This window comes from Pangasianodon hypophthalmus, chromosome 18 (assembly GCF_027358585.1).
Source record: "Pangasianodon hypophthalmus isolate fPanHyp1 chromosome 18, fPanHyp1.pri, whole genome shotgun sequence".
NCBI classification, from domain to species: Eukaryota; Metazoa; Chordata; class Actinopteri; order Siluriformes; family Pangasiidae; genus Pangasianodon; species Pangasianodon hypophthalmus.
Genome location: NC_069727.1, coordinates 9,542,289 through 9,784,788, shown reverse-complemented (window position 1 = coordinate 9,784,788; position 242,500 = coordinate 9,542,289). Strand labels below are relative to the sequence as shown.

Sequence of the window (242,500 nt, the reverse complement as noted above, 5' to 3'; positions counted from 1 at the left end):
TGAAGGCCACAGCATATGATTTTTCAACATTTTCACACTCACTGAACCATTCAGTGAGCCGTCGTACCCTGTGGATGGGGGCGGAGTCATCTTGGAAGAGACCACTCCCATCAGGATAGAAACAATGCATTATAGGATAAAGGTGATCAGTCAGAAGAACTTCGTATTGATCTGGAGTGGAAACAAACCATGCCAGCAAAAAAGCACTGTTTTTCCTTTAATTTGTCACCTGTCAAGACATGTTTGTAATTAGTATTTCTAGAAAACCTAATAGTTTCTTGTTGGCACATGGTATTTGACAGACAGTTGCAGGCAGTTGTAGGGAACTTCATCCGCAGAGACATGTTATCTATAGCATTGTGTACTTCGACAGCATTGTATAGTAGTGAATATAGCTGAATAATGTGGCACACGCTGTCGATGCAGGGCTACACTGCAGTGAGTGGAAGCTGGATTCTTCTCCTCATCTCCCGGCTCTAAATGTAATTGCTGAATAATCTGGCCTGCTGTGGAGTAAGTGAATCTTACAGTTTGCAGAAAGCAGGGGACACAAGGAATGACATGCAGTAGATGTCAGAATCTCGTCAGTTCCTTTAGGATTAAGCAACTTCAGTTCTACTTTGTTGCACGCAATAGCGTAGCGTCTATGTTAAAACGCACATTAGACACATGACCACTTCTGTCTGACACTGGAATTCACTCCTCTGTCTTGTCCTGCAGAAAACGGGTGACCTCTATGCCGTCAAGGTCTTCAACAACCTGAGCTTCCTGCGGCCTCTGGACGTGCAGATGAGAGAGTTTGAGGTGCTAAAGAAACTCAACCACAAGAACATCGTCAAGCTTTTCGCCGTTGAGGAGGAGGTGGGACAATTGAGTGGCATGAGCTAGTTCTGAGCAGGATAACAAGTTTGGTGCCAGTGGCAGATTGTTTTGCCACATCATCTTTTTGTCTGTCACGTCCTCAAACATTTGTTATGAACTTGTTAAGTGTTGCAGATCACTTACAGTGAGAATGAAATTGCTCGTGGCTGATTTACACAGCGCAGGAAAAACATGACGGGGCGTGCTGTTATGGTGTGATGGTGTGATGTGTCCCAATGCAAAGCAGATTATTTTCTCATAGCAGTACGTCCTGAAGTATTTTATTCCTCGTATACTACAGCAATTTGCCAAAACTAACATTGTTTTTTACTTATTAAATAGTGACATGTCAGACATTTTCATCTGTTTATAGTTACCTATAAAAACGCAGCTTGTTAGAAAAGAGCAAAGCGCAAATTCCTGATAAACGCATTTGAATTGCAGCCAGCACTATTGTCAGAGCTGCTGTTATAGAAAACGAATCAACATGTTCTGTCCAATCAGATTCGAGAACAGTGCATGGTGTAATCGTGTTTATAATATAAAGAATACTGTATGAGCTTTTTACTATATCAGATTTTCAGTGGGTCAGACGTTTACATACACTTTGTTAGTATTAGTATTTGGCAGCATTGCCTTTTAATTGCTTGAACCTGAATCAGATGCTTGGGGAAGCCTTCCACAAGCTTCTAACAATACTTTGCTGGAAATTTTGCTCATTCCTCCAGACAGAACTGGTGTAACTCAGCCAGGTTTGTAGGCGTCCTTGCTCAGACATGCTTTTTCAGTTCAGCCCGCAAAATTTTCTTTAGGATTCAGGTCAGGGTTTTGTAATAGCTACTCCAAAACACCTCCACAACATGATGCTGCCACCCCCATGCTTCACAGTTGGTAAGGTGTTCTATGGATTAAAAACCTCACCCTTTTCCTTCATACATAGTGCTGGTCATTTTGGCCAAATATTTCAATTCTTGTTTCATCTGACCAGAGAACACTCTTCTAAATGGCTGGTGATCACTTGCAAACTTCAGTCTGGCTTTATATTCCCGGTCTTGGTGTAGGGGCTTCTTGCTTGTACAACTTTCTCACCTTTCAGGTCATGGTGATATAGGACTCTCTTAATGGTGGCTGTACATACTTTGGTCCCTGATGCCTCTACCTCTGTCACCAATTACTTTATTGTTGTAAAGCTCTGACCCAGTGGAATTCTGATATAATGGATTACTAAAGCTGAAATAATTCTTTTTCTATCTGATTGTTTTAACGTGATCTCTGATGTAAACAAAGTAGATGCCCTTAGTGACTTGCCAAAAGAAATGTATGGTAATAACATGAAATGTGTGGAGTTGTGAAAAACTGAGACTGAATATCTTTAGCCTAGGTTTATAAACTTTGGCCTCAACTGTAAGATGCAGCAGACAATGAACCAGCAGGGCAAGTTTAGGTATGTTTATGTAAGGCATGCAGTGTATTCAGAGGTCATATATCATTCACTGTTTAAGAATGATCATCAAATTGAAGATATTTTTTGTGTTTGCTTCGGCCAGTAGCACTAAGCATAAGTAGGGATAATTAAAAAATATGTGATAAAGAGGATCAAGTGCTTCGCCCCTGACTGACATTGTGCCTAAGAGACTGTATTTTCCTGATTATTCTGTCTCCTTTCCACCAGTCAAACACACGTCACAAGGTCTTGGTTATGGAATACTGTCCATATGGCAGTCTCTACACAGTACTGGAGGAGCCATCTAATGCTTACGGTCTCCCTGAAGATGAGTTCCTCATCGTGCTGCAGGATGTTGGTAAGTGTCGCCTCAATTGAGAGTTAAAGAACAAATGCACTAAAATGTATTAACCTGTGATTGGATTTGATTTAAATTCTCAGTTCTATAACAGCAGCTTTGACAGTAGTGCCTGTTGTAATTCAAAACACAGGTTCATATAAAAACGCATAATGGTATCATATGGTGAAGTTTTCTGTAAGGAGCCATTTATCTAACATTCATGGAAGGAGTGTCCAGTGTCAGTGTTTGTTTTATGCCATGGGAAGGTCTACTGGATGGAGGGCTGTAATTTGATCTGTAATTTGTCTAACTGTGTATAAAAAAAAAAAAAGCTTAAAGAGAGAAAGAAAAGAAAGGCTGGTGAGGGAGTATTTATTGCTGCTATAAGTGATAACAGGAACTGTCTTGTCATTGGAAGTTCCAGTATCACATGTATTACGTGTCATTCTTCAATAAATATATATAAAAAAAAAAAAATCACACCACCATAAGGTTTGATTCCTTAGATACATTTACAGCATTTAGCGGAAGGCTTTATCTTGAGCGACTTACAGAAGTGCTTTATAGTATGTATAGAAAAACAATCTTGTTCCAGCACAAGGCCAGGTTCCAAGCACACCATAAAACTATTTGTAGACTTGCTCAACTCGCTTCAGTGCTTAACAAAGAGGTGGATCTTCAGTCTTTATTTGAAGATTGTGACTAAGCTGCTTGGAGAGCCAAGTTCACTCCAATACCTGAATACCTGTACAAAGAAAATTCCTAATGTATGTCTTCATCGTGTCACATACAGTCCACTCCGAAAGTATTGGAACGGCGAGGCCAATTCTTTCGTTTTTGCTATACACTGAGGACATCTGGGTTTGAGATCAAAAGATGGAAATGAAACGATAGATTTCAGCTTTCGTTTCTTGATATTTACACCTAGATGTGTTAAACAAGTTAGAACATGGCACCTTTGGTGACAAACCACCCAATTTTTAGGTGAGCAAAAGTATTGGAGCAGATAGTCTTAAAGTGAATTAAAGTAAATAACATTTAATATTTGGTTGCGTATCTTGTTGTTAATACTTTTGGAGGGGACTGTACATACATGTAATGTTCTGAGTTTTCTGATGTCCACAGTGGCTGGAATGAACCACCTGCGGGAGTACGGAATAGTCCACCGAGACATTAAGCCAGGGAACATCATGCGAGTAATTGGAGAAGATGGACGCTCTGTATACAAACTTACAGATTTCGGGGCGGCGAGAGAGCTAGAAGATGATGAACAATTTGTGTCATTGTACGGAACAGAGGAGTACTTGGTAAGACGTGACAGAGTGTTCTTAAAAAGGTGTTCCTTATGCTTGGAAAGCTTTATTTTAAGCCATGATGCAAATATTATTGTAATGTACTGCATTGAGCTTAATAATATTATATGTATTTGTATAGAGTAGATCACTGGTTCTCAATTTTTTTTTTAGCCAGTCACCCCTTTAACTATAAAATAAATTCCACAGACCCCCTCAGTATGGATTTATTTCATGAACATTATTTAAAATTTTCAAAAAATATTTTTTGGAGCCATACATCTTTCTATTCCTGAATTTTCTACCGATAGGACACATTAGGTCTGACTGGACTTTGGTGCTTGGACCCCTAAATATAATAACTTTGATAATGTGGGATGTGATTTCCACCACTGTAACAAAATCAAAATAGACCTGGACCCCCTAGGTATGCTTCATGGACCCCTGGGGGCCTTCGGACCCCACTTTGAGAACCACTGGAGTGGATTATATAGCTTTCTAGTGAAAATGTTTAACAAATATGGTTTTGGATATATTAACAATTTCACACTAGACCAGTAATATGTAGAGTTCACAGCAGACACGTAGCTTAGTGAGGTAGATGTCTTCAACCAGTATGTTGAAAAAGAAATGTTTATGGAGCGTGAAGATAAGAGAGATAGGAGATAACGATATGTGTTCTTAGGAGAGATAATCGCAAGGTCTTCTTAATCTCTTTTTTAACATTATACAGTAAATTTGTGATATTTGGAATACAGATATGCATTTATTAATAAATGAATCAGTTTAATAAATGTTATCACCTAATAGTGCATACAGTTGAATAGTTTCTGTTAAGTCTGTTTTTCCTAGAAGCATCCTATTCTAATCAATAGAACAGATGAAAAAAATAAATAAATAAAAAAGAATACAGAGGGGTCGTAAAAATTGCTGATGTGACCCGTGTAGAATTTGAGTTCAACACCACTGGTTTCGAATTTAGAAATTATTAAGTTGACCTCTTTAAAAACATGTATAAAATTATATCTATGTTATAAAAACATTGAAAATAGGTGTAACATATTTTGATTCGTATTTTTATCTGTGTTGTTACTTAAATAACACCAAGTAATACCATAACACAAAAGCACCATTGTAACATCTAGAAAGACCTGTTTTAAAAGTTTATTTATGATGATATCGTCTATACTGGTGTAGATTTGAGATTTCTATTTCACTGTATACTACAATGCTGTGTTCATCAATTAACTTCCAGAAATATGATGCACGATTCACACCAAGTTTGAATCATTGTCATTGTCACACGGTCATTGTTTCTATCACAGATTTTTTTTTTTTTAAATAAAGAGTATATTGCATTATATTTATGCCAGTGTATGTGTGTGTAACAGCATCCAGACATGTATGAGCGAGCTGTGTTGAGAAAAGATCACCAGAAGAAGTACGGAGCCACAGTGGACCTATGGAGCATTGGAGTCACGTTCTACCACGCAGCTACTGGCAGCCTGCCGTTCCGACCTTTCGAAGGACCTCGAAGGAACAAGGAAGTTATGTAAGACCTCTGCATGTGCTTACTGCTCAAAGTGCAGGAATTGTTCTGTTTACATTAGCAGGCCTAAAGGAAATTACACAACCAGGAACACAGCAAGGTCATTGCAACAAATCCGATTTTCCCTGTTTGTCCGATGTTCTTTGTCTGTACAGATGGAAGATAATGATCAGCCCAATTTCTTGGATGGTCATTTATCCATGCTTGGCTTGGATGACGTGAGATTTTTCTGATCATGATTTTCCATTTGGAAATATCACAATAATTGATTTAATCATCCAGAATCGTTAGCTTATCATTAGTGAATAATTAGTGAATATTTCCACTATTTCAGTTTAAAGGAGAGTACAGGAGTGTGAAATAATATTACCAGTTCTGCAGTCAGAAACTGTGGCAACTGTGAAATCTCAGCTGGACTGTGAATTTTTAAGTGATTCTGCTAGAATATACAGTTAAAAAAAAAAAAAAACATAACATTGCATTTTGATATAACACCTCTACAATTCGGTTGTCTAATGGCACATTTTTAATGTTGATGCTGAGCTAGAGAACGCCAGTCAAAAAAAATTAATTAATTAATTAATTTAATTAAATCAGCATATTTAATCACTTTCTAATTATTATCACCATTAATATTATTTGTAAAGTCTTCATTCATTGTAGGCCTTCTTAATCTTCTTGGGTCAAAGTCTTTTTTGTTTGTTTGTGTGTTTGATAACCTTTTTTCTGTTTTAAGCCATTTTGACAGATGATATCCCTAAAGAATATAGTAAACCGGATAGAAATATATACTTATCTAATGTTAACTAAGTTGAAAATTTACTGAATGAACGTCAATGAACTTAAAACTTCTTCCTGACAGAAAGCAAGAGTGCATGAGGGGCGGGGCTTCCAGGAAGTGTCTGGTGATACTAGAGAGTTCAAACAGCAGTGCAAATCATTCCAGATTCATATGCTGATTTGCTCATCTGCCATTTTATAAATGTCACTGGATATTTAAGCAATATCGCACGAGCAAGGGTGCAGTTATGCTAAATATCAGCATGGCTGTAATTCGGCATAGGTGCGAAGCCTCAGGATGAGTGCCGTAGGTAGTCCCAGCCGTGCCGATATTCAGTATAACCGCAGAATTGCGAACAGTTCTATAAACGAGAAATTAATATCGAGTAAGTGACACATCAGACACAATATGGCCAAATGTTTTGTTTATTTTTGCTACACTAGGTGAAATAGATTCCGAAGAAGCCACACTCACTTTAAAGCCCGTCGGCTAGCTGGCTAGCTTGTTCACATTGATTTGTACGTTCCTGTTAAAGGTGGTTACAGTGAAACTGGCCTCTCTTCATGTTTTAAGTGAAAAGTTAAGTATCATTTGCCATGTCTGCTGATAGTGTCGCTACCTCTACTGTAGTAACTGTTTCAAACTAGGAAGTGGAATTTTACATGGGGAACTAGACGAGTGGAGTGATACACACTGTGAAACGTTCCAGTGCGGTTATAGGAAATATAAACACTTTCACCGTTCAACCAGTCAGATTAGTGGACCAGAACTAACTGTTTAATGTGGCAGCGTAATATCGTGCAGGGGGATAATATCACATAAACCTAATCCATGCTGAAAATTTGTCTTCTTTGTGAGGCTTTTTATTTGTTTTACTTTATGTTTGGTTTCTCACAGGTATAAGATTATTACCGAGAAGCCCTCAGGAGCCATCTCAGGACAGCAGAAGTTTGAGAATGGCAAGATCGAGTGGAGCACAGAGATGCCAGTGTCCTGCAGCCTCTCCAAGTATGAACGCATTCACATCCACATCCACATCCACGGACATGATGTGATTAGATTCTTTACTGTTTATTAGGCAAAGGTGAAGCATAAAAAGGATTTCTCTTCCTTTTTTTTTTGGTTCATTGATTCAGAGGCCTACAAAGTCTGCTAACCCCAGTTCTGGCCAACATATTGGAGGCAGACCAGGAGAAGTGCTGGGGATTTGACCAGTTCTTTGCCGAGACGAGCGACATCCTGCACCGCACAGTGGTTTACGTCTTCAGCCTGCAGCAAGCCACGCTACACCACGTCTACATCCACACGTATAACACGTGAGTGCACTAGAATACCCAGAATCCCATGCACAATAGTCTAGAGAAATGAAGCAAACCAAGAACTGTGAGATATTTACATAATACAGTACAACGGATGTGACACCATTATAAATATAGTCAACGCCAGGGTGGTGTGATGCATGGAGCACCAGTGCCACCCAGAAGTGGATTATTGTGCACATTTAGAGTGTTCGTCTTATATAACAGCAATTTGTTAACGCTAACAGCTTTTAATTTGTTATATCTGTCTGTAGTCATGGTGTGGAATACCCACAAAATAAGTTATCACTTACATTGTACTAGCTATAAACATATCTTTCCCTTCTCTTTTTTCTCTCTGTCTTAAAATGAATAAAACCAAAAATGCAGCATATTGCCAAGATACTGCAAATCCATCCATCCTGAAGACGAAGAAAAAAAAACAGCTTTACCTCTGACTGTTACAAAGCACTGACACTGGAAACTCCTTCCAAAAATGCTAAATAAAATCTCCTTACAGAAACGTTCGCCATATCAACAATTACACGTGGTTTTAACGCATTTATGTGGAACGTTAGCCGTACGAGTCCCTGTGTAAGAAAATGATAAACATATTAGAACCTGTGATTTGAATTGGAAGGCAGAACAACTCAAAAATGAAAATGAATCAACACCTTCTGACCAGTCAGAATCGAGAATTCAACATCACTGTGGTATAATTTTCTATTTCACCAGCTGCCTCCAAGTGTAAACTGTAGTTATGTGTAGTAGAATTCTTGTCAGCCATTTTGCTTTGAACACAGCCTGAATACCAGTTTAGATTAACCATAAGCCTAACCTGTATTTTGTACGCTATTCTGACCCTCTTTGTTCCTCTTTTCTTTTCTTTTTTTCCAGAGCCACACTTTTTCAGGAACTGCTCTTCAGACGCACCAACATCAGCCCTCCCAATCAGGAGCTCCTGTATGAGGGCCGACACCTCATGCTGGACCCCAACAGACAGGCGCAGACATTCCCACGTACCAGCAGGGACAATCCCATCATGCTCCTCAGCAGAGAACTTGTCAACACCGTTGGGCTTATCTTTGAAGACCGTGAGACCACGTCTCTCCCTCACACATTCTGTCTCTGACACACTTGATGCTTTACATCTTTACAGTTCTTTGACTCAGGGCATTTCTTTTTATTTTTACCACAGTACATTTTAACCATTTTATTTATTTATTTATTTTAAATATCTAATATACACAGTAATCTCACTTATTAGCTAAATAAACAACATTTTTGGGATGACAGATGCGTTTACACAGATGCGAGTGCAGGAAAATATGAAGAATCTATTTATAGTCAATTTCATAATCTCAGGTCAAAATGATATATATGATTATAAGATTTTAAAAATCCTTTTTTTTATATTCAGAGGAATTGATTCAAGTGCATACATTTCAGAGTGAACATTTTGTTCTACTTTTAGTAAAATATTAGTATAAAGTAGGTCATTTAGACTGTAACAGAAGATGAGTGAAGCTGCAGTGGGTAAATCATAGACTTTGCCTGAAACATGATTATGCTTTTTTGTGTGTGTGTGTGTGTGTGTGTGTGTGTGTGTGTGTGTGTGTGTGTGTAGCAAGCCCTCCTAAAGTGCAGCCACGGTACGATTTGGACTTGGATGCCAGCTATGCTAAGGTAATGACACCCAAAAAGAGACTAAAATTACAGCATATTACAGAAATAATGGTTTTATTTTGGTAACACTTTACGTTCTAAAGGTTCCTTTAATTAATAGGTTACACAAACAAACCACGTACACAGCATCACAATATATCATATGTAATGTATGTAACAAACTAATTAACACTTGTATTAATTGATTATTTATATACATTAAATAATCCAATTAATCAACACCAGCATCAAACAATGAGTCAAAACATCAGTGAGTGAAATTAAGGCCACAATATGCCATATGAACCAACATCTTATTTAACATCTGAGGTTTTTAACTGCCAAAATTCAGAACTTAGGCTGAACAGCAAGTTCCAATATAAAGTTCCCTCTAGGGTGCCCCTACATGCGAGCAAACATGATGAAGTTCCCTCTAGGGTGACCTTCCAGTGGAGAATACATGATTCAGTGATCTATAGGGTACCTCTAAATGCAAGGAAACATGATGAAGTGCTCTAATGGGTGCCCTTCCAGTAGAGAAAATGGATGCTCTATAGGCTCCCCTACATGTGAGAAAATGTGACGAAGTGGTCTTTAGGATGAGACAGAGAATATGTGATTCAGTGCCCTATAGTGTTCCCTTACATGTGAGAAAACATGATGAAGTGCCCTAATGGGTGCCCTTCCAATGGAGAAAATGGATGCATTGCCCTATAGGCTCCTCTGCATGCAAGAAAACCCCTTCCTCTCAGGCAGCCTGTGTCCACCCTGACATCTGGAGATCAGAGTCCAGTGCTGTAACTGCTAATTTAGGTGGACGTATTTTTAGTCATATATTGAATAAACTTTGAATGCCATGAAAAATAAATAACAAATGCTGACATAATGCAGTAAACGATGTGAGTTAACAGAACCTTGATGTAAAGGTCATCCTTCAGTTGTAGCGATGCTTAAAACGGTTGCATGCAATTTGTGATTAAGCTTAATTAGTATTCAAATGTCCTTCTTGGCTATGCATACTCAGATTAAGAAGCCTCAGTGTGTTAACAAATTAAAAACACCACTGTCTTCAAGACAATAGCACTTCTACAACAGCAGGAAGAGCACCATTAGCACTTTCCTTGAAGCTGTGCTACATACTAAAAAAGAAAGAAAGAAAGATCCAGCATAGTTGATTTAGTAAAGATGCTGTAAATATGGTGCTCTTGTGGCTTTAGGAAACAAGAATGTGATTTGTGTTTGCTGTAGTGGACTAACGATAAAGTACAAACCTTCCAAGACTGACTCAACTTGAGCTACAAAATTGACAAACGTTTCTATGTGTGAAGTACAACTCTAAAGCAAGACTGCTTGCAATACAATATTTCTAACAGAGCGGTCTTCAAATACCTAAATCCTTAGGTTACTTATCGCAACTTTATAGTTGTCCATCATCTTACATTTCTTTTATTATATTCTCAAACTATAATGCAGTATTTATACCAAAAATGTATGCCTATTACCACAATACTACTCCAACTTAATTTAACAGTAATCTTTTACTGTTTGTTTAGACATTTGCCGGTGACGTGGGCCACCTGTGGAAAACCTCTGAGTCGTTACTCGTCTATCAGGAGTTGGTGAGGAAAGGAGTGAGGGGTCTCATGTAAGTCCACTGGGTTTTTCCACTTTCCTCATTTTGCGTAGGCGCTCTGCATTTTAGCATCGGAGTACACTGCTGAGTTATCGCTCAAGAATACAAAAAAAGAGCAGCCTGCTTTTCCTCATTTCCTAAAAATGGGTGATGTGAATTTGGAATGATTGACAGTCATGCAGAAACTGTCCAATATCAATGCTGCATTCGTCTTACCTCGGGAAAACACGGAATTACATCATTTTCAGCTGCTGTGCGTTCGAACTACAAAGTGGGAAGAAAAACACAGACGCCTCCATGTTCGTCTTTTGTTAGCAGCTAACTGTCATGAGTGATGTATGTATATTTACGTCCTCAAAACACCAAACTGCGTAAAACTTAACATGCTAATATATCTGTATATTGATCTGAAGCAAATACCTGTATACACAGTATAACTCATTTAAAAGTAAGAAGTTCTACTGTGTTTGCTGTTCATGCAGTGAGCCGCCATTCTGATTTGACGTCACTTGCTGAACTCAAGGTTGAGCAGACCTCGCTGGGTTTCCAAGTAGGATTTTTGAGTTGAGGAAACGTTTTCCTTGTTTTTTTCTAGTCGGATTTCGGATTTACGAGCTTTAGTCGAATGCAGTATTTCTGACACCCTGGAAGCTCCGCCCCCTTCCTCCAAACTCACATTAGCCATCTTTTTTTAATCTTCTCTCCATTTTCCTGCTTAAAAGATGCACTGATGCGGCACTCTCGCTTTCTGTCAAGGTGAATGGAGAATGTTTTGAGTTCTTTAATGTAAAATCAAATCTATTATTGTATGTTCGACTTAGCTAATATTAGACAAGTATATAGTTAACATCAGTTAACTGTATTTATTAGTGATGATTTTTGGATGAAAAAAAAGATACCTATCTTTAAAGGTTTATCCTTTAAATACCTATCACAAATACCTAAAAATCACAACCACGCCCCCAACCCCGGTGTGTATACTACTAACCAGGTGATCCAGCCCGTACTAAATTAGCTCAGGTATTAGTCAATAAGGTCTGGTCAATAAGGTGTTGCAGAAATCATTTGCACTACTTTCATTTGTCCAAACATTTTTGGTGTCAAAACTATAAAATAGGAAATAAATTTTAATTTCTAATCCTGTGCGTTCAATTACAAAGCCTTACTTAAGGTATTCTCACTATTGGAAGAGTAACTTCTGATTTTTATTTTTCATTAAACATGTTTTCATTTTGTACTTGGCAGTGTTCACTCAATAGCACCAATACACCACATTAAAAATAAAGCATCAAAAGTTCAGTAATTAGGACCTGCAGCTCAGTGTACCTTTTGTTTTTCACAGAGAGTTGATGAAAGAGGACTTCAATGAGGCGGCACATAAGAAAGCTGAGGTTTTCCACATGTGTAACCACTGCAATCAAACCCTGGAGAAGACTGAAAAGCTGTAAGAGCTGCTAAACATCTTCCAGGATAAATAAAGCTTATTATACACTGACTTCACCCTTTCATGCGTAAATGATGGAAAAACATATCCAGATTCTGCAGATGTTTTTAAATACTTACAATTGCGTGTCATATGTTTTTTTTTTTTTTAAACAAGTATCACTCATATTAAAAAGTAAATGCATTCTCTGTCTGTAGGAATACCATGACAGAAAGGATACAATATACCTGAAATAAGAAAAAAAATCTTCTGCCAATGTGTTTAGAAACAAAAACTGTTAACTGTCTTTAAAAAAAAAGACTAAGGAGTTTAATGGTGTCTGGCACAAAAATACTTTTTCTTTTAATTTTATTTCGATTTAATTTTGTGTAGAACTTTTGTAAAGACATTCTGGATTGAGAAAAATAGAAATCAGGATAATGATTTATGTTAAATTAATGCTTTTGTGCACTTTGGAGGTGACTTGGATAACAGGTTTCCTAAAAGTCAGCCTTAAATCGATTGTGCATTAGCGTGGACACTGTGCATGAAAGGGTTAAGTTACTGTTAGTATAGTGATTATGCTCTTTTGAGTTGGTGGTGTATGTGTATGAATATTAGTATTTATTAATTAATCAGTGCTGTTTGGGTTTTTCTTTTTTTTAATTTTTTAGATGTGCAACTTTAATGCAGGGAAATATGTTATCAGCCGAATATGATGAAATCCTGGACTTACACAAGAAAGTGATGAGAGTAAGCATCCATTATTACTGCTTACATTTTCTCTACAAACAGTTTCGTACCCATTACTAAACAAGCAGCTAGTTTTTGTCCAGTGCTATTGTACAGTACAGAAGAGACACACCTAACTCAGAGTCAAGCTAGTAACCAACATCAACGAAGACTTTTATTATCAGTATTATTATAATGTTTTCAGTTTTCAGCCCTGAATGAATATATCTCTGCTTTAAGCACACACATACTCATGTTTGTTTCCTCTGCACGCAGCTGTCTAACTCACTAAGCTCCATGGATCAGACCATGCAAGACCTCAAAAACAAATTCCTTCCTGGAGGAATGCTGACAGATACATGGACACAGCAAGTGGGCACACACCCTGAAGACAGAAAGTGAGGATTGTGTTCATAAATCTAGTCGTATATCAGAGTATGTGAGTACCGCATGCTAAAATCACTGTGTGCTTTAGAAGGGTTTTCTGACGAGGAAAAAAAAAATCCCAGAATAATTATCCGATTATCCAATAATTGAAAAATACTTTTCCATCTATCAATTATCCTTACTGTATATGCACAGCAGGCAAGTCTCAAAAAGTCATACAATATATTAAGATATTTACAATATTGTTGTTATATTGGGAACTTCCAAATATCGTCACTAACCCTGAACACTTGTCTTCTAAGGTACTTTATTTTGAAATTGTCAGCACGTTTACCCTCTCCAGCAAAGGCACTCACATAAATATTACTTCCATTAAAGTTAAAAAAAAAAACTAAGGAATAATTTAGTCATTTTAAAATGCCTGGGAAAACTCTTCACATTACAACCATTATCATAGCAAGGAAAAATGATGAATATAGGCAAGTTCAACTAATATTTCTCGTTATTAGATTGGTAGATTATTTTAAACAAATATAAGTTCATTAAGTTCATTATTTCTACATATTTTACTCATTTCAAGCTTGACTTTATCTTATTCTTGAAAGAACCAAAATGATCAGCTAATAGAGTAAGACAATTTGAAGCTTTAAATGAGTAAAAACCCCTAAGTCTAGAAAAGCCTTATTTTTTATATAATAATCTCATAATGAGGAAATATTAGGTCATTTATTCAGGATATTTTCACTTGCTAAGATATTTTTTTTTTCAGTAAGGTCAAATTTTCTACTACATACTTCTGAATTTTTTATTTATTTTTTTTTCTGGACGGAAATCTGTTTGTCAAAAGTAAAGTTCTAGCATTTTGAAATCTGGTTAATCCCAAATGTGAAAATGGGACATGTATATTTGAAGGCTGCAGTCTGAAAGATGCCTCACCTACTGTACATCTACAAATGCAAAAACAACATTATTGCCAAATTGTAAAGAAGTATAAGTTTTCAGTAGGAGATTACCAGTTACCACAGTTACACAAAGCTCATTGTCATCTCTCCACTCCACTGTTCACGCTTACATCAGTGCTGAAATAATCGCTGATTCATTCACTCACTTCTCTTCTGCTGACTAAATTATGCCCTTTTAACCTTTTAAAAATTTTGTCCGCTGTCATCTGTACAGTGTGTGTAAGCGCTCTTCTCTGTTTTGATGATGATGTGATGATGCAGGTCCATTGTGGACATTCTAACAGCTAGTATCTTCAAAAGAAACTGATTACGTGTATGTTCATTTCGCTATGACACGTAGCTATATAACAGCTTGATCAAATCACGAACGTGTGCGGAGTGTGAAAGAAACTTAGCTTTGACTTTTTAAGGCTGCGATACTGGCTTCTTAAGCAACGTGATCTTTACAAAAATACAAAAATATAAACCTTTCCATGTCTTTTTGGTAAAATATATGTATGTTGTCAAAGCATATTATTGGCAGGAAAACTTGATTTTGGACACTTTGGCTGTTTTCCAGAACTCAGACTGCAGGTTAATTAAAATAGCAATTAGGTTAACACGTACAGTTAAGACTGACAGATGATTAATACGAAGTTTATTGGTTTTGCTGTGAAAAATTTGAACCTGGAGCTGCCTCCTCATTGAAAATTAACCTGTGATTAAACATAAAGTAGTATACAGAAAACTAGGCCAATGGCCATGCACAGATGTCATTACTGACTTGCTCTTCATCTTCTAGCGTGGAGAAAATCAAAGTTCTTCTTGACGCCATTACAGCCATCTATCAGCAGTTCAAGAAGGACAAAGCTGAACGACGTGAGTATGACAAACAGATGCTCATGTTTACATATAATATAATTTTATTACAAATTGCAGACCTAAAGTCTCTCTCTCTCTCTCTCTCTCTCTCTCTCTCTTTCTTTCTCTCTCTCTCACTCCATCACTCCAGGCCTACCTTACAATGAAGAACAAATCCACAAATTCGACAAGTGAGCTTTGTGTTCTTCATTTTCTTGCAATTTCTCATTATTAGCATTCACAATACATTCTCCCTAACGTTAATTTTTATGATTAAAAGGCAGAAGCTGGTGTTTCATGCCACCAAAGCCCGTGCCCTGTTCACAGACGAGTGTGCAATGAAGTATCGGCTCTTCATCTCCAAGAGCGAGGAGTGGATGAGGTAAGGATTGCAGTGAGACACTAGCTGTTTAGAAATCACAGCTTAAGATGTTTGAGTCCTATTCTATTTTGACTTACTATGTACTGTCTAAGAGTGAGGATTGGATGAGCCACTGATTTAGCTGAACTGCAGTCAAGACAAAAAAAAGAAAAGCTAATTAGTTTCAAAATCAGCAAGTCAGTAAATTATTAAGCACTACAACTAAGCTTCAGCTACAGGAGGGAAACAGAAATAGACATGAGTGAGAGGTGTGTGTGTATGTGTGTGTGAGAGAGACAGAGACTTGTGTTGCCAAGTGTGGCTGGCCTGTTGCCATGGAAACTCGGGCAGAGAAGCTGCGGAGAAGCCAATCAGCACAAGATGATAACAGGGCCTTGTTTTCTTGCACGGCTCTGTTTGTGTGCATACATATGGAACAGAAAATGACTCGTAATCTCAAGTTATTGATTAAGATTCAGCACCAAAGCCAAAGTCAGAATGAATTTTTAATATCTAATGAATTTCTAATGTCTAAGTCCACTATCAACTATCAGCAACAGATTTTATTTCATTACTTATATATTAAAAAAACATTGTCACATGTTAATTTTGTCAATCTCAAAAATGAATTCATCATTCTTTGTTCGTTCTTTATCCTTAATACGAATATAAATATGTTATTCATATTTAAAGAAGGTAGTGGTGATCATAGCATAGCAATTGTGTGAGAGAGAATTGGACGTGTTAGCATTTGAGTCTGCTCCAGAATTATTGGCACCCCATAAAGATTATTGTGGGGATGTGGTTGTTGTTCTAACTAGCTTAATCTCACATGGAACATATGACAGTAATCTAATCTCTATATTGTAGTAAATTAACTAAGAAAAAAATTCTATATCACAATTATTGGCACGCCTGCACTTAGTACTGCTTTTGTCACTGTAACAGGACTGATTCTTTTATCATACTTGGTGAGATTGAAAAATAAGTCTGACACTGCTCAATACAATCAAGTGGCATATAGCATTTATGGATAGATTGTTGACATCAAGATGGGGTCTAATTGTAGATTTGGGGACTTGGTGATCCCAAAATGCTGCTATTTTCTGCTAATCTCCAAGTGTGATCCTTGGAGAAATGTTTGCCTGTGTAATCATCCCCCTCACTGTGCGTGGGGGCAAAAAGCACTCTTCCAGGCAGCTCCATTTGTTTTAAACTGCTTAATTATTGCCCTTAGAGTGGATATGGGAATATTTTAACCAGCTATTTTTATACCTATTGGCTAATTTATGAAGGTGATGAATGACTAATGAAATTTGGCTTATGTGTCACCTCATGTTTATACCCCAGTGAGACAGGAAGTGATAGATGATTACAAAGGAGTTCCTAAAGACTCACATACTGTATAAAAACATATAAAAGTATAAATAAGACCATGCTTCAGTTACATTTTGTAACTGAAAGATGAAGATTTCTAGAGGTACCAAAAATTGTGATGTGGTTTTGTTAAAAAATATATATTATTCTTCGAAGAAATTTACATAAATTAAACCTTTTTTTTTTTTTTTTTTTTAACTAGGGTGCCAATAATCCCAACGTTCTATAGATTTCCAGGCATCGCAAACTGATTTCAGACAGGATATTTATGCTCTAAACTGAACAAAATCTTTTTTTTTGGTCATAAAATCAATGAATTTTTGGTAAATATGTATCTGTATTATGCATTCATCACTGAGCCGAAGATGGTCAGTTGTTTACGGGGAATGTCATGAGCTCTGAATCTAAGCGATGATGATGGTGGTGTAGTGAAGTAATGAGTATGTCATTACAGGAAGGTGCATCAAGTTAGAAAGCAGCTGCTGTCACTGAACAAACAGTTTCTCAATATGGAACAGGAAGTGACCGTGATCATGCAGCGTGTGTACAAGGTAATGGCAACACGAAGCACTCATTGTGCATCTCAGGTTGGTGAAAAGTTGGTAAAGTCGAGAATAAGAGACGTGGCAGTAGAATTGTGATATTGTTTCTTGTGATTATACATGTCTGATGTGAGTGTGTGTTTAGATTCAGGAACAGCTCCCACAGAAGATCATGCCCATTGCGTCGAGTGGCATCAAGCCCCAGGCTTACCTCAGCCAGAGCACTCTCGTGGAAATGACAGCGGGGTGAGTGTGTGCGTGTGTGCTGCAGACACCAAACTACAGCAATCCTGCTGGTTTCCATCCATCCTCTTTTTAATTGGTGCCTAAGAACCGATGAATGGAAATGTCAGAAACATATCTATAACTACTTGCAAGGAGTGACTGAAAAAGATTATTTGAAGAAATGATCTCTGTCTTTCCTGTGTGAAACCTCCTATCATATCATACTGTATAGTATTTCACTATAATAGCTGTGGAACATAGCCTTTAGCAGCAGGTATTAGATGGTCATTTAGCAGCCACAATAAAGCTATCCTAGCTACTTTGATACCTTGTAGGCACCTGACTATCACAATCATACATGATTGTTAAACCTCCCATTCCAGATTTAGTCCCCCTTTGCTGTTATAGTAACCTCTACTCTTCTGGGAAGGCTTTCCACTAGATTTTGGAGTGTGGTTGTGGGAATTTGTGATCATTCAGCTATAAGAGCATTAGTGAGATCAGACACTGATGTTGAGTGAGGAGGTCTGGGTGTTCAGTGGGGTTGAGGTCAGGGCTCTGTGCAGGACACTCGAGTTCTTCCACTCCAGCCTTAACACACCATGTCTTCATGGAGCTCGCTCTGTGCACAGGTGCATTGTCATGCTGTAACAGGTTTGGATCTTTTAGTTCCAGTGAAGGGAAATTGTACTACTACAGCATACAAAGACACAATAGATAATTGCATGCTTCTAACTTTATGGTACAAGTTTGGGGAAGAACCACATATGGGTGTGACGGTCAGGTGTCCACATACCTTTGGCCATATAGTGTTTGTACAGATGCAATTTATTTCACACATAGGTGTGTATTCACTAGACATTGCAGCTTTTTTTGCCTGGTAATACATACTGATTTCTTTATCGTTCTGAAGGATGAAGAAATTGAAAGAGGAGATGGAAGGAGTAGTCAAAGAACTGGCAGAAAACAATCTCTTTCTGGAGAGGTAACTAACATGTCTGTCTTCCTGAAATGGACTTTCACATTTGCAGATTTACCATTAAAATAATTTCACTGTTTTAATATGCTTACTAAATTAACAAAAAAAAAACAAAACAAAAAAACGTGTGTGTGTGTGTCCCTGCTTTAGGTTTGGCACTCTGACAGTAGATGGTGGGCTGAGAAATGTGGACAGAATCTGAGAGCACAGCACGGCTACAAGACAGCACTGTTTAAAGAAATAGTTCAGACAAAAATGAAAATGGTGTGCATTGCATTTTTGGTTAAACTATTCCTTTAAAGCCAAGGTTTATTTTGAAGGGATAAATAAGATTGCCAAATATATATTTCTGTATATATGTTAATGTAAATACTGATCATCTAGAGAGATTTTATTTCACTGTCTTTCCTTTTCTTAATTATATCTGTAAGTTAAATAAGAGATGCCTGCTTTTAAGCCTGATGACCTGCTTATCTTGACGTCCATCCATCTGTGCTTGTACCCAGTTCATTTTTTTCCCTGCACTTAATATTTCTAAGGCGCATACAACCTTCGGATAATTAGACTGTACTGTATTCGTCTCTGAATGCTGCACATGTGCAACATTAAAGACTGCAAACCTGCTATTACTGTATTATTTTTCATAATGGATTTCCGAAGCACTTGTATTCAATTAAAAAAAGGTATGTTTTGTATGAAGATGCACATAGAGGTGATATCTCAGGGGCAGAGGCATCTTACAAGGATAAGATGAAAATTATTTTACATTGGTAATACGTATATTTGAATCAGCCCTGGAAACCATGTCAGCTGTAATGATGAAGAAGAACAGAAGGCGTAGAAAGCAATATTATGACATGATTGATCTCATATCCTACTACTCTTTTCCACCCACCTGCCATATGAACAGATAAGGCATGCCAGTGATGACACATTTTACATAGGCTACAAGAAGGGTGTGAAATACCAATGGCTGACTGCAGCTCCCAAGAAATAGCTTCTTCATTGTGTTCTGTGAATTCATCCCAGCCGCAGGCCTGATGAGTAATGACTACAATAAGAGCGAAACAGATGAATACATTGTGGTATGCCTGAAGTCATCTTCTAACATCAAAGAGATTGCTACTAGCCAAAGACTGTAATGGTTATTCAAGAGATTGCATGGTGACAGTGAGGTTTTATCTCATTGTATGATCTAAACATTAAGCAAATGTGTAAAATAGACCATTGTTACACAGAATTTACATAGATAATAGCACTGCTTCTGCTTTACAGCCCCATTCTCATCATCATCATCATCTCTCCCAAAGTCTCATCACACATTCGACTCCCATGGTGACCATTACAAGAGTCACTCCACTCAGCCTTTGGGTTGCCATGACAACCGGATACGTTGCTACAGCGACATCTATGAGCATCAAATCTGCAAATGACAGGAAACCCACCTGATGGTTTCATGTGAACCGAATGTCAGTCGAGCCCACAAAAGCCAAAATAACACTGATATTCAGGCTAATCATGTAGTTACCCATGAGTAGTGAAATAGTTTACATGTGATGGTGTGGTATTCTGGTTTTTTATTGTTATAATGTTGACCATGACTGGTGTTGGAAAGGGTTGATTTGTACACTAGAGGGCATCCATGGATCAGAACGTTTACAGAGAATCTGAACTCGAAAATGACAGGAAGGTACCTTTAAAAAAGATCCAGCACACAAAAATGAAGCACACTTTCTTTCTTTACTTTTGTAGTTTAGTGGTTGATGTAGCTAACAAGTAATGGAAAACTTGAAAAATGACCACCACTCAGCATAACGTAAAACTGCTTGCTAAAATCCTCACTGTTCTTAAGTAATGCCGAAATACAAGAATAACTGCATATTTACAATTATTTTAGATATAAAACTCTAATCCAAAGATATCATGTTCAAATGGCTGCCACTATGTTTTTTCAGTTATTTAATGCCTAGATAGCAAATGGCCCAGTGCCAGCCCACATTCATCAATTTTTCATGGTGCAATAAAAATGAACTCATGCTAATTTGGCTCTCAAAACACCTCCGTATGCTTTGATGAGACTGTTTCAGGAATGACGTAAACTAGAACACTTTAATTGAGACGCCAAACACGAAGAAAGTCTGTACTAATCTGTACCTTTCCTGGACACAGGGTTGGTACTCTTGTCATTGGTACCATTAATATACACAATATGGCTAAAAGTGTGTGGACACCTGACCATCACAGCCTTGTTGAACGTCCCCATTTTAAAACAATGGGCATTAGTTCAAGTTCATTAATATGGATTTGGTCCACCTTTGCTGTTATAACTGCTTCTACTCATCTGGGAAGGTCTTCCACTAGCTTTCGGGACATGGCTGTGGTGATTTCTGCCAGTTCAGCCACAAGAGAACTAGCGATGTTGCGCGAGATGCTCTGGTGTGCAGTCAGCGTTCCAGTTCATCCCAAAGGTGTTTTTCCACTCCAAACTTTTCACACCATGTCTTCATGGAGCTCACTTTGTGCACAGGGGCATTGTCATGCTGGAACAGGTTTGGGTCTCTTAGTTCCAGTGAAGGGAAACTGCAATGCTACAGCATACAAAGACTCCAACTTTGTGGCAACAGTTTGGGGAAAAACCACATATGGGTGTGATGGTCAGGTGTCCACAAACTTTTGGCCATATAGTGCATATCTTTCACCTGGAAATGTGGACACATTTAGTGTACCTTTAAAATGGCAGGTTTTTGTGATGAAAAAAAATAAACCAAGATAAATCATCAATGTATAAAAATTAAGTGAAAAACAATCAGAAACATTTTAGGGTAAAATAAAAAAGTTACAATAACCTTGTTGCATAAGTGTGCACACCCTTTTATAATTGGAGATGTGGCTGTGTTCAGAATGAAACAATCACATTCATTCTCATGTTCAAAAGTAATTATCATACAGTTGTCATCAATGAAATTATTCTGATTAACCACAAATAAAGACCAGCTGTTTCTGTAGGATTTTCTTGACATCTTCTTGGCTTCATCTGACTGCTGAAGCCATGGTCCGCAAAGAGCTGACAAAGCCTGTACAGGGTCTCACTGTCGAAAGGAATCGATCAGGAGAGGGGCACAAAAAAAATTCCAGAACATTAGATGTACCATGGAACACCGTGAAGGCATCATCAACAAGTGGAGAAAATGGAGCACCCCGGTTACATTACCAAGAACCGGATGTCTCTCCAAAATTTACAAAAGAACAAGACAAAAACAAAAAAGGCTGCCAAGAGACCAACGGCAACATTAAAGGAGCTGCAGGAATATTTGACAAGTACTGATTACTCTCTGCATGTGACAGCAATCTCTCGTATTCTTCACATGGCTATGGGGTAGGGTGGCTAGATGGAAGCCCTTTCTCACAAAAAACATCCAAGTGCAACTGAATCACCTCAAACCATGTGGCAATATGTGTTATGGTCTGATGAGACCAATTCCAAAAGGTATGTTTAAAAAAAAAGCACATCAACAAAAGAACGCCATATCCATGGTGTAGCATGATGGTGGCAGCATCATGCGTTAGGGTTGCTTTTCCTCAGCCAGAACTGGGGCTTTTATCAAGGTGGAGGGAATCATGAATAGCTACAAATACCAGTCAATTTTCAACTTTCAACACGACAATGGCCCAAAGCATACATCCAAATCAACAAAGGAATGGCTTAACCAAAAGAAGATCAATGTTTTTGAATGGTCTAGACAGAGCCCAGATCTGAATCCTAAAACTCTATGGGCTGACCTGAAGCGGGCTGTGCCCTTACAATTTGACGGATCTTGAATGTTTTTGCAAGAAAGAGTAGGAAAATATTGCCAAGTCAAGATGTGCCATGCTGATAGACTCTTACCCAAAAAGACTGAGTGGTGTAATAAAATCAAAAGGTGCTTCAACAAAGTATTAATTTAGGGGTGTGCATACTTTTGCAACTAGGTTATTGTAGTTTTTTTCTTTTTCTTTTTTTCCTATAAAGGTTTCTGATTGTTTTTCACTTTGCAGTTGCGCATTAAAGGTGAGAAAAGATCAGACATAATTTATCTTAGTATATCTTTTACTTCACAAAAAATTGCCATTTTAACAGGGGTGTGTAGACTTTTTATATCCATTCCACCTCTTATTGTAAAGCTTTAAAGGTGCACAATAGGCACCTTTCTAGGTAAAAGATATATACTAAAAGTACAAAGGGTGTATGCTTGAGAGTACCACCTGCAGCAACAAGGAGTGGTAAAGAGTTCACAGTCTTTTTTTCTGGGCCATTTTGGCCTAGTTGTGATACTGTTTCAGTAATGAATCAATACTGATTGACGGTGGACAGTGTTCAACAATAAAACTGACTCTCATAATCTCAAGCATTTTTTGGCCCAGAATTATCTGATATCCGGGCGTAGCCCACTTTTGTCCATTTTCACAGCATATAACAGTGTATAAAGTAATTTTTCAAATAATACAGTATAGTATTTTAACAGTTACCAGATTCAGAAACCACAAACAGGTCTATGAGACTACAGTGTTAAGGCGATTGTGATGATTTTGGCAAACATATTTAACATGATGCTAATTTGTGGTCATAATGATGTAGATTCATTTCAGAACTAAAAAGATAAAATTTGGGCACTAAATACACTATACGGCCACCTGACCATCACACCCATATGTGGTTCTTCCCAAAACTGTTGCCACAAAGTTAGAAGCAAACAATTATATAGAATGTCTTTGTATGCTGTAGCTTTACAATTTCCCTTCACTGGAACTGAGACCCAAACATGTTACAGCATGACAATGCTCCTGTACACAAAGCGAGCTCCATGAAGACATGGTGTGTCAAGGTTGGAGTGGAAGAACTCGAGTGTCCTGCACAGAGCCCTGACCTCAACCCCACTGAACACCTTTGGGATGAACTGAAACAGTGACTGAACTCCAGACCTCCTTGCTCGACATCAGTGCACTTGTGGCTAAATGAGCACAAATCCCTGTAGCCGAGTTCCCATCCTTCCCAGAAGAACGGAAGCTGTTATAGCAGCAAAGGAACTCCATATTAATGGCCATGGTTTCAGATGTGTGGGATGTTTAGCAAGCAAATATGAGAGTCATGGTCTACATACTTTTGTCCATATAATGTCCATTTTTTAAAAGCATAATAATGTACAAAGTCAATTTAAACAGCACAAAAGAATATCATTTAATATTTTTGAACAGTATAACAGATTTAGAAACCACAGGTCTATAAGGCAAGTGTGATGATTTTGGCAAACACAGTTAGCATGATGCTAATTTGTGGTGTAAAGGAAAATAAAGAAAAAGGAAATTTAGACACTAAATATGTTCAGGCTACACTACTTTTGTCGTAGTTATCTAAATAACAAACTACCTTTGACAGACTTTCACATGGGCTTGACTTTAGGCTAAATCAGTGCCACAGTAATAGACTTTGTAGTTGTTTTTATTTTTATTTTGCCCCTTTTTCGTAAGAGAACAGGTTGTTCTCCTCAGACTTCACAACAGCCATAATGGCTGAGGAGAATGTGCCAGGGTGGATTGATGGTGAAATCGTGAAACCGTCATTTAGCTGTGTAGACACACACACACACACACACTCCTGTCTCTCGGATTTGGCGGCAGCGCGAGCGCGTTGGAGCTACCAAACACCATTGAAACGACCTCACGTCCTCCAAAAACCCTCATTTTCGATTAAGCACTGATTTCGTTTGCTCGATAAAAAAAGGAAGAAAAAGAAAACAGCTGCAGGAAAATGAGATGAAGTCGGGCGGTTTCTTGGCACGGGGTGGATTTCTGAGGATGCTGAGCGAGCGAGGAGGAATCGGTTACAGTAACGGTAACGGGCACGGCTCAGGGATGTGTGAAGCTAAAAACGAGAAAGCTCTTTCCACGAGGTGAGGTATGTAAACGCCTTTTTAATCTTAATATTATATTTCTAATCAATAGAAGGTAGAGAAGGGAAACGAGCGCGTGTTGTTTCCCTCCTCTACCTGCATGACATGTTGTTGACAATCTACAGTCTCATTAATAACCATCACAATGACCATCACAGCTATCACCAATCTCATTAATAACCATCACAACCATCACAAATCTCATTACTAACCATCACAATGACCATCACAGCCATCACCAATCTCATTAATAACCATCACAACCATCACCAGTCTCATTAATGACCATCACAACCATCATCAATCTCATTAATGACCATCACAACCATCACCAATCCCATTAATGACCATCACAATGACCATCACAACCATTACCAATCCCATTAATGACCATCACAACCATCACCAATCTCATTAATGACCATCATAACTATCAACAATCTCATTAATGACCATCATAACCATCACCAGTCTCATTAATAACCATCACAATGACCATCACAGCCATCACCAATCCCATTAATGACCATCAAAACCATCACTAATCTCATTAAGGACCATCATAACCATCACCAATCTCATTAATGACCATCACAGCCATCACCAATCCCATTAATGACCAGTACAATGACCATCACAGCCATCACCAATCCCATTAATGACCATCACAACCATCACCAATCCCATTACTGACCAGTACAATGACCATCACAGCTATCACCAATCCCATTAATGACCATCACAACCATCACAAATCTCATTAATGACCAGTACAATGACCATCACAGCCATCACCAATCCCATTAATGACCATCACAACCATCACCAATCCCATTACTGACCAGTACAATGACCATCACAGCCATCACCAATCCCATTAATGACCATCACAACCATCACAAATCTCATTAATGACCAGTACAATGACCATCACAGCCATCACCAATCCCATTAATGACCATCACAACCATCACAAATCTCATTAATGACCAGTACAATGACCATCACAGCCATCACCAATCTCATTAATGACCATCACAACCATTACGAATCCCATTAATGACCATCACAATGACCATCACAACCATCACCAGTCTCATTAATTACCATCACAACCATCACCAATTTCATTTATGACCATCACCACCATCATCAATCTATTTTTGTCCTAAAATGCTTTGCACATTTGTGTTTTCAAAGTCACTGATGGATGATTGGACAGAAGGATTGATTCATTTACTGTGTGCCATCACAACACTGCAAAAAAGAACATCTTAACAGCTCAGCAAGAGGAAATATCTTGAATATACTCAAATGTATTTAGTATTTTCTATTATAAGATCACAATAAACCAAATATACGATTATTAAACCTATTTCTAGTCATTTTTACCCAATAGTCTTGTTCTACTGACATAATTGTGCTTATTTTAAGCTTTTATTTCTAGGAATAAGCTTGGAATAAGTATGAAATCTCAATAAATAGGTTTAATAATTATATATTTGGTTTATTGTAATCTTTTAACCCTTCTCAGCAGTTGCGTGTCAGTAACCTTTACAAGATGTCACATATGGATCAGTCTAATTTCTCCTGAAAAGGCACATCTGCTCCCTGTTCTACACTTATCTAGTGATTGATCCTGGTAATAAAAATAAAACAAAACAAAAAATAGCGATAATTTGATCAGAAATGGCGGCCATGTCGCTCTGGCTCATTTTGATAACTGCTGTTGCCGGGGAATGGAGGACAGAGATAGAGGAAAGAGGCCACTGGGGTAAACACAGCGCTGAGATAAGCGCAGGGCTGCAGGGAAATGAGCGCTGTCTCTTGGAGCCGGTGATTAGTGTGCATTCCCTCAATGCACTTAATGAATAATGAGCGTGAAGGTCAGGTGTAGTGTTTGTACAGCAAAGCACATGCTGTTGTGTTTTTGACAGACTGTTAGTCTATATCCAGTGCTACATTCAGAACATGTTGCTACCTTGAAATATTACTTTGTGACCAGAGATCACAAAGTTGTGTTAAATTCAATTCAATTTTATTTGCAGACCTGCCAACCTTTACCTTTACTTAATTTTGCATTTTCCTTAATTTTAACATCAAATTCAAAAATACGCCAGAAAAAACTGTAGATGAGCCAATAGACATGGGAATCTAGAATGACTGACAGTTGTTTTCAGCTCTCCAATACTAACAGTCCCACTGGAAGCCCCGCCCCCTTCCATAGCATGCAATTTTCTAGTGTTGTTTAACTAAAACAGACAAGCGACACACACACTACGCTTTCTACCTTTGACAAGTGATATGTGAAAGGACCCTGGAGTTGGCAGGTCTGTATTTGGATAGCGTTGTTAAAACAAAGCAGCTTTACAGAAATCCAGATGTAGATTTAGAGCAAAGCAGAGGCGACAATGGTGAGGAAAAAATCCCTGTGACGTGATGTGGAAGAAACCTTGAGAGGAACCAGTTCTTATGTACAAACGTACAGCACCCAGGTGAGATTATGCACTGAGGAAAGGGTAAGACTTGGGCATGAACTGTTTTTATCTTTAGGGTTTTCAATTACCATCCACACCAGCAGAAAGTGAGTCACAAGGGCAGAAAGATCCAAGCAGATGTCGAGGGTCAGAATGAATTAGGCAGGTCCATATACTCCTGATTCTCATCTGGATACTCCTGAAGGCTTGATTAACTGAACTCAAGCATGATAAATTAAAGGTTTGTAAATCATTCGAAACTAGTCGATGTTAGGAACCTTTTTTAACAAAGAGAGCAAATGATTTTCCTGTGGAAGAGCAGGGTCACTGCAAACTAAAGGAATATTGTAGAAAGATGTCTTGTCTAAACTAGATGTTGTTTGTTGGCTAATTGGTTGAACTGTAAAATAATTTATAACCTCTAAAAATCTCTTGCTTTCATATCTTTCTAATTATAATGCATTTTAAATATCATGTACATTGTGTTCTGTAATTTACTTTGCAAAAATTAAAAACACTGAATCAAATATTCCTGTCATTTAGAAGTCAAAGTTTAAATGAAAAATGAATCTATTTATATAAATATATTTACATTTAACATTAATTAGTGACTCCCCATAAAACAGTGTATAATCAGCAACACCACATACTGCTTTTTCTTTCAGTCATTCAGGACAGGTCTGCTTTCGAGAAACTGCAACGGCTTGTGAGCAGTTTCTTCTTCATGATTTTACCTTCATACATTTTTCCATCCGTGAATAGCCATTCACCGTTTAATTGTGCTGATATTTCCTCGGCATTATTGCATACACAAAAGCAAGCATGGGCTGCCTTTCTCACAAGTAATTACCAGAGTATGCGCTGTACAACTTCACTAAACAATATCTCCTTGCCATTTCTATTCCCCAAGCATCCTGATGAGTCGTTGCTGCGATCAGCTGAGCCAGGAAATTCTTAATGAACTAAAATGTAAACGGCCATGGACACCATTAAAGCTGATGTGCAGCTTATTTCCAGGACAAAACCTCAGTGGGAGAATAACAATTGTAATCGAAACGTATTATCCTGTGAACACAAAAGGCCAATGTTGTGCTGCTCTTGTGCGCAGGGGACTATCTGGGTTTTATTGCCATGGAAACATATTTTGTCATGTCCCTTTAGGGAAAATAGAGGTAATACTAATAATAGTGAGCAATCTGAGTTATGTTCAGTCATCACAGTGCATGAACACAGCGTTCTGTCGTTGCATTGTATCAGGTGAATCCTGCAAGAATTGCAAGTATCAATAACAGTAAAGCAGACCATTATGTGGCTTAAAAATCAGAATAAATCAGCAAAACTCTACATGTGCTAAACTCCACTGTTGGTATATTGCTAGCATAGCAGTAGGAAAATACCTAGTAGACCACAGTGGTGGATGAATGAAAAACACATAAATCATTATCATTTAAAAAATACCACCAGAGAACAGAGCAAGATTCTCATGGAGTGTTATAATATAGAACAGGAAAAGCATGTAGTGTTTGAGACAAAGTTTTACAGACAGTATGATGGAAAGATTAAAAAAAAGGAATAGCAAAGCATAGCAACATGGGCATGATAACACACAAAACTGTCACACTTGTCCTGATACTGATAAATTATAAATTGTGAAATGTATAGAAGCATCTGAACTGGTCAGATCCAAAAAGGCACATCTCCTTCATTGCCAAAAAGTGGAATGTTCATCCCTGCTAGTTGCTCAGTCTGGATCACATTGAGTATACATTCAGCTTACTGAAGTAAAGATTGAAGGAAACTGAAAAGTTTGGGGCAAGTTAGGGGGGGTGGCCCCCACATGGCTCAACAGAAAAGCCATCCGTAGCCGGGAGCCAAGGGAGCAAAATTGGCTGTGGGAAGCATGGTATACTCTGTCTCACCTGTCAGAGTGATACTAGCCAATCATGTGCTTCTGTGAGCTCAGGTATGTGGAAGAGGGCAGATAGTGCTTTCCTCCGTGTGTGTTACACTGCTCTGTCTGGGCAGCAGTTTAAAAAAATGTGGTTGACTTGTTTCCTGTGGTTCAGAGGAAGTAGGTGTTAGTCTTCACAGTGCCCAGTTGGTACAAAATATACTTAGCTAAGCAGAAATTTGATTAGCTGCTAACAAACCTGGACTGGTAATGTGTATGTGTTGCCTTGCAGTGTTTATTCTTGCCTTGTGCTCAGGTGTCCTTGTAAAATACTCCAGAACTATGACTATGACTAAAATGAAATGCTTACTGAAACTGAATAAATTTCCTGTACTTAGCAACACTAGCTCTATGAGTAAACATTGCAGAACTTACCAGACTGGTGCTTAAATAAAAATAAACCTTAAAAGTCTTTATTCATGACATTCCTGTCCTGTTGCTTTACAGGTCTGACTTACCACGGCTACAGAAATGGTGTACGCTTTGCCGATGGACGCTGTGAAGCCGTCTCTGCACACGACACTCCTGACATACCTGATGCCGAACAATTCGGAGAGGGACAATGTGTCGACTCTGCCAGCCAGTTTACCCACACCTGTCTGCAATCTGGATACATCCTCGTTCCAACCTAACAGCACGCAGGTGTCCTACGAGCTCACTCCAGCAGAAGTGACCATTCTCGGGCTGATCTTTGGAGTCTTTTGGCTAGTCTCAGTTCTAGGGAATGCTTTGGTGTGCCTGGTGATACACCGCAGCCGCAGAACTCAGTCGACCACGAATTACTTTGTGGTGTCTATGGCTTGTGCTGATTTGCTGCTGAGCCTGGGCTGTGCTCCATTTGTTCTGCTCCAGGTCTCATCCGGGTATTGGCCCCTGAGTACGGCGGCCTGCAAGGCAGTGCGGTACATCCAGCACTTGTGCCCTGGTGTGCAGGTCTATGTGCTCCTTTCCATCTGTGTGGATCGCTTCTACACGATTGTGTATCCACTGAGCTTCAAAGTGTCTCGGGAGAAGGCGAAACGCATGATCCTGGCTTCTTGGCTCTTTGACGCAGCCTTCGTCTCCCCGTGCCTCTTTTTCTATGGATCTTCTTCGTCAATTGCGCAAAGACACTGTGAATTTTTCCTTCCAGGATCTTGGGATGGTCTGGCCTACGCTCTCACTCACCTCCTGTTTGGTTTCCTGGTTCCAGCACTTCTTATCTTATCCTTCTACCAGAGGGTAGTGCGCTACATCTGGCGGATTAGTGCGGACGGACGCACGGTGCGCAGGACTATGAACATTGTACCCAGAACAAAAGTAAAAACCATCAAGATGTTCCTGATGCTCAACACTGTGTTCCTCCTCACATGGATGCCTTTTTACGTAGCACAGCTTTGGCATCCTGATGTATCCGCTGGCCCCAACAGGCAGGGGGCGCTGTTCTTTGTTGCAATCGCATGGATGTCGTTCAGCTCCACTGCTTCTAAGCCAACGCTCTACTCGGTGTACAACGCCAATTTCAGACGAGGAATGAGAGAGACATTCTGCATGTCATCGATGAAGTGCTACCGGAGCAACGCGTACACCATCACCGCCAGTTCACGGATAGCTAAAAAAAATTATGTGGGTGTTGTAGACTTGCCAGTGCCGCCAAAAACTCTGATCAAAGATTCCGTTTATGACACTTTTGACCGAGAAGCAAAAGAGAAAAAACTGGCATGGCCTATAAGTGTCAACCCACCAAACACATTTGTATAGAATGGCATAGTGACATGTCTGTCCAAATGTACTCAAAGGTGCTCGGGTTCACATTTTTTTGGAACACACCTAGCATCGAGAACTGAAAGTGCTATACCTATTGTTATTCTAACTGAAACAGACAAGCAGGACAAAAGCAACAAGTTGCTCAGTTTAACTGACAGTAGCCAGGTGTCTAGCTCATGCGTTCGTGAGAAGTACTTTTGTGTCATTTCTGTCTGTAGTATGTTACGTAATGTTAAATTCTTGTATGTTGTTTCTTGTGATCATAAATGTCGTGATGCAAAACGAAACCGTCAGGTTGGAAGACACTTGTTGAGAGAAAGCAATTGTGAGTCTATCTTATCTATATGTCCATGCAGTTTAGATTTGTTCTATGGGTTTGTGAGAGGAATGTCATCTACACTGCAATCGATGGATGGGCTTTCTCACGATACTACTGCTGTGATGATGCTTTTGTTTATTACCATAGAGTGTTAATTTCTGTAGGAAACATGTCCTGTTCCAGCAAATGTCCAAAACTGTGTTGCATTAACAATGATGAGCAAAGAATAAAAAAAAGAATCAGTTGCATATCAAATACAGGCTCAATTTCTTAATGTTTTAGTAGCGGCCTTCTGTGAAAATCACTGTAGAGCAGATGGCATTGTTTCTGCTTTATTGGTGGCAAACAGTGTTAAAAAGATATGGCTCCATTACACAACGAATAATAAAATGTACTTCAATATGAACACCATTAGTGTCTAAATGAAGACAGTGTGACATTTCCAGCATTAACTTTCCATGCTTTTGGGTTGTTTGATATTAGTTTCATTGTCTGTCTGAGAACAAAACCTCAAATGAAATGAAATTCAACAAAAGACATTTAACCAAATGATGTAAAATCTTTCACTGTAAAATCTACTGTCATTAAGCAAGACATAAAATTACCTAAAACATCAATTAACTATGGAAGTTTGGAAAGGCCACAAGGTTTCTTGAGATCATGACTTATTTTCCTCATGATGTCGAAATGCATGATTAGGCATACATGCCTACATACATGATACGGATGAGCGTGTCTGTTTTTAGTTTAATCAGCAACTGATCCAAGAGGAAATAGCTGTATGTTTATCAGAGCTAGACAATTTCCGTCACTTGAGAAGGCCACTCTGCACCTGTACCGTCACGGACACGACAGTGATCCTGAACAGATGATCAGTTTCACTGCCAGATAACTTGAGGGACCGGTATGTCTCCACGGTTGCCACATGATGTTTGAGAGATGCCACCTAAATGGTTTGCGGTTCAGGACATTTTCTTCCACCTTCTTCAAAATCTTCGGAAATAGGATGTAAATACTGCAGAATCTCAGAAAAGCACTTTTGTTATCTTGAGCTCATGAGAAAAAGAGCTCATGCAAACTTGTGATAAATTATGAACAATGAATAAGTTGGAAAAATAGAAATAACTGATAGCTTTTCTGGACTACCGTAATCAACAGAATGTGCTGGGTAAATTGAGTATGCTGACAAATTTAAAATAGGCACATCACTGACTTAAATAGTCAGGAGCACTGAATCAAAACTTCATAACCACTGACAAACCCAGCAGAGGAAAGAAATCTTATTAAATGTTTACGCTAAGCAATTGCACATCTTTATTATTATTTTTTTTTTTTTTGTTACATAGACAAATAGTTTGAGCTTTTGCCAACAGTTCTATACACACTTTATACATAAATATAAAAATATCCATATATTTCTGTGCAAAATAATGACATTATTGGAAACGGACAGGCAGGAAAGGGAGAAACACAAATGTATCACTGTTCGACAGTACATTATTGATCCATTCATTTTGCACTTAATGTTGATTTGTTTGTGTTGTCTACATAAACATCATGTCAAATGATCAAATTATTCATATTATCCAAAATACTGTATGTTTATCAACACAATCTGATCTACTGTGTCTTCAACTTGGTTTTGGTTTCGTACACAGGGTTACTTTTCTAATTACAAACTAATTCTTTCTTTCAGTGCACTGTCCAGTCTGAATATAGACATGTTCCAAAAAATAAAATATCAGTTTGATTAATCGACAAGTTAGCAATTAAGAAGCTGAACATGATTCCTAGGCATCCTAATGAGAACTTATTCTGAAACATTACAAATACAATAATATTAATGCAGAGTGTAAAAGAGAGAGAGAGAGAGAGAGAGAGAGAGAGAGAGAGAGAGAGAGAGTGCAGGGGGAAATGTACGTGAATGTGTCGATGTAATACAGACAGAGTATCATTTCGTAAACTTATAGACAGAAGATAGACATCAGATCGCCAATGGAGTATAGTGACTAAAAAAGCTTATCCACGTTTTACAGTTGTGGAGAGACAAAAAGGAAAGTGCGTTATGTTTCAGTAAGAAATAAATACATATGAAATAAAAATAGATTTCACTCCGTAACTTTTCTTCACAAAATCTACAAGAATGAAGAGCTGTAACCCAGTGCTATGCAAATCTTCAAATTTCTTTAAAGTGCTTAGAGCTTAATCATTCTGACCACACCCAAAGTGTGCATGTGTCTCATTTGTCCTTTGACAGATATCTGTGCCTTCTTGCATAATTTGTTTTCTGACTTTCTGAAACCTGCAAGAATTCGCCACTTGCCTCACCATCGCCTTTCACTTTGTTCTAAATCTGAGAAGGGAATAAATGAAAATGTTGCCAAAATGATGATCGTTACAAAAACAATACTGTGGACTTTTAAGAGATTTAGTGTTCCTTACCCAGTTTCCTCCAAAAAAAACAAAAAAAAACAACCTTGTTTGTACTCTGTGTGACTGCTGCACTGTTCCTTCATCCTTCATATACACCATTCTACATAGCTCTATTTATCAGCCCCCTCGGCGTCCGGAGCACGCTGGACTGTCTTTAAAGAGAAGCGTCTAACTTTAACTTAAGTCGTCTTGCTCTGGCTGATGCCTGATGAGTTGTATTTGCCGTTTTTGGGTGTTTTGGTGGTGCTGCCGCTTTGTGAGCCTTTCTGATCATCTCCTGTCAGGAGAGCTTTGATTTCTGATGGTATTTTTCCCTGGTCCATGGCAATGCACCACTGCTTGTACTGAGGAGGAAAAGAAAACAAAAAAACACAGACACACACACACAACACAGAGGAGAACTGTTAACAAACTGTCAGGGTTCACACATTTCCAAAATCAAAATGTCTGCCATTATGACCTCCAAGCCTTCAGACCCGGTATTAACCTCCGTCTCAGGTGATTCAAGCCCTAAACAGGTACAAGTCTGAACGAATTAAACACGTCTTGTGAAGCAATCGACCCGATTTCAGTGGCTGGGGCAGGATACGCAACATGTAGTGTGAATGCTAATGCGCTTCAACACTGAGAGATGTGTAGATAAGCCAGGTAATATTCTGCCTACTTTAACAAACAAAACTTTTTTGCTCAAGTCAATGTAAGTAATAGTAGGAGATATCTAAGAACAAAATAAATCAACTCAATCATTAGATTTGACATCGTCTAGAATTTTAACTTGTGATTATTTACTTAAATGTAAATATTTTTCATTTCTTACTAGTACAAATAATGTGGAAAAATATGTAGAAGTGATAAAAAAAAATAGTTTAAGCCATAGTCTCAGAACAAGTGGATTACATGGCTTAAAAAAAAAAAAAAAAAACAGATTGTAAACCTGCGTTCAGGTCCGGAATGAGCGTTTATATTTGGATTGGCCTCCTGTCAGTCATTTTATAAACACGCCCCCAAAGCCCCTTCACATCCTGTTCAATCATTATGAGGAGAATTTTACATGTTTATAGAGTTGGCTATCACCCAGCTGAATGTCCTCGCTAATGCTAACTACAGGTTCTGGGGGTGGAGCTTTGAGAACATGGATGGGAATGAGGGCAGGCTCAAAGAGCCTTTTATTCAACTCCACCTATTTACAGTTAGAGAGCTAATTTTTTGCAATTCTTACCTAACGCACCTTTAAAAGAATCATTTGAATTAATTCAAATATTAATTAGTTTATAATATTAAACAGAGCAGCAGACATAGTTTAAATTTAAATCACGAGCTGAAGATTGTGCTGCCCTCTTAAAGGTGCAATAAAACAAAAAACAATTATAGTTTACTCCAGAACAAGTGTAGCTGAAAAAAAACTAATTTGGAAACCTGCCTTCAGGTTCAGAATGTTTGTTTGTATTTGGATTAACCTTGTCAGTCATTTTATAGACACGCCCCCAACACACTTTCACATCCTCTTAAGTCATTACTAGGAAAAGTTGCATGTTTATAGAGCTGTAGCTCGGCTTTAAAGCAGTCCGAGTGTGCCTGAAAGCGATGTCATGACATGTAGATAATCGTAGTTCTAGTCGGATCACCATAAGTTTTGGGATCTTTGTGTACATGGGTGGAAATGGGGGCGGGCCTTAACAAGTTAAAAAAAAAAAATTCAAATCTCATTCAACCCGACCCATTTAACCATTAGAGTTTTTTTTTTTTTTTTTAAACAAATCTTACCTAATGCACCTTTGAGCAAAGAAAGTTGGACATATCATAATTTTAATATTAACTTCTGAAGTACAGTATCCTGAATGGTTTTATATCCACTACGTGTGCTCCCTACATAGGTTATGGCATTCCACAGCCTGAAAAAAGCACTACATGGTCAACAGAATGCCTCCGAGATTCAGCTACAGTAAAAACACATGTACTGGGAAGCAGATTTTTGCCTTTACAAAGTCACTCAGATAAAAGTAACAAGTATCACTAAACTATTCTAACTAGTCCTAGTCAAATGTTACTGAATCATAAACTCATTAGCCACAGAGCATGTGAGAAGTTCGGATGTGCTTGCTAACTAGACTTTAAACGACAATAAGGATGATAAGTGAGAATCCCTGAGAGGGGTGAATTTATGTTTTTAAGTCTTTATCCTCTCCTGATAAATGGGTGATGGTGATGAAGTGAAGCACTGATCGAGTGTTTGTCTAACTTTACTTTGACTGGTTACTGAACATGGAGAACGTGAGGAACCCACCATCTCTAGTTCTTCTCTCAGGGCACAGATGGCTCTCTCTTTGCTGGACACCAGCTCCTCCAGGTACTGGTAGCGCAGCTTCTTCCTGGCTCGACATTCTCGCGCGCTCTGTCTGCTGCGTTCCAACTTCGCCTTCAGGTCGATCTTGGCAGGCTTTCGGCCACGTTTCCCCGGTTTCTTCACCTTTCCACCAACCATCTGCTGAAAAGAGAGAGGCTGACGTTAAGCTAATTGGATGTCAAATATGTTAAAAAATGTTATATTTAGTAAAGAAAAAAATGTTGTTATGTAACAAAATAGAATATATATATATATATATATATATATATATATATATATATATATATGTATATATGTATGTATGTATATATATATATATATATATATATATATATATATATATGTATATATGTATGTATGTATATATATATATATATATATATATATATATATATATATATATATATATATATATATAAAACAAATAAAAAGTATAATGAATAAATAAAAAGTGTCAGTCTTTAATAAATAGATAAATTGTCAGTGGTGGAAAATTACAGTGGTATAAGAGAAATAAAACACTTTGGGACGTGCTGTTATAGGAAAATAATCAACTTTGGGGTGGTAATGCATCAGACTATCCCATAATATTATCATAAGTAAAATATAATAAATATATTAAAATATATAGCACTAATACCATGGCAAATACTACTACTACTACTAATAATAATAATAAATTAGGATATTATTACAATGACAATTATGAAAATATGTCTGTAATAACTAGAATTACATTTTTATAATAACAATAATAAAAATATTAATAAAAAATTAGGATAATTGAATAAATGTCAATTATTAAAATAGTAAAATATTGTTTAGAACTATAATTCATTTGTAAAATTGTTTTTAAATAATTCTTTTTTTTTTTTTTTTTTTTAAACAATGTTAAGTAACAAAATGGGAATAAAATGTGTTGTGTCAATTTTTAATAAATAAAACTTATCAGAAATTCATTAACTTTGGGGTGGAATTGCATCACACCACTATGCTGTTGATTATTTTCCTACAACAGCATGACATTAAGATGATATTACAAATATATATATATATATATATATATAAACCACTGCAAATGGTTATTGGTTATATGGTTAGTGTTTATTTATATTTATTACAAAGATTTTTATAATTAAAATCTTAATATAAAATAAAAAAAAACATTTCTAAGAAAAGAGAAGCATAAGTTAAAGAAATGTTAATTTATTAAAGATGAGAACAATGTTAAGTAACAGAATGTGAATAAAGTGAAGAGTATGATAAACATATTTATGTAAGAGATGTGGAAATCTACAGACATACACTCCTGACCTGTATTAAACATCTGGAGCTTAAGAGATGGGAAATAAACCCATTTATAGGCAGTAAGCTGTCTCTGGACTGCTAGTTAATTCCATTTGGAAGACTAGAGAAAGCTAACTGACTAGCTGGTTAGTTGGCATGCAGATCAAAACAACACCAGTTCTCGCCCCTTTTAAACCTGCTTAACTACTACAACTGAACACAGTGACATTCCTAACCCCACACTGCATTACTGGTTTAGTTATGAGAGCAGGGACCTGGTTATCTGAACTAAACTAAGTTCTCATGGCTTACCTTACTGTCATCCATTTTGGATGACCTGCACTTGGAGATCCAAACAGCTAGCTAGCTTGTTAGCTAACCAACCACCTGAACACTTCGTAATTAACACGTGTAGACAGCTTCTTTTCCTCACACGCGGTGTGATGGGATCTCTGAGAGTCCAGAAGCCAGATTTTAATCCGTGTCTTCTACAAACTCCGCGTCAAACACTCACACAAAACCCCGAGACTCGCTAATGTTTTTAGCATCGTTTCCGCCCCTTAGACGTTTTCATGGACAGCCTACTGCGCGCGAAGCATGCTGGGACTTGGTGTTTTCTGGGTCTCACTTTTGTTGTGTCATTTTTAGTTTGTAGGAAAGGACAAGGCTAAATCACAACTGTTACAGGAAAATAGTCCACAAGCAGCAGTGTGTTATTCCTTTTACACCACAGTGATTTGCTCATGATTACACTTTTTAATTTATTTTAATGAACAACTTTTTAACCATTTATAGTTACACTATATGGCCAAAAGTATGCAGAGACCTGACCATCACACCCATATGTGGTTCTTCTTCAAACTGTTGCTACAAAGTTAGTAGCATACAATTGTACAGAATGTCTTTGTTTGCTGTAGCTTTATGATTTCCCTTCGCTGGAACTAAGAGGCCCAAACCTGTTCCAGCATGACAATACACCTGTGCACAAAGCGAGCTCCATGAAGACATGGTGTGTGAAGGTTGGAGTGGAAGAACTCGAGTGTCCTGCACAGAGCCCTGACCTCAACCCCACTGAACACCTTTGGGATGAACTGGAACACTGACTGCACCCCAGACCTCCTCACCCAACATCAGTGTCTGACCTCACTAATGCTCTTGTAGCTGAATGATCCAAAATCCCCACAACCAAGCTCTAGCTTTTCTTTTTTTTTTCTTTCTAGCTTTTCCAGAAGAGTGGAGGTTATTATAACACCAAAGAGGGACTTAATCTCTTGTGAGAATGGGAGATTCAACAAGCACATATGGGTATGATGGTCAGGTGTCCACATACTTTTGGCCATATAATGTATATTAATATTGGCCATATGTATGTTTTTTGAGAAGAGAGATGTCATTTCCTCACCAGCCTCTCTTTTTCCTTTCTCCTGAAGTTAATATGTAAGGGATAACACACTCCAGACCGTGCTGTTGTACTAAAATAATGCATGCTGAGGTGGTGTGATGTTGCACAATGTGAAGTGGAATCATTTACCACTTGTAAGTGTATTAATTTCATATAACCGCACCATCTGGAGTGTGTTATTCCGCTTATACCACAGCGATTTACCAATGATTACATTGTTTAATTTATTAACGAACAACATTTCACACATTTTAACAGTTTATAGTTAGATTTAATGTTGTGGAACGTCAGAGACACATTAGTTCCTGTTCTTACTTATGTTATAGCAAAGATAAAATGTTCCCTCACCAGCATGTCCCTCTCTTCTCCTTCCATAAATGTTAAATAACCAAAAACACCACCACTTCAACAATTACACATTTTACTTTGTTAAACAAAAATCTGCTTATTATTAGTCTTAGATTATGTGACGCATCTGCTGTATTATGAGCTGTTACTATAGTAACAGTAACATATTATAATGATTAATAGCATTAATATAAACCTAATGTTTATGTTACAACTGGAACTGCTGTCTGAGACGTGCTGTTATAGGAACATAATGCACACCTTCTGACCAATCAGATTTGAGAACTCAACCATGCTGTGATATAAATGGAATTAAATTTGTGTCAAAAGTATCGAGCCAAAAATAACGCAGCTTATCATGTTACCAAGTAAACAGCATGTCCTCTGTCCTGAAGACTCCCCCATAGCAGAAAACTTTCTGACCCTTAAGTGTTTAACCTATTAAAACAAGCACCTTATATAATATAAACCTAGAGTTTGAAGTATAGCTGGAACTACAGTACTGTCGGAGCCTTGCTGTTATTAAAAGAAAATTAATCAATGCAATCAGATAATTGTCTTAATAATCATTCATATAATTGTCTTTATACCACAGCATGGCTGAATTCTCGATTGTGATTGGTCAGAAGGTATGCATTATTTTTGTACACCCGTAGTTCTAGCTGTAACATAAAGAATATGTATATATATATATATATATATATATATATATATATATATATATATATATATATATATATATATATGTATATATATATATATATATATATATATATATATATATATATATATATATATATATATATATTAACGGTATATATTTGTCACTGTTGGGGCAGATGTTTTAGTGTCAGGGCCTCCAAACTCTGGAACTCTTTACCTCAATCTCTTCGACTTTCTTTTTCACTTTCTTCCTTCAAGGCTCAGCTTAAAACCTGACTCTTTTCTCAACACTTTCAATCTTCTTCTCAGTCCAGTTGATGTTTTTTTCTGGTTGTACATGACCTTGACCTTAGGTATGATAAATGCACTATATACATTAAAAATACTATTATTATTATTATTAAACAACGTTGTTGTTTCTATAGTAACATCTCATACACGGGGGCTTGTAAGGAGGACAATGCATATAATCTACAACTAATAATTGTTGTTTAACAAAGAAAAATGTACAGTATAATTGTTGATGTGGTGAAGTTTTTTTTTTTTTTTTTTGTTAGGAGACATTTATTTAACCCTTACGAAAGGAGTCGTGGGTGTCAGTGCTTTGTAACAGTTAGGGTGCTTTGCAAAGTTTCCCAGTATGAGAGAGAGAGAGAGTGAGAGAGAGGAACAGCTGGTGAAGGAACAGCTGTTTATCACAGCTATAATATAACAGGAACTAACTTGTCTGTGTAATGTTCCACAACATGAAATCTTAAATATAAAGTAATAATGTTATTATGTAAGCATTAACACACTCCAGACTGTGCGGTTATATGAAAATGATCCACAAATAACTCCTCTTCGCGTTGTGCTGTATCACACCACCCCGGCGTGGATTATTTTCATGTAACCGCACAGTCTGGAGTGTGTTAATGCTTACATAATAACATTATTATTATTATTATTATTATTAGGAGTAGTAGGGGTAGCAGGAATAGCAGCAGGAGTAGTGACTGATGTTACAGCAGTCTTTAGTTTGTGACTGGATAATAATCATTAGTGCCTGGCTACAGTGTGTCACTAAGCTCCGCCCCCTTCCTTCAAATCCGCGGCAGCCGATAGGGCCTGAAAGTGGAGCTGAAACACAGGACAGCGGTTTTGTCGACTACTTTAGCCATGTCTCAGTAAACGAGTCGCTTTATTGAGTCGGCGGCGACATTGCAGGCAGTTTTTGAGGTGAAAGCCGGGGGGAAGTGGACTTTGAGGAAGTGCATGCTCGGTGTGGCCTCTTTAAGGCCGCCTCGCTCGGAGTGGGACTGGTTTCAAATGACGCCATCGCTTTATTTTTATCACCATGACCTCATCCCTGAGACGGAGTTCAGTGACCAGTGAAACTTTATTCAACTTCTTTTTAAGCGGGGTATTTTTGATTTGGTTCTATCAGACACTTATTTTCGGTGTCGGAGAAGATAAGTGAGACTGGAGGTTAGGAGGGGAAAGGACGTGGTTTCTGAAATGTGCTCTCTTTTCACTTGTTCTCTTTAACGGTAAGTTGGCGACATTTCGGTAATGACAAACTCGCCTTTATATCGCCAGAGGGCCTGTAACGCGCGCGCGCACAGCCTGAGTGTGTGTCTGTCTCTCTCTGTTTCTGTGAGTGAGTGTGTGTGTCTCTCTCTCTCTCTCTGTGTGTGTGTGTGTGTCTGTCTGTCTCTCTCTGTGTCTCTGTGTGTGTGTGTTTGTGTATCTGTCTGTGTGTGTGCCTGTCTCTCTCTCTCTGTGTCTCTGTGTGCGTCTGTCTCTCTCTGTGTGTCTGTGTCTCTGTGTGTGTCTGTCTCTCTCTGTGTCTGTGTCTCTGTGTGTGTCTGTCTCTCTCTGAGTCTCTGTGTGTGTCTGTCTCTTTCTGTGTGTTTGTGTGTTTGTCTCTGTCTCTATCTGTGTCTCTGTATGTGTGTTTGTGTCTCTGTCTCTCTCTGTGTCTCTGTATGTGTCTCTGTGTGTTTGTGTGTGTGTGTGTGTCTGTCTCTGTATGTGTGTGTGTATCTGTATGTGTGTGTCTGTCTCTGTGTGTGTGTGTGTGTGTGTGGAGGCCAAAGTTACACCGTGTTCCAGTCCTTATGCCAGGCCAATGAGTTTCTACCGCAAAATAAAGCAGGTTAAAATGTCAGGTTGTATCAACCTCCTGATTAAATTAGAGATGTCTCTAAATACAATATATTTGTACTCCACTTGTGTAACCTCTCATTGTCGCTACACTGTCACAAGAACCTTAAAGTGTCGCTACACTTAAAAGGAGCCAGCTTTCTTTCTTACACCTCTACTTACTAAAAGTAGTTTTGTTTTCACACAGACTGTGTCTCATTAGATACGTAGCTTAACCCCAGGCTAAGTGTGTGTATGTTTTGCTCAACTGTGCTAGTGTTGTTAACTCAAAGCTACCGTTTGTTAATGTAAAGAAGACCTATTTGGTTATTGTTTGTTTGTTTTTTAGTTATAAAACCTATGACTGGTTAATAACAGATGTGAACACTTCTTCTTAATATCCTGTATGTGAGGAAGTGAAGCTTCTGGTTATTTATGCCAAAGGAAACCCATTTATTTATCAGTCCTACAGAGTAGGATGGTATAACGAAATCGAAAACAAAGTCTTTTATTTGCACAGCTGACACTTGGAAATCTCTATATTGAAATTCTTATGGTGGGTCCACTGACCAATACAGGACATATCTTAATGTATAAGATGTACTGAACAAAATAGAAAAAATATACAAATGTAAATGCACACATGGTTTTGGTGGTATACCGCGATAATGCTTCAGTTCAATTCAGTTCAGTTTTATTTATATAGCAAGTTTAACAATGGACATTGTCACAAAGCCACTTTACAGAAATCCAAGTAGAAATCTAGATCTAGATTTATCTCTTATGAGCAAGTGGCAAGGAAAAACTCCCTGAGACAACACGCGGAAGAAGCCTTGAGAAGAATCAGACTCAAAAGAAAAACTATCCTCCTCTGGGTGACACCGGATAGTGTGATTATAAATCATTTCTCTGCTACAGCTGTATACAGCTGTGCTAAGTGTGTTGGAAAGATCATAAGTATAAGCATCAGGGTCATTTTTTTTATTTTAGTAGAGCTTTAGCTTTAAGTCTATAATATCCAGGTGAAGTTAATTAATCAATATCGCATGAGCAAGAGTGCAGTTATACTGAATATCGGCACTGCTGTGATTCGCCGCAGGCACAAGCCCACAGGCACAAGCCCACAGGCTGAGTGTCGTAGCTAATCACAGCCGTGCCGATATTCAGTATAACCACACAATTGCAAGTATGATATTACTTATATACAACAGTACTATAAACAAGAATTTAATATAGAGTAACTGACATTTCGGACACAATATGGCAATCATTTTTGCTCCACTAGTGGAAATAGATCCTGAAGAAGCCACACTCACTTTAAACCCCACTCACATTGATTTGTACATTCCTCTTAAAGGTACTTCTGCTAAAATTGGCATCCCTTCTTCCTTTTCATCTTCATCTGACAAGCTATTATGTTTTAAGTGAAAAGTTATATTCATGAAAAGTATCGTTTACCAATTGGTTGTCCACTGATGATGTCACTAACACCACTGTAGTAACTGTTTTAACTAGGAAGTGGAATTTTCCATGGTGAACACAGACAAGCAGAGTGACACACAGTGAAACGTCCAAGTGTGGTTATAGGAAATATAAGCACTCTTGGCATACCTTTCAACCAATCAGATTAGTAGACTGGAACTATATGTAATAGTATAATCACTGTATAATAAATGAGACTTGAGTATAGTTTTCAGAAAGTGCAATCCTTAGGCTGTCCAAGTGAGAACACTTACAATACTAGACAACAGTTATAGATACATTTATAGTTACATTAAACTAATAGCCTATGTATTATTATTTCACATTTCTCACAATTTGGCCATCAGTTCCTGCCCACTACCCAGCTCTCCCCTATCATATGACACTTACGAATTGGGGAAGGTGAAAGCTGATGCATGCTTCTTCCAAGAAATGTGAAGCCAGCCATCTTTTCAAACTGCAGCTCACTGATATAAACAGAGGAAAGTGCTATCTCCCTTCTTCCGAATACATGAGCTCATAGATCCTCATGATTGGCTAGTGTCACTGTGATTGACAGGAGTGAGAGAGTATGGGTGAGCTGAACCTTGCTAACAAACTACTGGATAGTCATACAGATATCTCTTGATGCACTGATGCAATAATAACATTGATGTGATGTCGCAGTCTCACATTATCTTTGTCCAGTCAATGCACTAAGAAGATAAAGCGAGGAGTTGTGAAAGTCAGCAGTACAGTTGTCGGTTATGTAAAATGCCCATGACATCATCTCATCGTCCAGTGTCTGAGAAACAGATGTTGAGCCTTCGGGTTCATATGCAGCCTCCAGCTCACTGGCTCAATGTGCCCTCAGACCAGTAGTCATCGTTTTCATCACCTTCATCATTGCCAGTGATAAAACATTACAGGACAGTTGGAAAAAAAACGACAACTGAACCTACACATTTCAGTGAGACGTGTTGTTAACAATGTAGTTACAGCACTAGGAAACACACTTACTGACTTACTGTGTCATTTTTAATGCGTAATAAAAGTTAATCCTGTCAGTGCAGTTATTCACTATTAATAATGATTAATAATATGCAGTAGCAGGTTGTTTTCAAGATTAGCAATGTCTGAGACTGGTGTTGGCAAACACAGTGAATTTATATGATCAGTATTTATGATATAATTATAAATGTGCAAAAGCAAGCATGTTACAAATGGAATGGGTTAATTAATGGGTTAATGAAATGGTTATAATCTCATTATAGTATAATTAATCAATTGCAAAAAATTTTTTTTAGATTAATATTTGCTAAAGTAAGCTTACTGTCAGAATCCAAGCACTTTATACTGAGATTACAAGACAAGAAAGGAATAAAATATGACAGGGCAATTTTTTATTAATTAAAGAACAATATTTCATGCTTTTGATCCATTTATAATTACATTTAATATTGTGGAATGTCCATGAGGCAAGTTAGTTCCTGTTATCACTTATGTTATAGCAGCTCTAAACAGTCATTCCTTCACTTTCTCCTGAAGTTAATAAGACAAAAAGTGCAGCTTGTTAGAAATAAAAGACAAAGTGCAGCATCCTCTGTCCTTTTCCAGTGGCAGAAAACTTAAAGGAGCAGCTTTACCTCTGACTGCTACAAAATGCTGACCCTGGAGACTCCTTCCACATATGTTAAACAAATGTCTCATAACAGAAAGCTTCAACATATCAACAATTCTACATTTTTATTTCTTAAATAACAAAACCTTTTTTAAAGTATGGATTAACACACAATGGGCTGTGTTATTATACAAAAAGAGTCCAGTCCAGGACCGTTACCACCCTGAAGTGATTATTTTCATCTAACAGCATTAATAAAAACCTATTGTTTATGTTACAGCTGGAGCTACTTTCCAAGCCATGCCGTTACATAAAATTAATCCACTCCTTCTGACCAATCAGATTCAAGAATTCAACCATGCTATTATTTAAAAATCTTTATATGTCAGACTCCAGTGACAGTTCAACAACTGCTTCTATTAGCCATGTCGTAATTATAGTAGTTCATAGTATGTACTACATTTAGTAGCACAGCATTTGCATATAGTGATATGTTTTAGTGATTATGGCAGAGAATGCGAGTGTATAAAGGTCAAAGCTCATACCCCCTACAACTCAGGAATTCGGGACGGTCTCCTTAACCCCGAGTTCAGCAAGTGATATCAAATCAAAATGGCTACTCACAGCATTAACATAAATAGTAAACAAAGTAGCACTTCTTACATTTAAATGGGTTATACTGTATATACAAGTATTTGCTTTAGATCAATCAACATACAGACATATTAGCTTGCTAAATCGGATCTTTTACCACTAAAGAAATGGTACGGCTTCTTATTATTTAGTAGCAGGCCTCGCTTTTATCTTACAGTTGCTTTGCACATGCTCGTGCACCCACGGTAGGGTTTTTGTGGTTAAATTCATTTTTCCTCACTGTCTGGTAGATTTTTCGTCTGAAATTCTGAAGTTTTCATCAGTCAACATTTAAAGTGGAACTTTAGCACTGAATGTTTCAGTCAAGATGTGATCCATTTGACAGTTCTGAAGTTTAATACTGAACCCTACAATGGAGGATTTCCATTTTTACAAAACTCTCATTTAGAACCCCATTAGAAAACTAAAACAGTACATTATTTTCTTTTAGCGCAAGCATTACGCTCACCTCAGGCCAACGTCAGCCACATTTTACAACCACTTTCCACTCTTTACAGCATAAACAGTACAATTTTACTTTAATGGAGGAAGGGAACTAGTCAAATGTAAGAGAGTCGACTGGTTAGATAATGACAGGAATGTTTTGATCAGAGCTTCCTTCTTACTTACACACACACACACACACACACACACACACACACAAACACAAACAGGCGAGTTAGGGAAAGGAAGTCGAGGCTCTTTAATATTCTTCATGGGTGTGACAGCAGTGAAAGAGCATATCCCAAATTAAACCCCTCACAAAAACACACCTTTTATTTCACCAAGATTGTTTACATATATATATATATATATATATATATAAGGCTGAGGCACTCGGAGCCAGGTGTCCAGTGACGTGTCCTGAATTAGCAGTTGTAAAAGTGGAAGTGGGCTTCCAGGGGACAGGCAGTGCAGGGCTGCTCGCTGAAACTCCACCACCTCTCTGTCCATCTCGGAGCTGAATGTGTAAGAAACGTCTTTGTCTTTGTCCCTTATCTTTATAATAGTGATCCTGCGTGTAACCTGTCCAGCAGTATCTTTTCATTTTGATAGTGATCTGTAGTGATCCGTCTCTGATGAGAAATGATGAGAAGTAAGATTGTTTCGGATGTGACAGAAGGTCAGAATCAGTGTACATTTGCGTGCCAGGTAGTGGAAAATCACCGCGTGATAGAGCTGTGTGGTTACATGAACCTGTTGTGTTTCTTTGGGCATGTTTAGATTGATCTTATTTATGTCTTTTTTTTTTGTTTGTTTTTTTTTACCCTCTGGATAACTGATTTCTGTTCATATTTAATTGTTGCGTAGTTGAAGTGTGTATTTCGAGCCAGAGAGATTCAAACATTTTTATTATATTTTTACATTTTATTGGCCCTGAAAATTTTTTTCCACAATCGTAAAAAGACATCGCTGATCTCAAACCACAAACACAAAAACAATGATGATCTTAAACCAGAAAAACAGTGATTGCCTTCATTGCTATGTCATGTTGTTTATCATATTTTTACAATTTGGAAGAAAAAAAAAACGTGGCTCTACGTGCTCTAAGAAAACAGAATGCAAATGAATGTCATTTGTTATTTCTGTGCCTGACATTTGGGCCATCTGCCATTGCGGGTATTTATAACAACACGTATGACACACCATGTTCCAAAGTCGACTCTCTTGTCAGTCGTTAGCCTTTATTGGTCGGCTTCATTATTGAAGTCTCACCTGAACCTGAATTCACTGATACCAAGTTGTCAGCCTCTCTGTATAGTCTGCCGAGGTCACCACGTGTTTGTGTAATTTATTAAAGACGCGTATACCACAGTGAAGTTCTTGATTCTGGTAGGTCGGAAGGTGTCGATTAATTTTCTTTAGCAGTGATAGTAGTGCCTTGCAAACAACAAGGCGCTCGTTCTAATATATTATTGTTTCTGTGGTAACAACTAATTCACAGGGACCTGTATGTTGGAAGCTTATGTAATTTAAATGAAACAAATGGAAGGAGTCTCCATTGTCAGCGCTAAGTTTTGTACAACAGGGACAATAACATGACTAAATTTTGTCTTATTCAAGAAAGAGAAAAAGAACACAAGAGAGGGAAGAGCTGTTTATAGCTATAACGTAAGTGACTTGTTTTGCAGGTGTTCCAAAACATTAAATAGAATTGTAAACTAATAAAAATCATGATGTGTCGTTCGGTTATAAATAAATAAAAAAGTGTAATCACTGTGTAAACAGAATAAAACACTTTGCAACATGCTGTTCTAGGACAGTAATAACTCTGTAGTGCTAACAGATCGCACCACCCTGTCATGTTTTATTCCGCTCTTAGTATTTGTATCCATTTTCTATACTTTTGTGACGTAAGTAGCATAACGCGCCAATCCATCACCACAAAAACATACATGAAGATGGAACATTTGTCATCAACCACCCCCGGAAAATGTTTATGCACGTGTAAAATTGCAGAGGATGTTGATAAGGTCTTGACTTTCCCACACGACATTCAGGGTTGCCATATTATGTGCACTGTTTGTAGTTCAAATCGTGTAGTTTAAAACCTGCTGTAGTTCTCTGTAGTGCTGTAATGTACCTCTGACAAATTATGTCTACCAGTTAAAGAAAACTTTTTTGGCTGAAAGTGATTAAATGTGGATCAATCACAGTGAATCCCCCCTAATCTGGGAACACCAATTCGTTTAAACATCATTTCAAATTCCATTTTCCAATTACAGTTTATTTTGTATTATATTTGATGCATTGTATTTAATCTGTCAAAAGCTGACATTTTTCTAATTTATGTCAGAAAATTTGGCATCTCTGCTTATAACATTTTAGTTTGGGTTTTGGGTGTTTTGTCATACTGTTTTTTTTTAATCTACCTTAAAAACCAGGTGGGCTAAATACAGGTTGTTGTCCTAAAAGATCTTACTAGACGAGGGAACAGGATTATTAGGTTATATGCAAACACTTGGCAGTTGACGCTGAGCAGAAGCTGTAATGCCATGCTTAAAAAAAAAAAAGCCAGCTGCTGCAGATCTGTAGGGGATGTTATTACGATCTGGCGCATGTCGAGTCCATGCCTTTGAAATCTGTTTGTTGTGGTCAGGAATCACGCTGTGAGGAAATTGTAGCATGTCAGACGTGATTTTCCACTGTTACATACTAAGGAATAGAAGAATTCCCCCTCTTAAAAGTGGGAGGTTGTTGCTGTTGTGTTATTTACATTGTTTCCTATTTTTCCCCATTTACAATTTTTAAGTACAATCATCTTTTCAACATAAAACATGTGCTTGGATCAATTTCTCAAATTACCACCAAAAACATTTATAATGTTAGAGGTTAAATGTTAGAGGCTATTATTATAATTGGAAGATTGCGAGTTCAACTGTATACCAGTATATAGATAGGCAGAAGTGGAATGGGGCTACTTTGCATTCTTCCTGTAAAGCCGCATCTATCCTCAGAGATGAACTGCTCAAGAGAGGTGACCAGGGAAATGGAGGCTTCCATTTTTTAGCAGTTCCAACATGACAATGCCCCTGTGCACAAAGCGAGCTCCATGAAGACATGGTGTGTTAAGGTTGGTGTGGAAGAACCTGAGTCTCTCCTGCACAGAGCCCTGACCTCAACCCCACTGAACACCTTTGGGATGAACTGGAACACTGACTGCACCCCAGACCTCCTCACCCAACATCAGTGTCTGACCTCACTAATGCTCTTGTAGCTGAATGATCACAAATCCCAACAGCCATGCTCCAAAATCTAGTGGAAAGCCTTCCCAGAAGAATGGAGGTTATTATAACAGCAAAGAGAGGGACTAAATGTGGAATGGGATGTTCTATAAGCACATATGGGTGTGATGGTCAGGTGTCCACAATCCTTTGGCCATATAGTGTATCTCCTTGGCCTTAGTACATTGATTGGCATCCATGCATAAAGTCTTGTTTCATGTCGATGTTTGTTGATCAGGTTTTAATTAAATTTTTTTTTTAATCGAAGACACTCGTGGTTACTCTCTCCACCGCCCAGACTTGACCCTTGATAAGTGGAAACGTGTCACTTTTTAGTCAAGCAATATTTCTCATTCATTTCTGCCTTTGTCAACAAGTAAAGGAAGGTCAGTGATTCCAAATTAGGAGGGCAACTTCCTCCTTGAGAGCAAGCAGAGCCTCTGCCAAGACGCCCAGTGGAAAGGCACAAAGTTCAGAAGAACAAGGGCGTGTAGCCTACTTCCCTGTTTGTCACAGGCCTTATAGTGGGATTGTGTAATAAGTAAAGAATAAAAAGCTTTACATGCTGATGTAGTAAAATAATTAACAATGTAGTGCTGTGATACGTTACCACAACAAAGTGGATTAATTTCCTATAACAGCTCATCCCGAAATGTTTTATTCTTCTTATACCATATATTTTCTTGAATCTATCTCAGTTTCATACATAACATTAATTGTAGCTAACATGTACACTGATCAGCCATAACATTAAAACCACTGACAGGTGAAGTGAATAACATTGATTATCTTGTTAGGAAGCCACCTGTCAAGGAGTGGGATATATTAGGCAGCAAGTGAACAGTCAGTTCTCAAAGTTGATGTGTTGGAAGCAGGAAAAATGGGCAAACGTAAGGATCTGAGCAACTTTGACAAGGGCCAAATTGTGATGGCTAGATGACTGGGTCAGAGCATCTCCAAAACAGCAGGTCTTGTGGGGTGTTCCCGGTATGCAGTGGTTAGTACCTACCAAAAGTGGTCGAAGGAAGGAGAACTGGTGACAGGGTCATTGATACACCCGTGGAGCGAAGGTTAGCCTGTCAGGTCTGATCCCACAGAAGAGCTACTGTTAATGCTGGCTATGATAGGAAGGTGCATCACAGCTTGCTGTGTTTGGGGCTGTGTAGCTGCAGTCCGGTCAGAGTGCCCATGCTGACCCCTGTCCATCGCCAAAAGCACCTACAGTGGGCACATGAGCATCAGAACTGGACCATGGAGCAATGGAAGAAGGTGGCCTGGTCTGATGAATCACATTTTCTTTCACATCATGTGGACAGCTGGGTGCGTGTACGTCGCTTACCTGGGGAAGAGATGGCACCAGGATGCACTATGGGAAGAAGGCAAGCCAGCAGAGGCAGTGGGCGATGTTCTGCTGGGAAACTTTGGGTCCTGGCATTCATGTGGATATTATTTTGACACTTACCAAGAACCTAAATATTGTTGCAGACCAAGTACATCCCTTCATGGCACCAGTATTCCCTAATGGCAGTGGCCTCTTTCGGCACGATAATGCGCCCTGCCACACTGCAAAAATTGTTCAAGAATGGTTTGAGGAACATGACAAAGAGTTCATAGTGTTGACTTGGCCTCCAGATTCTCCAGATCTCAGTCCGATCGAGCATCTGTGGGATGTACTGGACAAACAAGTCTGATCCATGGAGGCCCCACCTCGCAACTTACAGGACTTAAAGGATCTGCTGCTAACGTCTTGGTGCTAGATACCACAGCACACCTTCAGAGGTCTAGTGGAGACCATGCCTCGATGGGTCAGAGCTGTTTTGGCGGCACAAGGGGGGCCTACACAATATTAGGCAGGTAGTTTTAATGTTATGGCTGATCGGTGTGTATCCAGCTACAACCTAGCTGAAGGCAAGCATCTGGCTTATCTGAGACCCATGAAGGCAGCAACTGTATGTTTTCAAATTTCTGCTCATAGACTGTCACAGGATCATGTCTGGTTGAAGATGTTTTGTTGTAGAATGTTAACACAATAATTGTAACTATAATTATTCTAACACAAAATCACTGGTCTGGTGGCCTGAAACCCCGACAGACATAATGCTGCATTCATCGTACCTCGGAAGTGGGAATCATGCCATTTCCTTGTACATCATTACAAGTAACTACTTGTATATACAGTATCTCATTTAAAGTTAAGAGGTGCTACTTTGTTTACTGTTCGTGCTGTGAGCAGCCATCACTGTCCCGAGTTCCTAAGTAGGACTTGAGGAAGCATTTAGTCAGACGTCTGAAAATTACGAGTTACAACTTTTAGTCGAAGTCCCCACCTATGTATATGTGACCAAATAGACCTCCACATTTGGCTGTACATTGATCTACACTGAGCCATCCATTTAATCTACTTGAGATACTGACCATTTGCGTTCACTTAGACTCATGGATGGCTATTACTTAGAGCTTATATATAACTTTTTATCGAGGTAGCTGACAGTGATATATGCAGTATATATAGCATGCAGGCCTTCCTTTCCTGGGTAATCTGTAAACTGAGGTTTATGATGGTACTTTTATCTTCTTTTTGCAGTAACAGCAATGTCATGCATCACAAAGTGAGTTTTTATCCATATACATGTATACACTGAGATAAAATAGAGTGAGAGCGTAGGTGTTCTGGAAAACAACAGGAAATAGAAGCATCCTCAGAGTCACTTGATCATGGGACCGTTGGGGTTCATGGGAAAATCTGCCTTAGTGACTTGTTATTTTTGTCTTGGGGTGCTAAGGTTTGACCTGATGAAACACAAAACCTTTTTTATTGGAAATGCTGGTGTATTTTTAGCCCATCGAAGTGTAACTGTAGGGATCCAGTGACTGTATTTCACTTAACCCTTCCACTGGTTATGAATAATAAATGTAGATTTTATTTTCTTTATAGACTTCTACCACTTATTTATATTCGCTCCATTTGGCCTGTAGCATAGTGTTATTGTGAAAGTAAAGTGGTTATGTGACATAGTTAGATTACGCCTACATGTAATAATAATAATGATTAAACTAAAATAATGGAGAGAACTGAAACACGGGTGACTACCCACGCACATTGTACTCCCACGGCATTTTCATGCATCATCAGTCACAGCCTACAAACATGAATCATTTATAAGATCTTAATTATGTAATTTTTTCTGACGATTAAGTGTGGACCTGAACAGTTGTGAACTTTGCAAACAAATGCAAAATTTTCCGACCTGAACAATTGCTTTTTGTAGATTTTATACCATATTTATACTATAATATAACCATATTTTACCATATTTTATACTGTAATATAACCTTAATAGCACTGTAAAAATACACACACATCTTATGAAGAACAGCCATTTATGAACATTTAAGGTGTAGGGAAATTCAAAATGTATTTCTTTAAAAACACAAAGGGTATTTATTTTACTGTGATAAATAATGTGTTAGATTACAAAACAGCTGCAAATTGTCTGTTACTGAGAAAAGTAATAAAAGGAGATGACACAGCCCTTTGATTATATCAATGACTCACAATAACATTAATGTGGATTCATATAAAGAAATGATTCATCAAGATCAGCTCAAATATTTGCAATTAGACAAAATGTTACGTAAGAATAATAATATCTTATCAACTTAGCTACACACACCCACACACACACACAAACACACACACAACCGCAATAGTCTTTTCAGTCTCTTCTATAACATACACACTTTAATTTCCACTAGAAATATGAGAAGCTTCAGTGCTGATTATTAGCATTGCTGAGTTTTTGGTCTTCAAGATTCAGAGACCAAGAGGCTCCCAGACTAAACAAGTAGTCTTTGCCTGACGAGATTTTATTCAAGTGTTTGGAAACACACCAAACCAGTGCTCCTCTGGTTTGATAGTTTGTCTTGGCGCATGCTATTGAACGGGCTTAGTGCACAATTTGTTTTATTGTCCTTGTGTGTGGGCCTTGCTGGAAGGGGGAACTCATTGCTGGGGGAATTTTTATCACGTCTGCACCAAGGAGAAGAGAGGGTTTTTACAGCAACGAGGGAGTTTCCACAATACCGAACTGACTCGATGCCACCTACATCATTACTAGGAAGTTGGCGTTTCCCAAATCATACATTTCACACATCTGGCTTTTACCCACACAGCTCAAAACATGCGCTGATTTCAAATTTCTCTGCATCTGGAAAATAGAATGCTACAAAGCTTTGTGAAGCATGCAGTCATCCATTATAAACTATCCAAATGAATGTCAGGCCATTATTTCCATGACACAGTCCATCTTGGGTGTCTTGTACAGAACAGTCCAAATTAACATGCGCTATGTTGCTTTTCTCTCCGCAGCCTAATAACCACTTGAGCATGAAGACGAGAAGCGAGGAGATGATGTAATGGCACTGTGGCCCAGGAGAAAAGCCCTCTTTTGTGTTGTCCGTGCAATGGTGTGAAAAAAGCCACCCTCCTCTTTTCCTTCCCCGGCAAACCCCCAAAAACACAGCCGAGTCTGCTGGAATTGGGCCGAAGTGATCTTACTGCTTGGCAAACACACACCCCATTACCACATCCATACTCTCTCAGACATGCACACATACACATAGTGCACAGAGTGGACAGTCTGTTTTTTGTTTTTTTTTATTCTGTTGTTAGTACATAAAGAAGACCTGCTCACTTTCCCTCCCTCCCATTTTTCCCTCCTCTTTTTCTTTCTATTTCTTGCTTTCACTTTTTCACTCGTTCGTTTTTTTTTTTTCAAACTCACCAGCCAAACACTAAAAGAGTGACATCATCGGCAGCCACCACAATGGGGTCGTTCTTCTACTGAAGGCCCTTGCGGGCCACGTCATCGCACCACAGGAAGAGAGGAGGTAACAGTCAGACAGATGGATAGAGAGGTCATGGATATGGTAGAGCATGATGGGACAGGAGCTCTGGCCTCAGTCAGACTCATTGGGCCAGAAGGCCTCGTGGCCCTGCTGGAGGGTGGACTGGACCGAGTGCTTCTGATTGACAGCAGGCCCTTCGTGGATTATAACACCTCCCACATCCTAGAGGCGGTCAATGTGAACTGCTCCAAGCTGATGAAGAGGAGGCTGCAGCAGGACAAGGTGCAGATCGCCGAGCTTCTGCAGCATTCTGCCAAGAAGAAGGTGAGTACATGGATTTAAATTTGGCAGTTTGACCTTAAAAATCTTTAACAAATTTTCCATAACATGCCCGACTGTTTTCTCATATGTCTCGGGGTCATTCAGGGTTGATGAATGTAAAGCACCTTGTTTACACTCGGTTGTTTCTTCAGTATCAGGATTGTATCCAGATGGAGGTTATTCACATAAAAAACATAAGTGTAAATGCATCCACATGACACACATGATCCCTGAATGCTGGTTTTGGTGCCTTTGGTGAGATAAAAATGCCTGAAAAGTCACGATTTTTAATGCAGCGACTATTTACTGTCATAGTTATACCAAAATTGGAGCTGGACTACATTTCCCAGCAGCCCCAGCATGTCACGTGTCTCAATCAGCCTCACCTGTGACTCATTTCACTGTAATTAGCACCACTATACAAGTTCCTTTTTTTCCTACGTCTTATTGTCAAGTGTTTGTTGTCTTCTTGTTCGAGTTTTGTCGTGAGTGCCACAGCCTCTCCCATAGTCTGTTTTGCCTAGTGTCCATTGTTTATGTTTATGATTCTTGTTTTCACAGTTTTTGTTGTTTGTTTTGCTTTTTTTTTTTTTTCAATAAAAATCTGCACTTGCGTCCATCTTCACCTCCGTTACATGACATTTATAAACAACTAATAACAAGGAACAACACTGGAAGATGAAATGTAATAAGCCGATGTAATGACCAGTACAGTTATGTTGAGAGTTTATCTGACTGAATTTGACTGCAAGTGTAGATGAATGTGGTTATAATCCAGGTAACATCTGTGATTATTCACTGAATTATTCTTTTTTATGACCACCATTGTCAGTAATGCCTCAGGAATGATTAATGTCTTTCCCATAATGGAGTACACCAACCTTTTTCCACCTAGTCTCTATTTTAAAGGTATAATACAGTAGGTCCCCTGTAGGGGTCCACAGGGGTAGGTTCCAAGCCCCCCAGCGGATGTCTGAAACCGCAGATAGTAGCGAACGCTATATACATTATATATATACATTACAGCTGGGTAGCATATACAGCATGCACGCTCCAGACAAAGGGATGATTAATGTCCCGAGCATTACCGCCCGAGATTTCATCATGTTACTCAGGATAGCACCCAATTTAAATTAAGAATGTTTACTGTATTTGTGGAATTTTCGATTTAATTTTTACGGACCGCAGTCAACCACAGTTAAGTGAAACTGTGGTAACTGAAACAGCGGATATGGGGGTTGTACTGTGGTATGTCATTATCTGTATCTGTATCATTGTCATTAGTGGGATTTGAACCAGATTAACTGGTAATTCATTGTCATTGAGTAAGTCATTTTTCACACACCACAAAAAGAAAGTTCCAGAACAACTCCTGAACTTCTACAGTTTCTCAAACTCAGCTACATCATTTGAATTCATAATTGGTCTCATCACTGTGGAACTTTCTGGCAAACTGTCTGTCCAGTGTAACTGAGTAAGCTATCTATCTCAGTTATCTGTCTTTCTCAAATCAGGGAATTGTTGTCTATATCAAGCAACTAGCCAGCTAATATTTTGAGCTTATTTTACTTCAGTTTTCGGGTTTGTTACATTCCAGAAAGAAAAGGTCACTGACACGAGATCAGAATCTACTACAAAGGTTATCTGCTATGTTGGTTAGGACATGACCAAAATGTGCAGAATTAGAGCTAAACAGGTTTTCTAATCTTTTCCTTCTACTGAGAATCTGACAAATTGTATAAAAATCATATTAACTTTATTTGCTCTTTTGATTGTTACTACTTTTACTGCTCTACTTACTATACTTGCTATGGTTGATGCTATTGATATTGATTTTATTTATTTAACTGTAAATCAATAAGAAATATTTCAGGCAAATACACGCAAGTTTGATCATACAGCTATGGCAAAGCTGAAATTGATGAATAAGAAAACTGTTGATGGAAATTCGTATGCTTTTTTTTAACAAACATACATGACGAATAAGAGCCATTGTTCTTAGAGCTTGTAATAACAAAAACCATCCTGTAGACTGATTAACCTAAACACTACAATGACCCCTACAGCCAGTATAAAGCCTCACTTTAAACATAATCATGACATCATGACACAAACATTCTTGCTACATTCTATAAATAAATGTATTTTTTTGTAATGTATAAATGTATCATTAAGGAGATCATATCACTGTGAGTGACACAACTATCCGGCTTCACAGGAAGAGAAACTTCACAGAAGCTTAATTTATAGCCACCAGGATGTGAGACTTTCATCAAGGAGGACATGTTTTTTATTACAGACATGACTCGGAGACTGTAAACCTAAAGTGATATATTTAGCATTTGGATCAGTATCTGCAATGAGCTGTTCTAGACCCCTGAGTGAGACACGTCACTCTGACGTCAGACGAGCCTCCTGATTGCATAAACATAGCAGGTGTCTGTAGTGATTTTTATAATTAAAAAAAAATGTTTTCTGAAATGTCATGTTGTGCTGTACATAAACACATGCATACTACTGAATCGGACACCTTTCCAAACCAACAGAAGACGGTTACGTTGTGGTTACAGGAAGTTAGTCCCTTTGCAGCGCGCAGTTCATCTCAAAGAAGTAGCTAACTATCATATCAGTAAACTAAAAATGTAACAGGCTTAGCTTGCTAGTTAGCTACCGTGCCTAATTTTTATTGCTTTAACAAATGTACGTAGCTCGCCAAGAAACTAGCTATCTAACACTAGATATCTGAGGAGGTGCCTATAATTAGCTAGCTAAAACTTTGTTCAGCTAAAAAATAAGTTTATGGCATCGGCTTGGGCAGTAGCTCGGCTTTCAGTGCAACAAACCCATTATGTCTTGAACGTTCCCATGAACTACAAAGCTGTAAGCATCAAGAGCCATGTACACCTTCAGCTTCTCTACAGTATAAACACTCGGAGTTTCTGTGAGATATCTGTGAGGATCTTCTAGAGTTGTCTTTCAGTGTTAATCCATAATAATACGTGGATAACATTTTAGCTCATACCAAACCGATTCGTAAATAAAATTCTTTTCAGGTTCTTCCGGCAGATTATAAACAAGTAGTGTCAGGTTGCTAGTCCAGTCACGTCTTTTTGCAATCAGGTTGCGCTCATATCTCTTTTTGTTTACAAACACCGAAGGGAATTCTATAGAAGACTTTTAATATACTAAAAGTGGTAAGGACAAAACCATGCGTATTAGAAAGTGGTGAGGACATGTCCCTTGCATCCTCAGTAGAAGTCAAGCTTGTGCTGTCATCAGTCTGCGATGAACAGTGATATATTTATTTTCACTTAAAGTTACAAACCTAGCAATTATAGCTTGAAAGTGTGTGATGATGCAACAGCAAGACAGTCGGTTAAATTAAGCACATCCTATATTAAATGATGATAACGTGTAGAAACTGAACTGAAGCCATGCTTCACCTATGCATTTTTTTTAGCCATAAATGGTAAAGTGGATGTGTGAGTGTGAATATGTTAATTCATGATTATGCAAGTCTTAACACAGGGAAGGAAATTGTTCATCCTCTGAGGCCATCTCAGCATTTATAAATTTTCATAAACCCCTCACCACTGATCCAGTCGCATTCAGGGCTGTTTGATAAACGACTTTGACCTCCCTGCCTACAAAACAGAGTGTTCATGAAGTGGCTGTAGCGAATAATCCATCCCCACTCACAAGGGCCCTTGGGAGGCCTTAGCAACAGGTTGCCAAGTGACCTCATCCCAGTGCTATCTGTCTCAGTCCAGCCTTGAGCCTCCCTGTCTCCACACACATGGACACACTCAAAAAATCAGGGCTGCTTTATTTCTTCACTCTAACTATAAGCATGTTTTCTCTTATTTGGTGTTTTTCGTACGCAGACAAAAGCAGTCAGATACAGAACGAGATGCACTGGCGTATAAGGGATGCTTTGGGGTTGTGTAATGTCAGAACTCGAGTGTTGCTCAATCGGGAATGACATCAAACCCAGAGCCATGCTGTCCTGTGGAATGCATGAGAATCCTGAGATAACAGACAGAGAGATAGCAAGTGAGGGAGGGAAGAGTGAGACGGATCCGGAGATCTGAGACAGCCATCTGCTGTGCTGATAGCATTGCAGTCGGAAGACACTGTCACTGGAGAAGTCATTATTCTAGTAATCACGTTATATATAATATAATATGATCCTATTTATATATTATTAAAGATCACAGGTCCTAAAGGATCGGATTTTGTCACCCATTACTCCTCACATGTCACCACAGGAGTTGCATTGCATTTTTTTCCACCTTCATTTTCTCCTTTTCAGTTTCGATACACTTCAACAGCGATGGGCACAACATTCATGACGTCTATTTGCCTCGCTAGCTGTTGTTACATGAGCAATGAAGTGAGGAAACAAGGAAAAAGAGCTCATACACTCTCTGACCTTGGAAACTCTATATGGAATGAACGTCATGTTTTGACAGAAACGATTACATCATCTGCAGATGATGAAGGATTTTTTTTCTCTGAAACGTCTTATTTCTCTGGAAACAAGACACTTAGTGTTGATAAAACACAGCTGGTTAGCTGTCGTGCTGTCGTGCTGTGATACTGTTACTGACCTGACGTGGATTATTTTCCAGTAACAGCACACCCTGAAGTGTTTCATTCCTTTTATACAACAGCAGTGTTCCCAAGATTACAATGTTTGATTTATTAAATGACACGTTTTTACATACACATTTCATGTTGTGGAAAGTCCGCACGACAATCTGGTTTCTGTTGTCACTTGCATTATAGCAGCTGTAAACAGTCATTCCCTCACCAGGCTGCCGTTTTTTTTCTCTCTTTTGAAATGAAGAAGACAAAATATGCAATTTGTCACGTTACCAAAAAACCAAGCGCAGTCTCCTCTGTCCTGACTTTCCCGTGACTGACTGCCGCAAAACGTTTACCTTGGAGACTCTTTCCATGAATGTTACATACAACAGAAAGCTTATAATATCACCATATCATCGATTATGCATTTTTCTTGTCTTTGTTACATAGCACCATGTTTTTAATCCGTTTATAATTAGCCATATGAGCCCTTGTGCATGAAGTGTTACTATAGAAATGCTAACTTCATAAAGAAACGCATTAATATAAACCTATCATTTGAATTTCAACCGGTACTACTGTCAGAGGTGGCACTATAGCATCATTAATTGTTAGTTAATTACTATTCTGATCAATCAGATTTGAGAATTCACTGTGTGATATATCCAGTTATTATGCCTTATGTATTTATCACCACATTGATTCAGACTTATATTCATGTAAATGCAGCCTTTGGTTACAGATTACTTCATGTAAACGACCACGACCACTTTTACAAACAGGTTTTTATATTCCTGTTTTTTTTTCTGCCATATTGCCATCCTGTTCCAATCTGTGCTACATCCAGCCCAAAATTATTTCAAGTTGTAGATCTCAGCTTTAGGTATCCAGCACAGATAGCTACAGAGACCAAACACCACATGAGAACCCAGACTTATTTTCCATGACTGTATCTGGACCTGGAACTGCGTGACAGTGGGTGACATGCAGTGTCTGCGTGTGGTGCCAAAGAAACCCAATACCCAGCCCTCACAGCATGTTAGGTTAGCTGACACCGATTGCAGGGTCTGCTGGCCTGAATAAAGTGCTGCAGTTGGTTGCAGACTGCAGGTCTGGGATCAGGCGGGATCTAACTGTTTGTGCTTGATATATATCAGTTAGAGATTTAAGGTTTATTTAACTGATTGGAGATCAGTGTGAGGCCCAGCGGGGGAAAAATATAGAGCTGGACCAGCTCGAGTGGCTTCATCAAACCTCGAAATAGGTCAGCTTGTGCTGCAGAGATCTGATCTGGGATTAAATGTGCGTATACCGAGGCCTTGCTTGTTGCTAAATATATGCATACAGAGGGCGTAGATTGTTTGTGCAAATTTATTTGCCTCTTTGAGTTTGAGTGTCTGGAGTGCATAATGAGTATTCCATGAATATTCAAGAAAGCTTTCATGTCACATGTTGTTTGTGGGTTTAGTTATCATTAATTAAGCCTAGAGACGTGTGTATGTATGTGTGTGTTTGTAGACTCTGAGCAATTTAAATAGAAGTAGCATGGTGTTATTGTTTCTTTTACTGGAGTTGAATAGAGCAGTGACTAAGCTCACCATTTTTTGCGCATCTACTTTTGATGTATGAATGTAGTAAAAATAATAATAATAATAATGTTTGTATTTGGTGATTTAATTCCAAGAGTGAATATTAATAAATAATTTTGCAATAACATGAGAGACAACACCAATGACCTACATTACTACCAAACTGGTTTTGCGTCACTGGCCACTGGACACCATCACGTAATTGTAGGTCAACCAAAGAATGAAGCTCTCCATTAGAGCAGTAAAAGTTAGAAGGCAGTCACTTTGAGTACATTCACCTGAACAAAATTAATTAAATATGTGAAGTTTTAAATAATCTGATATTGAGAAAATAAGAAGTTGGTCAGTAATCAGACATTTTTTGTAGTGTTGTCACAAGTACTGAAGCTGCAAAGTGAAAGCATTACCACTTTTTAAATCAAGCACTTAAAAGTACATTTGTAATTCATCATTTTATGTTATTAACTCAGTGTTATTGACTGCTGATGACTCATTGCTTCACTGCTAAATAATTTGCTAAATAAAGCTTTTTTCTTTTTCTGGTGAGTGTGTTGAATAAATGAGCAAAATGACGTGTTTTGTCAGCTTGTAAATTAAATTATGCCATTCATGCAGTCCATGATGATGACACGGCATGTGAATTAAGTTCAACACCAACTTGGCTCTTGAGTGGTGCAACAGAAACGTGTTTGCCCTGTTGTCAGGAGATCATGAGTTCAAATCCTAATGATACCACACCCATCGGTGGCTGGAAGCCAAGTGAGCAAAATTGCCTGTACTCTCTGGGTGAGAGGGGCATACTCTCTCTCCTGTCAATCAGAGTGAGACCCACCAACTGTGGGCTTCTGTCAGCTCATGTATGTGGAAGTGGGTGGATAGCTCTTTCCTCTGGGCGTGCTCTTTTTTTGCTGCAGCAATTCGAAAAATGCGATTGACTGGTTTCACCTGTCTCAGAGGAAGCACGTGTTAGCCTTCAGCCTCCCCAGGTGGTAGGTAAAGGGTGGGGATTGGCAATAGACAAAACTGGGTAGAAAATGAGAGGGGAAAAACTTTAACAACAACTTATAGCTTTTTAAAGGATACGTGAGTGAAAGCACTGCTTTTGTCTAGACTCAGACAAAGATGGTGTTGCTTTATAACATCACATGAAATATGATGTATAATAACTGTTGTCAAGAATCTCAAGAAGATGAACTTCATCCCAATTGGGCTTATGTGCTTGTCAGAAACAGAGTTTGATTAAATTACTAATAAGTTCCCGTTACACAAATCACTGTTGTCTAAGCATTTATGTGTAGTTGTTATTGAGCAGCTGAAATGGTTTCATTTAGCTAATTTGACTCTTCTGTGTATGTGTGTGTATGTGTGTGTGTGTGTGTGCGCGCATCAGTTGGAACTGCAGAATCAGGAAGTGGTGGTCTATGACCAGAGCTCGTCTGACCCCTCCTCCCTGTCATCAGAGGCCTTCCTCAACGTCCTATTGGCCAAACTCGAGAGGAGTTTCCCGTCTGTCCACCTGCTCTCAGGTTTGATATGTCTGTTTACCTTCATTACACACAATCATAAAACACACTTCACTTTGACGAGTGAAGCCAGATGAAGTCATACCCATTTAAGGCAACATGTAGGATGTATCCTAAACACCTTTTGGTAGAAGAGTCATTCTAACTAGTAATGCTCATTGAGAGGACCTTAAAGAAATTTAGACAATATCCTGTACATACAGCGTTACGAAGAAGAGCGGCTAGAAAATGAGAATTCATTAATTTACAGTATTGTGTACGTAACAAACAGAGCACAGGGACATGTGTAATGATGTGTAAATCAACACAGCACAGGGCCACTAATTAAGGAATATGACAAGGAGTGCCGATACAGGAAAAAAATATGGCCTGCCACTGTTTATTGTTTGATTCTTTTCCAGTAACAGCATGTGGGAAAGTGTGTTATTCCTCTTATACCTCAGCAGTTTATCAGCCATACAATTTCTCTTAATAATCAACCATACTTTTTATAGGTATGTGTAATGTGAAAGTTAGTTCCTCTTATCGCTTACATTACAGCAGCAATAAACAGTTGTTCCCTCATCACCCTACTTTTTTCCCTCTCTCTTAAAGTTAAGAAAAAGAAAAAATGCAGCTTGTCATGTTACAGAGAAACTGGAAAACCCTTCATCCTGAAGATTTCAAAAATAATTAAAAAGTTAGAAAGTTACAGCTTTATCTCTGGCTGTTACAAAGCACTGACACTGGAGACTCCTTCCATATATACTAAAGAAGCATGCTAAATAAATTTTGAGGTATTTTCTGTTCCTGTTTTAGCAGAGTTGTTGTTTGATTTGTAATGTTTACCTTAGATGTTATTAATAAAGGTGTAAAGACTATATATGTAAGTGTGTATAGTGAGGCTGTCACTGTCAACGAGTTCAGCTACTTCCTTCTAAGCTTTTTTTTTCTTCGTAATGTCTCTATATACATTTAATTGAAGGTCGTGTGTATATATAACAGGATAAGGTGAAACCACAGTCATACGTTTTTCTTCCATTTTTTCGAGTCAAGCAGTACATGGGAACTAATTGCAGGTAGGAACTAAAGTTGTGAGAGGAGTTGGAAAGAAATTCTTTACCACATGCGCCATATGATTGGTCCGAGGAATCACTGGAGCCAGTCATTTGTATTTGTCACTTTACCGTGTCATACCTAATTTGAATAAGGTTGAGAAAATCTCAGCTCTCAGCTCTCATGTCACTTTGTCACTGTCACAGGTACATAGAAAATGAACAGTTGCCTATCACTTTGTTGCTCATTAGTGTGAACGCAGAGTAAGATGAACATGCACTGGACTTGGGACTGGACATGCACTTATGATTATTTTGTGACTAATGTAAGTAAATTGTAAATTGTAAAGTAAACCTATACACTCACCTGCTTATAAATCCAAAAAAATTCTCAGATTGCAGTTAGACATTAAATCAACCAATACACGTTTTGCCTGCTAGAATTATGGGAATTATGGGTCCAGTGCCTACTGAGACTACACCACAAGAACACTAACCAAAATGAGCATACTGCTCGTATGCTCTCTAGCATTTGGGACATTTCGTAAAACAGCAACTAAACATGGTTCTTGTATTTCACACATTTAACAACAGAGCAATGTTTAACTTTTTTATTTTATTCTACTGTTATTACATTATACACCTCTGACAAAAAAGTCAGTAAAGAAAAGCACAGTTTGTTCACTCTCTAAATCTGATAAATGTTCTTTTAAATCTTCATCTAATTCCACCAGGTTACAGCACTATCTTGTGTAATATTGAGTATATTTATCAGGAAGGCAAAGTTAAACATTGAACATCACTACAGGAAAAAGCTGTCACCGAACTCCAGCTCTGTAAGATCATTTCGTAATAAAAATGTTACGTAACATTTCTTTCAGCAGTTTTATCCTGAAGTGAGTAAAATGAGTGAAAATATATCTAGTAATAGAAATAAAAAAGGCAAAAAGTGTCAGTCTGGCCAGCTTTAGCAAAGTGCCAGAGACTTTTTCCACACATGGCATCAGATTAAGCCTCAATAAACACTGTGTAGCCTGAGGTAACCCCTCAGTTACTAAGTAACAAGGGTTTTTTTTTTTTGTTTTGTTTTGTTTTTTTTTCTTGGTGAAGTCAGACAGCTCTTTAATATTATTAGCTCTTAGAGATATGCACACATATTTTCTTGTCCTCTTTCTGTTCCTGTCTCTCTCTTTCCATCATACACACATTACAAAGTCTCTTTCAATGTCGTTTTGACTCATTTCAAAAGTTCAGTTGTTGAGCAGTTCTTGACACATGCAAGAGTTAATAGTGGAGCAGCTTCAGCTCCAGGATTACATCATCATTACATAAGCTGTGTGTGCGTGTGTGTGTGTGCGTGCGCGTGCATGTGTGTGTGTGTGTGTGTGTGTTAAAAGGAAAAGCTTTGCAAAAAGGATGTTGAAAGAGCACGGCTGTGAAAATTCTTATTCACACTATGACAGTCTCAAAGAGGGAAGTGATTCTGGTTTCTGAGGATGTCTAAAGAATCCCTGTGTTACTCATGCTGTAACATGCTGTAAAAGCCCCAGTGGAGGAACGTACACACATACACACACACACAAAAACAACCTCTCCCTCTAAAATGGCCAGTGAGTGTAACTGAAATGTCAGCGTAAATTACCTACTAAAGTAATAAACCTAACATGGACAGCTTTATCATGTCTGTCATAATGCTGCCTCCAGCACTGATGTAATGGAGGTGCAGTAAGTTAAAGGTACGAGGTCACTCCGCCTCTGTGTGAACATAACGACTGACATAATCATAGTTTTACACAGCACAGATCTAAAACATCACCGCACTGACGAAAGGTTAGAACACTTGTGGCTAAGCTCAGGGTGCTGGACTCAAAACCTCACACTTGAAAATATACACAACAGGATTATCTCCACTCTGATGGGGTTGAGCAGTGTGTTTAGCCTCATCCATTTTGTTTATATAGTAATTGAGAAAGGATTAGACAGTAACTAACACTTAAAAGCATAAAATAATTTCAGTTTGTTACTTATGTTCAGCTTTTACAAATCTGCTTCTACAGTCCCGGACCATTTTCTCATACGCTATATGGCCAAAAGTATGTGGACACCTGACCATCACACTCATATGTGGTTTCCCCAAACTGTTGCTACAAAGTTAGTAGCACACAATTGTACAGAATATCTTTGTATGCTGTAGCATTACAATTTCCCTTCACTGGAACTAAGAGGCCCAAACCTGTTCCAGCATGACAATACTCCTGTGCACAAAGCGAGCTCCATGAAGACATGGTGTGTGAAGGTTGGAGTGGAAGAACTCGAGTGTCCTGCACAGAGCCCTGACCTCAACCCCACTGAACACCTTTTGGATGAACTGGAACACTGACTGAACCCCAGACCTCCTCACCCAACATCAGTGTCTGATCTCACTAATGCTCTTGTAGATGAATGATCACAAATCCCCACAGCCAAGCTCCAAAATCTAGTGGAAAACCTTCAAAGAAGAGTTGAGGTTATAATAATATAACAATATTATAAATGGGGAATAAATCTGGAATGGGATGTTCACAAAGCATATATGGGTGTGATGGTAAGGTGTCTGAGATGTGTGTTCTGAGATGCCTTTCAGGTCACCACGGTTGTAAAGAGTAGTTAATTGAGTTACTATAGACTTACTGTCAGCTTGAACCAGTCTGATCATTCTCTTCTGATCTCTCTCATCAACAAGGCATTTCTGCCCACAGAACTGCCGCTCATTGGATATTTGGGTATATATATATATATACCAACAACCATGCCACAAACAAAGTCACAGAGATCACACTTTTTCTTCGTTCTGATGTTTGATGTGAACATGAACTGAAGCTCTTGACGTGTATCTGCATGATTTTATTCATTGTGCTGTGCCACATGATTGGCTGATTGGATAGTTGCATAGATGAACAAATTTTTTTATATTTTTTGTAATTTTTTTGTGTTGCAGGTGGGTTTGTGGAGTTCTCTAATCTCTTCCCTGGTCTGTGTGAGGGAAAGTGCATGCTGGTGCCCTCCTGTATCTCACAGCCATGTCTTCCCCTCAACAGCAGCGGCCCTACACGCATCCTGCCTCATCTCTATCTGGGCTGTCAGAGAGACGTGCTCAACATGGTGAGCTATAGTGGCATGAAAATGTGCACAAGTGATGATCCTGCATGTGGATCCAGGCGCTTCCTATATGGACCATTAAGCAAGTGCATGAAAGTGTATTGTCAAGTGTATTTTACAGAAAATGTGATTGTTTGGTAACAATTTTGGTAAATAATTTGCCTATATATATATATATATATATATATATATATATATATATATATATATATATATATATATATATATATATATAATATACACACACACATACGTATAAACATACACACACATACACCAATCAGCCATAGCATTAAAACCACCTCCCTAATATTGTGTAGGTTCCCCATGTGCCACCAAAACAGCTCTGACCCATCAAGGCATGGTCTCCTCAAGAGCTCTGAAGATGTGCTGTGGTATCTGGCAACAAGACATTAGCAGCAAATCCTTTAAGTCCTGTAAGTTGTGAGGTGGGGCCTCCATGGATCAGACTTGTTTGTCCAGCACATCCCACAGATGCTCGATCAGATTGAGATCTGGGGAATTTGTAGGCCAAGTCAACACCTTGAACTCTTTGTCATGTTCCTCAAACCACTCTTGAACAATTTTTGCAGTGTGGCAGGGCGCATTATCGTGCCGAAAGAGGCCACTGCCATTAGGGAATACCGCTGCCCCAAAGGGGTGTACCTGGTCTGGTCTGTAACAATGTTTATGTAGGTGGTACGTGTCAAAGTAACATCCACATGAATGCCAGGACCCAAGGTTTCCCAACAGAGCATTGTGCAGAGCATCACACTGCCTCTGCTGGCTTGCCTTCTTCCCATAGTGCATCCTGGTGCCATCTCTTCCCCAAGTAAGTGACACACACATCCAGCTGTCTAGATGATGTCAAAGAAAATTCATCAGACCGGGCCACCTTCTTCTATTGCTCCATTGTCCAGTTCTGATGCTCACATGCCCATTGTAGGCACTTTCGGCGGTGGACAGGGGTCAGCATGGGCACTCCGACCAGTCTGCGACTACGCAGCAAGCTGCAATGCACTGTGTTCTGATACCTTTATATCATAGGCAACATTAACTTTTTCAGCAATTTGTGCTGCAATAGCTCTTCTGTGGGATTGGACCAGATGGGCTAGCCTTCGCTCACCATGCACATCAGAGCCTTGTCCACCCATGACACTGTCAATGGTTCACTAGTTGTCCTTCCTTGGACCACTTTTAGTATGTACTGACCACTGCATACCGGGAACACCCGACAAGACCTGTTGTTTTGGAGATGCTTTGACCCAGCTGTCTAGCCATCACAGTTTGGCCCTTGTCAAAGTCGGTCAGATCCTTACGCTTACGACAGGTGCCATTGTAACGAGATAATGTGATTCACTTCACATGTCAGCGTTTTTAATGTTATGGCTGATTAATGTGTACATATTTATATTTATGTGTGTGTAGAGATATAAGTAGATACTTATGGAAGCTTATGTAGAAAACCTTAGGATGTCCTGCAAGTTCTGCAAGTTGTAAGTCATTTTACATATACGATTGTCACCTAATCAGTGAAAGATATGAATCTGTGCAATGAACAAAGCCTCACACACACACAATGTCTTCTCTCCGTAGGATTTGATGCAGCAGAACGACATAGCGTATGTCCTCAATGCCAGTAACACATGTCCCAAACCTGACTTCATTCCCGAGTCGCACTTCCTGCGTGTACCTGTCAATGACAGCTTTTGTGAGAAGATCCTGCCATGGCTGGACAAATCTGTGGAGTTCATAGGTCAGCTGCCAGGAAGTTTTTAAAGAGATTTGCCTTTGAGGTTTGCCTCAGAGTCAGGTCTAACCACCAGCTTTGGGTATTGGGAAACTGACAACATTCTCAAATTACAGGGGATTTCTGAGTCAGTGTTTTACCTTCACTTGATAGACTTGCTTTCATTTTGATGTTCTATAACAGAGATTTTAAAAGACTACTATGTCAGTACTAAGGAATGAATCACAAAGCATTGAGCTATTATGTAATGCTGTATTGTCCTAGATGCATAAAGCCAGATGAATAGCCTTGCTGTATGTTAACAGGTGTTAACTTACTTTCTCTTTATTTTCTAGAAAAGGCAAAAGCTTGTAATGCCAGAGTTCTAGTCCATTGCCTGGCAGGAATTTCCCGATCAGCTACCATCGCCATTGCCTACATCATGAAAAGAATGGACATGTCCTTAGACGAGGCATACAGGTATGACTTTTGAACTAGCCAAGAGCAATATTAGAATTTACTGTTAAAGCTGCTCTTGTGGAAAACTGTGACACAAATAAGTAATGAACCTTGTCTTTCCTAGGTTTGTGAAGGAGAAGAGGCCGACCATCTCGCCCAACTTTAACTTCCTGGGCCAACTGCTGGATTTTGAGAAGAAAATCAAGAGCCCTAGTGATGTGGCAGCTAAGGGTAAGCCAGTGCAGGCAGAACTGGCCGACAAGCCAAGCCCTGGGCAAGAGAATGAGTGTTGTGCCCCATGCTCGGCCAGCGGGGTCGGGGTGGAGAGATCTGCCCTGGCACCACTAGAGCCTCTGACACTGCCCTGTGTACTGGCTGGGGTTCCTGAGGAGCAGCTTCTGGCTGAGGCACTGTGCAGCCTGCAGCTGAGTGAAGAAATGGAGGACAGCATGCGCTTGAAGCGCTCCTTCTCCCTGGACATAAAGTCATATGGAGAGCCAAGCGTTGGAGCTCCTTTACGCACATTTGGCAGTGGAGATAGTCCAGACTACTACAAACCATCCTCATTTAAAGATCCATCAGTTAAGCCTTGCCAGTTCTCCCCTGTGGAGGAGGTTTCAGAGCAGTCCACTCCTGAACAGAGTCCGGACAAGGAGCAAGCCGAAGGTCCCACAACCAGCAGCAACAAGTCCATCAACTCTGCCAAATCCAGTCACTCCAGCAACCCCAACCAATCCAATAAGCCCCAGTCTGCAGCATTAAAGCCTCCTCCTCCACCTGCCTGCCCCCAGCCACTGCAGAGGAGTGGTAGTATGGAGGAAACTGCAAGTGCTGCCAGCTTTCTGCTTGGCCTGTCACGCTCGCAGCAGCAGTTGGCCAAAACTGGGTTAGGCGCACTAAAAGGCTGGCACTCCGACATCCTTCTGGCACCTGTCACCGGTGGCTGGTACCTCTCATCTGAGTCAGCACGGTTCTACTCAACCTCAGCCATTTTCAGCAGTGGAGGCAGTGGAGGAGCTGGAGGTGCGCAAAGCAGTTTCACGGCGACATACAGCTGCAGTCAAGGGTTGGAGGCAGTGAGGAGGCGGAGCAGACAGAGGAGCAGCGAACGCGGAGACTCGCGCCGTAGCTGGCATGAAGAGAGCAGCTTCGAGAAGCAACTGAAGCGGCGTAGCTGCCAGATGGAATTCGGTGATGGCATGACCGAGAGCCACTCCAGAGAGGACCTAGGGAAAGTAGGCAGCCAGTCCAGCTTTTCTGGGAGCATGGAGGTCATTGAGGTGTCCTGAAAGAAAAAAACTGAATGTTGCTCTTAAAGTGCATCTGACTTTTTGTAAGAAGGAAGATTTTGTGGGATATTTCCCATGCAAAATCTTTTTCAAGTGCTTTCATGGACTATAAAGTAGTGGTGCTTCATAGGCTTTTCCCCACTGACCAAGAATATTTTTGTATTCATATAGCTGAATTTTGCAGGTAATAATGTTCACTGAATGCAGCTCCCTTTTACTGATTGTCCAAGAGTGGATACACAAACACTTTCAGTTTATATTTTTTTGGGTTTATATTTTAGTTTTATTTTAGCTGAGCCTGTTTTTTTGTCAGTGGATCAGTATTGATTATTTACCATTTTCCATCTATGTTGTGATTGATCGAATATGTTTGTCTGACTCCAGTACTGAATCTTGAGCCCGAAACTGAAGCATGAATGAAGCTGAAATGGATTGAAGATTTTTCTGCATGCTCTGACATACCACAAAGGGTGTCTATGTAGCAACTATACAGTACCTCACAAATCCAAATTAAGGGCTTTTCTCTCTTTTTTTTTTTAAGCTTTTTTTTCTCTTTTTTTTTTTTTGCTTTTACTCATATGTGTAGCTTTCAATGGTTAAAATCTCAGGTCTTATTTTGAGCAGCAGGAAAAGACATTTATAAAGAAGTCCCTTTTGCTTTGAATTATGGCGTTAAGATTTAAATGCCTGTAACGAGATTGTTCTCTTATGTCAGATGATCCACAATCATCTTTTCACATCAAAACACAAAGATTAAAAGTCTGCGTTAGCTGAATGAAGTGTGGGACTGAACTAAGTTCAGGTATTAGTGGTGGAGGTGGAGCTGGAAAAGGCCAGGTGTTATGGCTTGTTGTGTAAATGGTGGGTTGTTTAAGCAAGTGCTGGGGAAGAGGAAGAGGCTGGAACTCTTGTTCAAAAGGCGCAACTTGATCTTGCCTGAGATAAGAGCGGATTATTGTCCTCTCAAACAAATGTCTTTTTGAGTATAGAAAATAAACACCTTTTCAAGTTGTAATCAAAACTACTCTGCAGTGTAAAACGTCACACCACAGTGGTTACATAATTATTGGACATTATCAAAAAAAAATGACATTTGACATCATGTTATGGCATCGTTCTCAGTTCTCTGCTAAGTTACACTAGGTATCTGGTTTAGCATTAAAATATGCAGTGCAACAAGTTCCCATAACCAGTAAACAAGATCCACTAGATACATTGTGGACAAGAACGTTATAACTCCATGTACAATCAGGAAAATGTTCAATGATCAGTCAAATTAAATTAACATTTATTTTAATACATTTAAATAAATAAATGTAAAAGAATATCTCAGATAACATACTGCATGTTATCCAGCCTCAGTCCTTCATTTGATTAAATACCATATCAAGTGTTTGTGGGTAACGCAGATGTTCTAGTTTGAAAAATCTGTTTGTCACATGCAACTCAAACTCAAGTGGCTTTTAGTGGTGTTGGGTCACATGTTTAGTTTCCAAAAAGCATCACCACAAAATGATCATGTTTAAATGGTTGAGCGAGCATCCCACTAAACACTTTTTTTTTGCCAGTTAAGATCATATTAACTTTCTGATGCTTTTGGGAAACTAGACGTAGTATACACTATATGGCCACATATGATTGGTTTAGTGGACACATATGATTGGTGGTCAGATCACAAACCTTTGGCTGTATAGTGTATTTTGCTCATACAATAAGCAGTACAGAAAATGCAGAATATAGCAGGACAACTGGTTGACTATTGGACCATCGTCATCACTACCAATTATCAATGGACTGTGGCTGAATTCAAAATCATCCTTAAATTACATATAAATTCTTATATTTCCCAACTACATTTAATATTGGATAATGTAAGGAAGTATTAAGGTCCTGTCAGTATTGTAGGCTTGTGAGTTCTAGCTTTACCTCTCTCATACCTTTATAAGAGTGAACAAAATGAGCCAGGACAGTGTTGATGGCTCTTCGGGTATTTAAACATTTAATTTATCTTCTTGCCCTCGTTGGCCCCAAAACAGGGTAGTACCTGATCATTACCACTCAAACATAGATTTGTTTTGTTGTTAATCTCCATCTAATGTTGCTAATAATCTCTTCTACCCAGGAATGTTTCCGGACAGCGCCATCTACACCTCTTTGTACATTCAGTAATGAGCCAGAAACTTGCAGCTCAAAATGGATTTTCATGTTTCTTTCATTTCTCCAGGTGTTTTATTTTAAATAGGACACAGACACAGGTGATTAAAGCAGTGGCTTATTCGATTTGAAAGCTGTGAAGATACTTCTGTAAATAAGTGCATTTTTTGTCAATAATCAGTGATAAATAATGTTTTTTATCCTCCAGTGAAAATGTAAGAATCATCAGCTTTACTGCAGACTGGCTTTTTGATTGAACTATTTAGCCTCTTAACCAGGAGAAGTGTTTGACCATCTGCTGCTTCTTTGAAAAGACTGAGCTTCGTATACAAGATCTACAGCAAGTCTCAAAGCCAGGCCAAGTGAAAATTCCTATAGGTAAATCTTTTTGGCCAAATTACAGTATATTTTTTTCCTAACTGAATGAATGTGTTCTGATCAAGGATACATTACAGAAGAAGCATAGAGGAGATGGTACAAGCACGTGAAGTGAGTGAATGGTCTATGCTTGAGAGTATGATGTGCCTTTTCCTTCCACCGTATGCAGGTTTATGTGGCAGTCCTTTGATGTTGGTGGTTATTAGTTGTATGTCTGACAGTTGAAATAAACCTAAATCGGTACTCAACACATGCAGTGCTTTTTTCACATTTACTGCAGTTAGCTTGGGGTGCCAGTGAGCAACATCCTGATGACATTTGGAACACACCCACCTGCCTTTCATATACAATTTGAGTAAAGAAAACAGAACATAAGAGCTAACAAAATTGTGCCACTTGTGAGATACCAAAATATTCTACTGTAAAGCATCAGTGTTGGTAATCGTGGGACTTGGACTTGGACTTGGCCGATAGAAAACAAGTAGGCAGGACTCTGGCCTCTTTGGCTGGTAAAAATTGCTAGGATTTTTTTGTTAGCAATATTGGCACTTCTGCAGAAGTGGTTCCTCATCCTTATAGGTAATAGACACTGGCTGAATTCAAAATAATTGTGGATTACGCTATTGTACGCTCTAGTTGAGATCAAACGATTGCATACACCTAGGCTAAAGATATGCAAATTTTAAATTTAAATTTCATGTTACTATGCATTTCTTTTGGCAAGTCAATGAGGGCATCTAGTTTGTTCACATCACAGGTCTTTTTAAAACTACTGAAACAATAATTTATTTCATCTTTAATTCACTATATTAGAATTTACATGCGCTAAGTTGACTTTTTAAACAGTCTGGAAAATTCCTGAAATTGATGTAATGACATTTAGAAGCTTCTGATTGGCCAACTGTCACAAGTAGGAGTTAACTGGGAGTGCAGTTGTGGCTGTAAAAGGGCCAGTGCCTTTTTGCCACTGATATCATGGGAAAATCCAAGCAACTCAGCCAAGACCTCAGAAAAGAATTGTGGACCTCCACATGTCTGGTTCCTGTTTAGGAACAATTTCCGAACAACTGAAGGTACCATGAGTATCTGTACAAACAATTATAAGGAAATCTAAAAATCTTGGGGCCACACAGACACTGAATCTTTCAGGCAAGATGCACAAATTGACTCCCAGGGATGAACGAACTTTAGTCTGAAAAGTTCAAGTGAACTCCGAGACAGCAACAAAGGAATTGGTGGACATTCACCATTAAGAAAGCTCTACGTGGCCAGAGCCTGAAAGGCTGTCATGCAAAAATGAAGCCCCTTCTCCAAGACCTGCATAAAAAAGCCAGACTGAAGTTTGCAGGTGATCACAAGCCTTTTGAAGGAGTGTTTTCTGTGGGTCATAATGATCGTCACTATGTATGATGGGAAAAGGGTAAGGATGCAAACACCACCCTAACTGTGAAGCATGGGGGTGGCAGCATCATCTTGTGGGCATACCTCCAAAGTTGTAACAACAAAGTATTGGAGTGGCCACCACAAAGCCCTGATTTGAGTCCTATAGAAAATTTATGGACTGAACTGAAAAAGCATTTCTGAGCAAGGAGGCCTACAACCCTGACTGAATGACACCAGTTCTGTCAGGAGGAATGAGCAGAAATGCTATTAAAAATCTAAAAAAGTATTGTGAGAAGCTTGTGAAAGAGTTTGATGATTCAAGTTTAAGCACTTAAAAGGCAATGCTACCAAATACTAACAAGGTGTATGTAAACTTTGACCCAGTGAAAATCTGTTAGAGTCAACAAAAGCTGAAATAAATCTGTCTCTTAGCTATCATTTTGAAAGTACCTTGTATGCAAAAAATAGATAAAAGTAGATGCCCTAATTGACTTAACATGGGAATTGTATAGTAACATGAAATGTGTGGACTTGTGAAAAATTGAGTTTGAATGTCTTTAGAGTAGGTGCATGTAAACTTTTGGCCTTTTGGAGTTAAACCAAAATTGTAGATACCATCTGTTCTCAAAGTGGAGAATTTTCTCAAAAGTGAACATTGGGTACATACTGAAACTGACGTCAGCACCAGCTCTGGGACATACCTTACCCTGAAAAGCATATTCTATACCAAAACCCAACTCCATTATGCATCTAAACTAAGCATAGAATTTTATGAACAAAATATGACAATGTTACAACTCAATATCACTATGAAGCATTCTGGTTCCACTCAGGAAGCCTACCACTGCTAACTACAGACCTGTTCCCCTCCTGACATTCCTGTCCAAATCCCTGGAACATACTGTTCTCACACAGATCTTCTTGGGACCTCCTGAATGCCAACCAGTCTGAATACAAGGCCATGCATTCTACAGAAGCTTTCTTTGATACCGTGAATCTAGTGATCATCATCTCCACTCTTGCTGACTTAGGCATTATCAGCCACACCCTGACACAGTTTTCATCATATCTACAGCACTGAAAAGCAAATACGAGTTATTAAAATGTGTTCTGAGATGCAGAGTATCAGAATTAGTCTAGTTAGGTGACCAGTCTGGAGATGTTCAGTTGCATTACCTGACAAGAGCTCACTACAGGAGTTAGGCTTTGGTTCACTCTTGTCCTCCCTGTATACTAAATCATTGAGCTCAGAAATCAGATCACATGGCTTCTACATTTCCTGGATTATATGAAACTCAGCCTTGATAAAAACTAAACTTATCTCTCAACTTTGCTTTGCTGGAGCTCTCAATCACCAACACCCTCTCTCACACAGTTGTCAGAGCTTAAGAATCTCGGCGTGACCTTATAATATTTTTCCACTGGACGGTGTGTCATGGCTCAGCAAATTACCCATAATCCTCTGTGTTGTCATCATAGAGTTTGGCTACCTTTTTTACACAGGTACCATGTGTGCCGAGCCAGGACATGCAGGTCAAGCTAAAAATACTACAGACCATGAGCTGGTCAAAGAAAGTCGAAAAGATATCCTGATTACTGCCTCTGGCGGATGTCACTTCTCAAAAATCTTCAGTAAAAGGCAACAGTTTCTTATTCTTTCCAAAAGTCCTTTTTATGGTGGAGTTAAGATGCAAAATCTCAAATAAACAGCAATTTAATGTTTCAGATTCATTTACATGCAGTAATGTGTTCTTATCGCTGTGTAGCTTGATATGTTTCTTTCCCTTGATCCAAATCAAATCCAAGTTCCAAATAACTCCGTTTGCACCCCACATAGGATACATCATAATGGAGTGGAATGCCCTACCTGCTGCCCTCATGCATAGGTGCAAATATGAGATTCAGCTAAAGACGTATGGTTGTTTTTTGACTTTCCCAATGTCGTCTGGTAAGGTTTACACTCAAATGCGATCACTACAGGTTCATGTTTTGGCACACTTGGCTGTGTTTGGTAGCGTGGGCAGCCATTAAGTGAACATTTGCTGGATGTTGGATGTGTTCCACTAACACACAAAGTCACTTATTGGTTCACTGTGTTTTATGCCTACTAGAGAGAAACACGGCATGACTGGTTTTAATTTTGAAATTTTGTGTATTATTTCACTACTTGTGCCTATCTCACAAGTCACCACCCGATAATCTACTACTTTTACAGGTAGAGTTCTGTGAAGTGAAAGCAACACACACACAAGGTGATCAGGATAAGCATTGGATAGCATAAGGATAGCGATAAGGGGATAAGGAAAGAAAGATAAGGATAGCACTGTGCTCAGATTTGTTTCGGGTTTAAAGACATCAAGCATTTGTCCCTGTCCTCTGGGCTGTGGTTTTTATATGCGTGAGAAAGATCACCCTGATACTTACCAGGTTTTCCTGGTGTTAGTCCATGGAAGGAGAGCTCTGACACAGCTTGATGCATGCGTACAAAACCAAATCTACTGAGCAGTTGTGTGCAGCCATCGGCTTGGAGCCGAAATCCCTGACCCAGCCTCCATAAGGATGTTGAGGTGAGGAGAAAGAAGTCCAAACACTCCTAGTTTGAGTTTTGCCAGACATTTATTCAGTCCAAAAATGATATGTTCAACCCTAAAACAATCTCCTGAACAGCACACAGTCCACAGTTTGGATCCACCAGTAACTTCTGGTTTTTGGGAGTTTGGTATTTTAAAATTCTACCTGATTTGAGCAATCAAATTTGAATTTGAGCCACATGAGTCTGAGTGTAGATGAGCTGCATGCCCCTTCTGGTCCACCAGAGTGCACCACCACCTTACTCCCAGATCTAACTGGTTGGCTGCATGTATGCAGCACTCACATACATGTTGCCATGGGTAAACCAGGGCCAAGCATGTGAGAATAGTTGAGGTCTCTATCTTTATCTCTGGTGTGTGTTCAAGTAGTGGTGCTTTTAGAGAAACCCAAAGCCATTCCAATGCTCCGTTCTGACTGAAAAAGTTATCAATCTTTCAGAATTGTTGGAGCGAGTTGTCAGGAATGTCCATTAGAAGTGTAACACAATGCCACTATCTGTATCTGTTTAGTGCACAAAATGTTTTCATATTCAGAGTTATACCAATGTGGGTATGGCCTAAAACAAGTGTTTCTTCATGTCAACCCTACCACTATGCCCTGAAACACTGAAAAAAAACAGAGCTGTTGGAATTTTGTTTCACAAATTATAACAACAAATAGCAATTTCCAGAATGTAAGTTTATTCAACTCTTGAACCAGACTTCTTTCTATCTTCTATCTAATCTGACAGAGTAAGCAAGCTAACTTCAAAGCATCAATGTCTTTTCCAAATTAAGAATCTGTTATTTAGGCTACACAGCCTATAACAACAGCCATCTAGTAATTTTTTACTTCATTTTTAGGTTTGTTACATTCCAGACAGATCAGAAAAGACACGCTATCAGAATCTACTATAAAGCTGGACACACTTAACAGCGCTGCTGTGAGTAAAAATGTGATCCTTTACGATTTTCTGAAGATTTTTACTGAGAGTAACAAGGATGGAAAATAATCATTTAAAATTATGGAACAACCAATGGTACAAGTTTTAGAATTTTTTTTAATTAATTAAATGATTGTTTTTGGAGAGCATGCAGAATGCGCACCACTTTTAAGTTGTTGCTCCCAAAAAGACTGAGAAAAAGACGTAAAATGCATCTGCGTTTCCTATATCCAGACATTTTGGGCTAGTTTCAGGTCTTTTTGTGCAGTTTTTGAGTTGTATTTGTAGTTGTAGTTACAATTTTTGCCTGACAAAAAACAAAACAAAAAAAACAAAACAAAAAAAAACCTGGCAACCCTGTTACATACAAATGTTAACGTTACAATTTACCTCTTTAAAGTGACCAATAATTTAAAACACATTGCTATTTGACAGATATAAGTTGATATTTCATTGATTTGATCAATGGAGATCAAATAGAAGATCACGGGTCAGTCTCCTCACTGCCCCATTTCGCGCCGTAGAGTTATTATTGCACCTAGTGGTCAAAAATGGAAATTGCGCTAATAGAGGCCCACTGGGGAAGCAATCACGCTGCCCCATGATCGCTCTATGAACATTTTCGATGAAGAAGGAGCAGTAACTCCTCCAAGTCACGTATTCAGAACTGTGGTGCAAACCACCAGTACAGCAGCATGGTAAACAGGACTACATAAAGTGCAACTACACTACAGTGTAAGACGAGTGCAAAATATACACCTTAGCTAACAGGACAACAGAACAACATTGGATGGATCATATGGAAAGAGCTGAACATAGCTGTGTAGTTGTACGGGCATAGCAGCATGTGAATAAAGACCAGCACAAACAATCCAGTTCAATTCAGTTTTGAGTTGTACAGCACTTTTAATAAAGCAGCTTTACTGAAATCTGAGATTCCTAATGAGCAAACCAGAGGAGCCAGTGTCAAGGAAAGACTTCCTGAGAGAACATGAGGAAGAGACCTTGAGAGGAACAAGGGAAGCAGTCCTGTTCTGGGTGACACCAGATAGTGGGATTATAAAGTGTAATGTGTAATGTGCTGCATATAATGGATACATAACTGTACAATATCCAGGAATTAAATTGAAAAACATCAATAACAACAATGCAGTAGGAAAACTTTCCCAGTAGTGGCAGGATTTTACACAGGCACTGATTTTATCAACACAGAGAGAGGTTGTTGCTGCACCAGTATGCGAGCTGTTCCACCAGCTCCCTGTATGCTGAATTGTCATTGTAGCTGATGAGACCTATCGCTGCAATGTCATCAGCAAACTTGAAGATGTGATTTCCGTGGTGCTTGGCAACACAGATGTGAGTCAGCAATGAGCGCACAGTGTTGTGGAGTGCTGGTTTTCAGTGTGCTGGTAGAGGTGGTGTTGCTGATCTTGACGAACTGAACAGTCAAAAAGTTCAGAATCCAGGTACAGGGAAGTGTTTAGACCCAGCAGGCTCATTTTCCCCATAGGTTGCTTTGGGATGACTAGTCTCCAGTCTTCAGTGAACACATTCTGTCCAGCCACATATAATCTGTGTGTATTTGGTGTGTAGAAATTGTCCATGGATTTCTTTGTGCATAGTTGCACTTTGACTCTCTGATAGCCCTTGCTTTGCTGACTCATCTGAAGCATCCTGGCTCTCTGCAGTCATCCACAGCTTCTGGTTCATGTGTGTGTGTGTGTGTGATGGTCTTGAAGGAAGTCACATATCACACATACCATATTCATCTCGGCATCCTTAAAATGTCCAGTCTGTCTTTCTCCAAGTCAAATGAATTCCATTCATTTTGCAATTTTATAGGGTTAAAAGCTGAAAAAAAACAGCGGTACGACAGTAAACAGTCCACAAACTGCCCCCCAGACTCTCCTCTGCATTGTGATTGGTTGGTTTGAACCAAACCAAAGCATCTAACAAATGTTTCCAGAATCGGTAAGTATGCACTTACCGCACACTGCTGTGCACAATCTTTGCCTGCTTGCTGCATGATATTTACATGGATTTCTTATGGGGAATAACAGGTTTTGTTTCAAATAAAGTTATCCTGTTTATTTGTTACTTGAAAGACATATAGACAGTGATAGTGTATAAATCTTTAAAGTGAAATACTTGGTAGCTTGTTCCAGAGTTGTGCGAATGTTACAAAATGTCAACCTTAAAATGCACATAGAATACACACATAAACAAATACACAAATACAATACAGACAATGCAAAACAATATAAATACAACTATTTGCAACAGAGCAATACACACACTTGTGTGTGTATTAGATTGAATCCAAAATTGTGCAGGGTGAACAGCAGAGAGAGGTTTGGATGATATCATCTGATGGAATCTCAGATGATAGTCCTTGCCTTGTATCTATATATCTGTTGTTTTATCTAGCACCATGGTCCTGGAGGAAAGTTGTTTCATTTCACTGTGTACTGTACTAGCTGTATATGGTTGAAATGACAATAAAGCCACTTGACTTGACTACTGCCCGGTGTCTGCTCTGGGAGAGTGCCACCTGTGATGCATTCAGCTAAGCGAACAACCCTAATCAGTGTTTCACAGGCTTGTTTAGTGCTGTTCCCAAGCAAATAGTGAGTTACAAACCATGGTTTATGGTTAGGGTACATTCAGAATGTAACTGCAGGGACAATATGATCTATCAGTGTTCAGATGAATCCCACCACGTCTGTAAACATATTGATTTCACATTAGTGCTGACCTATAACCTGGCAAAGCATGGCGTCTGATTGGTTGGACAAGACCTTGGCCTCCCTTATAACTGGAGCTGCTTGTAAACAAAAGACATCCTTTTGTGGAGCTGTCTGTTTTTTTTTTTTTCCGCCCACTTTACACATTGAACATTCTGAGGTGGGAAATGACATTATTACAACTTGCAAATTACCACTTATAAGGTACCATGCAACGGGAATAGACCGAACAACAACTCTGCAATACATTACAAAGCAATTTTCATTTTACCATTATTATACATATTTACTGTATTTAGCAATTTGCACATTAATCAAACATTACAAGGAATTACTTTATCGTTACCAGTTTGTTGTTTACTGTTTACTGTGAGACCGACTGTAAACCCGAGTCACTTTCCCTACGTGTTCAGGAATGCTTGGCCAATACACAAAGACAATGTCCAATTCTCTGAAAGACGGAAGTTGAAAGAATAAGGACACAGTTTGCCACTGCGGCAACACAAGACATGCATCCTGACGTACTTATTTTTTTCATGTTTCCAAAAAAGTGACTTAACCGCCATCTAAAACCACAAATTGTTGACTGTGTCCTGTAGGATCTTCTTAAAGATTCTCTAAGTAGAAGAGTCTACTCTAAGTCAGCGAGAGTCTTCAGCAGCTGAAGTAATGCTAAGAAAACCACATGGGCCTCTCCAATATGGCCGTCACCTAGCAACAGCAGAGCACCAACCCCCCACCCCCACCAAACCCTACTTAACAAAAGGAACGAGCAATCCCAGGCACTGCTTACACAACACACTTTCCCTCTGCCTGTCCTCAGTGTTGATGTCATGGGTTTTTTGTTCTTACCACAGCCTGGCCAATGGAAACCGGGGGCTTTGTATTTGTATGTCTCAGTCTACTGCCGAGTGTCTAAGAAAGAGGGGATGACAGGAAAACGGAGAGATGGAATCCACAAACTTCATAAGGCAGAAGAAAGAGTCTATAATTTTGCCCTCCCTCCAAATAAAAACATCTTAAAACTACATTTCTCCAAAGAATGAAAAGACACAACTACACAATAAACATTTATTCATTAACAGTGACAAAGTTGGTGTATTAAACTGGTAGCTATGCATGGTGTTGTAAGGAGCAGATGATTTCCCTTCAGTCTTATGCTCTGTCTTTAGCCGACTTGAGATGATAATACAGGAGAATATACTAATCGGCAATGGCACGAATTCTGATCGTGTTGATGCATTATATATGAAAAGTTATGAACCAATTTCTTCTGGTCTCCTTAGTGCATCATATGTGAATATTTCAAATGGCAACACTAATGAGAACAGAAGAAAGGGTTAATGCTGTGAAAAAGTGGAATTCAGTCATGAGCTGACTGATCTGAGCTGATCTGTGGGAGTTCTTTTTACACTCAAAACTATCACTCCCTCTACTGGACTGAAATAGAATTGTAATAGAATCACTTATAAAACTAATAAAAGCTCCTCTGAGGCTTTTAACACCATAGAAATCAATGGACACAAATGGAGAACCTTTTTTTTTCTTTTTTTTTCTTTGCTCCATATTGTTGGTTTACTCATTTATTATTCACAAGTGCTGTTTGCAATGATCCAAAGTAATTTTTTGACCATCCCTGGTATAACGCGTTTCCAAGAAGTCAGGAGCCAATAATAATACCAAGAAACACCATCTCTCTCTCTCTCCATCTCTACATATATCACTTTCATATTTTATATCTGTATCTATCTATATCTATATATATATCCCTTCATATTTTATATCTATCTCTCTCTCTCATATATATTCATATTCATATTCATATATATATATATATATATATATACACACACATACATATACTACATATACATATATATTCATATTCATATATATATATATATATATATATATATATATATATATATATATATATATATATATATATATATATATATACACACACATACATATACATACATATATATATATATACATACATACATATATATATACATACATATATATATACATACATATATATATATATATATATATATATATATATGAACACAATAAATAATAAGTACAAAAACACATATGTAGTTGAACTCCCATCGGTTCCTGACTCTTCAGACTCTTCAGTAGTACATCACATGTAGTGCTCTATATATCTAAAAGGAAGGCATTTGAAAGTCTCTATGTGCTGAATTTTAAAATTTTGGTAAAATTTTAGTTAAAGGTGCAGACTGTAATGTTTAAAACCCCAGTTTATGCAGAGTTGCTCAGCTTATGCTGCATTCCATATACCTCATAAGTGGTAATTTTTCAAGTCAAGTGGAGTTGATTGTCATTTTTTCCTGGTTGGAGGTGGGGAATTAGAAGTTGTGACCTCAAGTCGAATGCAGCAAACCTATCCAGATTTGGGTAGATCAGGGAAACAGAAAGGCACATTAATATACATGTCCATGCAAAACATGCACCAAAAATGTGCAAATTAAAAATATGCAAAGTAATCTAAATTCTCTCATGATTCCCAGAAATCATGAGAAAAACATAAACAGCATGTTTAACAGCATAATAATATATAATATACAATATATAATATTGTATAATACCAGTGTTAAATATGGTCTAAAATAGAGATTCTTACTTTTTGTTACTACTGCACTATTCATTCATTTTATAACACGCACACAACTTCAATACAGAAAAACCTCCACCTTAAAACTTCACTCATTTTTATTAAAAAAAATCAACATTTCATTTGTTACAACAGCTTATAGTAGTTACTGAATGGGCTGTACATGTCCATTTTATACAATGTTTACATGTAAAGCGATCAATGTACAAAATAGTCGAGTTAGTGGAATAACGAAATACATGACTCATTACTAACCAAATGTTGGTCACCTTGGAATATATCCTTGCAAAGCACCATGGTATTAAAAAATGAAACGAATGATAACGAGAAAATAGTCTTACATCAACAGGCCCCACTGTCCTTCACTCTCCATCTCAACTTTCTGCTATGATTCTACATGCAGGAGCCAAAGTGCTTAATGTTTTACCCCTCCATGGCAGCATGAGGCGGCTAGCTCTTTGACCATTTCAATATGACACAGACCTTTAAAAACATCTCCCTCCATCTTAGATTCCAAACTTCAACATCTCTCTGACTTATTTTCAGACATCACAAGCTCTGCTGGCCAGAGAAAAAAATCTTTTGCTTCAAAACCTATGAATTCAGGTAAGGCCTGATCCTGATTTCATACCTTTGGTAGCCCCTTAATGTTTGATTTAAAAAAAAAAAAAAAAAAAAAAAAAGATACATTGCTACAACCATGAAAACTACGATGGCACCTAATAAAATGTTGATTCTTTGAGAACTTTGTCACACATTCACGCAGGTTTCAGACTTGCTCGTTGTCGTACCAGTAACTAAGCCGAGGTACCCTAAAGTGCAGTAGGAGTCTGAGAATATTGCCTGACAGCAATGCTGGTTTGACTGGATGGTAATCAAATGACGGATACACCAAGAAGGGAAATTACCCAATTGCCCTTGGAGTAGGGCGAGACCACCAGGGCTTAACAGGACAAATTTTTAAAGAATGTAAACGGATATGTATCTGATTGTACCGCATGATAACATTTCAGATTCATCACAGTGAAGATGCAGTGGATTCTGGGCACAGGAAAAAGGCAGCAGCGTGACTAGAACTGTACAGAGTTAAATATAAAAGCCAAATGAATGAGAAAAGAAATCAGATTACCTGCCATCGCAGGCAGCGAGTATTTTGGACAGGGCAGCTAGACCACCTCAATGCTGCATGCTATATTAAACAGAACTGCTGAGAAGAGCAGATGCAACATGTTGATTGTCTACATAACAACCTGTACATGTGTAATGCTTCTTGTGTGCAGTCTCTCCAAAATAGTAAACTATTTGTGCTGATGTCCCTTATTTGAAAAAGTAACAGATAAAACCATTAACCACACTCACTTTTTCATGATGGTATGAAGAGTGATGAAAAGCAACATGGGCCAAATAATAATGCTTAAAAAGTTCTCATTCAGCCACAAAATGAAGATTTTTTAAGAAGACACATAGGTTTTTATGTATTAAGAGCATCAGAGCTGATCCATCGACATTTCTCTGTCCTTAAGCGTGAAAAAGAAAAAAAAAAACTTTGCACTAACACTCCATGACTATGCCAGGACTGTGTGCTTAACAACACACTTAATGGGCATAAAATAATACCAGGGTATCTGTAAAACTGGACTTTTCACACTAACGGGACAGACACTCGTGAATCGACGTTCTTTGCCTTCTGATGTTCAGCATGGATTGTCGTTGTACTTTCACTGTCATACATTTTTATAGAAAAATAGAACAAAGCATATATTGAAAGCATACTGGTAAAGCACTGCAAGGATATCATGGAGAGATTTACAAGTTTTCTTCCTTTTATAGCTTATAAATATGGTATCTATACAATATGTGGTACAAAAATATTTTGACATTTTATGGGCACTGGTAGTCTAAAAAAAACAAAAAGAGAGAGCTGCAAAATGATTAAAAAGAGCTTTCTAAAAAACTGCTCAGGCACGATAAACTTGTCCTTGATTGTATACTGAATGTTTGTGATGAATATTTTAATATATAATTCCCAGAAGGAATAAACAGTGCTGATGGCTGGTGAGGAGATGGCAGGGAGAAAGGACAGAGTATGAGAGACGTGCTCTGAGTTGTGACCTTCTGCTAGGGACTTCTCTGCAGTTGCAGTCAGGTATGAGAGGAGGATGAAAACAAAACAAACAAACAAAAAATTAATTTGAGGCAAAAGTGAAGATTTTGGTTATTTGCTCAAGACCATAGAGTTACATAGGTGTTTCCTCATCTGTCCTGGAGCTCACTTTTAGAGCCACTGGAGCCAAAAGGAAGCTGTTGCTTCATCCTGATGACTAAATCAGCAGCACCACACATCTGTCTGACCATCTGTCATTCTCTTATTGCTAAATTTCTGTTAGCTTTTCACTTTCCAGTAGAACCGCGTTGTGCTTTACAAAAATTCAATGCAACAACGAGGTGGAAAAGATCACCAGAAGCAACACGTTCTTGTTTTAGCTTGTAGGAGAGCTCTAGGTGGACTGGCTGATCAGAAGATCTAGTGGTTGAGCTTCAGACAAAATGGCCCCACTGAACAGAACTGACCAGTGTAATGCCAGTGAGAGCCACAGGGAGGCTCCATTCTCCTTCTCCGTCCATTCTCTCCACCTTGTTTTTTTTTTTTTTTTTTTTTTTTTTTTTTGGCATCAGAAAAATTTTACAACCTGCAATCCTCTCCCCACGGTTTCCACGAGTGCTTCAGCCTCATAACAGGTAGCTTGATTACACACTCTTGGATTAAGGCAACATGATGTCTGTGTGAATTTAATAAAACTTTCTTCTTTTAAAAAATGTACAAATTTTTTTTTAGCAATACAAAGCTCTATGGCATAACCAATAAACGCTGTATAGAAAATATATAAATATGCTTTCTTTTCTTTCTTATTTTTTTTTTTTTTTTACAAGTATCCGCCACCTCTACACGTCAAAGTGTCTTTTTCCCTAAAAACTGTTTCTTGTTCTTTACAGAACAACATACACATCACTCACTCTTCTTTATTTTAAAAAAGTCATTCTATGCACAAATGCTATTTACACTGATCGAGATGGCGGGGTGGGGGTGGGGTTAGGGACGTGATTGGTGGGGCTCAGGACGAGTCGGTGCAGGGTGAGGGAGGCGGAGGGTAAAGGTGCTGCGAGTAGCTGCGTTCTGTGTACGGTGAGGGCGGGCAGCTTTCGCAGTTCTCCTCAGCCGACAGGTACTGGCTGCGAGGCGTGGGTGGTGGTGGGAACGGCTCAGAGTCGTAGTTGGCGTCACTTGCATAGCCCTTGGCCATGACGATGGAGGAGACGGGCCGTGCTCTGCGGCCTGGCGTGTAGTCGCTGTCACATACGTCTGTGCTGCACGGCGTGGTTGGAGGAGCAAAGTGCCGGTAGCTGTATGGTCTGTAGCTGTAAAAATTAGCAAATAGAGAGGACTCAGTTTACTGAAACACACACTGAACAGACTTAGTAGTCTTTTTAAAAAAATAAAAAAAAAAAAACCTTAAATCCCTTTGGATCTCCCGATATCAAAGAACAGTATCGATTTAACCATTTTTAAAATGATCATGATACATAAGCATCTCAAACTCAGTTCTGGAACAGATAAGAAGGAGAGCTGATCATCTGCAGCACATCTCCTTCCACTGAACTACGCTGACGTGACAAACACGTTTCCTAAAACTGGCACAACTTCCAGTGAGTTTGATTCAAGAGCCAGCTGAAAGATGACAGCCATAAAACAATTTAAGGCATTTAATATGAAAATTTAATAGAATATTATAAATAGAATGTTTCTAATATCAGCTAATCACTGCTTGTGAGCTCTGAAACCTGCTAATGAGGTTACATCTGTAAAGGTCATTTGAAGAAATATTGCACAAACAAGAGTGCTGCTGTACTGAATATCAGCATGAATGCCGCAGATAACATACAGACTGACTGAACAGCATGTAGTAAGTGTAGTAACAGTTTCAATGTAACAAACTATTGCTAGAATTGCAATTGTATGTAGTGAACACAGACAAGCAGAGTTATATACACAGTAAAACTAAATATCAGCACTCGTGGAATGTCACATGTGCAAACAAATTAGTGGGCCAGAACTAACAGTTGTATACTTTTCTTTAGTGACACAGTGTTAATTTTGTTGATCAGGATGAAGATGCAAAATGTTCGCCATAACTAAGTAACAATTCATGACTCAAAATATATGCTAGATAGACTTGGACCTGTTTTCTCTCATTTGCGTAGGTATGCTGACTGAGTAGGTATGCTAACAATAATGTGGACATACTCGCAACTTGTTTGGCGACATTAGCAATAGTTTTGACTATAGTGACATCTCAAATGTTAAAAGGTTTATCCCCTAGAAAAATGTGTATTTTGTCAATGAAGTCTCTGAAGTTAAGTGTAGCCAGGGTTATAAATGTACTTATCTGAGTAATATTAAAAGGCACACACTAAGATCTCAAACATATGGTGGACAAACATATGACCGTATACTTTCTCCACACGTCTACAAAAAACAGAAATAGACACTGAACAGGCTTAGTTGCTCCCCCGAGATGAAGAGAGTACTTGGTATCAGAAAACTTTTGGAATCTGGGTACTAAGATAGATTGCTAACTTCAAGAGATTTCAAGAGATGTGTTTTAATTATCACATTATCCATTGTGTTTAATAATGCTGAGAATGGGAATTTGGACATTCAAAAAAAATATTTCACTGAATTGCTTTTACATGTTCCAGGGTATTTTTTAGTAGTTCCTATAAGCTGCAACAACAAAGAGCTTGGTTAAAATTTCTAAAACTGCTCGTACATTTGTTGTTCTTTTGAACTATCAGTGTAGCTGAACAGGCTCGAATAGTTTTTTGTTCAACTGTGAAGCTCAATCATGACTTTGTATTTGATCACTACCTGTATGAGCGGTGTGTGGAGGGACTGTTCGACGAGTAACCAAACTCCATTGTGTACTGAGAGCGCACTGTAGCTGGAGAAGGAGGAGGGTTCAGGATCTGGGGGGGGAACAGACAAAGAAAAGGAACATTAAACCTTGGAGAACAATCTTTTTCTTTTGCGCAACAACATCTTAAAAGGTAATTATTCTTTATTGGGCCCACTAAAAGCTAGACAGGAGTTGGTAATAAGTTCACACACTACAGAGCCCCTTCCCAGCTGAGAGACCCAGAGGTTTCTTGTTCATTATGGCGACTTGTTCATAACAATGGAAATGGAGTGCTGGAACTTTTGAAGAGGGGTGAGTCACAGACAAATGGGATATGTTTCCTGTGAGTGAAGTAAGCCTATGTATGGCATCTGCTCATCCACTCTCCAACCATCTACACCTTCATATTGTTCCCTACAACCTTTGTAATGTTTTGGAGCAATAAGAAGCACTAGTTTATACAAAGGACCAATGACTGGTGCATTTCTGGATAAAGAGATTAAACTACAACTGGTTTTAAAACAGTAAAGTGAACCTGGACATTTTAAAAATGTTGAGAATGTTTGGAGCTGATGCTTCATTCTGCTTACAGGAGGAAAGTAAGTGCCCTTAGTGCTGGATGAGCTGCTGGAAGAAGCACCCGTTACATGAGCGCGATCGTACGGCGGTCCACTGCTTCCACCCATAATGCTCAATGAGCCAATCACAGATTTCCCACGAGACATGCCTGCAAAAGAGTGACCAAAACATTAGGGAAAATGGACACACCCCGTTTGCTCACGTGCATCAAAGCAGTACGTCAGTCTCACCTGGAAGAGAGCCGGACAGGGAGCTAGGATGTGGCACGTAGCCCAGTGGCACAGAGGATGGCCCGTGCACAACAAAATCGTTGGTCATGGTCTCGCCATCGTCCTTCATCTGCGTGCACAGGACACGCTGGCACACAAAGTACACGGCGCCCACAACAAACAGCGTCATCACCACACCGACGATGGAGCCGATGGTGTTGGTGGGCTGGGTGGAAGGCTCGTCTGTGGGGTCTGTTTATAAAAATTACCACATTAAAGGCTGTGCCATAGCAGTCAAAAAATACTGTAGTGACAATATCAAAAGTGAGCTTACAGCAGCCAATTTCATCAGAGTTGTCTGTGCAGTCCATGTTATGGTCGCACTTCTTGTGTTTGCCAATGCACTGACCATTGTTACATGTGAACTGATCCTGAGGGCAATGAACTGCAGGAGAATGGAAACACATGGCTGTTGGTAAATGAAGGAGTAATGCATTCTTACTCAAACTACATTCAGGCAGAAACTCGAGTCAGATTGTTCACGCTTACTAACTGACCGAGATCACTTTCAGTGTAAAACTTTCTGCAGCAAACAGATGAGTAGATGAATAGATGAGTGAAATCACCGCTAAAGCATGTGCCATTAGAAGCATATTGTTCGAGAATATATGAGCATGTAATAAATCTATAGCTGCAAAATCTAAATACACCAACAAAACAATAATAAATGAACAACAATAATACAATTTCTTCTGTTGCATTTTGTGCTTAACAAAATATTTAGCTAGCTAAGCCAATTAATAAACATAACACAACAGAAGCTACAATTAAGAAACATGAGCCGTACCGTCGCATTTGTTCTCGTCTGAGCGGTCCTGGCAGTTGATCTCTCCGTTGCAGCGCAGCGAGAGGTCTACGCACTGCTTGCTGTCGCACTGAAACTCGTCGTCTGAGCACACAGGGCAGTCGTGCTCATCGCTTTCATCTTTGCACTCGACATATCCGTCGCAGCGCCAGGCCTGCGGGATGCAGTCCACCTCTCCTGAGGTGCACGAGAACTGCTCTGGGGAACACGTGGGCGGCTCTGGAAGGCACCAACGTGAATAAACGTGTTATCATTCACGGCCTAAGGCAGCTTTTAAAACTAACAACACCCGGTCTGCTAAGCAATTATATCTACAAATATTATATAGAAGAAATGCAAATTGCTTGACACTAACTGCAGGCTTTAAAGCTTTATAAAATTAATTACCTCCACAGGAAAGCTCGTCTAGCAAAAGAACCAGGTGAACAGGACAGGAGCAGCGGGTCGTACCATCTCCTTTCACTATACAGATGTGGGAGCATCCTCCGTTGTCTAGGGTACAGGGATGTTTATCTGGAACACATAGGAAGAGAGCTGTGATTCTTGCTCTTTGTGGCAGATTAATTCTTGTTTTCCCAGACACTGGGGCTTCACATATGAACTTTATTTCACTGGAATGGATTCCTGAACCCTGTGGAGATCAGGCAGTGTGTATCTGCACATCACAAAAACAGCACTTCATTAGATACACATCCCAAATTGTAAATCCTAAACTTTTCCCAAAATGACTGCAAGCCTTGTCTTTCACCAATAATTCTCCTTTTTTTAGGCAAGTCTACGTTTGGTCCATTGCTCTTACAGCATACACTGATACAGTAAATCTCCGCCATCCTGTTTATCAACAAGATCATGCGTTCAGCTTCAAGAGGCTGTTAGCACATGTTCCCAAATAAACTCAGCGTTTAAATGACTCATTCTTCCCGTGAAAATGCCAAATAATTTGGCGCTGAAGAAAGCCATGATCAAAGACAAAGGTTACCTCACACAGACCTATCATCAGCAGCATTTCCTAGCAAGTGAGGAGTGTGACTTACTGTATTCGTCAACGTGAAGCTCGTGGACTGCATGGATGTCTGTAAGTGCTGTAATGCGAGCTTGGATTTTCGTGCGGCCCTCTCGTGTTGTCTTGTCAATGCGCTCAATCATCTGCTGTTGCCGATCGATCCAGTAGAGATGATTCCCGAACACTGTCAAGCCTACTGGCTGCAGTATGTTGGAGTCCTCAATCACAATCCGATTGGCGCCTGCATTGGGGGAAAAAAAAAAAAAAAAAATACGAAGGAATGGAAATTGGTGAGGACTGAAGGGAAACTACACCAATTCTTTAGTCTAGCATGTACGGGAAACAGAAAGGCACAAAAAAAAGAAAAAAAAAAAAAAAAGATTAACTGCCAGGGAAACGGGATATATTTGGACTGGGAAAAGTGATTTATAGTGTTTTGGCACTGAAGAGCATTTGCGTAACAATCTAATGTGGGACAGCAGAGGGGAAATCATTTTTGCGTGATGAGAATAATGGGTAAAATGTGTCTGAATCTGGGCCAGACCTCACAAAAAGCTTTCCAGCAGAAAATGAGTGAAAACACACATATATGGTGAAGTAAAAACGGACTGCACAGAACACTACTTGTTTCTTCATTAGAGGTAGAAGGAGTATAACCACGCTTTGAGTTATGCATTTACTCTGCTTTCTCTATTCTACACTGATGATAAAACCTGTTAGCGATTTTACGCTTAAAAGTTTGGGACAATTAAAAACATTTAAAATAAAGTTGCTATGCTGAAATTAGAGCTGAACAACAGAAAAGAAGAAAAAAACACAATTAAAATTGCATTACAGGCTATGCATCACCTGATGTCACACTCCGCTGTGATTTATGCTCAGATTGATGTGTGGATTTTTAGAAGGAGAAAATAACTCTTTTCATTTCATTCGCTTTCCCCCTGGCTTTATGTGTGATCAACCAAGCCAATCATGTCTCACTTCTCCAGATCTCCAGAGCAAGATGAGACTCAGTCAATCCTTTTGTTCAGTTGTTGCTTCGCTAGCGAAAGACACTTGGAATTAATACTGCACGCTTAGTATTAACATTGCTCACAAGTGATCAGCACTACATACAGGTGTGAACGTGGTCAAATGCTTTCTGAGATATGATCACTCGGGCCCTGTCCACACTTGGTATTCACATCCGTCTTGAGTGATACGATCACAAGTGGACAGCCGAGACGCATAGCCATTTACACCTGGAATTTTGAATGCGTCTCCCATGACCACTTGTGATCAGATTTCATACATCACTTATAAGTGAACACGAGATGAGAAGAGTCCTCGGCCCAAATGGAGATAAGGCATCTTGTATCGCTGACGTTCAAGCCACGAGCAATGCTGTTGACACGTAACATTTGAACTTTTTTTTTTTGTCCACAGCTTAGGGTTTTTGAACAGGCTACATTACATTAACTAAACTTCTACATCCTCTCACTTGCATGTTTTCCATTCTCAACATAATCTCTGATTTTTACTATAAATGCTGGCTGTTTGTCAAAGTCAATCAGTCTACAGTTTTAGCTCTATTTAATGAAAAGGCTTTAAAAAAATGAAATACTGCTCCTCTAAGCAACCACAACACTGTTGAATTCTCAACTCTGGTTGGTCAGAAGGTGTTGATTAATTTTCTATAACAGTACAGCTCAAACAGTAGTGCCAGCTGCAAGACAATAATTTTTATTAAATAGGTGAAATTTTTAATATTTGGCAAGTTGGCTGTGGTATAAAAAGAAAAACACTTTAGGACATGCTGCTACAGAAAATATTCTTTGGATTATTTTCTTGTTACCTTCAAAGCCTGTTTTATTTTATTCCTTACATTTATGATGTTAATAATTATTATAACTTATTATAATTATGGACATTGTGCAATAACATTCGGATTTTGGGTTTGGCAGCATACAACTGGACATCAGACATCTTTGTTAAAGCAAATGTTACATCATTGGACAGAATTGCTAAAATAAAGCCACCAAGTGCACAAATGGTCATCATAGTTTGTTTGAGAGTAGCAATGTGATCACGTTAGCAAATCCTGCACAAAATGCAAGATGACACAATGTGTATAGCTTTTATCGACCGATCAGAGCGTCCAAACATTTAATTAAAAAATGAGATCTGTGTTGGCTTGGATTTTTTTTTAAAGTGACATCGGGTTGCTTTTGTCAGATTTGGCAACGCTCTTACTAACAAAATGGGATCATAAGCGAACATAAGATCATAAATACTCAGTGGGGGGAAAAAAAAATCTATTTTACACAACTGCTGATTTTGAAGACTGTATAATAAATAACTGAATCACCGCATATCAAACAGTATCACATTTAGTCACATCATTAAGGGGGAAGGGAAAAAAAAAAAGAAAAAAAAAAGTATATTCCAGCCAAGAGTTTATCTACTGATTTCAAAACTCACCAGACAGATCACTGCTCTCGATGCGACGCAGGTCCATGTCGGCCCAAAAGAGTTTGCCCAGCTCGTTGTCGATAGCGAGGGCGACAGGTTTGCTCAGGCCACTGAAGAACAGCACTTCTCGCTCAGTGCCGTCCAGAGCTGCCCGCTCGATCTTAGGAGAGCGCTCCTGTAGGTTGGTGAAGTACATATACCTGTGGGTGACAGAGCAGGTAGTTTCGACATCAGTGACCAGTGATGGTCTGTTATGGTTTGCTAACAACGCAAAACTTTTTATTTCATGCTGCCTAATCCTATGTGTGTGTGTGTGCTGTGTTTAAATGTTTAAAACTGCTACCAAACAGTTAAAGCTATAAATGTATGCACAAGAATTTCTTTACAAGCAACAAATGCCGATTATGCTTACTACTTAACGAATGACATTCTAAATGACAATTCCAGACAAACCCAAGGGTGTTTTCCTGTAAATGTTTCCTTTTTGGTACAATAGCAGCTTTTACTGCAACTGGGAACCTGAACATGACCTTAAAAACATGTTCTATCATCAGAAAAAGCTCTGAGTTCAAGCACAGTTCAGAGCACAGCATAATAGCAGAACTAAGACTTGAGAGATTCATGACCTATTACCCAATGCAGCTGAGCATTCAAATGATTATTAAAAAAAAAAGCAATTTTGCACACTAGACTGGTGCTTGAAAAACAAGGAACCAAAACAATTGTTCTGTTTGCCTGAGTGTGAAAATCACTCACCCTCTCTCAGGGTTAACCACAATGGCACGGGGCTTGTCGTGCTCTCCACGGAGCACCACTCCAACGCGAGAGCCGTCAAGGCGTGTCACATTAATTACGTTGGTCACCTCGCTGGTCCAGTAGATGAAGCGGCTGTAGATATCGATGCTCAGGTCAAATGGCTGCAAGCCCAGATTGTGGCCCCCCACTGTGTTGGACACCACGGTCATACTCTGAGGAGCCAAGATTAAAACAGTCGTAATGCAAAAGTGGTCACTGCAACTGACATCCACTGCAATATTACTGTGTAAGCAGGTTGTATATAAACAAGAGGACACAACGAAAACAGAACTACACAAACAGAAAGAGACCCAACAAACGGATGCAATGCAAACTAGAAGCACTTCCGCAGTGGATGCGTGTTGTTTACCTGATTGCCATCCTCCTGGGCACGACGGATGACATTCTGCTTCGAGTCGATCCAGTAGAGCTGCTTGTCGATTGGGTCGTAGTCGATGGCTCGTACATTGCGCAGGCTGTGAATGGGTAGGATGATGTCAGGGCTCTGCTGCTCATCCATTACCATGCGATTAATAGCTGACTTCTGGCTGAACAGTAAGAAAGAGGTGGGTGCTGAAAGAGGCAAAGAAGAAGAGAGATTGTTACAAACAACTCTTATAAAGGTTCTTCTACTCAGCTGCTAAGTTAACAGAACCTTTTGGCCAAACATTTGACACTGACAGACACTACCTTAAATATTACTAAAGATATTATAGATATTAATATTAAAGATAATACTACCGAACAACATACCAACAACAAATGAATAAAAACAAGCATGAGATTTAAACACCTGTTCGAAGTAATGCTAAAAATATTATACAGAGAAATTTTGATGAAGCATATTAACCAAAAAAAACAAAAGCACATTCCACGTTTTTGCATAAAGTTAACTAATTTCAATTTCTCCCTTCTCAAACCCATATTTTTTTTTAGACTAGGCCTGTGAGATTGTGTGCAATACACCATCATCCTTTCATCATCCACAGTATCAGCCGTGGCTCTGAAGGGGGGAAAAAAGGGGGCATGGCCAGACATATATAATACGTGATGTGTACAAGTTACGTCATTACAGTGTAAAAAATAAATACTGGACGCTGGTTACAAGTCAGCTGTAGCTGCTAGTTGCTAGCATGAGAAATTAGTCAGTTTTTTTTTTTTTATTATTAATAACCACTTAACAAGGTCAGGAACGCCAAAAACGTCAGGACAGTAAATAAACATAAGTCACTAGCTGTAACTACATTCAGTGTACAACTGAAATAAAATTACATAAACTACATGCACAAGTTTATTAGCACTGTTTCTCCAATTCTTTTAAGCTCATTTAAGCATTATGAAATGTACAGCATAGTTCTACCTGTGACCCTGTTCACCCAAGTAATGACATTTTTCGGTCGCCATGGTACTTATTACAGTACACACACACACACACACACACACACACACACACACACACACACACCTCCCAGGCGTAGACACACGCGTGCACGCCGTGCCTCTTGAGGCTCCCCTGAGTGAGCCTCAGCATGTAGTGGAGTGTTTTTACTATGTCAGACATGGCAAGGGAGCTGAGGACGGCTTAAACCAGGCTTTGGTTTCTTGCTGCCTGCCAACTTGGCAGTGGCCTAGGCGACCAAGAGAGCTTTATAAAGCTCAGCGCAAGCCTGCAACTGAAAGTTCCCCCTCTCAGAAGGCCTCGCTCAGCTCCAGGACTACACACGGCTCATAACTTCCCATAACCTGATCTGTTCAGAGCGGCTTCAAACCTCACACAGCCGTCAGGAAGGAGTGTGAGCAACCGGGGCCTGAGCACTAAGTGTTTGTATGTACAAAATGAGTTTTGAAAAGTGTGCACACATCTGGATTTATAAATAGTAGACTTAACATGGAAACGCACACACTGCATACTCTCCCGTGTGTATATACACACAATGGAAATGTTGATGCTTTTAGACCACGTTGCCAATGTCGTGCTAAAGAGGGAGTGTGGGTTTTTGATTGGCTTACAGTAAGTGAAGTGAAGTGAAGTGACTTGTGGCCAAGTATGGTGACCCATACTAGGAGTTTGTGCTCTGCATTTAACCCATCCAAGTGCACACACACAGTAGTGAACACACACTCCCGGAGCAGTGGGCAGCCTTTTTTGCTGCGGCGCCCGGGGAGCAGTTGGGGGTTCGGTGTCTCACCTCAGACATGGTATTGAGGGTGGAGGAGAGCGCTGGTCATTCACTCCCCCCACCCACAATCCCTGCCGGACCCGAGACTCGAACCCACAACCTTCAGGTTCACCTTCGGGTTCCAAGTCCGACTCTCTATCCATTAGGCCACGACTGCCCCTAAGCTGGTTTTGATTCCTATGTAGCATCCTCTTGTATATTTTGACTTAGAGCCAGCATTGGAGAGATCATCAGAGAGAAATCACATGATCCCTGATTAGATCTTTACAGGTACAGACAATTTGGGGGTACTTTGGCAATAAGTATTTTCCAGCAGGAACTATATGATCAGTCTGGCATCACTTAGATCAGTGGTTCTCAAAGTGGGGTCTCTCAGGGATTTTAGAAATATAGCTAGGGGGTCCAGGACCTTTTTTGATTTTGTTACATTGGTGGAAATCACAAACCACATTATCAAAGTTACTATATTTAGGGTTCGAAGCAACAAAGTCAGCTCGGTCCTAATGTGTTCTACCGCTGTATGGGAAGCTGTATGGAAGCTTGTGTGCTTGATTTCGCCCTGGCTCAGATTTATAAAGGGGACTGTGTGTAAAACACAGAAAAAGCATATTTCTATAAATATGAAACTTGTACAATGCAAGCATGGCAATGGAACAACTGGCTAACCATAACTACACTTTTGGTTTGGTCATATACAAATTAATCAGACTAAAATTGCTTTAGGAATTTTTTTGACAACAGACCTTAACCAAGCCTTCAAGCCATTCTTCTAAACATGCTTAAAATAATTCTTTCTTGAATGCTCTGGCACTGCTAGACATACAGATTTCGACATCTGTCCTCTCCAAGCTGGGTGAAACCTTATATATATATATATATATATATATATATATATATATATATATATATATATATATATATATATATAATAAAAGTGTTTGTATGTAGCTCACCACTGCAGGTCTTGTTGTCGTCATTGAGAGAGTAATGCGCTGGGCAGCCACACACATAACTGCTGACGGGCACGGCCAGGCACAGGTGCGAGCAGTGGCCGTTGGTGGAGGCGCAGGCGTTCCAGCCTCCCTGACGTGACGAGTGGAACACCAGAATGTCCATGACATAGTCCAGATGGCCCTGGATGAGTGTGCGGTTCTGCCCGCTGGTTTTGTTAGCACGCTCGATGCTGCGCTGGCTCCAGTCCGTCCAGTAAATGTAGTCTTGGTATTGCGTGAGACCAAACGGGTGGGGCAAGTCATCTGCGATCACCTCACGCTCGAGCCCTTAAGCAGGAGCGGTGTAGTTGGAAAAACACGTTAAACAAAATCATTCAAAACAGGAAAAGAAGAAAATGGATTAAAGGCTGTGGCAAACACTAAACAAATATACCTCCATCCCAGGTAAGATAATGTGATAAAAAAAGAAGTTATTCTCTGTCACTGAGGGTATGATTTGTGTATACAGACAAAGAATTCCAAACTCGAGACCCCCAACATGTCAGTGCCTGCACCTTTACTTCTGAGCCTTTTTAACTCAAATTCACATGCTTCATCTCTAAACCCTATAAATGTGCTAATTTGTACAACCTGAAGCACTAGAATTTTAAATATCAGAAATGTGACTGGAAATCTGACATTTAAACTACAAGTCATTTATCCAAACTAAGTAAAGGTTTAAGCTGAACTGAAGATGGCTCTCACCAAGCATGTTGGAAGATTCAATAAGTGTGGTGTCCAGGTCGGTCCAGTAGAGCCGTCTCTCAGCGTAGTCAATGGTGAGCCCATTAGCACGACCCACGTTGGGCACCAGCGTGATGCGGCCAGTACCATCCATGGCTGCACGGTCAATCTTGGGTCTCCCACCCCATTCAGTCCAGTACATGAAACTGGAGAAGAGGATGCAAAATTGAGAATTAGTGCTTGGTCACACTCACACTACTATATTGAGCTACTGAAAAGCAGTATATAAGACATACATGCATAAATATACTAAGAGGTGACAAAGTGGCTCTCTGATGCAGTAGAAGGCATTATGCTGCCAATCCAAATCAACAGAAAATTATTCTAATCACACCTTTATCCTATGATGAAACATTTCTATCCCAAAGGGATTGCTCTTTTCCAGAATCACAACACTCCCATCCACAAAGGCAAACTCACTCACTGAATCGTTTGATGAGTATGAAAATGATGTAAAAATCATATGCTATGGCCATCACAGTTACCAAATCTAAACCTGATTTTGGAGCGATGTGTTACCTAGCACTCACCACCACCATCATTAAAACACAACTGAGGGAATATCTTTTGGAAGATTGGTGTTTATTCATCCAGTACAGTTCCAGAGACTTACAGAATCAATGCCACGGCATACTCAAGCTGGTCTGATGGCTTGTGATGACCCAACACCTTACTAAAGCCTATTGTAGATTTTTCCTATAGAACTTGTCACTTGTTTGTATAAATACATAAATCTGGACTTATAATCCTCTACTCTGGCTGCAAAATGAGAAAAAATGTCTGCCTTACCCTTCAGCAGGGTCCAGCGCTAAAGCTCGTGGACTGTCCAGGTCTTTCCACACCAGAACCTGCCTGTGCTGGCCATCCAGCTTTGCCACCTCAATGCGGTTAGTGCCAGTGTCAGCCCAGTACAGGTTCTTGCCTAGCCAGTCCACCGCCATGCCCTCTGGGTAGTCCAGACCAAACTCGACCACATGCTCCAGGGCACTGCCATTCATGAATGCACGGCTGATGGTCTATTTAGTGTGAGGAAAAAAAAGACAAAGCATTAAAGCCATGATGGCAAAGAAAATGATTTGCATGTCAATATTTATAATCATCATGTGACCTTCAATGGCGTCCAAGATTTATTCTATGGTTTAAATTTCTTTTCGTTGTTATGCCCACCTATTTTCACTTTGGTAGAGGATTCTTATGCAATTCAACCATCTGCTGATGGTGGTCATGAACATGAATATAAATGTAACATAAAAGCCTACTGAGTCATATGATTTTTTTTTATTTATTTTTTTAATACTGGACATACCAGGCTATAATAACTGATCCCAAACTACCATCTGGAACAGTCTGTGCTCTTACACCAGCATGTGAAGTATTCAGAAATGAACACAATTGTACATAAGCACCCAAATCTAACCTTTTTCATTTTGATTCCACAACAAAAATATCCCAAATCAGCAATGAGGAAACTGATAAAATCAAACAGGCATTCAGGAGACGGAGTATGAGTGAGAGAAACTGAGAATGAGCAAGAGACAGAGAGAAAATAATGCACAAGAGAGAGAGGAATGAAAAACCAAGCTATCACTTATTTCCAAACTGGCATCTCTTGGGAGCCCATTACTGAGCCATGCTTTAGGCAGCCATCCAGCCAGCCAGGAAGAAGAACGGGCAGGTGTGCGCGCCCTTGTGTGTGTGTACGCAATTTCCTTCCTTCTCCTCACCTTTAACGTGATGTCAGTCCAGTAGATGCGGTTGTCGGTAACGTCGAAGTCGAGTGCCGATGCCTCCTTGACACCGGTGAGCGGAATGGCTACGTTGTTGCTGTTGGTTTCGAGGGAGATACGCCGGATGTCAGTGTGCCGTGAGAAGAGCAGGAAGGCTTCTGGCACAATGCACGTGCTCATGTCGCCCATGAGCTCCAGGCCGATAGGACACGCGCACGCCACGCCCTGTGGCCTGTACAGGCACAGGTGACTGCAGCCACCGTTGTTCTCGGCGCATGCATTTGTCCCTGAGAAAGAGAACATGTATATGAGAGTGAGTCCCAGCTTTGGCAAGCATTCGAAACATCCCTGCACAGCTCTGGACTGATCCAGCTTTGTGATTATACACAACCTCATTCTCACACAAAATATTGCTCATCTATGTACTTACTTGTTTCTGTACTACAATAGCATCACAGGTAAAGCTCAAACAATAATGCTAGTGTGGCTAACACTGAACACAAGTAAGTATGCTAACTGCTGATTTTAGAATCCTACTTGCTAGCAGCCATATTGCTATTTTAGCACTCCAGGGCTTCAGCATGGAGTTAGTTATTTTGTAAACCTGTGCTGGTCTTCTCACTGGCCAAGCAGAGCTATGACGTGTCCCACTCACCGAAAGCCTGGTGGACGTAGGTGGCCTTCAGGCCCATGAGGTCAGGCAGTTGGTCGATGATTACTTCCCGTTCAGCAGTGCGTTTGTGCACACGCTCAATGCTCCGCCGCTGCCAGTCCGTCCAGTAAACGTAGTCGCCCAGGAGGGTGAAGCCAAATATGTGTGGAAGTTTGTCCTCAACCAAGATCCTACGACCAGTTCCATCCATGTTCATCATCTGAGACAGATATGGTGAGAAAGGAAAGGGTGAGACTCTTAACAGCAAGTTATGTACAAATGAATAAATTATTGCGCAGTGTGCAGGTGCATTCGATCGGAAGTTGAGCTGCGTGTGTACAAACGATGGCTCTCTGGAAATCTAGCAAACCAACTACCCTGTATTAATTAGCAGCAGCTGGACAAACAGGCAGCTGTGCACATGGCCACCACATTCCCTCTGTTCTGAATAATAAAAGTGTGCATTTGTAGTATATGAGAGAGAGTGTGCGTGTCAGGAAGCATTGCCTGTAAAGGGGTAGTGTTTTTACTTCCTCTGAATTCCACAGCCTGTATTTACCTTTTCTCCTCTAATCCAAACAATACATCCACAGAAGACACGTATTCCTTTCTTTTTTTTTTTAAAGGCAAAAAAAGAGGATGGGACTACACATTCCAGAGCTGACTTTAAAAACTGACTCAACAGCTTTCTATTTCCTTCCACAAATCCAATAACGACTTCTCCTATCAGATGTTTTAATTTTAATAAAAATGTTGGCCTATAGGACAGAAATCATCTCTGTGGCTTCTGTGGGAATCACAGTCCTTCTCGCTACGCTGCCAGAATTTCAGGCCTCAGAAATACTACACTCCGGCATCCTCGCCCACCAAAACTATCTTCATTTTGGTTTCTCTCTTCAGTTCATATGCAGCTAATATATTCAAATTGGTTAAAACAATCCTAAAAATGCAAATGTACTGAATAGATACAAAAGCAAAATCAAGAAAGTGTAAGCCAGCTGGCCTTCTGCATATTATATTTTCTGCTTTCTCCCTCTACTAATGTGCATATAAAATGGAGTTTCCATCCTTAGTTTGATGGCATCAGCCAAAAGGTCTCCAGTGGTTTGGGAGTTGTGACCACAGTGTGGTGTTGGTTTCAGATTCTGGGGCTATTCTAAATAGTGGAGACCGCAGATGGAGTAGAGGCCGCAATCGGAACCAGATGTGGGCTGTAGCCGCAAAACGCCGCCTTTCCAGGCAGAGACGTGCTAGCCTGGGCTTCTCTCCCTTCCTCATACCCCCAACACACTCACCCATTCAAACCTCAAAGCAGGTACAAAAGCCATGGTTAGCTGTGCAAATAGCGTCAATGACATGTTACACCCTCGCTCTAATGCTCTCATCAATTCAACGGCTGCAGAAAACTCTAGACTTAGCATTACGTCAGGTTGGGTTTATTTGCTCTGGCAGTGAAGGTACAGAATCCAAAGGAGTGTAATTCACACTCAGGTCTGGATCATTAGTTTCTTTTTTAACGTTCTTAAGCAAGTAAACCATCAACAGAGACACATCTATGATCTGTTCATGTAAACTAAACAAATGAAAATGGTAGAAATTATGCAACCGTGACAGGTCAGACTCCCAGTGTGCATGCCATTTTGTTTTTTCGTTTTTTTTTTAATTTCGTTGTGAACAGGATACTTTAACAGTGGTACAGCCTAGGCCTAAAATTCACGTGGCAGAAAAGCTGATTCACTGAAGGGTAAAGGATAGAGAAATTATGTTACAGAAATTAGTTTCTTCTGCATCGTGCTATGATCCAAAACAAAACTTGCTCTCTGGCTGTTTTTAAAAATAAAAAATTAAAAAAAAAAAAAAAAAGAGGAGGAGCTGCTATATAAGTAACGGTCACATGAGGCCTTTTTTTTTTTTTTTTTTAAACTGTTGCTTGCTGCACATTTGGGGAAAAAAACTAACAAACAGATTCGCTAGCTAACGGTACCCATACATTCTCCCCAGAATCGCACCTGCCAAGACATACTGTTGATGTGGCAATCACGTGATCGGTTTGTCTAAATGTTACCGAGGACATCTGGCTGAATGGGTATGAAAAAAGGTGGAATGCATTTTGCATTTCTGTATCATCAAACAGGTCACTCAGTAATAAAAGTGCAGGATGTTCAATGTGTCACCATCAGCATGTAGGCTATCATTTATATATAAAATTTTGTGAATGTTGTGTTTTTATTTTGGGCAGACAAGCTGTTTTATATGATTTGTTCCTTTTGTGTCAGTAATTGAAGTGTAAAGAGTATTATTTATACTCTGCTTATACTCAAATCTAGAAATATCTACAAGTAAGTCAGTTGATCTACAGTATGACTGACATATTTCACTGCAGTTTATTATGAGCAGAATAATATCAGCTGGGTGATCGGTTGAGCTGCTGCTATGGCCAGCACCTTACACATCTGGGCACAGCCTAAGCAGTCTGGCAAATCTCCATTTTGTCTGCTGCCAACCTGTTGACACCTCACAAAGCGCCAAACTTTTACTATCGGATTTCCAAGCAGCAGGGGGGCTGTGATGTGGGGCTCGAAGGTGTAAAGTTAGAGGATTTAAACTTCGCCACTTGAGGGCAGGAGAACCGTGCCATCCAAACTGACGAACGTGCAGAGAAACTAATCATTTAGATTAGTTTGGATTGGCACGAGCAAAACGGCACAGGACTGGCTTCATGCTGGGCTGTGGCAACCTACAGCACTACAAGCTGCATTTCATTATTACAGGCTCCGGGCGAATAGCTCGGGTTTGTAATTCAAGAAACCGGGGCTGTTTTTCTGCCGGTGTACATTTACAGGCTTCCCATTAACCATGTGAAATAACTCGGCTGAAATTCATGTGGGCAGGCAGAGAGAAGCTAAAGCAAAACCTTGCCAGGCTGAAAATTGCCCTCTGTATAGCGGGAGAGCAGTTCAGATCAAGGAGAAACTCTGCAATCCAAGCTCAAAGCTTTGGCGTCTAGGCTAAATCTAGCCCACAAATTATAATGAGCTAATGCACAATAGAAATGTGAATGCCTAGCTCTGCACGTGACCACGTCAGCCTCCTGGTGCTGGCTCGGCGTGCTGTTTGCATTGTGACAAAGCCAGCAACAGAGCTCCCAGCAAGGGGTAGAACTGCTGCAGGCTGCCAGATAGTGACAAAGCACAAAAGACCCCCTCCAGCATGGAAACACCTCCTCTGCATCATCAGTAAAGTCTCACGCCCATCCACCATCTCTAATCAGACAATTACTGACCAGTGTGTGCATCATAAACAATCAAAAGTGTTGCACTACACACAAATATTTTGTGAACTGATAGTTTCTTGAAATGTTGCTTGTATATATTAAAAGGCATTTGAAAACAGTGTTCATTTCCTTAGGGTTTTTTTTTTTTTTTTTTTTTTTTTTGAGACATTCTCAGACGTAAAATTGGTTTGTGAAACATTGAATTGGCATTTGTGGCTTAAGTGACGCGCCAAATTCACCATCTCACGTGGAAGTGTGAAACCACTGCCTTAACATTCACAAGCGAGAATGCAGGATCCTGAACACACAAACAGCGTACTTATGACATGCAGTTTTAAAAAGCACTTTTAAAGCCATTTTTAAACCCACAATCTGTAGTGATCAAGGATACTATGTGGCTTTACAATTACCCCATAATTATTGGCAGCCTTGGTAAAAAATGAGTAAAAAAAAAAAAAAAAATCTTTGTGGTTATTTAACTTCATCTCACACAAAAAATATGAGAGAAATCAGAAGTAAAGTTATTCCAAGACAATTAAAAAAAACAGGTAAATGAGATGGACTTGAGTAGACTTTGCAGATCAGCTCCAGGAAAAGTCTGTGATTGGTTAGTGGCAATGTCAGTCAAATGGTGTAATGAGATGATTTAATCTAATCGAGAGGTTGCTCATGTTTCTTTTCAGCCTTTCAAGCAGCTGTGTTAGCATTAGGAAGCTTTTTTGGCTACTCTGAAGTAATATTTCAGCCTACGCCAGCAATACTGTGTTTGCTAGAAACAGATAAGATAAACAAGTTAGCAAGGCAGTGCTGTTTTATGGGTGGATCAATAACACATCAGAAAAGTGAAGTGGAAACCTGAGAATTAAAAGCGAGCAATCTTTTATTTTGTTCTTTCATACACAATTACTGTACGTATCATTCCAAAGAACGTACAAGAAAACATTGTTCTGTTTTCTCTCTCTCTCATTTAGAGTAAATAGCTCTTTTCTAACTGCAAGAAAACATGAATTTCTGCCTTAATTTCATGATATAGATGCACTGGGCTGAAAGCCAAGGGGCCTCATTTATCAATCTTTTAGTAACATTGTGTGCAAACATTTCCGTGAAGCAAACTCAACCAAAAGTTTCTGCCGGATTTACGAAATTTCAGAAACTCTGATTGTCTTCGTACTCGTGTGTGTTTGTTGATCGCCCATAAAGTGCAAAGAGCATTCCTAACACAGCTCATTTGCATTAAGTGACACCCAAAAACTCCATAACCATTAGAAAACCCATAAAAAGTCATGTGCACACACAGCCAGGAGCATGAAATGAATGAACAGGATAAAGCCTGAAATGCAGAAGTGGAAATTAGTGTGATTAAATCTTCCATCAGCTGAGGCATTGGTTTACGGCTTAAGGCTATGCGCAGACAGACCGACCCATCCTCCATACATCACCATTTCTTTTGTCATAATTGAATGATTAGTTTTATTTGTCTTAATTTATGGGTCTGCATTGACTCACTTTATTCTTACTATATTCTTTAATTAATGACAATAATATAAAACAACTGGTTTTCACTAAATGTGTCCCTTAGTCCCTGACCTAGTGAACTAGCATGAGGATGTGCTTTTGATAGACTCCAAAGCACTTCTGTAAGTCTCTCTGGATAAGGGAGCCTGCTAAATGCTGTAAACATAAAAATTTAAACTTGATAGTATAGTCCAGATATAAAAGAGCAGTAATCGACACAAGTTGATCCAGTTGACGTTTACATTTGCATAAAATTGCATAAAAAACACGTATGCATAAAATTTACACATTCAGGAGCACGAGTAGGATTCCAAGGTTTTTCTGAATTTACAAGATTTTCATGAATACCAATTTTTTTGTGTAAACGCTCATCCGAACGATATATGAATAAATCTCTTTGTATCCAGCTTGATAAATGAGGCCTATTACAATTAAATCAGTTTGCTCTACTGAGGAATTACCAGCACGTGCATCTTCAGCTTACCTCTATCTTGTCAGTCTTAGCATCTCCCCAGTAGATTTTCCTCTCTGCATAGTCGAGCGCTAGGCCGTTGGGCCATCCCAGAGAAGTGTTCACCATCACAACTCGCTCGGTTCCATCCAGAGTAGCACGCTCAATCTTAGGGATCTCGCCCCAGTCGGTCCAGTACATGTATCTAGTAAAGAAACAACACCATCAGCAGAGGTACTGACTACAAATCTAATATCACTCCAGTCTGAATGTACCACTGGGGTTCAAATGAATTGTTATATGATTTATGCAGTTAAATTAGTCTATGAAGAAAAACAAGTACAAAATCCTTTCAGGTAAATTAAACGTGATTGTGAGACAAAGAGAAAGGAGGAGGTGAGAGAAATGAAGGTGTAGCTGAGCAGTGATGTAACCCTTTCAAAGTATGGCTAGGCAAATGGCTGGATAACTCTCTAACAAGATTTCTATCTGAAATTACATACAGTGTATGCCGCGCGCATGCACGCGCACACAGTTCTGTCCACTATAGCTAGCCATCATGACCTGACGCACTATGCAGCTGTAGCTATGGAGACTGTTGCTCAGCAACAGAGAGATGAGAGCCAGAGCGAGAGGGAGAGGGCACCAGTTCATAAATGATGACCGCACTCAATACACAAGGCACTACAGGTGTAAAGTTGCTTTTGAGTGAAGAGTTTATTCCCTGCACTCAGTAATATAACCTAATAGAAAAGCACTACATGTGTAAGATGCATAGACAGTCTGTCTTTACTGACCAGTACATGCTCATTTTGCACAAATAAAAAGACCCACCCTGAGACAGGATCCAGGACAATAGCTCTAGGCTCATCCAGGTCCTCAGAAATCAGGATCTTCCTCATGGTACCATTGAGACGCGTCACTTCGATGCGATCGGTGCCTGTGTCAGTCCAGTAGAGGTTGCGCGCAATCCAGTCCACAGCGATGCCATCCGGGTGACTCACTTGTGAAGTGACTAGCAGCTGCGCGTCGCTGCCATCCAAACGAGAGCGGCGGATCGCGTGCACTTCATCGTCTGTCCAATAGACATGGCCGTCTATGGGGTCATAGTCAATGGCGATGGCGTGCCGGATGTCCTCAGCATGCAAAACGATGTCGGTGAAATCAGGCGTGTCCAGTGAGATGCGTCGCAGGTCTGTGCGCCGCGCCAGGAGAAGCAGCTTTGTGGCTCCTGAAAGAAGAGTCAAGGGATAAGTATTAATAATGCTAGTAAACATAGTGTTAAAATTTCTTCCAGAACTTTCCAGCATCAAGGATTTCTTTTTTGCTTTAACTAGAAACTTTTCTTCTGAAGAGAAATCACATATTTTTAGGAAGATGCATAAAATAAATGCAGCAATTCCAATATAACTGGATAACTAGTGTTTACTCACCACAGCAGAATACTGTGAGAGGCCAGCAGTGTATAATACATTATATGGCCAGAAATATGTGGGCACCTGACCATCACGCCCATATGTGGTTTTTCCCCAAACTGTTCCCACAAAGCTGGAAGTACGCAATTGTATAGAATGTCTTTGTATGCTGTAGCATTACAATTTCGCTTCACTGGAACTAAGAGATCCAAATCTGTTCCAGCATGACAATGCCATGCATTACAATGCATGACAAAGTGAGCTCCATGAAGACATGATGTGAAAAGTTTGGAGTGGAAAAACTCAAGTGTCCTGCACAGAGCCCCGACCTCTTTTGTCACCCCTTTAATGACCCCAAAAATACTGTCACAACATCTAGATCCTGTCAGAGCTCTTAGTTTGCCTAAAGAACCAGAGAGAAACATGGAAATCAGCTTCACAGCCACCCCAGAACTAGTTTAGCGGTTTAGCAGAGCTGTTATTTGAAAGCCAATGCTTTCTGCAGCTCCAAAAACCAGGCTTCAATCTGCACTGACTCCAAATAAAATGGAATCATGCACAAATGAAACCTCTGCTCTCATAAACATAGCAAGTGACAATTTCAAGTATAATGCCTTTGCATTTCTCAGAACAATTTGTCCCAACCACTTGGGGGCCCCTGGAAGCATATGACCATCAGCTTGTGTTGTACTGACGGCCGGGAAATGGACCATGTATGATTATAGGGGCTTGAGAGACAAACAAATGTGAAATGCATTGGCAGAGAGATGGGGGAGGACTCAGTGCTCCCTGCTGGTTAAAGGCTGCATTAGTACATATGTGATTTCCAAATCTACAAAAGTCTGCTTGCCATTATATATATATATGTAATATACATACATATATATATATATATATATATATATATATATATATATATATATATATATATATATATATATATATATATATATATATACACACACACACACACACATAAAATGAACAAATATACAGAGAGATTAAAAAAGAGAGAATAAAGGAGGAAAATGGCCACCGTTATTAGATTGACAAGCCCCTTCAATGAGCTGTGTTGCTATGGCAACTACAGGTCGACTCCACCATGCACCTCCGGCTTCACGCATTAACCATGAGAGAAGAGGGCCGGGTGAGAGACAACAGTCTCAGTAGCAATAGGAGTATTTAATAGTTTAATATGATATATAACGATACAAACACTTGGCGGCTGTATGAAAGAAAAGGGGGAAAAGAAAAGAAAAGAAAAGAAAAAAAAAAAAAGAGATGCAGAATTCTAGCTGCTAACTTTTAGGAACGCAACTAGAGGAAAAAAAGCAACAGTTTCAGTCTCCTTCTCACAAAGGAATGTCTGTAAATCAACAAAACAAAATTCTTTGACTTGGTGAAATAGCTCCCCTTTCTTTTCTGTATTCAACATAAGAAACTACTACTAGTCATTGATTTCTGCACTTTGTTTCCCACCGGCGTCTCACAGACCAATTTATAATAATTGTGATGTTATAAGCATATTATAATTGGAATGCAACATTGCCAAATGGCAACGTATGTGTGTGTAGAGTATGTGTAGAAGGCGTCTCACCGTCTCGGCAGGTCTTGCTGTCCTCCAGCAGCTGTACGCCGGTGGGACAGGCACACTGGTAGTATGGCTTCACTGGAGAAAGCAGGCACAAATGCGAACAGCCACCGTTTTTCACAGAGCACGGACTCATCACTTCTGTGAGACAGCAATGGATACAATGAACTCAATTAATGTAAGCAGGGCTACCAGATTCTGTATATATCCATAATCCACAAACGCAGGGTAAGAACATCTTGGTCCAAGAGCTTTCATCAGTTAAAGAAAACCATTTTTACTTACTTGATCCTTCAGTCAATAATACATTAATTCAAACTGAGGCCAATTCATTTATTTGTCCTTATGAGATATCCTGCTCATTTGTCTGTTTTAAAGCATAAAAAACTCATTTAGGAAAATCCAATATCCAAAAGCATATGTGATTAAATAGTTCTTCATAGTGTGCTGGCTGTGCATTTAAGAATTTTAGAGACATCATTCATAATTATATATATATATATATATATATATATATATATATATATATATATATATATATATATAATTATGAATGATGTCTCTAAAATTCTTAAATGCACAGCCAGCACACTATGAAGAACTATTTAATCACATATGCTTTTGGATATTGGATTTTCCTAAATGAGTTTTTTATGCATATATATATATGCATATATATATATATATATATATATATATATATATATATATATATATATATATATAAAAATAAAATGTGTGTGTATACACACAATGTATTATATTACCTTATATATTCTTTTCCCCAAATAAATTTAAATGATTGTTGCAATAAACTCCACAAGCAGGCATCCTGCAATCACACAGCTGTGATATTCATCGCCACAGCCATAAATTCTAATAAAGCAAGGAACATTAAAATAGGAACATTTTAAACTAAACAACCAGTGCCATAAGCATTCAGGGCTTACTGTTAAGTGTGTGAATGCAGATCAATCCAGCGAGCTTTAAACACATTTCACATGGGCATATATTGCCATATATCGCTTGTAAATCTGAATGAGGTAACGCTGTTTCTCACAAGGTGGTCTACGTTGAGCATAAACTGTTTAATAGAGCTCAGGAAGGGCAACATCTGAAATGCATTTCTGACTGGATAGTACGAAGCACAGCTCCAAAATCCCAAATCCTCTGTTAGTTGTAATAAAATAATTTGCTTTGCGCCCCATTAGGTACACTGGTTTCACAAACCAGCCAATGAACAACTCACCATATCGATCACACATTTACGCCAAAAATTCATACCTATCCCCAATCCTGCCATTCCTACTGTATACCCATTTATATGACTAATTTCAAGATCAGTGGCCCCCAAAAACTACTTGGACACAAGCCACACTTACAAATGTATGAATTTCACTGTATTAGAAAACAACAGGCGAACCAAGCAGCATTTGTTTTAAAGAAAGATACCACAAACACATTTTTCAAGCAAATAATTTCCCAAAAAATATACTGTCCCATTTGGAAAAAAAAAAAAAAAATATATATATATATATATATATATATATATATATATATATATATATATAAAGTAGATATACTGTTTAAAATTAGACAAAAAAGTATTTGGACACTTAAGCCTATACTGGTTGTCATATTTAATACATAGTTAATGTGATGAACTACACCATGTGGCTACTCTGCTAGGGTCAACTGTATGAAACTGAAGGTAACTGACTACATTCATCCACTATAAGTTACTTTAATACCAGCTGGTTATGTAATAGGAAAAATCACTAAGAAGAGGTAAAGTGAGTTTTGAAAAAATCTAGCATCATTTATTTGCACCAAGAAAGCCACTCTATATGCCAGATCAGGAAAACTTGCAAAAAAAAAAAAAGCTAATAGATGAAGGTCCTGTGGATGAAAACAGACAACATACAGACAGACCCAGAAAGTCGTAAAGCAGACGGGGCAGGATAATTTAGAGTAAAATCAAGAAAAACAGGCGAGAAACAGCAGCAAGGATTGTCTCAGTAAGACTTACCTGATACAACCAGATTACTATTCAAAACAGGATCAACAAGCGTAGGTACAGAAGGAGACTAATGAGTTGGAAACTAAATACTTTTTTGTCTAATTATGAGTCGTGTAATTGGGACCAGAATATCTATTATTTTTATATTTTTAAACATAATCTATTTTTTGAGAAATGTTTTGCTTGTGTGATCTTTCTTTAAAATACCTTTTGGGACTGTTGTATGTGTATGAAGGTATGTCTAAGCCCTCAGTATTTTCTAACTAATTCAATGCTAGAGCTTACACTTCATTCCAAAAATCAGCATTGTAGCTTTACAAGTGTTTGAGAGAAACCTGTTCCTGTAAACATATGTTGTAACAAACAAATAGAGCTGGCTTACAAAATCCAATCGCCCCTCTTCATTAACAAATATCCAACACTGAACTGCTGTGCTGTCTGAAAGTCCCTCCAAGTCTGACTTTTTGAATAAAACAGAAATTCTGATTGGCAAGAATGTAATTATGTCAAGCGAGGTAATGGAAACATTTAGCAACAGGTTTCTCGTAAGGCATATGTGGCACCTGGGAATGAACACACACACACACACACACACACACACACACACACTGAAAGCGAGAGGCATCGCTCTGACGAGTGCTATGAGCATGTCCCTGGCTTTTCTCTCAGCCATGAGAAATTCTCTGCATTCAATCCAAACAGGGCCTCCATTGTGTGGCCGTGGCACAGAGAGGCATAAAGGTAACTGTGCCATAATCATCTCTGCAGAGTTGTATTACCAAAAAGCCACTAGAGCTTTGTGCATTATTTCAAAAGACGTCTCTAAAAGATACCACATGCTACAGTGAGCCCTGGCTCTTGAGGCTGCTTTGTGCTACATTTCACATTAAAAGTACTGATTGATTTTAAATTCCAGTAAAGTGTTCAGAAAGGCTTGCGAATGCCGCTCAGTGTGTAAAGAACTCCACACAGGATGTTAACTGTTTACCCGTGAGCTGTCTCTTTTGGCTGAAGACATGAATGTCCATGGGCGAGAAGATGTTAGAGTGGATCTCACGGCGCTCCTCCCCTGTCTGCTTCTGGCACGAGTGGATGGAGTGCGTATTCCAGTCAGTCCAGAAGAGCGTGTCTTCGTACAGCGTTAGGGCAAAGGGGTGTGGTAGAGCACCCTTCACCACCACCTCTCTGAGAGAGTGACCAAACATCACAACAGTGAATACGCATGCATACATCTCATTCAAAATGTAGTATTTGCTGAGTTTGAAGTGAAGGCCATGTGACAATTACAAAACACACAACTAAGTAAAGCATGGCAAGTATGGAGAAAATGCTTAGAAAATGAAAAAGGGGAGGGGAGAAAAAAAAAAAAGAAAAAAAAGAAGAAAAAAAAAAAAAAACACCACACATGAAAACAGGAAATACATATTTGATCAACTTTGGTTTAAAAGAAACAGATGGCCAGAAAGCAAAATACTCATGAAGCTCATTTAACATCACATGACTTACCTCCCTGTGCCATCCAGATTGGAGCGATGAATAAAGTTGTATTTGGCGTCGGCCCAGTAAAGCTTCTGCAGGTTATAGTCCAACGTGAGCCCATTGGGCCAGTAGATCTCGGTGTCGATGATTACGGCTCGATGCGTCCCATCCATACCTGCCCTCTCAATCTTAGGGATTTCCCCCCAGTCTGTCCAGTACATGTACCTAAAGGAAGAAAAAAAGGGATGATTTAGTTTTAAAAAAATTACCACTTTGCGCACCTGGCACCCTGCGGCACATCCTAGCAGTGAGAACAGCCTGTTATTATCCTTACCTCTGTGATGACCCTGCTTCTCATCTGGATGTAACCTACCTCCTGGCCTCACTGCATCTCCTCACCTTCCATGACTGTAATTTGTAGAGCTTTTGTTGACATTCTTAGCAATGAACTTGGTTGTCAGCCGTATACAGGACTGACAGCCTTATAAATTCTTGAGTCTGACCAACCGACAGAACTATTAATCCTGTTTATTCATTAATCTTTAATTAATTGCTCCATTAGACCCATATGTGGGTCTTCTCCAAACTGTTATCACAACGTTGGAAACAGACATTGTCTGTTGTCTAGAATGTCTTTGTATGCTGTAGCTTTACAATTTCCCTTCGCTGGAACTAAGAGACCCGAACCTGTTCCAGCATGACAATACTCCTGTGCACAAATCGAGCTCCATGAAGACATGGTGAGTCAAGGTTGGAGTGGAAGAACTCGAGTGTCCTGCACAGAGCCCTGACCTCAACCCCACTGAACTCCTTTGGGATGAACTGGAACACTGACTGCACCCCAGACCTCCTCAACCAACATCAGTGCCTGACCTCACTAATGCTCTTGTAGCTGAATGATCACAAATCCCCACAGCCAAGCTCCAAAATCTAGTGGAAAGCCTTCCCAGAAGAGTGGAGGTTATTACAACAGCAAACACAGGGGGGCTAAATGTGGAATGGGATGTTCAGCAGGCACATATGGGAGTGATGGTCAGGTGTCCAAAAACATCTGGCCATATACAGACGGCCCTTCACATTCACGAGGGTTAGGGGTGCAGGACCCCCTGCGAATGTAGAAAAACCACAAATATCTCTAGGCCCCATATTTAACACACAAAAAAGTAAAAAATACACTGTACTCCAAACAGTATGTTTTATAAAGTATCGACAATGTAGAGTGTGTAGTGCACAGGACTTTAGCACGCTGAAACGTTTTTATTAAGTTTTATAATAAATTTGTGTATATATTTATGTATATTGCATATTTATGGTAATAAATGATAAACTGATTAATAATACATATAATTTTATGCATTATGAGTTACTAAACTCCAACAAAACTCCAAAAGAATTCCCATTTAATTAGACAGCAAACTTGAGAATAATCAAATCCACAAACGTTAGACCTGCAAATATGGAGGACTGACTGTAGTGTACTTTTGTTCAACTACAGATGCATACACGAGAATAAAATTGCTGTGATGTGTTATGCAGCAGCTTAAACTTTACCTACATTATAGACTGTGTAAGGGAGCAGAAGCAGTCTATACTGTGCCACACACTCCTTGAGTAATGGGTTTAAAATAACACAAGCTCAGAATAGTAAAGGTTCAGATGTAAAGTTAGGATGCAATGCATTTCTAATCTCAGCTGTGGTTCATCACATAACAACCAAACAAAATATTGATCTAAATAGTAAAAAGAGCATAATAGTCCAGAAGTAGCCAGTAACAACTCTGCACACCCTACAGATCACACAAACAACATCCAACTCTGTGTGTGTGCCTTTCTCAAGGGTTTCTCTTGAGGAGGAAAATCCACTAACCATAAATCAACATCATGGCCACAGGGGAACACTAGACCTTTCACCTTTAACAACGCAGGGTGCCAGTATAGGCACGGTTGTGGTCATGTGGCTGTCAAAGACCAGGGGGTGTTCCAAAAAAAAAAAAAAAAAAACACATATGCTCATGTAGACGACAGGACAAAGAGTTTTACAGTTGAATGGGCAACTGGATGTGTGCCTAACATGGCCCGAGTTTTATTATTTTATTATACAGTGTGTATGATTTGTTTTTCATCGCTGATTGAGTCACAGAAGGAATAAAAATACTTTATAATAAGATTCTGTGAGTCTTCCTGACAACCTGGACAGAGTTTCAGCTTTTTTCTTGCTGAGCAGGTACTCACTCTCAAACTTGCTGGAAAGCGAGTGACATTCAGTCTGTGGTCTGACCCTGAGCAGCACGCTGTGAGATTACAGCAAAGAAACTTTTTTTTTTAAATTTTATTCATTACTTGTACAAATAACCTAGAAGACATGTAGAACATGCTTTGAAGGAGGGAAGAGAAAAAAAAAACAAAAAAAAACAGATTAAGCCATGACCTTAGCATAAGTATTACGTCTCTCAGAAAACCTGTTTGGAAAACTGACTTCCGATTCAGAATGCTTGTTTGTGTATTTGGACACGCCTCCTGGATTTCAAGACACGTAATCTTGAAAGGGAAAAAGAAACAACAACAAAAACTAATCTTACCCAATGCACCTCTAACCAGGTGGCTAGCTCATTCTGTGGGTTATGAGCTGTTTATGATAGTGCAGAATGAGCATCATGGCAGGTCAGTGACGCACAAACGCTGCTGCTTGATCAGGCAGTCACGCTAAAAGCTAATCAGTTGATGGTAGATAAAAGACAATCTCTTGTCGAGAGGTTTTGCTCTTTCTTCTGGTGCTCAGTCACTGTAACCCGCATTACAAAACATTCTGCCTCAAATACCTTGCAACGCCACTTTTGTACCAGAGAGGATGAAATTCCAAAATCCTTGCATGCCCACAGGGTGGAGGAAAACACTTCAACGTGCATGTCTGCTCTAGCTGGTTGGCATAAAGCCACAGGATCCACACTACACATGTATATTTAGGGCAGTACACTGTTCCTGAGCAACTGGGAGTTGTAAACAAACTGACACAAAGCAAGGAAGAGGTTATTAAGAGTTCAAATATTCTTGGTTACGCCAAATTCACCTCCCTAAACAGAAACCCACTAAAAACATTCCCTCGCATTATAAACACTAACAGGACAAATCCTTCTGGACGGTCGACAGCTGTGGTTGGCTGAGCACATTGAGTCCCAGAGTCAGGACAGGGCTCTGAGGATTCACGGTAAATGAAACAATAGGAAAGGAAACAATAAAATATTTACTTTTTGCGCAAGACATGAGGTGGATCCAAGATGTTGGGCTTTTCATACTGGACACACACCTTACACTGGAATTTATTCACAGCAGCACATCTATTCAAACTGATGCAGATATTGGATCGTATTTATAAATAATGACACAAACATAAAATTTAGAGCGTAACCAGTTTCAGTAAATAATGAAACTGTTTTGCTAGTATTTCATACGTTTTCCAATTTTTTATCGTACCGATGCAAAAATATCAAGTCCCATAATATCAAGAAACATTACGTAATATAAGACTAATATCACACCTGGTATTAACATTTGTCTCGAGTGATCCGATCACATATCTGTTTACACCTAGCATTCTGAACACGTCTCCAGTGACCACTTCGGATTGGATTTCATACATACACGGTTTGAAAAGTCAGATGAACAGGTTTATGTAAAATATAATGCTGCATTACAACCTAAGCAGTAATTCACCAGTCGGAATTACGTCATTTTTCGACCTCGGCACATTCAACAGACGAAGTGGGCAAACTGACGCCCCCATGTTCATATTTTGTTAGCAACAAGCTAGGCAGCTAACTTGGATGAGTGAGATCTACTTTCTTTCTCAAACGGTGAACTGTGTAGTCAGTGTTTTAGATGTAACAAGCAAATAATGTGTGTATGTTGATTAATCTAAAGCTAATACTTGTATATACAGTAAAACTCATTTAAAGGTAAGAAGTTTTACTTTGTTTATTTCTGATGATGTACGCAAACATGTTGATTTGACGTCACTCTGTAAATAGGGAAGGTACTCGGATTTCAGAAGAATACCCAAGTTGACTTCTCAGTTGCAGTGACATTTCATGTCACGAAAGACGTGGTCCCCGTTTACTCTGTCGAGAAAGAAGGGTTCAGTAACCTGTGCAAAAATAGTAACAGTGCCATCTATAGCAAATAGCTTTTTAAATATCTTTTCTTTAAATATTCATTATTTAAAACAACCATTGCTTGCACTATTTGCTATAAATGGTGCTGTTACTATTTTTGCACATCTACATTTTCCAAAGTCTATTCTAATCGAGTTTTTTTTTTTTTTTGGCAACATCGTCCAGCCCTAGTCTACGGCCAATCAATGCTTATGAATGTGTACTTGATGCGGATTGGGTGGGGGCACGTTCGGGCCATAAAAAAGATGTCTGCCTTTATATGTAATGTGAACATGTCAACAAGGGGGCAGAAAACGACACAATATTCTTGCATTTTACTAAAATAAGTGGAAGAATAAAAATACTACTCATTTCGAGGTCAGTATGAGATTTTTCAGATTCTCTCCACAGTGAATACATAACACAGAATATATAATAAGCGTATACTGCACACTGTCTCAGAAATGCAATTTATTTTTTTATTTTTTTTTTACTCAACACTAAAGCTGATTGCAAAAAGCCACAGGATCCACACTACACATGTATATTTAGGGCAGTACACTGTTCCTGAGCAACTGGGAGTTGTAAACAAACTTACACAAAGCAATGAAAAGGTTATTAAGAGTTCAAATATTCTTGGTTACGCCAATTTCTCCATCACCGCCCTAAGCACAAACCCACTAAAAACATTCCCTCGCATTATAAACACTAACAGGACAAATCCTTCTGGGCAGTCGACAGCTGTTGTTGGCTGAGCGCAATGTCAGGGACAGGGCTCTGAGGATTCATGGTAAGTGGAAGATCAGGAAACATTAAAATACTTACTTTTTGCGCAACAGAAGGCAAGAGTTGGGTTCAAGCTGTTGGGGAGATAATGGTATAAACTTAACAAGCATCATTAAATAACTTTTCCTCAACATAACAACCCAAGGTAAATAACATGAACAATATGATGCTCCCACCACCATGCTTCACTGTAGTTTGGTGTTTTCAAGGTTATGAGTTTCCACCAAATATAATGTTTTGGTCCAAGGCCAAGAAGTTAAAAATTTTGGTCACATTAGACTAGAGAACCCTTCTCCACATGATTGCCATCTCCAAACAGGATTTCATATGACTCGCCACTCATTAATAAATCCCAGCTTTACGGTGTGTCTGGGTTTTGTTTGTCCAGTGAACAGTTTCACACCTGAGCTGTGGAGCTCTCCAGCTCCTTCGGAATTACCCTTGGACAGATTATTATATTGCATTGGCAATACACTGTGTCTCATAAAACAAACAGCAACTTAACTGGAAAGCATTTAAGAATTTAAGAATCAATCAGTGAGTAAGAAAGCCACTTCTAAATGTTCTTCTAAACAAGCAGCTAAACAACACTTCTGCTTCATCTTTTTGACAAATAACATCTGGTAGCATTTTATTCTGAACATTGATGCAAGAGTAACTTTCCTCTGACCCTTGTCAAGGGCGTTAGACAGCATGTAAACCATCGCTTCATGCAGAGCATTACTTAACCCCAAATCTCATGAGTCAATAAACATCAGTTTGAACAAGTAACTCGTACAAGACACGCATTGTATTCAGTACCCAAAGCACTAGACAGCTCTGTTGAAAGTGTCCCAATGATATCTTCCAGATTGGACTTTTTGTGTAGCATATTTTTCTGTTTTTCTGGAAGTTTGCATCAGCTAACCTGAATATTTTTAGTGCTCTGGATGCTACTATAACAGGCAAGAAGCATCTATACACCTTTATCCTGATAAAGAACGAAAAGAGGCACTGGAGTCTCAATTTACTTTCTCATGCATTCAGCGATTTATTTGCCCAAACCTGACAGAACATAGCATATCAACCTGATAAATGGGATTTCACTGTTTAGGCAGTCTTCTCCAGCCCTCTGTGGTCTTGGTCTAGCTGATCTGGTGTGCAATGTCTGCTACAGACCTTCCTATGAGGTGAAACAGTGAAATGGTTGTGACTTATGTTTACCAACCATCACCTCCTTGGCTCACTGTGAGCTGAAAAGGGACACAGTAGTACACGGTATGTTTTATTTGTTTTCTGAAAATGTTCTGTTTTAAATAAATTCATCGATGTGGAGTTATTAAGGACAAGTCACTGTCTCACTGTACTGACTAAAGTAAAACAATACTACCGGAAACCCGAGAGCTGCACTATTTAAAAACGGAAATGCGTCACTGCACTGAATACAAGGAGCCTGTTACAAATATCAGAAAGAGCCAACAATTAAAATTTCCTGTTTTCTTTTACTTAGTCACCTAATACAGTTTTAAGTGCAATGTTAGCATACTCAAGCAGACCCTAGGAAACAGAAATACTTTACAATATTATGTGAGATTTATAAGCATGATTTCTGAAAATGTTTCTCGCACAGAACCTTATCAGGTCCTATCACACAAAAAAACAAAACCATAAGATTCTTGTTTCTTAAACAAATGTGAATGTAGCTTTGTACAGTATTTGCTCATGGAGTTATGGTGTGGTAATTACGCGTGTGTGCGTGTGTGTAAGTGAGAGTGGGAAAGAGCCACAGTGTGTATGAGTAAGTAAACGCAGGGGGCCAAGCTGCAGGCCAGCTCCTCGAGCAGAGGATCAAACGGGTGGCACACGTGTGAGCCAGACACCCGCTGAGAGCCATTAACACACACACACACACACACACACACACACACACACACACACACACACACACGCCTCCCAGACACTCCTCTCACACAGCACTGCAGATGGAGTGTTTGCTCTCTTTCGCTCTTCCTCTCCTTCTCCTACTCACTTTATGGGCAGTGTGTATGTGCGCGTGTGTGTGCGTGTGTGTGTGTGTGTGTGTGTGTGTGTGTGTGTGCGCGAAAGCCAGTGGAAGCCGTATAGAAGACAAAAAAATAAATAAATAAGGCTTTGGGTAAAGACAAAAGACTAGGTGGAGGTAATGTGGCGTTTTGGGTCTGTTATAAGTAAGTAGGTAAGTAGGTAGGTAGGTAAGTATGATGTCCTGTTAAAGAAAAAGTGAAATGGTAGTGGGCTACTGAAAGCTGTTAACTGTCGTGCCACCCTGCAGGCTGAAAGAAGAACGGCAACAACACCCGCTTTATATTAAAAAACACCTTTGAGACAAAATACCTGGCATGATTTTGAAGCAGAGTGTTTACATGAACACTACTAACTGGTGTCTGTCACCAGAGTCTTCCAGCAGTTGTGTAAACAATGCACTATTATATAGCATTATCTGATTTCTTATCACTCTGATTTTAGCCCAATATTCACGTTATTAATGTACAACCTGATACCTTTCCATTTTCTACATCAGCACATGTGGGTGATCAACCAGAGAGGAACAAGTTTGCAGCTTGATACTCACCTCAGACAACCATAACTTGTGTCGCGTACATGTCGTGCGTCATATATATCATTACGTAAGCATATTAAAATCAGAAACAGGCTACAAGTCAGCTTCATTAGCTAGCATAAGCTATTTTATATAGCTTATATAGCATAAGTTTTTTATTATTATTATTATTATTATTTTAAATTACCCATTAACAAGGTCAGCAATGGTGAAAAACGAGTTACTAGCTGTAACGAAGCTCATTATAAAATGTAAATATCGTTATATAAACTCCTTGTGCATGAGTTCTGTGTTAAACAGCAGTGGAGATATTTATTCAATTCTTGCACAGTGAAGTCGCTCTGATAAACAACACGCTATTTTGTTTTCTGAATTTAAATCTCCATTCCTGCTTTGCATGCAAAGACATTCACGGATTTATCTGTTATCTGTTCAGCAGCACAGACAAGGGAAGCTAAGATGTGTCAGAGAAAGAGGTTTTGTTGTTCTGCTCCAAAGTCAATCAACTTTTGCCAATCACCCCAAGCCTAATATCCCATTATTTTAATCCTTTCTTTTATTCTTTACAAGTTGCATAATTTATGAAGTACAGATGCTCTACATGACTAATACAAAAATGACAGCTTCTCTACAAGGGACACTGTTACATGCACTTTGGTGAATAACTTACTGAAGTTAGTAAAGATAGCCTTAAATTCAGTTACATTCAGTGATGTTCATCGTGCTACATTTTTCTGTTAGAGAAATAAAATAAAAACTGTTGCTGTGTAACAACTTTAAGATGCCAAATTACTGTGGCTAAATAAATAAAAGTTTATTATGATATCGCCTTTTTGTGATCTTCCATCTGCAGCATTATAAGATTACATATTGATGGTATTTAATCAGTATTTTACTAACTAAAATTTAAATGCACTTTTTAAAGGAAATGGACGGCTAATCTAAGATAACACTAACTGGTGCTGTCTCCTAGGTAGATAGCAGATAATGCCATGCATAACATTCTTTCACAGACAATAGGTATGTGTTGTAATATACAAGTTTCTTTTTTTTCCTCATTTACAGTGAACGTCATTGCTTGCTCTGAAACATAAATCTTGCATAATGAGTAATGGCCTAGTTGAAAAGGGGTTTTTAAACTAGACAACAATCTCTACTTTAGTTATTTACTAAATAACTAACTAAGAGTTTAACTTAATTAATTTGTACAAGTAGTAGTGGTGGTAGCTACTTTATTAAAATAAATTTTCATTGCTGAGTGACTTGTGTAAAAGAAATAATCATCTAGTCATCAAGCTCACAGAAGTGATAAAGCAGATCCCATTCAATGGGACTTTTACTACAATGAGCTAGAAGATTCCGTGTGTGTGTGTGTGTGTGTGTGTGTGTAACTGCGCATTGCACAACGTCTAATTTTGGTGATTATTGCATTTGATAAACATTTAAAGAAAAGCTCCAGCAGATTTCATAAAGTATGTAACAAACACCTGATCTTATACTGTGTCACTTCTTATTCTATTCAAAAGTAATGTTCATGCTTTGAGCAGCCATGTTGATTTGGCATCACTTGCTGAACTCAGAGGTTGAGGACACTGTCCCGAGTTCCTGAGTAGGAATTCCGAGTTGAGGGGGCATTTTCTTTCCTGAAGTATTAGGTCGGAAATTACAACGTTTAGTTGAACGCAGCATTAGACACAAGTACCGAACCATGACATCAGCTCGGCCTCAAGTCCCAGGTTTCTTTACTTTACACACACACACACACACACACACACCAATCTCACCCTACTGAGATAACACTAAAAGTCAAGCCTTGTACATGTACTGTCTTATAAGGCTTACAAGGCCAGGTAGTGCTGGGAGTTTTACTAGTTGGGCCACCATGAGATGGAGGTTTCCAAACAATTAAGGTTGTTTTTATTCATTTTACTGCTTCCCTTTCATACGTTTCCTTTGTTTTCCCAATGCTGTGTACAGAACCTGAGTGTTGAGGTTCGAATTCCTTAAACTGTGTTTCCCAAACACATACAAGAAATACTGGCAACCCCAAAGTACAGTTTGGCTTAATTTTAAAAATGTTTATTAATCTCATCCAGAGAAAACATCATGCCTTATTTACAGCTTGAACTCAGTGCAGGGTTAGGGGGAGGGGGAGAGATAAAGGGGGAGGGGGAGAGATAAAGGGGGAGGGGGAGAGGGAGAGAGAGAGAGAGAGAAAGAAAGAGAGATGGGGTGAGAGATATAAAGGGGGAGGGGCAGAGTTGCAGAAACACTACATTTGTGGTAGCTTATAAGTTGCAATTTGCAAGTAGTAATAATGTCATTTCCCACCTTGGGACCCTCGACATGTGAAGTAGAAAAAACACATGACTGCTTCCTTGAAAGCGTGTCTTTTGTTTGCTCTGTCAGAACATGTCATGTTACAGGCCTGAGTGGCTATTAGCCATGTTCTACTGTAGTGAACTTCAAACATTCATGCAACATTTTGGACTGAAATCACATCATCTGTTATCTGGCGAAATGTTTTTGACAAATCCAGAAAAGCTAGCAGTGTGTCTGGGACGTGCTTGTACAGACCACTACTACCACAGCTAGCTAGCTAGTTTATCGGTGCTGTGTTTAGGTCCGTCATGATAATTACATTATCGACTTATCGTACGATATATGGACCTGACCTTGATCGTATCACCAGTGTTCGCTGACCTCGATACTGCACACTGCGTTTACATGCGTATTTTTTACATTAGAATGACTATCACCATTCGCTCTGCTTCTGTCTGTTAAAACTTAAAATATTTGTCGAATTTAAGATAAAAATCGTTGAGCCCTCGTGTGGACTACTGATTTAAAAATCTGGTGTTCTTTGACTTTCCAATTCCAATGACTGAATACTCTTATGAATTTAAAGTTCACTGCTCTTTAAGAGGGCATCTTGCATTTTTATGCTATATTATCATTATATCAGTGGCAAGTTCTTAAAATGACAACATCGCAATTATTTCTGGGACAATATACCGTCCAACAAAAGTAGCTGTCGTGACAGGCCTAGCTGTGCTCATTAGCAACTATGCCAGGCAATCAATTTAAATAAACTAGACAGGTAGCCAAGTGTGAAAGATTTAGCTAAATAATCAAGTAGCTAATCAATGTTCAAAGTGACATGCGGACTGGGTATAATACTGCATTTGATTTACCGCAGAAGCAGGCAGTCGGAGCTTTGGGATTACATTATTTTTGACCTCGGGGTGCTCGAGCTACAAAATGTGGAAAAACAAACAAACAAAAAAAACCATGGGTCATGGAAGAAGTGCTACTCTGTTTACTGTTGATGCTGCGAGCTGCCATGTTTATTTGACGTCATTTGCAAAACTCTGGGTTGAGGAGACCACTCAGAGTTAAAGAGGAAGTTTCTTCATTTTTTCCCTAGTTGGAAGCCTAAATACCAGTTTTATTCAAATGCAGCATTAGGACCTTTTGCAGCAATTTTTATACAAACATTGCTGATCATCTGTCACTGTATTTTTGCTGTTCCCTAGAGATGAAGGTGGGAAAAGAAGAAGAAGAGGAAAAAAAAAAAAAAAAAAAAAAAAAAAAAACTCACTGCAATGTGTCTAAATGAATAGCTAATACTAACTTCGAGCAGTCACCTAAACAGCTAATATAATTTGCTGGGAATCAGCTAAAGGTGTGCAACAGAAGGCAGCTATCAGTTCTTCTGATGTTAGTGAACCAGGAGACGTTTAGTTAAATGGGTTTATCGGTTTCATGAGGTTTAGGAAGCAAACGCTTTTATCAATTAGACTCTAGATTCTGTCCTAATCTCTAACCTGTCGATCTGATCAAAGTACTTCGAGACGGATATAAGACGGATATATCTTGAGACACAATAACACTTCCCTTTTGAATCATACAGTAACTCTGAATCATTTTTAAAATAAAGTTAAACTTCCTCCTTCAAAAGAAAACTGCCTATTTTCCACACTTTGACTAATTTTATCTCTGAAATTTTTAAGTACAGAAAAGAAACGTACTTTACCCGCTCATGCAAAATGCCACCAAGATGTGGGAATATTTATATAATGCAAATCTGTGTTAATTAAAAATGTTCAAGTGATAGTTTTTACAAACTGACTTGCAAAAAACAAGCCTGGTCTGAAATATTTATATCGCTCTGTCTGTTCAGAGGAACATACTGCACATCACCCCAGTCACTACTCAACCACACAAATCATTTCAAACTTAAAACACTTTTGACTATTAAATCACTAAAATACAGTAAACTGCCACTAAAGGCTACAATCCCACCCTTGAAAATTATGTGGCTATTTTCAATCTGCAGCAAAACCTTAAGAGAATGGCCAGTGTAATGGCTTGTGCTTTTGTTTAACGTGTTCCCTTTCACACACGCATAAACACCACGGTTTCAGTTTAAATCAAACTAATGAATAGATTAATGGTGCACAGAGCCTTTCATCTGCATCCTCACAAATTTAAATGCAAATGCACCTCTCGCTTTGGAGATGGGAAAATGAGAGGAAAGTGAAGGGGTGGACAGACACAGACACACACATACACACACAAGTCCGATGATGTAATAGGGTCTATGATTTTATCAATGGATGTGGTCCAGCTCTCATCTTCCATTTGTTTGAGAGGTTCAATTTCCAGCAAACATGTAGCCTACTCATGTGTTCATGTAGGGGTGGGCGACGTGACTGTCTCAGAACCTGGTGAGATATTACAATGTTTCCTGTTTTTACAGAGCGATTGCGTGTATCGTGATATTTAAGGTGCAATATTACACTGATGTGATGTGTAGAACATGAAAAAATATGGATTAAGCTGTGGCCTTAGAGAAAGTTTATTAATTCACTGAGAAACCCCATTTAGAAAACTGACTTCCAGTCCCGACTACTTGGTTGTGTTTGGATGTGCCTCCTGGGGGGGATGCAAAAAATAAATAAATAAATAAATAAATAAAATAAAATAAATAAAAAATAATAATAAAATAAAATTAAAAAATTTAAAAAATTTAAAAAAGACACACACACACTCAGACATGGCATCCTAAACGGTTTCATGAACAAGTTGGATGAGAAAAAATGATCAATACTGATTAGCAAACTGTTGGATTTTACACGACAGACACAGCACAGATGAATATGCAAAGGCAAGACTGGCACGTCAAGGAAACACGAATTTTTTTTTCAACCACCAAAAAAAGCACCATAAAGAAGGTGCCAAAATCTAGATAAGACCTAGTGCACACGTGAACAGCACCGCGGTCAGAAACAGCAGTGTAAACAAATGCGTCAGAAAAAGGCACACAAGCAACCGCTGGAAAGACATCGCTGAATAAACGAGGGTTTTAGGCGACTTCTAATAATAGTTGATCCTCATTACAACTTAGTGAGCCACAAATATTTTTCTAACACTGCCGTTCTTTAGCTGTACATAGAAAGCTGAGAGCAGTGCAATAAAAACAAAGTGAAACACATCACTTATTTTAAAAACGTTCAATAAAAATGTAGAACCAACTCAGCTATTGTATTCAGTAGTTACACACTTGCTCACATGTCAATCACATTTCCATTTATTGTACTTTTAAATACTGAAGACATTAGCAGAGATGATTTACTTATATGATTTTTTTTTGTCAAATCGCCCCTTATTCCTGGTCAGGGTTTTGGTGGAACCAGAGAACATGTGTTTTCTTTACCATAAAGTTGCCAGATATATAGACACAGGCAGCAAAAATTTAAAGTGGAAGCAGAAGAATACAATCAGTTGCGACCAAACCACAGACTGTCTAATCAACCCAGACACATGAAGGTATGCTCCATTTCGGGTGATACACATCTTCATACCCTGGAGCAATGAGGCCCCTCCAGAGTGTCCATGTGATGGTGGAAAAATCAATAAGGCAAAATTTCTTGCTTCCAGACATTTATACTATAAAATAATGGCCTAGACATAAAGATTTTGATCTCCTGGTGTAAGGAAAACTCTTTTGTAATGGTACACGGCTTTAGTTTAGTCCAACACACATCGTTCATTACGAGTTATACAAGTCAGCTAGTCTTTCATGACGTGTTGACGTGTCTAGCTCATTGCTACCGCTAAAGAATGAATTATACTTGCTTTTAACGACGTGTTTGCATGCGCAAGATGGCAGTCATGCATATCCTGTGCTTGTGTGGAGTATTGCTTGTGCACATCCTCAGAAATTCAGAAATGTTGTGTCTCAAAATGCATACTTATGTACTATTCTAGACCTAGCACAAACACTAACCAGGTTTACTATTACGGTTAGTATTTTTAATTTTTAATTGTGCAGCCTTCAAACTTACCAAAGCCCTGTTTTGCGCACCAGTCTTCTTGATTTTCTAGAATAAATATTTCTGAAAGTAAGGTCAGACTTTTAGATTTACGACCCAGTTTAACCAAAAATCACAATGACAGCAGGAAGTTTTAAAGAAAGACAGAGCTCAAATGCCGCTGTGTATGAAACTGCCAAGCATTGCAGTCGCTTCCAGATGTACATAAGATATGCAGGTGAGTGTGTGAACAATGCCACTGCTTCTTCAAAGTCATGCATCAAGTATAAACAGGCATTTGGAAGCAACAGAGCGGCATTTTGGTAAAATTCTGTGTGTGTGTGTGTGTGTGTGGTGGGGGAGGTCTGAGAGGACCACTAGACAGCAGTGTCAGGTTACCCATCAGGCTTTTGTTCTGCCGTGGGGGGTGGAGTGGTAAGGGAAACACTCAGATTACATCTGCACTCATCCGGTTCCCGAGGATTGCACTACTCCTCAATGCTGGTTTTAGGAGATGCTTAAAAAAATCTCTCTTTATAAATACAGATTTTTAATTTGACACTTTCAGTTAAAACACCTCCCTGCTTTCATTTCTAGGCAACTTGTTATATAGTTTATCATACTTATTACAGCTTTAATAACGTGGCATATCATATTGCATTGTTCGAAATCTACACGCCTGCGCATCAAACAATACATTCAACAAGTGCGCTATTCATCATAAAATACTGCTTACAGTATGTGAGGTTTAATAACACCACTGATAATGTCTTTCTGAATGTTACAGTGCCTTTGGAGCACTCATGAGATGATTTCTGCCTAAAACAGATGATGTCAAAGTGTTACGGAAGAAAAGACTACAATATCCAAAGTGTGCTGCTGTTTTCACCTGTGTACAGAAATAAGTAAGTGCCAAAACAGCAGCGTAAAGGACAGATAAGGTGTTCATCCATGACGCTTTATCCTGGTCAGGGTCCCAGTGATGTCTGATGTTGCTTTAATTATTTAAAAATAAATTATTTTTAGATGTAACTCTATATATATAATATGTAGCTTGTTTCACCTACATGATCATTTATTAAAACAACAACGAAAAAAGTTTCCATCACTCTTTTTCCACCATTAAAAACAAAAGCTTTTTTTGTGATATGCCTTGCCTTGCAGAATTATTGGCACCCTTCATTAAAATATACTTAAATTATCAGCTCAAACTATGATTATTAATTTTCCAATATGATAATCATATGACTAATTTATCTTTCCTTTTAGAACTACTTTTAAAATAGTACTTTTTTTTCTCGAATATATCTGCACCAAAATTATTGATACCCCTAAGGAATGTGTTAAACTGTAATTCTTGAACAACTTATTTATCTTTTAATAGCTCTCATTCCAAAGCTGTTATTGCCTTTACCTATGCCCTGTATCCTTGAGGTATTAATATGAAATTGCACACATGTAAAATCTCTTGAAAAACCCAACAGGAGACAGAGGATTGTTGACCAGGACAAATCAGGTCATGGATATATCCAGCGACGTTTATCACTGATTATATGATTTTTATCAGGCGAAAAAGCCTGATAAATATTGTGATATTTTACAATGGAAAATTGCGATCAGGTAAAAATAAAATCCTTACTGCACAAACCTGACCAAACTTGGGAGACTGTAAACCTGAGTTCACATCACTCTGTACGAGTCTTACATCAAGTAGGACTCGCTTCTAAGAGGACTCTGTGGTATGAGTGAATAAGAGACAGCCACATACCTGCAGCTTCCTGGAAAAACCAGACGAGAGAAGCTCGTTCTATGCAAAAATGTGCGTTTTCAAGCATATTAGAAAATCAAATCTACAGTTAAACAAGTAAGTGGAATTTCAAGCAAAACAATGAGTGTTCATAAGCTCACAGAGACCATAGAGCCACGCTGAATGATCTACATTATGCTCCATCAGGCTGTTGAGTGCAAACTACCAGCTGACAAGACAAAACATGCACAAAGTTCAGCTTGAATCTTTTGCTGAGCGCTCAGCACACTCCGTAATCACAGCGGTTTGCTTGTCTTCGTTCATAACAGGCACATCTTTAGTCCAGAATAAACCCTATCTAGAATTGTTAGCATTACAACATCACTATTCACCCTTCTCAGGACATGACAATACTTCATTTGTAACTCAACCACAAACAGAGCTACAGCATGAATACAATTCAAAAATGATAATAATTTCCCGACTCACCCTCTGCCCGGATCCAGAGCAATCGCTCTCGGCTGGTCCAGGTCCTGCCAGAAAAGAACTTTCCTGAGCGTCCCGTTAAGCTCGGCTACCTCGATGCGGTTCGTTTCTGAGTCTGTCCAGTAAAGTTTATTCCCCAACCAGTCGCACGCCAGACCGTCGGGCGAGGCCAGACCCGACACCACCGTGCTCTGGGTGCTGGAGCCGGAGCCGTTGAAGACGGCCCGTTTGATGGCCTCCTCGCTCACATCGCTCCAGTAGATCAGACCGCTGCCGTAAATGAAGTCCACGGCCGCCGCATCCTCGAGGCCACTCACCACCACCGTGGCGTTGGCGCTGCGTCCTTGGGCCGCGTCCACCAGCCGCAAGTCGCGCCTGTTGGCGTACAGGAGGAGGGGCACGGCTGCAGAAGACACAACACAACAGTGTGAGCACAAAGTGAACTATATACACATTTCATTTCTCTTCTTTCTAAGTCAGAAAACATGAAGTTTACGAAATCTTGCTTGTTTAATAAGAGTGTTTTATTTCTTTTTTTACTTCTAAGAGTTAAAAATCAGATATAATGGTGCTGAGCAAGGCTGGGCGAGACGATGATGTAAAATCGATATCTTAATAAATCATGTCATGACACACGTTTCTGATATGCTGTGATATCTTTTTATTTAATACATTTTTAGAACCTTTTAAAATAAAGATGACAAACTCCGGAAGCAAATTTGATCAATTATTCTATCTTTAATAATTATTATAATGATATGTTCATTTAACAAAAATAAATCAACCCTGAATTAATTAATTTTATCCTTAAATGTAACACTAGAGTTTAGCTGGCAGTTTGTTAGGAAACCTAGATACTGAGATGCATATCATGTATCACAGAAATGCCTTGAAATATGGTGATGTAAGAGTTTCGGCCACATCACCCACTGAAGCTGCAGAAAACCTAATAAACAAGAACAAAGATTACAAAATAACATATAAAGAAAACATTCACACAACCAACCATGCTCGTAATTAAATATTTTAATTACCCCGGTGTACTTAGAGACACAGCTGCAGGTTTTTGTCAATCTGATATTCGATGCATCGGTTTTTTTTGTTTGTAAATTCATTCACTGCTACCTAGCTAACAGACAACCTTTGGTTAAAGATGGATAAATGTGGACATCATGAACATCATTACAAACACATAACAGTGCAACACTTCAGTTCATGTCATAATTTCCCTACTAACACTTCAGTTAATAAATTCTCACACATCACATCATCGCTATTCAACACTATACTTGGGGTGTACAGCTTGACGGTTGATCCGAGTCTATACTGGGGTCCCATTATGGAGCACTTATACACAACTTATCACAATAATCCACTGTTTCACTCAGAAGTAGAAAAAAACTGGTGAGCTGCTCATTCTGCATGATGAGATATTTATTTTCATTTCGAAAAATAAAACCCACTATTGCATTTTGTAACCAGTAATAATGAAGACCTGGCGTTCATTCAGTGTAGGAGTGGTCAGCTTAACTTAATTTCACTTGTTTGTTTTTACTTTTTCTACATCAACAACAAGAATTATTTAAATTTAATTTTTTTTGCCATGGCGCTCATGAATACTATATTATACTACGATATTTAAGTAACTCTTCTAAATTAGCAGAGACCTGAGCATGTTGAACATGTTTGGACAAAAATCTAAGGTGTTACTTCTAATCTGAAACATGTCACACTTAGTTAAAATAAGAATTGTATATGAGAAAATGTAAACTAATGGCAGTCAAAGTGTTACACCGTGTAGGTGACATCTATTTACTCAACATTTCTAATGAGTGGTGACGATACTCGGGCGCCAACAAAGTTTACACACTCGCACGCTGCAAGTCACCAAGCACAGCGGAGACAAATGTAAAGGTCCACTAAAGCAGACACTTTCCTTCTCATAACCAGCTTCGTTGATGTCACCAAACGACTCAACTACCTGACTTCCACTGAAAGCCATTCATGGCCCATTTATTTCCCCTGTCTCCGTTTTTTCAGCTCGTATTTATTCAGCTCTGAAGCAGTCTGACCTCAAGAACTTCCTCGGCTCTGTAGCTCGTACCTCCGCAGGGCTTTTGGCACAGACTCAAACCTCGGTTTGACACATCGACCACTGCACGCCGGTGCGTCGCTCTCGAGGGCAAACCCTGAGCTCCTGGCCTCCGGCTGCTGGGATGTTTTTTTTTGTTTTTTTTTAAACATGGGGAATTTCCTTTCCCAAATATTTAGAAATTTGCAGAGCAGCAGGACGGCTCACTGAAGTCCGTCCAACACCCTTCGCTCACTCGACGAAGTGTAAATATAGGGAACGCTGCCCTTTTTTATGCTTAGCTGCTGATAATATCAAGTTTTCTTCTTCTTCTTTTTTTTTTTTTTTTGGAGACGCCCTTAGCACATTTGTAACCTTCGAGATCAGATGTTCACACAAAGGTAGTCTGGGTTCACTTTAGACCCGCTTCATGAGAAGAGAAGGGAAACTTCTGTGGATAAACTATATCTCAATTAATACAGATTGATTATATTATTCAGTGAGTTTGGAGTTTAAAAAAAAGAAAGAAATCTTAATATTTACGATGTCTCATTAGTGTCTTGCTTGCAAACACTGAACCCTAGTTGTCATAAAAACGTGAACAAATGGCCACTTTATATGACTAAAGCATCATTCTGTGATCATGTAGATCCTTTTTAACAAATGACAAAATATTAGAAACACACATCTTTATACTCAGGTCATTTTACATACACAATAACTAACAACCAGCATGTTGAGTACTAGGTCTGTTATCAGAGTTGTTATTTATTTATTTATTTATTTGGGCTCATCAATTTTTTACTTTTTGGAGAAACTACACCAAATGACTGGTGTAGTTTCTTTAAACAACTATCTAAAAAAAACTTTTAGAAACTTTACCTATTTGTGTAGCTTGAACAGTACAAAAACAAAACAAAAAAAATAAAAAACTTGAAAGTTTTTTGGAAAGCCACGCCATAGTTTTAACCTCTTCAAACTACAGGCCCAAATCACTCACTCACTCACACACACACACAGCAAAAAATAAATAAATAAGAAAGAAAATAAATCCAGAAGCACAATGTCACATTATTTAAAAAAAAAAAAAAAACAAACAAAAAACACACACACACACACACACACACTTCACAGCAGAAAGACAAAGCAGCAGGGGTAAAACAGTGTTGAAGTGCAGCAGTAATGCTAGCTAGCTAACTAAGAGCAGGCTAGCGATTCACAACAATGCAGCGCGGCTAATGAAAACTAGCACTCCCAATAGAAACCAGACTGATATAAAGTGTCAGCGGAAATACTGAATATCATTACCGAAAAATGTAAGTAGCTGAAAGACCAATAATTACGCCGTGAAGTAAAAGTAACAAGAAGAATAAAGAGAAAGAATGAGCGAAAGGCGGTTTAGCGAGAACATGCGAGCGAGCCTAAGAGGAGACGCAGACTTTTTACTGGGATACTGCAACTCTTCTCATACAGCTTCAGCCAAGAAGGAAGAAAAACGCTGCATGCTAGCTCACCAACAGCCTCCTTCTCACTATCACACACCTATCAGCTATTTCTCAACTTCCCCAGGATAATACCAAGACGAGCTCAGTCCAAACTCACCGCGTATTTGCAAACAAAAAGTACACAAAAAGAGACTCCGCAGCACTGCGCCCATGTTTTTCCTCCCGTTTTCTCGCCTCCGGTGCTCCCTGGGTTTCATCGCATGGCTGCCTTTTTAATTCTCTTCTCCTGCACAGGTTTATATGACTCGGGATTTGGTGCTTTCTTTCCCTTTCCAGTTGTAGGAATTCGCCGTAGTTATAACGCAGACGCGATTATTCTCCGCTCCATTCCCATTCCCATTCCCATTCTCTCTCTGTGTGTGGTGGCGCTGCGATTCCGAAATGGTTCCCTGACGCTGCGCCGCTTCCGAGTCGTATCCTTCCGCCGGGAAAGGGGAAAAATGGCACCCCTCCTCCTCCTCCGCCTCCTCCATTACTATTCTCTCTGTGTGAAAACACTCGAACGCCTGCTATTGTTGTACTGCTGGGTATTTCTTTATTCCTCCTCTTCAATAACACTAAGAGTAAGCACAAGCACAAGAAAAAATCACGTTTAGTTTTTTTAATTAATTTTTTGGGACGTTTCAAACAGCGCGAGACGCATTCCAGCGGGACTACTTTTTCACGGAATGAGCGGAGATGCGGCTCACCTCAGCTCAGCTCAGCTTGCTAACTGTGTGTGTGTGTGTGTGTGTGTGTCTTGAAGTGATCACAGCAGTATTAGGAGTTAAATTACTGAATTCTCTGTTGTATAAATGAATAAAGGAATGTTTATGATGGTGCTCTCTGAGGTTGCTTTCTTTTTAAAAAAATCCATCAGATATAATGAAGTAAACTGAGATGTTTTGAAATATGAGCCAGTGCAGCCATACAGAATATGACCCAAGGCAAAGTTCTGTTCAGTCCCAAAACATAATCATTACACTGTTATATAAACATTTCGTGTAGTCATCTAGTTCAAATGTACAAATATAATGTATTGTGTTATGAACATCTTTTATAGAACATGAAACATATTCTGTTTGTATCACCTGGACTTTATACACTGAACAATATACACTATATGGCCAGAAGTATGTGGACACCTGATCATCAAACCCATATGAGGTTCTTCCCCAAACTGTTGCCACAAAGTTGGAAGCACACAATTGTACAGAATGTCTTTGTATGCTGTAGCATTACAATTTCCCTTCACTGGAACTAAGAGACCCAAACCTGTTCCAGCATGACAATGCTCCTGTGCACAAAGCGAGCTCCATGAAGACATGGTGTGTTAAGGTTGGAGTGGAAGAACTCGAGTGTCCTGCACAGAGCCCTGACGTCAACCCCACTGAACACCTTTGGGATGAACTGGAACACCAACTGCACCCCAGACCTCCTCAACCAACCTAATCTCACTAATGCTCTTGTAGCTGAATGATCACAAATTCCCACAGCCACGCTCCAAAATCTAGTGGAAAGCCTTCCCAGAAGAGTGGAGGTTATTATAACAGCACAAGAGAACTTAATCTAGAATGGGATGTTCAACAAGCACATATGGGTGTGATGGTTAGTTGTCCAAAAACTTTTGGATATATAGTGTATCATTTGGTGGAGTATACACTACTGATATCTCATACAGTGACATATGCAAATGTATTCTTAGTAAATTATATAAATGGGTGGTGGAAGATCCTGACCAAGCTACATGTGTGTTTATACGAGCTTTTTAAATAAATCACAACCACATTCTCTTACAAAATCATTTTGGTCAAAAATAATGTTGGCCAATTCTCAACCATGTAACGGTTCATCAGTGTGTATTGATATTATATCTGTTTATAGCAATCAAGTCTATATTAAAGCACATTGTCAGAACACCAGTCATACCTACCTGGAAATTAGATTTAGGCTTCATATATTCATGCCTTTTCACATAATTTAATGTTGGAGCTATTTTGTGATAAAGTCATATAGTAATAAAGTAGACAAAACTGTTTTACAAAGACGTAGGACTCCACAAGTTAGCCTGCACATGTATATGAGTTCTGGATTTAGCCATTATCACAATATCCTGTTCTCTCACCACTATTCCAGTAAACGAAAATATACAAATCTTTTTACATACACTATTCATTTACCTTAATGTTTATTCATAGAGAACTATATTTTATTCAGTCTTAGTATTTGGTATTTACAAAGTCTAACAAATGATTAGTTATTTAAATTATTTTAAAAAATATCTGTATAATCCTATAATTCAGTATATATTGTACTGTTTGAATATGACAATAATAACAATAATACCACCACCACCACCACCAAACAACAAAGACAATACTACTACTAATAATAATAGAAAAATACATTATTATTATTATTATTATTATTATTATTATTACAACATAACATTATTAGTAGTTTTGCCATTTTTACCAGAACCTTCAAACATGTCTTCAAAGAATTAATGTTTTATTTTTGCCAGAGAAAATAGTAGCCTACAATAAATTGGAATTGTTAAAAGCAACCACTCACAAAAACAAGACCAAACCATCACCATCTTATATATACAGTGATATTAAAATACAAAAAGCAATTCAAGAAAAACATGAAAATATCTGTGCAACTTAACCGAGTTCCTTAAAATGGAGCACAGGAGCAGGAAGGCGGCTGCAGGTTCAACTGAGTGACTGCTACCACCTCTGGTCAAAAATTGCAATTACAGCTAATTCGATGTTTCGATATATGCCAGGTGCGTTTTAAAACAGTTTGTAACAAGCCCTGGTTTGACTTCCCTTCTTCATCCAAGTCGCCATCATAAGGCCCACTGTAGTACTTCATTAGCTGAAGTCTGTTAGCTGAGTTTGGGCCCTGTAGGAGTTGTGTCAATATCTATAAGTTACAGTAGCAGAACTCGTCCAGCTGGCTTTGCAAATTCCTTTAAATGGATGGAGTAGTTTTTAATAAGTATTAGTATTTTAAAAGTATAATATTAGCTTTATGCTTTAGTTAAACAGCCACTGTCTAGTGCTGCAAGCTGTATGAATTAGTTGATACACACTCCCAAATAATAAGTGGAAGTCGACAAAGGCATGTTAAAAACCATACTGGAACACAGCGAATATTGCAAATGACATTTTCCATGCATGCTCTTAGCAAGTGTTACAGTTAACTAGAGTAGACCACCTCACACACGTCTGCACACACCTTCACACGCCTGCTCGTTATGAAAGTATTCATGTGAAAATAGTGCACATCCAATGTAATTTACCACCAAGAAGTAGTATTTGTTTAGACACAAAACAGAAGTGCGGCACAATGTGAACAGTGCATGACAGACTTTCCTATGGATCGGTGTAATAAATGTAAATACACAGTACAACATAGTGGAAAATAAAATCACAAAGATTCAATGTACAGCAAGTAAGTACAGTTTGAAAAGCTGTTGTTTTTCGGTAAGGAAGTCCTGAATAGATATGGCCATATAAAGGTGCTTGTGAAAGTCTGAAGAACAGAACCATCTTTTTCAGTATATCCTGTCTTTTATTCCTTTATTAACACCCTGCAGTAAAGGCATTAATCACTCAATAACCAAAAACAACAAATATGTTTAATCTGATATGCAACTGAGTACTGTTTTTGACTTGGTTAAAGTAGTGGAGTACTGGTTTGCTAGTGGCATGGTTTAACTTCATACCTAAATCAAGTCATACGCGAACAGGCCAAAGTGAGTGAACAAATGAAGCCTCAGAAAGGAGTGACTTGATTATGCAGCTGTTCTTATATCAGCTTAATTATTGATTGACTGGTCTTACACAGAGGAAATGTTAATGACTAATGCATTACCATAGCAAAGAATGTCCAACAGTATTCTAGTCCTAAATTTTTAAGCTTCCTGAGGTCTTTGTATTGCTTTTCATTCCCCACAACCCTAAACTCTTTCTCAGTCTCCATCTTGTTACATCCCTCCAGCAGTTACAACATCTTATGAGTGGGGAACATGTGACTTTTCTCAACCCAAAATGTCGTACATATCAAAATATTTTGTTTTAGTGAGCTGACAGGGAAAAAAATAAATTTCAAAATTGAATGGGATTGTCTCTTTGATCATCAAGGATTTGGTTGAGCGTTAGATCTCATAGTGAAGGTCGTTGAGTTCCAGTCTTGTGTAGTGTCTCCTGTCAAAGGATTCCATGGCTCTGCGGCCCATGACGACCACGACAAACATTAGAATGATGAGTGTGAGCACAACCAGCAAAGCCAGACTATTCTTCCACATCAAATGTGACTCCTTAGCCTTATCTGAAGCAGAACCTACTGCTGGAGGGTCAGGGCCTGAATCTCCATTTTTCAGATCATTCTCCATTTCTACGACGACTATCGTTGTCCTTTCAGTAGTAGTTGTGGATGTAGTTGTAGTGGATGTAGTAGTTGTAGTGGGAGTAGTAGTTGTAGTCGTAGTGGGAGTAGTAGTTGTGGTTGTAGAAGGAGTAGTAGTTGTGGTTGTAGAAGGAGTAGTAGTTGTGGTTGTAGAGGGAGTAGTAGTTGTGGTTGTAGCAGGAGTAGTAGTTGTAGTGGTTGTAGTTGTAGTAGTTGTAGTGGTTGTAGATGTAGTAGTAGTTGTACTTGGCGTAGCAGTAGTAGGTATCATAGTTTTCTGTATGGCTTGTTTTTGTAAGGTTGGAATCTCAACTACTTTAGCACTGGGTTTCCCATGGGGCTCTGGCTTTTTTGGTGGCCTGATCTGCTTTTTGGAAGGTCTGATTGGATTTGGGGGTGGCTGTGGTGGTTGGACTGGATGTGTAGTTGTTGTGGTGCTCGGTGTGGAAGGTACCTTTGTGGTTGTAGTTGTTGATTGTGTTGTTGTTGTTGTTGTAGTTGATGTAGTGGTTGGTGTGATTTCAACAGGCATCGTAAGGAGGATAATTGACAGTTCTGTGGGCGCTGTGGTGGAGGTGGTTGCTGTAGTAGGAGCTGTGGTTGTAGAGGACTGTGTGGTACTTGTTGTAGTGGTGGGCCGGGTTGTGGTTGTTGGTGTTGTGGTTGTTGATGTAGCTTGAGTAGTAGTAGGTTGTTTTGTTATCGTAATGGGCATTGTGGGTACTTTCTCCTTTCCTTTTGCAGAAGGGTGTGTCAAACCTTTTAAAAAAATAAACCATTAGCACTAGTTACATATGCAGCTGTGGCTCTGTGAACATATGTGAAGACAGTGAGAATCACCTGTGTACCTTCTTATGTGCGTGCACACACATGCCATAACCTTCCAACAAATATGTCACTAAAAGATGTATGACACAGTGTTTGCAATAAATACCACTGTCAGTTGGTGATTCATTCTAATGGAGCTTCCTCATGTTGGTGAATGACAGGGGCCTGTGGTCATGCCCTTCACACTCAAAAAAAAGACACGTCTCTGTTTATGGAATTTGGGTTCCAGCTGTAGGCTGATAATCCACTTCTGAAAACACTGTAGTTCCAGAAAACCTGGGGAATTTCTGTTGTGGTTGCTGTGAACAATTTCAGCACTCTCAACAGTACCACACATAACAGCCTGTCTAAATATGATTGGCAAGCATAATAACGTCTACCATACTTTGAGTTGCCAGGGTGGTTAGCATTCTTAGTGAATCTAGCTTCACACTGATGAGTTGTGACATCTGTTTCAGTGTTAAGGTGCGTTTTCTAAGTGAGCCGCAATGTGTTCGGCATAGGTGTTGTGAATGTCCTGCTCCTTTGTGGGAGCCAGTCATCGAAGTACAGCAGTATCCTGATGCCTCTGGCCATCAGGGTAGACAAAGGTCTCTTGCAAACATCACAATAACACCCGTAGTACTACAATCAGGCAAAGGGTAGAAACTGGCCTTGAAAGGCAAACATTAAAATCATGTTACTTAAGTGTACTTAAGCAATGGGGACATATGGGGAAATGGTAAAAATAGGTGTAGCACAGGTCTACCAACATGAATCAGTCTTGTTGCCCCATGCCATGGATTACATCTTAGCATATGAAAAAGAAGGATATTTAAGAACCAGTTCAACTGTTGCCCTTCTTCTGGACAGAACGAACATCTTGTGTTAGAGAAACAACTATGTTTGGGTCTGATACTGATGACAGAACTGACATTATGACATTGAAATCAGGACCCACTGACCTGATGTAGTCTCTGTTCAATGGCCAATGTTTTTGGATGTTTTAGAACCTTTTAATGAAGGTGGGGGAAGGTATATAGCTCTCGCCCCACAAGATGGACTGGGGTGGGTGGGGGCTTCTCAGATTGATGTCCCTGTCTAAGACTTGTGCAATGTAGGAAAGCCCTTTGTGGGCATTTGACCGTTTTGCAGTGACCTTAAAATACCTAAAATGCTAGTTTTATGATTCTGAAACCTGCATTCTCCTCTCCAGGGCCTCTTTAGTGGCAGGCCCAAACAGAGGTTTGATTTACACACATCCAGCCTCAACAGAAGGATCAACCTCTGCAGACTGAAATGATTGTTCCAACGCTAACAAAAATCCGGCTAACATATTGCCAGGGTTGGCATGTGGCCCAGCCTGACAGCTTGTGATCCATCATATTACCTAGAACACACTACAGGCATAAATCTGCCAGCCGAGCATGCCATCTCATTGCAGGGGAATTGTAAGCCAGACACCGCATCCTTAAGATGGTCAATGTCAAGGCAGCCAGCACATACCTTGTGCTTCAGGGGGTGTATACACTGATGATACAGGTATGGTTTGGTGAACCACTTTGTGTATTGTGAAAAGAATGAGGGGTCTATTGTGTGGAATCAAACAGCTCCAGGGCTACGTGTTAGCAGAAATCCAGCAACTTAGTAAATTTAATAGTGTACAGGGCATGGTATAGCTGCTCAGCTAGATGTTGGGGGATATGTAATATCCTGAGCAGAAAGACAATGCAGAGAGAGAACCCAACCCCGCTGGAAAACTGAGACGTTTGCGATGCTAACAAAGGAAAGCCAACCTGAAGCTAGAAGATGCCACAGAGTTCTATAGTAGAGTTCCACTAGAAAAGCACTTGCAATGTATAAATATACCCTCATCACAGCAGAAGAAATAATAGGAGTGTGTTGCCAGCTTTGGAGGACAGGTTACCTGTAGCTCTGACCATAGTCACTAGCTGCTCAGTGGATAGCTCTATGTGATGTACGTGTGGTCCGACATGTGTACGAGGCGAGAAGAAGACAGGGAAAGCTCTAAGAAGACAGGATAACTTTATTGCAAATACTGACTCATACGTCACTTTGTGACTTTGTTGGAAGGTGCTGGTATGCAGTGTGCATGCGCACAAGGTATCCGGGTAACTCTGAATACCCCTGGCAGTTAAAAGGGGTAAAATACAACTGCCAGTAGTAATCACCAACAAAAGGGATGACATCAAAATCAAGAGTTAATCTAAAGCAGTTAGTCTAATAATTACCCAGGTACTGATAAGGCAAGGGTCCTCATCTCTAGTCATGGGCATCCTGCATATTTTATAAGTTTTCCCAATCCTCAATACAGTAGGGAAAACTTTAAACTGTGCAGGGCAGTGGGTCCCCAGGACTGGAGCTAAGAACCAACGCAATAATGTGCTGTTTTGCTTTTATTGCAGAAATATTACCTTTGAATATATCATAAGTGTTAGTCCCAGGCATGGCTGACATCAGAGGGCAGTCCTGCTCAGTTTCACAATGAAACAGGTAGCAGTTCTCAATACCATCTTGGCTTGATGGCTTATACACCACCATGTTGCACTTTATACCTGTGAGAGAGGTAGAACATTAGTTACTGCATGTCTGTGGGGTGCGTACTCTGCACAAAACAGCTGATCCCTAAAGTTTCATACAAAAGGCACATGCATTCACAAATGTATATATATATGACCTGCAAAGTGTAACTACCATGTCCTCGTGGCTTTAATATAAAAACAACACCTAAACAGCCTTCACTCTAATCTTACAACAAATCTTACAAATTCACTCTAATCTTACAACAAATAATTCAGCATGTTGAAACTGTGGAAGCAAAGGTCACAACAAACCAATCCATATCACAAAAGACTCTGATTAATGTTTGTAGAATGAAGCAGTCAAATAACCAAAAAATTTAATTAATGCTTAATTAATTAAACAATTAATGACCTATATTTAATGCAGTCACATCAGCTCTTGCTGTAGGTGTATTAGTTGTAGTTTCTTGCTATAATACCTCAGGTCATGGTGGAATCTGAGCAAAAGCAGCATGTGTAACACCTTACCTGGTTTCAGCTCCTTTGAGCAACAGGCCAGGATGCAGTCTCTTTCTGCCTCTTTCTTCCTGACATCCATTACGGTCTTTTGATGATCCAGAGCCTTGCGCACATTCACAATGGTATCTCGATGCTGTCTGGAGTAACATGTCTCACCACTGGAGCTCAAAGCGCAACTGCAAGCCTGGAGAAAGATCAGAGCCCCAAGAAGCAGCTTAGCTGCCCCGAAGGAGTGTTGATGGGCTGGGAACATGGCTTTCAGAGCTCAGGAGATCCACAGGCTTCTCAGAGTCCTGATGGGAAAGGATTAAAACCTGCTGGATGACAATTGGTAACGTTTATTAAGGAAAACCAAGGGTTCGTCTGACACTTTAGCCACAGATAGCTTAATCCCTCTTAATTTTATTTGTATAGTGCCTTTCCTACACCCAAACAGTAAATTAAAACAATATATTGTCTGAAGTCATGCTTGTTTATGGGTGTTTTGCTTATTTTTATGGTTCCAAAGGACCTCAAGCACTTGCTGCACCCTAAACTTAATTCAATTCCTTTCACTAAAACAGTACACACCATACTACAACTACACCACAAGCATACAGATCATACAGCTCACACAACAGTGAAAATATAAACATTTAAAATGTTTGCATTAGTAATAGTACACATTGTATTATAACATTACATAAAGATAAAAGATAAATCTAAATTAATCTGAGAAACCAGGTACTAACCAGTTCCTTGTATGTGTATGTACAATGCCATTAGACGGTCTCAAGTCCTTTGGGTCCGCAGTTCATGTGCAGTCATCTATCTCAGTAGGACTTTGCTCCTTTTTCTGAAACATATTTCATATGTTACTGTAAGGGCTTGTAAAAATGTAAATGTAGTTACTTATCAGTTTGGGTGATAAGTTGCAGTGTATTTGTTACTGTGTTTATACTGTAGTTTTGGGTTAATGGTATAAAATTGTAAATTTATAAATTATGTAAATTTGGATTTCTTAACTGGTTGCACTGGTCCTATAGCTGTATTACTGGATATTTTAAAGTTAACAATGCTTTTGATCATAAATTTCTTTATGCTTTTGATCTTAGGCTATAACAGTTCAAATATAATGTTTATAGGTATTTAAAAATAAAGCAAATACTACTGTATACTTGACAATATTGCACAGCACTTGTATAAATCTCGGGTCTGTGTTGTGATTTCTTGGCTTTACTGCATGCTGCCAGAGTTGGAGAACACCATGAGCATATCAGTCACAACCACAGGCCCAATTACATGGTAAAATATTAAGTGTTACCTCCAATCATCTCCTCAAGTGCCTTAAGTACCCTTTAATATATACTGAGTTGCAAGTTTATTAGGCACACCAATTTTAATAGTGTGTTATGTATTTTCCGGTCTTGAGAACATCACAAATGCAATGGGGCATCGATTTAACAAGGTGCTGCATGTGAACTTCTGCATTACACAGTTTCTGAGAATAAAACAGCCGCAGTCTTGCTGTAAACAGTACTTTCCATCTGATCTCAAAGATGGGCTATAAGGCTGAGATCTGGGAAATAGCCAGATCACTAATGACAACTCACTATCATGTATCTGACACCATTCGGTGATGATTCATGATTTGCTAGCACTAAATTTAGGTGCAAAAGGAATTCATCCAACCTGGTAACTTCTCTTTCTACTCCCCAGTGTCAGATTTCTTCTTTCTCACTGACAATATTGGTAATAATCAGTGGCGTTTGTAACACATTCAAGATTGATAAATGGTGCTTTCTGATATGACTTTCTGCATACCAATCTTACATTTGGCTGTGATTTCCCTTGTTGTGGTTGTTCGCTGACCCTTCTGATCCACGCGCTGTTTTCTGTCCACAGGATTGCTGGTCACTAGTAGTTTAGGAACTGCTCATGCTGCACTCAATGTCATTAAAGTTACTGTTTAGTGCGGAATTGAAGTCCACAAAGCAGATCTGTCGGATTTATATTACGCATTTACTGGATATGAGGTCACATGACATATGGTTTGTTGGGATGTATAATTTTGTGTGTATGTCTGGGTTGTGCCTAATAAACTGCCAACTTAATGTGCTTGCAAAGTGGAGTTACGTCATTGCATTTTATGGCAGTGTCACCATCCCATGGGGAAAACGGCATTTGTTACTTGCTTGTGTGCCTAACACATACAAAAGCACAAGATTTTTGGGAAAGGAAAAGCAAAAGGAAGAGTGGAGATTTCTGTAACACTTTAAATGAGTTTGACACTTCAATACTGTCATATTCTTAGAAAATATTTACAGTACTAGTAGTTTATGCTGTATCAAAGGATCTTGATGTATAGCTAGAGTAAAACTGCTGTAACTCTATTGTAATAAAACAGTAAAACCCCCAGTGTGATTACTGTGAAATAGGCATATGTACCTGAAACAACAAAGGAACCTTGTCTTGTCAGACTAAGCAAGGTCCAAAAACTAGACAGCTTATCAGGAGTATGACTCTCATATTCTGTCACTATTGTTCTCCTTATTCATTTTATTGTGTAACTTGATATGTTATACCTGTATACTCATGTTCTATTAACATTAAAATTTATTTCATTATGCTATTTATTTCATTATGCTATTTATTTATGCTATATAACTTTTGTTATTCATTTTTGTATTATTACAAAGAGAGACCAATATTTTTGCAGAAATATTGTTGAACTTAGATGAAATAAAAGCTTTCATAAATACAACCACATTTCACCATGTTAAGATTTTGGAGTTTTTCAAAATGATTGAAAATAATATTTCTATTTTAATTATACTATAATTTATACTTGTACATGGCACACTATGTGGCCAAAAGTTTGTGGACACATGACCATAACACTCATATGTGCTTTTTGAACATCCCATTCCAGATTTAGTACCCCTGTGTTTGCTGTTATAATAACCTCCACTCTTCTGGGAAGGCTTTCCACTAGATTTTGGAGCGTGGCTGTGGGGATTTGTGATCATTCAGCTACAAGAGCATTAGTGAGGTCAGATGCTGATGTCATGCGAGGAGGTCTGGGGTGCAGTCAGTGCTCCAGTTCATCCCAAAGGTGTTCAGTGGGGTTGAGGTCAGGGCTCTGTGCAGGACACTCGAGTTCTTCCACCCCAACCTTAACACACCATGTCTTCATGGAGCTCGCTTTGCGCACAGGGGAATTGTCATGCTGGAACAGGTTCGGGTCTCTTAGTTCCAGTGAAGGGAAATTGTAATGCTACAGCATACAAAAGACATTCTATACAACTGTGTGCTTCCAACTTTGTGACGACTTTTTTGGAGAAGCACATATGAGTGTGATGCTCAGGTGTCCACAAACTTTTGGCCAGTCAGAAAAGGAGTCATTCTCTGCATTCAGGTATGTGAATGGTACCGCCCCAAAATGCAACGCGAGGTAATGTTGAAGGCAATCTAAGATCAGCACAGGGAAATGAGGAGTTTGATGCAACAGCACACTGGTGCTGATGTTGACGCGTCACTAGGATACAGAAGCATCATCCGTTATAAGACCATCACTGTGATGCAATCATAATGAAATCAACAAATGGCCAATTTTCACGTTGTTTATTTCCAAACTGAGGCTTGATTTGTTCATTAAAATTGCATTGAATTAACTCAGGCTTTTCTAACACCTGCTAGCATCGCGGTTGGCCTTCTGTAATACAAATAAATAATTAAAAAATGAAAATAAATATAAAAAATTAGGCTACTTACCTTCACTGAAATCACCAAATTAGCTCCCAGGGGGATGAAACAGTCAACATCGTCATCCAGAAAATGATCTCAGGCATCCTAGGCAGGCAGATTTCATGCGACCTGAAAATCCTACTTAAACATCAGGTCTTCATGGAGCTCCTTAAAGATGCTCACAAGGACTGTGGTCTAAAATGGTGTCTTCAGGCACTGCATCACACTGAGAGCTCTCACACGATGCAAACACCACGTATTAAATACTGATTCTGTTGTTTTTTACGTTATCGGATCAAAAAAACAAACCTAGGGCTTCCCGTTGTGCACACAAAAGACCGAGAGAGGAAACACAACGCGCCGAGCTATGAGGCAACACCAAACAGATAAAAAAAACCCACACACACGCACCCGGCAAATGAGCGCGCGTTTAAACGGACTGCGTTAATCTGCGTTAGTGAGTCGATCCAAAGCAATGCTCACGGCTTCATCACGACTCTGACCCATTTTTCTGCCTCTTTTGTCCCCAGTGTGAGCAGCTGAGCGACGACACGTGTTTACTGCAGAACCCGTATGTTAACTAAAGCAATCTGACTGAATGAAGACACCACACAAAGAGGTGCTGAAGGAGGAGAATATATCCACCAAACACCCCCCCCAACACACACACACACACACACACACACACACACACACCCCAACAAGTGAAATTATACAACCACAGAACATACCTTTTTCATGCATTGCTAAGCATCATGTCTCAGAGAACATCACTTAATGTTTTTCATTCAGCATTGTGTGTAAATGACATGCTACTGTATCTGTATGTGTGTTACTGTAAATGTAACTGTAAGTGTGTGTTATCTGGCACTCAGTCATCTGCCATCAATTTGCATAGTACAGATGGCTCCACAAAAACACTTTCCAGCACACTGATACACAGTTCATCAATGCTCAAAAATCAAAAATGAAGATGTTTGGATTCCCCCCTAGTGTTACGGACTCCAATGACAGTATATCTAGGATTCTAGGAATCTATATATATATGTCACATATACATTACAGCAGATTATCCTACTGAAAGAGGCCACTGCCATTAGGGAATACTGTTGCCATGAAGGGGCGTACTTGGTCTGCAACAACATTTAGGTAAGTGGTACGTGTCAAAGTAACATTCACATGAATGCCAGGACCCAACGTTTCCCAGCAGAACATCGCCCAGAGCATTACACTACCTCCACCGGCTTGCCTTCTTCCTATAGTGCATCCCGGTGCCATCTCTTCCCCAGATATGTGATGCACACGCACCTGGCCGTCCACATGATGTAAAAGAAAACATGATTAATCAGACCAGGCCACCTTCTTCCATTGCTGCATGGTCCAGTTCTGATGCTCATGTGCCCACTGTAGGAGGTGGACAGGGGTCAGCATGGGCACTCTGACCAGACTGAGGCTACACAGCCCCATATGCAGCAAGCTGTGATGCACTGTGTGTTCTGACATCTTTATATCACAGGGAGCATTAACTTTTTCAGCAATTTGTGCTACAGTAGCTCTTCTGTGGGATTGGACCAGTTGGGCTAGCCTTCGCTCACCACACAGCATCAGTGAGCCTTGGGCGCCCATGACCCTGTTGCCAGTTCACTGGTTGTCCTTCCTTGGACCACTTTTGGCAGGTACTAACCACTGCATACCAGGAACACCCCACAAGTCCTGCAGTTTTGGAGATGCTCTGACCGAGTTGTCTAGGCATCACAATTCAGCCCTTATCATAGTCACTCAGATCCTTACGTTTGCCCATTTTTACTACTTCCAACACATCAACTTCGAGAACTGATTGTTCACTTGCTGCCTAATATATCCCACCCCTTGACAAGTACCACTTTCAACTGTTAAATGTAAATCATTGTTTACACACACATTTTATATATATATATATATATATATATATATATATATATAGTGTGTGTGTGTATATGACTATCCCTAAGATATTTTCATGTGGTCTAATCTAGCCCCCTTTTAAAAAAAAAAATCATCAGTAAGACTCAGATGCGTCATATGCCTCCAGGTGACGACCCTGTGGCTCTCTGTCACCACTGATGCAGCTGTCGGTCGACTTCGGCTCAAACTTGTACGGCATAACTCCAAAACACACAGCATCTCATCATGTAGGATAGTGTCCTTGTTTAAATTCGACAGGTGTGGGTGAAGATGGCACTGAGAAGTTTGTTTAGATTTGGGCAATGGTGTGCCTCAGACGCTTTAGCACTTTAGTACACCGTCACTCCGACTTCCTGTTTCAAAAGGAAATACGTCAGCGTATAGAATCAAATCACGGCTCTCAATCCATTTCATGGGGACTTAGTTGCACACTGGTCATTGTTACTGTGTAATGCGTATGCTCTGATTTGATCTTGGCAGTCCCCTCATGGCTTTGAGCAATTACAGTGACCAAATTCAAGATAGGAACAAACAAACCCAGAGACATTGCTAAACATTCAGCTGAAATTTATTGTAATTCGCCACACCACATAAAACCAAATAAGATAACAAAAAGATTTTGAGAAACTGGAGCTTGGTCAGAAAACGAGACTTGGTGAGTGTAATGAAAGTTTGAACTGGTTCAAATAAATGCTCCAACACACTAATGTCATAAAACTGTTTGTCTAGTCAATATCATCCATCCATTTATCTCCTCATGTCTTTCTTAAACTGTATTTTCTGTTCTGCTTGAAGTTGCTCTGTAATTTTTGTTTTATCAATATACTGTATGAAGATTGTCTCATAAGACCAGCTCTGACATGCAGAAAGAATTCAGATGAGAATATGAAAAGCTTTAAGACTGCTTATGAAGTAATGTATTTTACAAATTTGAAATCCTTTCAGTTCATCTGAACATTATCACAATAATCACTGTGAAACAAGCATTTTCAAAAGGCATAGATGTTTCATGTGCAGATCCTCTACAGTCTACATTTAGGAAAATAGCAGCTTTAAAAATGTCCATATAGCTCCTTTAATCCATATCCATCATCTCCATGTCACCGCCATTTTTCTTCTCCTTCTTCTTGTCAGCAGGAGTTGTTTTTTTCTGTGGTGCAACTTCAACTTTAAAGAAAGAGGTAAAGGAGTTATTTGTTACACCAATTCATAGCTGCATATATACCCCTAAGGACAAATACAGTGACTTTAACTGAAAAATACTGACATTCAAACCAAATTGGTTTTTTAGAATTTATATCAAGTTCTTTAATTTTTTTTTTTTTAAACTCTCACCAGATGTGGAAGGTTGTCATGACGACAAAAAGTTTTGATGAATGTGTACTGAATGCGTATTCTTGGCTGCAATTTGTATTAAATATCTGCCTCTGAGTGAGTGAGACCTACGTGAAGATTCAAGAACTATCAATAAAAGAACAATGAAAAAAGACAGACATTGTTAAAAAAAAAAAAAAAGGAGTGGGTATTAAAAAACAAAAAAGAATCTTGTGTACCAGTTTGATTAATGTGCTAAATTTGTTGAGCCCATAATATCATTGTTTTTACTAGGCATATAGAGTGGTTCAAACTGTCCAGTTGTGTCCAGCTGTGGAAAACAAATAGGCCATCCTGAATAAAGGTGATGGATTAACAACACACGTTGTTAAGAGGTGAAATGGGAACGGTCTGATTTAAGGGCAACATTGGAGAAATTCATTTTTTAAGAATTCAACTTGACAAACTGAAAGCAGGTTAGCAGTCTGTTTGGATCATGAAGATTCCCCAAAACATGAATATCCTTTTCAGACATATTTACATTTAGATATACCACGTGACTTACGTCTTCTACATCATTTATTTAAAACTCGTTTTGTTACAATGTCTTTACTGATATACCAACTTTTCCACCTCCGGTATGCGTAAAAAAAAATTTTTCTGGGTGATATTACAAAAATTTCTTAACTTCGATAAACTCCATATAACTACCTTCCATGCCTGCTTTTTCTTTCTCCATGTGGCGCAGTTGTTTCAGCAACTTTCGTCTTTTCTTCCCAGACAGCGTGATGTTCGCCCTGGAGCTGGTGCTGGAAAACACAATATAGTCTTCTTACAAACTTGGATGAGCAATATCCTAATTGTATTTCAGAGTTTCTTTCTACCTGATTGTAGAAATGCAAAGGTGTGTAACTACAGCAGATAGAAAAAGTCTACACATTGCTGTTAAAACTGCAGATTTTTGTGATGTAAAAAATTAAACCAAGATCAATCATGTCAGATCTTTTTCCACTTTTAATGTGATGCAGCAACCAACAAAATTCAAATGAAAAACAAACAGAAACCTTGCAATAAAAAAAAGAAAAAGAAAAAGCTTACAATAACCTGCTGCATAAGTGTTCATACCCATTTATAATGGGGCATGTGGCTGTGTTCAGGATGAACCAATCACGTTTACACTCATGTTCAGAAGTAATTATCATACAGCTGTCATCAGTGAAGTGATTCTGATTAACCCCAAATAAAGATCAGCTGAACCACAAAGAGCTTGAAAAGCATGTACAGGATCTCACTGTCAAAAGGTATCGATCAGGAGAGGGGTACAAACTTCCAAAAACATTAGATGTACCATGGAACAAGTGGAGAAAATGGGGCACCACAGTGACATTACCAAGCACGCTAATTTTGGACGTTCCTCCAAAATTGACAAAAGGACAAGAAGAAACCTTATCAGGGAGGCTGCTGAGAGACCTACAGCAACATTAAAAGAGTTGCAGGAATATTTAGCAAGAACTGCTGACTCCCTGCATGTGACAGCTGTCTCTCATATTCTTCACAAGTCTGGGCTAAGGGGCAGGATGGCAAGATGGATTTTTACCAAATGTTTTTTGCCAAAAGATACATACAATCACTCCAAACCATGTGGTAAACATGTTATGGTCTGTTTTGACCAAAGTCGAACTTTTTGAGCATAATTCTAACACTTATACAGTATTTAGCACAAAAACAAGACAGCTTATCACCCAAAGAAGACCATACCCACAGTGAAGCATGGTGGTGGCAGCATCATGCTATGGGGCTGCTTCTCTTCATCTGGGACTGGGGCTCTAGTCAAGATAGAGGGAATCATTGAGAGCTCCAAATACCAATTTAGTTTTGCACAAAACCTCTGTTAGAGAGCTTAAGATGAAGAAAAATTTCTCCTTTCAACACGATAACATCCCCAAGCACAAATCCAAGTCAACAAAAGATGGCTTCAGAAGAAGAAGATCAAAGTTTTTGAATGGCGCAGTCAGAGCCCAGATCTAAACCCTACTGAAAACCTGTGGAATGACTTGAAAAGGGCTGTGTCCAGGAGATCCCCTCGCAGTTTTATAGATCTGGAGCATTTTTGCAAGGAAGAGTGGAATAAAATTGCCAAATCAAGATGTGTTAAGTTGGGAGACTCTTACCCAAAAACACTGACTGCTGTATTACAAGTAAAAGGTGCCGAGTATCAGTTAAGGGGTATGAACACTTATGCAACCAGGTTATTGTTTTTCCTTTTTGTTTTTTTTTTTTTGTATTTGCCCCCACGCACAGTGAGGAGTTTCCAGGAACATGGTAGCAAGTCTCAAATCTATGATTAAACGCCACTTCCACGTCAACAAACTATTACGAAGGCGTTTCAGAAAAAAGCCTCTCTTTCATTTTCCTACAAATGCCCTGGGAACCTTATTAGGATACACAGCATCATCATTTTCCAAAGAAAGCCCAAATAAGTTCTCTGAAACAGGAGAGCCTTCAGGATGGAGGACAGTTTCTCTGTAACATGTGGCAAATTTTTGCGTTATTAAATTCAAAGATCAACTTTATCCATTATGTAACTATAAACAGTTAAGAATTCTATGTTGTTTTTAATAAATGAAATATCGCTAGTGTTGGAATATTGCTATGGTGTAAGAGGAATAAAACACTTCAGGACATTCTCTGATAGAAAAATAAACAACTCTGCTTTGCATCAGGCCACATCACACCACCCGGTCATTAAATTGTTTCTCCTATAACAGTATGTGTGACATGATTTATTCCTAACCGGTCCATCTACTGAAAGTGACTAAAGAAGCCTGTCTATATTAAGAGAAATTCTGAGAAATTTATTCTGTAGCACTACGCTAAAGCGAACGATCGTTTCCTTTATTTAATGAAGAGATCATGTAAAATCTGAGCAGAGCATGAAAACTCTTCCAGCACAGTGAAGGCATCTGGTCCTCTTTAGTGTCTTTAGTATAGACTAGACTGACCAACCTCCTCTTTTTCAGGTGGTGTTTTGTTATGAGACCTTCATCCACCACTGCTCCAACAATGCGATGCTTCTTCCGCTTCTGCTTTGTCACAACCCTCCGCCTCTTGAAAAGCTTCTTCCCTAATTCCTGCAGGAAAACAAAAAACAAAGCACAAAGAATGACTACAGTATTTACTACATGGACTAAAGCTGGCAAGATTTTATCACAGAATCTTTGCGATCTTTGCTATGAACATTAGGAACACCAACTGGTTTTACTCGATATGATCAGTGTGCTCGTGTTAGTGAAGAAAAAGACCGAACCCCAAGAACTGTACGATGCTTTGTTTATGTTGCATAACCTAGATCATAACAAAGAGGTTATCACAGTGTGGCTGTATATGTGCAAACTAACAATATTTATACACTCAGGTGACTGTAAACATACACATATGACAGCATTCTAACCTTATGACATTCAGTTTTAAATGAGACGATGGAAAAGGGGACTATTAATTACGACCCGTGAACCCTAGGTCATGTCAGATAAGCAGTCGTAATGCCGCTCATTATAGTTTGATTTTTACTACTAGGACGTCATTAGGATGCAAGAAGACGATGTGTTCCAAAAGTCATTTGAAATCTATCGCATTGATAAAAAGTGCGACATCTGAAAAAACAAACAAACAAACAAACAACATGGTTATCTTCATAACGACTAGGGTGTAACAGCTAAGTGTTACCGAGGCACAGCACCCACAGGTTTCTCCCTTTAATGAAGAACAAGAAAACTATTTAACTGCTAATAATGCCCCCTTTGGAGACAATTCAGCTCCCTAAACACAAGCCGAGGAGGAAAATACGAGGCAGGTCCAGGTACTGCTGTACTACAATGGCATTTAGGACCAAGTTTTAATTAATAAAAAAAAAAAGATTTCCAGAATAAATTCTTAATATTTTGAGGAAAAAATCCTAATAATCACAATATTTCAAAGAAAAAGTCATAATCTTTCTAGAATAAAGTCATATTATTTCAAGGAAACAAGGTAAGGTTATTATGTGAAATTTTTTGCAATATTTAAAAAAAAATATTTTGAGAAAATCAAGCAACAATCAAGCCCACAATGTGTTATGACATATGGACTTGTCAAATCCTCAACGTCCCTCATTTTCAAGGGACATATGAATGTTATACGTACCATTTTAACTTTATTCTCAGAATATTGCAACTTTTTTTCCAGAAACATCATGAGTTTTTTATAATAGAATTATGACTCTTTTCGCAAAATATTCCAGCCTTTCCCCTGTAACATTACGACTTTATTCTGGAAATATTACGACATTTTTTTCCCTCAAAATATTATGACTTTATTCTCACAACTGTGACAGCTAACATGTAAACAAAAATAAATCTATCTATCAAACCGGCACAAGATCCATTTATATCTTCCTGGGTTCCAGATTTTCAGAATAATTTCTTTTACATTTTTTTGGGAGTATGCTTCCGGCTTCATTAAGTTACAAATTTGAATGTGTCCTCCTTAAAATATCCAAAAAGCTCAAAGTAAACACCAAAAACTTCCAGTACTACTAAAATTCTAGTAAATTTGATACTGAAAGAACATGATTTGTGTTTAAATCATGTTCACATGTTCTGTTTACTGTAAAAATCTGAAGGCCACACAGACTCTTTATGCAGTGAATAAAGTGTAGCCTCAAATTCCTGTTCTTGGCTGACAGGAGTGGAAGCCGTTGTAGTCTTCTGTTGTTGTAACCCATCGAGATGCTTTTCTGCTCACCACGGTTGTAAAGAGTGGTGATTTGAGTTACCCTAGACTTCCTGTCAGCTTGAACCAGTCTAGCCATGTTCCTCTGACCTCTCGCATCAACAAGGTGTTTCCTCCAGCAGAACTGTCGCCCACTCGATGTTTTTTTTTTGTTTTTCGCACGATTCTGTGTAAACTCTAGAGACTGCTGTGTGAGAAAATCCCACAGGAGATCAGCAGTTTCTAAAATACTCAAACCTGCCCCGTCTGGCACCAACAACCATGCCATGGTTAAAATCACAGAGATCACACTTTCCCCATTCTGATATTTGATGTGAACATGAACTGAAGCTCTTGACCTGGGTCTATATGATTTTATGCACTGCATTGCTCCATGATTGGAAAACTGCATGAATGAGCAGGTGTTCAGGTGTTCCTGGCCGGTGAGTGTATACAGTCACTGGTCCAGATTGTATATTATACACATTCACTAATCTATACTAACTGCTCTTAAACATAGCAACCATGAAGCTAGCTAAAAGCACCAGATTCTGCATATCAACAAGCATGACTATATCCCATTGTTGTCCTTTAACTAGTCGTATATAGCTGCACTGTATATCTATTTGTATATACAGCCATGGATATACCTGCATATGATATAAAAGACTAAAGAGACGTACTGTTTTTGGTCTGTTGATCTTCCCACCTGGAGCCATGCTTGCTACCAACGTGCGTATGGGTGGATACAATTCACTTCCGGGTCATATACAATAAAAGTCTCTCACAAAGAGTAGCTCGAAACAGACGTTTACGTAGGATTTATAGTGTGTATAATATGCTCCATAGCTCCTGTAGTGCAGTTATAAGGAAAGTAGGAAGCCATTTTGAATAGAGCGTCTACACACAGACGCTTTTCTGCTTTGGGTTACGCGCTAAGATAATATTGGTGTAATATAAAAATATTTTGTTTTTGGTACTTATTTAACATTAACAACTATACTCTGAAAAATATAATTTCTTTCTCTACAGCTCATCTGTAATCTGTACTAAAACCCCTGAGAACCCTGCACTAGTGGTTTATTCAGCAGACCACAATCTGAGTGTAGTTCACTAACTTCACCTGTGGGGGGCAGGACTGGGTATAACTACATTAATCCTCAATACTAGTCCTCAGTTTAGCTAATCCTCAGTATAACTAATCCCCGGTTTAACTAACCCTCAGTTTAACTAATCCTCAGATAAATTAATCCTCAGTATAACTAATCCTCAGTTTAACTAATCCTCAGTATAACTAATCCTCGGTTTAATTAATCCTCCGTATAACTATTCCCTATAGCTAATCCTCAATTTAATTAATCTAATCCTCAGTATAACTAATCCCTATAACCAATCTTCAGTATAACTAATCCTCAATTTTACTAATCCTCATTGTAACTAATCCTCAGTATAACTAATCCTCAATTTAATTAATCCTCAGTATAACTAATCCTCAATTTAATTAATCCTCAGTATAACTAACCCTCAATTTAACTAATCGTCAGTATAACTAACCCTCAATTTAACTAATTCTCAGTGTACAATGGATATAAAAAAGTCTACACACTGCTGTTAAAATGGCAGATTTTTGTGAAGGAAAAGAATGACACTAAGATAAATCATCCTTTCTCACCTTTAATATGAAATTGCAAAGTATACAAATAAAGTGAAAAACAATCAAAAACTTTTATAGGGAAAAAAAATAAAAAAACTTACAATAACCTAGTTGCATAAGTATGCACACCCCTAAACTAATACTGTGTTGAAGCACCTTGTTTGATTTGGATGTACGCTTTGGGTCATTGTTGAGCTGAAAGGTGAAATTCCCTTTCATCTTCAGCTTACTAGTAGATACCTGAAGTAGACTCGTGACTGATTCCTTCAACAGTGAGACCCTGCACAGGTTTTGTCAGCTTTTTGCGGACCATGGCTTCAGCAGTCAGATGAAACCAATAAAATCCTACAGAAACAGCTGGTCTTTATTTGGGGTTAATCAGAATAACTTAATTCATGACAGCTGTATGATAATTACTTTTGAACATGAGATTGAACGTGATTGGTTCATTCCGAACACAGTCACCTCCCCAATTATAAAAGAGTGTGCACTGAGTGTGGTTCTCCAGCTTCACCTCTGGAGGACAGGACTGTTTATTGTAATCCTCAGAATAATTAATCCTCAATTAACTAATCTTCAGTATAACTAATCCTCAATTTAACTAATCCTGGGCAGATTACTAACATTTAATTTATCTAGCCAACACAATAATAACACTCTATTTAATAAATCCTCGAGTTCTTCCACTCCAACCTTGGCACACCATGTCTTCATGGAGCTCGCTTTGTGTACAGGAGCATTGTCATGCTGGAACAGGTTCGGGTCTCTTAGTTCTAGTGAAAGGAAAATTGTAAAGCTACAGCATACAAAGACATTCTATACAATTGTGTACTTCTAACTTTGTGGTAACAGTTTGGGGCAGAACCACATATGAGTGTGATGGTCAGGTGTCAACAGACATTTGGCCATATAGTGTATAAACAGACCTTGTAAACAAAGCACTTAGATGAGTGCAAGAAAGTATAGAAGTGCTTGAAGAAAGTGTCATGAGGTAGTTCTGTTACTTTTATTAATACTTAATAATACTTACCACAGGCTCTTCCTATTTTAGGAACGTTACAGAGTATTTTCTAAGAGTCTTTACATGACAAACGTTAACATTTATCTAAATGTAGACTCGTTAGGTGATTGTACCAGTACTACTACACGTCTCCTCAGACGTGTATTGCTGGTATTTGTATTACCAAGACCACAAAATAAACCGCAGATTGTTATTAATGGTAGACTCCAACCTCACTCCATTTTCCACACAGGCACAACATTCATTAGCACTGTATTATGCAGTGGTTGTGTTTGTCATAGCCTACCATTTTAACCCTTAAAGCCTGCCCTCTTTCTCCCCATACCCATTTCCTTTAAGGTTGCTGATGGTCACGTGACCGTGTCCGCCAACCGCTGACAACCGAGTAGGACAGGACACTGTCTCTCTCTCTCTCTCTTACTCACGGTGTAGGGAATAAAACCGATACCGTTCCAGAATACTAATTCTAGGAAATATCAGTCGCCATTCATCACCAGCTGTACAGAGAACAGCCTTGCACAAGAGCATCTTTGCTTTGGTGAAGGAAAGGACACAGACAGAGGACACCGCGCGCGACATCCTGAAAAGGGAGCTTTATATTTTTTTTGGCCATTTCGGGTTGCATTTCCTCATTCTACCACATTCAGGACGTTTCGGATCATAATTCTTAGAATTTGTTTTATTTTTTAATTTCTAGTGAGATCCGGAAAATCCGGTAGCCTACGTCACCGACGTAACCTCTCGCGTTACGTAACACCGAGGAGCGCAACCGTGCGCCAAATCCCTCATGTCAAGACGCACACCTATGTGTTCATTATAGGATCTGAAGAAGAGCCGCATATCTATTCTTGTTATTTGTGCACCATTATTTAGGCTGCTTGCTTTGGATCCAGGTTCTATTTGTCGGCCACCAGCCTATGTTCTTGCTCCGTCGGTTCATTCCTTAGTGCGAAACGGATTGGTGAGGAAAAAAAAACATGTCGGGCCAGACGCTGACGGATCGCATCGCCGCCGCGCAGTACCAGCTCACCGGCTCGGACGTGGCTCGGGCTGTGTGTAAAGCTACCACACACGAGGTGATGGCGCCTAAGAAGAAGCACCTGGACTGTAAGTGGACATTTTCAGTAGCACTCTTACTGCATTACCAGTATGGACCAAAATAATACGCATAATACATATGTGTTAAGCAGGAGAGTGGTTACTGAGCAGGCTGAGCTCTGGCGCTGTCCGTTTCAGCACCACGCCATTGAGATGTAGTGTCCTCTACACACTCTCAAACACAGGGGGCGACTGTGTGTGTGTGTGTGTGTGTGTGTGTGTGTTGGTGGGTGGAAAAAAGGCCTACAAATAACCACACACACACACACACAAGATACATGATGTAGTGTTAATCAATAGCCACTGAAAGAAGAGAAAGCCTTTATTCACATATACATGACAGCACAGTGAAATTCTTTTCTTCGCATACACCAGCTTGTTAGGACGTAGGGGTCAGAGCTCAGGGTCAACCATGATACTTCAGCCCTAGAGCAGATAGGGTAAAGGGCCTTGCTCATGGGTGCTGAACCCCCAACCTTCTGATCAGTAACCCAGAGCCTTAACCACTGAGCCACCACTGCCAGATATATTGTGGCCTACATTATTATTCTTCTAAAATGTTCACTATCCCCCCACAATGTGTTCATATATGTTAGCATGTAATGTAATATACACTATATGGCCAGAAGTGTGTGGACACCTGACCATCACACCCATATGTGGTTCTTCTCCAAACTGTTGCCATCAAGGTGGGAGCACAAAATTGTGTAGGATGTCTTTCTATGCTGTAGCTTTACAATTTTCCTTTCACTGGAATTAAGAGGCCCAAAACTGTTCCAGCATGACAATATCTCTGTGTACAAGGCGAGCGCCATGAAGACATGGTGTGACAAGGTTGGAGTGGAAGAACTCAAGTGTCCTTCACAGAGCACTGACCTCAACCCCACTGAACACCTTAACGCACCCCAGACCTCCTCACCCAACATCAGTGTCCATCTTCTTGTGGTCTTGTGCCTGAATGATCACAAATCCCAAAACAGCCACACTTCAAAATCTAGTGAGAGGCCTTCCCAGAAAAAAGGAGGCTGTTAGAGCAGCAACCAGGGACCACCTCAATATTAATTCCCATGGTTTTGGAATGGGATGTTCAGTACTCAGGAGTCCACATACTTTTGGCCATATAGTGTATTTAAAATTTAAATACTTTAGTTGAGCTAGGGACTGAAACTGTTAAAATAAATTCACTGACCACTTCAGCAAAGAATTATTTTATGAACATTATCCAGCTGTTTAAATATTAGGCTCATTATGTAAGTATGTTCAATAATATTCTGGCTATTTATTGGAGCCCTAGAGCGTTTTTTAATTCTTGAACTTTCCAATAACAGAACATGTTATTTATATGCCCACTTGTTTATCAGTTATTCAGATTTGGATTAAACCCATTCAATTCAAGTGACCACTCAAGCAGGCTAATAACTATAAGAACGCAATAATAAATAGCCTTTATTGGTGGTGGGTTGTGATTTTCACCACTTTAACAAAATAAAAAAGCTATGCTTCATGGACCCCTGGGAGTTCCCCTCTTTGAGAAACAGTGCTTCACTGTGCCTCATTTTATCAGCTAATGTAAGTGGCCAATATATTATAGCCTACAATTTACACAGTATTTTCCTTTTAAAATTTTCAATATCCACCAAATTGGAACATTATGTAGAAATAATAGTGTCATTTGTAAATATGCAAAATATTTATCTTTATATTGTTTGCCCAATACCCTCCTAGAAAAATAGAAACATTTAAAGGTTCTCGCAGGGTTCTTTGATAGTTACAGTTTTTGAGCTCCAAACGTTTCTGAATGAGGAACATTCAGTTGTAGGATTGGCCAAAGAACCCTTATTTGTTCTAGATTAACACATAAGGGTTAATATAATTGGAAAAACTCACTATTCCCAAACTCAAACAATCTGGAAACCTTGAGTTCTTTGGTTTGCCTTTTCGAGTGAACCCTACAACAAAGTGTTCCCTTTCAGAGAAGGGAACTGGAATAGTAAAACTCTCAACTATTTAAGACTCCTTTAGGAACCTTTTTATTACATATTACTCAAATATGTCTTTAAATGTTTTGTGTCATTTGGAAATTGTTAATGTGCAGTGCATTTTGATATCCATATCTTTTAGGGTTACACCATTTATTCCAGTCTATATTCACCCACTATTCCCAGTAGGAGCACTATGTAGGAAACAATGAAGGTTTTCAGTTGTCCACATCATTTTGCAATAGTAGTAGTTACAATTAACCACAAATATAAGGACTGTCGATGTGAGTATTCTCTATCTGGTAGAGCACATTATTGCACTTTACATAAATAAAGTGCATCACATGGATTTCAGATTCTGGGCATTCTTCTGTGTTTTCAGGCTCATTTATGAAGAATAAGATCATAAAATATACTTTGCTATGTAGTGAATAAGGTATGTCTGACAGGAATTAACACACCAAGCATTGCCTCACAACAAACTGGAGTAATAGTAAAAGAACAGGTGAATAGGCAAAACTGAGACCTAAGAGGATAGAGATGAGGGTAAAATCACATATTACACTACAAGATAGCTAGTTACCATATATTTAGAAGCTTAAGTAAACATATACCTAAACAATAATTGGAGAGAATTTCATGGTGAGAGGCAATATACAAATGAGCTCTGTAATGTTTTGTTATGTTCTTTGACCAAGCTGAGTTGTTCTGTATGAAGGTTCTTTTGGGAGTTTTAACAAATCACAGCATTCACATAATCATATAAATGAATACACAATAATCTTTAACCATGCCACATCAATGGTTACCAGTAAGTTTGTATTATATGGGGCAGTCACATTTTGCCTTTAAACAGAAACAGAAGCTCGCGATAATGTCGGCTATTTTCTCTTTAATTAAGCAGTGCAAGTGTTCGTCAAAAATATAGCACATATCGCATAAAAAAATACAAGCTGTTTGTTTGAGGTATGTTATTTCTTTCTAGTTTACTAAGTCTGAAATCAAAATACTTCATACAAAGATCAAAATAGGAATGTTACATTTTACATTATTTTCTTTGAATTGAATTAACTGCTACTATGAACTATAACTGTTTACTCGAACACTGTGTATCATAATAGCAAGTGTGTGGTTATAGAATTGCAGTGCAGTGTTTTATACTCAGGACTTGAGTATAAAACTTGAAGAGACTTGAATAGGACTTGTGCAGTCCTAATAATCTGTCAGTACCCGTGTATGGGAACACGATGCCCTCTTAAATGAGATGTGTTAGAGTCAGGGTACAATCCCATCCCCAGAGTGTGACGGTTAACCTGGGGTTAACCATATGGGATAGCCGTAGACGTTGGTAAATATCGTTTCTCGGACACTCATGAATGTGGAATGTTTTGTCTACTGTGATGACTGGGCAGTTTTATACAAGCATTGGGCTAACTGGGATTTGTATCATCTATCATATCATTTCCTTGGTCTTTTTTGAATAATATTGGAAACCCCAGGTTTAAAATGACAGTTCTGTGGACCTTACTGTGGATGAAGTGTCTCTTCTCTTTGTGTCTATGCAAATGTCATCATTATCATGCTCAGTGGTTAAGACGTTAGACTTCTGATCAGACGGTTGCGAGTTCAAATCCCAGGATCACCAAGCTGCTACTGCTGGGCCCTTGAGCAAGGCCCTTAACCCTCAGCTGCTCAGTTGTATAAATGAGATAATTGTAAGTCCCTCTGGATAAGAGCATCTGCCAAATGCTGTAAATGTAAACAAAATCACTCATTTCATTGTATTTAATGTCTCTGGTTGAATTATAGAGAAAATGGCATTGTTTATACAACAACTATATGGCATATATATATATATATATATATATATATATATATATATATATATATATATATATATATGCCATATAGTTGTTGTATAAACAATGCCATTTTCTCTATAATTCAACCAGAGACATTAAATACAATGAAATGAGTGATTTTGTTTACATTTACAGCATTTGGCAGATGCCCTTATCCAGAATCAATATATATATATATATATATATATATATATACTGGTTCAAGCGGCAAAAATGTCACATCCGTAACAGTAGTTTTTCCTTGGGAATAATGAATTCCTAAGACAAGAAATATTTTCAAACCTATACTTTTTTGTACTCATTCAAATCACACTATGTATGTTATACATATGACACTTCCTGCAATGGAGTTTTGTAGAAAATGTGTAGTCTCCCACAAAAGTTTGGCCATTTGATGTCATATCCATAACACTGGAATTGCCCATAAACCAAATTAGTGATATCATGATAATTAGACTTGAGTAATATTAGCAGTGAAGGCATATACTGTCTCTGTGCATGATGGTATTGATATTATTTGTAGGAGGACACCTGTTGAGACAGATGACCTGAATAAAACACTAGATCCAGAGCTTCATGCTTCATAGCACAGTAATATCCAGATTCAAAGTTTTTTTTATATAGAATCACAGACAATCTCTATAATACCTGGATCAGACTGATTCTGCAGCGGCGAAAGGAGGCATCATAGTGGTTTCATGGCTGTAGTGGCCACTGAGCACTGTAGCCTCCAGGATAAGACCTGCTGAATTATAAATCAATCAGCCAAAGCTTACATGCATTATTTACACAGCTAAAGATGAGGGCACTAATACTGGGACAGAAAGGGACGTCTATCTATGTCCAAGTGTTTATATCAATGAGTAATTTTTTTTTCAACCATGGACTTTTTGTGTTCTTGTCAAAATATTTCTGGAATAGTCAGCATTTTTATTTTTCCAGGATTTGCACAAGAATTAAAAAGTAGTCAAATTGTAAAAAAAAAAAAAAAAAGGTTGGTAGAGGAGCCTAGTAAGTGTAACTCTCAGAATTTACTGTTTTATTAGCTCTGGACATCTTTCATTGGTTTTCATTGATTATCATACCTGTTTTCCACACATATTGATTGTGTATTCTTCTCTATGCCTTTTTTGAAGGCTGAAACTACAGCACACCCTTAAACACACCACTGCATTAATGCTGAAGAAGTGGAAATCAGCCCTATAGGTGCTTTAGGTTTGATACCTCCATGGTAATTTGATGTGTACATACATTAAAATTAAAATAAAAAATTAAAATATTGACAGCTTCAATATTGTCTTTAATGTAAGCTGTGAAAAAGAAGAATGGCAGTGGGGTGATTTTTGTCTTTTTTAATTAAGGACATGACGTCCCCTTTCATCACCCTCAAATCAAACTTTCGTATTGGTTCATAATTATTATTATTATTGAATTATTTTTAAAAAATTGGTAACCTGTCTGTCCGTATACCAGACTAGGCCTGTCAAAATGATCACTTAATCATAAAAGTAATTATTTGAGCTGATCGTGATTAACTGTTGACTGCACTATCCTATGTTTCAATATAAATATATGTAGTCAAGCAGAACATGAGGTTCATTCTTAATTAATTTAATTATTATAAATAATTATTATTAATAATTAATTTGCTGACATAATCACATTGCTCACTTCATTTATATCTTACATTTACATTGACATTTGCTGCACAGCAATAGTCTATAACACAGGGAAACATTTAATGGAGATGTAACTTGTTCATGTTTTACTGTATGTTGTAGCAGATCGTAGCCTGGTGTGTACATAGTTTTTGTTACAGTATATCATGCAGTTCAGTTTAATGTGTTTGTTTTTATGTGATATGTGTTTGCTTCCTAGTTTTTAGTTTAAACAGCAGACAGAAATTGAATTTACTTACATGTCAGTAAATGGCGCTGAATGAGCAATAATACACTGTTTATTGAAATCCTATGCTTGCAACAGAAAATCAATAGAAAATACAAGTAGCATATAGCACAATTCAAGTGGGATAGCCTCCTAAATAATTGTTTATGGTTATGTTGATATTAATGTTGTCTAAAATCTCTGTTCATGAGCTGTTGCTGCTAGGCCCAGCTGTAAATGGTTTCGCTGGTCACACATGCCACATGTTAAACAACTGATGCCTTTTTTTGGCAGTAGTCATTACAATAATAGCTGGTTGTGTTAGTACTGTGTTTCCATGGAAACAGGACCCACTGTGCGAGTGTTAAAGGTTAAAGGGTTAAAGGTGAGTAAAATAGTGATGACGTGATTGCAGGGCTTGTGTATTGACGTGAACAGCTGTTCACTGTGGAAGAGACTGTGGTCACGTGGTATTAAAATAAAAGTGCATTTTACATCATTAATAATTCAACGCTTTCAGAGTGAGTGAACTAAATTCTGTCCTAATAACACACTTTTGTTTTAATCACTTCAGAGAAACAGAACAGTCTCCATCCGGGCAGATGCTGCTCTTAGACTCTGTGTGTTTAAGTGTGTGTGTGTGTGTGTGTGTGTGTGTATGTATGTATGTATGTCTGTATGTATATGTGTGTGTGTCCTCACCATAGGAAATTCGTTTAAAAAAGGGAGTAACCTACCTTATCAACCTACCTTATAACAACACATCCCAAAGTGTTTTATCCCTCTTATACCACAGCAATTTTATCAATTTTAGCAATTCCTGTCACTACTTACATTATAATAGTTATTAACAGTCATTCCATCACTAGCCTCTCCTTTTTTCTCTCTTGCTTGATGTTAATAATATTATTCTTCAGTAGTTTTGCTTTGAACAATTTACAAATACTGAAAGGCTGAAATTGTATATATATATATATATCTACATACATATATATATATATATATATATATATATATATATATATATATATATATATATATAATAATTTCAGCCTTTCAGTATTTGTAAATTGTTAGTTAATGTCCAATTAAATAACATGGAGCAATTTGTTTTGAACAGAATTATGTCCTGTTTAGTTCAATAGTATGTGTTTAATATTGTCTATTACAGATATAATAATACAGTACAAATATAATATAGTCTATGACAAAAATTAAATCTTTTTTTATGTACTGTTAGTAACCAACAGAAAATTAAAATAATACAAAAATTAATAATTAATAATTAATTAATAATTAATTAATAATTCATCATTATCTTTTTTTTTTTTTTAACTGTTTTGCTTTAATATTAAACTTTGTAGAATATTAGATATAAGTGCTGGTTTGATAATGACCTGATTAACAAACGGTTGACCTATGTCATTCCTGGCATCACACACACACACACACACACATGCGCGCGCTGCATTCAAATTACCTCTGTATTGGGAAGTCAGAGCTCCGAATTATGTCATTTTCAACCTCTGTGTGTTTGAGCTACAAAGTAGAAAAAAAACATGGAAGCCTCCATGTTTGTATTTTGTTAGCAACAAGCTAGCCATCTAACTGTGATGAGCGAACAGTGTAATCAGTGTTATAGATTTATCAGGTTAATATGTATGTTAATAGATCTAAGGAAAATACTAGTGTATACAGTATAACTCATTTAAAATAAAGAGTTCATTGCTTTGTTTACTGTTCATGCTGTGAGCAGCCATGTTGATTTGACATCACTTGCTGAACTCAGGGTTGAGAAGACAGTCCTGAGTTCCCAAGTAGGAATTCTGAGTTGAAGGGATGTTTTCTTTGTTTTATCCTGGTCAGAGGTTGGGAATTAGACGAATGCAGCATTAATCCTGCTTCTTTACCTCCAGTGCAATCTGAGCTGTAGAAGCTTAAGGGACTTTCTTGGATTCTGGATCCACAGCTATATTTAAAAGCTTATGTTCACCTGTCTAACTTAGTTAGTATTGAACTAATTACATATCACTCGGTAACAGCAACGCCTTCATGTGTTAGCTTCTTCTAGCGCTGATGTGCTGGCTGAATACAGACCACACAGATCAATAGTTCTTTGTAGCAGTTGCTTTGTGTTATTTCATCACCTTTCTCAGTAAATCTGTTCTGTTATTACCATGCTGATGTACTCAACTTCTTTCAGGGGAACAGTTTAGACACTGAGTCACTAAGGAAGGGACGATCATTCTTGTGTGTAGTGTAACTTTTTCAGGGTTGAAGTTATGGGATGGCGTACACAGGACACTACTCAACAAAGCTCTGCATTGTGGGGCTCAAATGACTGAGGCTTAGAGAGAGGGGAACTGTGCTTTATTATGCCTTCGGTATTGATCACTTTGCACAACAAATTAATTTCTAGTTCTCTGTGGTCCCCTTTGTGGCTGAGATTATGTTACAAGACCTCCGTATTTATGTTTCAGATTACTTGGGAGTATGAACAGCAATGCTCTTTACATAAACCAATAAAATCAGTTTACATTTACGTTTAATTTTGTGGAAGTTCCTATAGTCCCAGCTATAAACAGTTGTCTTTCTGTCACTTTCTCTTGAAGTCAATAAGGTAAGATTTGTTACCGTCAAACTACAAAGTCCTCCATTCTGAAGACTTTCCTGTGTCTACAGTCTGTTAATTGAGAACTCACAAAGCTTAAATATCTACAAAACACCTACCATGAAATGCTAAAATATAAATGATCAGATTTAGGTGAATTAATTGAGCACATCACCTTTGTCAAATTACTATGAATTTCTCAGTAGATCAGGTTGAGTTAAAACAGAAGTAATCAGTTGATTAACTTAAATATGACTTATGAATGATGATTAAACATTATTAAACAGGCTGTCTGAAAACTAAAGTCATCCCTACACTGTACAAAAAATTCCTGTGAGATTACAGTAAAATAGTGGCAGCAGCTGCTGTTTCCAGCTGTTTGCTGTCATTTCTACAGAGTCTATACTGTATTCTGTAATACAGTTTCTTACTGTTGTAAAAAAACACAATTAAATACTATAAATTCTAATAAATACAGTACTGTTATGTCATTACAGTGCATGCGTGCTTGTGAAATAGTTGACTACATTAAATACGAATGCTATGAAATTACATAATTGGCATACAAATGATCTTTTACAATTGGGCTGAACTGATTAACCACAAGAACAGCATTCAAAACAATTGTAAAAGGTATGCATTTAAGTGTATTATTTATTTGTAATTGATAGTGTATTATATTAATTACAAAAAAAATAAAAAATCACAAAAAAATTGACTATCTATAACTATCTAACATTTCCAGCAACAAATCTTATAAAGAGTACGTCTCAAAACCAAATTGCAGACAAATTAGTGTTGATAGCTGTACACATGATTGAGTGACTGAGAAAGAGAGTTTAAACACTGACTGGCTGCTTTTGGCAAGCTAGCTACGAAAATACCCAGAGCGTAATTTTAAACAGCACTGGTGTAAACAGATACTTTCGCTCAGAAACGGTGCTGTTGCTGCGTGTGGTTTAAAAAATGAGTGTGACGGTCTAGATCGACACGACTGCAAGTGTTATTCGCTCCAATCATGAGAGTTAACATTCCTGAATGAAGACAGCATTAGCTAACTAGCTAGCGTTAGATCTACTCTCGCTACCTAGATCAAATGTGCAAGTTGTTACTTGTCGTATTTATCAATCCAAAATTACCACCTGTCGAAAAGGCCAAACCAGATCAACATGATTTACTTACCCTCTTCATCATGGTAGAATAAATGCTGAAAAGAGGCTTTTCTCGCTTCAAACGAGCGAGGAGGCATGCTCCAGAGGGGCTGAAGATGGCTTTAAGAAAATGTTGTATGCTATTGTAAATGTTGATGGTGTCAGTGTAATCACGCTACATTCTCCATACGATGCTGTTTACAATGTTATAATGTGTTTAAAAAACCCAGTAAGTTACTATTGGAAACTGGCTATATTTTTAACAGATTACTTTTTACAGTGTAGGAATATAAAACATAAAACAATTTAAAATGAAAATTACCTGAGCTCATTTTGTAAGCTTACCTCAATTGTTCTGTTCATTTTCAATATTCTTTCTTGTGCTATTTCAGCAGTGCAAGCCTGTAAAATTCTTAGCAATGATCTCTCATTTAGGGATGGAAAATGCTGTTCAAGGGTGTCCAATCTTGATGTATCACAACTTTTCAGATATCGGATATCATATATCTGATGAGGCTTTGGTTAATCTGATATGAAATGAAATAAAGATATAAAACATATATGTTATAAACCATATTTCACATAGTGGAGTTTGAAAATTCTATGAATTCAAAGGCACATTAGAGCTGATTAAAATGTTCCATCCTGTTTGCTGTTACCATTGTTCTCTTGGCCGATGTTGTTTTTCATTGCTTGGATGACTCAGGCGTTATTTCAAATCTAACAAAGAGGTACTACATGATAATTATGCAGACAATCTTATTTGGCAGTCCAGTGCATTATGGTAATCCAAGCATGAAAATAAATATCATCCTCTTCTTTCTTTTATGAACCTGTGTCAGAGTGGTTCATGGTCTTTGCCCATATATTTTCTCTCTAGATCTGATCTCCGCCACCAATGAGACCAACGTGAACATCCCACAGATGGCTGACACTTTGTTCGAGAGGGCCATGAATGCCAGCTGGGTGGTTGTCTTCAAAGCACTCGTCACCACACACCACATGTGTATCCATGGCAACGAGGTCAGTGGCTAGGGTAGACAGGATTTCTTGATTGAGAATTTGATTGATTGACAAGTACAGAACAAGCCATAGTAGCCATTTTTTTCCTTCCTGTTTTGTCAGGATTGTCCTGCAATTGCTGTGCTTTACACTGACAACTACACAATTTCATCTCCACGTTTTAAACCACAAACATTCTGCAGAGATGATGCACTCATTTAAAACAGATATTTAGTGTTCATGGTTCTGTTTTAATCACTACAGAGGTTTATCCAGTACCTGGCCTCCAGGAATTCACTGTTCAACCTCAGCAATTTTATCGACAAAACCGGTACTCATGGTGCGTGTCCATGCATGACACATATTAATCAACTCATTTTTTATTTGAGTCAGTACTTAATCTAAATTGTTCTGTCTTTTGGATAACAAGGCTACGACATGTCTACATTTATCAGACGATATGCGCGGTACCTCAACGAGAAAGCGTACTCTTACCGTGCAATGGCCTTCGATTTCACTCGAGTCAAGAAAGGGTACGTCATTCTCTCCTGTTTCCCAACAGAGGACTGGTGTTTGTTTTAGAAACTTATCTGCTGACCATGTTGTGTATGCGTGCCACAAGGTTTCAGGTTAGAATCAGCTACACAGACACCCCTCTAGAATGTAAAGTTAATTGTAAAATAGTAACATTGTTTCATGCTGAATAAATATGTTATGAACAATATCTGTCCATTGTTATACAATCTGTAGGAAGTGCAACAGCAAGTAAATGTTTCTCTTGGCATTTCAGTGGAAAGACATAGCACATTTTCGAACATTCCTGCTGCTTGACTAGGTTTACTTTTGTTCAGAGAAATGTAACAGAACATTTTGATGTCGAAAAAAGTTCCTGTGAAAAAAGATGAAATGTAGAATGGTGTGATTTTTGGCTGTGATCTGTTTGATTCTGTTACAGCCCTCACTAATGAAATAAACAGGTTAAATATAGATTCTTTTGTTGTTGCTTAGCAACAGTTTTTTTATTACATAGCTCTGAGTTTTACTATAATATCACGCTGCTTACATTTATAGTTTCATATTTTTGGTTAGTGTAGGTCTTATAAAATTTCTGTAGTGTAGAACTAATCCAGGCTTTCTTGGTTGCACTCCTATGCTGAAAAGGCAGTTTCTATGCCTGGTAATAGGAACGTTTATTAAAGTATACAGTTTGTTGTTAATTGGGTCTTATTGCTCATCAGGGTATATTCTCATTTATATCCATGTGGCCTTTATGTGCTTATGTGTGTGTGTGTGTGTGTGTGTGTGTGTGTGCAGTGCTGAAGGAGTGATGAGGACTATGGCTCCTGAGAAACTGCTTAAAGCTATGCCAGCTTTGCAGACTCAAGTGGACACCCTACTGGAATTTGATGTGAGTAACTTCGTGGCCCTCAGAAATGGATTAATTACATCTAATTAGAAATGATCTAGTAGATGTTGCTTTTAAATCTTCTGGATGTTCATAAAACACATACAGTACAGTAGGTGAGTGTGTGAACAATGCCGCACACACACACACACACACACACACAAAATCAATGTAAGTCAGTGCAAGGGATCTTCCTTTGGTTTTTAGTCACTTGTGTTCACATACTTGTGTTACTAGCATAATAAAATGTTCAAATCTGGAATTATAATAAATGTAGAATGATCAAGGCTTGGGATCAGAGAAGATTCATAATGTCCATTTGAGGTCATTTGCCTAAAAACTTTGGGAACCCCTGAGCTAGTTCATCCTTGTTACTCAGATGTATCCGATATAGAACTGCATATTCAGTATATTAAATAATTCATGTTATTTGCCAGTGATTTGTGTAGTCATAGTCATGTTTTATTGTCTGATTATAAATTTGATATTCCTGTCATATAATAATGGAAGGCTTATCTGGAAAGCTTTCTTTGGCACGGTATTGTATAATGTTGTCTCAGTCACACAATTATCTGTCCTTTTTTTTTTGCAGGTTCATCCCAAAGACTTGAACAATGGCATCATCAATGCGGCTTTCATGCTTCTCTTCAAGGACCTGATTAAACTCTTTGCCTCCTACAATGATGGAATTATTAATTTATTAGGCATGAGATTTTTTAATGAAACCTCAGTTTTGCTATGTTATGTTTCTTTGACCTCTCATTCAAAGGTTGATAAATGTGCACTCTGTTTTTTATGCAGAGAAATATTTCAAAATGAAGAAGTCTGACTGCAAGGAGTCGCTTGAGATCTATAAGAAGTTTCTGACTCGAGTAACTAAGATTTCAGAGTTTATGAAAATTGCAGAGGTATGAAACAAATGCTTCAACATTTAAGAAAATTGTTAAAATACATGTTATATAATAATAGTGCTGTTTGACTAAATAAACATCTTCTCTTCCAGCAAGTTGGCGTGGACAAAAATGACATTCCTGACATATCTTATGTAAGTTATCTATGTTATTATGTACTTACTGTATGTGTTCACTTATCGGGCGTTTCATACAGTATGTGCTTGTGTATTTATTAATGCTGATTGTTTAAATGCATTTGTATTCAGAATTGAAACTGAGTTGTATAGATAATGTTTTTATTACATTAGTTTGCAGAAATATTTGTAATCAGATTGTTGCCTATTTTTGTATTTATTTTAATCCTGATATTCTTTTTTAAAATTGTGTCTTTATGCACTCTCATTTCAGAATGCGTAAAATGAATTAAGCGTTTAACTTCCAGGTCTCTACCTTTTGTAAACATGTTTATTTGGAGTTTTTATGTAATATTGCTTACTAAAGCTATGTTCTTTCTGCACCTAATTATAACAGTGTTGATCATGAAGATCTAATGGTGTCTGTTCTAATAGTTTCACAAGCTGTCATGTTCTTAAACAATCTTTAACTTGCTAAATCTGAGTAAAGGGGCTTTGTTAGTGATGTTCCATTAACCAGACTGTATAGCACCATTCAGTGCACTACTAATGAAGGGCTTTGTCCTTCATTCTTGTCACCCTGATACTGGATGTTCTCAGTGTCTTCACCCTGGGGTGGTGGCTGACCTGGCAGACTCAGACGATGAGGACTGCCAGTTTAACAACTGCCGGGAAGAGGACCCGGTAATCATGTGCCCAGCAGAGATACCGGGGCTACAGCTTAATGCATTGCTTCTTTATTTTAGCAGCAAAAAAAGAGTTAGAATTATATATTTACAATATTATACACAGTGGGGTCCAATCTTTCAAAATTGGAAATAAACAGAAGGGTTTAGAAAGTAAGTGTCCAATATCTTGAATATTCACTATTCAAGATTATGCACTATTCCTAGGTCCCTATTTAAATGTAAGCAAACGTGCAATAAGTCCCACCTGGACTTAGTTATAGGAGCTATGTACAGTTGTTCCCTCACCAGCCTCTTTTTAATTTAATGAGAGAAAAAACACAGCTTGTCATGTTACAAAGAAACCGCAAAGTGCAAACTCCACTGTCCTGAAGAATCATGTCCTACTGATGTTCTGTAACATTAAATGTAACTATGAATGTTGATGCATCAGACTTTATTAAATGAAAAATTATAATCGTAGTAAAATCACTGCGGTAAAAGAAGAATGCTATATCCGTCATACTACTGCATTTTGAGGTTTGTTATTTATATTATTATTTTCGCATTACCCTCAGTACCCCTGCTTCCCATGTCCTTGACAATGTATTTGTATTTAGCTGTAGATGAAACATTTACAGTATGCTGCCTCCTTCCCAAGCTCCACTATAGAAACAACAATGCTATATATGAACAGCTACGACCTGATCAGCAATTACTTTGAGGAGACTAGCAACATTTTGGTGACTGACCAAAAAAAAGGAAGCAATGAATTAAAGTGTAGCGTTGATGCTGGGCCTCTGTGTGCACTCAGTTTGCTAGTGTGCGATGGTGTGCTGAACTGATTTGGAGTGTGGTTAGTGTTCAGGGTGATTAGTGTTCTTAGAAATGACATTGCAGTGATACATGGTAAGTATAAAATCACTCAGGTGTGCTGTTTCTGTCTGATAGTGTGTTGGAAGTGTGGAGTATTTTTCTGTCCCTATGATAATGACCAACATTGTGTGTGTGTGTGTGTGTGATGCTCATAGGCCCCCAGCAGTATTCTGGAATCTCTGGAGACACACATGAACAGTCTAGAGGGAAAGAAAGGGTAAAGGACAGCAAAAAAAAAAAATCTCTAGCCTGAATTTGTTCTTATGAGCATTTTACTGTATATAGTACATTCCTGTGGCTCTGCTTGGGTGTGTACACTAAGCGAATTCTTGCATATTTTATGACACATTTTCTCTTTCCTTTTGTTGTATTCTCTACATTCTCAGAGAGGGGTAAGTTTTTTGTTTTCTTTGCTATATTCTCTCTATATTTTTATAATTGAATATAGAGTCAGCTGTCTTTTCTTTCTTCATCCATCAGGTCTCCGACAAAGGTGAGTTTTCTGTTCAAATCCACTTCTCGTGAGATTCTTGCATACACAACCATACACATTCATACCCTCTTTTTTCATATGGTATCACAGGGATCACCCACCAACAACGTCTCTCCAACGTCCACTCCCTCCAAATCTGCAGCCTCTGTGCCCACCCTGGAGCCGCCGCCCACCGAGGCTGCGTCTGCTGCTGCTGCGCCCGCTCCTGCCGAGCCTGCCACTGAGTGAGCGACCGCTTCTCACATCAAACCTCCCTTCCTCTCCCTAACTCCATCTAAGTGACAAAACACTTCCAGATGTTGCTCTTTTTTGTACTACTATTATTCATTGCCGTCTTCTCTCTAGTTCTCTGCTGGACTTGGATCCGTTGTCTTCTTCAGGGCCACCTGCTTCATCTGCTCCAACATCCTGGGGAGGTAAAGAGTGCACATTCATTTATTATCATTCTCTCAGTGAACATGAGCTGCTGAGGAAGGACATACAGTGTGTAAGGAGTAAAACGTGACAGGGCATGCTGTTATAGGAAAGAAATCAAGGTCAGAATGGTGTGATGCTTCCTGATGCAAAGTGGATAAGTTGATTATTTTGTAGATAGATAGATAGATAGATAGATAGATAGATGTCCTACATTTTTCCAATAACAGCATATCTCTAAGTGTTTTATTCCTCTTACACCACGGCAATTTGCTAACAGTTGACATTTTTATTAATTAAAGAGAAACACAGAATACTTTCTATCCATTTATAATTATGCTTAATTTGTGCAAAAAACTTTAGATATAAACAGTCCTTCTTTCATCAGCTTCTCTTTTTTCTCTCTCTTGAAGTTAATTAGACAAAAAAACTGAGCTTGTCATGTTTCTGAGAAACCGCAAACCACAAATCCCTCTGTCCTGAAGACTTTCCTGTGTAGGAAAACCTAAATTTACAGCGTTACATCTGACTGTTACAAAACGCTGACATTGGAGACTCCTTTGATAAGTGTCTCCTTACAGAAAAAGTCAAGACTCATGCATGCTTTTTTTAAAAAATGAGCATCTGCCCCATAAAAACCTGTGTAAGTTGTTACTATAGAAACAATCAAGTATTAGAATGAACACATTAATATAAACCTCGCAGCCGGAAACACTGTCAGAGCTGCTGTTATAGAAAATTAATATGGTATAAACGGCTCTAAAGCATTGCAAGTCTTTATGACTGTATGCTAAATTGTGTATAGAATGTTTATGCATAATACATACATATTGATCATATGTACATATTGATGATATTGTCTCTTGTTGTTTTTTTTTTGGGTTGTGCTGCTGCAGATCTTTTGGGGTCAGGTGAGTGTATGGTATATGGTGATGGTATATTCTGACAGGCAGACCTTCAGTAGTTTTCCACTGTTGTCCTTTCTTCTTGCTTCCCAGCCTTGTCTCATTTCAAATCTCTTTTTCTCTTTCTCTCTCAAATGTGCTCCTGTCTTCGCCTTTTTGTGTCGCCGTACTGTATTATTTTGCGGTTTTGTTATGGCCCGGTGGTGCCGTGGCTTTGTAGAATTCGGTTCCCTCACTACGGAGACTCTCCTCCCTGATCCCACCCCTGCTGTAGACTCTACCTCTCCTGCGACAGCTGTGTCTAGTGCCCCAGCTGGTGAAGGCGCTGCTTCTGTAGCCCCTCCCTCTACCGCTGCTGGCCCAACCCCGAGCTCGGCGGATCTCCTAGGAGGTCAGTAGTGAAGAATGGTTTAGCCAGAGGAAAAAATAGGAAGACCAAATATGCGCATGCTTACCACGCACTTTAGCATACGTGTTACATTCAGTGGTGTTAAACACTGCTGTGCTGATTAATGGAGAGGTTCATCATTTTTGTAATTTCAGTACAATTCAGTACATTGTTGTATTTCATGCTCTTATCGTGAGTCTGTAGAAAAACAAGTAGTGGCTTAACACTTGGCCTGAGATAAGAATATGTGAAGTTTGTGAAATGGTAAACCCTTTCTTTAAAAATGTGCTCTACTTGAGCTGACTTTGAAATCTATACCTTCCATACTGTATATCCTGCTTTTGTTTACCCTTTCTTAATCATTCTTCTTTCTTCATTCACTCCAAAACTACAAGACTTGATTTTGAGTTATAATGAGAGATGGAATGATACCACTTTTTCTTTTTTTGATACCAGTACCGATACTGAAACCTTGAGTATCAGTCAATACCGATACCCATTCAATATCATTTTCTTTAAGCTTTAAAGTTCTTTTTTTTTAAATGAAGCACTTCAAAGTTTAAACTCTTTTAGACAAAAATCACTTACACTGTAAATGTTATGATGTGTAAATATAACAAAATCTATTCCAACCCCAAAAAATAACCAGTCAATATTTTGATTATGTAAATATTTGCAGCTGCGGAAATAAATTTTGCTTCCAAATCTAATTCCAATCTTTGCCATTTGTTACAGGATCCGATATCCGATATGTTTTCTCTGATATGTGCTGGTATTGGCCTGATGCAGTTACTGGGTATCAGATCGGTGCCATGTCTATCTCTAGTTATAATGAGTTATTTTGCAAAATGACAAAATTCTTAGTCTATTAATATTCATTCGCTAATTTAATTTGCTCACACCTACTAAATCAGTAGAAGAATTGAGTGTTTGGTTCTGTGACAGAAGTAAGCTAAATAATTAATCCACAGTGATGCTGAACTCTTATAAAACTATTAATCTTTTCACCAGTGATCCAGAGTACTGGAAGGAGATTCACAGGCTCTGGAGAGATTCTTCAGCTGAAAGTTTTTCAGAAGCAGTATTTTCTTATTCCACACCAGGTCCTTTCTTACTGAAATTCTAATATTCTGTTTTTTCCATCTATTTTTGCATGTCATTGGGGTTTTAGGTGCGTTTGGAAGCCCAGCAGCTGAACCAACCTCTGCTGTGGAGACGGGGGGTTCAGCCAACGCGACTGCCCCTGCCACTGATGCTTCTGCTGCAAATGGTGGGTTCTGACAGTGTGTGTCAGCGTGTGTGTGTGTGTGTGTGAAGTTGATTATGAGTCTGATTAAGCCATGGAAGTCATTTGTGTATTTATGTGATGATTAAACTTGTGTTTGTACAGAGAAAATACAGATAATTCTCAGCCTGATGTCCACATTGGGCTATGTGAAGTGCTTTTATTGACAACTGGTTCGGATATCCCTCTCAACTGGGATGGCTGTTGCCATGACGATTATCGAACCACGATGTCATGGCAACCTGTCTTGAACATTCAGAGTTGCACTCACGTGTCATGTTGTTGCATGTTGTTCCGACTCACAGGGATAGTGTGAAAATGGTTTAAAACATTTCCATATTTGGAATTTGTGATGAATTTTTTTTATTACTCCTGTTTCTGACTTCCTCTTAATCTTTCCAGTTCTTTCTGCTTTAAGGAATCTCTGATGTATTTGAAATGTTTATCTCTTACTGTATATGGTTCTCCTTTAGTTTTGTTTACAGTACAGCCCAGCTTTCAGTACCTTAACATACTATAGTGTCTGTGTATGCTATTATGTATTGCTAATAGGTGGCATCTTCAGGTGAATTCTCATACAAATAATTATTTAAGGGTAACACATTAGACATGTTGGTGGTGTCTCTGATCATATAACACCTGATATTAACTCTCAAAGCGTTATCATTTTTACTGGTTTATGATTAAAATAAAACTTGGTAGTGACTTTTGGGCCTCATTTCAGCTTGCATTTGCACAAGACTATACGAACATGGATATTTTTTGGTCCTGCCATTTCTTCTCAGTGTTTTTTTTACAGTTATGGTTATTCCCTTTCTCCTCTCATCAAGACCCATTTGCCCCAGCTGCGGATTGTGCGACTGTTTCCCCACAGCTGGACATGTTCTCCATGCAGCCCGCGGAGAGCAGCGCCTCCTTATTCGGCTCTGTGTCACCTGCCACAGTTCAGACCCCACTCATCTCCAGCATGTCCATCACTCCAGCCCCTGCAGCTCCCACGATAGATCTGTTTAGTGGTAAATTCTGACTGTGTGCCACTGCATGACAGCCCTGAGTGACACATGTTCTCTAAAGGAGGCTCTTATATAAAAAAACAAAACAAAACCAGAAAAAGCGAGGCCTGAATTTCAGGCTGCGTTTTTGCCTAGACATGTTGCACCACTGAACATTACAGGGAATATTGTCTGAATGCAGTTTAGTCCTTTTCTTCAAGCAATTCAAATTACATAGAGGCTTGAACGGGTGAAGGAAAAGAAAAGGACTCTCTTCCTGTTTGACTTCTAGCTGAATGAATCATTCATGTGAGACTGATTCATCTGTTTTATTTTTAGTCATAGTGTTTGCACACAGCTCCACATAGGTGATTTATGTGTTTGCTGACTTGGTTTGTGTTAATCACTTTACCTCATTTGCTGTCCTTTATTTTGTATTGCGTTTAAAATAATTTTTCCCTTATCAAGTATGTGTTCATGTGCATATAGTATGCGGCTCTGTGTCCTTGCCCCTAGGTTTTTTTGATTCCATACCTGAACCATCTGTACCCAAATCAGAGCGTGCTCCCAGTCTAGACCTGTTTTCCTCAGGTATGCAGTTATCCCTTTTCCCCCCTGACTCCCTTCCTTCTCTGGCATTCTGTTCTTGGCTGCTCAAGATGAGCTAAAAATTCTCCTCTTCTGCACCTGGGTTATCCAAAAGATGCTGCGCCCTCCATTTGCATCAATCTCTTTTTCTCCCTTTTCAGCAGTCCCCTTTGGGGTTTTCTATGACTCATGATCTACTCATCACTCTTTCAGCTTTAACTATTTCAGCTTTTTCTTCTTGTGCAGTACACATTCTAAGTCTAAGATTCTAAGATATCTAATGCATTTGTAGAGCTGTTTATGCCTTAATTTAGATGTCCAATTTTTCCATCTGCTTTAGCAATTTACTAGAGTGATTACAGAGAGTTAAAGGAAATGAATTGTGAACAACCCCCTGTCTTGATGCTCATGCTGCAGATGTGTTCAGCCCACCTCCTGCTGCTCTCTCCGCCCCTGTGAGCTGGCTGGACAGTGGTGCAGCTCTGGATTTGGTCGGGGGTGGGTACCGAGTTTCTAGGTGGAGGCTCAGGTGCTCCAGGTTGGGGTTCATTTTATTGCTGCATTCGACTTTCCTCAAAAGTGGGAATTCGGAATTGCGTTATTTTCGACCTCTGTTCGTTCGAGCTACAAAGTGGGGAAAAAACTATGGATGACTCCATGTCGGCAACAAGCTAGCCAGCTAACTGTGATGAGTAATCTGTATAGTCAGTGGATTTAACAAGCTAATATATCTGTATGCTGACTGACCTAAAGCGAATACTTGTATATACAGTATAACTCATTTAAAGGTAAGAGGTGTCACTGTGTTTACTGTTCATGCTGTGAGCAGCCATGCTGATTTGACGTCACTTGCTGAACTTGGGGTTGAGCAGACCGTCTGAAGTTCCTGAGCTGAGAAGGCTTTTTCTTTGTTTTGTTTTTTTCCTAGTCAGAGGTCGGAAATTACGAGTTACGACTTTTAGTCGAATGCAGCATAACTGCTGGCTGCTTTCTTTTGCTTGGGGTTCACGTGGAACTTTGAATGAAAACCTTGATGATTACGTAGATGCGAGTTATGAGGTGTAAAAGACTTTGGTACAAAGAAAAATTTGGTTTGTTCAAGAGCTGTTTGCTTCGTATGTGTGTGCTCATGAAAATGTCTTTCTCTCCTGCCTCTGTGTGAGTGGATATCAGGTTGAGTTGTCAAACAAATATTTCTGTTTGTTGGAGAACTGCATGTATAAACTGCGTGTATATGTGTTGGCTCACTTTACTGTTTCTATCTCTTATGTGATTATTAGTCTCTTCCATTGTTTTTTATGAAAAAACAATATTTATGGTGTGACATTTAAAGACATTTGCACACAGAAAAAACTGTCTCTTACAAACTGTTGCAAAAAAACAAAACTGTGTCCTTGTTCTGTGAGATTGACACTTGGTCTGTGTGTCTCTGGGGTTTCCTCTCAGTGTGTCGCCGATGGCTCATGCTTAACCATTCTCTGCCCTCATGCTGCATGGATTCTTCCTTTGGCCTGATTTGGCACTGTTTGGTGTGATATGGTCCTCCAGACTCTGCAGGTGCAGGCAATGGCCAACCCACAGCTCCAGCACCAGCAACATCTGCAGGAGGAGATCTAATGGGAGGTACTCTACCTCTGCCTCTTACTCACTTGTGTGACATTCTTCCATTTTATGTGTCCTGTGAAGTATATTTGAGCTACAGCGTCATTGTGACTGTATACTAACTGGTGAAGTGTGCCGTGTGTGTACTACATTGTGTTATTGAACTATGTGGTGTGTGTTCTATAGTGGCATTGCTTGATTCTGACAGTGTGTATGCTGTTTTTAAGAGCTGAGGATAGAGTGAGTGAGACATTTCAGTTGATGTGTTGTGGTTTTGATGTGTTTATATTGCATAGTGTGTTGGAGTCTGTGAAGGCAAGCTGTTTGTTCACTGTCCATGCCAGTATATGCAATGCCATTTGTTTATTTAAAGTCTCTGAATACTTCCTGCTTAACGCTGAATTCCTCTGTGCTGCTCTTTCTCTCTTTTTTCACGTCACTCTTCCTCATGTTATGCCAATTTCAATTTCCCTTTGTTATTCAATGCTTTGATCATGTTCTCATTTTTCTTTTACTTTATTTTCTTTGCCTCCATTTCCATGCTGTTTGCTTTTTGTGTCATTGTTTTATTGATTTTTTCATCTTCTATGCTTCTACCATGATTTCCTTCATCTCCTCTATCTCTCTCCAATCTTGGTCTGGGTCATTGCTTGCTTCCTCCTGTGCTACGGTGAGTCCTGATGCTCCTACACAAGCTGTTATTCCACAGTAAATGACTGCATTGCAGTAAAATATTCAGTCCTGGCTCTGTGACAGTAACTGAGTAGAGAGGAGAGAAGGACTCCAAGCCTGCAAGTCAGACTAGCCAGACTGTTCTGAACATGTCCAAACTTGTGTGTATATAACAGTCTGCTCCAGCCGATGGATGGATGCTCCAATTACTAGATTAGATGGGACGGATACAGAAAGCAATGGATGAAACAATGGATGGATGGATGGATGGATAGATGGATGGATGGATGGGTAGATGGATGGATGGGTAGATGCATGGATGAATGGACGGACAGATGGTTGGCTGAAATGATGAATGGGTGGGTGCATGGATGGATGAATGGACTAGATGGAAGGGTGGATGGATGGATGGATGGATGGACAAATGGCTGGATGAAATGATGGATGGATGGACTTGAAGTGTGGAAGGATGGGTGGGTGGATGGTTTGGATAGTGAACTGAATTGAATGTCTTGGCTTGGATGGGATGAACTATAGATGAATTGATGAATGGATGGAATGGAAGGGTGATTTGGATGAATGAATGGATGGATGAATTTATTGATGGATGGATGGATGGATGGATGGATGGATGGGATATGATGGCTGGATCAGAGTATGTATATATGTATGTACGTATGTATATATGCATGGGTGGATGGATGGATGAATAGATGGGGTATGATGGATGGATGGATGGATGGATAGATGGATGGATTAACTGATTGATGGATAAAATGATGAATCAGTGGATGGATAGATGAAACAATGGATGGATGGATGGATGGATGGATAGATGAAAAGATGGATAGATGGGTAGATGGATGAAATGATATGGATTGATTGAAGGATGGATGGATGGATGGATGGATGGGATAGGATGGATGGATGGAATGCACGAACTGAATGAGATGTATTGGCTTGGATGGATGGGTTGGGAAAATGGATTGTATAGGCTACTAAATGTTTAGCTCGATATTTTTTATAAATAAATTCCAGAATGTATCCTAGAATATATCAAAGAAGAACACAAAATAGAGGACAATAATGGAGGAGTGCAATATAAGAAATTTATCTTTAGAAAGTAAACAATGTTTATGTAATATGCTTTACTGCTACAATCTAATTATGTAGCAGTGTCTAGATTGTTGTCTGGTGTGATGGTGGTATGTCTGTAATGTGAGTAATGTGCTGTGCTGAAGTTGGTGTTGTTGGTGCTGTATTGGGTCTCTGTGTGAATTATTTGGTTTTGTACAGTTATAACATATTTTCATGACAGGTTATAAAAACTCAGTGTCTAGTTTGGATGCTGTAATGGAGAAGTGTCATGGTTTGTGTAGAAATCAAATTGAGTTTTGAATCTCTGATGGATTCTCTCTTTATTTCTCCAGCGTTCGGTGTCTTGGGGGATATGCTCATGCCAGCCATGGCTCCTCAGCCAGCTGGAGCAGCACCCATGGCAGCCTCACCAGTTAAACCAATGGGAGGGGATCTGGACTCTACTATGGCCAGTTTAGCTGGAAGTGAGTTTCAGTACAGCACACCACATGCATTAATACTTAAACTGAATGTTATTACAAAGCGAAACATTTATCAAGCAGGAGTACTGGTGCTACAGATTGTAGCCTTAAAACAAAAAAAATTGTACATCTGTGACCTATAATTATTTATACCACAGTGTGGTTTAATCCTCGATTATGATTGGTCAGAAGGTGTGGTACCATGTGTCCGAAAAGTGTCTTTATACCTTTTATCCCTTTAGTATCAAAGATCAGTTTCAGACACCATGTATGATGATATTTTCATTGAGGTGACAGTCATTTAGCATTTTTGGAAGGAGTCTCCAGTGTCAGTGTCTGTACCAGTCAGAGGTAAAGATGTTCCTTTAGGTTTTTGACCCGGGAGTGCCTTCAGGATGGAGGACTTTCTGGTTTCTTGGTAACATGCATTTACTGTTAAAGGAAAACAACAAACTAACACCACCCTGTCATTGATTATTCACCTAAATAACATAGCACCTTCTGTTATGTTTTATTTCTTACAAATCACAAGGGAAAACTAATTCAGAAATAAAAAAATACCTTCTAAACACACATTCCACTTCAGGCACATTAAGTATATAATGAGGAAATCAACATTTAATGTATAGCTTTTGTGTGTTTTAGGAAATATTGTAGGATTGTAGTTAACCAGCTTGTGATGTGTGTGTATGTTGCTCTCTTTCAGATCTGGGAATGGGGACCCAGAAGCCGTAAGTCAGTTTCTCACACATGATTTACTATATTCTTTCTCCCGTGTTCTCTTTGTTGTTACTCATCACTCTCTCCTTCTCTCTCACTGTGTCTCAGGGGTGAAGCAGCAGGAGGGGCGAACTGGCAAGCGCAGGTAGCAGCCCCTAGCTGGGGCATGCCCATGGTAAATGTTGTGTTGTCGTGTAGTTCTGCAGCATGGTGTAGTGCAGCATGGCTTTGGGTGGTGTGGCTTCGGGTCATTCACATGACCCCTTTTCCTCTGAACTTTGTGGATTCTTCTACAAGCTGATCACAGTTGTGTTAGACCATAGGAAGCCTGGAATTCATTACGTAAATCTGTAGGTGCATTTGTTAAAATTGTTAAAAAGTATATAATGAAGAGTAATTGAGGAAAAAACACATTTTTATCTAGCCAGTATTTATATCCATCTAGTATACGCTATTTAATAAATAATCTGATAGTTCACGAGTGCTAAAGCAAAAAAGCGCTTGCCTTATCATCAGGAGATCATGAGTTCGAATCATGATGGTGTTGTATTATTAAAATATAATAATAATAATAAATCAATCTGTGTACAGAGCATATGTATATATATATATATATATATATATATATATATATATATATACACAGACCAGCACATCTTTCTCTGATTACTCAGACTTTTTCACTGCTTCTTAAACTAAACTTTAAAACTTTCTATGCTTTAAATACATGTTAAAGCCATCTCCTTATTCTGCTATTAAAACCGTTATGCAAGTGTTCAAATCATAGGTCTCCTTAAGCACATAATTCCTCAGACTGGAAACTGCAAATATAAATATCTTGAATATAGTCAAATGTATCTAGTATTTCCTATTATAAGATTACAATAAACCAAATTATTAAGATAATTTGATTAAATTATCTTATTTATTAAAAATAAATAAGATTATTAAACCTATTTCTAGCTATTAAAAAAAGCAAAGCATTAAATTTTCTTATTCTATTGGCAGACTTTGCTTTTTTGCTTCTTTCTAGAAATAATTGCTAAAAATGAGCAAAAATTATCTGCCAGTAGAAGACTATTTCAAGCTTGAAATGAATAAAAATGGCTAGTCATGGGTTTAATAATCTTATATTTTGTTTATTGTAATCTTATAATAGGAAATACTAGCTAAAGTTCAGATATTCAAGATAGTTCCACTTGCTAAGAAATTTATTTTTGCAGCGTACATGTGGCTTCTCATGTAGCTAGTCTAAGGATACATTTTTGTGCTTAAGTATAGGTGTGTGATCACTCCAGGTGCTGATCAGACCTTCAAACCAGTTTGGTTGCTAACTTTCCTCTACTCTAAACTCTTCAAAAATCTTTTCAAATGTGCATGCACAATACCCTGAATTAGTAGTCATGCATATTAAAAAACATGCGTGTATTCTCATGCTCTCTAAGTTAGTAATGATGTAAATACCCCCTCCCCATTGAATTAGATCCGTGTTCCCTTGCTGTTGTTTTTTTTTAAGTGTGTTTGTGTTGTGTAGTTCATTTTGTATTAATTTCCACTTCCCTCCCTTATAATACACGCCCGTTATAGCCTGTGCCCTCCATGGTCTCTCCTCTCATGGGGTCCCACTTGCCATATGGCATGGTAAGAATGTGTACGTGTGTCTTCCCGAGTGCTTGTGTGTATGAAAGCGTACGTGTGTCTCACAGTCTGTCTGTCACACACAGCCCGGTGCAACAGGTGCGGCTCCCATGATGTTCCCCCAGCAGCCTATGATGAGACCGCAGTTTCCTGCAGCAGGAGCACCTGCAGCACCGGTACCATAACCATACACACACACTCACGCGCGCGCGCACTATTCTAAGCCTTACATTTAAAGTACACAAGTGGTTAAAAATACAATTACATGCAATCAGAGACAAAATAAAAAGTCTGTAACAGTTGAATATTTCCAAGAAACAGAACACACAAGCATACTATATCCCTGCACAGCGAGAGGCAAAGAACATTTGATTCCTGGGGTTTTCAAGTTTTAAAATAGATGCCACTTCCATAACATAACTGTTTGTAAGAGTTGCAGAAAAGATTCCTTTCCTGTGAGTGACTCTACAAATATGGAGCCTGTACCATGTGGTGTTCAAAGCAAATTTTGATGAAAAAACAGGACTGTGTACAAGGAAAAGCACCTGATACCTGAGTGTAAAATATGGATGTGGATTATTGATGCTTTGGTGCTGTTTTGTGGCGGGTGTTTCAGGTGAAGATTGATGGTATTGTGAATTCTGCTATGTACCAGGATATTTCAGCCCAAAACCTGGTTGTAGTCAGTGTTTTGCAATGAGAAGCTCAGTCCCTGTTTTTGAACTTTATTGTAAAACCAGTGAAATGAACATGACATTCAACATGTGCAAACATGAAGGAGCTTGAATCATTCCACATGAAGAATTTCTCTACAAGGGTCTCCACTCTTGTTAGACATTACAGGAACATGCTTAGTGCTTTTGTTCTCATCAGGGGACACAACTGAATATTAAATGTAGGGACAATGATTGTTTTGAAATAAAAAAAATATCAATACTTTTTCACTTGTTGTATATTTGTTAAACATGATTATAAAGTGTCCTTATATGTTGAGGCTTAAAACATCATTCATCGCATGTTAATAAAGTCTAGGACACAAGAAGTATTGCAAATTAACACATTGCAAAATAATTTATTTATTTGGCATAGAGACTTTACATCTTCTAAATCTTGGAAATAGCAGATCCACTTGAACTTTTATATTCCACACGTGGACACCTGACCATCACACTCATACATGCTTGTTGAACATTCCAGATTTAGTCCTTCTGTTTGGTCAGGGCTCTGTGCAGGACACTCGAGTTCTTCCACTCCAACCTTAACACACCATGTCTTCATGGAGCTCGCTTTGTGCACAGGAGCACTGTCATGCTGGACGATGTTTGCACCTCTTAATTCCAGTAATCCTGGTAACACTTTGGGGAAGAACCATATATGGGTGTGATGGTCAGGTGTCCACCTACTTCTGGCCATATAGTGTGTTCCTATTTGTTCAGTTTTCAAGACAGAAGTTAGTTGTTCTATAAATAGCAGGATTCCTTCTTTTTTTGCTTTTTTTAAAAAATATATTTGATACCTGACATGTCTAAAACTACAGTTGTAAAACACATATCTGTGCTGAATGATAATATAAAACACCACATATCTATTTGAAATAGAGGCATTTTATTGACTGCTAAACGTACATATCAAAAAAAAAAAGAAGAAAAGAACAATGTTTGCTCATTTTAATGAAGGATGCGTATAAGTTGGTAGTATGGCATAGCTATACAGACACAACACAGACACAACACTCATCTCTGACCCTGTAGCTGTGTTTTTTCCTCTACAGATGTCTTCTGGAATGACCCAGAGCCCCAGAAAGCCTCCTCCTCCCAAAGATCCCCTTGCTGACCTGAACATCAAGGACTTCCTATAGGTCACCATCAGGTACATCCATCCACACTTCTTCACTTTTTTAATACTCAGGTATTAATCATTTCATCAGCCAGAAATAATATCTACAAAATGACTAAAAACTATGAAAATGAACTAAAAGCTATTTTCTCTTTGTGTGTGTGTGTGTGTGTGTGTGTGTGTGTCATCATAGCACGTCAGCGACTATGACCCTGAGGAAATGGATGTGTGCATTTCTTTTCAGACCAGTATCCTCAGGGTCTACTTCCATCCCTCCTTCTCTCTTTCTGTCTAATGTTGTATTACAACCTGTGAAAGTGATAATGTATATGTGTGTGTGCGTATTTTAATGTTTCCAGGCTATATTTAAAAAGACAACCCATAAAAAAAGGTATTGATGGATGCATCCTTGTACATCCGCAGTGGTGGATGTGTATTCTTTTTTGTTTTTTCCAGCCTGTTTTTTTTCTGTGAGGAACCCAAACAGATGTAATGTAACCCAAACAGGTGTAATGTTTTCTGTGGAGAAAAATAATGTGTTTGATGTGGTACATATCACTGGGCTCACTGGATCCATGTTGTCATTGAAGTATTAGTTGTCTAGCTCTTAGCCATACAGTTTCTGGGACCACATGAATGAACATAGCATTAACGGACGTATTAAGGTTTGTGTAGCATCTCCGCTCTGTTTTTGCTAATGACTTGCTTTTCTTCCTCTTCTGTCAGTGACATGTGACACGCAACATTGGACAAGGCCTATTAACAACCAATATGCATTTGGAATATTTTATCTTTAGTCTTTATTTTGAGATAAAAGAATCTATTTTAGTTATGTTGAAAGTACTTTATGTATTAAAAGAGGTGGTACAAAATATTTCCGGTTGTAAAAATACATGTATTCCTGCCACCTGAATGCAATCTAGCTCTGTTTAACAGCACCTTGTAGTGAATTGTGGTAGTGCACAAGAGCACAACAGTTCCTTGGATCTTAAACTGGAGCAAGATGGCAAGATATTTACAAATTACATCTACAAAACCATCTACCATTGGTTTTACCATCAGTCCATTATACTGACTAAACTGGCTTTTTGATGTTTTGATCCATTGCAGTAAGGAAATGTGGAAAAAAAAAAACCCTGGTTGGTGGAAAGACTGGTGGAATAATGTTATATTAACAATGGATGTGCTGGTTAGTTTTGTTTTCTTTTTTGGTGGATCTTAATTTTTTGGATGTAATAACCCCCCTCTGTCCCGATATTCTTCTGTGCATGTAAGTCCTGTTGAAATGCAATAAACAGTTACCTGGAAAACACTCGGTGAGTAAGGACAGAATGTGTTTGTATCACATTTGGTAATTTATGGCATTTTGCATCAAACACGGTCACACAATACGCCTCCAGACTGCATTTCAATTTTGAAATCAAGTTCGTGTGTGTAATGGAGATGACTTCAACCTCATGAGGCCGGCTGAATTAACATTTCACCTTGAACATGTGTGTAATAATCATTCCCTGTGACACAAGTAAGTGAAGAGCCCATTAGCAGTCACAAGAATGATAAGAATTACAGTTCAGACATGCTTTATTTAAAATATCCTTCCACATCTGGCTTGTTATAGCATATACTTTATGTACACACTACACTTGCTTAAGTAGTGACCATACGATGAAATAGTGTTGATAACTTTGAAAACTTTAATAATCAGTGTTGTGGAACATCTACGAGACAAGTCAGTTCCAGTTATGGCTTATGTAAGAGCAACAATAAACAGTCTTTTCTTCACTAGCTTCTCCTTCTCTAAATCTCTCTCTCTCAAAACCTGTAGCTTGACATTTTACCGAGAAACCAGAAAGTGTAAACTCTGTCATGAAGACTTTCCCATGTCGAAACTTTGCAAAGCACCATGACCGTTACAATGCGCTTACACCAGAGACGCTTTCCATAACTGTTAAATAAATGTCTCCTAACAAATAACTTCTTATATATATATATTATAAGTTATTTGTTAGGAGACATTTATTTAACAGTTATGGAAAGCGTCTCTGGTGTAAGCGCATTGTAACGGTCATGGTGCTTTGCAAAGTTATATATATATATATATATAGTTTAACAAAGAAAAACATATAATCGTTGATTTCGTGAAGTTATTTGTTAGGAGTAATATATATATATATTTTTTTCTATCTATTTAATATTAGATTATGTGGCAAGTCATTGAGAATGAGCTGTTACTGTAGAAGAAATAATGTATTAAAATGAGCGCATTAATATAAACTTAACGTTCATGTTACAGCTGGAATTACTGTCTGAGCTATACAAAAATAATCCACACCTTCTGACCAATCAGATTCAAGAACTCAACCACAATGGGGTATAAGTTTCTATTACAGCAGCTCTGATAGTAGTGCCAGCTATAATTCACATCACAGGTTTATATTAATGCCCTCCTTCTACTATGTTATTATTTCTATAGTAACAACTCATTCTAAGAGACTTGTATTGCGGATGCACCACATAATATAACGCTAATAATAATCTGATTTAAAAAATGTGCTGTTAACTTATAATGAATGAGAGTGTGACGTTTTCTGTAAGGAGATGGTCACTGGACATTTATGGAAGGAGTCTCCAGTGTCAGTAAGTTTTCCACCATGGGAAAGTTTTCAGGACAGATGAGTTTGCACATTCCGGTTTCTCGGTAACATGACAAGCTACGTTTTTTTTTTTTTTTTTGTATTATTAACTTCAAAAGAGAGGATAAAAAAGAGGCTGATGAGGGAATGACTGTTTTATGCTGCTATAATGTAAGTGATAACACAAAGTAACTTGTTTCAACATTAAGTATACAACATTAAATGTAATTTAATGATTAAAGTATGATCTGTTGTTTATTAATAATTAATAAAAGATTGTAATTATTAAAAAACAAACAAACAAACAAAACAACAAACTCTGGGTTGGTAACGGCCCTCAGCTTCGCATCCTGCTGCATCACACCACCTCGTTGTTGATTATTTTCCTATAACAGCATGCCCTGTCATGATTTATTCCTTTTATTATACCACAAAGGCCTGAAGATAGTTGATGCACATACTGATATTCACACACAGATGGCAGTCATCAAAACTACCACAAAATAAAAAAAGAAAAGACACCCAGCATATAATACATTACCCAAAGTGGTCCTTCATTAAAATAAGTAAATGATGTATACACAATATACATTAAAAGTTTAAAAAAAAAAAAAAAAAGAAAAAAAAAAAAGAACAGCAGCTCAAATATATACAGTTTTATGGAAAATACACACATGTAGTGTTATCTGCAAATGTAGCTTTTGGCAAGTATGAGACAAGTGCACATGAAATTTGCGTAGATCTTTATACTGTATATTTGTGCTAATAATACATGACATATGGGAGTGCAAAAGTTTGCACACCCCTAACAAAAATGGTCCCCAAAAAAAAAGACCCGTGTATGTGAAAATATTAATGGTGATACAATTAAAATGATTTCGAATGTGATACAAATGTGGAACTTTAGTTTAGCTTCTGATTTTGGATTTTTACAAATCTAAAAAATTCTCTCTTTCTATTTTTACTGTTTCTGTCTTTTTATATATTTTATGTGCAATTCTGAATTATGGTCAAAAGAGAGGAACATTTTTCTCCCAGAACCCAGGGGTGTGTGTGTGTGTGTGTATATATATATAAAAAACACAGTACTGCAATAACACTACTGCAAAAGTCTTAGGCACATGCAAAAAAAAAAATGCTAGAGCAAGATGTCTTCAAAAATAATTAAATTTTATGTTTCTACATTTAAAAAATACTATAAAGAGCAGTAAATGGTAATAAATGAAATAAAGTTAGTATTTGGTGTGATGACCACTATTTAAAAAAAATAACAAACAGTAGTCTCAAGTACAATGTGTGCAGTTTTATAAGGAAATGAGCTGTAAGTGTTACTGAGTATCTTGCAGAACCAGCCACAGTTCTTCTGGAGACTTTGACTGTCACACTTTCTTCTTATTTTTGCAGCAAAACCCAGGAGCCTTCATTATGTTTTTTTGTCTGAAAAGTGTCTCTTATGTAATCTGTTGCTTTCTTTACTGACATACAAACATTTTTCTGTAACATTTAATTTTGTGCTGGAAAACTAATGTTTTGAAATCTAAAATGTTTTTTTACTGACTCGATAATGTAGAAGTCATAAAATAAAAATCTATAATAAAATTTGTACTTAAAAAAATAGGGTGCCTAAGACTTTTGCACAGTAATGTATATGTAAATGATTTTGTGATCATGATATCCAGGATTAAGCCTCCAGCAAACAGGCTTGCACTTAGGAAGATGCATTTCGCCATCAGCCTTCTAAAAACAGAAGATTGATGACAGGTCAAGGCAGTGTGTGGCTGCAGGTGTCCTTAATAAACAAAGGCATAATAGAAAAGAGCACTGATGGCCAACAGTGCTACAGAGAGCATCATATTCCTCCTGTTCTCTCCTCGCAAATCTGCAAGCTCCTTCTCTGAAACAGATGCAAAATACACATCTAATCAACTGCACATGGGTTCTAGGTGACCACAACTACTACAACACAACATTTTTTGTGACTAAAATGTACTTTTTCTGCATTACCATACTTCCTTATCCTCTCATTCATGATCGCCATTTCATCCTCAAGGGCCTGTCTGTGGAAACACACAGAAGTATTAAAGCCTTATGTGGCTTGGTGTAATAGCCTCAACATTTAGTAATAATTTCTCCATCCTCAAAGTGTGCACTCTTACTTGTCTTCATCTGAGAGTTGCTCACGTCGATGTCTGAATTCTGCCCTCTCCAGACTACCCTGACACTTCAGTCGCTGCTCCTCAATACGGTCAATCTAGGACAAAAAAAAGTTATATTAAATAAAAGTGTCCCGATGCTTTACGCATATCAAAAGATCGCTTAGTCATAGCACTTAAATTATCAATAATTTAATTTAAAAATGATGACGTGTGCTTTCTTGCTATACGTAGTCCTCTCTAACAGCTCAATGTATTCGTAGACACCGACCTCGTGACCGAGCATGATACATATATATTTCTGATGGAGACTACAAAGCAATATACAGGTTTTGTATCAAACTGCCAGCAAAACAGTATTGTTGCATTTAAAAATAAAGCTTGAAAAATGTATTTGATGCTTTTATGTATTGCCTACAAAATAATGTAATTCTGAAAAAGATTAAGAAGATGATTAAACAGATTCAAACAGTAGGAAACTTTATAAAATCAGCTGCTTGTTATTAAAAAAAGACATTTACAAATTAAAAATACAAGACAAATACACAGCTAAAAACATGATTTACACAAAACTGTAGCTTTCACACAAAAATCACTTATACTGCAAATACAGTAAATTAAAAATATAGTAAAAAATCTATTCTAACAAACAATACAATCAATACCAAATATAAATTAAAAAAATCCAGTTCTAATATTTTCCATTTGTTATCGGATCAAATCAAATTCCTTTTTTTTTCTTTTTGTCTGAATCCATTCGACTTTTTTTTTTTTTTCTCACTGGTATCGACTCGATACTGATCCTGGGTGTTGGATCAGTTCTAAAAACACATCATAATATTCCAGAAAAGTGTATTGTGATATAATTTATCATGATATTGATATCATATCATCATATCACCCAGCCTTACTGCAATTTTCTTCTTAACGGTTGGTCCTGTATATTATAAGCTGCTGAATTTGGAATTTTCAAAACATGTAACGTGACTGTGCTTGAATAATTATTCTAAACATGCTGAAATGTGCTTTGTCAATTATTTTTTGTATTCCAGAGAAAAAAAGACAACATGACCATGTTGTAATCAGAGTGAAATCTAAAATAACTAAGTTACTTAGATATTGCGGTACTTTGTATAAGGTTTAAAGATGCACATTGTATATAGGTGCATTTTGATCTAAAATAGCCTTCATTATGCTGTAACACAGTGTGGTATCTTCTGGATTTTTACAGAAGGTCGCTTTAAGTCAGGACATTAAAGAGACAAGTACACTGAAGTGCAGTTTTACTATACACTCCTGGGCAAAAAAATGGGCCAAGATCAAATGGCAACTATTATGCTCTTAATGATCTTAACAACAAATCATTGGTCAGAAAATTAGCAAGAATTAAACAAATGCATTCCTGTGAGCTCGTGTGCCACCATTTGCTCATTTACTTTTGTTGCAGTGAACTGTTTGTTTGGGGAAAAGGAAATTCACAGGGAAATTCACATACAGCCATCTTGTACGCAAAGGTAAAATCATGATAATGATTGGGTGTACAAACTTTTCCAACAATATCTTCCGGGATGTTTTTTTTTTTGCCTAAAAGATTAGTCATTATTTGGTTATCCGCCACACCTGATGCAGCCCATCAAGGACCACAAGGTTTAAACATTTAAAGAAATCAAATCAGAAGCTATCCCTTACTAACTTACTTTATCTAATTGTTTAATTCTTGCTAATTTCCTGACCAGTGATTTGTTGTTAAGATCATTACAGCTTAATATTTTTGCCATTTTGGGATTGGTCCATTTTTTTTTTGTCCAGGAGTGAAGTCAGAAGAACTGTACTTGGCACATCAGACCAACAGTTTGCTGATTTTACCTACCCTTGCTGAAAAATGATCTCTGGTAATTATTTTCCAGCTTCCTTATTAATGACTAAATTGATGAATAAAGGTTTGAGATTTTCTAATTGCCTTACAGCTGTGATCTTTTCATAAAAACAACTCGTCTACAATGTAGCATAAGCAACAGTAATTCAGAAACTGTCTCTATCTATCTTTCGACACTTAGTCTACCAGTTTGACCAGTTCAGCCTGTGTTTTGGAAGCTGGTAGTCGGTCAGACCCAGCTGGATTTTTCAGCTTGTACACGTAATATCTGATATGTTGTCTAGCCATTAAATAAACCTCTGAACAACCAAACAGAATATTGTGCTGTTTTCTGTCCCTGTTTTCCCTGCTGGGGAGAAAAAAAAAAAAATCACAGAATTTCTAATGGTTTCCACTACAAATACCATTACAAAACCATCAGCTGTTAACTATTAAAACCATTACCAAATGGTTTTCATTATGTAGTAGGATGTATTAAGGGTGTAGGTCCTGAATGGTATCCACTAGACATAACATGCCACCAATAGAAGGCAACAAATTACCAGTAGAGACACACAGGGACCATTACAGGTTCCATTAAACCCAATACAAATCCCATTATAACCATTAAAACCATTACAAATTCTATGAGGGTTTCTGATGTACACGTAACATAATGCATATATTGTACACCCTTCTTACACATTCCTGTATATATATTTCTTCTTTCTATTTTTTTCTTATTTCTTAGTCATTTCTGATTTTTAATTTAGTATTTAAATGCACGGTCTATAGAGGAGTAGGCCAGGCTTTCATTTCACTGCAAGTTATATACTATATATAAATGTGTATGTGACAAATAAAATCCTGAATCTTGGTGTTTTCTTCAGCAGGGGCTTGTTTGAGTAGGAAGGTTAGAAGGTTATACTGCATGCGGCCAGTAGGTGGCAGTAAAACACCTACAGGAACAAACAAACCACTACATCACGATAAAGATTTAAAATAAGTGCAGAATTGTTTTATTCCACGCTTTAGCAGGACAAACAAGAAACTGTAGGCTGAGGACTGAACATTTTGAGAATAATTACTGAACATTATGAGGATATTTCCTGTCGCGACACACACATACAGTGACACTGTGTACTGATCAGTATAAAGCCAACATGGCGGCTGTTTCTCTGAGGAATGGCATATTCGACTCACCTCAGTCGCAACACTAATCTTTTCCCTTTTTATAGTCTTTGCCTTTGTCATTCTGATAGCCGGTGCGTGTAAGAGGTACTAGAATATAATAATAATAATACTAATATAAAAAAGGTCTGGTTTGAGCTGACTTGCAGGAGAACTCTTCTTCTTCTTTCTCCTGAGAGTGTTTAGTGTAAGCAGCACACAGACACTGCCCCCTGCAGGCAAGGCTGAGCTCCTGAGCTCTCAGACTGTCCACATCATGGTCCTGTCCCTCCATGTGGGGTGTGAGTTGGGATAGAACCAACATATGGACCTTCTGGAGAACTGGTGTGAGAACCACTGATAACACTGTCTGCAACCATATAGTCCAGTATATAGCTTTCCCCCCTTGACTTTCTTAAGTATCAGAAAACATTCCCTCCCACAAACACTTCAATCAATGAAATACAGTCCTAGTACAGCACTCAACTCACTGGCTATATAGCTGAGAAATAATTCTTGTCTGTTTTTCCCCCTAAATTAGGTTTAGAGTCACATTACGGTCTAGCAAGTCGCTTGAAGTGTACCGTGCACGCTTGTGACCCCTAATGTTGTCGCTTGTGGGTGTGCAACAACATTTCTTTATTACTGATGAGAAATACAGCCCACTCTACAATTTATACGCACCAATCTTCTTTTAATGTATATAAGTTTCATTTCTGTGTTACGTGCTAGGTTTCATACTAGCTTTATTGGCTATATTTGCAAAGCAAGCTAAGTGTACTAGCTACGCTCATGCACCAGAGGCAACAACAATCTCTGGTACTTCCTTCAAAGCTTTATTTTTCTTCCTCATGTCTCTATATGTCTCATGTGCCAAAGGATTAGTCCAAGGAATAGTTTGAGCCGGTTGAATTTGTCACTTTACCATGTCATACCATATTTGCACAGAATTGAGTAAATGTCAATCACGGGATCTTGCTGCGTCTGATGCATGTCATTTTCACGTACATAAAAAAAATAGTAAAGGTCAAGAGCTTCAGTTAATGTTTACACCAAACTTCAGAACTGGGAAAGAAAGTAATCTCTGTGACTTTAACTGTGGCATGGTTATTGGTGCCAGATGGGCTGGTTTGAGTATTTCAGAAGCTGCTGATCTCCTGATTGGCAGATTGGATAACTGCAGAAAATGAGCAGGTGTACAGGTGTTCCTATTAAAGTGGATGGTGAATATATTTTATTTGCATTAGTCAGGTTCTAACTTTCGAAGGATGTCCAGTCCAAAGTGTGGTACAGCAGTGAGGGCCGCTGAAGAAGCAGCTAGGCCTTCTCCTCCAGCTTCTTCCAGTGGTTTGTCCCTCTGATTATGGTCCTCCAGGAGAGTAAATCTGGACACCAACCATCAATCACAAACTTTTTTGTTTTGTTCTGAACACACATCTCCATTCTTGTAGCCCATTACCATGTTTTGATACACAATATTTTAAGCACACAATTGTATAGAATGTCTTTGTATGCTGTAGAATTACAGTTTCTGTTCACTGGAACTAAGAGGCCCAAACCTGTTCCAGCATGACAATGCCCCTGTGCACAAAGCGAGCTCCATGAAGACATGGTGAGTCAAGGTTGGAGTGGAAGAACTCGAGTGTCCTGCACAGAGCCCTGACCTCAACCCCACTGAACACTTTTGAGATGAACTGGAACACTGACTGCACCCCAGACCTCCTCACCCAACATCAGTGTCTGATCTCACTAATGCTCTTGTAGCTGAATGATCACAAATCCCCACAGCCACGCTCCAAAATCTAGTGGAAAACCTTCCCAGAAGAGTGGAGGTTATTATAACAGGAAAGGGGGAACATATTTGTGTTAATGCCGTTGGGTTTGGAATGGGATGATACACATATGGGTGTGATGGCCAGGTGTCCACATACTTTTGGCCATGTAGTGCATGATAACTTGGTGGCCTAAGCATAAAATTCTTAGCCTTTTTTTTTTTTTTTTTTTTTTTTTAATACATAAACATTTGACATCACGACAAATTAAGACAGTGCCATCTGGACTGACTAAATTGGTCACGTGCACTTAATCCTGATTGGTCCTGGGAAGAGGAAGTGCGTGTCACATGACGCCTGCGCTTGTTGACCGAGAATCAGCTGATCCTTTGAGGGACGATTCACTCGGTCACGATTTTAACCTCGAGTGCGTTTTATTAGCTCCAGTTCATTTATAGAAGACCAGGTGAGGGGAAAAAAGGGTTTCTGGAGCTCTAAGCGTCGTGGTCCAGCTTCTGAATTTGGAAGAAATTGAAAAACCTGTGCAGACAGCAGCCATGGCGCTCAGCGACGCGGACGTCCAGAAGCAGGTGATGATGGGATTCAGAGAGAAGTGTTACGTCATTAAACCTCATATTACTGCACTCAATATGGCGTTCATATTGAATGATCATTTATGATGTTTTTACTTAACATTTAGTACACTGTTTGAGCAGATAACCTTCAAAACCGTTATAGCGAAGGACACTGCCATTAACTGTGTGTGTGTGTGTGTTGCAGTCGGATTGAATGAATCCAACTATTCATTGTCATGCTTCATGCTATTTCTGTTTTTAAAAAAATCTCCTAATGAATGAATATTTAAATTGGATTAAAACATGTTTAATAAACACCAGATTGATAGACCTAGTTCTGTATTTAAATGTGACATGTTAAATCACTGAAACACACACACACATACACACACATTTTACATCTCTGTTAAACTATTTCTGGAATTGATGCTACAACATCTCTGTATGTCTGTCCTACACTGAACTCCTGGCATATAGCCAGGTCAATAGATTTCTCATTCATAATCATGCAGCAGACATGAAAGCACACGAAAAATTACGAAATTCAAAATGTTTTCGGGTCGCTTCGTTCACTGTAACTCATTTTTAACAAGACAACAGTTTGTTGATAACGTTCAGGCGTTACTTGGGAAATATTTGGACTTGATTGATTTAAACATCATTTAATATCTTATTTCTCTCTTTGTCCTTGTGTCTAGATCAAGCACATGATGGCTTTCATTGAGCAGGAGGCCAATGAGAAAGCAGAGGAAATTGATGCCAAGGTAAACATCTATGAGAGCCTCTTATGTGAAACATGCTTCATATACTTAAAAATGTTTTAATGTTTTAAACTGATTTCTTTATGGTGTGTTTTTATCTTGACATATTCAAGCTCAAATTGCTAGTCACTAATTCTAAGCCTAAAAAGGTTTAGTAATTGTTAACTGCGTGGCTTGACAGTAAGTCTTTCTCCACAGGCAGAAGAAGAGTTTAACATTGAGAAGGGTCGCCTGGTGCAGACTCAGAGGCTGAAGATTATGGAGTACTATGAAAAGAAGGAAAAACAAATTGAGCAGCAGAAGAAAATGTGAGTCATGTCTTGCAGAAAGACATGCCTGGTTAACTCCAGGATTAGACTGGAAATTTTTAATTGTACAGTCATTCTGCGCATTCTGCTATGTGTATTGTTTTTACTCTTTATTCTTGTTCCACAGTCAGATGTCGAACTTGATGAACCAGGCCAGATTGAAGGTGCTGAAGGCTCGTGATGACATGATCTCGGTTGGTAACACTTTTTCAGGGCAGATTTGGACCCGACATTGGCTAGTGTGTGTGTGTGTGTGTGTGTGTGCATAATAGTGTGTTTCTTTGTTACATTATTGTTATTGTGTTTGTATAGGACATGCTAAACGATGCACGTCATAGGCTGGCTAATGTAGCCAGAGATCCAACCCGGTACTCAGCCCTGATGGATGGACTGGTGCTACAGGTAATATTCATACACTGACAATCCCAGGCTTGTTCCTGTGATTTTTAAATAATTGTATTTTTCAAATTGATGTAAACAAGGGTTAGATTCCAAGACTGCTTTTATAATGTATAACCATTACATTTACTATCTAGTTTTGGACAATATAAATGTGGGTGTAGAATACAGATATACTTTGTGTGCTACACATGTATGTTGCAAAGGAAAGGTGTAGTATTTATATATGCCATTTAAATATTTATATCTCTATATGCCATTTATTTATCTCTACTATAACAATGGAATTTTCTTAATGGGAACTGTGAAGCATCATTCTGTCTCTATGACCTGCTTTTGAAGACAGTGGAGGGAAAGGTTAGATGTGGATTAATTTAAAATAAGCAGTAATTGAATGTCTCCTTCATGTCCCATATTGTCAGTCAAATTGTATAACTGTCATAAGATTTTGATACATTTTCATTTCTAGGTTAAATTTGTGAGGATAATCACAAAAAGCTTAATTTTTTTTGTGTTTTTCAGGGTTTTTATCAGCTACTTGAACCCAAAGTGCTCATCCGTTGCCGCAAGCAGGACTTGGCCTTGGTGCAGGTCAGTTTTAACTTCATGAAGTGCATGAACCTGTCCACAGAGTAATAATAATTACTTATTTATCCACAGAGTAATAATGAGTAACTTATGATGTTTTACTGCATCAAATTATATCTCTCTCTTTACTGTCAGGCTGCTGTGCAGAAAAACATCCCCATCTACAAAGCATCTGTGAAGAGCAATCTTGAAGTGCGGATTGACCAAGACAACTTCCTCCCTCCAGATATGTGCGTATCCACCATTCAGAGGAAATCGTTTCTGTATTCAGAATCTGAAGCAACATGTGTAACTGCATGTGTTGTCTTTCTCTCTTCATAGCTCTGGTGGGATTGAGATCTATAATGCAGATGGCAAGATTAAGGTGTCTAACACTCTGGAGAGCAGGCTGGACCTTTTGGCACAGCAGGTAGAGTATGAAGGATGAAAACTCTACCATGGAAATGGTATTATGTCATGATGGTCTCCATCAGTGACATTGAGAAGCTTTAAAATCCCAGCAGTATAATGATAAAAGTTTATATACTGTACATAATGAATGGTTGTGTAGTCAAATATTTCATGAAGAGATTTTGGTACAGCTGGTAGTCCTGTATAAGCCACAAGCTCTTTTAATCCTTAGGTGTTCATGAAAAACAGACTAAATAAACATGGTACCTGAATAAAAAAAAAAAAGAAAATCACAATGACATTTACAAAATCTTTCAAAACTTCAAACAAAGCACACAATCCATCTCAGATTTCATATGTTCTGTGTCAAGCATGCCAAATGAAATGAGAGTTAAAACTGTAATGGCACTAAAGCACTGAGCAGCTTTGTGTTTCTGTCCTGCAGACTTTATTTTAATTAATATATTTAATTTTTTTGCTTTACTGTCTTTCCAGTTTATCAATAGTCAGGAGACCTGGATGCATTGTAATATCAGTGCTGAATCTCAATGTAGAAATTCTGTTTTAATTTCTTTTGTTTCAATTTTTTGAGCATATCACTCAGCTCTGTGGTACTGTTTATCCTGTGCTACAGTTTATCCAGAGTGATATACAAATGAGGCAAAGTAATATCCAAGTATCTAGCTGTTAACATTCAGTCGAACTATAAATGATAGGGAAGAGCTACTTTTGCAATTACAAGAGCAATACACAATAATTTCAGCTTTATTCGGCTTTATTTTTATAGCACATGCAAAAGACATTGTCGACTAAAGTGCTGCACAGGAAAATCAAATCAGTATGAGATTAAGACAATGAAATAAAATAAAAACACCACAATTAAGAAATTAAATAGATGAAATAAAACAATAGAGAGACAGCAAGAGACCATCAATAACAGGACAAAAGCAAAGAGATAGCTGGGTGATGGAGAGCTTCCCATGACTCAAATGCCTTGGAGAATAAATATGATTTCAAAATGGATTTAAAAATGTCTGATTTAGGGGAATATTTTATAAACAATGGTAAACTATTCCACAATGTTGGAGCAGCAACAGAAAAGACCCGGTCAGCTTTGAACCCCCTCTGAGAGTGTGGAATGGTTAAAAACTGCTGATTAGATGCTGATATCATAATGTTCTGGCGGTGGAAAGGGGGCAAAGGTGCAGAGCTTGTAGAGCTTTAAAAACAAACAATAAAACCTTAAATTCAATTCTGTATAATTTTGTATATTGATGCTTTGAAAGTTTATTCCACTTAAATTAATTGCATTTTTTTCTGACTGTAGGGATCATTCGAATATTTTCTAATTCTCACGGTAATAAGTCCTAATCCAGTTCTTTCTTTGACTTTCCTGCTTAGATGATGCCTGAAATCCGAGTTGCCCTGTTTGGTGCGAATCAGAACCGCAAATTCATGGATTAATCATCTCCGTATGTGATCCCAGGAGCATTCAGGACCATTACAGAAAAAAAAAAAAAACAGTGTTTCTATGTCTCTTTTTTTTTTTTTTTTTTTTTAAACTTAGATGTAAAAGATTGAATTCATGTGTCTAAGTAGTATTTAACTTATGAACTGTATGTATATGTTTGTGGTGCATTTTGTGATTCATTGTTGCTGTTTGATTGGCTTTTAGATTCTACGGTTATGTTTACAAGTGAGTCTGAATGGTTACACTCAAGACTCGAATTCAAGTCTTAATGATAAGTGGATATTCTCCAATATTTAAGACATTCCTCCATATTTTGGTTTACGTTCTAGTACACATTACAGCATTATAGCATTTTTTTTTTGTAAGATGTTTACTGTTTTTTTCCTGTTGTCCCTTTTTGTGCAGATCATGTGCCGTATAACTGAAGAAAACATTTTTGTTGAAACACTGAGATTACGTGAATGTGGAAATAATATAAAGAAATAAAGAATATTCCATGTCCTACTGTCTGTTGATGACTGTACATGTATTGTTCAGTGTCTGACTCTCTGCTGTGCAACTCAAAATGGAGGATGTTAAACTGAAGAATGTGCAACTGTGGAAGTTCTTGCAGACACACTTAGGATCTTATGACTGGCTATGTTCCTCTATTGTCAACGTACTTGGGAGAAATAATGGAGTACCTTATTCAGCTGACCAAATGTGCTAACAGACTTTGGGGAAGTGAAGTGTCTTGAAACAGGGGCAGTTGTGTTAGTCTCTGTTCACACGCTTCTCTGTTCAAAGTAACCAGCACTGTGTGGCTCAGTAGTAGACAGAGATTTAGTGGAAGAGACTGTCATTTCAAGGGTAAGTCTGTTCACATATTTTCATATTTCATTTTATATATTTTTATTGCTTGTACTTTTTTCTTCACAGGTTAAAAAGTGAGAGACGATAGATGTGTTTATAAATATATTCATGTTGTAGCTTGCTATATGTCTGTATTATGTGGCTGTGCAACAGTACTGAACAAGTACACTTCAAATGTGACAGTACTGAACAAGTACACTTCAAATGTGACAGTACTGAACAAGTACACTTCAAATAATTCAAATACTAAACGACCTGTTAAGTGTGAACTGGAAAATGCTGAGCTAAATAAGGCCTTTTTGCATTAAGAATGAGAAGTAATGAATTATACTTCAGTTATGATGCTCTCACCCATTCTTCCTTACAGACCATGAAGAGTTTTTACTGTATATCATGCGGTACTACAGCTCTGTTGATGATGCTGATCTTAGCCTCTGTGAAAGAGAGCAAATGTATACCAGACCCTCAGCAGAGAGAGCTCATACTCCAAGAGGAAGCCTCCAGGCAGGTCGGTGGCAGAGTGGAGCTCAGTGCAGCGGAGCGTCGACTTGACTCATTCTTGCATAAACTGAAAGAGCAGGAGATAATGGCTCCACATTTCCCTCCAGCTATGCATTTCTTTAAAGCAAAGCCCTACATCCAAAAGAGTCCTGTGTTTAAACTACTACAAAAAATGCCAAAAGGTATTTTTTGTGATTCTTTAAATGTTTTCCATAATCCTAATCTAACACTTTGCCAGAGAGTCCTCAAGGACCCTCAACAAGTCGAGATTTTGGTTCTATTTGTACTATCTATAATGATTCCTGATCCGGATTAGTGAGCTTTCACAAACTTGAGACATTAAGAATTTAGACTATGGGTTCCAGAGGTCATGATGACACTATTCTGCTATCTGTTTCTTTAAGGTGCTATCTTACATATACACAACGCTGCGCTGGCAAGCGTGGATTGGCTCGTGATGAACGTAACATATCGGCCTCACTGCTATGTTTGTTTCACACGGACGGGCCGCGTGCAGTTCTTATTCTCAGCACGGCAGCCATTCCTACGTTGGGGTTGCTCTCGATGGAACCTGTTGGAGAACCTGAGGGCCACCATCAGTGATGTACCTGCTTTTGACAAGAGGTGATCTACTGTAGCACATCATTATTATAAAACATGAGTAGCGGTGAATAGACAGTTTTTATAAAGACCTGCTGGAGTGTGTTTATTGTGTTTCAAGATAGGCGTGCTGATACTGCTAACTGTTTGAACTGATTTAGTTGTTAACATTATAAATATGAGTGTTTAATCAGTGCAGACTTGTCCATTACAGTATGAAATACTACAATGTGATACGTACATATATCTTTCATTTCATGCTTGGATGTGAGGAAGTTGTGTTTTATTGCAGAACTCTCCAATAAGCTGAAACACTGTATATACTGTAGAATGAATATAAAGACACCCTCTTATAATTACAGTATTGAAATGTTTTATGGGAAAAACAAAAAGAAAAAAAAAACCCTGGATGCATAATTGTACACACCCCTTAACTAGTACAGCACTCAGTCTTTTAGGTAAGAGTCTACCAATTTAACACATCTTGATTTGGCAATTTTATTCCACTCTTCCTTACAAAAATGTTCCAGATCTATCAAATTGCAAAGGCAATTTATACACGGCCCTCTTCAAGTCATTCCAAAGGTTTTGATAGGATTTAGATCATGGCTATCCATGATTCACTCTACCTTGACTACAGCCCCACTCCCAATTGAAGAGAAGCTGCCCCATAGGATGATGCTGCCACCACCACCATGCTTCACCGTGGGTTCATTCTTTGAGTGATAAGCTATGTTGTTTTTGCGCCAAACAAATCTTTTAGAATTATGCTCAAAAAGTCCTACCATGGTCTCATCAGACCATAACACATTAACCACAGAGTTTGGGTGATTTAAGCAGGATTGAATGCTTCCATCTAGCCACCCTAGATATGTAAAGAATACGAGAGATTGTTGACTAAGGTCAATCTAATCTTTTACACATTTTACTCTCAGTTTGATGCGGAACCTCACGCTGTTCACTGAGGACCCCGATGTGGCATACCCGACCCAGGATGAAGTATGGAATCAGTTTGAGCAAATATTTGTTTCAATCTCAGGGCTGATCACCTATGCACCTGTTTTTAAAGATTACCTCTACCAAGGCCTTCTGCAGCTCTACAATGACAATATCATGTATTTGGAGCTGAGGGCTGGCCTGTCTCAGGTTGGTGAATATTTAATATGATTATTTAGGAAGATTTACGAAGAAATCTTAAACTTTATTTTCTGCTTCAGATATATGAACTTGATGGCACCATCCATGACAGAGAATGGTCTATCCAAACCTACAAAAATGTAACTGAGCAATTCAAGTTGGAGCATCCAGATTTCATTGGGATTCGAATAATTGTATCTGTCCATAGGTAAGCAGACATGGGGAATATCTTTTTCAGTTTATCACTCCAGTACAATTCCAGAGACTTGTAGAATCGATCCAAGTTTGCATTGAAGCTGTTTTGTCAGATTGTAGTGGCCTAAAACCATTATGGACGTTATGACGTTATGAAGATGCTTTATATTGATTTTTGTTGATGTTGATTGTCACTCATCTGTATATCACATGAATGTTTTGCTGTTTTGAAATGCATCTTATATGCTTTCATGTACAGGTTACAGAATTTGTCTACAGTCACAAAAGCAGTAAAAGATACCATAGAGATGCAAAAACGATATCCAGAGATCATCGCTGGCTTTGATCTGGTGAAATCCCTTACTTGACTTTATTCCAAAACCACAGTAGAAATGCATCTGGTTTTTGTTTCTGTTATGCTCTTATTTAACATTAAACTTGGGATTGTGTCTTGCTGTAGGTTGGGCGTGAGGATGCTGGAAATTCCATCTGGTATTTCCGAGATGCTCTATCAGTTTCCACTGCGGTTAAAGCCAACCTTTCCTACTTTTTCCATGCAGGCGAGACTGGTAAGTCTCATATTAATACATTACATACACAGTGAATATAATTCATATTCAAATATTTACAAAAGAAGACACTTTTTCTGATTTCTTTACAAATACCTCACATCTCGCTGAAAAAAAAAAAAAAGCTAAATCTGTGAAAAACTTCTTCTATAACTCCTAAAGGGGATTAGCTGGGTTGGGTAAAGGAGAACCTTTGTGATTTACACTGTGATTTACGGTATGTTTTGCATGAATTATAGCCTGTTTAGATACATCTTAATCTACTTCAAAGCCCTTAATGCAGGCATATTTGCACAGTCTTGCTTATACAATTGATAAGACTGTCAAACTGCCTCTATTCTTTGGAGAGAATTGGTACTAAGAAGCAACTTACCGGTTTACCCTGGATAAAAAAGGATAGACTAAGCCTACAGCCTAGCTAACTATAACCATACTTTTTCTTTTCTTTTTTTTTTTTTAGCTATACCTAGCATCTCTAGCTAGCAGGGGCAGACATAAGCTTACTGAGAGCCAGCAGTGAAAAAAAATTTAAAAGGACACCTCCTATTAGGCATCCATTAGGGCACTTCATCATGTTTCCTCGCATGTAGGGGCACCCTATTGGGCACTGCATCACATACTCTCGACAGGAAAGTCATTCAAGTGGTCACTTCATCATGTTTTCCCACATTCAGTGGCATCTTAAAAAAACAATGGAATGTTTTTTTCCATTTGTAGGGCAGACATTAGGGCACTGTAGGGGAGGGTACTTTATCACATTTTATCTACCACAGGTGCACCCTAGAGGGCACTTTTACACTTTCCCCATGGGGGCATTGGGAGGGTGCACCCCGAGTCCTCCAGTGTTAGCTAATTGAGTACAGTTTTCTCATCTTACACAGGCTACATTCATGCAGAGATTAGCATTGACACTGGCGTTTACCATTGGTGTAACTGGATGATCCTGTTAACAGATTAGCTATGTAATCGGCCTCAATGTGTGTATTCCTGTCCAAACACTCACAGCAAAGATCCTACAGCTCTGGATGTGCACTATAGATTCCTGCACCTTCTTTAACATCAATGTAAATGACTGACGCCCTATCTGAGACTGTCTTATGAGATTTGCAATAACAAAATGTCCAATAAAAGCAGTGCTTAAATAGCTGCAAAGGCACCTGTGACTGGTTTACATTGCAATTTGAAGGCTTCAATACATTACAATTAAATAATACGATACATATCTTAAACATTATTTAAATAGATAAAAGTGTCATTGGGAACAATAGAAGTATTGTGTGATGACACTAGGTAAATCTCATCAGAAATCTTCTGTCAGAAAATTGTAAATAATATATTTATACTCTCCCTCCTGCTCCCTCCATTACAGTCTCTGAAATCAGTGGTCTGTCCAAAAATGCAAAAAAAACAAACAAACAAAAAAAAACATTGCAGGGATATGATTTGGTTTTACCACATTAAGATCTCTTTCTGAAACAGGGTTAAAAAAAGCTTTTATATTGGGTATAATTAAGGATAGCTTCACCCAAACACCTTCTCAAATCCACCCTTATTGCTCAAAAAATTGTTGTATTGTTTGTATTATAAGTTTTAACGTATTTAGTCTCCCTTTTTTTCCAGTCTGAGGTGGTCTACTGGATAACTTCTTTATGCATACCCATATAAATACATCTGAATGTACTGACTTATATTATTAATATGCTTTTAATGGTTGTTGGTTGCCATAAGCAGCACATACCCCCTAAAGTAGAAGTAAAACCTAAGCCTCTGAATGTGATCTGTTTATAATTATACACTACTTGAAAAGGGCTTACTATAAACTAATCCCCTAATGTTAATTTGATATAAACATTTAATAGTTGAATTGTGAAACATATTCTGATATGCATGTATTTAATATAAACTATAATCCTGTTTATAGTGTATATGTGTGTTTATAGACTTGTACGGCACAGATGTTGACAGGAACATTCTGGATGCTCTGTTATTCAACACTACACGTATTGGGCATGGTTTTGCCCTGGCACACCATCCCCTGGCAAAAGATCTCTCCAGAAAAATGGGAGTACCAGTGGAAGTGTGTCCTATATCCAACCAGGTATGGCCTCAGTGTCTACAACAGGGAAGCAACCAGACTGCACACAAATATACCTATAGTTATTTAGTTTAATATGAACGCTTATTGTGTTTGTGGTGCTTTGTTTAAGTATTAGGTGTACTGCTCCTTTAGTGCTTTCCATTTAAATACCTCTAAAATATCAGAATCACTTCATTCACAAAATATAGACATACAAAAGTGCCATGATTAGTTTAATCACACGTATTAGAAAATAATTGAAGAAAAAATGTGTTCCACAGCCACATTCTGTATGAAGACTATTCATAAATTAGTGATTTGATATCATTTCCAGTTTAATTAGCATGGGTTTTTGAAATTAGCATGACAATCTGTGACTTCAACCTGTGACTGTATCCAATAACAGCATTTAAAGACACATATTATAGGAGCAGTCTTCTTGGTGGCGCTATATGGCCAAAAGTATGTGGACACTGACCGTCACACCGATCTGTGTGTCTTCCCCAAACTGTTGCCACAAAGTTGGAAGCACACAATTGTCTAGAATGTAGCATTACAATTTCCCTTCACTGGAACTAAGAGGCCCAAACTTGTTCCAGCATGACAATGCCCCTGTGCACAAAGCGAGCTTCATGAAGACAAAGTGTGCCAAAGTTGGAGTGGAAGAACTCGAGTGTCCTGCACAGAGCCCTGACCTCAACCCCACTGAACACCTTTGGGATGAACTGGAACACCGACTGCACCTCAGACCTCCTCACCCAACATCAGTGCCTGATCTCACTAATGCTCTTATAGCTGAATGATCACAAATCCCCACAGCCACACTCCAAAATCTAGTGGAAAGCCTTCCCAGAAGATTGGAGGCTATTATAACAGCAAAGGGGAACTAAATCTGGAATGGGATGTTCAACAACACATATGAGTGTGATGGTCATGCTTTTGGATATATAGTGAACAGTATATGGCTACCTGTCTTCCTCTTCACTAACATTTTGATGGATTTATATGTATTGTAGGTGCTGAAGCTGGTCTCAGATCTGCGAAATCACCCTGCTGCAATGTTAATGTCAGAGGGACATCCCATGGTGGTCAGCTCAGATGATCCCACCTTGTTTGGCACTGCTGGACTCACCTATGATTTCTATGAAGTCTTTGTAGGAATTGGAGGTCTGAGTGCCAATGTAGGCACGCTGAAGGAGTTGGCAATGAATTCGATCAGGTGGAAGGTTTCGCATTTATAATTTAGATTAAAGCTCTTTCTTATCTTTGAAATAAATTTCTGACTGACTTTTTGTTTGTGTACAGGTACAGTTCATTGCCACCAGTGCATAAGGATAAGGCCATGGCCTTATGGCAGCAAAAGTGGAACAAATTTATATCACAGAATTCACCATACTTATAGAAAGCTGAAGAAAACACTTGAATGACAATTTCACAATGAAAAAAAAAAAAATTTACCCTAACTCTACACTGAAGCCACAGTTTGGAGTACTGTTACAGAGATGCTTTGGCCATTTTCACTAAATTCTGGCCTTCAGGTTTTCTATAAGGCTCTATCACACAGGGCTGGGAGATACTGTATAATGATATTCTGAAATAACATGAATTTTGTGATTTCTTTTTTAATGTTTGATTTGATGTTAAAATTTTGTACTTAATCTTAAAATTTTAAATTTTTTTTTATTTACAGAATTCTTTCTCCTTTTCAGTGTTAAATATTTTGTATTAGAAATACAATGACATTTTCGAAATATAAAAGCAAAATGTAATAAAATATATTTTTGCAGGCAACATAAATCAACAAATATTGAAAAAAAAATGCAACACTACTGCATTGCTGGCATATTGTGTTTCATAGAAATGCCTTTTGAGAATCATGATTATCATATTGCTCACCCCTACTATCACATACTGTATGCTCCATGCCTGCTTACTACAGTTCAGCTGATAGGAGCCATGAGGCCCAAAAGTAATTTCAAGGCATTGATCAATATCTCTGTTCTTTATTTTTCGCCTGTGCGAACTAAGAACAGAATGTTAGTGAGACAAATTAATACTACATTGAAAATGTAGCTTGTGAATCAGTTTTAATCGACATTAACATCAAAATGTATAACAAAGAGTACAAATCTGGCCTCCAGTTAATTAACTTTTGTTGAGTCATTGCTTGAGTCCTAGTAAAATTGCTGCAACTGGGAGTTTTCAGTGGTCTTTCTTAACACCTCAAAACTGAGCCTTCCAATAAATATCAGTCAACTTCCTCTATACAGACAATCCTAATTACATTACAAATACTGACAAGAATGCAGAGCAGTGAGCGTTTTTTTTTCCTGATCTGTGAAAACATGTGATAAGTGTATAAAATAAAATATGGATTTTGCTTGACAGTACATACATCTTCTCTTCAGACTGCTGACCGACTGTTATGTGGTAAAATAAAACCACCACATTGTTTATATATTTTAAATTGTGTGGAAAATTTGGACAGTAATTTCCATCTGTGCACCAGCAGTAGTCAGTGGTCAAACTGTAGAAGTTTTTCCAAGGTGGATTGTGCTCATTTGGCTGATGCAAAGCAACTTACAGTGAAGACAGGATACAACTGAGCAGATAAGGGTTAGGGTCTGGATTTAAACTCACAACCTTTCCATTAGTAGCCCAAAACCCTAACCACTTGGCCACTTTCCACATTATGGTATGGTATTATAGTGTTACGGTTATTATAGCTGCTTGCACCTCAAAACTGAGCAGTTGTAAATGGGCACTGTCTCATACTTTACTTAGCTACTATCAGCAGAGCAAGACTGACAGGCCAGTTGATTACACAGCTCATATATGTAATAGGAGGTAGACTCTGATTGGCTATATTCAATTTAAATGGATGGGGGCATTAAGTTTCTACCAGGTTAAGATTTTGTGCAGGAACTATATAGTTTTAGTCTTCCTGCTCGCTATAACTTTATAGGGCAGGAACACTATATGGCCAAAAGTATGTGGACACCTGACCATCATACCCGTATGTGTTTCTTCCCCAAACTGTTGCCACAAAGTTAAAAGCACACAGTTGTTTAGGATGTCTTATGCTTTTATGCTGTTTCTATTGTATATGAACAGGCAGATTAACATAGTGGTTATTATGCCTTTATAAATCACCAATAATCTAACTTATGAAAGAGACACAGCATGTAATAAATGTAATACATTACTGAAACTGACATTTACATTTTTGTCAGTTTGGACCACATGTTTGAAGTGTGATTGGAGCAATTGATTAATTTTGTCTGAATAATTCAAACGTACTGGAGTTCCCATCATCCACTTTAACAATTTTGCAGCCTACAAATTGGTAGTCATGAAAGACCTAGACTGAAACATGACAAGGATTTAATTTACACCTTTAATTCTCCCCACACTCCAAATACACAAAGACAAATAAAACATAACAAAATATGTTGACTGGATGTTTTTCAATAAAAACTGTAGACAGTCAGAAAAAAAAGACATTAGCTATACAGATTATGTTCAATATAATAGATAAAAAAAAAAAAAGCTTCTAATGTGCTACGGCATTGGGATGCAGGGGTTTTACTCGAGCCAGGCGAGACAGTCCTAATCGTAGACCAAGTCCAGGCGACTTCACAGAAGGACTCTGACATGAGCTAGGGCTCCTTCCTACCAGACCTGATAACATCCAAAAAAATAAAAATAAAAAAATTAACAGAACATTTGCTTATGGTCTCAGATATAGAATTTAATATTCAGTATCTGTGTTCTAGTCCCTACAACTATTTCTTGGGTAAACCATCTGTTGGCTTTGTAGATAAAGACTACAGAATAAAAACTAGAGGTAAAAAAAAAAAAAAAAAAAAAAAAAGGTTTTTTAGGTGGTTTGTGTATCAGGGCACAGCTAAAACTGAATGACCTACTGTGCATTCAGATTCAGACAATAGGAGACATCCATTGTAGAGACAGCCTGATGTCTGGATAAGATTTTGATCAACTGCACAATATTCACTTTAAAGTAGTCATCTGCCTACTCATTCTACACACACGTTCTACACACGCCTTTACCAGGAGGAGTCCACTTTGGCGTTCTGCCCCCGGCAGGACTGGTATGGAGAGCAGATTTAGTCACAGGAGGAGTGGTGGGAGGTCTGTTCATTGCAGAGAGAGGCTGAGCAGCAGCTGGGCTCCTGACTCCTGGACTGTGTGCTGTGTTTTTGACTGAGAAGAAGAGGAAAAAAAAATTACAAAGATTCAAGTCAATTATTGGTTGCATCCTGAGTATATGTATACCTCAAGCAAAAACTCATTGCCGATACACTACACTACACTACACATTTAGCTCAAGTGCTAAGACAGACTGATGTGGATGGTTCTGATTAACAAAGTGATCTAATTTTTGCATTGTAAACGTATAATGTTTAATGACGTTCTACCGTCAGCTAGATCACACCACCGCCATTGTGTGTAGTGCAGCAGGTGGTGGGATTTAGAAGCATGTGTTATAGTTACAGAATTGACTTGCGCTTCACGCTAGTATTGACACATTACATTCAAACATACACACATAGCCCAGACACAACATCAGCTTGTCCCTGACCCCTGGGCTACTGATGTATCTGGCCCTGAATTGGCTGGAAATCTCATTAAAATAAAGTGTACAAACCTCTGGACTGTGGTTTGGTTTTAGCTGGTTTCGTTGGCTTGTTCTCTTTCTTAACAGCTTTGGGGGATTTCTTTTTCTCACTCTTGGCCTTTTTCATTTTCTCTCGTTTTCTCTTCACTGTGTATTCTTCATCCTCACTCTTATCCAAGTCACTGAACTCCGAGTCACTCTCTGGATAAATACAGGACAAAGCAGCGTTAAATCGGGCAACTACATAATACACCCGAAGACCAGGGTTTTTATCACAAACACCATGTTGAGAAAATGCTAATTGAGTGGGTTGATGTACCGGGTGTGTTCTGAGGTCTGTAGTCTTCGTCTTCTTTGTTCTCTTTCACGTCCTGTAAGGCACACCTCTGTTGCTCTGTCGCTTTTTGGGACTTTCTCTTTGTGCATATGGCAGATGAGGGTGTCTGCTCACTGGTGATCTGATCTAATCCTAAGGTTATAGTGCAGCAAAGTTCATTTCAATTCAATTCAAGTTCAACTCTCTTTCAGTGAACAGAATTATGGGACTGGGTAGATAGTATGCTTAACCCTTAACGATACCAACATTTTTGCATAGGATATTATGATATATTACACAATGATCATATTTCTTAGAAAGTGAAGCTTGAACTAGTGACCATAAAGTGTCCTTTAGTAATGTATAAAAGAATGTGAACTCAGAACTGTGACGTACCCAAGCAGGTGACGTCCACGCTACAGTTTGACAGTACAGGGGGCACGTCTTCAGAAGGGTGGCTTGAAGGTTTTTTATCGTCTTGAAACAAATTTTTAAAACGGTTAGTTGTGGCAAAACCAATTCCAAAAACAAATGCAAATATGGAATCTTGTATTACCAAAGCAGCTACCATCTACACTGAAGTGTGTCAGCACTGGAGGTACATCTTCACGGGGCTCTGACTTTTCATCTTCAGGGCAGGAAAAAAACAACAACAAAAAACTTAGATAGTATTTATTAAATCAGTGAATGAACACAGCTGCATTCAGATGACTAAGATACTTCAGTCTATCAAGGATTCATCAGTATGATAACATGTACACACCAAGACTATTGCTAAGTGGCTCCCCAGACTGGAGCTGAGATAGAATGAGGGCAGTTTCTAAATCTCTCTTGTACAGTTTTTCATCCAGAGACACTCTGAAAAACAAATGTACCATAACGTTCATTCATAAGAAACATGATTTGCAGACAACTGCATTATAAAATATTTCATACTGTTAGGTTAATAAAGGAAGTCTGGTACCTCTCTTTGTGTGCTGTAGCTGTTGAATCAATGATTTCATTTTTCCTGGTTTTGTCTTGCTGACATTCCTTAAGAGAAGCTCGAGATTTTTTGTTTGGAGGGGCTTTCGCTGTGGCAAAATCCTCATCTGTTGTACACATAAACACACGTATAATTAGCAATCGCAACTGAAAACAGTGCACTTTTGATTGATACAGTCGAGTTACAATTTAAAGGAAAAACCAGCATGAATTGTATTAGTGTATTAGTATGGCTTTAGGCCACCACAACAGCTTCAATATGCCTCAGCATCAGTTCTACATCAGTTCTACCACTTTTTAGCAAAAATGTCTCCCAAAAGTTTTCATACTTAGTGTGTGTATACATTGTGTGTGTGTGTGTGTGTGTATAATATATATATATATATATATATATATATATATATATATATATATATATATATATATATATACATACACACACACACACACACACACACACAAATAAATACACACACACACACTATCTGCCTATAAGACAGACATTGTGTGTGTGTTAATTTGCCCATTATATACATTTACAGAACTTAACACATGCCCTTAACCAAAGAAACTTGCAGACGATGATTATTATTATTATGAGAGCTCAGGTAATAATGTATTGGTCAACCCTTACAGTTTAACTGTCAAGACACTGACAGATATTCAGTTTTAGCCTCCCATCTAATATCACCTCCAGCTGCCAATGGCCACTGGTGTTCAGCTGGCTTGAGATCTGGTGTCTGTGAAGGCCATAGGATATGAGTTACATCCTTTAAATACTCATCAAACCATTCACTGAGTCCTCGCGGATGAGGACACTGGCATGCTGGAAGACATCTCTCCCATCAGGATAGAAATGTTTCATCACAGGACAATTTGCAGTGACTTTTCCCTCTGAAGGGCCACAAATCATCTCAATAAAATGCCTCCCAGCAAAGTGTCTTTCTTCTGTCACTCAATATAATCCAATGCTACAGCTAGGAGACAAAGTGCTGTAAATACAATACCAAGGAAAATATCAATGTCTTACCATCTTCATCATCCAGGAAGTCTGAATAATTGATGGTTTTCTTATTCCTGAAAATAAAGTTCATACACATTAATCAGCTAATAAACACACAAACGCCGAAAGTAAGTACTCACAAACAACACTGACAAAGAGAAATAGATGAAAACAAACCTAGATGGCCGCTCCATTTCTATACAAGCAGACAAGTCAAAGTGTTAAATTTAATGAGCTCTATTTTTAAAAAAAGAATTTTGTAAACACAGAGCTAGCTCCTCGGCGCTACGAGTTCATTCCTAGAGTTGGTTAAAATACGTCTCTACTTTAAAAAATAGAAACCATCTTTTAAAAAAAAACAAAAAACAAGCTACCACTGATATTACACACGAGCTAAAATATGATCATTGTTAAAATAATTACTGCAGAGATACTTATGAACATATATCTCCACAGCCTTGCGCTTTTATCACTTCACCCGCCCAAAAACAAACTGGAAGCAGTCATTTGACGATTCAAATTACAGATTCGTAACAGTCAAGTGTAAAACATGATCTTGTCTTATACTTTACAAAATGTCTGATTGACGGAAAAGATCAATTGTGTCCTGTACGAAATTTCTAATATTTCATACTGAGCTAAAAACACAGGAATAAGCGTGCAGTCTAGAGGCGAATCTGCTGATGCGGTTTTGCAAATAAGAACAAAGGCGCTGAAACAGAGGCTGCCATAATACTAGTCTATACTTACACTACATAGCCAAAAGTATGTGGACACCTGACCATCACACCCATATGTGGTTCTTCCCCAAACTGCTGCCACAAAGTTGGAAGCACACACTTGTCTAGAATGTCTTTGTATGCTGTAGCATTACAATTTCCCTTCACTGGAACTAAGAGGCCCAAACCTTTTCCATCATGACGATGCCCCTGTGCACAAAGCGAGCTCCATGAAGACATGGTGTGTTAAGGTTGGAGTGGAAGAACTCGAGTGTCCTGCACAGAGCCCTGACCTCAACCCCACTGAACACCTTTGGGATGAACTGAAACACTGACTGCACCACAGACCTCCTCACATGACATCAGCATCTGACCTCACTAATGCTCTTGTAGCTGAATGATCACAAATCCCCACAACCACGCTCCAAAATCTAGTGAAAATTTCTCCCAGAAGAGTGGAGCTTATTATAACAGCAAAGAGGACTTAATCTGGAATGGGATGTTCAGCAAGCACATATGTATCCACAAAATTTTTCTCATATATACTTAGTAATATTGTGTATTTATTAATTAGTTTAGTCAAAAGTATTTGTATGATAGTATCATATTTTGAAATAGCTTACTAGTGCAATATGTAATGCTTGAGAATTAAGCTAGATTCTACAAATCAGCTAGATTTGTGAAATTTTTCCTGAAGGAATTTGGTTGATTTTGGGGCATAACCCTGTGTTTATTGCTCTATTTTGCCCCCTAGTGGAATAAGAGAGACTACCTACTTTTTTTTCAAGTCAATTATGCTTCAAAAGATGATTTTAATTGAGAAAATGGATTCAAAATACATTTGGTTTCCATATATTTGACACTTCTGAATTCAATTTTGCTTAAACTATTTATGGACGAGAATTGATCAGGTTACTGTTTTACAGTGGTTTATGGACACAGGCCTCTCCACCTGCACATCAGAGCATTTCTTATGATATTATTTCTTGGGGACATTTTGAAGAAAGAGGGAGCTGATATGGAAATAGGGTGAATTTAGATATATTGAGACATTTTTCTGAATTTCCAAATTGTCTAAGCTTTCTTGTCATTAATAAGCACAAATACCTGATACATGTCTGAAATCCTCCAAGTGTTGACTATATCTATCATATTCCGAAGAAGCATGGTTTACCCTTCTGTCAAGACTGATTAATAGATATTTTTTAATTTGGTTTGGTCATTTGAGACACATGTTTTCATTGGTTTAGGTTTAGACACAATTAACCGCAGGATTTAAAAAATGTCTAATATTGTATGAACACAGTAGTACAACTGACTACATATTAAGACAACATTCTATTACTCATTTCTTACATCAATAATAGCAATAACAGGGTTTACAAAATCGTCATTATTTTCCCAATTCATAATCAATGTTTTCTCAAATTCAGCATGAACTCATAAATGTAATAATCACAGTAGAAAACCAACACTAAAAGGTAAATAACATTTTGTATATATATTTTTGTTTGCAGTAGCAACATAACACAGGATTAAAAAAAAAAAAAAACACCAATATCAATCTCAGCATTAATCTATAAAATGATATGAACCAGTACACTGAGTAAAAAAATCTAAACATATTGAGTTGTAGGCCTGAGTAATGTTCTGTGTATCCCAGGCAGCCTTATTCCCCTGTTTATTAAGATCTTTCATAAAAACACCATATATTGCACATAAAATCCAACAATACATCATTTAAACACAGGTCCCTAAATATCCCTTCATGCATCTATTATATCCCTTCACTTTTCCTCTTGCCACTTTTTTATTATTTTAAGACTGTCCCAATTTACCTGAATCATGCTATCCCAAATAGCCAAATGAAAATGATTACATTGTAAATATCTAAACATGATTTGAAGTAATGCTATGTTAATTAGGTTACATTATGTACAGATGCATCACAAATATGTGGAATTATTCATGACAATTTTAGAACCTTGTGAAAAAAAATCCTAATCAAATCACATGTCATTTTCCTACCCCAAGGTGTCAACTTCCTGTTTGATACTGACCACACCTCCTTATAAGATTTCACATGAATTAAGTTATGTGTCAAGTTATTTCTATCAGGCACTTCCACTGTACGGGCTTAGTAACAAAAGTTTTGACTTTCACTTATCAGGCCAGAAAATTAATGCTTCTAAGGTTAACCATCCCTAGTTACCCAATGTCCCAATATACCGGAATTCAACCTAACTTTATATGGAGAATGTAAGTAAAATGAATGCAAACCTCTGGCTTACACAGGGTTTTACTCCAATTTAGAGAAGCACAATGATATACAGTTTTAACCTTTCCTAGTGATTCCTCAAGACTGGAGCTGAGAAACCATTAGTAATAAATAAATGTCTTGTACAGAAATTGAACCCTGAAAGTTAAATTCCCAATGAAGAACCAGTGTCCCATCGAGAAAAAAAACAAAAAACACTGACCCATATTTTAAACTTCTCTAATATAGAAATATTGATATCTTATCTACATGTTGTGAGCTAATGAATTACGTTAATGTTAATGACCAGTGTCCTGTTCAGCCTCAACTCTGTGTTGGGATTTATTTGATAGCAAAACATTTGACCTTGTGTAAACCCAGGCAAGTTGTTCATGTGGGTGCAGATGTTTAAATTCATTCATTTATTCATCTTCAGTAAGCACTTTATCCTGGCTTGGCGTCATGGTGGATTTGGAGCATATCCTGGGAACACTCAACTCTAGGCAGGAATACACTGCGAATCCATCGCAGGGCACCATACACACACATTCACACACTTGTTCACACCTTGAGGCGTTTCTTTATAGCCAGTCTATTTACTGGCATGTTCTTGGGAGGAGGGAGGAAACTGGAGAACCCAGAGGAAACCCACAGACAGTAACCTGAGGTCAGGATTGAACCGGGGATCCCTGGAGTTGTGAGGTGGCAATGCTACCTGCTGCATCACCATAAATAATTATTTAAAAAATGTATTTATGTCCAAAAGGCCATCTTTTCTCTGCACATGTGACATGCCTGCTGCATCTCCCCAACATGTGTTAGGTGCATGATGCATGTACCCCAGCATGTGCAAGGTTAGCAGCAGACTCTGATAGTTTGGTTTAGTTCAGTGACGCTGCAACACTAGAACAGTAGCAGAGGGAAATGTGGCCACCAGTGTTGAGTGGGATATTGTTCAGAGGAAAGTATGGTTTATATACTGTATGTCTGTGTGAGAAATTATAAACCAAAGCATACAACATATTAAAGATTGTCCTCAAAAGCAAGAGTGTGTGATCATGTAGTAGTGACCAATAAAGAGGATAATCCTGAGTTTTCTTAGGACATTCTTCTTCACTGCTTGTATACAGTGTTTTGAAACACACTGTACATTATCGAAGCAGATCGGTCTCAAATATAATTTCTAAAATGACAAAATGATGACATCATACATACAACAGCTGTGTATTTATTTACGTGATGATAGATACCATGTTGAGAATGTGTCTGCTGTGTTATAACTCTATAGGCAAGTGGCTCTCCTGCCTCCCTGAGTTAATACTTGAGAAGCAAACAACTGCATGATATAATAATTATTTTTTAATTATTTTTTAGGTCAGTGTCTGAGAAGCCTGAGACAACTACTGTTCAACAATCGCTGTCTGCTAATGACACCATGCACTTATAAGCCAGCAGACATACCTATTCAAACAGTTATACAGTATATGTATAGTGTGTGGTGGACAATAAGGACACAAGGCATATGAAGTTAGAAGAAAAAAAATCTATTCATCTTCTCATATAGGAGACAAAATGAATATAACCATTTACATTACATTTTTAAACTCATATAAATAATACTATAAATAAAAACAATGGAATTAAATAAATAAATACATAGATATTTTATAAGGTTACAAATCATGCCTGGGGTTGGTGTCCTGCACCAGTGGATGGTTTGTTTTTTGGCAGATTAGGAATGAAATATATATCAACTGGTACAGAATGAACAATTCAAAGTGGTTTTTTTTGGAAGTAAAAAATCTTAAATCAAGACTTAGGACAAATTTTTCTTTGGTCCTCCACAGCGTTTGAGCTTAAAAACCTAGAGGGAAAACTTAACATCTCATTACAGCATCACATTACAGCCACTGCTTCATCACCATGTGGGTTATTTCTTGTTGTTGTTATTTCACCAGATCACCTGTTATAAGCTGTTATAAAACTTTACACAGTTTTTACACAAGAGAAATTCCCAACGTTGATCCCAAGTGCATGAAAAGATTAAACCACACAGTTCTGAACCACAGTTGGTGTGTATCGGTGTGTATTTCCGTACTGACACACGTGTTTCTTTGTTAGAAAATTAGGTCTAGTTTGTTTGGCAAATGTTATAATATGGGCAACAAATATTATAGTAGACCTGTTACTTTTTTTTTGCATAGTCACGTGATCAAGATCTTAACGTATCAGAAAGCTATCTAACCCCAAATGTTGCTGGATCAACACAGTTAAAGCCAATCATGTTGAAGTTTGATGGATTCAGACAATGTGAAACACTGTTAGAAACTCAGACTGTGTGTACTGGTGTTTTCTCTCCACGTTAGCAAAATGCTGCACTGTAAATAATTATTTTCAGTTCATTTATTGTGTAATTAAAGAGGTTGTCAGTGAGCGTCTATGACACGCGTGTCCTATATTATTTGATATTATCTGAAGGCGTTAATTCAGCACTGCGTGGGGACTTTCTGCGGTCCACCTGCTGTCCAGTCACGACGAAGGGACGAGGGACTTCACCCCATTGTCCCTGACATCCGGGGACTCCCGGGGTTCCTGACGTGCTCCACGTCCCACGGGTCGTCGTCGTTCGGTGACGCGTGCGTTTCCCGCGAGCTCTTGCGGTCCTCCGGGCGCTCCACATCGAGGTCGGCGTCGTCGTCGCGGGCTGCGCGCGAGTCCGACTCCTCGGCGAGAAAGGCGAGCGCGCGTGCGCGCTGCGCCTCGGGCGCCTCCGCCTGGCGGTCCCGTCGCTCCCGGTGCTGCAGGCGCTCCAGCGGAACCGTGCTCTTCTCAGACAGGAAGAGGGACGTCTGCGGCAGGTTGCGGCCCGCTGAGTACACCTGCTTCACACCATCCAGATCCAGCAGTATGCTGCTCCGGGTGGAGTAGTACACGTCGCGGTGGTTTTCCAAGAGCTTGTGATGGAAGAGGCAGTCATCCCTGTGGCAAACCGCCTGAGAGAGAGAGAGAGAGAGAGAGAGGTGCACAAGCAACAGTTACTATATTAGCTTTTAAACATGTTAAAAGCAATAACCACAATATTTACAAAAATATGCGCGTCCATGGATTTTCATAGGCTAGGGCTATATTATAAGGGATTAGTTTCAGTATACCCACATTTACAAACAAATTTCTCTCATTTCTCTCATTACCTTTATACATGTGATTCCAGAAAAATGTTAACACTTAATTTACAGTTTTCTTTTCTCCACTTCACAGTACTGTTGCCCTTTTTAGCGCACAATTACTCAATACAGTAACATTTACCGTGCGTAATTATTAACCTATCCTCCTTGTGTTATAATCTTCCAGTGTTCCCACTACAGTGTTAGTGTTACAGTGTCATATACCTACGTGACCTATTTAGATTGCATTTAAACCTTTGTAAAATTTTGCTACCGGATTAAAAATGTCAGTTTACCAACTCAACTTGTATGTGCGTAAAAGGTTTTCGCAAAAAAAGTCTGGTTATTCTAGTGAAACTTTAATTCTAAGAAAGCATAACGGGCAATCTTTAGATTAAAGTAGGTCTATAAATTTTATCAAAGACACTTACAGATGTAAAAAGATTTCCAAGTGCGTCCATGCACAAGAACCGATTACTCTTCACTCCATATATTGCAATCTGGTCCCTGCTCTCAGCTTTCAGTAACATCACACCTGTTGAAATGATGCAAATGAGTCAGAAATAAATTCTGCAGAAAGCAAGTGGAGTAGTAAACAATTAGATATCGAGCAACAACGCGTTCAGTGTTGAAGGAAGTAATTCAACACTGAAGTAAATCGACACCTGAGGTGCAAATCGTAAAAATGCGCACTCACTGTATGAACCCCGGTGCGTGGTTTTGCGCACGTGTCCAGTCAGGCTGATCTCCAGGTAGAAGTTGTTGAGCTCGGTGCTGGTTTGCAGGTGCACGTATCTCCGCGGGTTGCCCCAGTTGGAGCTTTGCAGCGGTGAGGAAGGGTTCGGGGCGGCTTGAATATTTCTGCATCCGTGAAGCGTCCCGAGCCACAGCGCCACGAGAGCGCGCACGTGCAGGCGGCGAACAGCTTCGCGCATCATGATCCCAAGTCTAATCTGGCAAAATAAATGAAAATAAAATAAACTAAAACAGTCAGAGGAGTCGAAGTTGTGTGTTCTGGTGTGTAAAGGCTGGCTATTTAAGCGCATCCACGCGCCACTCCTCGTTTCCCGTTTTGACGCAACGCTCGCCCCCATGAACGAGAAACGGAAGGATGGGGTTGTTTGGAGTGTGTACACCTTTTTTTTTGCTGGTTTGGAGTGAAGTTAATTGGCTGCTGCAAGCCATAATTGCATTTTGACATGGTGTTGACTTTTCTCGTGCCCACACGCCACAAACTGATTGGGTGCGCGTCAAGACATTGTATCTTAGCCACTTGGTTACTTTCACTGCATTTGCACTCAGTAGAATGCAAAAAAAAAACAAAACAAAAAAAAAAAAAACCCTGAAATTGTAGGAAATGCATTTGGACGCCATGGCTAAAGGGCACGATCATTTAAAAGAAATGTGCAAAATATCCAACTTTTTAATGGTACCAACCGGGCATCCTGGGAATATTTACACTGCTGTTCACATCCTTACACTGGCCAGTAGAGGGAGCACGCGCTTCACGCGCACTGGATATGATATGCTTGGATATGATGTTTAAAAATCCTGTTATTGCAATAATGATTTAAACATGATGACAAATAAATAATGTTTTAAACATGTAATTAGATGACAGCATGTATTCTAAATGACCAAACATCAGTTTATTTTGACAAGCCATGCTTCTTCCGAATATGATATTTTTCTGTTACATGTGTCATTTGTTGGGATATTTCTTTTAGTGATGCAAAGAAAGCTTAGAAAATACTAAAAGTGTCCCAATATATCTAAATTCATCCTATATGCTGCTAGTGAGTTGTTTTAATAGCCTACATGTCCAATGGATCAACATACAGGAATCTTTTCTTTAGTGTTTGGCAACAATCAAGTTAATATTTGAGATATTTGGCTGTGGATGTTGTTCCTTGGACAGCCTTAGGACATTGCTAAAAACAACTTGCACTCAAGTCTCCATTGAACAGTTGATAACTTTAACACAATAGACTTGAAGTTAAAATTATAATGAAAATGAGTCAGAAATGACTCTGACGCTCATACTTATAAGTTGCTCATAAGCTCATACATTCCTGTTAACACAATTAGCACTTTTTGTTTGTATAGTATAAAGTTATCACACTATCCGGTGTCACCCGATGAGGATGGGTTCCCTACTGAGTCTGGTTTCTCTCATGGTTTCTTCCTCATGTCCTCTCAGGGAGATTTTCCTTGCCACTGTCGCCTCTGGCTTGCTCATTAGGGATACATTTATAAATTTAAAATTTATGTCCATAATTTATATAGTTGTGTAAAGCTGCTTTGTGACAATGTCCATTGTTAAAAGTGCTATACAAATAAAACTGAACTGAATATTTATATTAATAAGTAATATAAATGTACTTTGATGATTATTAACAGACAAAAATGCACATAAAATATCACTATATTTAGAATATAGGTATATGAATAGGACTTGGTGTCCTTGTGCACCAGAATTTGTATCAAGGGATACAATGTCATATTCATACACTTACCTGTATATTTTAAATATAGTGATATTTTTATGATGTGCATTTCCCCCCTCTGTTTAAATCCAAGATGCACTGCAGAATATACAACTAATCAACAGTTTGCCAAATGCAACAATATCTGTTCTTACAATATGTTTGTGCTAAATTTTTGGTCTGACATGTTTTCTTTATTGAGTGGAACTTGTGTCAATTCCTGATTACTTTTGGATTTAAACATGACATCCTGAAACCTGAGAATAAAGATAAGTTTGTTGTGCTGTGAGGATTGAGCGTTGTGTATATGTGGTTAGCGTGAGAGCCTAGCCTACAACCGTAGCCTAGAGAATCTGTCAGCTTTGACCAGCCAGTGAATTTACATTGATTAATCTTATCAGTTAACTGTCTAAAATGATTTTATTAATCATTTTTGAACAGAAACATATTTAATTTAATAGTACAAATTTAATTTAGCTCAAATACATCTAGTACAACACCAGCTATTTAGACCTAAGTAACACAAGCTAGCTTACTAACTACAAAAACAGTAAAACAGTCCTCATGCTTGAATGCTGGAATATTTTAAAATACATAGCTGATATAAATTAGCTGGTCAGTCAGCTAATTCTTTTCTTTTTAGTTCAAGAGTAATAAAGCCTAACATAGACTACTTAAAACCAGCAGGGTACTAGCAAGCTAATTTAGCTAGTTAGCTACATTCTTGCTTAGCTAACAGAAAAATTATGTTAGTAGTTTCTGATAACCAGACATCTCATATGGAAATACAATTGTTTTGTTTTTAGAAGTAGCTAGTCAACATATTTGACTGCTAGTCTTTTGAGTCAGTTGTTTAACATGTTAACACTGTTTTTTCAGTTGTCGATTGTAGGTTCTTCATGCACTGCAGCATTTTTTTGTTTAACTGCATAATTGTGTCATGGGTTTATTAAAACATATGTTATTTAGACATTCATATTACACATAAACTTTTACAAAAACTATATTTTTAAACAAATTGCTGTTGAAGTTTCTCTGTAGAAACAACATTGTAATTGTCATATGACCATTGTTGGGCAAAAATGTTACGTCTGATTACAGTAGGCCTTTTGAGTTTGCACAATACAATATAATTACATTTATCACCTGAACAAGCAGTTTAAAGTTGACTCAACTGTAGTGACATCTGTTCAATGCATATTTCTTATCTTTGCCAGGGAGGTAGTTTTGGTTGAATTTGGTTATCATTATTTATTTATTTTTTAAATTTAAATATTAATTTCATTTTATTAGTCAACACAACAATGCAGTTTGTTCAGCAAAGTGAGATTTATTCCCTAGCAGAATGTTTCAGTAAAAAGTTGTGTAAACTGCTATTGTTATCAGACGCTTTTTTTTAAGTTGAGAAGATGATTTATTTTTTACAGTACGATCATCAAAGTTGAAAAAGATGTGGACCATATTCATCACACTGTCCTATTGTCAGGTTGTTTTACTTATCTTTTTTATAATGAACTTTGAGAGAACTTGTACTTAGATTTCTCTAGTGCTTTTGTGAATGAAATGCTATGAAATGATATTCAGACTTGCCTTTTAATGATTTTAATATGAGACGCCTACACTATTGGATAAATGCCTAATGTAACAATATAGCCTATATAATATTGTATTATTATATCTGATTTTAGTAATTATTAATACAAGTATGAATTGATTACGATTTTTGGGAGTAAGTCCCAGCTAGCTTTTACTGTAGACAGCAGCATAGATGTCTTGTTCGATTTATAAAAAAAGAGAAAGAGAGAGCAAGAGAGGACCCGGGTTAGGAACCTGTGGGTTAAAGAGTTACACTGATTTTGTATGTGGATATGAATGGGTCATTTGACCTAATGCTGCTCTTTCACTGAAGATTTCAGATTTCTGACATCATCAATTTGCATGTTTAAACAGTTTTGGGCAGAAAATAATAATAAAAAAAAGACATTCGTTACAAAATCAAACTTTTTATTGGTATCAGGAATATGGTTACACTGCTGTGCACAGCACATACGTACAAAAATAAAAGGAAAACCCACTTTTTCCCCCAATATATTCATTTGCACACGTATCATTGTTGGTTTTCAGAAACAAATGATTGAAGACGTCTGTTTCCTACTGCTTCACAATCATTGTAATAAATCATAAATAAGGCAGGAGGTGAGGTATATGTTAACAGTGAAAAGGAGAATGGCGGGTGAACACACTGGGGTTTGAAACGGACACAATGAGAAAGAAGAGGAAACAGGGAGAAATAAAGAATAAAAGAGAGAGAAAGAGAGAGTGATTTGAAATTTCACAAATACTCCCCCTTATCACAGTTTCCAAACTCAATAACTTTTCCGGTGACATGTTAACAAGCACATTTGAATGAGTATGAACTGTAACATTTCCATGCAGTGCGCAAAAAAAAGTACTTGAAATTCATTTATTTCTGCCGTATGTGTACACCATTTGGCATGTGCAATCTGGCTGAAATTTGAGGTACTGTGACATGAAAAATAAATTTTTTATAGTTCAAATACTAACTAAATACTATGTAGACTAGTAGTGAGTGGTGCAGTGTTTACAAAAAAAGAAGGAAAGAAATCAAGTGACTTAATCCCATCTGCAAAAGAAATTCCAGTGAATTCACAACAACACATCTTCAGAAATATGGTTTTCCCTGTATTTCTCAGAAAGGATATCTAGCAACAAGCTCAGCTGCACCCTTAAAAAAGCGATCCATTGTTGCTCCAGAGGACAACAACATCCCAAATCCTAGGACTCGCATGACATTCTGATGCCTGGTACGCCACAGATTCCTGAGCCGTGGGTTGAGCTTCACTTGTTGTGAAGACAGAGGGCTTGCACTGACAATGGACATTCACAAAGACATTCATAGCTCTCCTGAGGTTGACAGGCCACATCTCACAGGAAACTGGCTTCCATATTGCATGCCCAATAAACATTTTTACAGCTGTCTCAATAAATCTGCATGACATGCACATCGACAGTCAGGATTGCTCCCATTCTCAAACATTCATGCACCCGGTTCATTCTTCACTCTACACACTACGCCAGCTACAGCTCCTGTGACTCACCTAATCATTCTCCAACGTTTGTCCAAAATCAAAGGCATGCTCAGAACTGCATAACATTATAAAAATTCCTTGGGTGAGAGAAAGATCCATCAAGCAACTTTAACACACAGTGCACTCCAATGTGCGCTGTGTTGCAGGATTTGACTTAACTTGTGAATTTTTATAAATTTGTTATAATTTGATTTGTAACAAGCCACATTGTGTAGAAACAATGCCTACTTAGCATCTCGTACAGACAGTAATGACAGCCATCTTTGTGAGTAGAGTCAACCAGAAACATAACCAACCGCAACTGTAATTCGGTGACTTTTGAGAAACACCTCAGTGATTCCTATTCCTCAGTAAATGGTGATGTACATTTTGAAGAAACGTATATGTTTTCAGAGAGTGATTAAGCTTCAAGACACAGTAGCTGTACCTCGAATATTCAGCTAGTGATTTAAAAGAAAAAAAGAGCTTAAATCTTAAGAACATTTGCAGAGCATGTTTTCTGTGCACATGTTAAGTCTAAGCACATGTTAGAGTATAAAATATGTTCAGACAAGTATTCTCAACCACTTTGTTTAGTTCATGACTAAGCCTACAAACTCTCCACAGGCTGTCAATGATATGACATGGTATAAGGCTCTATGGCATATAAACTGTCGAGCGGTACTACACTCTTTCATACAACATGATAAGATAGGGACATGGAGTAATTTGGCTTTTCACTTTTTTATGCTCATATACTCCTTGAAAACTTCCTACTCAACACGCAATACAGAACAAATGCAAGAAAGGAGCTTGCATACAACAGCACTGATGTGACAGGATGCAGTCCCTGCAAACGATATCTAAGACTTCTTCAAGGGACAAGGATGGAAAATGATCGGGCCAGAGACATGAGTGGCACTCAACACAGTATTTTTAACAACCAGAAACGGAAATGGAAAAGAACTGCTTACTCGTTACACCAACGCCACACCTACACTCACACTACCTTCAGTACACGCAGCCTCTCAGTATAAACGAGGCCAAATACAACGCATATAACAGTTTGTCGCTTGCTTGTAACATATTCAATAACCAACTGAAAGCAGTCATGATTATTAGGGAAACTTTTAGAAATCTCTTCTTTAAGAGATTAAATGGATTAAATGGAGTTGTTAAATGGACCATTTTTGTCATCTACCTTTAAGAGTTTATCAAAACACAAATTCTCTTCTCTATCAAAATAGAAATACTCTTCTCTTTAATGTAGAGGATACCCTATTTTGTGGCATATTTCACAGGACACACCTTCAGACAGGTACTGTCACACCCTTACTCTCAGGCCTCAATTAGAAGTGAAGATGAAACTACATTATATGAATCTACATTACATTATATGGCTAATTCAGGGGCTTTGATGACCCTGAGCACGTCAGGGTTCAGGGCTTGTCTGCGACCCTGACCATGAACTAAAAATGGGCCGATATCCGACCAGGGCTGCCCTGGGTTACTGCTGGAATCTCAAGGCCTCGACAAACGGTAGCGTTTTTACAGGAATAACTCTGATGATGCTCACTGTGCTCAGGTATTTAGGAAGCTGTCGTCTCCACCCCCTGGTCAGGAGCCACATAGTTTCAACAGAATGAACAAACAAATCTGGCTGTGGTGTCCCATATGTCTTCCTCTGGATTAAAATAGTGCCATTCCTACCCTGTTCCCTTTGAAGAGAGCTATTTCTCTAAGGTTCGGCGAGGAAAGTGGGTGACCTCTGCCTTCGCTTCAAGCAAACGAAGGCAGACGTACTGAATTTGTACAAAAGAACCATGGCTGTCTTTGTATACGAACACCACAGCAGCAACCCTGTAATTTTATTTGTCGGTAACAGCAGCAGTAGCCTCTAGAAAGCACTGTGCCACTGCAGTGCAGCTGCAGCAGAGAGGCTTAGCCTTGCAGCCTGTCACACACACTCCCACTTCCCTGGGGACGCTGCCACGAGCCGCTCCACATCACACACACACACACACACACACACTCCCACTTCTCTGGGGATGCTGCCACGAGCCGCTCCACATCTCTCTCATACACAGACACACACACACTCTCTCTCTCTTTCTCTCTCTTTCTTTCTCCTTTCACACATGAATAAATAAATATGTCCTGAACCCTCATATACCCCGACCCCACCACTAATAGCAGACACTAGCATTGATGGCTTCTTTGTGCAATCTGAAACACGCTTTGCCATTAGCAGCAGACAGTGAAGCGTCAAGCTCTTTGCTTCCAGATTTTTTTTGGCCGAGCTCTTGGTATGTACAGCAGTTTCATTGGTTGAGTAGACGAGCACATACATACATACTATAAAAACAAGCTTATTTTAGTATATATCAAGTGTACCATCTTCAGCAATTCCAGTGACGAGCATTACCAGTGTTGCAGTATCTTGAATTTTGAACGGAAATACTTCTTAATACGCACTTGCACAAGTTTTTCTTAAAAAAATACATATTTGCAAAAAACATCTGAAGCTAGAGTGCACAAGCAAAAGGTACATTAGGCGCAAAGTACCTCTTGGCCACCGGAAAAGATAGTGTTGCACCATATTTTTAAAACCTAGTTCAGAGATGACACAGTAAACTAAAGAGAGAACCAACGTTTTTTTAACATTGTGAACGGTGACTCTGAGTCACTCATTCACTCCGCTCAGCCCATAGACTGGCCAGTTCTCTAGTGAAAGAAAAGCGAAATCAAGCCGATCACGGCGATCAACCCCAACCCCCCCACCCCCCCACCCTTGCGGGAGAGTCCCGCCAGAGCCCTGGCTAACATGTCAGCCCTATTTCTGACTCCCTGGGGCGTTCGGAGAATGCATGTTAAAGGGGCGGCATGGAGGAATGCCAAGGCACCTCAGCTCATCATGCAGCAAAAAAGGGATCGGTGTTGCTTTAAGTGCTCTCACATTTCCATGGCAGGAGAACTAGAGAAAAAAATAAACAAAACAAAACAAAAAAAATCTAGATATGTTAGTATATATAACCTGACAGCACAAATGAAACTATCAAGCTTGCTTTGGCATAGACAAAAAAGGGGGTAATTAATTTTCTGCATAACTCCGTAAATCCCTTTAACCCATTGGCGGCTCTGAGGTAATTAAACAAAAAAAAAAAAATCATTTTGCTGTATAAAGCTGAAGAGGAAATCTTCTGTCTGTTCCAGTATTTCCTTATGTCCTTTTAAGCACCCGAGTAAGGTGAGGAGACTGGCAATGCCTCCATATCCACAAGCAATAATGTAAAAAAAGAAGAAGCAGCAAAAATGGCATATACATAAAAATCAAAAAAAACCTTTGGCTATCCAAATATACATATATAAAGTCACAATAAATATTATCGGAGTAGTATTCTTGCAGTCTCTTTTTGGTGGGTACGTATTCATCGTTTCGAGTCTCCCATGTTGGAGAGCAAACCACATGTGCAAAACGAGAGCGCTTCTGCCAGTCTTGCTCATATTCGAGGGAGGAAGTGAGTGACTGTCATGGAGGTGCTGGCCTTGTTGCCTCTCTTCACTCTGCCATGTTTGCTGAGAGCGATATAGAATCCCTTGTAAACGGAAGACTCGTAGGCATTATAGTTATTTGGCAGCAAGGTCTCCTTGAACTTGCACTCGTCTTTAAAGGTGGGCTGAAAAGAAAAGAGACAAAATGAGATCAGAATCATGGACAATATACAATTTGACCTCTTCATGATCACTCTTTTCTTGACTGAATCATGAGATTGAGATGTTTGCAATAAAAACACTTTGTCATATTTTTCATCACATTTTGTTGCAATCAACATGAAAGGTATCTCATGTTCAAGATAAATGGTGCTTATTTCACATTTGCAACTGATTTACATAATGTACACAAAAAAATATGACGTGGATGTAAGCTCGTTTTTCTCATGTTCTGTAAATTGATAGCAGTTTTTCGTGTATTACCATGATGTCATGTTTATGATTTTCCAGGCATTTTATCCATGCTTTTTCAAAATTAATATGCACTTCTACTCAGGCATGTAAGAGGATGTAAGCTTGTTACCAAGGAAAATGCAAGTCTCCCATCTATCAGCTTAAGCCTAATTTTCTTGTGCGGTATGGTATGGATTGAGGAGCAGAATTAAATCACAATATTTCACTCTAAAATACATTTTGTACTATGTAAATACACAAACAAACATGACATGAAATTCAAATACATATGAATTCCTGAATTGTCCCTGTAAACTGACCCCACACTTTGATGCGCACTGTGGAGATCGGAAGAATCTTTTACAATCTTATTCAGAGACAATACTTATCTTGAGGATTGTATATTATGTGCCACGCACATAAAACTAATAATTAAATTAGGAACTCCTCTTAGGCCAACTTGAAATGACCTGTAACCAGAGCAGATGACTGCTTGGTCAGGTGATCTACTAAACCATGGGCATGTTTCCTTTAGAGAAGAGTGCAAATTAGCCAAAATGGGTACAATGCTTTATTCTAAAACCTCAAAACAGCTTAATGAAAGCATGAAAAAGTGTATTGTACACACACATTACAATTTCATGACCTCAATTTTGTGCATTCAATTTTTCTGCATCTGCACACTAAGGTCAAGTCAAGTGTTTTTTTTTTAAATGTCATTCCTCTATATAGCTTGTATACTTTAGAACAAAATGTCATTTCTCCAGGACCATGGTGCAACACATAGCAGTACACAAGACTACATAAAGTGCAAATACACAACAGTGTGAGACAAGTGCAGGACAATAAATACACAGAACAGAACAATAAATACACAGGACATGGGCTGTAAACTGTAAACTATTTGGTACTGTAGCAGCAGTAGGTATATCATAATATAGATTTATTTTGTATAAGAAATGCAAAAAAAAAAAATACAAGTTTCCTGCATTCCTGCTTAAGCTTAATGCTTTCTGCTGCTTTCTGCTGGTACGAAATATAACACTACTTCCATGTCATTATGCAAGAATAGGATATGCTGCATCAAGTGCTATATTTTTAAGCTGGCAGCCAATTAATGTGGCTGAAACCCAGAATTTTGCTGTGATTGCTTCACTAGCATGATTATCACAAGTAGTATCCTTTCCAGGTCCTATTCATAACAAACAGACCTTAATACATGCTTCAAATAGTATAAAATTACTATTAGATGTTTATTTGAATCTTTGTCTACTGCAAAGCAATCTAAACTATGGGGTTTTTTTTGTCTCTTGATTTTATGCTACATCGTACTGGGGGAATCTGCTTTGCCAGTCCACATTTTCTATTCCCTGACTGCTTTTAGAGCTTAAAGGAAAGTGCTTTCCTGTTAGCTCAGTTTAGACACAAATTAAAAACTCGTTCTGAGTGCTCTGAACAACAACATGAACTGCATGCAGGTAATGTTAATAATATGTAATAAGAATGGTCTTCCCAGAATTTTATGTTAAGCACCTGTGTAATCAGAATCTGAATATGCAGAAATACTGATGTAACTCTTGAACTTAAGCTGCTGACTCTGAATGCGGCACAAAGAGAACAATTATCCACATGTTAGATTAGTGACCTAGCTAAATTAAGTCTTTCTGCATGTTTAAAATATACACATGAGGTTGGATCGTAAGTGGGTTTTATGTCAGGAGGTCACGGTGTGTGACAAATTTAGAGGGGTGAGGGAGAGGGGAATGATTGTTAATGAACACTAACCATTACACAATTTAGCCTTCTGGTAAACATGGACAGGCATTCACTAACTAGCAATGAAATCCAGTCAACTGTAAGTTTAAGTGAAGACAACTATAGGTAACAGAAATAAACAAAATATTTGACTATAAAACAAATTACAAGAACAGTATATATAACTCATATATAATTAGCCAAATGACAATATACTGTATATATGTGGGTAATAAAATGCAAAGCGTAGCAACGTCTTCTCAACACAGTGTTTAAATAAGCAGAATCCATTCCTGGGTTTGGACATTTTGTGACTGAGCTAATGCTGTAAACTCTCAGGCTACTGCAAGGTGTTAAAAATGGCAGCAAGACTTTAATGGTTTCTTTTAATGGCAATTAAACCCTGTGGATATTTCAAGTACTTTCCACCCTACACAAATTTATAGACTTTTACTCACAAATGAGCAATAAAAATGAAACGAATTCATCTTTAATATGTGTCTTGGCATGCTTTTTGATTGTGCTATATAATGACCTTAAAATTATCAGGTTGCTGTGGCATTTTGGGCAAATGCGTTCAGAATGCAGATATGTTCACCTTCTACAATATGCTGACTTTCAGATACTTTAAAAAGAAAACTAGCTAGTGTTGAAGGCCTGATTATGAGCACCATCTCGACAAAGATTAAGAAATTTAACAATTTAATTTAGCACCTTCAACTCTAAAAGACCTGTTGACAAGTCCAGATTTCTCACTCTCCTAACTGCATACCTTTCCTAGCTTCACTGTCTGCACTAAAAGGTTCATTATAGCTGCTGAATAATATACAAGTCCAGAGTTTAGGTTTAAGGGGTTTAAACCATATCCCAGAGCAGCTGTTCAAAATATATTTTTTTAATATTTATTTAGTAGCCATTTACCATTCAGCTTTAGTCATTTCATTTCACGTTCAGAGCTCTAATATGTTTTCCTTTGACCTGACATTTGAAACTCTGAGCTGTCTTGGTCATGGTGTACTTGCTTGTCACAAGGGATCCGGATATAATTGCGCAACCAAAGAGAGACTATCATGTAAAGGATGTTGAAACTTTCAACAAGGCTATAATGAGGGCGAACAGATGATGTGAAAAACATTCAGGGGTGATACAGGGGTGATGGAGACAAGGACTTTGCAAGTACTATACTGAAGTAGTTTTTCAGTCTTTGCACTTCTTACACTTTTGCATTTAAAAGACTGGATTCTACTTTGACCACTCCATGATTTCTAGGATCTTCACAGCAATAGCCTCAGTGTTGAATTAATATTTACAGTATTAGTCAACCCTTCCAGAAGGACTTATAGGAATACTGTAACACTGGATATTTTTACAATGTTGTTACTTTTGTGAGTTTATTAATTGTGCATGTTTATGCATTAATAATTTTACATCTGATATATAGTAAGTGCATGTGTAAATGTAAATGTTTTTAGCTATGATATTGATTAATTTAATTGCCACATGTAGGTTCACCTAACTTATATACTTTCTGCAAGAGTTCATACTGTAGCTTTACTCTAAAAAGTGATTATGGCTCGATGTAGCTTTTAGATATTGATATAATATCCATGTTACTACAATGAATTAAGTTTGTAGATGTACATATTTCTATTTAATGACTTTAACATAAACCTGCCATTATTTACCTTTTTTTTTTTTTTTTTTTTTTTTTGCTGAACTTACATATTTTACCTAAGTGGAAATTCTGCCCTTAATTTAAATATATTGATCCATGATCCTAACAGGGCTCTGCTTGAAATCCTTTCTGACAGGGACACACTCGGTTGTAGGGAACATTTAAGGGTTCCCCCAAAGGGAAAAGCCCTAAAGGTTCTAGATTTAACCTATTAACAAATCTAACCAGTCACCTGCAGATTACAAAACATAGAAAGAGCTAACTATTAGGCACTTTTAAAAAAAAGCCAATGATTTTCGTTCTTGTGAGGAAATGAAAGCAATTAAAATATAAAAAATAATAAGCAACGGATTACTGATCATGTATAGAATCACTTGTTTTGGTAGAATTTCAAGACATGTCAAGTCTTTGCACTTAAGTATACTTCAGTGATTTTGCTTCTACAATTCTTCAGCCCATTAACAAGCCATTTATTAGGTTGAAATAAGTAAAATGTGTAGATAGGATCTGAGTGAGTCATTATTTTCTATTATTATGCCATGAAATAATTTGGAAGTCATTGATATTTCATTACTTCAGCCTTGAGAGACAACAATGAATAAAGTCTGCTGATTTCTTCTCACATTATCTTTGCGCTTTGGGAACAGAAATATAATAATAAAACACAAATGTTGTGATCCCTGCTGCTCTCACACCTGACAACAAGCCCTTGAGGCTAAGAACTGTGTGTTAAAGAAGTGTAACAAAAAAGATGGGCAGCACACAGGGACAGAAGGAGGAGGAGGACTGAGAAACACTGCCTTTAAGGATGCAGGGTGAAGTGGAACCTACCGTTCCGTACAGTCTTCCCCTGCTGCTCATGGCGACGAACAGCTCGCTCTTCACGCCGTACAGACTCACCACCCCGCGCTCCACCGCAGAAATCTCGATCAGACCTGAGCAGAAAGCACAACATCGCGTTAGAATTCAGATCAGTCCTGCAGCACCAAGAACAGCAGCACGCAGGGGCTGTGCAGGGACGCTGTGCAGGGACGCGCGCGCTCGCGTTGTTCCGAACAGCAAAAAGCACGTTCAGCTCAATCTAAAGCAATCTCTTAGCGTCTTCCAGAAGTCCACTCAGGACAGGACACAGCGGATTCGCGACTTCCGAAGGAGTCTGTGTAAAAATAAGTTGCAGTCTATCTATATCCGTGCAAGCATTCGTGTCATGTGGATACTTTACAGTAACGGATATATTGTTGTTGTTTTTTTTTCAGTAAATAAATGCACTAAATGTGAATATATATAGTGAGAAAGCTGTGCGTCCGGGACGTGTGCGTGTGTGTGTGTGTGTGTGCGCGCACGCGTGTGTTTATGTGCATGTGTGTTGCGTTACAGAATTTCCGCACGCAAACTCACTGTACTGGGTCTCGTCGTGCACACCGCTGATCCGGCCATCTGGGAGGACCTGCAGGTGAAACCCGATGCCCACGTTGCAGTAGAGCCGTCGCACGCGCTTGATGCCCAGCAAATAGTCGCTCTCCCAGCTCGTGTCCGCCCTCTCGCCCGAGATGGCCAGCACAGAGCGCGACAGCAGGCTCTCCCAGCGGCGCTCGGGCCAAGTCCCGTTGGTGGCGCTGGCGCTGGGCGGCCCGATCCCGGTCAGCAAGCCCAGGAAGAGCACAGCGGCGAGCGGCCAGCGCGCGCTGGCCTCGCGGACCATACTGACAAGCGACCTTCGCGCAATGGCCATCCGGTTTACCTCGGGGGCACGTGGTGCGAAGCGCACGGCGCTAAAAATACCGCTCCTCCTGTTTTCCTGCTTTCGGCATGGCTGCACGAGCTTATTTTAGCGTCACGGAGCAGAGTTTCAGGAGCGAAGCGCGAGCCCGGAGTCAGTGGGGGACGGAGTAAGAGCGCGCTGCGACGTGCGGTGGCTGTGGTGGTGCTGATAGTAGTGATTAGCATGTTTCGCCTCTTTGCTTTTAGGGGCAACGCCGGACAGCTCAGTGTGTGTGTGTGTGTGTGTGTGTGGCCCCACACTCACCGAACACCTATCACACCTTGCCAGGCCCCCAGCATCCTGACGTGCGACATCACTCTGTCTTCACGCACTGTTCCGCGCCATCGGGAGGAGGAGGGGGAGGAGCACAGAGAAAGTTGTGATGAGCGCCCAAGCAGTAGCGGCTGCTCTGGATGGGAGTACAAGCGTCCCAATTTGGGACGCTGGTCATATGGCTGACCAGGCCGCTTCCTTATTTAGAAGGAAGGTGTAAAAACAGGCCACTTGTCACCGGAGAGCAATGGCACTCACACTACCGTCTGACACTTTTCCCCATTGCCTTTTGGAGGAGGATTATACAGGTTGTGAACGCTTAAGCTCTTTTTTTTCCCGCAGTGAAAACATATGGCATGATAACCATGCGTGAAGTCTCTACAAATAAAACAAATGCAGTGCGTGGGGTTTAGATGATAGAGATACGCGGCGTCACGCAGTGATGCTGCTCAGGGCTGGAGCAAGCGCGCGCGCCGCTCGGTATGCCGTGACGTCAGCGCAGCATCTCTCGGTCACTGGCAAGATGACATCACTTACTCAAGAGCCATCATCATTAGTTACATTTACTGCATTTGACATCTCGTTATATTCACTCAGCTTTTTAATACATCATAACGCCTTACAAGTCGCATACAGGCAATGAATACAATAAAAAGAGAAAAAAAGAAATAAATAAAACAAAACAAAATGCATACTTCAGCTTTCCAAGTAACTCTTAAGAAAAAACCTTTCACCAATAGTGTATTGCTATGGTGAAATGTTCACAGTATATAAAGAAAACATTTTTTTTGGTGTTAGCATTAAAAAAATCACCCACTTGAAGAATGTCAGTATACCTGTCTGAGAAATTGCACTACATGGCAGTAGTGTGCTTCACTGGCACATCTGCACAGTCACATGCTGTATCATCAGATGTCTTAAACATGATGCCAGAGCCCAGAGGGAAATAATGACAGCCAAATAGACAGACTAAGCCTCAGATCGATAGTTGTGTTGGACAGCAGGCCAAGCAGCAGTATGATTCTGCTGAGTGACTGCTGAGAGGACTGCTTTGCAACTCGCCTTTTCTAACATTTCACTGTCGTGGTCTAAATTCTGCTGAGAATTGGTCAACGTGGTTCTAGACAGGATAGAGACAAATTAAAGGAAAAACCAGTATAACATGTGAGTAGGATGCTGGGATGTGCCTTGCCATTGATTCTACAAGTCTCTAAAACTGCACTGGAGGGATAAACGCCTTTCTACCAAAAGATATTCCCTAAGTTGGTGTTTTGTGATGATAATGATGGTGGAGAGTGCTGTCTAACACGTTCCTCCAAAATGTCCCATAGCTATTCAGTTGGGTTGAGATCTAGTAGCTGTGAAGGCCACAGCATATTACTTACATCATTTTTGTACTCATCAAACCATACAGTGAGCCTGCGTTTCCTGTGGATGGGGCGGAGTCATCCTTAAAGAGGCCACGCCCATCAGGATAGAAATGTTTCTTCATACATGTAGGATAAAAGTGATTAGTCAGAATAACTTTGTACCGATTTGCTCTCTTGACTCCCCTTTCTGTAAGTTTTAACATGCCTTTCAATTTTGTTCTGTACTTTTGCCGCCCTCTTCAAAATGTGCTTCGTGGTACATTAAGGTGCCACACTGACACAATTACAGCAATTTCAACATAACTGCATATTAGCAAATCATTTCTGAGGCATGAACCGCTCTGGAATCACTTACTACTGGTGTTTATCGACATACAAAGAGTCTAAGGTAAACTCTTAGAAAAAAGTTAAATTTTTTCCTATAGCGTATCCATGGTGAAAATAATAAAAAGGCTACAAACAACAACAAAAAAATTATATGTAACCCAACCTTTTCATGTCACATTTGTCTCTGATTGGTTTTACCAATTAAATATCAATGGCTTGCAATTGCTTAAAAAAAAAAAAAAAAAAAAATATATATATATATATATATATATATATATATATATATATATATATATATATATATATATATATATATATATGTATATATATAGTGTTTCCCTCAGATAGAAAGCACTTGTTTTGGCTATAGATTGTGACTGAGCTGAATAATGAGATAAAATGTACAGTACCAGGGCATTTAGGCCCAGGATGAAGAAACAGTGACCTGGAAGACAACAACAATATGTCCATTCTTAGACAAGGGGGGGGGGGGGTCATGCACATTGTTGGAACTAGGTCAACTGGCAAATATCAGGAATAGAAAGATGACGGAGGAGCCAGTCCTATATGGGACAGTGCAGATGATAGAGAGCAAGCTAGTGAATTCACTCAAGTGTGTGTTCTGTCTCCTTGAATCTGCATGACCCACCACAGTATAGACCAGGTTTCAATAAGACCAATGGCAGGGTGTACACTTAAGCTTTTCTCAGAAGCCTCCACCCCCTTTCCCCAGTAGTCATGGCTGTCAAACATAACTTGAAATCTGAGGGCCGCAAGGAAGAACGTCATGAATGTTACTTTTGTCTTTGGTCAGCTGTTTCTCTCGCTCTCTTTCTTTCTTTCTCTCCTCTCTCTCTCTCTCTCTCTCTCTCTCTCAGCCTCTCCTCCAAATATAATTGGCCATACCAATAGGTTTTGTGCACTGGAGGAGGGCAGAAGTGTGAGTAACGGGATCTACTGCATGTCAAGTCCTTTAAATTAGGTTTATATGAAAACTGGGTTGTACAGTATACATACAACAGCTGTGAAGAGGCAATAACAGCAGGCAGGGAATTACTCAAGCATGACATAAAGACCATGAAAGTCCATTAAACATTTAATACTCCACAGGAGGGCAGCTGTATTTTCACGTCTGGTGGGTCTTGCTACTTCCTAATTTCATGGAAAAAACCTTTGCAAATATATAAATAAAGATGAGTCATGAAGTGATAATACATTTTTAAAAAGAAGGCCAATGTTATCCATAATTTAGCATTAAAGGAATCGTGGCTTACCACTGTGAGTCTTTCTTTTTTGCTTCTGCTAATGGACTTACTGTATAACAAAATAATATACGCACACTGAACCCATGTACACCTGCACAATCATGCAATTATCAAATCAGCCAATCATGTGGCAGTAGCGCAATGCATAAAATCATGCAGATACAAGTCAAGAGCTTCAGTTAATGTTAACGTCAAACATCAGAATGGGGGAAATGTGAGCTCAGAGACTTTCAAAGTGGTTTTAGTATTTCAGAAACTGCTGATCTCCTGGGCATTTCAGGCACAACAGTCCACAGAGATTGACAGAGAGACTGGTGCAAAAAAACAACATCCACTGAGCAGCACTTCTGCAGCTTGTTGATGAGAGAGGTCAGAGGAGAAAGGCCTTACTGGTTTGAGACAAGAAAGCGATGATAGCTCAAATAACCACTCTTTACAACCATGGTGAAAAGAAAAGCATCTCAGAATACACTAGACATCAAACCTTACGGACGGATCTACATCTAGACGGATGGGCTACAGCAGCAGACAACCACATCAGGTTCCCACTTCTGTCAGCCAAGAACAGGATTCTGAGCCTATTATGGGCACAGACTCACCAAAATTGGAAAAAGACCCAGCAAGTCTTTGTCTAATCTTCAGCTGTCCAGTTTTGATGAGCCTGTTCCCACTGAAATACTCAATCCAGCCCATATGGCACCAACAACCATGCCTCAGTCATGTCAAAGATCTGTGTGATCACATTCTGATATTTGATGTGTACATTACCTGAAGCTCTTGACACATGGATAATAGCATTAAAAAGTAAATGTACAGGTGTTCCTAATAAAGTGGCAAGTGAATGTACATCTACATATTGAATAACATTTTTTTAATTTAAGGAACAGCTAAAAGAATTACAATGCTTATTATACATATACAGCTGACTTAGTGGTGGTGACTGTGGTGTTTCTCAGTAAATGGGCTGTATGTTCTGCAGTGAGATTTCTTGAAGCCTGGCTCGAGCATGTGTGGCCAAGCAGTCTTAATGTTCCACAGTGTGACTGAGCTGACAGGATCAGAGGCAGAAGCGTGGTTTGTGAGCACACTGCATCTGCCCCCTGCAGAGAGAGAGAGAACTCTAAGTACTAAATCACGTACTGGGGGATGACTCAGGTATAAATGCTGCCAGCTTACAGATCTAGAGGTCATCACTTTCTTTGCTGCCTGGAATAAATGCATGGCTCATTGTCCTTTTTTTCTTTGCTTCACATTGCATGAACAATTCATCATACAGCATGGTCAGAATCACTCCTGAAGAAGATTCAACTTCTTCCAAAGAGATTCTGAACAATGCATTGTTATTTTTGTGGCAGTTTTTACATTAATGTTTTTCATAATTTAATAATTTACTTAGAAGTGGCTCGTGAATATAGATTTTGGTGGGGCAGGATGACATAATTAATGAACCTACTGAATTAAGCAGAGAGGGTATTACACTTGCTATGGGCTATCTAGTGAATTTTTAGAGTAACCCTGTAGTTAAACAGTTGAGTGTTGACAGCATAGAGTCATCCAGCATACAGTCTGCTAGCTCGCTTTGAGTGGTTTTTAGATGTATCTTTGTTCAACTGTGTTTGATACAGCAAGTGTGTTTGCCAGTGTGTGAGGCCAGGGTTGCCAGGTTTCAGCAAAATTTCCAACCCAACTACATCTCAAAAACCTAGAAACTATCCCAAAAAAATTCAGGCACTGGAAAAAACACATTTCTCTTCTTTTTCATAGAGTTGGTATGGGAAACAAGGTCACCGTGGTGCACACGCATTTCTCCATTATCCCCCTTTCCCATTCGTTGCAATATATCTTACAATAGAAATGGTTCTCTACATCATAGACTCATTGTATTCACTTATAATTTGCCTTTGTTTGCTAAAATTTCAATTATTTACTATAAAACAAGATATTATTTAATTATTTTAATTCCAAATTTTATTTCTTGTTCAAAGTATTAGGAGATTCTGGATCAAAGGTGAGGTGAAGGAGTTCACAGAAATGAAATTTCAGTCCAGGTTACTGTTTCTTGACTGAAAGCAAGGAAGACCTGATTAATTAGTCTAGAGATATTAGTCCACTAGCACAGATATTTATGGAAAATGGTTTCAACTATTTTTATATTATAAACATTACAATAGTCTTTAGTATAGACATACACCCAGAGGACTGTACTAACTGAATCAGGTATGGTCATTGAGAGACAGCAACAATTAACACTGTATTACAAGCATGTTACCATTCAGCTTAATATGAATCCTGTTGTTGATTAATCTTTTGCTGTTGTAGCCCATCTACCTCAAGGTTCAACGTGTTGTGCATTCTGAGATGCTTTTCTGCTCGCCACAATTGTACAGAGTGGTTATCTAAGTTACTGTAGCCTTTCTGTCAGCTTGAACCAGTCTGGCCATTCTCCGGTGACCTCTCTCATCAACAAGGTGCTTCCGTCTGCAGAATTGCCACTCACTGGAGGTTTTTTCTTTATTGCACCATTCTGAGTAAACTCTAGAGACTGTTGTGTGTGAAAATTCCAGGAGATCAGCAGTTATAGAAATACTCAGACCAGCCCGTCTGGCACCAACAATCATGCCAAGATCAAAATCACTAAGATCAAATTTTTTCCCCGTTCTGATGGCTGATGTGAACATTACCCGAAGCTGCTAGACTGTATCTGCATTATTTTATGCATTGCACTGCTGCCATGCGATTGGCTTATAAGATAATTGCATGAACGAGTAGGTGTACAGGTGTTACTAATAAAGTGCTCAGTGAGTGTACATTTCAATTTTTTTTTAGGATTTCTCCAAAAGCTGAATTGCTTAATTTTGGTTTTATATAACATCTTGTTGAATTATATTGACTAGATTAGAAATTATGCAAAATTCTAAGAATAGTGATGTTGTTTAGTTTGGAAAGTACCAGTAACTGCGGAACAGATTTCAGAAGAGTGTGTAGTGCATCCTAGTTCTTCTATCTCTCCCGCTGGAACCCAACACCAGGCTACTGAGCCCAGCGCAGGAATGTAAGACATTCTATCAGACATTCGTGGGCCACTTTGCACGTTCTCACCCCCTTCAGGCGTCAAGTGCGCCGGCGGCTATCTCAAAGCGAGTGTGAAAGCATGAGCACCTTTCCCCACTGGCTGATTTGAGTGCCAGTAGGACACACATGCTAGGAATGGGTGGGTTAGTGGGGGCAGAAAGCCAGGAATGTTGAGCAAGGTAATTTTGCAGATGAAAGGGGAGTGTGTGTACACATGTATACACACACACACAAACACACACATTTGCCTTACTATCCTTGTGAGGACTAATTAATGCTACATTTCCACCTAAATCTAAACCTTAACCTCAGTAACTGCAGTTTTGTTATAATAATAATAATAATAATAATAATAATAATAAAGCAGTTTTGCTCATGGGAACCAGCCAACTGTCTCCACAAGGTCAAAACTGTCAGATATCCTTGATATCTTTATATTCATGTCACATCATCATTATGTGGACACAGTAACCACAAATTAATTACTTTACAAGCCCAGTAATGACTATGCAAAGAAATAGGAAACCATTTCCTCAGTCTTTGTGTCAGGTTAATGAGTTTATCGAGTAATCTTGTTCCTTTGACTTCAAGTAATGCCTTCTAATCTCTGCAATCTGATGTGGTAGTAACACAAAAGTGCAAAATGGTAGTGATAGAGATGATAAGACATTCTGGATCACTAGAGGAGGTCAAAGCACAAAACTGTTGAGGAAGCAAAAGTTTGCAAAGATAGAGTATAAAAGGGTTTTCTTTTTTTGAAGGTATCGCCCTCTGGTGGAGGAGGAGTCCATTATTTCTACTGGATAATTCACTGCATTGCAGCATTACAACACAGTTTGTCTAAGCTTCTGCATGCAGACTATCTGCTCAGAATAAATAAATAGCCAAAGAGCAAATTAAAACACTACAGCCACAACGAGGACTATAGTTCACTAGATAGATAGATAGATAGATAGATAGATAGATAGATGTTTCTAATTATCCACAGAAATATGATGACTTCATTCGTTCTTCCTTGTGTAAAAAAAATTACTTACTAAAATGATATTTTAGCCAGTATAAATATACAGAATCTAGGCACATTCTACTAATATTTATCTTTGTTAGAGTTTTTAAACAAATATAAGATTATTAAGCTTATTTCTAGATATTCGTACTTGTTTCAAGGTAGAAATTCTCTTTTTCTACTGGCAGATATTTTTGTTTATTTCAAGCGTTTATTTCTAGAAGGAAGCAAAATTATCTAGCAATAGAACAAGACAATCAATTTTAAGCTTGAAATTAATATGTCTAGAAATAGGCTTCATAATATTAGATAATGATAGAAAACGAGTTAATATTAGAAATATTAGATAATTTTTTTTGTTTATTTAAGACATCTTCACTAGCTAAGATATACTTTTTTTTTTTTTGCAGTGAGTATGGAATATAGAGAAAGCAAAATTAACGACTGCTCAGAACCTGGAACTTTGGAGCACTACATCAACCAGTCATCTCCTTTTTCTTTATTGGAACCAGTGCTCTTGTAGGATGTCATGGCATGGCTCAGAAGACATAATGTTCCCTAAGACTTCTGCCACCCGCACAGGGGTGAAAGGGCTTAGCCGGTGGTTAGGAACATGGTCTTAAACAAGCTCTTGCTCAAATTTCATTCCCCGCCCCCTGTAGCAATTAGCACATCAGCTTCCCAGACCACAAAGCTTCGAAAGTGTGCACTTATGTCAAGAAGCTCAGGGGGGTGAAAATAAACTCCGGAAAAACACAATGCCCATGTACACTCTCTGTGCTACCCACTCAGGCCCCATGAACGGCAGTGGCAGCAGCTATTGTGGTCAAAGTGTAGTCTAGAGCTGCTTTGAGCCTGGAGGAAACCTGACCCCAGTGGCCTTTTCTGAGTCAGAAGATCACCAGGCTAGGACACAGCCTTCGCGACCGGATATCCGAAAAGCCCTGTACAGACTGTTGGGGTTGTCCTTATATAGAAGACAAGGGAAGTGCAATCAGTAAACCACTTATTAAAGGCAGAGGTGCGGCTGATTGGCCCTCATTAGAAAGGGAGAGTACTGCTGTAAATATACTTTTTCTACCACAAGGCATGTCAAATCAGTCCGGATGTTATCTAATGTCCTTTCAAGTATACATGCCTTCAACTCAAAAGGGGATGTAGAAGACGCTGAGAGATTTTCTTCAGTTATTATTTAGCAAACAATGATTCCATTGTTCATGCAGTCATTTTTATATTCTCAATAAGTTAAATACAGTACAATCTTTATTGTGTGTTGCAAGAAACCAGCCCATTGTTTATGAAATAGCTTATAATAAGTTGCCAAGGCTTCTTCACACTTGTATGACTTGGATATAGATAGTGTGTGATTAATGCTTCTCCTGAGAAGACAATATTGACCCCTTCAGGCTCTAGAGACCTCTAAAGCATTCAGCAGAGTCATCACATTACACCACAGTGAATTAAGTGTCCACTTCTCACACACAAACCTCAGAGTCCCACCACACACACACACACACACACACACACACACACTCACCTAAAGAGACCCTGAGGATATGCTAAGCTTGATTTGTAATGGGGTTATTGTAAGCAAAAATATACATTTTTTATTGTGTTTAGACAGCAAATAGGAGAATGGAACCTTCCTTTAGGAAACAGCAATGTCTTTGTGTGTCTGTCAAATCTGAATAGAGTTTGTGCTAAACACAGTGAACAAGTGCATCATGGTGAGATCCTCCACATTGTCAGTCATGCTCATACTACGAGATGACGTGTGACCATTATGAAGATGCTGGCCTTGCTGCTTCTCTTTATTCCATTGAGTCAAAGCTCACGTGAAAGAAAAGTAAACTGTCATGTAACCTACATGATCATCATTTCCTGTTATGACCACTGCTGCATTTGTATTAATTTGACATAAAAGCCAGGCCAGCCAGAATTTCTGAAAAGCTGTTTAGACATAAGCTTTTTTTTAAAGCATTATGCAAGTAACATGCTCGAGAGGCAGCCACATACTGTGCACATCCCTAAACATCCTGCTCACATGACTTTGTTTGGGTGCTTAGACATGTGCTCTTTGCTGCATTTTTTTTTTTTACTGAAAGCTGGACAATCTCCAGCAGTTCTTCCTTGCCAAAGGATCAAAAATAATGCTCCAGGGCCATACTATATAATTATAGATGCACACATGTACACACGAGTGACAACGTAGGCATGTAGTACAGCCAAATCCTGAACTCAAACATGCCATATATGTTTACCTGAGGGTCACCTCTCTATGTGCAGCTGCATCAAATGACTGAAACAAACTGTTCAAGTTTTCTAGACAGCATGCGTTAATAAGTGTGATGTATGTGACCATGGATTTGGCTTGCACCCGATATTTTTGGCGCCGTAGGAGGTTCCGTGGGAGGGCAGGAATGCGAGGCCGCAGACTCTCTGGACAGGAGGATTATGGACCGATCCAGGTCGTCTCTGCGTGACAAATGAGACCAGACCACCGCCTACTCACTGACATGCAAATGACAGGCTACTGAAGATCACGCTTCCAACAAGGGACGGAAAATGAAGGGGAGAGGCCGGGATTGCTTGTGGCCAGAGCGTGGGCGACTGCGACGAGGACGTGTCCTTTCTCTCTTGGTCCTTCTGTCAGGGATGCTGCTTTTCTAAGTTGTCCCGGTCCGGTTGTACAGTGCCATCTTCTGGACAACAATTCACAGTTATAAAGTATTAAGATATCATGTATTGTTATGATTTAGTAATGTTGTTCTATTTGCTCTTATATAGCAGCTGTGAAATGTATACATTTTGTCCACCTAAATTTTTAAAATCTCTGTGGTAGGCATAGTGATGCATAGAAACTATCACCTCTGGCACTTTTCAAATTTTCAAAATGTGAGCTACAGACTCAGATATAAACTGTTCATCACACTTTATTCTGTATGGCATAAAATAATTTAACATGTCATTTTTTTTCCCCACACATGAAAAATTCTATGCATTGCATATAAAAGTGCATCCTGTCATTCCAAGAGAAAACTCAAAGCTTCTCTGGGATCAGATCTCATCATTGCCCTTAATAATACAGTTCATTAATAATACATAATACTATCCCAGTAAATAGTGTTTCAGATGAATACTGTCTTTGCACTCTACACTGTAAATATAAAACCGTTTATACACATTGTGTAACACAGAAATCTCAGGACCATAAATAAAAAATACAGTATGACACTGATCACATGCTTAGAAAACTTCTCTCTCCTTCCAACGCCATAGTTAGAGAGGAGACGGCTTGTCCTTAGAGTTTTAAATGACCGGAAGCGTAGAGTGTCTCTGAACTCTATGCAGATTTTGTTAGGTTGTTACTCGAGCTCTAGTCTTTGAGGCTGGCGAGGTGATCCTTCCTGTTGATGAAGATGCAGTGGAGTGCAACAGGTCTTGGGACGTTCTCTTCCATTCGAAGTGTGATGACAAACCTGCAGATGCCCGTGTTGGGGCAGGCTGAGTACACCTGGCTCATCTTCAGGCCCTGGGGCAGGCTGCAGTGCAGACCATCCACCAGGTGACGCACTGCCACGCGGATAAAGGCACCGTGGCTCACCACTAATGCGTGGGTACGCAAGTTCTCAACCCCGTCATGGGCGAGTCCTGCGATTGTTGGCAGGGGCAATTCTGGAAACTCTGGGCTAGAACTGGGACACATACTGGGACAGTGGTCAGTTAGCATGCGCTGGAACATGGACTTGAGGAACTTGCGAAAACGTGTCTTTACCTGTACACATACACACAGACACACACAAGTATCCTTTTACCATTTTGATAATCAAACTAGCTTTTCACAATTTAAGTATGACCGAGTGCTTACAGCATTACAATATGTTGACTAATGTAGGAAAAACAGATCACGCAACTTATTGTTTGCCCGGAAAAACGGTACTATTATCAAGGATGGCTATGGCATCATCAGGATTCAAACTCATGATCTCTCGAAGATGACACAGCTATCCGTGAGTCCAAGACAGCAAAATTGGCCATCACTGGCTGGACATCACTCTCCCCTATCAATCACTAAGCAATTGCAAGCATCTGTGTGGAAGAGGGCAGTTACAGCTTTCCACCAAGTGTATTCAGCTGCCCTGTGCTATCTCATTAGCAGCAGATTGGAAAAATGCATTAGCTGGCTTCATTTGTCTTGGAGGAAGCACGTGCGAGCCTTCACCTTTCCTGGTTTGTAGCTGTCATGTGATCAGGGAGAGTTAGCTAATGGGTGGGAATTGGTAAATGACCAGATAGGAAGGAAAATGAGGGGGGTGGGAAGTGGGGAAACAAAGATCAGTGTTTCTCCATCCTAGTCCTGGGGTACCTGCTCCCATCTCATCAGCGAATTAACAAAGTAGGTTGAACTGAGTTAGAGGAGGAAAAACACACAAAATGTGCAGGGATAGTGGTGAACCAGGACCAGGATTAGAAAACAAACCTGTTTCAATGAAACACCAGATAAATATACTGATATCAGGATAAATCCTAACAGCTCTGTCTTTTTTAAGTAAATAACATATAATAACATGTTTCTGTAGTGCTTAGACCTCATTGTAGCCAATTATATGTTTGAAATTGACATACAAATAAGAAAAAAGACTGAGCTGCAGAAAAAGCCTGACTTTTATATACACACACACACACATAAATGGTGTGTTATAAAAGTGGTGGCACTGAAAAAAAAAAATTCGAAACCAAACAAGAGGTTCTTAGATATTCCTGGTCCTTTCACAAACTAGAATCTTTATTCGAGCACTATGAACTGAAGTTTACCTGCTCGAGAGTTTCTCCACCTGGTGGTGTGAAATCCCTGCAGGCCTGGCCTGCTGCATTCGCCATATTCTTCAGGTCTTCTTTGGGCCGCCCCTCAGCCACACCGAATCCCTGCACAGCATGTAATCAAATCCAAACCAAGCGCATCAGACACACTGCATCGGCTTGTGCTGTGGTGTAGAGCAGTAAAACATATACAGCTTACAGAATGACAAAGAGACGCA

General features: G+C 38.7%; 15 protein-coding genes across 26 annotated transcripts in view; 6 read left to right on the top strand and 9 right to left on the bottom strand.

Annotated features, from left to right (window-relative positions):
* Positions 1–19,315, top strand: part of tbk1 (TANK-binding kinase 1) — a 22,151-nt gene extending 2,836 nt beyond the window's left edge. For 2 of the 3 annotated variants that reach the window (XM_026923205.3, XM_026923206.3), the window contains exons 3-21: positions 721–861; positions 2,534–2,663; positions 3,771–3,952; positions 5,329–5,489; positions 7,165–7,275; positions 7,404–7,583; positions 8,463–8,659; positions 9,193–9,251; positions 10,784–10,875; positions 12,206–12,307; positions 12,961–13,039; positions 13,295–13,416; positions 15,149–15,225; positions 15,359–15,398; positions 15,488–15,589; positions 17,400–17,496; positions 17,633–17,733; positions 18,626–18,697; positions 18,842–19,315. In XM_026923205.3, the coding sequence (XP_026779006.2) occupies positions 721–861; positions 2,534–2,663; positions 3,771–3,952; positions 5,329–5,489; positions 7,165–7,275; positions 7,404–7,583; positions 8,463–8,659; positions 9,193–9,251; positions 10,784–10,875; positions 12,206–12,307; positions 12,961–13,039; positions 13,295–13,416; positions 15,149–15,225; positions 15,359–15,398; positions 15,488–15,589; positions 17,400–17,496; positions 17,633–17,733; positions 18,626–18,697; positions 18,842–18,893 (2,097 nt within the window). In that variant the 3' untranslated portion in view covers positions 18,894–19,315. Of the gene's footprint in view, positions 1–720; positions 862–895; positions 1,126–2,533; positions 2,664–3,770; positions 3,953–5,328; positions 5,490–7,164; positions 7,276–7,403; positions 7,584–8,462; positions 8,660–9,192; positions 9,252–10,783; positions 10,876–12,205; positions 12,308–12,960; positions 13,040–13,294; positions 13,417–15,148; positions 15,226–15,358; positions 15,399–15,487; positions 15,590–17,399; positions 17,497–17,632; positions 17,734–18,625; positions 18,698–18,841 lie in introns of those variants that run through there. The other variant, XM_053241832.1, reaches the window with a different exon arrangement.
* Positions 19,316–24,287: 4,972 nt separating this feature from the next.
* gpr19 (G protein-coupled receptor 19) lies at positions 24,288–32,412 on the top strand. Of its 3 annotated transcripts, none has more exons than XM_026923546.3 (2): positions 24,288–24,618; positions 29,494–32,412. In XM_026923546.3, the coding sequence occupies exon 2, from the start codon at positions 29,518–29,520 to the stop codon at positions 30,784–30,786; it is 1,269 nt and encodes a 422-aa protein (XP_026779347.1). In that variant the 5' UTR covers positions 24,288–24,618; positions 29,494–29,517; the 3' UTR covers positions 30,787–32,412. The 3 variants fall into 3 exon arrangements, with proteins under 3 accessions (XP_026779347.1, XP_026779346.1, XP_034169230.1); XM_026923545.3 differs by having other exon boundaries at positions 24,289–24,623; XM_034313339.2 differs by lacking the exon at positions 24,288–24,618 and adding an exon at positions 24,683–27,113.
* A 61-nt stretch (positions 32,413–32,473) lies between these two features.
* On the bottom strand, positions 32,474–37,746 carry crebl2 (cAMP responsive element binding protein-like 2). Of its 2 annotated transcripts, none has more exons than XM_026923548.3 (3): positions 37,488–37,746; positions 35,829–36,026; positions 32,474–33,888 (listed from the first exon to the last, which is right to left on the bottom strand). In XM_026923548.3, exons 1-3 carry the CDS (start codon positions 37,500–37,502, stop codon positions 33,724–33,726), a joined length of 378 nt encoding a protein of 125 aa, XP_026779349.1. In that variant the 5' UTR covers positions 37,503–37,746; the 3' UTR covers positions 32,474–33,723. The 2 variants fall into 2 exon arrangements, with proteins under 2 accessions (XP_026779349.1, XP_026779348.1); XM_026923547.3 differs by having other exon boundaries at positions 32,486–33,888; positions 35,829–36,029; positions 37,488–37,744.
* A 2,942-nt stretch (positions 37,747–40,688) lies between these two features.
* On the top strand, positions 40,689–72,449 carry dusp16 (dual specificity phosphatase 16). Of its 3 annotated transcripts, none has more exons than XM_053241675.1 (7): positions 40,689–41,117; positions 53,940–54,324; positions 61,888–62,023; positions 66,032–66,195; positions 67,789–67,948; positions 68,278–68,401; positions 68,505–72,449. In XM_053241675.1, exons 2-7 carry the CDS (start codon positions 54,058–54,060, stop codon positions 69,667–69,669), a joined length of 2,016 nt encoding a protein of 671 aa, XP_053097650.1. In that variant the 5' UTR covers positions 40,689–41,117; positions 53,940–54,057; the 3' UTR covers positions 69,670–72,449. The 3 variants fall into 3 exon arrangements, with proteins under 3 accessions (XP_053097650.1, XP_026778661.2, XP_026778660.2); XM_026922860.3 differs by having other exon boundaries at positions 53,522–54,324; XM_026922859.3 differs by lacking the exon at positions 40,689–41,117 and adding an exon at positions 46,243–46,396 and having other exon boundaries at positions 53,522–54,324.
* Positions 72,450–82,566: 10,117 nt separating this feature from the next.
* lrp6 (low density lipoprotein receptor-related protein 6) lies at positions 82,567–131,426 on the bottom strand. Its single transcript, XM_026923228.3, has 23 exons — positions 131,119–131,426; positions 127,449–127,848; positions 111,411–111,608; positions 110,893–111,089; positions 107,891–108,025; positions 105,713–106,109; positions 104,912–105,083; positions 99,642–99,858; positions 98,984–99,273; positions 98,049–98,275; positions 97,221–97,405; positions 96,477–96,803; positions 93,714–93,916; positions 93,305–93,516; positions 92,558–92,748; positions 90,129–90,338; positions 89,482–89,607; positions 89,077–89,313; positions 88,564–88,674; positions 88,251–88,481; positions 88,032–88,168; positions 87,414–87,511; positions 82,567–85,903 (listed from the first exon to the last, which is right to left on the bottom strand). The coding sequence occupies exons 1-23, from the start codon at positions 131,216–131,218 to the stop codon at positions 85,600–85,602; spliced, it is 4,905 nt and encodes a 1,634-aa protein (XP_026779029.1). The 5' UTR covers positions 131,219–131,426; the 3' UTR covers positions 82,567–85,599.
* A 2,068-nt stretch (positions 131,427–133,494) lies between these two features.
* On the bottom strand, positions 133,495–143,635 carry mansc1 (MANSC domain containing 1). Of its 3 annotated transcripts, none has more exons than XM_026922577.3 (5): positions 143,042–143,635; positions 140,020–140,123; positions 139,298–139,605; positions 138,662–138,802; positions 133,495–136,178 (listed from the first exon to the last, which is right to left on the bottom strand). In XM_026922577.3, exons 3-5 carry the CDS (start codon positions 139,539–139,541, stop codon positions 135,169–135,171), a joined length of 1,395 nt encoding a protein of 464 aa, XP_026778378.2. In that variant the 5' UTR covers positions 139,542–139,605; positions 140,020–140,123; positions 143,042–143,635; the 3' UTR covers positions 133,495–135,168. The 3 variants fall into 3 exon arrangements, with proteins under 3 accessions (XP_026778378.2, XP_026778379.2, XP_026778380.2); XM_026922578.3 differs by having other exon boundaries at positions 139,298–139,602; XM_026922579.3 differs by having other exon boundaries at positions 139,298–139,581.
* Positions 143,636–145,508: 1,873 nt separating this feature from the next.
* c18h11orf98 (chromosome 18 C11orf98 homolog) lies at positions 145,509–151,838 on the bottom strand. The gene is made up of 4 exons (XM_026923323.3): positions 151,705–151,838; positions 149,279–149,403; positions 146,984–147,081; positions 145,509–146,125 (listed from the first exon to the last, which is right to left on the bottom strand). Exons 1-4 carry the CDS (start codon positions 151,738–151,740, stop codon positions 146,034–146,036), a joined length of 351 nt encoding a protein of 116 aa, XP_026779124.3. The 5' UTR covers positions 151,741–151,838; the 3' UTR covers positions 145,509–146,033.
* Positions 151,839–154,059: 2,221 nt separating this feature from the next.
* Positions 154,060–183,660, top strand: snap91b (synaptosome associated protein 91b). Its single transcript, XM_053241879.1, has 27 exons — positions 154,060–154,803; positions 165,162–165,304; positions 165,548–165,623; positions 165,714–165,816; positions 166,598–166,691; positions 167,281–167,392; positions 167,490–167,596; positions 167,692–167,733; positions 169,412–169,473; positions 169,643–169,648; positions 169,737–169,749; positions 169,840–169,973; positions 170,095–170,165; positions 171,060–171,074; positions 171,289–171,459; positions 172,628–172,726; positions 173,572–173,757; positions 174,250–174,324; positions 174,739–174,819; positions 175,870–175,944; positions 178,026–178,157; positions 178,861–178,885; positions 178,983–179,049; positions 180,462–180,515; positions 180,599–180,688; positions 182,284–182,381; positions 182,542–183,660. Exons 1-26 carry the CDS (start codon positions 154,674–154,676, stop codon positions 182,368–182,370), a joined length of 2,250 nt encoding a protein of 749 aa, XP_053097854.1. The 5' UTR covers positions 154,060–154,673; the 3' UTR covers positions 182,371–182,381; positions 182,542–183,660.
* Positions 183,661–185,387: 1,727 nt separating this feature from the next.
* ccdc167 (coiled-coil domain containing 167) lies at positions 185,388–190,441 on the bottom strand. 2 transcript variants are annotated; one of them, XM_034313263.2, is made up of 4 exons: positions 190,193–190,441; positions 187,138–187,232; positions 186,991–187,038; positions 185,388–186,875 (listed from the first exon to the last, which is right to left on the bottom strand). In XM_034313263.2, the coding sequence occupies exons 1-4, from the start codon at positions 190,241–190,243 to the stop codon at positions 186,719–186,721; spliced, it is 351 nt and encodes a 116-aa protein (XP_034169154.1). In that variant the 5' UTR covers positions 190,244–190,441; the 3' UTR covers positions 185,388–186,718. The 2 variants fall into 2 exon arrangements, with proteins under 2 accessions (XP_034169154.1, XP_026779299.1); XM_026923498.3 differs by having other exon boundaries at positions 186,986–187,038; positions 190,193–190,427.
* Positions 190,442–192,272: 1,831 nt separating this feature from the next.
* Positions 192,273–196,924, top strand: atp6v1e1b (ATPase H+ transporting V1 subunit E1b). Its single transcript, XM_026923285.3, has 9 exons — positions 192,273–192,521; positions 193,205–193,270; positions 193,466–193,575; positions 193,703–193,769; positions 193,888–193,977; positions 194,497–194,565; positions 194,698–194,792; positions 194,884–194,971; positions 196,354–196,924. The coding sequence occupies exons 1-9, from the start codon at positions 192,489–192,491 to the stop codon at positions 196,414–196,416; spliced, it is 681 nt and encodes a 226-aa protein (XP_026779086.1). The 5' UTR covers positions 192,273–192,488; the 3' UTR covers positions 196,417–196,924.
* Positions 196,925–197,076: 152 nt separating this feature from the next.
* Positions 197,077–204,696, top strand: ada2b (adenosine deaminase 2b). Its single transcript, XM_026923415.3, has 10 exons — positions 197,077–197,272; positions 197,643–197,958; positions 198,181–198,400; positions 199,312–199,522; positions 199,594–199,721; positions 199,968–200,058; positions 200,169–200,277; positions 202,218–202,375; positions 203,371–203,573; positions 203,660–204,696. The coding sequence occupies exons 2-10, from the start codon at positions 197,646–197,648 to the stop codon at positions 203,754–203,756; spliced, it is 1,530 nt and encodes a 509-aa protein (XP_026779216.3). The 5' UTR covers positions 197,077–197,272; positions 197,643–197,645; the 3' UTR covers positions 203,757–204,696.
* An 887-nt stretch (positions 204,697–205,583) lies between these two features.
* rad51ap1 (RAD51 associated protein 1) lies at positions 205,584–210,312 on the bottom strand. Of its 2 annotated transcripts, none has more exons than XM_034313044.2 (10): positions 210,047–210,312; positions 209,324–209,370; positions 208,274–208,400; positions 208,073–208,167; positions 207,866–207,937; positions 207,706–207,786; positions 207,313–207,462; positions 207,024–207,194; positions 206,426–206,578; positions 205,584–206,035 (listed from the first exon to the last, which is right to left on the bottom strand). In XM_034313044.2, exons 1-10 carry the CDS (start codon positions 210,253–210,255, stop codon positions 205,908–205,910), a joined length of 1,233 nt encoding a protein of 410 aa, XP_034168935.2. In that variant the 5' UTR covers positions 210,256–210,312; the 3' UTR covers positions 205,584–205,907. The 2 variants fall into 2 exon arrangements, with proteins under 2 accessions (XP_034168935.2, XP_026779336.3); XM_026923535.3 differs by lacking the exon at positions 210,047–210,312 and adding an exon at positions 209,474–209,804 and having other exon boundaries at positions 205,590–206,035.
* A 3,650-nt stretch (positions 210,313–213,962) lies between these two features.
* fgf23 (fibroblast growth factor 23) lies at positions 213,963–216,593 on the bottom strand. The gene is made up of 3 exons (XM_026923778.3): positions 216,134–216,593; positions 215,868–215,971; positions 213,963–215,265 (listed from the first exon to the last, which is right to left on the bottom strand). The coding sequence occupies exons 1-3, from the start codon at positions 216,528–216,530 to the stop codon at positions 214,825–214,827; spliced, it is 942 nt and encodes a 313-aa protein (XP_026779579.3). The 5' UTR covers positions 216,531–216,593; the 3' UTR covers positions 213,963–214,824.
* A 7,208-nt stretch (positions 216,594–223,801) lies between these two features.
* fgf6b (fibroblast growth factor 6b) lies at positions 223,802–230,441 on the bottom strand. The gene is made up of 3 exons (XM_026923406.3): positions 229,785–230,441; positions 229,218–229,321; positions 223,802–224,688 (listed from the first exon to the last, which is right to left on the bottom strand). Exons 1-3 carry the CDS (start codon positions 230,116–230,118, stop codon positions 224,512–224,514), a joined length of 615 nt encoding a protein of 204 aa, XP_026779207.1. The 5' UTR covers positions 230,119–230,441; the 3' UTR covers positions 223,802–224,511.
* Positions 230,442–240,376: 9,935 nt separating this feature from the next.
* Positions 240,377–242,500, bottom strand: part of tigarb (TP53 induced glycolysis regulatory phosphatase b) — a 4,331-nt gene continuing 2,207 nt past the window's right edge. Inside the window, exons 5-6 of the mRNA XM_026923359.3 lie at positions 242,277–242,387; positions 240,377–241,236 (exon numbers count right to left, since the gene is read on the bottom strand). Of these exons, the coding sequence (XP_026779160.1) occupies positions 240,838–241,236; positions 242,277–242,387 (510 nt within the window). The 3' untranslated portion in view covers positions 240,377–240,837. The remainder of the gene's footprint in view (positions 241,237–242,276; positions 242,388–242,500) is intronic.

What these genes read in the sequence shown, in the direction of transcription:
- gpr19 (XM_026923546.3), top strand. Translation starts at nt 29,518, where the DNA reads ATGGTGTACGCTTTGCCGATGGACGCTGTGAAGCCGTCTCTGCACACG.
- crebl2 (XM_026923547.3), bottom strand. An exon ending in TGAGAGAAGAACTAGAGATG is followed by an intron (nt 33,889 to 35,828) that starts GTGGGTTCCTCA and finishes TTTCCTCCTCAG; the next exon opens with TACAAGCAGTGGTGCATTGC.
- dusp16 (XM_053241675.1), top strand. Translation starts at nt 54,058, where the DNA reads ATGGATAGAGAGGTCATGGATATGGTAGAGCATGATGGGACAGGAGCT. An exon ending in AGCATTCTGCCAAGAAGAAG is followed by an intron (nt 54,325 to 61,887) that starts GTGAGTACATGG and finishes TGCGCGCATCAG; the next exon opens with TTGGAACTGCAGAATCAGGA. An exon ending in GTCTGTCCACCTGCTCTCAG is followed by an intron (nt 62,024 to 66,031) that starts GTTTGATATGTC and finishes TTTGTGTTGCAG; the next exon opens with GTGGGTTTGTGGAGTTCTCT.
- lrp6 (XM_026923228.3), bottom strand. Translation starts at nt 131,218, where the DNA reads ATGAAACCCAGGGAGCACCGGAGGCGAGAAAACGGGAGGAAAAACATG. An exon ending in GTGGTTAACCCTGAGAGAGG is followed by an intron (nt 92,749 to 93,304) that starts GTGAGTGATTTT and finishes TGTCACCCACAG; the next exon opens with GTATATGTACTTCACCAACC. An exon ending in AGGGCACTTACTTTCCTCCT is followed by an intron (nt 87,512 to 88,031) that starts GTAAGCAGAATG and finishes TTCCCCCCCCAG; the next exon opens with ATCCTGAACCCTCCTCCTTC.
- mansc1 (XM_026922577.3), bottom strand. Translation starts at nt 139,541, where the DNA reads ATGTTCCCAGCCCATCAACACTCCTTCGGGGCAGCTAAGCTGCTTCTT. An exon ending in CTCAAAGGAGCTGAAACCAG is followed by an intron (nt 138,803 to 139,297) that starts GTAAGGTGTTAC and finishes CCTCTCTCACAG; the next exon opens with GTATAAAGTGCAACATGGTG. An exon ending in CACTTATGATATATTCAAAG is followed by an intron (nt 136,179 to 138,661) that starts GTAATATTTCTG and finishes TTTTTTTAAAAG; the next exon opens with GTTTGACACACCCTTCTGCA.
- c18h11orf98 (XM_026923323.3), bottom strand. Translation starts at nt 151,740, where the DNA reads ATGGCTCCAGGTGGGAAGATCAACAGACCAAAAACA. An exon ending in AGATCAACAGACCAAAAACA is followed by an intron (nt 149,404 to 151,704) that starts GTACGTCTCTTT and finishes GTTTTCCTGCAG; the next exon opens with GAATTAGGGAAGAAGCTTTT. An exon ending in AGAAAAAGCAGGCATGGAAG is followed by an intron (nt 146,126 to 146,983) that starts GTAGTTATATGG and finishes CTTTCTTTAAAG; the next exon opens with TTGAAGTTGCACCACAGAAA.
- snap91b (XM_053241879.1), top strand. Translation starts at nt 154,674, where the DNA reads ATGTCGGGCCAGACGCTGACGGATCGCATCGCCGCCGCGCAGTACCAG. An exon ending in TTCACTCGAGTCAAGAAAGG is followed by an intron (nt 165,817 to 166,597) that starts GTACGTCATTCT and finishes GTGTGTGTGCAG; the next exon opens with TGCTGAAGGAGTGATGAGGA. An exon ending in ACACCCTACTGGAATTTGAT is followed by an intron (nt 166,692 to 167,280) that starts GTGAGTAACTTC and finishes TTTTTTTTGCAG; the next exon opens with GTTCATCCCAAAGACTTGAA.
- ccdc167 (XM_034313263.2), bottom strand. Translation starts at nt 190,243, where the DNA reads ATGACAAAGGCAAAGACTATAAAAAGGGAAAAGATTAGTGTTGCGACT. An exon ending in AGATTAGTGTTGCGACTGAG is followed by an intron (nt 187,233 to 190,192) that starts GTGAGTCGAATA and finishes TTTTTGTCCTAG; the next exon opens with ATTGACCGTATTGAGGAGCA. An exon ending in ATGAATGAGAGGATAAGGAA is followed by an intron (nt 186,876 to 186,990) that starts GTATGGTAATGC and finishes CATCTGTTTCAG; the next exon opens with AGAAGGAGCTTGCAGATTTG.
- atp6v1e1b (XM_026923285.3), top strand. Translation starts at nt 192,489, where the DNA reads ATGGCGCTCAGCGACGCGGACGTCCAGAAGCAG. An exon ending in ACGCGGACGTCCAGAAGCAG is followed by an intron (nt 192,522 to 193,204) that starts GTGATGATGGGA and finishes CCTTGTGTCTAG; the next exon opens with ATCAAGCACATGATGGCTTT. An exon ending in AGGACTTGGCCTTGGTGCAG is followed by an intron (nt 194,566 to 194,697) that starts GTCAGTTTTAAC and finishes CTTTACTGTCAG; the next exon opens with GCTGCTGTGCAGAAAAACAT.
- ada2b (XM_026923415.3), top strand. Translation starts at nt 197,646, where the DNA reads ATGAAGAGTTTTTACTGTATATCATGCGGTACTACAGCTCTGTTGATG. An exon ending in TGAGGGCTGGCCTGTCTCAG is followed by an intron (nt 199,523 to 199,593) that starts GTTGGTGAATAT and finishes TTTCTGCTTCAG; the next exon opens with ATATATGAACTTGATGGCAC. An exon ending in TTTCCATGCAGGCGAGACTG is followed by an intron (nt 200,278 to 202,217) that starts GTAAGTCTCATA and finishes GTGTGTTTATAG; the next exon opens with ACTTGTACGGCACAGATGTT.
- rad51ap1 (XM_034313044.2), bottom strand. Translation starts at nt 210,255, where the DNA reads ATGTCTTCATGGAGCTCGCTTTGTGCACAGGGGCATCGTCATGATGGA. An exon ending in CAGACCTCAGAACACACCCG is followed by an intron (nt 207,195 to 207,312) that starts GTACATCAACCC and finishes GTATTTATCCAG; the next exon opens with AGAGTGACTCGGAGTTCAGT. An exon ending in AACCAAACCACAGTCCAGAG is followed by an intron (nt 206,579 to 207,023) that starts GTTTGTACACTT and finishes TCTTCTTCTCAG; the next exon opens with TCAAAAACACAGCACACAGT.
- fgf23 (XM_026923778.3), bottom strand. Translation starts at nt 216,530, where the DNA reads ATGGGGGCGAGCGTTGCGTCAAAACGGGAAACGAGGAGTGGCGCGTGG. An exon ending in CACGCACCGGGGTTCATACA is followed by an intron (nt 215,972 to 216,133) that starts GTGAGTGCGCAT and finishes TCATTTCAACAG; the next exon opens with GTGTGATGTTACTGAAAGCT. An exon ending in TTGGAAATCTTTTTACATCT is followed by an intron (nt 215,266 to 215,867) that starts GTAAGTGTCTTT and finishes TCTCTCTCTCAG; the next exon opens with GCGGTTTGCCACAGGGATGA.
- fgf6b (XM_026923406.3), bottom strand. Translation starts at nt 230,118, where the DNA reads ATGGCCATTGCGCGAAGGTCGCTTGTCAGTATGGTCCGCGAGGCCAGC. An exon ending in GCACGACGAGACCCAGTACA is followed by an intron (nt 229,322 to 229,784) that starts GTGAGTTTGCGT and finishes CTTTCTGCTCAG; the next exon opens with GTCTGATCGAGATTTCTGCG. An exon ending in GGGGAAGACTGTACGGAACG is followed by an intron (nt 224,689 to 229,217) that starts GTAGGTTCCACT and finishes TTTTCTTTTCAG; the next exon opens with CCCACCTTTAAAGACGAGTG.